The following is a 288,358-nucleotide window of genomic DNA, read 5'->3' as shown; positions in this document are numbered from 1 at the left end:
TGCGCATGCGCACGCATTCACGGGTGCTGTCACGCACGGGCACGCGCGCGCGCACTCCCGCTAGTGCCAGGCGGGCTATTTAAACCGGCCTGTCACACTCCATCCCCGCTGTCTGCTCTACAGCGTTCCGTGTGCCTTAACCTGATCTGACCTGTGTACTCTGCTATCTGATCCGGCTTCCTGTTAGACCATCCTGCTATCCGCCTGCACCAGACCCTCTTGGCTTGCCTGACCATCCCTCTGTGTTGTCCCTGGTACCTCTGCTGATCGACCGATACCGACCTCTGGCTTGTTTGACCACCCCTCAGTCTGATACCTGTATCCAGCGTTCCAGTCCAGCGTTCCAGTCTACTACCTGCTGCCTTGTTCCTGGTTCCCGTCCAGCGTTCCAGTCTACTACCTGCTGCCTTGTTCCTGGTTCCAGTCCAGCGTTCCAGTCTACTACCTGCTGCCTTGTTCCTGGTTCCAGTCCAGCGTTCCAGTCTACTACCTGCTGCCTTGTTCCTGGTTCCAGCGTTCCAGGCTACTACCTGCTGCCTTGTTCCAGGTTCCAGTCCAGTGTTCCAGGCTACTACCTGCTGCTTGTTCCAGGTTCCAGTCCAGTGTTCCAGGCTACTACCTGCTGCTTGTTCCAGGTTCCAGTCCAGCGTTCCAGGCTACTACCTGCTGTTTGTTCCAGGTTCCAGTCCAGCGTTCCAGGCTACTACCTGCTGTTTGTTCCAGGTTCCAGTCCAGCGTTCCAGGCTACTACCTGCTGCTTGTTCCTGGTTCCAGTCCTGCTTACTTACCTGCTTACTTACCTGCTTCCTTATCTGCTGTGGCTCCGGGTCCTCTCTGCGATCCAGCGTCCTCTTCAGCTTCTGGACCCAGAGGGTGTCACCACTCCTGAACTTCCGGTGACTGTCGATCCTGCCAGGCACCCATACCACTCCTCACTCCTGGCCTTCTGTCTCCATTCCAGAGGAACAGGAGTGGGAGCTGTAAGGGAGGTCCTTCTCTGCACTTCAGGCTCACAACCTACCAGGTACGTAACAGTAGCAGACAGCCATGTCTGAGCCTGAGCAGGGAACGTCTCCCATGGAGGAACTCTGTGCACACCTGGCAGGATTGACTGAAGCAGTCAAGAATCTGCAGCAAGGATACACCAGGCTGGAGGAACGAGTGTTAACTTTGTCTAATCCCATTGGGGCTCAGGGAGTCCCTTCCGCTTCTGCTGCTTCAGTCGGGCCTTCCTCAACAGTGGTGATGCTCCCTCCAGAACTCAAGGTTCCGACGCCTGAACGTTTCTCCGGAAATCGCCTCAAATTCAGGGCTTTCCGCAACTCCTGTGAACTGTTCTTTGCTCTTCAGCCACGTACCTTTTCCCTTGAGGCTACTAAGGTGGGCTACGTAATCTCTCTGCTTTCTGGTGACCCCCAAACCTGGGCCCACCGCCTCTTGGAGCAAAAGGACGTATCCTTGACCAATCTTTCCACCTTCTTTGACGCACTAGGTCAGCTGTATGATGACCCCCAGCTGTCCGTGACTGCAGAAGCGGCTTTGCACACCCTTCAGCAGGGTCGCAGGGCTGCAGAAGACTATGTGGCGGAATTCAGAAAGTGGAGTGTAGACACGAATTGGAATGATGCGGCTCTCCGCTATCAGTTTCGAATGGGACTTTCTGACTCTCTGAAAGATGAATTGGCCAGGGTGGGTACCCCACAGACTTTGAACGCATTGATCGATCTAACCATTCAGATCGATCGACGTCTAAGAGAATGAAGGACTGAGAGAGCGATGGGAACCTCTCGCCCAACTTGGGTTACCCCTAAAGTTCCCCATCATACATCACCAGCACCACCAATGTCTACATTTAACCCACCTGAGCCAATGCAATTAGGGGTTCTGCGGCCTTCTCTTACTCAGGAGGAACGACAACGTCGTTGAGTGAATAATCTGTGCCTGTATTGTGGGGAACCTGTCAGGAACTGTCCCCTTAAACTTCGTAAGTTCCTATCTCTGTCCTCTGACTATGTTGCACCTCTGGTTAAGAACACTACTCACCTTGCTCTCTCTCTCCTGTTACAGCTTCCAGGAGAGACCCTGCAAATAGCCGCCATTATTGACTCTGGCTTGCAGTTGTTTCATGGACTCTCTTTTTGCTACCCAACACCGGGTACCTCTGTTGCCTAAAACCCATGGACTTTCCATTCATCTAGCTGATGGAAAAGCCATTAAGTCAGGGCCTGTTACCCAAGAGACTGTTCCAATACCCGTTTCCATCTCCAATTCTCATCAAGAACTGTTACGCCTAGATATCATCGCTTCACCTATGTTCCCCATAATCCTCGGCATGCCATGGTTACAGGCCCACAATCCTGACATTAATTGGATCACAGGTGAGGTTACCTTTTCCTCCTCATATTGCCAACAGTCTTGTAGACTTCAGGACACTCAGAAGAATCCTACCTTGCTCTGTTTAGACACAGATCCTAGTCTGCACCTTTCCATCCCTTCTGCATATCATGATTTCTTAGATGTATTCAGCAAGCAGGGGGCAGAGGTCTTACCCCCTCACCGGGCCTATGACTGTCCTATCGAATTACTCCCGGATGCAGAGATACCTTTTGGAAGAATATTTCCTTTAACGGAAGTGGAACAAGGGGCTTTAAAAGAATATATCGATGAGAATCTAAAGAAAGGCTTCATTCGTCCATCCACGTCTCCAGCAGGTGCAGGTATCTTCTTCGTACAAAAGAAAGACAAGACCCTCAGACCATGTGTAGATTACCGTGAGCTGAACAAAATCACTGTAAAGAACCGTTACCCTCTTCCTCTGGTACCAGAGCTGTTCCAAAGACTTGGGACAGCTACCATATTCACTAAGCTTGACCTCCGCGGAGCCTACAATTTGGTTCGTATTAGGGACGGAGACGAATGGAAGACCGCCTTTCGTACCCGTTATGGACATTTTGAATACCTTGTGATGCCGTTTGGACTGTGCAATGCTCCTGCTACATTCCAGTACTTCATCAATGATGTTTTACGAGACTTTCTAGATCTGTTTGTTATCGTCTATCTAGACGACATACTAATTTTTTCTTGTTCCCTTGAATCCCATCGCAGGCACGTCAGAAGTGTATTGGCCCGGCTTCAACAACACGGTCTATATGCAAAAGCTGAGAAATGTGAATTTGAACAGGAAAGTATTCCATTTTTGGGGTTAATCATTTCCAGCAAGGGCATTAAGATGGACCCCCCAAAAGGTTACTGCAGTACTAGACTGGCCAGTCCCAACAGATAAGAAGGGGATCCAGCGATTCGTTGGATTCGCTAATTTCTACCGCAAATTTATTAAGGGGTTTTCAGCCATCATCACACCCATCACACAGCTAACTAAACAGGGTACACGTTTCCACTGGTCTGCCGAGGCTCAAAAGGCTTTTGAGACTCTCAAGGGCCTTTTTACCTCTGCTTCCGTGCTAAAACATCCAGATTCCTCTCTGCCATTTGTACTAGAGGTGGACGCATCCGAAATTGCGGTAGGGGCAGTGTTGTCCCAAAGACAGGGAACTAAGGCCCTGTTATATCCTGTGGCCTTCTTCTCTCGTAAATTGTCCACGACAGAGAGAAATTATGATGTAGGTGACAGAGAATTATTGGCTATCAAATCCGCATTGGAGGAGTGGCGCTATCTGCTAGAGGGTGCCGCTCATCCAGTCTTAATTTTTACAGATCATAAGAACCTGGAGTATTTGAGGTCTGCAAAAAGGTTGAAGCCACGCCAAGCCAGGTGGGCCCTCTTTTTCTCCAGGTTCTCTTTTCATGTCACTTATCGCCCTGGTTCCAAGAATACCAAGCCTGATGCCCTATCCAGGATGTTTCAAAAGCCCCAAGAGATTTCCCCTCCGGACACCATTCTGTCCCCGGGGAATTTTCTTTTGCTTCAGGGAGATCTGCTTTCCCGGATTAAGCAGGCTTCCGCAGAATTGGGGTCTTCCATTAGGCCAGAACTCCAAGTTAAGGATGGGTTATTATGGCACGAGAATAGGATTTTTATACCTGAAGAACTACGAGTTTCAGTACTAGAACTCTGTCATGACCATGCTTTTGCTGGGCATTTTGGAGTGGCTAAAACTACTGACCTGGTACAGCGTACCTTTTGGTGGCCTCAGTTACGTGATGATTGTAGGAGATTTGTTGAATCCTGTACCACCTGTATCAGAAACAAGGGGCACAGGACCAAGGCATGGGGTTTGCTAAAGCCATTACCTGTCCCAGATAGGCCTTGGAAGATGCTTTCCATAGATTTTATTGTGGAATTACCTCCGGCTGGGGGTTTCACCTCAATTTTTGTCATAGTAGACCGGTTGTCGAAGATGGCCCACTTTGTCCCAATGAAGGGCACCCCCTCAGCTACAGAAACGGCACAGGCATTCATTAGAGAAGTCATCAGGCTCCATGGGGTACCAGTCAATATCGTTTCAGATCGGGGGGTACAGTTTACCTCCCGATTCTGGAGGTCTCTATGCAAAACATTGAAGATTGAACTCTCATTTTCATCTGCTTACCACCCCCAGACTAATGGGCAAACAGAGAGAACAAACCAGACTCTTGAACAATATTTACGCTGTTTTTCTTCATTTGCCCAGGATGATTGGATTTCTGTTCTTCCATTGGCTGAGTTTGCCTACAACAACTCTATTCATTCCGCTATCAAACAAACCCCATTTTTTGCATATTATGGTTACCAACCTTCTTTTCTGCCTAATTCTCTTCCAGAGTGCACAGTACCCGCAGTTCAGGAGAGGTTGGACTTCTTCACTTCCAACAATCAAGTTTTGCAGGAGACCATGACCAGGACCCAGGAGTATAATAAAGCAACTTTTGATAAGAAGAGACGAGGTGAGCTGTTACTTACACCCGGGGACCAGGTATGGTTATCTACAGTAAATCTCAGGATGGCTTGCCCATCAAAGAAATTGGGTCCCAAGTTTCTTGGCCCATTTCCTGTTAAGCGAAGGATTAATGAGGTGGCATACGAACTTGAACTTCCGGACTCATTAAAGGTGCATCCAGTATTTCATGTGTCTCTACTCAAACCCTCTGTTTCTAACCCATTTCCAGGCCGAAGAACGGATCCTCCTGATCCAATTTTGGTGGATGGGGAGGAAGAATTCGAGGTGGAGGCTATCATGGACCATAGGAGAAGAGGCAACCAAGATCAATTTTTGATAAAATGGAGGGGGTTTGGCCCAGAAGAAAATTCTTGGGAACCCGAGGATAATATTCATGCTGAAAATCTTTTACAATCTTTTAAAAGAGCCCATCCGGAGAAATTCCTTCAAAGGGGCATCCGGAGGTTGCCCCTTGGGGGGGGCAATGTCATGAAGATCCTGCCAATAATCAGCGATCCAGACGCAGGGGGACACGGCCACGGGTTCCACTGCGCATGCGCGCGCGTTCACGGGTGCTGTCACGCACAGGCACGCACGCGCGCACTCCCGCTAGTGCCAGGCGGGCTATTTAAACCGGCCTGTCACACTCCATCCCCGCTGTCTGCTCTACAGCGTTCCGTGTGCCTTAACCTGATCTGACCTGTGTACTCTGCTATCTGATCCGGCTTCCTGTTAGACCATCCTGCTATCCGCCTGCACCAGACCCTCTTGGCTTGCCTGACCATCCCTCTGTGTTGCCCCTGGTACCTCTGCTGATCGACCGATACCCACCTCTGGCTTGTTTGACCACCCCTCAGTCTGATACCTGTATCCAGCGTTCCAGTCCAGCGTTCCAGTCTACTACCTGCTGCCTTGTTCCTGGTTCCCGTCCAGCGTTCCAGTCTACTACCTGCTGCCTTGTTCCTGGTTCCAGTCCAGCGTTCCAGTCTACTACCTGCTGCCTTGTTCCTGGTTCCAGTCCAGCGTTCCAGTCTACTACCTGCTGCCTTGTTCCTGGTTCCAGCGTTCCAGGCTACTACCTGCTGCCTTGTTCCAGGTTCCAGTCCAGTGTTCCAGGCTACTACCTGCTGCTTGTTCCAGGTTCCAGTCCAGTGTTCCAGGCTACTACCTGCTGCTTGTTCCAGGTTCCAGTCCAGCGTTCCAGGCTACTACCTGCTGTTTGTTCCAGGTTCCAGTCCAGCGTTCCAGGCTACTACCTGCTGTTTGTTCCAGGTTCCAGTCCAGCGTTCCAGGCTACTACCTGCTGCTTGTTCCTGGTTCCAGTCCTGCTTACTTACCTGCTTACTTACCTGCTTCATTATCTGCTGTGGCTCCGGGTCCTCTCTGCGATCCAGCGTCCTCTTCAGCTTCTGGACCCAGAGGGTGTCACCACTCCTGAACTTCCGGTGACTGTCGATCCTGCCAGGCACCCATACCACTCCTCACTCCTAGCCTTCTGTCTCCATTCCAGAGGAACAGGAGTGGGAGCTGTAAGGGAGGTCCTTCTCTGCACTTCAGGCTCACAACCTACCAGGTACGTGACAGTATGCTAACTGTCAATACTGTAGCTGCCTGCCTGCGGTACTAATAGGATCAGAAGAACACCACAAATTTTCTTCAGGTAGCTTTATTTGCACACTGTGCAGAGGATGCACTACACTAACTGTAAATACTGCAGCTGCCTGCCTGTGGTATTAATAGGACCAGAACAACAGCAATTGTCTTCAGGTATCTTTAGGTGCACACTGTGCAGAGGACACACTACACTAACTGTAAATACTGCAGCTGCCTGTGGTACTAACAGGATCAGAAGAGCACTACCAATTTTTTTCAGGTAGCTTTAGGTGCACACTGTGCAGAGGACACAGTACATTAACTGTAAATACTGTAGCTGCCTGCCTGTGGTACTAATAGGATCAGAAGAACACCACCAATTTTCTTCAGGTAGCTTTAGGTGCACACTGTGCAGAGGACACAGTACACTAACTGTAAATACTGTAGCTGCCTGCCTGTGGTATTAATAGGATCAGAACAACAGAAATTGTCTTCAGGTAGCTTTAGGTGCACACTGTGCAGAGGATGCAGTACACTAACTGTAAATACTGCAGCTGCCTGCGGTTCTAATAGGATCAGAAGAACAACACCAATTTTCTTCAGGTAACTTTAGGTGCACACTGTACAGAGGACACAGTACACTAACTGTAAATACTGTAGCTGCCTGCCTGTGGTACTAATAGGATCAGAAGAACACCACCAATTTTCTTCAGGTAGCTTTAGGTGCACACTATGCAGAGGACACAGTACACTAACTGTAAATACTGTAGCTGCCTGCCTGTAATATTAATAGGATCAGAACAACAGCAATTGTCTTCAGTTAGCTTTGGGTGCACACTGTGCAGAGGATGCAGTACACTAACTGTAAATACTGCAGCTGCCTGCGGTACTAATAGGATCAGAAGAACACCACCAATTGTCTTCAGGTAGCTTTTGGTGCACACTGTTAAGAGGACACAGTACGCTAACTATAAATACTGTAGCTGCCTGCCTGTGGTACTAATAGGATCAGAAGAACACCACCAATTTTCTTCAGGTAGCTTTAGGTGCACACTGGGCAGAGGACACAGTACACTAACTATAAATACTGTAGCTGCCTGCCTGTGGTACTGATAGGATCAGAAGAACACCACCAATTGTCTTCAGGTAGCTTTTGGTGCACACTGTTAAGAGGACACAGTACGCTAACTATAAATACTGTAGCTGCCTGCCTGTGGTACTAATAGGATCAGAAGAACACCACCAATTTTCTTCAGGTAGCTTTAGGTGCACACTGGGCAGAGGACACAGTACACTAACTATAAATACTGTAGCTGCCTGCCTGTGGTACTGATAGGATCAGAAGAACACCACCAATTTTCTTCAGGTAGCTTTAGGTGCACACTATGCAGAGGACACAGTACACTAACTGTAAATACTGTAGCTGCCTGCCTGTGGTATTAATAGGATCAGAACAACAGCAATTGTCTTCAGGTAGCTTTAGGTGCACACTGCGCAGAGGATGCAGTATACTAACTGTAAATACTGCAGATGCCTGCCTGTGGTACTGATTGGATCAGAAGAACACCACCAATTTTCTTCAGGTAGCTTTAGGTGCACACTGTGCAGAGGACACAGTACACTAACTGTAAATACTGTAACTGCCTGCCTGTGGTATTAATAGGATCAGAACAACAGAAATTGTGCTCAGGTAGCTTTAGGTGCACACTGTGCAGAGGACGCAGTACACTAACTGTAAATACTGCAGCTGCCTGCGTTACTAATAGGATCAGAAGAACACCACCAATTTTCTTTAGGTAGCTTTAGGTGCACACTGTGCAGAGGACGCACTACACTAACTATAAATACTGCAGCTGCCTGCCTGTTGTATTAATAGGATCAGAACAACAGCAATTGTCTTCAGGTAGCTTTAGGTGCACACTGTGCAGAGGACGCACTACATTAACTGTAAATACTGCAGCTGCCTGTGGTACTAATATGATCAGAAAAACACCACCAATTTCTTCAGGTAGCTTTAGGTGCACACTGTGCAGAGGACACAGTACACTAACTGTAAATACTGTAGCTGCTTGCCTGTGGTACTAATAGGATCAGAAGAACACCACCAATTTTCTTCAGGTAGCTTTAGGTGCACACTGTGCAGAGGATGCACTACACTAACTGTAAATACTGCAGCTGCCTGCCTGTGGTATTAATAGGACCAGAACAACAGCAATTTTCTTCAGGTAGCTTTAGGTGCACACTGTGCAGAGGATACAGTACACTAACTGTAAATATTGTAGTTGCCTGCCTGTGGTACTAATAGGATAAGAAGAACACCACCAATTTTCTTCAGGTAGCTTTATTTGCACACTGTGCAGAGGACACAGTACACTAACTGTAAATACTGTAGCTGCCTGCCTGTGGTATTAATAGGATCAGAACAACAGAAATTGTCTTCAGGTAGCTTTAGGTGCACACTGTGCAGAGGATGCAGTACACTAACTGTAACTACTGCAGCTGCCTGTGGTACTAATAGGATCAGAAGAACAACACCAATTTTCTTCAGGTAGCTTTAGGTGCACACTATGCAGGGGACACAGTACACTAACTGTAAATACTGTAGCTGCCTGCCTGTAATATTAATAGGATCAGAACAACAGCAATTGTCTTCAGTTAGCTTTAGGTGCACACTGTGCAGAGGATGCAGTACACTAACTGTAAATACTGCAGCTGCCTGCCTATGGTACTAATAGGATCAGAGTAACACCACCAATTTTCTTCAGGTAGCTTTAGGTGCACACTGGGCAGAGGACACAGTACACTAACTGCAAATACTGTAGCTGCCTGCCTGTGGTACTAATAGGATCAGAAGAACACCACCAATTTTCTTCAGGTAGCTTTAGGCGCACACTGTGCAGAGGATGCACTACATTAACTGTAAATACTGCAGCTGCCTGCCTGTGGTATTAATAGGACCAGAACAACAGCAATTGTCTTCAGGTAGCTTTAGGTGCACACTGTGCAGAGGATACACTACACTAACTGTAAATACTGCAGCTGCCTGCGGTACTAACAGGATCAGAAGAACACTACCAATTTTCTTCAGGTAGCTTTAGGTGCACACTGTGCAGAGGACACTGTACACTAACTGTAAATATTGTAGCTGCCTGCCTATGGTATTAATAGGATCAGAACAACAGAAATTGTCTTCAGGTAGCTTTAGGTGCACACTGTGCAGAGGATGCAGTACACTAACTGTAAATACTGCAGCTGCCTGCGGTACTAATAGGATCAGAAGAACAACACCAATTTTCTTCAGGTAGCTTTAGGTGCATACTGTACCGAGGACACAGTACACTAACTGTAAATACTGTAGTTGCCTGCCTGTGGTACTAATAGGATCAGAAGAACACCACCAATTTTCTTCAGGTAGCTTTAGGTGCACACTGGGCAGAGGACACAGTACACTAACTGCAAATACTGTAGCTGCCTGCCTGTGGTACTAGTAGGATCAGAAGAACACCACCAATTTTCTTCAGGTAGCTTTAAGCGCACACTGTGCAGAGGATGCACTACACTAACTGTAAATACTGCAGCTGCCTGCCTGTGGTATTAATAGGACCAGAACAACAGCAATTGTCTTCAGGTAGCTTTAGGTGCACACTGTGCAAAGGACACACTACACTAACTGTAAATACTGCAGCTGCCTGTGGTACTAATAGGATCAGAAGAACACCACCAATTTTCTTCAGGTAGCTTTAGGTGCACACTGTGCAGAGGACACAGTACACTAACTGTAAATACTGTAGCTGCCTGCCTGTGGTATTAATAGGTTTAGAACAACAGCAATTGTCTTCAGGTTGCTTTAGGTGTACACTGTGCAGAGGACGCAGTACACTAACTTTAAATACTGCAGCTGCCTGCGGTACTAATAGGATCAGAAGAACACCACCAATTTTCTTCAGGTAGCTTTAGGTGCACACTGTGTAGAGGACGCTCTACACTAACTTGTAAATACTACAGCTGCCTGCGGTACTAATAGGATCAGAAGAACACCACCAATTTTCTTCAGGTAGCTTTAGGTGCACACTGTGCAGAGGACGCACTACACTAACTTGTAAATACTGCAGTTGCCTGCGGTACTAAACAGGATCAGCAGAACACCACCAATTTACTTCAAGTAGCTTTAGGTGCACACTGTGCAGAGGACACAGTACACTAACTGTAAATACTGTAGCTGCCTGCCTGTGGTATTAATAGGATCAGAACAACAGCAATTGTCTTCAGGTAGCTTTAGGTGCACACTGTGCAGAGGACGCACTACACTAACTGTAAATACTGCATCTGCCTGTGGTACTAATAGGATCAGAAGAACACCACCAATTTTCTTCAGGTAGCTTTAGGTGCACACTGTGCAGAGGACGTACTACACTAACTGTTAATACTGCCTGCGGTACTAAAAGGGTCAGAAGAACACCACCAATTTTCTACAGGTAGCTTTAGGTGCACACTGTGCAGAGGACGCACTACACTAACTGTAAATACTGCAACTGCCTGCGGTACTAATAGGATCAGAAGAACACCACCAATTTTCTTCAGGTAGCTTTAGGTGCACACTGTGCAGAGGACGCACTACACTAACTGTAAATACTGCAGCTGCCTGCGGTACTAATAGGATCAGAAAAACACCAGCAATTTTCTTCAGGTAGCTTTCGGTGCACACTGTGCAGAGGACACACTACACTAACTGTAAATGCTGTAGCTAATAGAACTAATAGGATCAGAAGAACACCAGCAATTTTCTTCAGGAAGCTGTAAATACTGTAAAAATACCTGCTTGCCTGTCAGTAGGAAGAGAATAACAGGAACGGATCTAGCTAAACTGAATACAGTATATACTGTATTTATTGGCGTATAACACTCACTTTTTTACCATGAAAATCGGGTGCAAATAGCGTGTGCGTGTTATACGCCAATACTTCAATTTTAGCTGCCTCGGAGGGGACAAGGAGGGGGGCCGGACAAGTGCTGTCAGATTACATACAGCGAGAATCTCCTGTTTACTTGGCAGCCTCTGTAATAGGAAGTCCTGTCTCCTGGGCCGCCATTGGACCACTGTTCTGTCTATCATAGGAGATTCTCTTTGTATGTAATCTGTCGGCGCTTGTCCCGCCCCCTCCCTGTCCCCTCTAGGCTGCAGGTGGACGTCAATCAGGCTGCACTGATGGCAATGGTGAGGCTGCTGCATTGAAGGCAATCGTGAGGCTGCATTGATGTGGATTGATGAGGCTGCAGATGGGCACTGACCCTTATTTTGCTCCAAAGTTCCTTATTTAAAATTTTAGTTTTTTTCCTGAAACTTCCCTCTTAAAATGAATGTGCGTGTTATACGCCTGTGCGTGTTATACGCCGATAAATACGATATATATATATATATATATATATATATATATATACACAACACCTAGGATGCATATATATATACACAATACACTGTAAGTGCAGCTAACTGACTCGCCTGCCTACTCTATCTAACTTAAATCAAATGACACTGTCTCTCTGTCTCTTACGGCTCTTTGTACAGACGGCGCTTTGATTGGCCAAGCATGCGGGTCATAGTGCATGCTTGGCCAATCATCAGCCAGCAATGCACTGCGATGCGGCGGTGAATTATGGGCCGTGACGCGCCACTCGAATTTGGCGCAAACGCCACCCTAAACCTGGTATATGCATTACAGTGAGGAATGCAAACACCTGTACATTGGGGAGACAAATCAGCATCTCAAAATTCTTTCAGGGACACTCAAATGCATATTTTGAGCACACAGGGCAACTAGCGTGAATAAGGCAATCTACATCAAACTGGAATAACCGTACTTTCACAGGGGTAGGGGCCTTCAACAGCATCTGTTTTCTATATTTTATGCTGTTTTAACATCTCTACCCTTCACCCATATGAATTCAGGAGTAACACCTATGCAGACTTTTTGACAGGTTTCACAACTTTTCCACCTCCAATCTTGACAATCAACATTTTCCTTAACACATTTCATGCGGACTTAATCAAAGCTGTATTAAATGCAAAAGAAAACGAAGAAAAAGAAAATTCATTATATTGCTGCTTATCAGTTCTTATATGTAATGGCAGCATTGGTTTTCTTTTTTAAACTTTCTTTCCTTTATTTTCACCTACCGAACTGACAAATAAGTCTGTAATTTTTCAACTTTTTTTTTTACAGACCAAGCTGTCCTATAGATGTAGCAGTTTAAGGGCTAAGACAAACCATTTACCAGTGACAGGGGTGCTTAGAATGATCACCTTTATTTCTGTAAAACCGTTATCCCAAAAGGAAGAAAAATGTGTGATGCAGAAACAGCATTTTACTTCCTGTTCCTGCTTCAGAAGTGTCCACCACCACAACTATTATGCCGCGTACACACGGTCGGACTTTTCGTCTACAAAAGTCCAACGGACGCCGACGGACTAAAGCTGGCTGGTAATCCGATCGTGTGTGGGCTTCTCCGGACTTTCAGCAGACTTTTTCAGCCTCAAATCCGACGGACTTTAGATTTGAAACATGCTTCAAATCTTTACGTCGTAACTACGACGGACCCCGAAATCCGCTCGTCTGTGTGCTAGTCCGACGGACAAAAACCCATGCTAGGGCAGCTATTGGCTACTGGCTATGAACTTCCTTATTTTAGTCCGGTGTACGTCATCACGTACGAATCCGTCGGACTTTTGTGTGGTCGTGTGTAGGCAAGTCCGTTCGTTAGAAAGTCTGCTGCAAGTCCGCCGAAAGTCCGCCGGAAGTCTGTCGGACAGGCTGTCGGACTTTTGTAGACGAAAAGTCCGACCGTGTGTACGCGGCATTAGACTTTACTGGTGCCTTCATGGCAGCATACGCATGGTTGGTTGATCCACTCCCAGCCATCCCACAGGACCATTATAACTCTATAAAAGAGATCGACACCCCCCACCCCCCGCCCCCATTCTCTTTTCTGTCCTCAAGGCCACACAGGATCATGGATTCGTCAGCCCCTGCCTCACCCAAAAAATTGGTGCCGCCATTAAGGTTCATGCTCTCCTGACTCTAGGTCCCACAACTTGGGCTGCTAAATGCGTGGGCGTAGTGGGGGAGCCGTTTTTCTGTGGATCTTTTTGGGGCAGTGTATGTGGGACTCACTATTTGGTTCCCACTTCGGCTCTGTCCCGCCTTATCCTACTGCCAGATTTGGTGATTTTATTTAGCATTTTTTGCTGTTTTCCCTTACTAGCTTCACATAGCCTGTCTCCGTGCACAAAAGATCCTCAACCTCCTCAACAGGTATGGGGCTGCAACATATTGGTGAGTAAAATAAAAAAGAGTAGGGCCTTATTTTAAGGGATATTTCTTTGTCCCTTTACAGCCCTCACTGGCACTCGTCTCACAGAAGATCCAGTAGCCGTGGCCATACACATGGACACTCTTCGCATTCTGTTCGAAGATCACATGAATCAGCACATCATGCTGCTAGGTACTCTGGATCTTCCCACAGTGTGTGCAGACCATATGAGAATGCCTGTTGGGCCTGTGGTAAGCAGACAACGCACAGCTGTTTGACGCAGTGCCCCCAGTGGATGCCACGGTCATGAGGCTTGCAAGAAACACGACACTGCCACTGGAAGACTCCTTTAAAGATGGGCTTGACCGCAGGATTGATGCAGACCTGAAAAAGACATACCAAGCAGAAGGGGGTGCCTGCAAGCCGGCTGTGGCCCTAACCTCAGTCTCCAGAGCAGTTAGGGCTTGGACAGAGGATATTAAATAAGTTCTGCAGCAAGGTGTGGATACAGAGCAAATAATCAGAGCCTTGGATGAACTGAAGTTGGCCTCAGACTTCATGGCGGAGGCTACTATTGACTCTCTGAAATGCTCAGCAAGAAAAATTTTATACTCCATAACTGCTAGAAGGGCTCTCTGGCTGAAACCCTGGGCAGCCAACCCCTTCTCGAAGCAGACATGGTGTGGCATACCGTTCGATGGGAAAGCTCTGTTTGGGGAAAAGCTGGATGCAGCAATTTCCAGAGTGACCAGTGCCAAGAGTGGAATAATACCCCAAGACAAGACTGGGAGGAGGAAGTATTCCACAAAGAGTCCTTTTCAGCAAAAACCGAGAGAAACGAGGGGTTATCGTCCCGGTAGAGAATACAGGAAAGGCTGGAGGGGCTCCCAGTCGACCTTCCTGAAGTTGGCCAAGACCAAGGTATCCACCTCTTTGCAGGAGAACCCAAAGTCCTTTTGACTTCCTGCCCACCCACGCCAGCCCAGTGGGTGCTCGTTTAAAAGCATTCACTCAGGTGTGGGTGGAGAATTGTACAGATTGGTGGGTAGTCTCCACCATCCAGCTGGGTCATTTCTGTAAGTTCAAACGACAACCTCAGGCATCCTTCCTCTCCACCAGGATTCCCAGGTGTCACGTACCTGGTAGGTGGAGCCCGGAATGCAGAGAACGGCCTCTCGTATACCTCCGACTTAAGAACCCCTGAAGGAGTGAACAGGGACTCGAAAGTACAGAGGGGCACAAGTGCCTGACTGGAACACTGAAGTAGAAGGCAGGATCCTGTAGTCAGCAGGGAGGTGCACCGTAGTCCTGTAGCAGGTTGCAGACAGCAGGGAGGTGCACTGTAGTACTGTAGCAGGGTGCAGGTAACAGGGAGGTGCACTGTAGTCCCATAGCCGGATGAAGACAGCAGGGAGGTGCACTGTAGTCCTGTAGCAGGTTGCAGACAGCAGGGAGGTGCACTGTAGTACTGTAGCAGGATGCAGATAGCAGGGAGGTGCACTGTAGTCCTGTAGCAGGTTGCAGACAGCAGGGAGGTGCACTGTAGTACTGTAGCAGGATGCGGATAGCAGGGAGGTGCACTGTAGTCCTGTAGCAGGTTGCAGACAGCAGGGAGGTGCACTGTAGTACTGTAGCAGGATGCAGATAGCAGGGAGGTGCACTGTAGTCCTGTAGCAGGTTGCAGACAGCAGGGAGGTGCAGACAAGCCGGGTCAAGGTACTGGCAGGCAGATCAGGTACAGAAGGGCAAACCAAGAGAATAGTCAGAGTCCAAGCCAAGATCGGGGCGGGCAGCAAGCAGGTAAGTCAGGAACAAGCAAGTAAGTACTGGATACAGGAAAACTGCTAACAAGGTAGCAGGGGTCTCAGGAAACGCTGTAGACCGGACAGCAAGGCAGCATTGGAACAGTCTTCTTTAACCACTTGCCGACCGCCGCACGACTATATACGTCGGCAGAATGGCACGGGCAGGCAAAAGGACGTATATGTACGTCCTTGCCTGCCCGCGGGTGGGGGGTCCGATCGGACCCCCCCCGGTGCCTGCGGCGGTCGGCAAATCTCCCCCGGCGATCGGAGGTGAGGGGGAGGCCATCCATTCGTGGCCCCCCCCTCGCGATCGCTCTCAGCCAATGGGATCATTTCCCTGCCTCTGTATTGTACACAGAGGCAGAGGAAATGATGTCATCTCTCCTCGGCTCGGTATTTTCCGTTCCGGGCCGAGGAGAGAAGACTGCAATGTAAGTGCACCAACACACTACACACAGTAGAACATGCCAGGCACACTAAACACCCCGACCCCCCCCCCCGATTGCCCCCCGATCCCCCCCCAATCACCCCCCCCGTCACAAACTGACACCAAGCAGGTTTTTTTTTTTTTTTTTTTTCTGATTACTGTATTGGTGTCAGTTTGTGACAGTTACAGTGTCAGGGCAGTGAGTGTTAGGCCCCCTGTAGGTCTAGGGTACCCCCCTAACCCCCCCTAATAAAGTTTTAACCCCTTGATCACCCCCTGTCACCAGTGTCACTAAGCGATCATTTTTCTGATCGCTGTATTAGTGTCGCTGGTGACGCTAGTTAGGGACGTAAATATTTAGGTTCGCCGTCAGCGTTTTATAGCGACAGGGACCCCCATATACTACCTAATAAATGTTTTAACCCCTTGATTGCCCCCTAGTTAACCCTTTCACCACTGATCACTGTATAACCGTTACGGGTGACGCTGGTTAGTTTGTTTATTTTTTATAGTGTCAGGGCACCCGCCGTTTATTACCGAATAAAGATTTAGCCCCCTGATCGCCCGGCGGTGATATGCGTCGCCCCAGGCAGCGTCAGATTAGCGCCAGTACCGCTAACACCCACGCACGCAGCATACGCCTCCCTTAGTGGTATAGTATCTGTACAGATCAATATCCGATCCGATCAGATCTATACTAGCGTCCCCAGCAGTTTAGGGTTCCCAAAAACACAGTGTTAGCGGGATCAGCCCAGATACCTGCTAGCACCTGCATTTTGCCCCTCCGCCCAGCTCGGCCCAGCCCACCCAAGTGCAGTATCGATCGATCACTGTCACTTACAAAACACTAAACGCATAACTGCAGCGTTCGCAGAGTCAGGCCTGATCCCTGCGATCGCTAACAGTTTTTTTGGTAGCATTTTGGTGAAATGGCAAGCACCAGCCCCAGGCAGCGTCAGGTTAGTGCCAGTACCGCTAACACCCACGCACCGTACACCTCCCTTAGTGGTATAGTATCTGAACGCATCAATATCTGATCCGATCAGATCTATACTAGCGTCCCCAGCAGTTTAGGGTTCCCAAAAACGCAGTGTTAGCGGGATCAACCCAGATACCTGCTAGCAACTGCGTTTTACCCCTCCGCCCGGCCCAGCCCAGCCCACCCAAGTGCAGTATCGATCGATCACTGTCACTTACAAAACACTAAACGCATAACTGCAGCGTTCGCAGAGTCAGGCCTGATCCCTGCGATCGCTAACAGTTTTTTTTGTAGCGTTTTGGTGAACTGGCAAGCACCAGCCCCAGGCAGCGTCAGGTTAGTGCCAGTAGCGCTAACACCCACGCACGCACCGTACACCTCCCTTAGTGGTATAGTATCTGAACTGATCAATATCTGATCCGATCAGATCTATACTGGCGTCCCCAGCAGTTTAGGGTTCCCAAAAACGCAGTGTTAGCGGGATCAGCCCAGATACCTGCTAGCACCTGCGTTTTGCCCCTCCGCCCGGCCCAGCCCAGCCCACTCAAGTGCAGTATCGATCGATCACTGTCACTTACAAAACACTAAATGCATAACTGCAGCGTTCGCAGAGTCAGGCCTGATCCCTGCGATCGTTAACAGTTTTTTTGGTAGCGTTTTGGTGAACTGGCAAGCGCCAGCGGCCTAGTACACCCCGGTCGTAGTCAAACCAGCACTGCAGTAACACTTGGTGACGTGGCGAGTCCCATAAGTGCAGTTCAAGCTGGTGAGGTGGCAAGCACAAATAGTGTCCCGCTGCCACCAAGAAGACAAACACAGGCCCGTCATGCCCATAGTGCCCTTCCTGCTGCATTCGCCAATCCTAATTGGGAACCCACCACTTCTGCAGCGCCCGTACTTCCCCCATTCACATCCCCAACCAAATGCAGTCGGCTGCATGAGAGGCATTTTTATGTCCTCCCTAGTACCCCTACCCAACGAACCCCCCCAAAAAAGATGTTGTGTCTGCAGCAAGCGCGGATATAGGCGTGACACCCGTTATTATTGTCCCTCCTGTCCTGACAATCCTGGTCTTTGCATTGGTGAATGTTTTGAACGCTACCATTCACTAGTTGAGTATTAGCGTAGGGTACAGCATTGCACAGACTAGGACACACTTTCACAGGGTCTCCCATCGCATTTTGAGAGACCCGAACCTGGAACCGGTTACAGTTATAAAAGTTACAGTTACAAAAAAAGTGTAAAAAAAAAAAAAAAAAAACACAAACAAAAATAGAAAATAAAAAATAATAGTTGTCGTTTTATTGTTCTCTCTCTATTCTCTCTCTCTATTCTCTCTATTGTTCTGCTCTTTTTTACTGTATTCTATTCTGCAATGTTTTATTGTTATTATGTTTTATCATGTTTGCTTTTCAGGTCTGCAATTTTTTATACTTTACCGTTTACTGTGCTTTATTGTTAACCATATTTTTGTCTTCAGGTACAGCATTCACGACTTTGAGTGGTTATACCAGAATGATGCTTGCAGGTTTAGGTATCATCTTGGTATCATTCTTTTCAGCCAGCGGTCGGCTTTCATGTAGAAGCAATCCTAGTGGCTAATTAGCCTCTAGACTGCTTTTACAAGCAGTGGGAGAGAATGCCCCCCCCCCCACCGTCTTCCGTGTTTTTCTCTGGCTCTCCTGTCTCAACAGGGAACCTGAGAATGCAGCCGGTGATTCAGTCAGCTGACCATAGAGCTGATCAGAGACCAGAGTGGCTCCAAACATCTCTATGGCCTAAGAAACCGGAAGCTACGAGCATTTTATGACTTAGATTTCGCCGGATGTAAATAGCGCCATTGGGAAATTGGGAAAGCATTTTATCATACCGATATTGGTGTGGTCAGATGCTTTGAGGGCAGAGGAGAAATCTAGGGTCTAATAGACCCCAATTTTTTCAAAAAAGAGTACCTGTCACTACCTATTGCTATCATAGGGGATATTTACATTCCCTGAGATAACAATAAAAATGATTAAAAAAAAAAAATGAAAGGAACAGTTTTAAAATAAGATAAAAAAGCAAAAAAATAATAAAGAAAAAAAAAAAGCACCCCTGTCCCCCCTGCTCTCGCGCTAAGGCGAACGCAAGCGTCGGTCTGGCGTCAAATGTAAACAGCAATTGCACCATGCATGTGAGGTATCACCGCGATGGTCAGATCGAGGGCAGTAATTTTAGCAGTAGACCTCCTCTGTAAATCTAAAGTGGTAACCTGTAAAGGCTTTTAAAGGCTTTTAAAAATGTATTTATTTTGTTGTCACTGCACGTTTGTGCGCAATTGTAAAGCATGTCATGTTTGGTATCCATGTACTCGGCCTAAGATCATCTTTTTTATTTCATCAAACATTTGGGCAATATAGTGTGTTTTAGTGCATTAAAATGTAAAAAAGTGTGTTTTTTCCCCAAAAAATGCGTTTGAAAAATCGCTGCGCAAATACTGTGTGAAAAAAAAAAATTAAACACCCACCATTTTAATCTGTAGGGCATTTGCTTTAAAAAAAATATATAATGTGTGGGGGTTCAAAGTAATTTTCTTGCAAAAAAAAATAATTTTTTCATGTAATCAAAAAGTGTCAGAAAGGGCTTTGTCTTCAAGTGGTTAGAAGAGTGGGTGATGTGTGACATAAGCTTCTAAATGTTGTGCATAAAATGCCAGGACAGTTCAAACCCCCCCAAATGACCCCATTTTGGAAAGTAGACACCCCAAGCTATTTGCTGAGAGGCATGTCGAGTCCATGGAATATTTTATATTGTGACACAAGTTGCGGGAAAGAGACAAATTATTATTATTTTTTTTTTTTTTTGCACAAAGTTGTCACTAAATTATATATTGCTCAAACATGCCATGGGAATATGTGAAATTACACCCCAAAATACATTCTGTTGCTTCTCCTGAGTACGGGGATACCACATGTGTGAGACTTTTTGGGAGCCTAGCCACGTATGGGACCCCGAAAACCAAGCACCGCCTTCAGGCTTTCTAAGGGCGTAAATTTTTGATTTCACTCTTCACTGCCTATCACAGTCTCGGAGGCCATGGAATGCCCAGGTGGCACAAACCCCCCCCAAATGACCCCATTTTGGAAAGTAGACACCCCAAGCTATTTGCTGAGAGGTATAGTGAGTATTTTGCAGACCTCACTTTTTGTCACAAAGTTTTGAAAATTAAAAAAAGAAAAAAAAAATTTTTTTTTTTGTCTTTCTTCATTTTCAAAAACAAATGAGAGCTGCAAAATACTCACCATGCCTCTCAGCAAATAGCTTGGGGTGTCTACTTTCCAAAATGGGGTCATTTGGGGGGGGTTTGTGCCACCTGGGCATTCCATGGCCTCCGAAACTGTGATAGGCAGTGAAGAGTGAAATCAAAAATGTACACCCTTAGAAATCCTGAAGGCGGTGATTGGTTTTCGGGGTCCCGTACGCGGCTAGGCTCCTAAAAAGTCCCACACATGTGGTATCCCCGTACTCAAGAGAAGCAGCAGAATGTATTTTGGGGTACAATTCCACATATGCCCATGACCTGTGTGAGCAATATATCATTTAGTGACAACTTTGTGCAAAAAAAAAATAAATAAATAAATAAATTGTCACTTTCCCGCAACTTGTGTCAAAATATAAAATATTCCATGGACTCAACATGCCTCTCAGCAAATAGCTTGGGGTGTCTACTTTCCAAAATGGGGTCATTTGGGGGGGGTTGTGCCATCTGGGCATTTTATGGCCTTCAAAACTGTGATAGGTAGTGAGGAGTAAAATCAAAAATGTACGCCCTTAGAAATCCTGAAGGCAGTGATTGGTTTTCGGGGCCCCGTATGCGGCTAGGCTCCCAAAAAGTCCCACACATGTGGTATCCCCATACTCAGGAGAAGCAGCTAAATGTATTTTGGGGTGCAATTCCACATATGCCCATGGCCTGTGTGAGCAATATATCATTTAGTGACAACTTTTTGTAATTTTTTTTTTTTTTTTTTCATTATTCAATCACTTGGGACAAAAAAAATGAATATTCAATGGGCTCAACATGCCTCTCAGCAATTTCCTTGGGGTGTCTACTTTCCAAAATGGGGTCATTTGTGGGGGTTTTGTACTGCCCTGTCATTTTAGCACCTCAAGAAATGACATAGGCAGTCATAAATTAAAGACTGTGTAAATTCCAGAAAATGTACCCTAGTTTGTAGGCGCTATAACTTTTGCGCAAACCAATAAATATACACTTATTGACATTTTTTTTACCAAAGACATGTGGCCAAATACATTTTGGCCTAAATGTATGACTAAAATTGAGTTTATTGGATTTTTTTTAGAACAAAAAGTAGAAAATATCATTTTTTTTCAAAATTTTCGGTCTTTTTCCGTGTATAGCGCAAAACATAAAAACGGCAGAGGTGATCAAATACCATCAAAAGAAAGCTCTATTTGTGGGAAGAAAAGGACGCAAATTTCGTTTGGTTACAGCATTGCATGACCGCGCAATTAGCAGTTAAAGCGACGCAGTGCCAAATTGTAAAAAGTGCTCTGGTCAGGAAGGGGGTAAATCCTTCCGGGGCTGAAGTGGTTAAATAGCCTATTTTTGGCGCCAAGTGGCGCTATTGAGCATGCGCGTACGCCCGTTAGCACTATTGGCGCTATTGCGCATGCGCGTACGTTTATTAGCGCCATTAGCGCAATTGGCGCTATTGCGCAAGCGCTGGATGGCGCTTCTATGCACAGGCATTCGTTTAACCCTCAATCTGCTGGGATAACTGCAAGAGGGCTTTTCCTGACACCAGGTCAATGGAGAAAGGAGAAATTTTGCGACAGTATTTGCAAACATTAATTCTCCAGAAAGCGGTAGTACCCGTTCCAGAGTCCGAGCGGTACTCAGGCTTTTATTCTCCAGTCTTGAGTGCAACAAAATTGGAGGCTGGAAGCCAGTGCTGGATCTGAAGAGATTGAATAGATTCATTTTTCTAGAACATTTCAAGATGGAGTCACTAAATATGGTCATATTGGCAGTCCAGCTGGGTGACTGGATGGTCTCTATAGATCTCCAGGATGCATACTTACATGTACCCATTCACCGTCATCTTCAGGCTTACCTAAGATTCAAAGTAGAGGACATCCACCTTCAGCTCCAGTGTCTCCTATCCAGTATTTCTACAGCACCAAGAACCTTTACACCCCTTTTTGTTAAAGGCCCCTTTACCATGTGTTAATACAACTGCTATTGTGCTATACATCTTTTTGTTTTTTTTTTAGATACATCATACACGCATTCACCCCTGAGGAAGCGAGCTGTGCCTCGTGAAACGCATCGGGTTTACGTAACGCTTGTGTATTATTTTATCTGTTAAATTTTACTTGGATCATCCATTATACTACATGTATCATTCTTACCAGCTTGGCATTCATTTATACTATTAGGTATGTATGCTCTTTGAATACATTTCAGATTGTACTTACCTCTGTCATGTTTATTGGCCAAACTGTGCTCACCTCACTCAAAATCCCAGGGGCGAATTTCTCTTTTTGTTATATATAGGGATGGAGGTGTACCACTTGTGACACCAGACCTTTCCTTTTGTCTATAAAGATCTCCAGGACGCATACTTACATGTACCCATTCACCGCCATCTTCAGGCTTACCTAAGATTCAAAGTAAAGGACATCCACCTTCAGCTCCAGTGTCTCCCATTCGGTATTTCTACAACACCAAGAACCTTTACAACCCTTTTTGGTAAAGGCCCCTTTACCATGTGTTAATACAACTACTATTGTGCTATACATCTTTTTGTTTTATTTTTAGATACATCATACACGCATTCACCCCTGAGGAAGCGAGCTGTGCCTCGTGAAATGCATCGGGTTTGAGTAATGCTTGTGTATCATTTTATCTGTTAAATTTTACTTGGATCATCCATTATACTACATGTATCATTCTTACCAGCTTGGCATTCATTTATACTATTAAGTATGTATGCTCTTTGAATACATTTCAGATTGTACTTACCTCTGTCATGTTTATTGGCCAAATTGTGCTCACCTCACTCAAAATCCCAGGGGCGAATTTCTCTTTTTGTTATATATAGGGATGGAGGTGTACCACTTGTGACACCAGACCTTTCCTTTTTGTCTATAAAGAACCTTTACAAAAGTCCTTGTGGCAATTCTAGCTCCACTCATAGAATGGGGGATCAGAGTCCTGCACTGAACGCATCTGAACGACATCTTGATATTATCTCAGTGCAGAGTAATGTTATTGGCACACTTGCAGGAGGTAGTGGCTCTCCTGACCAGGTTCGGTTGGATAATCAATCAATCAATCCAAGAGCCAGCTCACTCCTACGCAAGAGAGGATATACCTGGGCGCTCTATTCAACACCCAGAACCGATCAGTTTCCCTTCCACCGGTAAAATTCTCGGTCATCAGAGAGAAGGTGAAACAGGCCTTGTCAAGCCAATCTATGTCGGCACCGAGATGCCTTAGCCTCCTGGGGACGTTTGCCTCATGTATTCCGATGGTCAAATGGGCCCGCTGGCACCTCCAGTCTTTTCAGCAGGGATTTTTAGCCCAGTGGAGAAGGAAGTCACTGTCACAGCAAATAGTGGTGACTCTGAGGATGAAGTCCAGTCTCTGGTGGTGAAGAAGGCACCAAAGCCTCCGCAATCACTGCCATCTTGGACACATCTCCTGGACCATTCTTACGTTTGAAGTGAGTCAGTTAGGCTGGAGCGCTCATTGCAGGTCCGACACGATCCAGGGAAGATGGTGGTTCGACACCAGCAAAGTAGTATCCAATGTTCTGGAGCTGAGAGCAGCCTGGATGGCCATATCTCTTCTGGCCTCCTCTTGCAGAGGGAAATCGCTCCTGTTACATATGGACAATAGAGCAGCGGTGGCCTATGTGCAAAACCAGGGTGGCACACACAGCAGATCCCTGATGCAGGAAGTGTAGCCGATTCTGTCATGGGTAGAGGGGAACCTGCTGAACCTCAGAGCAGCCTAAATCCCAGCTTTTCAGAATCACTAAGCCGATCTGTTGTCCAGGAATCTGGCCGACAACAACGAGTGGTCTCTGAATCATACAGAGTTTGATTGGATTTGTCAACAATGGGGTCACCCCCAAATAGACCTTTTTGCCTCGCCTCTGAACACCAATATGCCTCTTTTTTTCTCAAGATATGTCTGCCGGACATCAGCAGGGGTGGATGCACTAGCTCAGTCATGGGATTTCCGCTTGGCCTATGCCTTACCTCCAGTCCCTATGATCCTACGTTTTCTCCAACGACTCAGCAAAGAGAGAGTGATCGTGTTGGCAGTAATCTCTTATTGGCCGTGGAGGCCATGGTTCACCCTGCTGATGCATCTGTCTCTCTGTGAACCCCTCCCTCTCCCACATCTTCAGGACCTTCTGTCTCAGGGAGACTTTGTGCTTCTGCATCCAGGGACTCTGAATTTAAGGGTCTGGAAGTTGAGTGGAAGAGATTGGAAGAAGTAGGGTGTTCCAGCCAAATTATCAAAACTCTGCTTCAGGCAAGGAAGACCTCCACAAGCAATACTTATTACAGGATTTGGCAGAAATTTCTCGAATTAGCACAAAGAGAGCTGTTTGACCCACTAAGACCAGAGATTCAGAATGTGCTGCAATTTCTTCCGTCAGTCCTAGATTTAGGATTAGACCTTAATACCCTGAAGGTGCACGTCTCGGCCCTCTACGCTCTCACGGACACCAGATGGGCCCTAAATCCTTTGGTAGAATGCTTTCTAAGGACGGTAATAAGGCTAAAACCACCAAGAAGAAGTCTATACCCCAAATGGGACTTACCAATAGTGCTAAATTTTCTTGCAGCATCCTTTACACCTATGGAAGGCTGTTCTTTGGAAGACATCACACTGAAGGCAACCTTCCTAGTAGCTTTTACATCAGGGCACAGAGTCTCAGAAATTCAAGCCCTAGGCTCTCGAGATCCCTATATCGTTTTCTAACCAGACAGGGTAGTCCTTCAGCCTATCCAATAATTCGTACCTAAGGTCTCTTCCACATATCACTCCAATCAGGAATGGGTCCTGCCAGCATTCAGGGAAAAAAAGAATTCATCAAAACTGCATGAATTGGATGTAGCAAGAGCCTTAAAGTCCTACATCTCTGCTACTCTACACCTCTTTAAAGATGAAAGATTATTTGTAGTTCCCAGTGGTGCAAGGAAAAGGCAAGCAGCATCGAAGCGCACAATAGCGGGATGAATTGTGCGGATTGTACACGGGGCTTACCGGGCTAATGGGCTTCCTGTTCCTCAGGAAGTGAATGCGCACTCAACAAGAGGGATTTCCTCTTCATGGGCAGCCTTGGCAAAAGTCTCCCCTGAGATAATCTGCAAAGCAGCAATCTGATCCTCGTTTTCCATGTTTATGGCTCACTACAGCCTAGATCCAGCTTGTGTCACCTCACAAGATTTTGGGAGGAAGACCTTACAATTTTCTGTTTCGTAATAGTCAATAAAAAATTCTGTTTTATTCAGAATTCCCTCCCTGGTAGTGAGTTATTTACCATGCGTATGCTGCCATGAAGGCACCAGGAAAATGGAAAATGGAATACTTACTTTTCCGTAATTTTTCTTTCCTGGTGCCTATCCATACAAGGAAGAAAAGAACATTCCTGAGAGGGCAATCCCTTTCTCCAAGAAGAAAGAATTGTAATTACACGCCCCTGTTAAACAGGGGCAAAAAAATTGGGCCTTGGGCAGTGGTGGTGGTGCCCTGAACCAAAAATATTCTTAGAAGCTATCATTATAAAGATTGAGGAGGAATAAGATAGTCACTCAGCATAATAGGATAGTCACTCAGCATAGGCAGTCTTCAGGTGCTTTGTAGCTGGTGATCCAAGACTGATTCATTTTTATGAATGTGAGCCAATCAACAGAGCCTGTAGACTCAGAGACTGTAGACTCTGTGATCGGTTACAAAGCCTCCAGCAGCACTGAATGTGCGTTCAGAAAGAATGCTGGATGCAGGACAGGCCAGTAGCTCAATTGCATATTGCGCAAGCTCTGGTCAGTGGTCCATCCTCAAGACCCAGTAACCCAGTGGATGTTCTGTTTGAAAGGTCTCCAAGTCTGATCTTGCTCCTAGATATTCCTGCACCATGTAATTCAGATGCTGGCGATGGTTGGTGGAACCGATCAGACCTTGGCGCTGAGGACTGAAGAATTGTCTGAAGGCATCGGTCAGCCAGCCACCTTCTCCACCACTCTTTCTGTGACTGAATGAAGCCTCAGCAACACGTTGTCCAGCACCAGGAAATTTCTGCAAGGCCTCCCGAAGATGGTTCATCCTCTGCACCCTCTGCGAAGGCTGGATAAGTTCTGCAACCTTACCCTTGTAACGTGGATCAAGAAGGGTTGCCACCCAGTAATGATCCCTCTCCTTGATACCACGAATCCTAGGGTCCTTTCGCAGGCTTTGCAGGATCAGGGAGGCAATGCACCATAAGTTTGCAAAGGCATTCAATCCTAATTCCTCTGGGTCACTAAGGATCAAATGACCCGCAACCACCTCCTCCCAGCCACGTACAACTCCATGGGTTTCTGGGGACTGAAAATGATCCCTTGAAGACTGCTGTTGATGCTGAGTGTTATCCTCCTCCTCCATGCTGACACAATCTTCCTCCTCCTCCTCCTCCTCTTGTTCTTCCTATGTGATCAGCGGGCCCGCAGGAATACTATCTGGATAAAGGGGGCCTTGAGAGGTAAAGAAGTCCTCCTCTTCCTCCCGCTGTTCTACCTCAAGTGCCCTGTCTATTATTCCACAAAGCGTGTGCTCCAACAGGAAGACAAGAGGGACAGTATCACTGATGCATGCACTGTCACTGCTCACCATCCTTGTGGCCTCCTCAAATGGTGACAGGACAGTGCATGCATCCTTGATCAGTAGCCACTGGCGTAGAGCAAAAAAGCCAAGTTCCCCTGACCCTGTGCCATACTCACACAGGTGCTCATTAATGGCCCTCTGCTGCGTGTGCAGCTGCTGCAGCATTGCCAACGTTGAGTTCCACCTGGTGGGCATGTCACAAATGAGGCGGTTCTTAGGCAGGTTGCATTCCCTTTGAAGGTCAGCCAGCCGAGCACTGGCATTATATGACTGGCAGAAATGACCACAGACTTTCCTGGCCTGCCTCAGGAGATCCTGTAAGCCCGGGTACCTGCTCAAGAACCACTGCACCACCAAATTCAGGACGTGAGCCAAACAGGGAACATGGGTCAAGTGTCCCTGTCAGAGAGTGGAGAGGAAGTTGCGGCCGTTGTCTCATACAACCATTCCTGGCTGAAGCTGGCGTGGCGTCAACCACCTCTGAGCCTGCCCCTGCAGAGCTGACAGAATCTCTGCCCCAGTGTGGCTTCTGTTCCCTAAGCAGACCAACTCAAGCACCGCATGGCACGTTTTTGCCTGAGTGCTTGCGTAGCCCCTTGAACATCTACGGAGCACCGCTGGTTCAGAGGACAAATCTGCAGAGGAAGAGGCCATAAAGGAAGAAGAAGAAGAGGAGGTGGAGGGGAGATCTGTGGCAGAATCACCACTAGCATTTTGGAGGCATGGTGGCAGAACAAGCTCCAACAATACTGAACCCTGTCCTGCATCCTTCCCAGCTGCCAGCAGAGTTACCCAGTGTGCCGTGAAAGAAAGGTAACGTCCCTGTCCATGCCTGCTGGACCATGAATCAGCGGTAATATGCACCTTATTGCTCACCGCCCTGTCAATTGAGGCCAAGACATTGCCTTCCACATGCTGGTAGAGAGCCGGAATGGCTTTCCGTGAAAAGAAATGGTGTTTGGGAACCTGCCACTGAGGTACCGCACATTCCACAAATTCACAAAAGGGGGCAGAGTCTACCAGCTGAAAATGCAGCAGTTGCAGTGCTAGCAATTTGGCCAAGCTGAGCATGTGGATGAAATAAATAAATAATTGTGTCTGCGCTAAAAAATTGGTAGTGATAAGAAATAAATAATGAATAATAAATAAAAATCAATAATCAAATATGAAAAAATGCAAATATCAATAATACGAAAAAATACAACTTAACAATAATGTGTGCTAACACTCTGTGATACATAACCAAAGTGCAACATGCATAAAAAATTATTATACAAAATCCAAGTGCTAATTCAGATATCAAAAGAGTATTCACTCCTTCAATAAAGTGTAGAATTCATAAAGTTCATAAATAGCAAACGCTATTGGATTTTGTATAATAATTTTATATGCATGTTGCACTTTGGTTATTTATCACAGAGTGTTAGCACACATTATTGTTAAGTTGTATTTTTCGTATTATTGATATTTGCATTTTTTCATATTTGATTATTGATTTTTATTTATTATTCATTATTTATTTCTTATCACTACCAATTTTTTAGCGCAGAAACAATTATTTATTTATTTTTGGTATGCACACGGAATGAAACGTAATTAGTGCTTGCAGCTTGTCTTAAATTGGAACTCATTCTAGAGGCATTAACCCATCTGTGGCTCGCAAGACCTTTCAATACTTTTGAACATGTGGATGGCTGGGACCGAATTTCTTTAGACAGTTTAGAAACTGAGGTAGGGAAATATGCCTGCTAAAATCGGATGTTGGTGTACCGCTAGCAGATTGGCCGCAAGTACTTGGGACACCTATTACTATACCTTCATTCCTCTCGGTGCAGGTTTCTGAGAGGACTGGAGGTAAGTGGGGTTGGAGATCCCAGCTGATGAGGAGCAAGGAGAGGTCCGCCTTGTTCTTTGATGTGGGTCTTTTAAGTGCTGCTGCCAACGGACTACATGGGAGGTTGTCATATGCCTGGTCATGCATGTGGTGCCCAAGCGGGTGCTGTTTTGGCCACGCTTGATACGCTTCAGACATATGTTGCAAACAGCAACAGTGCGAACTGCTGCACACGTGTCAAAAAAGGCCCACACCAAAGATCTTTTCAAACTATGCGGGGAGTCAGCAGCATCCTTGTACCTGCTTAGATGCACCTGCATCTGTCCATAGGATGTTGTTCCAGAACTGTGAAGGATTTTTTAGATGTTTGGCAAACTCTAATCTGGCCTTCCTGTTTTTGAGGCTCACCAATGGTTTACATCTTGTGGTGAACCCTCTGTATTCACTCTGGTGAAGTCTTCTCTTATTTGTTGACTTTGACACACATACACCTACCTCCTGGAGACTGTTCTTGATCTGGCCAACTGTTGTGAAGGGTGTTTTCTTCACCAGGGAAAGAATTCTTCGGCCATCCACCACAGTTGTTTTCCGTGGTCTTCCGGGTCTTTTGGTGTTGCTGAGCTCACCGGTGCATTCTTTCTTTTTAAGAATGTTCCAAACAGTTGATTTGGCCACACCTAATGTTTTTGCTATCTCTCTGATGGGTTTGTTTTGTTTTTTCAGCCTAATGATGGCTTGCTTCACTGATAGTGACAGCTCTTTGTATCTCATATTGAGAGTTGACAGCAACAGATTCCAAATGCAAATAGCACACTTGAAGTGAACTCTGGACCTTTTATCTGCTCCTTGTAAATGGGATAATGAGAGAATAACACACACCTGGCCATGGAACAGCTGAGCAGCCAATTGTTCCATTACTTTTGGTCCCTTAAAAAGTGGTGGGCACATATACAAACTGTTGTAATTCCTACACCGTTCACCTGATTTGGATGTAAATACCCTCAAATTAAAGCTGAAAGTCTGCAGTTAAAGCACATCTTGTTCGTTTCATTTCTAATCCATTGTGGCAGTGTATAGAGCCAAAAAGATTAGAATAGTTTTGATGTCCCAATATTTATGGACCTGACTGTATATTAGAAAAAGTACACCAGGAATGGCCTGCAGTCAGATATAGGTTTGGCTACATTGGATGCAGTGTGTATATATATATATATATATATATATATATATATATATATACACGAGACTGACTGTATATATATCTATATATATATTAAATACACTGCAGCTAACTGAATAACCTGCCTGCCTGCTCAGTCTAAATCACACACTCTCTCCGTCCACGTCAACAACACACTACACAGGGCCGCCGTGCAGGCAGCCTTATATAATGTGGGGCGTGGACTTTGTCCCTCTGAGCCATAATCGGCCTATGGAGCCGGCTCACATATCTCCATTGCGACTGCGGAGCGCACTGCACACGGCACTGAACACAGAAACGCTGTGCGTCTTTGGCTCCATTTCAGGGCCGAATTCAGGCATACATTTGGCCCTGATTCGACCCTGAAACGGGGGACAGGGATTCAACAGGTCTGGCAATAATCATTCCTGGGTGTGGCAAGTGAAATTTAACTCAGCTTTTTAAAAATTTTGGTTAATCACAGTTCATTCATTATTTATTATTCACTATTCAGCATGGGAGGGGGCAATTACTTATTCACATAGCGCCAGGCAGGTTGGAACAGCTTTTTTTACTTAATAAATCAAATAATAATTTAAAAACGGCATCTTTAGTTATCTTTGTGTGATATTAAAATTAGTTTGATGATCTGAATCATTTAGGCCAGGTTCACACCTATGCGAATTAGATGCAGGTTTCCCCGCATCTAATTCGCATAGCAGGAGAATGTGACTGGCTCCCTATGGAGCTGGCTCACATATCTCCATTGCGACTGCGGAGCGCACTGCACACGGCACTGAACACAGAAACGCTGTGCATCTTTGGCTCCATTTCAGGGCCTAATTCAGGCATACATTTGGCCCTGATTGGACCCTGAAACGGGGAACAGGAACGCACAGCGCTCCTGTGCGATCCGCAGCGGGTTCCAGTGTGAACCGAGCCTAAAGTGTGAGAAATATGCAAAAAAAGAAAAAATCAAGAAGGGAGCAAATACTTTTTCACAGCACTGTAGTTAGCATCTGGCAGGGCTGGGCTCAACCCTTCCTTCTCTGAGCTGGCCGCTCAGCTGTCAGCTAATTGCCAGCTCCCATCTCTCTCCACAGTTACTCAGCTGTTGTTGATATCCTGCTTGTCAGTCCTGCCCACTTAAGCCATCCAGTCCAGAGGGTCTCTGCCTTCGCCTTGGTTAACATCACAAGAAAAATCTCCTGCGTTCCTGTTTAAAGACTGGCTTTGCTGACATCCCTTCTGGCTCCAGATCCTGCTTGCTGTTCCACCACTTTGATCCCTGACTTCTGGCTTGGCTAACTATCTGTTCTGGTTACTGAACTTTGGCTATGTTTTGACTATGTTTGTTCTTTTTACTTTTGTTATTAAACAAGCGTGATTTAACTGTACTTCTGTCTTGGTCTGATTTCATGGTTTCTGATAGCATTATACTAAAAGTGCCCTTAAAATATTCTTCATTTGCTAATGTGTCTGAATATAATGAGTACAGGACGTGTAGTGCAACAGGAGTCTTTTTGTGTCTGTGGCTCCTAACTGTGCTTATGTGTATGCATGTTATATTTGTGTGTGTGTGTGTGTAATGTGTGTATTAATATGTTAAAATGCATGTTTAAATCTATTGTTTTCTAATACTATACTTATTTTTGTGCTGTTCTTGATACGCCTTTGTGTGATAGTTTACAAAATGGGTGACACGCATCAGTGAATTAACTGAACCATGGGCTCCAGGCTGTTTTCAGTTCATGGGCCCCCTGCTCCACATTATTCTAAAGGTTAACTATACACAGACATTTGTGTTTTGCGTCGTATATGAGTTTGTAAAACATTTCTGTAGGATATGGTGTTGGAATTTTTAAATAAATCTTATACAATCTAAATTCTTTGCAAATGTTACATATAATAGTAGCAGAGGTAAAATATGGCTAATGCAAGTTAGTCACATTTAAAGTGTCTTATGGTCAAAATTCTAAATAATTTAATAATTTCCACATTGAATTTAAGTTATCCCTAGCCTACTCCTTTTAATCTTAACTGATCTTGTAATTTGTAATCTTGTAGGTGTATCCTGCCGACTACACCAAGTTGTGGGTGGAACCTACTCGCCCTGCAAGTGGCGGTACCTTTCTCATGCATGCACTCATCAATGCCTGGGACCGGGTGGGGACTGTATCCATGTGAGAATCAAACATTAAAGCGGAGGTCCGCCTACCAGCAGCTACACAAACTGCAGCTGCTGACTTCTAATAATAGGACACTTACCTGTCCTGGAGTCCAAAGATGTCAGCTAATGTTTCCATCAGCTGTCGGTGCTGCCACCACCATAGCCAGTTAGGGAACCCGGTAGTGAAGCATTACAGCTTCACGCCGGGTCCCTACTGCGCATGCTCGAGGAACCCGCTGTGCTCTCCTACTGGCCCATTGGGGGAAGTAGGAGGAAGCCGAGTGGTGACGTCAACGGCCGCGGCCGAGACTCTCAGAAGAGGGGACAGGATACCTGTCAAACTCAGCTATCCGCTCCCCCCTTCCCCCCGAAAGCTGTTACATGTGGCACCGGAGGGGGAAATGAGACAAATAAGGGAGTTTACTGACTTAGAGATTAGCTGTATACTGTGTATGGTAATTGATTACACAGAGTCCTTCTGTAAAGGTGCTGTCCCATGTCACTATGCACATTTACCTTCTATACATTGCATTTAGGAGGGACACTGCTGAGCCTGTGCCCTCTCCACCAGCCCACCATACCACTTCCAGTGAAAGAATGGGGTCCCATCTTGCACTGATCTGTGTGCATTTGTTAACTCCTTCTCATACCATGTGGCCAGGCTATGGACCCCCCTATCCCTAGTAGTCCTTTCCCCTCCCAAAGCACCTCCCTTCCACATATCCAACCCCCCTCCACCTGTCTACTAGCACAAGTCCTCCTCCCAATGGCGCCGCTGCTGTGTCTCAGCCAATCAGGAGGGAGAGTCTTGTGGACATCACTGGACAAAGAGGGGGCTCAGGTAATTATTAGGGGGTGCTGGGGCGGCCACTGCACCCAAAGTTTTCTATCTTAATGCAAAGAATACATTAAGATAAAAAACCTTCTAACTTTAAAACTTCTTTAAAGTGGTTGTTAAGCCAACAGAATACAAACCTCCCATTGCCAAATAACGCCACATAACGCTATGTGCCCCTGTGCCTGTATTATATAAAAAAGCTGCCAATTAAACCACATATCAGATCGTCTCCCGGTGCTCATGTGACTCCTCAGCTCTCTCCTCTGCCAGGGAGAAGGGGAGGAGAGAGGAGAGCCGAAGAGTCACGTGAGCGCCGGGAGACGCTCTGATATATGGTAAAATCTGCATCTTTTTTATATAACACAGACACATGGGGCACATATCATTGTTACAAAGGGGATGGGAGGTTTTTATTCTAGTTATAATAGCAGCAGGGGGTGGGGGTACTGACACAGAGCAGACAGGCAGGAAGGAAGGGGGGAGAGGAAGACAGAGAAGGACAGAGCAGGGCTGCGGATGACAGAGGCATGGAAACTGACCACAGTGTCAGGGCTCAGCAGCCATAATAAACCGTGGTCAGTTTACAGGGGAAGTATAGCCAGGCAGGATCAGCCAGGTTTTTTAGGTGATAGAAGAGGCCAAATTGCACAGCACAAGCACTGTACTGTAACACACGCTTTAAGGAAACAGGATCTGTTTATTTTTTTTAGGGTAAAAAAATACTTTAAATATGCCACGGCCCTGCTCCTTAACAACCAATAATTGCCGTCTCTGTTTTTTAACCAAGTTGTTTATGCAGGCTGTTAAGCTAGGAGGGATGAGGATTAGAGAGTAGACCAGAGCCTTAGGGAAGCAGCACAAAACCGGCGGCTGTGTGCTGAATACAGGCCCTGGAAACTCTGAGATATGCCTATAACTATCTGCATGTTTTGTGAGTAGGATTTTAACTGTTTAATACATTTGACTGTGGTTCATGGTAATACATGATTGTACTGTTTTCTCTGGGGATATGATTATCTACATTGGAGGTGAACAGCTGGCCAGAGGTGATCTGTGAACAGCCCCTAACTGTGGAGTGAAATAAGCTGCTCTTGCCAATCTGTTTGTAGGCAGGTGCAGTCTGTTGTCTCCACTGCAGATGGAGCTCATCTGCAGCAGCAGTGCAGGGGGGAGGAAGTCAAGAGAAACATGGTTCCTCTATGGTTTTCTGGGTCACTGGGGCAGTGATCCTGTTGGGTGACTCAGGCGACCATCTTAGGTGTGGAAGAGTCTATTTAAGATCCTTGGTCTTGGGTTTGGCATGTGGGTACAGGTACAGGAACAGGTCACCAGTCTGTCAGGAACAGTATTAGCAGTAGGGAAAGTTTCCAGACAAGTGGCAAAAACTTAAGGCTCCGCACTTTCGTTGGACACCTTTCAATTTGGGCTCGGACCAGCCAGGCCGCATTCCACCCCTTCAGAAAGACACTGTCTGTTCGGCTGAAACTTGCTCTGCTACACGCTGTTGACATCCGTGAGTGTTCTTGGTTGGGTCTCCTACCACCGGGCTTGTTGTGAACTGTTTTGCTTTTTCTTCAAAACAAGTTCCATTATTTGCACCTGGACTGTGTGTGTGTGATTGTTGTCGCACCATGCTGTACCCACCCACATGTTAGTTCAGAAAGGTATGTACTGTATATTTGGTGAGAGATTTTCCTATTGGCAGTGGGTCACAGTGAAAGGAGTGATCACAGTTTGGGTTAAGAAGGAAAAAAGAACAGTTGCACATGAAACACTTTCTTAAGAACTGGACTTGATGTGTTTGATTCACTTTTTGAATTTATGAACTAAAGTATTTTTTTCACTTTTGCATAGAACATTCCATTTGGATATATTTATAAATCTGCACTGAATATTAGATGTGCTGAGGTTAATTATATAGGATTAAGCAACTATACACTTTTATAGAAAGAAAAGGTATTGGAAGTGCCACCATCTAAGTGTAGATTATTAGATGTAGGCAAAAACACAGATATACTGTAAGTAAAATTTGCACTCACATTTTATTGGAGAATTAAAAACATGGACACATCTAGAAACTGCCAAACATGTTATACTTACCTGCTCTGTAATGATTTTGCGCAGAGCCCCTGGCTCCTCCCTCCTTCTGGGTGCCCACCACAGCAAGCAGCTTGCTATGGGGGCAATCAAGCAGGCGCACTCCCACTCACTCTGTCTCCTGATTGGCTCACTGGCTGATTGGCTCACTGTTGGACAGCAGCGGGAGCCAATGGCTCCCGCTGATGGCAAAAGCCAATCAGGAGTGCAAGTCCCAGGAGAGCCAAGGATCGAGAGGGGGCTTAGGTAAGGATTAGGTGGGACTGGGGGGGCTGCTGCACACAAAAGGTGTTTTACCTTCATGTATAGAATGCATGACAGTAAAAAAACCTTGTGCCTTTACAACCACATTAACAAAGAATGTGCTGTACTTAGAATGCAGTAGTCAGGAGTAAGAAATGTAAAACACAGTGAGGGATATTTATCAAAACTGGTGCAGTCAGAATCTGGAACAGCTGCACATGGCAACCAATCAGCTTCTATCCTCAGCTTGTTCAGCTTTGAAAATTAAAGCTATGAGCTGATTTGTTGCCATGCACAGCTGCTCCAGATTCTCTCCCCTCTAGTTTTGATAAATTTCCCTAAGGGCTCATTCAGACAGGCGCTGAGACAGGTCCTGTATGCTGCATCTGCATCCACCAGAGAGCTTCACCTTTTAGAAGTGGGTGCACAGATCTGAATGCAGACACTGTGCATTTAGGTACATCCATCCCTTCCTGTCTGCGCGTCAAATTTTGACATTGACTATGTCCACGCAGCTGCTGCATCCCCGCGCTCACTGAAACATTGGGCTGTGGAGGGGGCAGGAGCGGCCGGCTCAGGCTGAATGGATTCCGACAATATGGTTGCGATCTTTTCCCAGCCTGGTTCAGCTCTGTGACCTCAGTTGACAGCCCCCTGTCAGCTTAAAATGGGTCACAGGGGGTCACAGGAGTGCAAAACAATCTGCACTGCTGTGATCCACAGGAGAAGTACAACCTGTCACTCTGCTCCTGTTTGGCCTTACTTGCGACAATTGATAAATGTCCCCATTTATGTTGTGAACTCACCCTCCAGGCCCAGGCAGGCTCTTCCTCAGCCCAGGCTTTAGATCAGGATCTTTCTCCCTAAAGCTGGCAGGTCCTTCAGGCACCCTCTTTCCTAGTCCAGACGGCTTCCACTATCCCCCTCTCATAGTCCAGGGCCTTCAGACACACCCTCTACTAATCTAGGAACTCCAGGCACCCCCTCACCTAGTTCAGTATCTCCCTTGCATCCCCCCCATGCAGGGGCCTTGCCTCACCAACCACCATTTCCTAGTAAAGGGCCTCTTCTGCACCCCACTCTCCCCAGTCCAGGGCTGCCTCTGCACTCCCCTCCTAGTCCAGGGCCTCCTCTACAGCCCCCCCCAACAAGTTCAGAGCCTCCTCTGCACCCTACCCTCCAAATCCAGGTCCTTTGCCACACCAACACCACTTTTCAAGTCCAGGGGCTCCTCTACACCGGCCAGTCCAGGGCCTCCAGTATACTTTCCTCCTAGTCCAGGCCCTCCTGTGCATCACATAGTCCAGGGTCTTCACTGCACCCCCTCCTCCTATGCATCCCCTAGTTCAAGGCCTCCTCTGCACTCCCCTGCTAGTCCAGGGCCTTCTCTGCACCTCTAACTAGGGTTGCCACCTCATGCCTTTAAACCTGAACACATATAAATTACACAGGTTTTGAGGCTAATTTAATGTAGATAAGGCATCAAGTCTAATTACCACCTTAATCAGCCACAGAACCTGTGTAATTAATATGTGTTTGGTTTTAAAGGGATAAGATGACATCCCTACCTCCCAATCCAGGGCTCCCTGTGCACTCCCCTCCTAGTCCAGGGCCTCCTCTCCTAATCCAGGGTCTTTGCCACATCAACCCCCCCCCAAGTCCAGGGACTCCTCTGAGCCCCCCCCCAGGTCAGGGCCTCCTCTGCACCCCCCTCAGTCCAGGGCATCCTCTGCACCCCCCCAGCCCAGTGTCTTCTCTGCACCCCCATCAGCCCAAGGCCCCCACTGCACCCCCCAGTCCAGGGCCTCCTCTGAGAACCCCCCCAGTCCAGGGCCTCCGCACCCCCCCTCAGCCCAAGGCCTCCACTGCATCCCCAGTCCAGGGCCTCCTCTGCACCCCTCCAGCCCAGGGCCTCCTCCGCACCCCTCCCCTCTCGGTCCAGGGCCTCCTCTGCCCCCCCAGTCCAGGGCTTTCTCTGCACCCCCCCAGGCCCCCGCCAATCCATTGCCATACCAACCCCAACTGCCTAGTCAAGGCCTTCTGCACACAAACCCCTCTCCTTGTCCTAATATATGCCTACCAGTTCCACGAAGGCTCTCCCATGCTGAAGCGTCGCTCTAGAATGCCTTTCTATAGCACTGGCGGGTGGAAGGAGCAGAGTGATTCATCGCTAGTGTGCCTGTGCAGTCTCCCTCCTATTATGTTCTCCATTATTTGGCAAACTATGCAGCGGGGCGCTGCCTGTCCATTACCCTTGATCGGATGGCTTCGCAATGCAGGTGGGGGTGATGGAACCCCTGGCAGCGCCCCCCCTAGGTCCGTCACATCTGCCCCCCCAGATTCAGCCCTACTTGCACCCATTATGATACACCACTGGTGCTCAGGGTGATTAGGGTGTACCCAGGCACACTCGGCACACCCCATGCGCACACCTATTAGGTGCGCTGTCAGTTTAAGGTGTTATTCATACTAATGTAGATACAACAATGTATTAATAAAAACGATTGCGAAAATATGAAAAAATAAGTATAAAAACAATCAATGATCAATAAAAAGTCCCAAAGTTGACAATATCGAACTGTGAATCAATCCAAATGATAAGTACTCTCCAAGTGAATGACATGCTTTGGCCAGTCAGCAACCAATGCACTGTGAGAGCACAGTGCGTTATGAGGTGCTCGGCGGCAGGCAAACAGCAACCATCCTTAACTGTGTATCCGACCCCACGAATAAAGACCCACTTCTGTAAGGCCTTATACACGCTTGGTGGGAGGCAGTTAAGAATACTTATAGATAACCTTATCTTTCACTTTTAGGCTAGGCTCACATTTGTGCGTTGCAGGAATGCATGCAAATTTGCACACGTTGCTACAACGCACAAAAACGTGCATCCCTTTTGCGGGTACACAGTGGTGCCATTAATCATTGATGGCACCCCAATACACCATGCTAATGTGCGTTGCATAGTATGCAGAGAAGCATCAGTGTTTACACAAGTACAGGGGCATACAGCCATTCACTTCTATGGCTGGCTGTACTCCCCACCTATGGCACCCTGCATTAACCACTTGAGTGTCAGAACGTTTTCCGCTCTTCATTACCAGGGTATTTTTTGCTATTTAGCACTGCACTACTTTAACTAGTCATTGTTCAGTCATGCAAAGTTGTAACCAAACTAAATTTGTATTATTTTTTTTTTCATACAAATAGAGCTTTCTTTTGGTGGTATTTGATCACCACTGTTTTTTTTTTATTTATTATATAAATAAAAAAGACCGAAAATTTTGAAAAAAAAAAAAAAGATTTTTTTTTTTTTTTACTTTCTGCTATAAAACATATCCAATAAAAAATAAAAATTATAAAAAAAAGTCTTCATTATTTTAAGCCAAAGTATATTCTGATACATGTCTGAAAAAAAATCCCAATAAGTGTATATTGATTGATTTTTGTGAAAGTTATATCATCTACAAACGATGGTATATACACTGGAATGTTTATTTATTTATACTATAAGCCCTGGTTCACACTGAACACGGCTTTGAAATTCATCCGAACTCACACAATTTCAAAGCTGCATTTCAGTCCGACTTCGGGGACGACTTGAAAGACATCTGTGCGAGTTCATGCACAGATGTCTATTGAAATCGCTGGTGCTGGCACCGATACTAGTATAGGTATCGATTCCGATACCGAGCATTTGCACGAGTGCTTGTACTCGTGCAAATGCTCTGATGCTTAATCTGATACCTGGGCAGCCTCACAGATGATCGGTGCAGCGGTGGGGGCAGTTACAGGCACCGATCTCCCTGTGTGGCTTTTAATAAAGCAGCTGACAGCCGCTTCTCCTCCACTCCTTCCTGCAGCTTTCAGCTGCTTTATTGAAAGCTATACAGGGAGATTGTGCTTGTAACTGCCTCCCACTGCTGCACTGATCCCAGACTGTCCCCTGTGTCTTCCTCTGGTTCCCCGGGTCCTCCTCCAGCACTCCTGGTCCTCCTCTGGTCCCCCTCTGTGCTCCTCTGCCCCCTCTGTCCTCCTCTGGTCCCCCCTTGTCCCAGATCTGTCAGGATGGAGAGCGAGGAAGGAGCTGATATATATGTCACTTACTGGCTCCTTCCTTTTCTGAATGCACGGAGTGTTTACACTGTGTTTACGATGTCTCAGGTTATGAATGGCTAGGAGCCTCTGTCTCCTGTCCATTTATCTTCAGTGCAGCTGAGGCTGCTGAGAAAGGGACTGGGGAATCTCTGTCCTCAGTCTCTTTTTCTGCCTCAAAGGGGAGATGTCAGGGGTCTGTTTAGACCCCTGATATCTCACCAAAGCCCCCCTCTCCCAATAGGGCTGATAAAAAATAAATAATAATAACAACAATAATAAAAAAGAAAGAATTGTAATAAATATTTAAAAGTTAAATTGTAGAAAAAAAAAAACACTAACACCATCCACTTCCCCCCTCCCCCCAAAAAGAAAGCATTGTAAAAAAAAACAATATAAATTTTAAAAATAATTAAAAAAAAAATTGTAAAAAAAAAAAATTGTAAAAAAAACAAAACTACTGACACCGTCCATGCCTCATCAGTGCCCATCAGTGCCACCTATCAGTGCCCATCAGTGCCACCTATCAGTGCCACTGTCACATGACATTAAAAAAAAGTATCGATAATTGGTATCAGCGAGTACTAAAAGTATTGGTACTTGTGCTTGGTCTTAAAAAAATGGTATCGGTGCAACCCTAGAAATCGCTCCAGAAGTCACCAAAAGTACTGCAGGAACTACTTTTGGAAATCGGTGCAGTGCCACAAAGTCGGCGTCACACTAGTTGGGACGCTCCTATTGCCAGCAATAGGCTCCGATTTGACATGCGGTTTCACCTGTCCAATCGCAAAAGAGGAGGATCGGAGCTTCTCTGTGCAAAATCATTACACTGAGCAGGTAGGTATGACATGGTGGTTACTTAAAAATAAAAGTAACCTTTAAAATAATTTTAAAGCAGAGCTCCACCCAAAAGGGGACGCTCCACTTGTTTGCAGCTTCCCCTGCTCCACTGCCACATTTGGCACTTTTTGGGGGACGTGGGTGTTTTGGATTCAGAACAAAAGTTCTGATATTATTATATCTACCCGCGATCAGATTGTTGAATACAAAAGCATGCATGCTTCAAGTAAGCTCACACTGAGACTGCTTAGTTCAGAGTCAAATTACTCTCTGTTTAATATTTCCGCTTCTCAAGATGATGAATATTATTAATATCTAATATTCTTGTATCTCAGAGGCGCTTCCGGATGAATAGCATTGATAGTCAAACTGACTTAAAACAAAGTGTGAGTTTATTGTCACACAATTGGCATCATAAATACAATGTAAAAAATATAATAGTTCAGTTCAGTGTGGGTAAAAATATATGAAATAGAATAAAAAGTTATAAAGCTGTAATAAGCTTATGAAAGCATGTGTGCTTCATGGATGCTGCCCTCCTGTCTCCATGCTCTCTTGTGTGTCTTCCAAGAAGAAGCAGGAAATGACGTTCTCAGACTTCTGGCAGAATTCAGCTGTCAGAGCTTGTCAAAGTGTCTTGTGAACATGTCAGTGTCATCTATCCTAGAGGGTGTGTGTGTATCTGTGTGTGTATCTGTCTGTGTGCCCTTCGGTATAGAAACGTTGGCTTATATGTTACATGTGAACGTGTGAACGTCATAACCTCACACCAACTTAGAACCTTGTATGGCACACATTCATTTCTGCTAACTTCAGCAATATGTTATACAAGAAAAGATTCTAACTCAGAGTCATATATGGCATACGATTGACAAGCCCACATGTAACACTCCATACTTGAAGTAATGTGCTGATCATGTAATGTCATATAACCAAACATCTATATAATATGAACACATTTTACCAACTTTACATTAAGTAACTATATACAAGTACTTATTAATATGACTGGAACTACAAACTAACTTAACTTAACAGGATATAATCCACAATGTATATTCCTTTAGCTATGTGGACACGTGTCTATTTTTGTCTTCTCATGACATTCTACACCAAGATACCTTAAATGTCATACTCAAATTGGCTACACCAGAAAAATCTAGCAATGCTCAGCTTTAGATGAAGAATCATGTCAAATCAATTGATCAAGGTCATTCACACATACTCTATTTATTATGATTAATCGTAAAACCAAATATGTTTTGCAAGCTTGCCATGAATATAATATAACACCTATAAGTGCCGAATTATGAATTTGGAATAATATTCTAACACAAGACTTTTGTACAACTCCATTGAGGATTGAGATATGTCAACAAGACTGGCGCATACAAACCACAAATATAAAAATTCAGCTGATGCACATTTGCAGAAGTGAATAATTGTTATTGCAGCATTCTCTTGCTCCATTGTGCTATGCTGTTAGATTCTGAATGTATTCTGGGAAGCAGGCGCAAACTTTTTGATTAACTCTTTGCAGTCAGTCCAGTTCCTAAGCAAGCTTTGAGCTTTGCAAAATATCTGTAAATGTCTTAAGGCTTAATAAGCATAGAAGCTGAGTTTATATATGTTAGGTATATAAAGCAGGTGTTGGAATAGACAGTTCACCATGATCACATCCATTTCAGTCCCCCCTTGAAGCTGTCTATTTCAAACTGTCCCTCATACTAAAAAGTCCTACACCCAGCTCATCCCCTCTGCAACCCTTTTAATCCATATGTAGAGAAAGAGCAGCGACTAGTTCACTACCCCCCTCGATACAGCTGGAGGAGTACGGCCAGGTGCTATATGTCCCTATAGCCCTACGGTGTTGCATCTCGGGGGAGGCTGACTGTAACGGAGTATAACACATAATTTTCATCAAGCCTTATATAGACATCGTCATCATCATCTGGTATCTCTTGGTTCATGAACGTAGGGGTAGTTTGGTCAACAGCCTTTTCCACACACTTCCTGATGCAGGGGAGAACGCAGCAGATTATAGCCGCCATTACCAGGATAGCTATTCCTATCTGGGTCAACAATCCCTGCCATCCTCCCTTTATCCAGGTAAAATACTTATCCCAGGGGTTGGTGAGCACTGAATTCTGTTTTAGTTCTTTGGATAAGTCCTCAAGTTTCTGGATGGCTAAAGTCACTTTACCATTTGGGCCGGTGTTGTCTGGGATGTAAGTGCAACATGTGCTTGTCTCGGGGATCATTTTACATACACCCCCCTTTTCAGCTAGGAGCATGTCTAAGATCATACGGTTTTGGAAAGTCATGTGTGAAGCTGCTTCCAACTGTTCGGCTAAACCTTGGAGTGCATCTCTGGTGTAATTGACAAATCTTTGTTGATTATAGTAGATGTAATTAATCCAGTCTATATTTTTATTTACAGTGATAATGGGAATCAGTGACTCAAAACCTGCTGCTACCTGGTCTCTTGCTTTGAACTCATCTGGGACCCCCCTTGGGACCCCTATGGCATCTATGTATACATGAGGGTCAAAACTTCCTGCTGGGGCACTCCTGCGTCTTCTGTTCGGTTTGGGTACATCGCTTGCTTCTGGCTCTGGGTCTTGTGAGAGAATATGCAGGGGCATTATGGCTTTAGCCATTGCACATTCTCCTGTCCACTGTCCTGTTATTCTACTTGTAATTTTCATGTCCCCACAGATCCAGTACACGTCCCCTAAGGACTGAACTTGGTATTGTGCTAGATCTGCAGACACCTCACTGTAATGCCCCGTACACACGGTCGGACTTTGTTCGGACATTCCGACAACAAAATCCTAGAATTTTTTCCGACGGATGTTGGCTCAAACTTGTTTTGTCTACACACGGTCGCACAAAGTTGTTGGAATTTCCGATCGCCAACCACGCGGTCACGTACACCACGTACGACGAGACTAGAAAAGGCCAGTTCAGAACCAAGCGCGGCACCCTTTGGGCTCCTTTTGCTAATCTCGTGTTAGTAAAAGTTTGGTGAGAGACGATTCGCGCTTTTTCAGACTCGTGGCTTTCAGATCGTTTTCTGTCGTTCAGTTTGTGCTTGTGGGTTTGTATCTGCTCTTCAGTGCGTGCAGCAAGTTCTGCGTGACTTTAATTAGTCATTGTATTCTTGTTCGTTCATTACTGTTTTTCAGGTCGCTCTTCACAGGCCTTGCTGTTCTTCAGTGCGTTCTGTTACTTCGTTCTGAGCAGCCGACCGTTTTCTAGCCATGTTGCGTATGCGTACTACTCGTAGAGTTCGTGCTGTGCGGGAGCTTGGTGTTGGGGTCCTGACCTTGACACAAGTCCAGTCCATGAACAGGGTGGGGAGGAGTTCATGGACCAAGAATTGGTTGCTTCAGCGTGACCAGTTCTCTCATATGCCTTTGCTCCGTGAGATCCGTGAGAATAATCCTGATGATTTCAGGAACTTTCTCAGGATGACGGACCCCGTGTTCCACCGTCTGTTGGCTTCGCTGACCCCTTATATTAGCAGGCAGGATACCTGCATGAGGCAAGCCATCACTCCGGTATTTGGCGACAGGGAGAAGCCTGCAGGACTTAAAGTTCTCGACAGGCATCTCCCCCCAGGCTCTGGGTATCATTATCCCAGAGACCTGTTCTGCCATCATACAGGTCCTGCAGAAGGAGTATATGAAGGTAAGATTTTTATCCTTTAATATCACATTTTATTGTATTGAATGTTTGCTAATATATTGTATTTCTTTCCTCATTTCCTAATTACCATGATTGGAATATGCTGTGAATGTCCCCTTTGTTCTCATGCATGCTGGATTTTTATGTCATTATTATTTTAGGTCCTTCATACATATTTGCCCTTCAATAACCTCCCCAGCATGGTGTCTCCTGGCCTATATTCACCTCATTTAGTCACTTAACAATGTATTTTTTCTGCTCCATAGTAGTGCTTTACCCCAAACACCCCCTAAAATGTTTTGAAATGTTATTTTTGCTTTAAATTCTGGCAGATTGCCAGAGGCTTTTTTTTGGTGGTGTCCCCAAATAATTTTTAGTAACCCTCCCTCCCCCAACTGCTAAGTCAGCTGATCCCAATTCTCTATCCTCAATCATCTATCTGCTGAGTTTGCCAAACCCATACACACTATACCCATCTCTTTAGTGCTCAGATTTATGGATGAATTCCCCAAAGCATGTAGTGCAAGGGCCTGCCTGTATACTTTCAAATGGTACTGTTTAAAGTTTTTGTATCCTATTATTATCTTGCTAGGTAATAGCAGAATGTCCAAATGTGCTCAAATGTGTACAGTGTGTATTTATATCTTTGTATTATGACACTTCTTACCTGTCCAGTGGGCTGCCAATAGTGTAACTAAGGAGGGGCTGTTCAAAGTAATACCCTGTATTTAGGCATTCATCTCTCAATGAAGTGAAGAGGGTTACCTGTCCAAGATTTCGACACACCCCCTATAATGTTAGAAATGGCCCATGAGAGGGGGGGGGGGGAATATGATAGGTGTACCTTATACTTTGGCGTTGTTAAATTCCCCTTAATAAATGCTATCTGGAGGTTGCCTCATAATGTTTATGCCTAATCTGCTTGCCATGTTTCTGAGCAAAAATAGTAATGTTTTATTTTTTCCCTCAACAGTTTCCTTCCACGCCACAGGAATGGCAGACTGTGGCCTCCCACTTTGCCCAGCGGTGGGACTTTCCTAACTGCAGAGGGGCAATTGATGGGAAACACGTCCACATTGTCCCACCACCCAACTCGGGGTCGTACTATTTCAACTATAAGGGGTTCAATAGTATAGTGATGTTGGCGGTGGTGTCGGCTACTTACGACTTCCTGTATGTGGACGTGGGGAAGACTGGCCGGATGTCCGATGGTGGAGTCATCGCCCAGACGGAGTTCTACAGGTGTCTCCAGAATGGCAGCTTGGACTTGCCAGCTCCAGAGGACAATGTGGAAGGACTCCCATTCGTGTTCATTGCTGATGAAGCTTTTGCGCTGGGGGACCACCTGATGCGGCCATTCCCGATGAGGACCCTCACCCCGGAACAGAGGGTTTTTAATTACCGGCTGGCCAGAGCCCGAAGAGTGGTGGAGAACACATTTGGAATCCTGGCCAGCCGGTTCCGCCTATTCAGTATAAACTGAACCATATTATACTGGCGTGCTGTATTCTCCATAACTTTTTAAGGAAACATTCGGCCAACTATGCTGGCTCAGTTGGGCCTGAGGCCGGAGTGATACCTGAAACACTGACGGCGCTTGAAAGCGGCCGTCCTGGCTTGCCCTCCCTGAGTGCCCGTGATGTCCGGTTACGCTACCTGGAGTTCTCTGCGGGTAGGGGGGCCATCAATATGCCAGCAAATATGTGAAGCCTTTTTCTATTAAAAAAAAAAAAGAAATTCTTTGTGGACATTTACTGCTTGTGTTTGTTTTAGCTGACCCTGACAGAAATGAGTCCAGAAAATAGCATGATTGTGTAACCTTATACAAAGCACTGTTGGCTGTTATTTACTAAATGCAAAAACACATTTCACTACAAGGGCAGTTGCAACTGCACTGAAACTGCACTTGTAGTGCCAAGAGGATTTGCCCTTAGTAAATAACCCCCATTTTCTCTGAAAACACCAATGACATCACCCCAAAAGTGTTGTAGCGTTGAGACAATAATCCACACATTCTTGATTAACAAACTTTTTTATACCTGCACAATCACATGTGCATTTACCAAAGGTTTTTCTAACAAACCAACATGTATGTTGTATAACAATTTTTGGGGTAGCATTATCAAAAATAGAAATGTCCATTTATGAGAAAACAGGCCTGTGTAAAACCAACAAGAAAGACACAAATCTTGAACTTACAAACGTCACATTTGGTAGAACTTGAAGGCAATACCAGACATGAGTATTTAGGAACTGTGTTTGATATTGCGTGCAGCCAAATTTGGAAGATGCACACCAATTTACCAATGTCAACATGTGCGACCTGCCATCACGGGGGAGCAAGGGACGTGTTTTTGGGGAGCAAGCCCCTCCTCTCAGCTACTTTATTATTGAGGAAGGGGTTGCACCCCCAAAACGCATCCATTGATCTCCCGTGATGGCAGATAGCACATGTTGGCACACTGTGTGCATCCTCCAAATTTTGATTTGTGAAATATCACAAAAACATTTTGCAGATTGTAGCACACAAAAGAAGAAAGTGATTTGGAGGGGTTTTAAACTCGCCCCAAAACATCAATAATGTTTTTATTTTTTGGAATAACATCATTGATGTTTTTCTTGATGTTTTCCAATTGTAAATTACACCCCATGATCTCCCCGATCAGGATCTGGGCACTTTCGGATGTGAAAGGATCTGGATCCACAACATCACGATTGCCTAAAAAGAGAGGAACCCCAAAAAAAAATTAGGTCTCAAAAATATGACGGCATCCATCTCTTACCTGAGCCTGTGGTCGCAGACACTCACCTGTTGTGGTGACTAGTTCCACCACGTCTTCTTCCTCCTGCTCAGATTGTGTTGGGGGGATTTCCCCTTCTTCCAGAAGGGGGGGGCTCTGGTCTCCTCGGATGAGGGGTGTCCTCCGAGTCTTTTCTCCCCTATGTAAAACAAAATGGTATAATTAGCACACAGATATTTGATGGCAGAACTAGAAATAGGAAACATTGCTTGGAAGTGGGGTACAATTGTCAATTTTAGCAGAGTTCAAAAATGTAGCATTTTCAGTTTCCTTTGTCAAGCTGCAATACTTTACCTGTTTGGTACAAGCTTCACAGATGTAGCCCCCCCTATAGTATACACTGGAGCACCTGTGTGGCCCCCTAATAAAAATGGTGTTCTTGTGTCCCACACTAGTGCTCCAGTGTCCAGATGTGAAAACAGCTGCTCAGTGTCCTCTCCTTACACAGAATCTAGTTTGCATTTCATTCTAGTAACAAAGCCATCTACACAACCCAATTCTTTTAAGACAAGTATAGGGCGTAAAAATGGTGGCCAAATGCATATGGCCTAAACAATGGTATTTTATAGTCCGAAAGAAAAATGTTTGATACGAACGAATAATGTGCCCATGAACCTGAAAGTTGCCATTTAAAACTGTACAACAGTTCCTAAAAGCACATGGAGCAGCACGAACGTAATAAACATAAAGAATAGGAACACAGCACAACTACTTACTTTTTTGCAGCACTCTGCGGATCATTCTGTACTGCTCATGTTCTCGTAATTTGAGGTCCGACCACGGCTTCCTGAGCTGATCTTTCGATCATCGTACCCCGAAATTCCGGTGCAGACTTTTGACCACTTTCGCCATTATCTTGGCCTTTCTGACATTGGGGTTGGGGTAAGGCCCATACTTTCCATCATAGTCGGCCTTCCTCAGGATAGGGTAACACGCATGCGTCTTACGTACGATCTGTGAGTGGAGGAAGGAGCATCGGAGGCGCCGATCGTGATAACGAAGGTAGGATCTAAACTTGGGCCTATACTGCTTCGAAATGGAAGCCTATATTATAACAAGATTAGGGGAGTTTGGCCTGACATTAGGGTTTGTCTTGTGTTGTGTCTTGCAGAGAAAATGGATGGGTTCAACGACCACAATTTCCTCCCCCTGTTCATTGACAAATACAGGGAGCTGCCCTGTCTGTGGCAAGTGAGACATCCTCATTACAACCATAAACAAAAGAGGCAGGCAGCGCTGGAGAAACTGCTGGAGTTGGTGATGCCGGTGGTCCCCACAGCAACCATCCCTTATTTAAAAGCAAAAATTGGTGGCCTGAGGAGCACTTATCTTAGGGAACGCAAGAAGGTCACAGATTCCCAGAGGTCCGGAGCTGCAGCAGATGACGTTTATGTCCCCAGGCTCTGGTACTATGAGAGACTGCAATTTCTGTCAGACCACACTGAAGTCAGGGAATCCCTCTCCACCCTTCCTTCCACTCTTCCTTCCACCCCAGCTGAGGCTTCCGATGTCCAACCTGGGCCTTCCAGCCAGGAAGAAGTGGAGGAGCCCAGCTGCAGTCAGGTATAGCATTCTTCTACAGATTTCCGGGCAATAAAGAAATGATGTTTACTATAGATGTTATTATTAATCACTAATTGCTGATTGAAAAAAGTGTTTTACATATCAATAGACAGTAGTGGGCACCCAAATTTGGGACAAGAATGAAAAATGCTGGTCTCAGAAGGATAGTCTGTTATATTTGTTAACATTCAATTTGCAACAGTCAGGAGGTGAAAATTGTGTGTGATTGATGAAAACAATACTAAAACTATGTCCCTTTTTCATACACAGGAAGACCTCAGCCAGGAGGAGGTTGTGGAATGTGGCAGTCAGGAGGAGGTGGGGATTAGTGGCAGCCAGGAGGAGGTGGGGCTAAGTGTCAGCCAGGAGAAGCCTGGGACAAGTCGCAGCCTGACTGAATCGCAGGTTCCTCCCCTCCGCCTTCCATATAAAAGAGCCAGGAAGACGACTCTGAGTCCCGTGCAGGATTCTGCGTTCAGGCTCATTCAGGAGGCTCCGGCGTCCCTACGAGCCTTACCCACTCCTGAAGAGGCCTTTGCCTGCATGGCTGCCACAAAACTGCAGGCCATGCAGGAGGGTCAACGCAAGCTCTGTGAGGACCTTCTGTATAAAGTCCTACGTAAGGGGGTGAGTGGGGAACTAACACCCAAGACCGACGTCATTGAGTTGGACCATCCTCCTCCTCCTCCTGCTGCCACAACTCCACCACCACAGCCACCACGTGGAAGGAGGCGTGGAAGGAAGACAAGAGAGTGATGACCCTGGGTTCAGTCTGGTCTGACAGAAGCTGCAGTCTCTTGTATGACCACAGCCTGGGGACATAGATGTCATCTGCTGCTTTCTGGATCTCTGGGACTTCTGGATCAGACTGCCCTCCCTTAGATAAGGACTCCTCAGGCCACCAATTTTGCTTTTAAATAATTGATGTCTGCCCTGGGGGTCCAAGGCTTCACCCACTTCTGCAGTTTCTCCAGCGTTGCCTCCCTCTTTGTTTAGTTGTGACCCCTTAATAACATTTTTTGGGGAAATTATACTCTCCTGTGTGTGTTTTCATCCAAAAAGGACAGTTTGTTGGTGACGATTCAGGTAAATTTCTAATATAAAATGTGAAATTAACAAGGGACAACAACACCAAACAATCTCCTACAGATTAAATAGAACAACATATCAATGGTGTTGTGGGAACTTTTCACAAAAAACACACACAAACATTTTCAGGAGTACAAATAAAAATCCCCCCAAAAAATAACACCCTTCAAAAAAATAGAAACACAAAAAAAAATCTACATTAAAGCCAAAAAAAAAAAAAAAATATACAACAAAAATATGTTGTCAGATGTGAGAAATCAAAATATATTGAGGGAATCCCGATAAATAGTAACGAAATAAGTTTGTGAGAAGTCTGTGTGAATATGAGCAGCAAAACTACTATATTCTTGTCACATTATAAAGAAGAAGAGATTGCGCTGTATTAAACCATTTTTAACATTGCAGCGTGACGAAAGTGCTGTATCCATTGCGAACGCTAAGTTTACCAGAACGAGCTGTACCGTGTTGGAATTTCTTCTGAGCATGCGTGGCACTTTGTGCGTCGGAACAGGCCACACACGGTAGGAAATGACGCGATCGGATTTTGTTGTCGGAAAATTTTATCTCCTGCTCTCCAACTTTGTGTGTCTGAAAATCCGAGGGAAAATGTCCGATGGAGCCCACACACGGTCGGAATTTCCGACAACACGCTCCGATCGGACATTTTCCATCGGAAAATCCGACCGTGTGTACGGGGCATAAGACTCACAGTAACCTTCGGTGAAATTTTCAAGGGGCTTTCCCACTCCATGGTACTTTCCATAACATGTGTAATTGCCAGGATATATGGTGATACCTTCCGCTGGCTTGGGAGCCTTAGTGACTATGGGGTACTCTTTTTTCCAATGCTCACACAGGGAGTGGTTAGTGGTTGTGTTGGTAAATAGGCTAAGGACACAGGTCTCATGTTCTGGGAGTACATTAAGGGGCACTGTTCCTAGATGTGGTTTAGCCCCCCCCCCCCCCACACACACACACACACACACACACACACACACACACACACACATAGCAAACTCGTGAATACACGCCTCTCACTGCAAGAAAGTCCCTGTGCCCGAAGAAGAGACTGAGGAGACCAAGCCATGATCCTGTTTATCCTTTTTATTGTGATTGTTGTTCAGGCACAAGAAGTAACCATCAAACAGAAAGATGGCATAACCCAATTCTGGTATAATTCATCCAACACACATGTTGCAACTTTCGTATCCCCTTATAGTAAGATACTTCCAGGTACTGATTACAGTGTCCGGTCCAATGAAAGAGCAATAGGTCCCATGACTGTGTATGTATGTGTCACTGACACATATTCGGGTGACAATTGTGATTATTGGGGAGCAGTAGGCTGGAACACTGGGAATGAAAAATGGGGGTACAAGCAAGCCTGAAACCGCCCAGGATAGGAAGGACAAAAATGGGAAGTCACTCTTAGATAGGATGACAATCAACAAACACACAGATCAATATTTCACCAAAGAGTTCAGACTGACCATTGAGAATCCCAGCCCAGGGGGCAGTGGGACTTATTGGGCCTATGGTGGGGAAATGGGTATTAAGGTTTTAGAAAATCTTTCCAACTGAAAGACATGTTCAATAACCCAGAGTGGACAGTTCCCCAATCTACATCCAACTCTAACCCCCTAAAGCCTCACAAGCAAACATTAGGGGACATGGTGGCCATAGCAGACTCTACCTTTGAGGACACCATGGCTGCAGAAACTGGTTTCTCAGATGTCAACTTGTGGCTCAAATGGATGAGTTACAATGCAGGGAAGCACAGCAAGACCAATTGCTATGTGTGTGTGTGTGGGGGGGGGGGGGGTAAACCACATCTAGGAACAGTGCCCCTTAATGTACTCCCAGAACATGAGACCTGTGTCCTTAGCCTATTTACCAACACAACCACTAATCACTCCCTGTGTGAGCATTAGAAAAAAGAGTACCCCATAGTCACTAAGGCTCCCAAGCCAGCAGAAGGTTTCACCATATATCCTGGCAATTACACATGTTATGGAATGTACCATGGAGCGGGAAAGCCCCTTGGAAATTTTACCAAAGGTTACTGTGAGTCTTACAGTGAGGTGTCTGCAGATCTAGCGCAAAACCAAGTTCAGTCCTTAGGGGACATGTACTGGATCTGTGGGGACATGAAGAGACAAGCACATGTTGCACTTACATCCCAGACAACACCGGCCCAAATGGTAAAGTGACTTTAGCCATCCAGAAACTTGAGGACTTGTCCAAAGAACTAAAACAGAATTCAGGGCTCACCAACCCCTGGGATCAGTATTTTACCTGGATAAAGGGAGGATGGCAGGGATTGTTGACCCAGATAGGAAAAGCTATCCTGGTAATGGCGGCTATAATCTGCTGCGTTCTCCCCTGCATCAGGAAGTGTGTGGAAAAGGCTGTTGACTAAACTACCCCTACGTTCATGAACCAAGAGATACCAGATGATGATGATGATGATGTCTATATAAGGCTTGATGAAAATTATGATGAAAATTATGTGTTATGCTCTGTTACAGTCACCCTCCCCCGAGATGCAACACTGTAGGGCTATAGGGACAGAGAGCACCTGGCCGCACTCCTCCAGCTGTATCGAGGGGGGTAGTGAACTAGTCGCTGCTCTTTCTCTACACACGGCTTAAAAGAGTTGCAGAGGGGGATGGGCTGGGTGTAGGACTTTTTAGCATGAGGGACAGTTTGAAATAGACAGCTTCAAGGGGGGACTGTAATGGATGTGATCATGGTGAACTGTCTATTCCAACACCTGCTTTATATACTTAACATATATAAACTCAGCTTCTAGGCTTATTAAGCCTAGAAGCTGAGTTTATATATGTTAGGTACATAAAGCAGATGTTGGAATAGACAGTTCACCATGATCACATCCATTACATGGGCACCTGGTTTTGACAGATACCCACTCCCACTTCTGGGTAAGATTGCAGAGGACACACACAGGTCCCAGAAGACGGAGGGACCTTTCAGAATGCATTGCTTACAATGACAGCACCTGCACACAAAGCCGATTGACAAATTGGCTCTGGGTGCCGACATCGCGGGGTCCCTGGACAGGTAAGTGTCCTTATATTAAAAGTCAGCAGCTACAGTATAGTAGCTGCTGACTTTTAATTTTTTTTTTTCCAGACTGGAGCTCCTCTTTAAGTGTGTGCCTAACAAGTGTTAAAGTGATTGTAAAGGTTCGAATTTTCTTTTTTTTTTAAATAACAAACATGGTACGCAAATGAGGTGAGACAAATGTCAATGTAGAAAAAAATAATTCCACAGTAACGCACTAAATTCATCTACAAAACTCCTAAATTTTAACATTGTAAAATGATCAACAGAAAACACACATAAATAATGAAAAGTGTCCATTGGGCATATCCAAAAAATATATATGCTCCAACATATGCAAATCAATATGGTAATACTGTCCAACTTAAAGTGATGAAAAAATAGTGAAACAAAATCTCTTTGATCCACCAAAATCCTTCACTGAAGTGATGTGTGCCAATTCCACTCCCTTAAGAATAAAGCTCACCAGATGCTGTTGCCATTCACTCTTGTGTCTGGCAAATATCGCCTTATTAGATGTTATTGAAGAGCCGCTTTTACACGCCAATCTCCATTCAGATTAATAAAGACACTCTCCACATGTGGGGATAGAAATTGAGACAGAACCTCCAATGGTGTAAAAACACCTTAAGGTAATCAGTTTATTAAAAGTAATGCACTTACATCATAAAATATTCAAAATCGCCTTTGGTAAAATTCCAAACATGCCAGGTGACTCAGTGTTTAGCGATCTCCTCAAAGCTTCCTTCGTACACATGGAGTCACCGATCCATCGTTTCATGACTGAAGTGATTCCATGTGTTCGAAGGGGGACGAAGTCTGAAGTGACGAAACACGTTGGGACGTGGCTACACAGCAACGCTGAGACAGTGACTGCATGTGTACGAAGGAAGCTATGAGAAGATCGCAACACTGAGTCACCTGGCATATTTGGAATTTTAACAAGGCAATTTTTAATCTTTTATGATGTAGGTGCATTACTTTTAATAAACTGATTACCTTAAGGTGTTTTTACACCATTGAAGACTCTGTCTCAGTTTCTATCCCCATGTGTGGAAAGTGTCTTTATTAACCACTTCAATACCAGGCACTTTCGCCCTTTCCTGCCCAGGACAATTTTTAGCTTTCAGCGCTGTCGCACTTTGAATGACAGTGAGCACTGTACCCAAACTAAATTTTTATCATTTTCTTTACACAAATAGAGCTTTCTTTTGGTGGTATTTGATCACCTCTGGGATTTTTAGTTTTTGCTAAACAAACTAAAAAAGACCGACATTTTTGAAAAAAAAAAGTTTTTCTTAGTTTCTGTCATGAAATTTGGTTTTCTCCTTTACTGACGGGCACTGATGAGGCGACACTGATGAAATGGCACTGATAAGGGAGCACTGATAGGCACTGATGAGGAGGCACTGATATGTAGAATTCATGGGCACCGATAGACGGCACTGATATGCAGCACTGATGGGCACCGATAAGCGGAACTGATATGCAGCACTGATGGGCACTGATAGGTGGCACTGATGGGCACTGACAGTTGGCATTTATGGGCACTGACCGGCGGCACTGATGGGCACTGATAGATGGCACTGATGGACATTAACCACTTCCCGCCCGGCCTATAGCAGAATGACAGCCGGGCAGTGGTCCAGTTATCCTGACTGGGCGTCATATGACGTCCTGCAGGATAACAGCCGCCGCTCGCCCGTGGGGGTGCGCCTCGCGGTGATCGGTGGTGCGGTGTGTCAGACACACCGCTAAACCGATCTCTGTAAAGTGCCCCCGGTAGGGGCTCTTTACCACAATAATCAGCCGTGTCCAATCACAGCTGATCACGATGTAAACAGGAAAAGCTTTTCCTCACTCGCGTCTGACAGACGCGAGTAGAGGAGAGCAGATCGGCGGTTCTCCTGACAGGGGGGGCGTGTGCTGATTGTTTATCAGCGCAGCCCCCCTCGGATGCCCACACTGGACCACCAGGGAAGGCGCCAGGATCACCAGGGAAGCACCTAACATGTGGATGGCCTGGTACATCCACATGTGAAAATTGATTCCCAACATATGCCAATCAGTGCCCACAAATGGGCACTGACTGGCACCTCTGTGGCACAATAAAAAACAGTGATGCCCAGCAATGCCACCCATCAGTGTCCATCAGTGCCACCTATCTGTGCCCATCAGAGCTCACCTATCAGTGCCCATCTGTGCCACCTAGCAGTGCCACCCATAAGTACCCATCAGTGCCACCCATAAGTACCCATCAGTGCCACCCATAAGTACCAATCAGTGCCTCCTACGAGTGCCCATCAGTGCCGCCTATGAGTGCCCATCAATGCCTCATACCAGTGCCGCATACCAGTGCCACATACCAGTTCCACCTATCAGTGCCCATTATTGAAGAAGAAAATGTACTTATTTACAAAAAAACAGACAGAAACAAAGAAAAACTTTTTTTTTTCAAAATTTTCGGTCTTTTTTTATTTGCTGCGCAAAACATAAAAATCGCAGAGGTGATCAAATACCACCAAAAGCAAGCTCTATTTGTGGGAACAAAATGATAAAAAATTTGTTTGGGTACAGTGTAGCATGACTGCGCAATTGTCATTCAATTTGCGACAGCGCTGAAAGCTCTGATTGGCACTGTGGTGGGCACTGATTTGCACTGTGGTGGGCACTGACAGACTTTATTGATGGGGCACTGCTGGCAGCTGTTGGGCACTGATTGGCAGCTGATGGGCACATCTGAAGGGGGCTGTGCTGATAATCAATGTGCTGATTATCAGCGCAGACCCCCCCCCCTCTAACAGGGAGAGCCAGCGATCGGCTCTCCCTGTCAGCACGAATCGAGGAATGCCGTTTACCGGCACTTCCTAGTTCATGCGATGATCAGCTGTGATTGGTCACAGCTGATCACGTGGTAAGAAGCCTCTGTCAGAGGCTCCATACCACGATCGGAGATGCAGTGTGTCAGACTGACACGCTGCAACAGTGATTGCCGCGCTGCGCGCCCCCGGAGGTGCACGCTGGCATGTTGTCCTGCTGGATGTCATATGACGTCCAGTCAGGATAACGGAACCACTTCCTTGCTATAGGCCGGGCGGGAAGTGGTTAATCTAATAAGGCGATATTTGCCAGTGCTTTTTTTTACCACTACTATTCCTTTATATTGGAATGTACAAATGCAGCAATTTAGGAATCAGATGAAAACACTTTTTGATAGATGAAAAGTGCATTTTATATACATCTATATGGATCGGACCAAAATGAGGGACAAATCAGGGACAGTTGGGATCTATGCATAAAAGCAGGACTCGGCCCCTCCCCCGGCTCCTGTGTCACTGGATTTGATTTACAGCAGTGGGAGCCAATGTCTCCTGCTGCTTTCAATCTATCCAATGAGGACCCGAGACAGCGGCTGGAGCTGCTAGGCTCGTTCTTGTCGCTGGAACGATCGGGTTCAGGTAAGCAAAAAGGGGGCTCTGGGGGCTGTTGAAGCACAGAAGGTTTTTCACCATAAAACACAGAATGCATTAAGGTGAAAAACACAGAGCGATAATGCTAATGTGCACTAGGTGATTAGCGTGTGCCCAGGCACACCCTGTGGGCACGCCTATGAGTACTCACATGTTCCAGCACTGTCACCCATCTGCAGGGCCGCTCCTCCCTCTTCCTGGCCTCACAGGAGACTCTAAGAACAGCAAGAGTCATTGATTCCTGCTTCTGTCAGCCAAACCCTGTGAGGAGGAATAGGGGCGTGGCTGAGCTGTGCTATGTGTGTCTATGGATCTACACAGCCCGGCTCTGAAGCGTGCCTGCACAGGTGCTCCCTCAGCTCACGGCTTTGTGTGGGGGCACCCGCAGGGAGGGAGCAGTGGACAGTGTTGGCGGGAGACTCCAGAAGAGGATGTAAGGGGCCATTTTGTGCAATATTGTTACACACAGTAGTTAAAATTTAAGCTAAAAAAAGAAAAGAAGCTTTAATACCACTTTAACCGCTTGCCACCCTCCGGCTGTCATATGATGGCCAGGCGGCGCCACTCTTGTTCTGGGCAGGCGTCATATGACGTCCGTCCATTTAAACAGGGCATGCGCGCAATCATGTGTGTGCAGCCCTGTACCTTCGGTGGCGAGTGTCACGGAGACACCGCTCGCCACTGAGGGGGGTGAACAGCCATTGGGCATGGCTGTTTACCACATGATCGGCCGCGATGAAGTCACGGCCAATCACAGATGGTACCTCCCCACTTTGCACGGCACATGCGCGAGTACGTCGGTGGCAGCGTGTTCCCGGGAACACTGCTCGTCACCGACACTTGTAAACAGCCATTGGCCAACGGCTGTCTACCACGTGATCGGCTGTGATCATTTCACAGCCGATCACTAAATGTAAACATAGAGCAGTAACGAGATGTTACCTGGTTCTCCTCCTCACACACCGATGTGTAACATCTCGTTACCGCCTACAGTGTACACCAATCACACTGATTGCCCCCCCTAATAAAGAGGACCTGTCACCACCCATTAAAGTACCTGTCACAGTCCATCTGAGTACCTGTCACAGTCCATCTGAGTACCCGTGTCGAGTACCTGTCACAGTTCATCTGTGTACCCGAGTACCTGTCACAGCCCATTAGAGTACCCGAGTACCTGTCACAGTTCATCTGAGTATCCGAGTACCTGTCACAGTTCATCTGAGTACCCAAGTACCTGTCACAGTCCATCTGAGTACCCGAATACCTGAGTACCTGTTACAGTCCATCTGAGTACTTAAGTACCTGTCACGGTCCATCTGAGTACCTGTCACAGTTCATATGAGTACCGAGTACCTGAGTACCTGTCACAGTCCATCTGAGTACCTGTCACCGCCCTTCAGAGTACCTGAAAACCAGTCCCCAGCCCATCAGGGTACCTATCTGTAGCCCATCAGAGTTCCTGAGTACCTGTCACCAGGCCATCAGAGTACCCAAGTACCTGTCACCAGCCCATCAGAGTACCCGAGTACCTGTCACCAGCCCATCAGAGTAACCGAGTACCTGTCACCAGCCCATGAGAGTACCAGAGTACCTGTCACCAACCCATCAGAGTAACTGAGTACCTGTCACCAGCCCATCAGAGTACCCGAGTACCTGTCTGCGGCTTATCAAGTTACCCGAGTACCTATCTGCAGCCCATCAGAGTACCCGAGTACCTATCTGCAGCCCATGCCTCATAGAATATACGTTGGGGTGTTTGCTTTCCAAAATTGGGTCATTTTCTGGGTAATTCCATTGTCCTGGTGCTCAAGGATCTTCAAAAGTGGGATAGGTAGGAATGAAATGAGATGTGTAATATATTCTCCTAGAACGCCTGAAGGTACTACTTCAATGTTGGGCCTCTGTATGTGGCCAGGCTGTGTAAAAGTCTCACACATGTGGTATCGCCATACTCGGGAAGAGTAGCAGAATGTATTTTGGGGTGTAATTTTTGCTATATACATGCTATGTGTTAGAAATATCTTATAAATTGACAACTTTGTGTAAAAAAAAGTGTTTTCATTTTTTTTCCACATTTTCCAAAAACTTCTGGAAAAAAAATGAACCGTTCAAAAGACTCATTATGCCTCATAGATTATACATTGGGGTGTTTGCTTTCCAAAAGGGGTCATTTTGTGGCCAATTCCATTGTCCTGGTGCTCCAGGGCCTTCAAAGGTGTAATAGGTGGTTGAGAAATGAGATATGTAATTTATGCTTGTAGAACGCCTGAAGGTGCTATTTCAGTGTTGGTCCTCTGTATGTGGCCAGGCTGTGTAAAAGTCTCACACATGTGGTATCGCCATAATCGGAAAGAGTAGCAGAATGTATTTTGTGGTGTAATTTGTTGTATGCATATGCTATGTGTGAGAAATAACCTGATAATATGACAATTTTGTAAAAAAAAAAAAAAAAAAATCTTCATTTTGCAAAGAATTGTGGGGAAAACTTAAAAAAACTCACCATGCTACTTACTTAACACCTTGGAATGTCTACTTTCTAAAAATGGGTGTCTGAAGAAATGAGATTCAGCTGATGTACTGAAGGCCGGATCAGGTGTGATCAATTTTCAGTGATTGGCACCATAGTTTGTAGACTCTATAACTTTCACAAAGACCAAATAACATCCACTAATTTGGGTTATTTTTACCAAAGCTATGTAGCAGTATACATTTTGGCCAAAATTTATGAAAAAAAAATTACTAATTTGCAAAATTTTATGACAGAAACAAAGAAAAAGGCAATTTTTTATTTATAGCACAAAAAATAAAAAATCCACTAGTGATTAAACCTTGCGGGTGCACTCCGGAGTCCAGCATTTGCATCCATAGACACACAGAATGCAGGACTTGTCCCTGACCCCGCATCATTGGATTTGATTGACAGTAGCAGGAGCCAATGGCTGCGCTTGGGATCAATCTATCCAATCAAGAGCTGAGAACCATGGGCAGAGAGGGCGTCTAGCGCGTCTCCGCCAAGGGATCGAGGGGGGTCAGGTGAGTAGAAGGGGGGGCTGGAGGGCCAGGCACTGTCAGAAGTTTTTTCACTTTAATGCATAGGATGAATTAGGGTGAAAAAAAGGAGGGTGTACAACCCCTTTAAGGCTAGTAAGGTGGAAGCTGGAATTCCTCTTTATAATGTTTGCAAAGTAGGGTTGAGTGGAAGGGTACTTTTTTATAGTTTAATGACTGCAGCATTCATGAAGGGGTAACATTGAGTGTAGAATGGATTTTGTTGTTTAGAGATATCCAGGGACGAGTAAATAGAAGGGGAGGCTCAGCATTCTAAGGTATTGTGAAGTCTCTCCCTTCCCGTCACAACATCCATATTTCTATGGAGTAAACTTCTGAGGTGGATGGACTCCGGCTGAACTCCACACACACACATCGGTACTTTTTTCAATGGGCCAAGAATCAGCCAATCAGCAGCAGGCGGCCGCCTCCACCCTGACCTGTTTGCTTCCACAAAGGGAGGGGCAGCCGAGCTCTTGAGGACAGTCTGACCAATGGCAGTGCTGGAAGTAACACAACGAGGGCGTGACGAGGGAGGGGCCGTGCCGTCCCTCTGTGTTCCAACATTGCACAGTACAGATAAATCATTGCCTGTGTGTCCAGTGACTTGTGTCCATGATCGTATCCTGCCAGGGAGAGAAGATAAACAGCAGCCATGAGCAACGCGTATGATGTCATTGTCATCGGTGGAGGCATCTCAGGTCTGGTCATTGTGGATGTGATCATATGTTCTCTCCACTGTTCTCTTCTATCAGATTCAGCACATCGGATGCTGTTTGGGAGTGCATGGCTTGTAACTATCAGTCCAGAGATCTGTAAAGGAGAGTGTGACATGCAACTGTCAGTCCAGAAATCTGTAAAGGAGTGTGTGACATGCAACTGTCAGTCTAGTGATCTGTAAAGGAGTGTGTGACATGTAACTGTCAGTCTAGTGATCTGTAAAGGAGAGTGTGACATGCAACTGTCAGACTAGAGATCTGTAAAGGAGTGTGTTGCATGCAACTGTCAGTCTAGTGATCTGTAAAGGAGTGTGTGGCATGCAACTGTCAGTCTAGTGATCTGTAAAGGAGTGTGTGGCATGCAACTGTCAGTCTAGTGATCTGTAAGGTAGTGCGTGGCATGCAACTGTCAGTCTAGTGATCTGTAAGGTAGTGCGTGACATGCAACTGTCAGTCTAGTGATCTGTAAAGGAGTATGTGACATGCAACTGTCAGTCTAGTGATCTGTAAAGGAGTGCGTGACATGCAACTGTCAGACTAAAGATCTGTAAAGGAGTGTGGCATGCAACTGTCAGTCTAGTGATCTGTAAAGGAGTGTGTGACATGCAACTGTCAGTCTAGTGATCTGTAAGGTAGTGCGTGGCATGCAACTGTCAGTCTAGTGATCTGTATGGTAGTGCGTGACATGCAACTGTCAGTCTAGTGATCTGTATGGTAGTGCGTGACATGCAACTGTCAGTCTAGTGGTCTGTAAGGTAGTGCGTGACATGCAACTGTCAGTCTAGTGATCTGTAAAGGAGTGTGTGGCATGCAACTGTCAGTCTAGTGATCTGTAAAGGAGTGTGTGGCATGCAACTGTCAGTCTAGTGATCTGTAAAGGAGTGTGTGGCATGCAACTGTCAGTCTAGTGATCTGTAAAGGAGTGTGTGGATCTGTAAAGGAGTGTGTGGCATGCAACTGTCAGACTAGTGATCTGTAAGGTAGTGTGTGGTTGACAACTATCAGACTAGAGATCTGTGAAGGAGTGTGTGGCATGCAACTGTCAGTCTAGAGCAGGGGTCTCAAACTGGCGTCCCTCCAGCTGTTGCGAAACTAGTCCCATCGTGCCTCTGCCTGTGGGAGTCATGCTTGTTACTATCAGCTTTGCAATGCCTCATGGGACTTGTAGTTTCGCAACAGCTGCATGGCCATCAGTTTGAGACCCCTGGTCTAGAGATCTGTAAAGGAGTGTGTGACATGCAACTGTCAGGCTAGAGAAGGGAGTGAGTGGCATGCAACTGTCAGTCTAGAGATATGTAAGGTAGTGTGTGGTTGACAACTGTCAGGCTAGAGATCTGCAAGGGAGTCTGTGGCTTGCAACTGTCAGATAGGAGATCTCTAGGGGAGTGTGTGACTTGCAACTAGAGATCTGTAAGAGAGTTTGTGACTAGCAACTGTCAGCCTAGAGATCTGTACGGTCTCATTCACACCAGTGCGCAGAGACCTCACTTTCTCTGCATGCGTTCTGCAAAGGCACAACAAAATCAATGGTTCTCTAAGTGCCTTGTTCACTAGTATCACTAGCAGATTTTTTTCTGCACAGGAATCTGCAACGTGTATGAAGCAAATTAAAGCGTGCATGAAAACTGATGTAAACATGATCTCTGCGCGTCAGTTTCCATCAGCTTTTCTGCAAGTATGGTGTGAATGAGCCCTAGGGGAGTGTGTGGCATACAACTGTCAGCCTAGAGATCTGTAAGGGAGTGTGTGGCTTGCAACTGTCAGACTAGGGATCTGTAAGGGACTCTGTGGCTTGCAACTGTCAGACTAGAGATCTGTTAGCGCTAAAGCGCCGCTCGTTTTAGCGGTCATTTAGCTGTTTAAGAGGCGCTTTTGCAGCACTTTTTAGTCGGGGTTAAAAATGCAGGTGTTGCAGCGCTTCCAAATCGCATTTCAGGTGCTTTGAAAGCGCTGCTTATTCATTTTAATGGGCAGGGCGTTTTGGGAGCGCTGTGTATAGCGCTTCCAAACCACCCCAAAGATGCTGCTTGCAGGACTTTCCCTAACAAGCGCACCAACCCAGTGTGAAAAGACACACTTAAATGAATTGGAGGTGGAAAACCGCCTCAGTGTGAAAGGTGTCTAAGGGAGTCTGTGGCTTGCAACTGTCAGACTAGAGATCTGTAAGGGAGTCTGTGGCTTGCAAGTAGAGCTCTGCAAGGGAGCATGTGGTTGACAACTGTCAGACTAGAGATTTGTAATGGCCAGTTCACACTACATGCAGTGCAGTGCATTTTTTTTCTGCATCAAAAATGCATGGAAAGTAGGTTATATAGTTTGTAATGGCACAGTTCACACCAGTGCTTGCAGTTCCAGTGCGTTCAAGTTCCAAAAAAAAAAAAGTAGAACATGCTGCATTTTTCTTGCACTGGACTGTACTGGAACGCTGTAAAATGCATCAAAAACGCACCTAAATGCACCAAAACGCACTGGAACACACATGTCCTTATTTAGTAAAGAAAAATGCACTGGACTGCATCAAAAATGCACCAAAAACGCACTGGAAAGCTTTAAAAACGCATAAAAGAAAACCTGCATACAGAAAAGCATCTGGAATGCATCCAGACTGCGTTTCTGCGGTGTGAACTGGCCCTAAGGGAGTCTGTGGCTTGGAACTGTAAGACTAGAGATCAAGAGAGTGTGTGGCTTATAACGGTCAGACTAGGGAACTGTAATGGGGCGTACACACGGTCGGACTTTTCGACCAGACTGATCTGACGGACGCGGACGGACCAAATCCGGTGAACAATCCGATCGTGTGTGGGCTTCACCGGACCTTCAGCGGACCTTTCCAGACGCAAATCTGACGGACTTTAGATTTGGAACATGCTTCAAATCTTTACGTCGTAACTCCGCCAGACCCAGAAATCCTCTCGTCTGTATGCTAGTCCGATGGACAAAAACCCACACTAGGGCAGCTATTGGCTACTGGTTATGAACTTCCTTATTTTAGTCCGGTGTACGTCATGAAATACGAATCCGTCGGACTTTGGTGTGATCGTGTGTAGGCAAGTCCGGTCTTTAGAAAGTCCATCGAAAGTCCGCCAAAAGTCCGTAGAAAGTCTGTCGAAAGTCTGTCACACAGGCTGTCGGACTTTTGTAGCTGAAAAGTCCGACTGTGTGTACATGGCATAAGAGAGTGCGTGGCTTGTAACGGTCAGACTAGAGATCTGTAAGGGAGTGCGTGGCTTGTAACGGTCAGACTAGAGATCTGTAAGAGTGCGTGGCTTGCAATTGTCAGACTAGAGATCTGTAAGAGTGCGTGGCTTGTAATTGTCAGACTAGAGATCTGTAAGAGAGTGCGTGGCTTGTAACGGACAGACTAGAGATCTGTAAGGGAGTGCGTGGCTTGTAACCGTCAGACTAGAGATCTGTAAGAAAGTATGTGGCTTGTAACTGTCAGACTAGAGATTTGTAAGGGAGTGCGTGGCTTGTAACTGTCAGACTAGAGATCTGTAAGAGTGTGTGGCTTGTAACCATCAGACTAGAGATCTGTAAGAAAGTGTGTGGCTTGTAACTGTCAGACTAGAGATTTGTAAGGGAGTGCGTGGCTTGTAACTGTCAGACTAGAGATCTGTAAGAGTTGCGTGGCTTGTAATTGTCAGACTAGAGATCTGTAAGAGAGTGTGTAGCTTGTAACTCTCAGACTAGAGATCTGTAAGAGTACGTGGCTTGTAATTGTCAGACTAGAGAACTGTAAGAGAGTGCGTGGCTTGTAACTGTCAGACTAGAGATCTGTAAGAGAGTGCGTGGCTTGTAACTGTCAGACTAGAGATCTGTAAGAGAGTGCGTGGCTTGTAACTGTCAGACTAGAGATCTGTAAGAAAGTGTGTGGCTTGTAACTGTCAGACTAGAGATCTGTAAGGGAGTGCGTGGCTTGTAACTGTCAGACTAGAGATCTGTAAGGGAGTGCGTGGCTTGTAACTGTCAGACTAGAGATCTGTAAGAGATTGTGTGGCTTGTAATGGTTAGACTAGAGATCTGTAAGAGATTGTGTGGCTTGTAATGGTCAGACTAGAAATCTGTAATGCCGCGAACACACGATCGGACTTTACGGCATACTTGGTTCGGCGGACCGGAGTCCGTCGGACAATTCGATCGTGTGTGGGCTCCAGCGGACTTTTTTTCACCAAAAGTTCGACGGACCTAGAAATGAAACATGTTTTAAATCTTTTCGACGGACTTGAGTCCAGTCAAAAAGTCATCTCGTCTGTATGCTAGTCCGACGGACAAAAACCGACGCTAGGGCAGCTATTGGCTACTGGCTATGAACTTCCTTGTTTTAGTCCGGTTGTACGTCATCACGTACGAATCCGTTGGACTTTGGTTGATCGTGTGTAGGCAAGTCCGTTCATTCGGAAAGTCCGTAGAAAAGTCCGCAGGACAAAGTCTGCCGTAAAGTCCGCTCGTGTGTACGCGGCATCAGAGAGTGCGTGGCTTGTAATTGTCAGACTAGAGATTTGTAAGGCAGTGTGTGGCTTGTAACGGTCAGACTAGAGATCTGTAAGGGATTGTGTGGCTTGTAATTGTCAGACTAGAGATCTGTAAGAGAGTGCGTGGCTTGTAACTGTCATACTAGAGATCTGTAAGAGTGTGTGTGGCTTGTAACTGTCAGACTAGAGATCTGTAAGGGATTGTGTGGCTTGTAACTGTCAGACTAGGGATTTGTAAGGGATTGTGTGGCTTGTAACTGTCAGACTAGAGATCTGTAAGAGAGTGCGTGGCTTATAACTGTCAGACTAGAGAACTGTAAGAGTGTGTGTGGCTTGTAACTGTCAGACTAGAGATCTGTAAGGGATTGTGTGGCTTGTAACTGTCAGACTAGAGATCTGTAAGAGATTGCGTGGCTTGTAATTGTCAGACTAGAGATCTGTAAGAGAGTGCGTGGCTTGTAACTGTCAGACTAGAGATCTCTAAGAGAGTGCGTGGCTTGTAACTGTCAGACTAGAGATCTCTAAGAGAGTGCGTGGCTTGTAACGGTCAGACTAGAGATCTGTAAGAGAGTGTGTGGCTTGTAACTGTCAGACTAGAGATCTGTAGGGGATTGTGTGGCTTGTAACGGTCGAACTAGAGGTCTGTAAGGGATTGTGTGGCTTGTAATGGTCAGACTAGAGGTCTGTAAGGGATTGTGTGGCTTGTAACGGTCAGACTAGAGGTCTGTAAGGCATTGTGTGGCTTGTAACTGTCAGACTAGAGATCTGTAAGAGAGTGCGTGGCTTATAACTGTCAGACTAGAGAACTGTAAGAGTGTGTGTGGCTTGTAACTGTCAGACTAGAGATCTGTAAGAGATTGCGTGGCTTGTAATTGTCAGACTAGAGATCTGTAAGAGAGTGCGTGGCTTGTAACTGTCAGACTAGAGATCTCTAAGAGAGTGCGTGGCTTGTAACGGTCAGACTAGAGATCTGTAAGAGAGTGCGTGGCTTGTAACTGTCAGACTAGAGATCTGTAAGAGAGTGCGTGGCTTGTAACTGTCAGACTAGAGATCTCTAAGAGAGTGCGTGGCTTGTAACGGTCAGACTAGAGATCTGTAAGAGAGTGTGTGGCTTGTAACTGTCAGACTAGAGATCTGTAGGGGATTGTGTGGCTTGTAACGGTCGAACTAGAGGTCTGTAAGGGATTGTGTGGCTTGTAATGGTCAGACTAGAGGTCTGTAAGGGATTGTGTGGCTTGTAACGGTCAGACTAGAGATCTATAAGGGATTGTGTGGCTTGTAACTGTCAGATAAGAGATCTGCAAGAGAGTGCGTGGCTTGTAACTGTCAGACTAGAGATTTGTAAGGGAGTGCGTGGCTTGTAACTGTCAGATAAAAGATGTGTAATGAGAAATCCCAGCTGGGTGTATTGTTTGCCCTGCAGACACAGGCAGTAAGTGGAGATGCACTCTCTCGCTTTCTAATGCCATCATCCACTGTCCAGCCTTTTATTGGAGCTGTCAGATGCAGCGTATGCTGGAAGTCATCACACAAGTTAACCTTTGCACTGCCACAAAGTCCAACATACGTGCAGAGTGCTTACTAGGTCAGCTCAGTGTTATGTACGCTGCGTTATGGTTGTCAGCAAATAGAGCACTGTGAATTTTTCTGTAATAACGTCCAGCTCTGTTTGGAGCATACATGTCTGTTTTACAAACATTACAGCTCAACGATTACATTCGTCTGTTGTCACCATCTGAAACATCTGGCAATAAGCCCAGTCCATTGCCTAATGATGATAGATCTCGCAAACTAGCCAAAGTTTGGCCCAGAAACAGATTTTTAACAGGGATGGGGCTGTGCGAATAATAACTGATGAGAACATTACTAGAAATGTCTGTAAATACCACCTGGACAGGGTTTTCTTTCTCATATAGGCAGAGAGATCTGGAGAGGATTTGATTTTAAATGTTAGGTTTGTTACATTTGTAATACATTTTTATTTGTTTGCTTTGATTTAAGCGCAACTCTGGGACAGTTGAATATCCTCCCTTGCAGTTGGGCACGGCAAGGGTTAACTGCTCAATTTAGTCTAGGGGAGAATAAAAGCACTTTAAATTACCCAATCCTCCCCTCTGCCAGCAGGCGGCGCTCACCCACACTCTGGCGGTGGACTGTCCCTTGGCATCATTACATCAAATGGAGGGCTTTGGACCTGCATTGGGCGTGATGATGTCAGGACCTTAGACCCCTGGAGCATGGGGGAGAAGATGCTGCAAGGACTGGTTCAGAGGAGCAACAGATCAGGTAAGTAGACCTTCTTTTCTATGTTCCTAGACCTAAACACCCTCCCATCCCTCTCTAACCAATGCAATTTTTTCCCTTACTTTGTGAAGCTGGATAGGTCCCTTGCTGCTACCAGTTCAGGGTGGGGGGACCATTGATCCAAAGCTGCGATTCCCACCATGAGGTCCCCAGTCCCTCTGTCTTTCTCTTCTGGATCCCGAGTGTACCCCACCGATGGACATCCAATAGGAAGTGTCTACGATTGGACATGAACACCCAAAGAAGGACCCAGCTCCAGCATCAAGTGACTGCAGTATAAGGTAAGTAAAATGGGTATTTAACCACTTACCGCCTGCCTACAGTACATTTATGCAGATGGGTGGCAGCTCCAGGCTAAGCAACGTACTGGTACGTCGCTCTGCACATGCTCACCGGCGCACCTTCTGTGGTGTGCAGTGGCATGGTCCCATGACCGCTGTATTCAGTGGACACAGCGGACTATGGTGCTTGGGACCCTGCTGCTGTGAGCGGCTGGGGTATCATGTGATCAATATGACCAGTAGGGGTGTTGAATATAATCGTAGCATTGCTATTCAGCTGTCCGCAATTCTGCATCTGCATCGACCAGCTTAATCAATTGGCGGATGACGTCATCCCGACTTGCCCTGCTTCTTTACTTATATGTGTTAAACTAACTATGTCTCATTGAATCATGTCTTACAGTACATTAAGTGCCCTAATGTACATGCTTTTTAAAAAATATGTAGCTACATACTGCATTTTAGAGTGGCCCTGGGCGCTCATGTGACTGCTCGACCCACCGCTCTTCTCGTGATCTGACAGGTACAGCGGGCGGGGCTGGGAATCCCAAGCTGACGTCAGTCAGGAGGAGAGAGGAGAGTGGTGGGCCGGGCAGTACTAAAGCACTATGACATCCCCAACCCTGGACTCCAGGGCAAGACCATCACACCCCCAACCCTGCCATGTACACAGCACAGAGGATCCTCTACCTCTGATATTCCTCACCTGCAGGACTCCATGATGACCAACTTAACATCCTCCCTTTGATTCTTCCATCCTTCTGTCCCCCCCCTGACCACCACCATTTTTATCTTTGAACTCTTCCATCCTTCTGTTTCTATCCATGGATTCCTCCATCTCCATCCCAAGACTCTTCCATCCTTCTGTTCTTATCCACGGATTCCTCTATCTCCATCCCCAGACTCTTCCATCTTTCAGTTCCTATCTCCAGACTCCTCAAGCCTTCTATTCTCTATCCATGAATTTCTCCATCCCCAGACTCTTCAATCTTTCAGTTCCTATCTCCAGACTCCTCTAGCTTTCAATTCTCTATCTATGGATTCTTCCATCCCCAGACTCTTCCATATCCTTCAGTTCTTATCTTCCGACTCCTCCAGCCTTCTATTCTATATCCACAGATTCCTCCATCACCAGACTCTTCCATCCTTACTTTCTTATTCATTCTTCCATCCTTCAGTTCCTACCCCTCCCTCGTATCCTGGACTCTTCCATGTCCTGGAGTGTCCTCTTTTTTTATTTTTTTTTAAGCAGATAAAATTAAAAAAAATGAGTTCTTTTAAATGCTTGAATTTTTATTTTTATTTTTTATGGAAACCATTGGCAGTAATCCTGATGCATCGAGGAATCAAATCAAATTGATGACCAGATAATCATAATCGAATTGAATCGTGAGACCAGTGAAGATGCGCCCCTCTAATGATCAGTCAGAGCAATCACATAATTACATGTAAGCAAAACTGTCATGAATGGCTTCTATTCATGACAGCTTGCTTACTATTGTGATGCTGTGATTGGCCCACAGCTATCACATAGTACGCGGAACACCGTACCATGTAATTTGCGGTAGACAGTCGCAGCATCACAATAGTAAGCAAGCTGTCATGAATGAAAACCATTCACGATAGTTAAAACTATTGCTTATAAAAAAAAAAAAACCCTGATCACCCCCCCCCAGAGTAGTTGCTATCCATCACTGTGCTATTTTGACTGGCAATTGCTCCCTCATGCTACACTGTACGCAAATTATATCTTTATATTTATATCTATATATCTATATATATAGATATATCTATATATAGATATATCTATATATATAGATATATAGATATATAGATATATATATATAAACTCAAATAGAGCTTTCCTTTGGTGGTATTTAATCACTACTGGCTTTTTTATTTTTTGCTATATAAATGAAAAAAATGCGAAAAATACCAGTTCTTACTTTGTGTGCTTCTGTGAGCAGTATTTCCTGTACACCGGTATTTCAAAACTTTTTGTGCTATTGTGCCTTAAAGTATAACTAAAGGCTAAACATTTCTTTTTTGTTTTGGATAGAGTAGAGAGGGATTAGAACACTTATCAGTTTTTATTGCTATGCCCCCATTAGGGAGATTCACCCTCTCTATTTGTCCTGTTTACCATTATCATTGAAAGGGAAAGTAAAAAAAAAAAAATTTGGGCTGTGCTCAGAAAAGTAATGTAGCAGAAATCTTCCTATGGGGACACGAAATTCCCATAGTTTGCATTGATTTTCTCTAACTTCCAGTTTGACTATGGGACAGGAAGGGAAGGGAAATCTCCGCAATGGGACACAGATGGCGAAAAAAAATCAATTTGGACTCTGTCCAAATTGAAAAAAGAAGTTTTGCCTATAGTCTTACTTTAATTATTGTACCCTTTGAAGGTGTGTGTTTCTTACTTTCTGTAATTGTCATACTGTTTCTTCTAAATAAAGAATAAAAAAAATGAAAAAAATAAACTGCTGATAAATTTTGATATAGCAAGCAGCTTTACCACTTGAGCTCCGGAAGGTTTTACCCTTTTCATGACCAGAGCATTTTTGCTATTCAGCACTGTGCTACTTTAACTGGCAACTGTGTGGTCATGCAACTCTGTACGTAATTTAAATTTATATAATTGTTTCCACACAAATAAGAGTTTTTTTTGGTGGTATTTGATCTCCACTGGGTTTTTCATTTTTTGCTATATATATATATGAAAAAAGACTGAAAATTTTGAAAAAAAACCCAATATTTTCAACATTGTTATAAAACAAATCCAATAAAATCCAATTTCTTCATACATTTTAGGCCAAAATGTATTCTGCTACATGTCTTGGGTAAAAAAACAAAACAAAACAAATCATTGTATAATAATTTGTTTTATGTGAAAGGTATAGTGTCTACAAACTATGGTCAATATATTTGAAAAAATATTGTGAAATACTTATGCGCTGCTATGTTATTATCTATACCTCCACCTATTTTATCAGTAAACTGCTGCAACCGTTATTAAAGAGGAGTTCCGCCCCCCACGAAAAAATGAGAAGTCAGCAGCTACAAATGCTGTAGCTGCTGACTTTTAATATTAGGACACTTACCTGTCCGGGATTCCCGCGATGTCGGCACCCGAAGCCGATTTTTGGATCCTCTCAGGTGCTGCCGCTGCCATTCATGATCAGGGAAACCAGCAGTGAACATGTAGCAGAATACATTTTGGCCTAAATTTATGCAGAAATAAGATTTTTTAATTTTTTTTTTTTTAATTATAGCAGAAATTAAAAAAAAAATGTTTGTTTTTTCCAAATTTTTGGTCTTTTTTGTTTATATAATAAAAAATGTAAAACCCAGAGATGATCAAGTGCCACCAAAAGAAAGCTCTATTTGTGTGAAAAAGATGACATCAATTTAATTTGCATACAGTGTTACACGACCGCACAATTACTAGTTAAAATAGAGCAGTACCGAGCAGCTATAAATGCCCTGGTCAAAGGGAGTAAAATCTTCTGAAGGTTAAAGTGATATTAAAGTCTGTCTCATCTCATTGGCTCACTAGCTGGCTGTGATTGACAGCAGGAGGAGCCAATGGCTTCCGCTGCTGTCTCAGCCAATGAAAAGAGAGAGTCCTCAGAGAGCCGAGACTTTTGTGCACATTACTGGATCGCGATGGGGCTCATGTAAGTATTAGAGGGCTGGGGCTGCTGCACACAGAAGGTTTTGAGTCTTGAGCCTTTAGAACCACTGGTTAACAATGTAACTATGTATGTAAGTATGGTTACATTTACCTTTTTGTTCTGAAATACTTCAAATGATAATGGGGGTATGGATCAATACACATTGTTCCCAAATTTTTGAAGCAAATCCAAGGACTGTGGACAAATTAGAAGGGAAGAGGTCTGAGGACATTAATGTCTTAGTTTCTATCTGGAAGGCCTAAACAACTGACCAGGAAGTGCTGCTCATCCAGTTTTTTATTTGTCTTCAGTATCTTCCAAGGGACTTTGCTTTGCTTTGTTTGCTTTTAGATTTTAGGTCCATGTTAGGAATATATAATGTTGTTTATGTCTATTTTGGCTCAGGATTGCTTTTTAAGTAGGACTTCAGCCAAATTTATTTGTGTATGTGTTCAGGGAGGTGAAGGCTTATAACTTTAAAAGCTTCCCTTAGAGCTGCACGATTCTGGCCAAAATGAGAATCACAATTTTTTTGCTTAGAATAAAGATTATGATTCTCTAAGGATTCTTGCGGCGTAACATCATCTTTTACATTATACAAAAAAAAATGGGCTAACTTTACTGTTTATTTTTTTATTAATACATTAAAGTGTGTTTTTTCCAAAAAAATTGTGTTTGAAAGACCGCTGCGCAAACACAGTGTGACATAAAATATTGCAATGTTATTCTCTAGGGTCTCTGCTAAAAAAATATATATAATGTTTGGGGGTTCTAAGTAATTTTCCAGCAAAAAAATATTGATTTCAACTTGTAAACAACAAACTTCAGAAAAAGGTTTACTTTTTAAGTGGTTAAACTGCCCTCGTTTACAGACAGAAGTTCATCCCTTTCATCTAAAAGGACTAAGTGTTACAATGTATCTCTTTATCTCCCTCTAGATGCTGTCATAAACTTGTCAGGCTGCCTGGATTTTTTTTTTTTTTTTTTTTTTAGACAGCTGTCAGCTGTGAGCAGAGAACTCTGCATAGAATTGGGAAAATGATTTGTTAAGATCGCGAGGGGGAAAGAATAGCGATCTGATTATTTGTGCAGCTCTCACGTCCCTGTCTACATATGTATTTAAAAGGGCATGTACATGTGGGGGCCCTTGCAAAAAGGAATCTGCGGTGGATCGCTTTCCAGAGGCTGGTTGGCAATATGTCGCCACCTCATCACATTTTTTACCCTAAAACGGCCAAGCCATTGTGCAAGGCACAGCCCTATTAACAAACAAAACAAGGGTTGGCGCCCAATTAAATCATAAATAGTGAATAGCTGCCCCTTAAAAATGTGATGGGTGACTAAATCATTAAAAAACAAATGAAAATTCATAATAGAAATTGAAAATATAAAAAATATAAAATTATAACCGTGACTATAAATGCAAATATATAATTCCAATGTGACTGTGCCCAACACCACTAATAGTAAAGTGCTTCCACATATGTATGTCTTCTGGTAGCTTTACCACAGGTGCTCAGAGGGTAGATGGCAACTCACCAGAGGTGACAGGTCAAAAAATGATTTGTGCATGACACATGGGTTTATGGACTTCCACAGTTCCACTCCAATGATATCTCATGCTTGGCTAGGAAAATAATGATGTACTCCACCAGGGACACAAAGAAAGACTTTATAGTGTAGTAAGTTTATTGATAGTTGTATAAAACAAGCTTAAGCACTTAAGGACCGGAAGATTTGCCCCCTTCCTGACCAGGCCATTTTTTGCGATACGGCATTGCATCACTTTAACTGACAACTGCGCAGATGTGCGACACTTTACCCTAACAAAATTTACGCCCTTTTTTTTCCCACAAATAGAGATTTCTTTTGGTGGTATTTAATCACCCCTGCGGTTTTTATTTTTTGCGCTATAAACAAACAAAAACAAATTTTTTGAAAAAAAAACAATTTTTTAAAACTTTTTGCTATAATACATATCCAAAAAATATATATAAAAAACACACATTTATTCATCAGTTTAGGCCGATATGTATTCTTCTACATATTTTTGGTAAAAAAATTGGTTATATTTTTATATTTTCAATTTCTATTTTCATGAATTTTCATTTGTTTTTTAGAATTTAGTTGTGCACCGTTACCAGATTTGATAGAGATTTGGATTTATGAGTTGCACGGTGAAGCGCCAATACCTTTACATTATTTATAGCACAGCCCTATTAACGTTACTGGTTAGCATTACTGCCTGCCAAATACAAGAGGTGCTTAACCTCCCTGGTGGTATGATTATGTCTAATTTTTGAAGCTCAAAGCGGTACATTGTTGTGCATGGATATTTGGCGTTTTATATTGTAGGCCTGTAATTCTTAGGAATAAATCTAAAAAACGGTGTTCAAGTGCTGCACAACAAGGCACCAAACTGACCCCCCACTGCGCTTATGGACAAACTAAAAAATAGATACGAATGAATAGTGAAAATGACAGCTGCCAACTAGTGTAAAATAATTTAAATAAAGTAGGAATCCTGTGAAGAAGTTAAACGTGACGTAACATGTCGGAGGCGGGGCTATACGGCAACCTATCATCCAAGATACACTTGTGACGTGTTGCGCTGAACTGTTAGTGTTATCCGCGGGCCGGCGGCTATCTCCTTGCGCTGCTGAGGATTCAACGAGGGGACAAGGGTGAGGTTAATTCTGCATCCCGGGTCTGCCGTGATCATTTATCAACACCACAGTCGTAACACTACTTGTTCATGCTTGGTTTTTATTTAATTATGTGAGTACAATGATTGAGGATTTGTTAGCAGTCTTGTAATAAATGTCTATACGTTATCACACTATGGGAAGCATTATCATTTCTTTCATGTGGTTATGATGGATGAGCGCTGCTGACTGAAGGACATCTTCTGCTGCAATTCAGTCTCATTCATTTGATTAGCCCCTGGGGGGGCTATATTCCTGCTTATTGGCCGAGCATGAGAGTGCAAGGCATATCTTTCCGGTGAGTGCGGCTCCATTAGAGTGGATCATGGTCACGGATGGTGTGGTGGAAGATAATTAATTGCATGAAAAGTTTTTTCATTCACCTTACTGGCACTTATTATTTTACATGGACTTGATTTCATCCATTTTTTGTTCAGCTCTTTCTCATTATATTTTTATCACTGATTTTTCATGAACTATTGTCACTATTCATATGTTTAATTGTTTATCTCTATGTCACTGTGTGATTACTGTGTTACCCACCTGCAAAGGGGAGGGTTTATCTGATCACCATCATTTATTTATATTATTTTTTTTCTATCAGCAAAGAGAGGTTAACACTTTCCCTGTTCATAGACCCACTTTCACTTCTATTTGCGGTTTAGCGCCACTACTTCTATTTGAAGACTGTTCACTTTATTTAAATTCTTAGGAATAACCCACTTAAATCTGTCCAAACAAGAGTCTAGTAAACATCCCGGGTATGAGAAAGTTTGAAACACGAAATCATAAATAATAATATAATAAATGACTATAAATAATTATAACAAATAATAATATAATAATAATACATTTTATTCAATAATGTAATCAAATTAAAAAACACAGAAATTTGCTCAGTCGCATAATTGTCGCTGTCGTCACTTTCAGTGTCTGATGACAAATTTCCCCACGAATCACTATCGCTCAATTCTGCAAGTGATTCTAATTCACTATTGCTGTTTTCTAGCTGGTCTAAAACCGCTTTTGACATGGCGGGACACTTTTTGGATGCCATGGACATTCCCAAGTTTCCAGGCAGCAAGAACAGTATATATATAATAAAAAAACTGCATGCAGGGCACTGGACAAAGCACTAGGGACAAAAGGAAGGTGAAATGATAGGGATGCACCGAATGGGCTTTTTGGTGCCAAAACCGATACCGAAAATAAATCTTCCTTGATCCCGAAAACCGAAACCGATACCGAAACAGCACCGATACCGAAAGTGACTGTTTTTAAAAATATTTTTATACAGGAGATGGTCAGAGACTGGGCACATGGTACAGGAGATGGTCAGAGACTGGGGACATGGTACAGGAGATTGTCAGAGACTGGGCACATGGTACAGGAGATGGTCAGAGACTGGGGACATGGTACAGGAGATGGTCAGAGACTAGGAACATGGTACAGGAGATTGTCAGAGACTAGGGACATGGTACAGGAGATTGTCAGAGACTAGGGACATGGTGCAGGAGATTGTCAGAGACTAGGGACATGGTACAGGAGATTGTCAGAGACTAGGGACATGGTACAGGAGATTGTCAGAGACTGGGGACATGGTACAGGAGATGGTCAGAGACTGGGGACATGGTACAGGAGATGGTCAGAGGCTGGGGACATGGTACAGGAGATGGTCAGAGGCTGGGGACATGGTACAGGAGATGGTCAGAGGCTGGGGACATGGTACAGGAGATGGTCAGAGGCTGGGGACATGGTACAGGAGATGGTCAGAGGCTGCGGACATGGTAGAGGAGATGGTCAGAGAATGCGGACATGGTAGAGGAGATGGTCAGAGAATGCGGACATGGTAGAGGAGATGGTCAGAGACTGCGGACATGGTAGAGGAGATGGTCAGAGACTGCGGACATGGTAGAGGAGATGGTCAGAGACTGCGGACATGGTAGAGGAGATGGTCAGAGACTGCGGACATGGTAGAGGAGATGGTCAGAGACTGCGGACATGGTAGAGGAGATGGTCAGAGACTGCGGACATGGTAGAGGAGATGGTCAGAGACTGCGGACATGGTAGAGGAGATGGTCAGAGACTGCAGACATGGTAGAGGAGATGGTCAGAGACTGCGGACATGATACAAGAGATCAATGCAGCTTCACCATTGCCTGTCATGCAGGCCGTGTTTGCCCCTCAGATGCAGCCCACATGTGCCCATAAGATGCAGCCTGCCTGTGCCTATGAGATGCAGCCTCACCTGTGCCCATCATGCAGTTTGCCAGTGCCCGTCATGCAGCCTGCCAGTGCCCGTCATGCAGCCTGCCAGTGCCCGTCATGCAGCCTGCCAGTGCCCGTCATGCAGCCTGCCAGTGCCCGTCATGTAGCCTGCCAGTGCTCGTCATGCAGCTTGCCAGTTCCCGAATCAGAGCAGCAATCTCTGTGTGGCACGGAGCTGCTTTTGAATTGCCCGGGTCGCAGTAACGATGTCCCGTCTCCTGTAATCACGTCACACTGATTCAATGTCCCACCATTGGATCAGTGTGCCGTCTGTCACAGGAGGCGGGACATTGTTATGTGTGGTCTGTGTAGTTAAGCTCCGTGACTTAACGGAGATCGCGGTGAGGAGGGAGGGGAGGAGAGGACTGTGCCGCGCCACGCCAGAAGGACACTCCCATAATGGGCAGCACCAGGGACGGGGCCCCTCCCAGGCCCCCCCCATTTTCGGCGCCGTTATCGGCGAGATTTCCTTTTCGCCATTTTGCCATTTTCGGCCGATATGTTTCGGCGGCCGAAAATTCGGTGCATCACTAGATTTGATACAGTAATGTAATCTTACAAAGTTTTGTGTGTGTTCTGTATTTTTCACTCTTTTAAATTTGCCGCCGGGCTTTGCCCCCATGCGTCACGACGTTTGCAGGGAACGGAGCCTGGCACAGTGATGAATCGGGCGGAGGACAGAGCCCGCATATACAGTGGGAGGACATCGCAGGATCCTGGCGACAAGGTAAGTAACTTTACCAGGATACTGCGATGCAATCCCGAGTGTGGCTCGTGGTTACCGCTTTTGGTAATGAAAATTCCCCCCCCGAGCCAAACTCGGGAATACCACCAGAGAGGTTAATTGTTGCTGCAGATTTGTTTTTTATAGGTACTTATATAGCACCATAAATTTTTGGATATGCGCTTTACATATTTCTTGTACAATCATATCAGTCCCTGCCCTCAAGGAGCTTACAATCTAAGGTCCCTAACTAACAATCATACATACACATACTGGGACCAATTAACCTACCAGCATGTCTTTGCAGTGTTGGGAGGAAACTCACACAGGCACATGGAGAAAATGCAAACTCCGTGTAGGTAGTGCCTTGGTTGGGATTCAAACCAACAAACCTAATGCTGCTAGGCAGACTTGCTAACCACTTAGCCACTATGCCAACCAGATGCAGTGCAAAGCTTCATAGCTGTGGCATGTACAGTCCTGAGCGGCACTATGGGGGAGATTTACCAAAACTGGAGCACTGAGAATCTGATGCAGCTGTGCATGGTAGCCAATCAGCTGCTAACTGCAGCTTGTTCAGTTAGGTTACTTTCACACTGAGGCGTGCGGGCGCTGGTGGTACAGCGGCGCTAAATATAGGTTCACTGTCATTTTAGCTGCGCTAGCGGGGCAGTTTTAACCCCCCCCCACTAGTGGCTGAAAAAGGGTTAAAACCACCCGCAAAGCGCCGCTGCAGCGGCGCTTTGCAGGCGGGTTTGGAGTGTTCTCCCATTGTTTTCAATGGGAAGGGGCGCTTTAGGAGCGGTAAATACATCGCTCCTACAGCGCTCCAAAGATGCGGCTTGCAGGACTTTTTAGACCGCCCTGCAAGCGCACCGCTCCAGTGTGAAAGCCCTTGGATTGCACTGAGCGGCTCTTTCAGGGCGCTTTGCAGGCGCTATTTTTAGCACTTTAGCGCCTGCAAAGTGCCTCAGTGTGAAAGGAGCCTTAAGCTTTGGCAATAAAACCTGGAAGCTGATTTGTTTCTATGCAGAAATTAGCCTGATTTTGAACTCTCCAGTTTTAGTAAATAAACCCCTCCGTCTTTGTTTAGGTGGGAAGTCGAGGGGCAGTAAAATCATTGCTCAACTGCCTGCTTTTACAGTCCTCTGGCCGCCCCTGTTTTTACTGATTTAACAGACAGTGTTAATTTCGTTGACTAAGACGACGAAAACATTTTAGTCTACTAAATGAATACTATTTTAGTCAACTAAAATACGACTAAAACTAAAACAATTGAGATGACTAAAATAAGACTAAAACTAAAATGGCATTTTAGTCAAAAGTCTAAAATGGGACCAAAACTAAAATGGCATTTTAGTCAAAAGACTATGACAAAAACTAAATTGAAATTTGACTTCAAAATTAACACTGGTCTGTAGCGCATGTTCATACCTCAGTACCATAAATAATAACATATTCGATTTTTCACTCCAGCGGTATATAATGAGTTTGGAAATTGTAGAGAAAGGTTAATTAATGCATTACAATTTAATTACACCCATTAGATTTTAGACGACTAAAATTAATTTTTGGCGACTAGAATGTACTGGAGATTTAGTCGACTAAATACGACTAAAACTAAAACAATTGCAGAAGACTAAAATGGGACTAAAACTAAAATGCCATTTTATGCCGCGTACACTTGAGCGGACTTTACGGCAGACTTTGCCCGGCGGACTTTTCGACGTACTTTACGACGGACTTTCTGAATGAACGGACTTGCCTACACACAATCCATCAAAGTCCGTTGAATTCGTACGTGATGACGTACGACCGGACTAAAACAAGGAAGTTCATAGCCAGTAGCCAATAGCTGCCCTAGCGTGGCTTTTTGTCCGTCGAACTAGCATGCAGACGAGCGGACTTTTCGACCGGACTCGAGTTCAACGGATTGATTTAAAACATGTTTCAAATCTAAGTCCGTCCAACTTTTGAGCAAACAAAGTTCGCTGGAGCCCACACACGATCGAACTGTCCGACCAAATCTAGTACGCCAGACCAAGTCTGCCGTAAAGTCCGCTCATGTGTACGCGGCATTAGTCCTAAGACTAAAGCCCCGTACACACGATCGGATTTTCGGCAGGGAATTGTGTGATGACAGACTGTTGGCCTAAAATCCGACCGTTAGTATGCTCCATCAGACAATTGTTGTCCAACTTTCCGCCAACAAATGTTGGATGGCAGGCTAGTAAATTATATCGTTATATCGTCTGTACACAAATCCGTCATACAAAAGTTGAAAGTAAAAACGCGCATGCTCAGAATCAATGATCACCAAACACAACATTAGCAGAAGGTGCCCAAAGGGTGGCGCTCAAGAGCCGAAATTCCTCGTAGTACGTCACTACGTTTGTGTTTGTGGCACGACAATTGTGTACAGTTTGTATGCAAGACAAGATCCTGGCACACGCCCTTCGGACAAAAGTCTGACGCTTTGTTGACCAACAATCTGATCGTGTGTACGAGGCTTTAGACCAAAACTAAATCGAAATTTGCTACTGAAATTAACACTGCTAACAGATCACATCTAAGAAAAATCGAACTATGTTTGTTGCTAGTTGTAAACATGTCTACTATCCTAATTCTAGAATACCATGAAATGAAATGAAATGAAAGTTAGAACGTTTTATTACAGCTCCTGAAAAGGTTCTTGCGTCAGTGTGACTTATGTATGTCTGTTATTCATATTTATATTCAAAACATGTAAGATCTTTCTATATAGAAAACTGTGCTTTCAGAAACAGGTGTGCATACAATTATCTCAATCTTGTCATTTGCTCTGATTTTATCCTTCAGTGCTTAACACTTCAGCTCTCATTTTCCTTTTTATGGCATGGCATATAATTCTAATCTTACTGTACTTTTGCCTTGGATATTGAACTTTAATAAGAACATAAACAGAGCACCACGCACGTAGTGCAAGGTGAAAAGCTTGAACAGAAGCATTTATATCTAGGCTACTGCTGGAATCTGACAATTCAGTGTTTAGTTTTTATAAACACCCAGACATGCTGTATGTATGAGAACTTTTCATTTGACTTTCCTAAGTGTCAGGGGTATTTGATGGCTATCATCTACCTTACCTCACAAAATGCACACTCACAAAATGGGAGACAGGTGTATTAATTACATTTTTTTGAAAATGCTGATAGGTAGGGTTTTTATAAAAGAAGATTGATTTACTAAAGGCAAATAGACTGTGCACTTTGCACTTGCAGTTGCACTCCTTTTCCCAGACCTTAGTAAATGAGATGCACCCACACGGGTGCAAGGAAAAGAAAAAAATAAACAGCATTTTTGCTTGTACATGGTTGGATGATGGAGATCAACAGAGCTTTGCCACATTCACTAAGCTCTGGGAAAAATGAGTTCAACTGCACTTGCATAATTTCACTTCATGGCAAATGCTAGCCCACCCACTTTCCCTTTTTAATTTCACTTTAATATCTTTGAATTATAATTTCTACAGACAATTATGAAAAAGGATATTTAGTCCAATGTGGTCGTTTGATTCAGCCATTCTCAACCAGGGTTCCCTGCAACTGTAGAGTTCTTCCAGTTGTAGCTGTGGCTGATTGACCTTCCATTTGATAGTGTCTTAATAGTTCCTGGGTCAGCGTCTCTTGGCAGAACTAGCTGCATGAACCCCATGGTCTTTTTTAGCTGTCCCTGTAAGGGTGGAATTCTGAGCCCAGCTATAAGGGGGCATTCTTGACACTAGACATCAATGTAAGGGCATTTCCCACTTATCAGAGGTTCCCCAAGACCTGAACATTTTTTCAAGGTTTCCACTGGGGTAAAGAAGGTTAAAGGCTGGTTTACTTAAAGTAGAATTTTAGTCAGAAAATTAAGTCCTGATAGATTATTTCAGGCTGTCCCCTTTTGCAGGTATAGCTATGTAAAACATTAAAAATGTGTGTAGACATTTAAAATTCGGTAATACACTGTCTTATCCTTCTCTGCACTGTACCGAATTTGTAGAGGCCGATCTGCTGACAACCTTAAGGCCCCTTTCACACGATCGGACCGTTCAGGTCCGCCTGTCAGTTTTGACGGCGGACCTGAACGGGCGCTCCATGTTAGCCTATGGAGCGTCGGATGTCAGCGGAGACATGTCCGCTGACATCCGACCCCGTCCGATCCGCTAAAAGCAGACGTATGGCTCTACGTCCAGATCCGTCGCTGGCGGATCGGATCGGGTGAGATCTGACGAAAACGGACACGCTGTCCGTTTTCGTCCGATCCCTCCATAGGCGGCAGCGGCGCCTGACAAGCCCCTCCCCGCTCAGTGAGCAGAGAGGGACCTGTCATCCGCCGGCTCAGCGGAGATCAACGGACAGATCTCCCGCTGAGCCGGCGGACCGAGGCGGGCTCCGTAGAAACGGAGCCCGCCTCGTGTGAAAGGGGCCTAAGGCTCCATTCACACTAGCGCGTTTTTTGATGCATTTTGCATTTTGCAGAAATGCATGGGAATTTTTTAACATGGGTTCCTATGGAACATGTTCACATCAATGCCTTTTTGTTTCTCTGCATTTTTGGAAAGGGTCAGGGACTTTTTTTCATGCAAAATGCAGCGTTTTGCATGTAATAGAATTCAATGGACAAGCATCAAAAACGCAAGTGCACCGTTTTTGCACCGTTTTTGCACCGTTTTTGCAGCGTTTTTGATGCGTTTTTGCCGTTTTTTTTTTAAATTTTTTTTAAGACTGTAAAAAAAAACTGTAAAAAAAAAAACGCAAATCGCAAATCGCGGCAAAAACGCGGCAAAAACGCTGCTCAAAAACGTGGCAAGCATGAAAAAAAAACCTCCAAAAATGCTCAAAAGCAACATGCATAGGTGTGAATCGAGCCTTAAGTGGAATTAAACCCTCCTATCCTTTACAGCCAAGGAAGCTGCTTCTATTTGATCTGCAACTGCCATGGTGCTGCACTGTACATATGATCAGTTATGACACCAGCCATTTGATGGTCTAAGCCCCGGTTCACACAGGGGCGACTTGTCAGGCGACTTAGCCGCCTGACAAGTCAGGTCCCATTCTGTATTACGGAACCAGTCTGATAGGAGCGACGCAAGTCGCTCTGACTTAGAAAAAGGTTCCTGTACTATTTTTGGGGCAACTTCAGGCAACTTGCATTTACTTCTATACAGAAGTCGTTTTGCAAGTCACCGCTGAAGTTGTGTACAGGTTGCCTCTGTGAGTCGGCCTGCAAGTCGTGTTGCCCCTGTGTGAACCGGCAGTGACAGTTTAGTTGAGAGCAGAACCAATGTGACAGTTAGCAATCCCAACCTTCCAGGAATATAACTGTTTTTTGAAACCATTAAAGTGGTTGCAAACCCTGTTACACCACTTTTACTTACAGGTAAGCCTATAATAAGGCCTACCTGTAGGTACCGTGAATATCTCCTAAACTTGCACAGTTCAGGTGATATTCACTATATCCGCATGTGCCGACATTATCGGTACATGTGCACTGAAGAAACGGTGTGGGAGTGATGTCATCGTGGCTCCGGCCAATCACAGCGCCGGAGCCCGTGAACCCGGAAATAACTCCTGGAGACATGCCGCCGGTCACATCGGTGTGCGGGGACCGCTACAACAGCTTCGATCTAAGGTAAGTATTTCATAATGAGATAGTGTGCGATGCATACTAGCTCATTATTCCTTTGTTTTGCAGGTTTTTTTTAATCTGAGTTTACAACCACTGCTACTGTAGTGATACTACTTCAGCCCCGGAAGGATTTACCCCCTTCCTGATCAGAGCATTTTTTACAATTTAGCACTGCGCTGCTTTAACTGGTAATTGCGCGGTCATGCAATGCTGTACCCAAACGAAATTTGCGTCCTTTTTTTCCCACAAATTGAGATTTCTTTTGGTGGTATTTCATCACCTCTGCGATTTTTATTTTTGCAATAGAAACGTAAACATACCGACAATTTTGAAAAAAAAAAAGATATTTTCTACTTTTTGCTATAAAAAAATACAATAAACTAAATTTCAGTCATAAATTTAGACTAAAAAGCATTCAGCCACATGTTTCGGATAAAAAAAAAAAAAAAAAATCAATAAGCTTATATTTATTGGTTTGCGCAAAAGTTATAGCGTCTACAAACTAGGGTACATTTTCAGGAATTTACGCAGCTTTTATTTTATGACTGCCTATCTCATTTCTTGAGGTGCTAAAATGGCAGGGCAGTACAAAACCCCCCTAAATGATCCCATTTTGGAAAGTAGACACCCCAAGGAATTTGCTAAGAGGCTTGTTGAGCACATGGAATATTTTATATTTTGCCACAAGTTATTTTTTTTTGTCACAAGTGATTAAGAAATGACAAAAAAAAAAAAGTTGTCACTGAAATTATATATTGCTCAAACATGCCATGGACATATGTGAAATGACACCCCAAAAATACATTCTGCTGCTTCTTCTGAGTACGGGGATACCACATGCGTGGGACTTTTTGGCAGTCTAGCCACGTACAGGACCCCGAAACCCAAGCACCGCCTTCAGGCTTTCTATTTCAAATTGTTTTTATTGAAAATTTTCACTTTACAAAAATAGACATGCAACAAAGTCCAAGGTGTGGTTGAGTAAATTGGAGATCAACAAGTGTAAGATAACAATGAATAACACACTAATATAAAAACTGTCTATCAGCTCCCTTTCCAGCCACCCCCTGCACCCCATATGAGATCAGACTGTGCCAGGGGTAGCTGGGAAGTTCAGCCCATTACTTCCAAATAATTCGGAGTATTATTGTAAAAGTGAGCAGTCATTATAGCGAAAAACGTATGATTTTATAACCCTGGGCTATGAATGACTAAAGCTGATTAAACATTAGAAACTGTATAAGAAGGTGAGAATGAACCATTCATTCCGCACCTCATCAAGGCTATGCTTTAGGAACAGCAAAAAGACCAATAGCCAAAAATGTGAGTTTTTTGCCTGCAGAGGCTTATGGGTGTACTGAGTACGAAGAGAGACAGGATGTGAAAAGAATAAAGGGAAAAAAAGAGAAACTGGAAATCAGGAGGGAAAGGAGAGGTAAAGAGGAAAGGGATCAAACTTCACTGAGAGCTAGAAGTAGGGTCTAGGTGTGACGCAGGCTGGACCTATGTTGGGAAGCCACGACCCTAGAGCTAAAGAGATACTCCGATAGGTCGGGCCCAGGGATCCCAGATACGTTTGAATTTCTCCAAAGTGTCTAGAATAGTGTTGGAGATTTTTTCCTTGGGACATTATCCAGTAGATTTTTTTTGTTTGATTAGATGGTATGAAACTGAGGGGATTTCCAAGCACGTGTGATTGTCAGTTTGGCCCCTAGAAGTATGAAATGAATCAGAGTCTGAGCTAATTTAGGAATCTTGGGAATCCGACGGTTGAGAAGTGCGATAGTAGGGTCTTGATTAACCGCAATCCCAGTGGTCTTGCGGATTAAATCAATAACTTTGTTCCAGTAGCCCCTGATTCTAGGATATTCCCACAAGGTGTGAAGGAGAGTGCCTTATTCCGTGTACACACGAGCGGACTTCTCATTGGACTGAACTCCAAAGGACTTTTTGAAACGGACTTGCCTACACACGATCCCACCAAAGTCCGATCGTTTCAAACGTGATGATGTACAACCGGACTAGAAAAGGAAGTTCAATAGCCAGTAGCCAATAGCTGCCCTTGCGTCGTTTTCGGTCCGTCGGACTAGCATACAGACGAACGTTTTTTTCGATAGGGATCGAGTCCGTCGGAAAGATTTGAAACATGTTCTTTTTCTAAGGTCCGTCAGATTTTTCGACAGAAAAGGTCTGATGAAGCCCACACACGATCGGAATGTCCGACGGAAGATCCTTCCGTCTGACCTTTTCTGCCGGAAAGTCCAGTTGCGTGTACGCAGCATAAGTGGCCACAGCCTCTGAAGCAGAGGGGGGGTGACTGAGGCTAATATTTAGCGAGGCAGGTGGGAACCAGGTACCAGCAGGACATGACCTTGAGATTGGCTTCTATCAAGGAATTGTTGAGAATCCCTTTAAATGATTGGGCAAAGTTAGAGTGCAATGTGTCTTAGTGCCAATCTATCTCAAGGTTACGTTCCCAGCTCAACATATAGGTCGCTTCCTCCGATGGCTCAGCCAGGGCTGAGTATATCAGGGAGATACCCCCTCTTGTATCCATGACTGTGAAGCACCATTGCTCATATGGGGTTACTGATAGAGGGCTCGCATTTCGGTTCCATATCGAGTTCAGGAAATGGGATATTTGCTAATAGCAACATTTTTCCGAGGGGGGCATTTCTAGTTTGGAGACATAGTAGCTTAATTTGAGGGGGCCATTCGAGTTGGAATAGTGCCCAATTTAATAAAGACCTTTGTCTAGCCACCACTGGAAGGCCTTGATATTCATCCCTGGGGGGAATTGGGGATTGTGAAAAATGGGAGGCAACGGGTGCCAAGCTGATGTTATGGAATTTAATTTGTATAGTGAGTCACGTAAAGCTATTAAGTGGGACAATGTTGGTGATAGAATTGGGGGGACTCCAGAGCAAGTAATCTAAGCTGTAATTTGGAATTGCTTGTTGTTCCATCCCTATCAAGTCGGGTTTTGGGCCCCTAGAGTATATGGTAGATATTTGGCTTAGTTGTGCCGCCTGGTAGCACCACCAGAGGTTAGGTAGTCCTAAGCCCCCTTTCATTCTAGTTATAAAGAGGACTTTTTTGGGAGGCGGTACCCAGTTTTGCCCCAGATAAAACGAATGATTGCTGACTGAAGCTTGTTGATATGTAGTTTAGTGACAGGGATAGGGAGGGAGCAGAAAAGGCATAGAATTCTTTTTTTTTTTCTCAAACAAAAAGGTTTTATTGAAAGTAAGTTATTGCATACAGTTCCAGAGCGTAAACAGTATTTTACAAAATGTGGAAGATATCATACACAAAAGAAGCAATTAGTACATTGCATCGCACTCTCTTATCAGGTTTAAAGTACTTTGTAGGACTCATATAACCACCATTATCTTCCTTCTATTCCCCTATACATGAGCAAACATACATGTAATTCTCTCTGTGTATCCTTTTTAAATGTCTGATGACCATAAGCTTTAGAATAAGCGGTCGAACACCAAATCCACTGGTGCTAGACCGCTGATATATGATTTTTTCCATACGGAGAGTGATTCCCATTTGTGTGATCCATTCCTGCACCGTGGGCGGGACTTTGGATTTCCAGTGCCTGAGGATAAGCATACGGGCCTGAAACAGAGCTCTTCTAATAGCTGCTTAAGGATATCCTCAGTCAGGAGGTCATCTATTATCCCCAGCAAACATGGTTTAGGGTCTAAAGGTATCAGTATCTGGAAAACTTTGTTAATAGTATCGATGACATTGTTCCAATAGAGGTGCAATTTAGGGCATCTCCATAAGAGATGGATGAGATCTCCGTGATCCCTAGAACATCTGGTGCAGGTGGGGTCAGAGCCTATTCCCATACGGGCCAATCTAGCTGGGGTGTAGTGTACTCTAAAAAGTATAAAAAGCTGGTAGAGTTTTTGAGCAGCGTTCAACGAGCACATGGGAACTGCCTGCAAGGCTTCCTCCCATTGTTCTTCTTCAAATGTGTCAACATCCTGTTCCCATTAAGACACAACCTTCAGGGGTGTGTCCCTAAGGAAGAGATTTAAGAGCATGGAATAGCAATCAGATATAAACCCTTTATAATTAGTTATTTCAAATAGGTAATTGAAAATGGATGTGGGCTCCAAGATCCAAATGTCCGTACCTTTCTGGGCATCTATCGCATGTTTGAGTTGCCTATAATAAAAAAACATAGACACCAGCAATTGAAAGGCCTCTCTAAGCTCCGAGAAGGATCTCAATTTGCCATCTCTGAATATATGTATCATGTGTGACACCCCGTATTGTTTCCATTTCAGACCATATGGTATTTTTGCTATCTCCAAATAGTAATTATTTTCCCAAATGGGGCTATATTTAGTAAAGCCATCCACCTCCTGGAGCATCCTGACCTTATTCCAAATCTTCTGCATAAGAGCGTAAGTTGGGAAGAGTTTATTGGATTTAGTGTATTTCAGGGCCTCTAAACCTTCTGCTACCTCTCTCTTGGACGTGAACCGGAGTATTTGAGCCGAGGAGTCCCTCAGGTTCATTTCCAATTCTTGTCTAGGTCTTATGACCCTTGCAATGTGTTGCAATTGGGAGGCCAAATAGTACACCCAGGGATTAGGTAGCGCTAAACCACCATTGTCTTTGGGGCGCTGTAACTGCTCAAGTTTAATTCTAGGAGGTTTTGATAGCCATATGAATGACCAGAAGAGGGAGTTAATGATTCTAAAATTTTTTAAAGGGTTGACTATTGGGGAGTTGTGAAGCACATAAAGTAACTGTGGCATAAGGATCATCTTTATTAGGTTTATCCTCCCTACTTGGGATAGTTTCAGTTTACTCCATACTTTGACCCTATCGCGACAGCGATTGGTCAAAGGGGTTAGGTTTAGGTTGACGTAGTCTAATGTACGGGCTGTAACCTGTATGCCCAGATATTTAAGGGATGTCAAAACCGGGATATCCTGCATATTCCTTTGGGATGGGGATGGTTCACGGTCTAGCAGTAGCAGGGAGGACTTGGTCCAATTAATAACTAGACCTGAGTACTCCCCGAACCAAGGTATAGAATTCTTGGTAAAAGAGTCATCTTAATCGCATTCACCCTTCCCAACCAAGACATCTTGTACAGTGACCATTGGGCAAGGTCTTCCGCTAATTTTTTAAACATGGGTGGGTAATTATTTTTTGTATAGGAGATTGATGTTGGTCGTACGATGAATACCTAAACATGGAATGGATGTATTGTTCCAAGAAAAGGGAAAGTTGCTTTTTAATCTGTCTACCAGGGTCGGGGGGGGGGGGGGTCGATACATTGAGGGCTATTGATTTAGTCATATTGACTTGCAGACCCGAGACTCGACCAAAATTGTTTAGTAGTTGGAGGATATTAGGGGTTGAAATAAGAAGGGATGTTACGAAAAGGAGGACATCATCTGCAAATAGTGCACATTTATGGGTCGATTGACCACATTGGACTCCGTGGATGTCTGGATGACGTCTGATCACTATTGCCAGAGTTTCTATGGCAATTGCGAAAAGGAGAGAGGGCATCCCTGCCTTGTTCCTTTTTGTAATAGGGAAGAGGTCAGAGTAGTGTCCATGAAGTCTGACTTGTGCCTTGGTGTGCGAGTAGAGGGTCTCCAAGGTTTTGATGAAGTTAGGGCCGAAGCCCCATCTCCTCAGTGTAGTAAACAGGTATGGCCAGGTGACAGTGTTGAATGCATTTTGAAGGTCTGTGGATAGAAGATAGCCCTTCTGAAGGTCCTTCATCCCATCCCGACTTCATGAGGGATATAATATCTACAGCTCTCCTTATCTGGTCTGGACCCTGTCTCCCCGGAATAAAACCCACCTGGTTCTTATGGACATATGACCCTATGAAGGATGCTAGTCTGTTTGATTACATTTTTGTCATTATTAATTAAAGAGATTGGTATGTAATTGCTTACTTCGCTTGGGCCTTTGCCCGGTTTGGGGACCACAGAAATATATGCTAAATTAGCAGCAGAGTCTAAGGGAGAATAATAAACTTATGACTCGCGCTGTTAACAAAACACAGTGAATATAAATATAAAAGTGATCAGACATCACCTTAAACAAACTTCAAATATACATATGACCATATATCTTATGAAAAAAGGACATGTGCAAGAGTGAATAAACTAGCAACAAAGGCTGCAATATATTTGTGCAACAAAAGTTTAGAAAATTGTGAGTATTAGTCCATATATGAACACCCGAGTATGGTGTAAAAATCCAGTGAAGGTCCAGTTATATGGAAAACATAAGTGCTTGGGTCCACCACCATAAATAGAGTACCTGGCCGCTTACCAGAAACCCATGACCCCCGTTACAGAGGGTCTGAGTAAGCTGTTAAGTCCTGCTGCTCCGGACCACCATAAAGCTAAGATGAGTAGCTGGAATAGGACGTCAGGGACTGTAGTACAGATGGATAGATCCATGGAAAAAACCTGGCACTCAGCAGAGTGGTGTAACCATAAAGAGAGAAGGGGAGGGCTCCGATAGTGTAAAATCATAAGGCTTTATTAAAACAAAATAAAGTATACACTCACATGTAAATTCAGGAATAAACGTTCTTTGGAGAAGAACAGTCTGTGGCACCGGCCGGATGCTAACAGACAGCCCGTCCTAACAAAATATAGGTGTCTTGCGAGCCACAGATGGACTAATGCCTCTAAGGAGTAAACTATTTAGGCTGCAAGCACTGAACCACGTTTCATTGCGTGTAAATAGATATAAAATAGTAAATGTGCCCGCGCTAGTATAGTGTCACATATAAAATATATATTAAAAAAAATACTTTCACATATAAAACACATATAATGTGATAAATAAAACCATACAGGTAAAATATAATGCAAATAACTATAAATGATAAACCACCAAGTGCATATAAAGGTGCAATCGTGGTAATAACTAATAAAAGTGCAACGTGCTGAAATATAAATATCAAAACACTTTCCAGTGACAAATGAGTGTATATCCCAATTATTAAATACAAATCACAAAAAACGTGAATAAATAGTGTCCATAAAATGAGTATACATCATGCTTCTTCTGATGGGTGTATAAATCACAACACGTAAAAACTGTGCTCTCCCGTGACACCCCACATGTGCTTGCGCTCACCTTCAGTCGTGTGACACAGTAATTAAACGGTGTCAAAATAAGCATTGGGGCCACTGCTAGGCTCACTCAGGATACAATGATGCAAAGACACTCCTCTCAGGTGAAACTGCTAGGCTCACTCAGGTTACAATGATGCAAAAACACTCCTCTCAGGTAAAACCAAGATCCAAAATCATAGAAGAAACAAGAGGGACTCCATAGTGCAATATAGCCAGGACATTTATTAAAAGAATAAAGCCCTCCAAGAGGGTACTCACATTAGATGGGTGCTAGAGTGCACCAGACTGTACAGGTAAAATAATAAGCAGCTGATCGTATGGCGTGCGGTATGGCATGTGCAATCCTCCTCCTCTGCTGACAGCTCCGTCCTACCCCTCCCCGACGCGTATTCGGCACAGGGGTTTCGTGCCTTCGTTATCCCCCAGAGGAAGGCACGAAACCCCTGTGCCGAATACACGTCGGGGAGGGGTAGGACGGAGCTGTCAGCAGAGGAGGAGGATTGCACATGCCATACCGCACGCCATACGATCAGCTGCTTATTATTTTACCTGTACAGTCTGGTGCACTCTAGCACCCATCTAATGTGAGTACCCTCTTGGAGGGCTTTATTCTTTTAATAAATGTCCTGGCTATATTGCACTATGGAGTCCCTCTGTTTGTTTCTTCTATGATTTTGGATCTTGGTTTTACCTGAGAGGAGTGTTTTTGCATCATTGTAACCTGAGTGAGCCTAGCAGTTTCACCTGAGAGGAGTGTCTTTGCATCATTGTATCCTGAGTGAGCCTAGCAGTGGCCCCAATGCTTATTTTGACACCGTTTAATTACTGTGTCACACGACTGAAGGTGAGCGCAAGCACATGTGGGGTGTCACGGGAGAGCACAGTTTTCACGTGTTGTGATTTATACACCCATCAGAAGAAGCATGATGTATACTCATTTTATGGACACTATTTATTCACGTTTTTTGTGATTTGTATTTAATAATTGGGATATACACTCATTTGTCACTGGAAAGTGTTTTGATATTTATATTTCAGCACGTGGCACTTTTATTAGTTATTACCACGATTGCATCTTTATATGCACTTGGTGGTTTATCATTTATAGTTATTTGCATTATATTTTACCTGTATGGTTTTATTTATCACATTATATGTGTTTTATATGTGAAAGTATTTTTTTTTTTTTTTTTATATATTATATATTTTATATGTGACACTATACTAGCGCGGGCACATTTACTATTTTAGACAGCCCGTCCTGCTGGTCTTCGCAATGACAGTGGGAGGTGACGCGATGACACGATGCAATGATCTTGGGCGCGAGTCATAAGTTCATTATTGTTCACGTTGTGTGTTTGTGTCACATATAGGATTTTGCAGCTTGTTTTCTTACAGTTTGTCATAATTACTCACCCATCTTAAATGTTTTTCTGCGCTGGAGGTGTGGGGTAAATTTAAGGCTATTCTAGCTGATTCCAGTTTAGCCAGAGTGCCTGGCGTGGGTTTGCGTTTGTTTGTCATACTGAGAGTCTTGAACTCCTTCTCTAGGTTTGCTACATCCATCTGCCGTTCACACTTCAAATTAGAGGCTAGCTGGATAAGCTTTCCCCTCATTACCGCTTCATGTGCCCCCCATAGAGAGCTTGGGGAGATGTCAGCTGTATCATTAATAAGGAACAATTCCCGGAGTTCTTTTTCTAGCATGATACAGTGTACTGGGTTGGTCAAGATGGGGGCTGGGGATCCTGTAATTTTAAGGGTAACTGAGTGGTCTGACCATGGTACTGCATGGATAGAGGCATGGGATACTGTGAAAATCTCTAACGTGGGGATGAAGACGTGGTCTATTCTAGCATACGTTCTATGTGGGGCTGAGAAGTGTGTGTAATCCTTTGCCGAAGGCTTTAATTCTCTCCAAGTGTCTATCAGGCCTAGTGAATGTAAGAGCTGGGCAATGCGGAGGCTTTGTTTGGGGGGGTCTTTTTAGGTGGGGGATGCCTTGTGCTGATTTGTCTAAGAGGTGGTCGAAGGTGATGTTGGAGTCGCCTCCCATTATTACCCTGCCTTCGCAATGAGGGGAGAGGGAGGTGAGCATCAAGGAGAAAAAAGGGTGCTTGGTCTTGATTCGCGGCATAATAGGAAATAAAGGTGTACAAAACACCATCAATGTGGCCCTTGACTAGAATGTATCGACCCTCCCTATCCCTGATGGTTTGAGAGTGTGTAAATGAGGTCTGTTTGGAAAGGAGGATAGCAACCCCTCTTTTCTTAGCTTCTGCATTAGCAAGATAAAAGATGGGATAATTGCGATGTAGGAAGGAGAGGGTGTAGCTTTTTAGGAAGTGAGTTTCTTGAAGTATAATATCAATGCCCCTAGAATGGTAACTATGAAAGGCCTTGCGCCTCTTAAAGCAGAGTTCCACTTAAAAAAAAAATTTAAAGTCAGCAGCTACAAATACTGCAGCTGCTGACTTTTAATAATCAGACAGTTACCTGCCCCAGGGTCCAGCGATGGGGGGGATCGAAGCCCTGCTCGTCCCCCCCCTCTGCTCTGCGGTGCCGGCATTGTAACTGTGGGAAGCCACAGCCGGGCACCCACTGCTGAGCATGTGCGAGCTGCGCCTCACGCCATGACTGGCCACGCAATCATCTGGGACCTGTGACGTGTCCCAGATGATTGCCCAGAGGGAGGGGGGAGAGGTGATCTTCCTTCTGGCGCCCAGGGGTGCGCCAGAAGGAAGTGGGAGCTGGAATCCTCTGAAAAGAGGGTATCCACTCCCAAGCCCCCCCCCGCCAAAAAAATGACATGCCAAATGTGGCATGTCAGGGGGTCACCTTCTCTTGAAGCGGAAGTTCCATTTTTGGGTGAAACTCCACTTTAACCTGGGAATTAAGGCCCTGAGTGTTACGGGAAGCAACCCTGAGAGTCACCTGTGGGGGGTTGGAGTCAGCCATGGATACGAGGAGGGGGGTGCGAGTATATGTGTAGGTCCAAACTGAGGAGATCTGTGCGAACCCAACGTCAAGGCTGTCGAGATTAGATAAGATTTCCGTGAAGGTTCCTGTAAGGGATAAAAGAAGAGGCAGACATGAGGAGGAAAAAGGTAAGGAAGTAGAGGGGTGAGAAAGGCATGGGGTCCAGGATAATGGATATATTGGACTACTTAAGTGCAGGACAGGCCAGCCAAGTCCTGCTCCGATACCTAATGTGATGTAGGGTTTGGTAAAGTGGCAACCCTGGTACAGGTTGCTATCCTGGTGTCACTAGAGAAGAATTACACCTCTAAGTCACAACAGAGCTCTGGCCGCTAGGCCCCCTGTGAATAAAATGTGATAAGAGACCTGCGTATGAGGATACTAGGAAATATAAACAAAACATAAGAAAACAACAGTCATGAGTTCTGATCAAACATTTGGGTACCAACTTGGAGAATACTATACTGAGAAAGGTCAATTGGGATGAGGGGAGGGCGGAGCAAATTCCAAAGTGGACAACCTCACCAAATCGTTTGATCTCAGTCACTGGCTTGTCGGGTACAAGCCCACAAGGGAGATAAACTTGCAGAAATGGTTGCACCTCCAAGTAAACAGAGTAGAAGTATAGTTATCCGGTGGGGGTGGAAACTCTAGTTCAGTGGGTTGAGCAGAGAACCAGGTGGGTGTGGGAGAGTCAACCACACTGTCGGAGGGTATGACCGTCCGAGTAAAGGGAGACAGCCGTCCCATATGGATCAAACCGACTTGGGTCTCATCTCTGGGGGATGGAGTCTTGGTGCTTCTTCGATTGCTGTTTGTTTCACAGCAGGGTCAGGGAGCTGCTTGGAGGAGGCCTCTTGGATGAGTTTGGACGCTGCACTGTCTGCTGGGGTGACAATTCCTGGGAAATAAACCCAAGCTGAAGGAGCAAATGTTCACCCTCCTGGAAGCTTGTGAATCCATATGATTTGTCTTTGTACTGGAACTGTAGGCTTAAAGGAAAGGACCATTGGTATTTTACTGATATCTGTGCTAATATTTCCAGGAGAGGTTTGAGGGATCTCCGTTTCTGGATTGTGGCTGGAGAAGTATCTGCAAATATTTGAATTTTATGTCCTTGTATTGAGAGGTTGTCAAGGTTACAAGATTTTCTCATTATTTTCTCTTTCACTGCATAATAGTGGGGTTTAACCACGATATCCCTCGGAAGCCCGTCCTGGCAAGGGGGTTGCAGTGCTCTGTGGGCTCTGTCTAGTTCAAGTCTGTGACTTGGGATATCCAGTATGATATCTTTTATGAACAATTTAACAGTTCCCTTAATGTCCATAACTGATTCAGCGATACCTCTTACGCGAAAAGTGTATCACCTGCTTCTATTCTCCAAATCAACTAATTTAGAGACTGCGATTTCAAGTTTGTCTTGCAGCATTTGAATGCATGTTGTGTTCTGGTTAGTGCGTGCGGCCATATTATCCACTGCCTGTTCAATGACATCCTTACGGGCCCCAAGGCTCTGCAGGTCTGCCTTAATAAATGATGTGATCTGTATGGCATTTTAAGCTAGTCCTGCAGCCAGCATTTCTGAAAAGCTATTCAATAGCTGGGCCATGTCAGGGAGATGGCCTTGAGGCAGGGGAGAGGCCTGCTGGGAGCCTGCATGGCTGAGAGGAGTGCTCAACAGAGGGGTATGGAGGAGATCTGCCATTGTCCTCCTTAGGAGCGACTCGGTGGGGGCTGAGGAGACACTGTGGTTACATGTGTTACTCACAGGATGGTGTGATCCGCAATCGATTCCTGGTCTCCTGTGCCTCGGCATGGAGGAGCCGCGGCCTCCATCTTGAGGGATACAGGGGTGGATAGGCCGAAATCGAGTTGACAACTGACCTCCTTCTTGGGGTGATCTCCTGACATGCGGGTAGATGCTCTGTCTTTTCCAGAGTTGGGGGAGGTCAGTCTCGGGGGGGGGGGTTGGGGTCCCGCTCGAGTCTGCTGGCTTGGGGCTTTAGTGAGGCCGGAGCGGGTCGGAGCTCCTGGATAGTGCGTCTTCCCGGAATTCCTGCGCATGCGCACTATGCATTCAGGCTTTCTAAGAGATTAAATTCATGATTTCACTCCTCAGTACCTATCACAGTTTCGGAGGCCATGAAATGCCCAGATAGCGCACACCCCCCCCCCCCCCCCAAGTGACCCTATTTTGGAAAGTAGACGCCCCAAGCTATTTGCTGAGAGGCATGTTGAGTATTTTGCAAATCTCGCTTTTTGTCACAAAGTTTTGAAAATTGAAAAAAGAAAAGCTGCAAAATACTCACCATGCCTCTCAGCAAATAGCTTGGGGTGTCTGCTTTCCAAAATGGGGTCATTTGGGGGGGGGGGGGGGTTGTGCTATCTGGACATTTCAGGGCCTCTGAAACTGTGATAGGTAGTCAAGAGTGAAATCACCATTTTACGCCATTAGAAAGCCTGAAGGCGGTGCTTGGTTTTCGGGTCCTGTGCGCGGCTAGGCTCCCAAAAAGTCCTACACATGTGGTATCCTCGTACTCAGGAAAAGCAGCATAATGTATTTTTGGGTGTAATTTCACATATGCCCATGGCATGTTTGAGCAATATATCATTTAGTGACAACATTGTGGAAAAAATAAATAAATAAAAAATTATTGTCATTTTCCCGCAACTTGTGGCAAATTATAAAATATTCCATGGACTCAACATGCCTATCAGCAAATAGTTTGGGGTGTCTACTTTGCAAAAAGGGGTCATTTGGGGGCTTGACCTGTCCTGGTGTTTTATGCACAACATTAGAAGCTTATGCCACACATCACCCACTCTTCTAACCACTTGAAGGCAGGGATGCTTTTTAGCCCTTTCTAACGCTTTTTGTTTACATGAAAAAAAATATATATATTTTTTTGCTAGAAAATTACATTTTACAATTACATTATGTATATATTTTTTTTAAAGGAAAGGCCCTACAGATTAAAATGGTGGGTGTTGCACAAAATGTTTTCACACAGTATTTGTGCAGTGATTTTTCAAACGCAATTTTTTGTGAAAAAAAAAAAAACACTTTTTTTAATTTTAATGCACTAAAACACACTATATTGTCCAGATGTTTGGTATAGTATAAAAGATGATCTAATGCCGAGTACATAGATACCAAACACGACATGCTTTAAAATTGCGCACAGCCGTGCAGCTGTGACAAACTACATACATTTTTAAATATGGGGTCTATTAGACTCTAGATCTCTCCTCTGTCATCAAAGCATCTGACCACACCAAGCACCCAATGGTGCTGTTTATATCCGGCGAAGTCATGAAATGCTCGTAGCTTCCGGTTTCTTAGGCCATTGAGATGATTGGAGCCGTTCTGATCTTTGATCAGCTCTATGGTCAGCTGGCGGCTGCATTATCAGGTTCCCCGATCAGACAGGAGAGCCAGAGAAAACCAAGGAAGACAACAGGAGGGGGTGCGGAGGGGGGACGTTCCCTCCCACTGCTTGTAAAAGCAGTCTAGCGGCTATATAGCTGCTAGGATTGCTTTTACATGAAAGCCAACCACTGGCTGAAATGAACAATACCAAGATGATACCTAAACCTGCATGCATCATTCTGGTATAACCACTCAAAGTCCAGCAACATACCAATACGTGGGCATATATTATAATGTTTTTTTTTTCATGCAGCCTTTGGGCTGAACGAAAAAAGATATTGACAGGTGGGTATGCTCACCATTAGAATACCGCCCTGCATCCACCCACTTCTAATGATGGGCATACGTACACCGTTTTTTTTAACTGTGGTAGTGAAATCACCTCCTACATCGCTGGAGTCGCTGATTTACGTATCGTGAGAGCAAACGCTGTTGTTGTCAAGATGGATAAATCAGTGCTGCAGCTGAATGGTGTACCTGAATAGCAAACAATGGTAACAATAAAACATTAACTCAATAAAACAACAATCTGTGCCCAAAAAAAGAGAGTAAAAAATATATGCTGAAGCAATATATCAAGATAAATAAATCAGTGCCGCAGCTGAATGGCTTACCGGAAAACAAAAAAAATAGTTAACAATAAAACACAGTAAACAGTAAAGTATAAAAGAATTACATACCTGAAAAGCAAACATGATAAAACATAGTAACAATAAAACATTGCAGTTTAGCACAGAATAAAGTAAAAAAGAGCAGAACAATAGAGAGGGAATAGAGAGAGAGAGAGAGAGAGAGAGAACAATAAAATTACAACTATTTTTGGCTTTTTTATTTTATATATTTTTTTGTTTTTTTACACTTTTATTTGTAACTGTAACTGTAACAGTTTGGTTCCAGGTTCGGGTCTCTCAAAATGCGATGGCATCTTTGGAGACCCTGTGAAAGTGTGTCCTAGTCTGTGCAGTGCTGTACCCTATGCTAATACTTCACTAGTGTGTGGTAGCGTTCAAAACATTCACCGATGCAAAGACCAGGATGGTCAGGACAGGAGGGACAATAATAGCAGATGTCGCGCCTATATCCGCGATTCCTACAGACACAACATTTTCTTTGGGGTGATCGTTGGGTAGAGGTACCAGGGAGGACATATGGAAAATGCCTCTCATGCAGCCGGCTTACTGAATTTACGTTGGGAAATTGAGGCACAGCACCGTCTGGAAACAGAAGGGCTGTGACGATCTCTTCCTGGAATTTAAAGAAGGATACATTTCGTCCTGACGCTTTGTATAGCACATAAGCGTTCAGCAGAGCCAATTGAAATAAGTATACAGACACTTTTTTATACCAGCATCTGGCCTTACGGGCAATTAAGTACGGTGCCATCAACTGGTCGTTGAGGTCCACCCCTCCTTTATTAAGGTTGTATTCGTGGACACAGAGGGGTTTCTCCACAACACCAGTCGCCGTTTGAATTTGGACCATCGTGTCTGTGTGAAAGGAGGACAGAACGAAAACATTCCATTATCCCTCCACTTCACTGAAGCAAATTATTACTTCTCAAGCAAGCTCTCTCCCCCAGCCTAAGACACGAATCTACAAGCCACTGGGGTAAGCCCCGCCGATTCGTTTGCACAGTGCTACATGCGCCAATTCCATGATCAAACAAGTGACTAAAAAGTGGCACGCTCGTGTAATAATTGTTCACGTACAAGTGGTACCCCTTTCCGATTAAGGGTGACAACAAGTCCCACACAGTCTTACCAGCACTCCCTATGTAGTCTGGGCAGTTCTGCGGCTCGACATGACTATCTTTTCCCTCATAAACCATGAAACTATATGTATAGCCTATTGCCCTGTCACAGAGCTTATACATCTTGACCCCATATCTGGTACGCTTGCTGGGAAGATACTGTTTAAAAGACAAGCGGCCAGAAAACTTAATCAGGGACTCATCAACGCAGACAACTTGATCGGGAGTAAACAAGGCTGCAAACTGTTGGTTGAAGTGGTTTACGAGGGGCCGAATTTTGTGGAGCCAATCGTATTCAGGGTCACCCCAAGGGGTGAATGGGGGGAGTACGGGTGCTGCAGAAGTGGTCGCCTCTCAGTTAGGATTGGCAAATGTAGCAGGAAGGGCACTATGAGCTCGACGGTCCTGTTTTTGTCTTCTTGGTGGCTGTGGGACTCTACTTGTGCTAGTCACCGCACCAGCTTGAGCTGCACTTATGGGACTTGCCACGTCACGACGTGATACTGCAGTGCTGGTTTGACTATGATCAGGATGTACTAGGCCACTGGTGCTTGCCAGTTCACCAGAAGGATGAGCGGCACTAGTACAGGCTCTCTGCTTCATGCGAGAGCCCTGCGGTTCTACCACCTCAACAACAGCAGAAGAACAGAGTCGGGTACACCTGACCTTGGCAGGGACCACTACTCTGTCGTCAGAGCTATCTATCAGGGTGCCGCTGCTGTCTATGGGTTTGAATACTGAGCCTGAATCTGACAGATGGGTGACTTCCTCTTCACTCTCATCTGTCATGCTCAGAAACGTGTAGGCCTCTTCAATAGTGTACCTTTGATTGGACATTTTGGCCTCTAAATTTACTGGTACAACTAGTGAGACTCACAGGAAAAAAGAGCACCTGACTGTCAGCGACCGCTTCAAACGCTACTAAATAAACTGTTAGCATTCGCAGGGATCAGGCCTGACTCTGCAAACGCTGCAGTTATGTGTGTTGTGTTTTTGTAAGTGACAGTGATGATTGTTACTGCACTTGGGTGGGCTGGGCTGGGCGGAGAGGCTAAACGCAGGTGCTAGCAGGTATCTGGGCTGATTCCGCAAACGCTGCGTTTTTGGGAACCCTAAACTACTGGGGATGCTAGTATAGATCTGATCAGATCAGATATTTGTCCGTTCAGACACTATACTACTAAGGGAGGTGTATGGTGCGTGCTTGGGTGTTAGCGCTACTGGCACTAATCTGACGCTGCCTGGGGTGACGCAGACCCTAACTGATGCTAAAACCTAACTGATGCCACCCGCCTGCGGATCAGGGGGTTAAAAATGTATTGGATAATATACAGCAGGGCCCTGACGCTATAAAAAAACAAATTAACCAGTGTCACCCGTAACACTAATACAGTGATCACTGGTGACAGGGGGTGAAAGGGTTAACTAGAAGACAATCAGGGGGTTAAAACCTTTATTAGGTAGTATATGGGGGTACCTGACACTATAAAAACCTGATGGCGAAACAAATAAACTAACCGGCTAACCCGTGACAATAATACGGCGATCAGAAAAAAGATCTATTAGTGACACTGGTGACGGGGTGAAAGGGTTAACTGGGGGTCGATCAAGGGGTTAAACCTTTATTAGGGTACACCCCTAAACCCCCTAACACTTATTACAGTCACAAATGATACCGATGCAGTGATCAGTGAAAAATCTGACAACTGCAATTGGTGACACAGTGACAGGGAGTGAAGGGGTTAACGGGGCGGGGTGTTAGTGTAGTGTTGTGCAACTCACGATTAGACATCCTCTCTCCTCTCTCTGGAACCGAAAAGAATTCCAGAGAGATGATATCACTTCCCCTGCCTGTGTTTACACTTACAGGCAGGGGAAGCATTTTCATTCGCCAGAAATCATTGGCCTGGACCTGAGGACTGATCGGTTCTGTAATGAATCCGAACGCCACAGGCACAGTGGGAGCGAGGGAAGTACAGGTAAACACATTTGCGCACCCGTGCCATTCTGCTGACATATATCGGCGTGCGGCGGTCGGCGGGTGGTTAAAATGATAGGTTTAGTTCTGCTTTTTGATTTACTGCTGCTCACAGACTCATGGGCTTCAGCAAAATGTCTGCCTCTAGCAAGAAGAAACAGGGGCAATGTTGGAGGCAATTTACAGCACACACTAATTTTGGTAGCATAATTAATAATGTTGAATGTATGTTCCTGGCTAAAGAACATTTTGTTTTATCAAGTTGTTATGGGTAAAGTTCTGCTTTGCCTAAAGAAAATAGTAAAAATTCATAGCAGTGTGTAAACCATTTAGCTCAATGCATCTGAATCCAGGGATGATGTGGTTAAAACGAATGAAAACATTTAATAATCACAAGGATCTACAGACAGTCTTTTATGTGGCCATTATATTTCAAAAGTTCTATAAAAATACAATTCCACATTCCACATTCAACATTATTTTCACATCCCTTTTCCAGATACTTTAACATAAGAGCAGATCCAAGGTTCTTGTTTCATTTTCTCATATGATATGTCATACTGCCTTTGTGCAAAAAGTTCACTGTACTATAACCAATTCCCGCTATTGTTATTAAAGTGGAACTAAACTCTCCTTTACTTTGCAGCTAAGGAAGCTGCCATCTTAGCCTCTGTTTGATCTGCAGTTGCCATAGTGCTGCACATGTGATCAGTTATAACACCAGCCATTTGATGGCTTTACAATGTGGTTCAGAGCACAAGCAAATGTGACAGTTAGTATTCCTGGCATGCTTTGAATGTAACTGTTTTTTTAAACCATTAAATCGATGGGTTTAGTTCCTCTTTAAAGAGAATATTTCACAGAGCAACTGCCTGCTGTTCTATTTTACTGCTTGTTCAGCAGTGATACTAAAGCTGGCCATACATTCCTCATGAATCAAAATTCACGTAGTGGGTGGTCTTGTCAGCACCCTCCCTGACGTCATCCTATGATAGAAAATCAAAGGAGCTGGGTGGAAAATTGGTGGCCAAACAGTAGCTGCATCCAGTCTGATGCAGTGACTGTTTGAGTATCGCGTCAGAATACAATAGGGATGCCTCCTCCTGCACTGTATAGCGCAGATGGAGGAATATGTTAGATCTAATAGTGTATGGCCATCTTAAGCCAATTTTATTATCTTGAGATACTTCCATCTTATTTTTCTTACATGGGTATTTTGCTTTGTGAAATGTACCATTTGAAGCTTGACAGCCATCTATTGGTCGTAGGATCCACCCACTGCCTTCTGTCGAATACAAGGAAAGAGTGGACCTGATGGGGAGCTAGTGTCTCAGCTTCCCCATTAGGCTTTGCCCCCTACAGTTTCATTCCAATGCCCCCTTGGTAATCTACTCACCTTGTAATATTGACCCCTTATTCAATAAGTAGGTCAAAGAAAGTCTGGAATTTTAATTCTTCTCTGATCCCAGCCTAGGTGGTTCTTGTGCAAAACTCTAAAAAATGTCATAGAGAGGAAACAGACACTCTGAACAAAATTCTTTATTTATATAAAATAACCATACATAAAAATCACACTCACGTGTGGATGTGCTGATGCTAGCAATAAGCATATAATTCTTATGGACTCATCAGGGATCCATGTTGGATTCAATGTTAGTGAACACCAGCGCCGCACTTGCATGGTGACGTTACGGAATCAAGCCCACCCATTGCATTTCACCTTCAGGCTTCTATTGCTGCTTTTAAGAAAAAAGGTTAAGTCTTGTGATTCCTGAGAGTCCTCGCAAGGGTCTCCCTGTCTCTTGCTCCATCAATGCTAGGTGGATCAGGTAAGTTATTGTTAAAAGAGAAGTTTGTTCGTTTGTTTCTATTTGTATTCTATTTAGAAATCATACTTGCCTAGGTGAATGCAGCATCAGTCTGGTGCTGTGTCTGTCCCTTGCCGGCTCTAAGACCAACTACTGAGCAATGAAACACTGCTGATTGCTCAGTTGTCAGTGCTCTGTAAGCAGAGAGCTGGTGACTGTTAGTCACCGGATCTCTGTTCCACCCCCACCCCACCCCAACCCACCCCAACCCACCCCAACCCACCCCAATCCACCCCAACCCACCCCAATCCACCCCAATCCACCCCAATCATTGGAGTGCTGGTCTGCAAAGGGGGTGGGAACAGCTGGCTCAGGCTCTCAGCAGCTCATTGAGAGGTCAAGCCAGGTGTCGCTCCATACCAGCATGGCGATCTTTCCCCAGCCTGGACCGGCTCTGTGACGTCACAATGAACTGCACTCCTGTGATCCACAGGAGAAGTACAGCCAACCAAGCTTTGACTGTACTTCTCCTTTAACAATGCGTACCACATTGTGAACAAAGCTGTGCTGAGATCAGCGGCTAACAGGAAAGGTCCAGAACGCTTTCGGATCATTTGATTGCCATGACAGCCAATCATGGCAGTCACGTGATCAAAGACCACCGCCCCAAAACTCCTAAAGGGCGACAGGGCCTATAGTGTAAAGGGTTCCTCTTTTCCATGTGAAAGTACATTCTACTAGATCTTTTAGTGTTTTATGGGCTTTTGAGAACCAGGTATCTGTTTCTCAAAATTGCAAGGCTGCCACATGAGCTTCTGTTCACACATTTGTTTGTTCTACCAGGTGGATATACAAGTCTCCTCTTATGCCATTTTTAGGCAAAATGTGCTACAAGCTGCTCTCTGAGCCTGTTGAGCCCTTCTTGACTTGATTGGTATGTGGGCCTATTGGTGTTGCCCACCCCTCAGTTGACCTGCTTTTTAACATCCCAGTCCTAATGATATAAAAAATGCAGTGTCCTGTACTGTGCGATTAAGAAAATTCAATTTTTACCCACCAGTAAAATCAGTTTCCCGAAGTGCAATATAGAACCCAGGACCCTCTCCTGTCTTCTTATGATCTTCCCATTTCTTGTCAAGAAAACTGAGGCTAACTGTAATTAGAAGGGGTATCTCTGCAACTTTTCTTTTTTTTGCCAGTATCCAGTCACCGGAAGCTAGCCACATATAACTGTCGTGTCCTGTACTGTACTCCACATTTTACTGGTAAGTCAAAAAATCCCATTTTTGTTATTAGGTTTAGATATATTTTAAATAGAAAAAATTCAATTATTGGCCATGGAGTACTGGACTGTGAACATTGTATTACTTTCCAGGCTAAGCATTTTAATCTTTGGTTTAATACACAATACTTCAAAAAAAGATTTCCAGTCAACAGGATTTGTTTTTTCTTGTTTCCACGTTTTATGGGTAAATAGCTCCGGCACTCTTGAAGTGCATTTCTGTTTTTGCAGTAATGGTTATTAGTAGTCTTGAGTTGTCTCGGAATTCTGCACTTCTTTTGTGCTCAGCCCATTTTTAGACTGAAGAGCCCTTGTCTTAAATGAACTGACCATCATGTGACCAATTAGCAATTCTTTTTGTGTCCAGACATTCCAGCCCCAGTTGAAAAATTCACAAATTCTTCCATGAGCTGATTTTCAGCAAGAGATAGAGCCAAAGAGAGATCCTAAATTACCAGATGATAGTTTGACATGACAAAAAAAATGTTTTTCATAAAACAATATTCAGTAGATAAATATACATGGTGAGAACTAGCATCACAACAGTAGACAACAGTAGAACCTTTAAGGAAAAAGCCACTCGCTTTCATCTTTCTAAGGGCTCAAAAGCAAAACATTTGTTTCCCTCACAGGAGTATGCAGCATTGCTCTTCTATCCAAACAATACAACATTCAGCCCTCCTGGCTTACTCTTCAGGCCCTTGTCTGTTTCCTACAGACTGTCCTCTCACACACACTTTGTCCATACAGGTAGCACCCCCCTGCTGCTTTGGCTCCCAAGTATGTAAGCTTGCCTATACCTGCCAGTTACCATGCTGGGAGCATGCATGGAGCACACTCTCAGTAGTGTAAGTACCGTATTTATCGGCGTATAATACGCACCGGTGTATAACACGCACCCCAAGTTTAGGAGGGAATTTTAAGGAAAAAAAATTACATTTAAATGCCCATCAATGCAGCCTTATCAGTGTCCATCTGCAGCCTTGTATGTCATTTGCAGCCTTCTCATTGCCATCTGCAGCCTTGTAGTGTCATTTGCAGCCTTGCAGTGTCATTAGCAGCTTTTCAGTGTCATTAGCAGCCTTTCAGTGTCATCTGCAGCCTTGTAGTGTCATCTGCAGCCTTGTTGTGTCATTTGCAGCCTTGTTGTGTCATTTGCAGCCTTGTTGTGTCATTTGCAGCCTTGTTGTGTCATCTGCAGCCTTGTTGTGTCATTTGCAGCCTTGTTGTGTCATTTGCCGCCTTGTTGTGTCATTTGCAGCCTTGTGTCATTTGCAGCCTTGTAGTGTCATTTGCAGCCTTGTAGTGTCATTTGCAGCCTTGTAGTGTCATTTGAAGCCTTGTCAGTGTCATCTGCAGCCTTGTAGTGTCATCTGCAGCCTTGTAGTGTCATTTGCAGCCTTGTAGTGTCATCTGCAGCCTTGTAGTGTCATCTGCAGCCGCTCGGAGTTAAGGCCCACCCGCGAAAGGCCCACACACGATCAAATTGTCAGACAAAATTCGGTACGCCGGACCAAGTCTGCCGTAAAGTCCGCACGTGTGTACGCGGCATTAGACACACACAATCACACCAAAGTCCGATGGATTTGTACATGATGACGTACGTTCAGACTAAAATAAGGAAGTTGATAGCCAGTAGCCAATAGCTGCTCTAGCGTCGGTTTTAGTCCGTGGGACTAGCATACAGACCAGCGGATTTTTCTAATGGACTCGAGTCCGTCGGAAAGATTTGAAACATGTTTTATTTTTAGGTCCGTCGGACTTTTGGGAAAAAAAGTCCGCTGGAGCCCACACACGATGGAATTGTCCGACGGAGTCCAGTCCGCCGGACCAAGTCTGCCGGAAGGTCCGCTCGTGTGTACACGGTAATAGACTACCCTCTCTCCAGATTGACAATGCTTCTGTCTAAAGGTGACTCCGTTGCGCCTCCATCCAGAGTGGTGACCCTAAGACAGGATGTGTGTTTTTGGCCAGATCACCAGGTGAAAATAAAGGAAAAACACCTAAAAAAAAAAAAAAAAAAAAAAAAAGAAAGAAAAAGAAAACAAATGCAGCTGACACAATAAGGTGGAACTTTCATCATAAAAGTAAAGTGGTATTAAAGCTTTTTTAAAAAAAATAACAAACACATTATACTAACCAGCTCTGTGCAGTTGTTTTGCACAGAGCAGCTCCAATCCTCTCATTTCTGGTCCACTGCCAACGCTCCTGGCTCCTCCCCCTCAAGCAGTGACCCCAGAGAAAGCCGCTTGTCCTAGGGGTACCACTTCATGCTGGCTCCCGAGCTGCTGCTCTATGCGTCTGTAAGACACATGTTGACATGTTGGGCTTATCATTTTTACACCAAAGATTGAAATCTGAGTTACATCTATTTGGGCCGAACACCCCACCCCCCCAGTTTGGTTCGCACCAGAACATCTCAAACAGGCAAAAAGTTCTAGCGAACATGCAAACCCTACTAAAGTCCATGGGACACAAACATGAAAAATCAAAAGTCCTCATTTTAAAGGTGGATATGCACGTTATTGCCATAAAAAATGTATGGGGACCCAGGTACTGCCCTGAGGGACGTGTATCAATGCAAAAAACGTTTTTACGATTATTTTTAAAGGAGCAGTAATTTTAATGATGCTTAAAGTGAAACAATAAAAATTAAATATTCCTTTAAATATCCTCTTCCTTGGGAGTCCCCTTAGTCTGCCTGTAAAGTGTCGCATCTGTGCGATGTATAAAATATGCTGCAGCAATAATTACATTTCTAAAGGAAAAAAAATGTAATTTAAACTTGCTCGCGGCTGTAATGTGTTGTTGGCTCCCGGCAATATAAATGAAAAAAAAAAATTAAAAATGACGTGGTATGGATTTTAAGGGGAACTTCATGCCCAAATTAAAAAAAATTCCCCCCCAAAAACCATACCAGACCCTTATCCGAGCATGCAGCCTGGCAGGTCAGGAAAGGGGGGGGGGGTGAGCAAATGCCCCCCCCCCCGAACCGTACCAGACCACATGCCCTCAACATGTTGATGGGTACAAAAGCCCCTTCCCGACAATCCTGGCCAGTGGTTGTCGGGGTCTGCGGGCGGGGGGCTTATCGGAAGCTGGAAGCCCCTTTTAACAAGGGGCCCCCCTATGTGAATGGGGATCACATGACAGAAGGGGGCAGGGTCACTCAGTTACATCACCGGGTGGCCCCACCCTTGCCTATATAAGAGCTGTCAAAGTGAAGAGACAGCAGTTGGCGGGAGGCCTCCCACGGAGGCAGAGCATTTTGCATTCTTTCTATTTTTTGGGTTCGTCAGGCTGCATGATTGATGGTGGATTTACATCACAGGACACTTTTCTTTTTCTTTTATAATAAAGGACTTGTCAAAAACTGTCTCTTGTGGTTTTTACTTTTTGACACTTTTTTGGTGAATGGGTAGGGGTACAATGTACCCCATACCCATTCACATGGGGGCCCTTGTTAAAAGGTGCTTCCAGATTCCAATAAGCCCATCAATATGGGGACAAGGTGCATTGGTTGGCACCCCAAAGCACCCTCCCCATGTTGAAGGCAAGCTCCCCCCTTTTCCCCTTAAAATCTATGCCAGACCCAAAAACCCCAAACAATTGGCGTGGAGTTCCCCTAAAATCTATACCAAAGGGCCTGGTATGAATTTTGGGGGGGACCCCACACTGTTTTTTTCTTAAGTCTGTCATAGGGTTCCCCTTAACCATTTCAAGACACTGTATTGTATAGTCTGCACTGCACTATATAGTCTGCACTGCATTATATACAGTACACTGACTGCACTATATACTCTGAACTGTATTATATATACTACACTGACTGCACTGTACACTCTGCACTGTATTATATATACTACACTGACTGCACTATATACTCTGCACTGTACTATATATACTACACTGACTGCACTATATAATCTGCACTGTATTATATAAACTATACGAACTGCACTATATACTCTTCACTGTATTATATATACTACACAGACTGCACTATATATAGGGCTGGAAGATTTTCTGAAAAAAAAAAAATCTGAGATTTTCTTAAAAAAAACTCGATTCACGATTCAAATCCGGTGCGGTGTCAGCGCCGGTCCTGGGGAGCTGCAGGCAGGAGTTTTTAGGTGAGGCCGCAGCTTCGGCCTAGTCCGCGAGGCCGGATGCCGTGGACTAGGCTGAAGCCACGGCCTCGCCTAAAAACTCCTGCCCGCAGCTCCTTAGGACCGGCGCGGTGAAAAAAAAAAAATCTAAAAAAATCGATTTGCTTAAATTTTGAATCGATTTGACCTCTCAACTCGATTCAAGATTTGAATCGATTTTTTTCCCCAGCCCTAACTAGATAGATAGATAGATAGATAGATAGATAGATAGATAGATAGATAGAGATATATATATATATATATACACATGCTGCACTGTATTATATATACTACACTGACTGCACAATATACTCTGCACTGTATTATATATACTACACTGACAGCACGCTCAATCCACTAACTAACATGCCTAATCTCTCTCTTAATTCACACTATACACTGTGTAAGCAGCCTTATATAGTTGACTTGGCCCCTGAGCCATGATTGGCCAAAGACACCCTGGCTTTGGCCAATCATGGCTCTCACAGCACATTGCGGTGTAATTGGCCAAAGCATACGGGTCAGGTGCATGGTTTGGCCATTTAGCAGTCTTCAATGCACTGCAATCTCGCAATGCATTATGGGGCGCTCCGCGGCAGGCAAACTTCCTCCGAGGGCCCCATATGTTTGTTTGTTCTACGAACAAACAGCTTATGTTTAACTCGAACATCTAGCCCATCACTATCTCTGACCAAGAAAACACTACATATAAAAACAGCACAGAAACAAGCACTGGTTGATATTTGATGTGTTGTGTGGAAAAGGTAAGGGTGATTGAAAAGTGTGTATGTCTCTTGTTAGACAGGCAGGTTGTGCCATACACCTACTGTATAGCGTGTTTACCACTTGTTAGAGATAAAGATACAATTATTGCCAGTATCATAATAATTAAAGTGCTCATTATTGTTTGCTAACATACCTTGTTTCTAGCATAACCTGAGGATTTGTTCGCACAGCCAGGCTGATTAAACAGCATTGTTTGATAATGGTTTAGCCTTTTTGCAAAAATGCTGGTTTTGTTACAACAGCTGGCTATCTATTGCTACTAGGAGGCCAAAAAAACAATTCATGGCCATGAAGCCTAGATAAAAAAAAGCCTACATATAGGCAAACCAAATATAGCAGCATCAGTTACAGTGTTATTTAACCCAAAAACAAAAATGCAATATATTTCAACTTGCCAATCCTTAGATGTGTTGGCTGGATCACCAGGTGAAATAAAGGAAAAAGCATAAAGTAGAAGACAAATGTGGCCACCACATCTAAGAACTGGTATGCTGCAGTAAAGGGTTAAAAGCGCCCGCATAGTGCCATTGATTTCAATGGGCAGGGGCGCTTTAGGAACGGTGTATATATTGCTTCTAAAGCGCCTCAAAGAAGCTGCTTGCAGGACTTTTTTTTACGTCCTGCCAGCGCAGCGCCCCAGTGTGAAAGCACTCGGGCTTTCACACTGGGATTGCAGATGAGGCTTTTTTCAGGCGCTTTACAGGCACTATCTTTAGTGCTAAAGCACCTGAAAACCGCCTCCAGTGTGAAAGGGGTCTAAAGGAGTTCTTTGGTCAAAGCATACACTTTAATTTTATAACATCACCATTGTAAAACAATAGAAAAAATAGTTATTTTCGACAATCCAATACGACACAGTATCTACTTTTTGACTCGCACCACCCTCTACAATACAAACTGGGTGTTGTTAGAACTATAAACTACAAGGCTGAGATGATAACAGCAAGCACAAAGTCTAAAGGCAAAAAACACAGACAACTAAGGAGTGCTTTCATACTTTGTAATTACCCAAACTGGACTTTCATTAAAGTGATTGTAAAGTCTCATTTTTTTTTTTCTATAAAAATAACAAACGTTATACTAACCTGCTCTGTTGCAGTGGATTTGCACAGAGCAGCCCCAATCCTCCTCTTCTCGGGTCCCTGGCTGGAGCTCCTGGCGCCTCCCTCCTGTTGAGTGTCCCCACAGCAAGCAGCTTGCTATGGGGGCACTCAAGCTGAGCTGCAGCTTCATGTGTTCATTCAGACACGGAGCTGCGGTTCAGCCCCATCCCTTCTCTCTCCTGATTGGCTAACTGACTTTGATTGACAGCAGCAGGAACCAATGGCGCCGCTGCTGTCTCTCAGCCAATCAGGAGGGAGAGTCCCAGACAGCTGAGACATTCGTGGACATCGCTAAACAGAGATAGGACTCCAGTAAGTATTAGGGGGGCCAAGGGGGGCTGCTGCACACAGAAGGCTTTTTATCTTAATGCATAGAACGCATTAAGATGAAAAACCTTCTGACTTTACAACCCCTTTAAATCAGCCAGGGGGTAAAGCAAAAACATGGATCTATCAAAGGGAAGAAGCAGAAAATATTCATCCCATATGTGACTTTAGTGTCTGAAAAACTCAGAATGATTCTTAACAAACATTGCATCCCTGTGTCTGAAAAGCCCAGCAATTCACTAAGATAGAAACAAGTATATCCAAAAGACCCAACACCCAAACACGGTGAAATAGCTTGGTATATTGCAGAGCATTGTAGTAAGTATTGCAAAGACCTATACGTTGGAGAGACAAAAAATATACTCTCAACCAACAGATTGCCCAATGAAGAAGGGTGAATTCTAACAGGGTAGGATTTGTTTTGATGACAGTGAGGTACATATTTTGAAGAAGAGAGAGGACAACTGATTAGCAACAGTAATGAAAGAGGAAATCTAAATCAAAATGGAACAACTAGTTCTAAACAGGTGGGGGCCTTCAACACCATTATTGACCCACATATAATATCTGTACTCTAACGATTTGGCAGCCATGTAAATTGAAGTATTAAAACCTGTTAAAGATTTCCTGGCACCAAGCAATTATGTAGTTGGAACAAGGTTTTTCAAAACAGAAGTTCAGGAATCGAAAAAGACAATCATACTCACCGAGATGGCTGCAGCTGTCCCCTGCTGCCTTCAGTGAGCAGAGAGCCGGTGACTGTCAGTCATCAGCTCTGTGCTCTGGCCCACCAGCACTCACTGGAGCCCCGGGGTGTGGAGAGGGTGGGAGCAACTGGCTCAGTTTCGCAGTGGCTCACTGAGAGGCTGAGCCAGCTGCTGGCCCAGACATCTGGGTGCATCCTAGCATTAAAGTTGATACAGAGCCAGCTGAGTGACAGATTTTAGCCCGCTGTCGGCTGAATATGTGTCACAGGAGTGCAGAGCAGAGTGCACTCCTGTGACCCACAGGAAAACTAGAGGCAAAAGAACATTCAAAATCTGCTTTTACACAATCCATGATGACTGGAATATTGTGATTGCATTACCTGTGCGCCTGTAAATGACGCAGTATGTTCTTGACACTTAAAGTGGTTGTAAACCTCAGTCATGAAATATGAGCAAAGCACATATACAGTATCTCACAAACGTGAGTACACCCCTCACATTTTTTGTAAATATTTTATTATCTTTTCATGTGACAACACTGAAGAAATTACACTTTGCTACAATGTAAAGTAGTGAGTGTACAGCTTGTATAACAGTGTAAATTTGCTGTCCCCTCAAAATAACTCAAAACACAGCCATTAATGTCTAAACCGCTGGCAACAAACGTGAGTACACCCTTAAGTGGAAATGTCCAAACTGGGCCCAATTAGCCATTTTCTCTCCAAGGTGTCATGTGACTCATTAGTGTTACAAGGTCTCAGGTATGAATAGGGAGCAGGTGTGTTAAAGTGGTTGTAAACCCTTTACAACCAATTTTTGCAGAGCAACAATTCTTTTTTTTAGATCCTCAGAGAGTTCTTTGCCATGAGGTTCCAGGTTGAACTTCCAGTGACCAGTATGAGCGAGTGAGAGCGATAACACCAAATTTAAAGTGGTTGTAAACTCTAGAAAAAAAAAACATGCAGGACAAAGGTACAATGAGCTAGTAAGTAATTCATAATGAGCATAGCATACTAGCTCATTATGAATTACTTACCTGAGATCGAAGCCCCCGCTGCGATGCCTGTACACAGCACCGGCCGGTGACATTTCTCCCTGGAGTTACTTCTGGGTATAGCGGCTCCAGCACTGAATTGGCCGGAGCCATGATGATGTCACTCCCGCGCATGCGCGGGAGCCGCCGGTAACGGTACAGTCCAACTGAAGCAACGGCATGTACTGCCATTGCTTTAGTGCGCATCTGCTGATGACGGCGGCACATGCAAATACAGGGGATACCTCCTAAACCATGCAGGTTTAAGAGATATCCAGTGTAGCTACAGGTAAGCCTAATTATAGGCTTACCTGTAGCAAAAATTGGTTGTAAAGGGTTTATAACCACTTTAACACACCTGCTCCCTATTCATACCTGAGACCTTGTACCATTAATTAGTCACATGACACCTTGGAGAGAAAATGGCTAATTGGGCCCAGTTTGGACATTTCCACTTAAGGGTGTACTCACTTTTGTTGCCAGCGGTTTAGACATTAATGGCTGTGTTTTGAGTTATTTTGAGGGGACAGCAAATTTACACTGTTATACAAGTTGTATACTCGCTACTTTACATTGTAGCAAAGTATCATTTCTTCAGTGTTGTCACATGAAAAGGTATAATAAAATATTTACAAAAATGTGAGGGATGTACTCACTTTGTGAGATACTGTATCTGTAGTGTTTACTTATCTCTCTCCAAAGCTCTAAGAGTACAGCGTCGCACAACCGCGCAATTGTTAGTTAAAGCAACACAGTGCTGTATCGCAAAAAATGGGCTGGTCATTAAAGCAGAGTTCCACCCATTTAAAAGTCAGCAGCTACAAAAAATGTAGCTGCTGACTTTTAATAATCAGACACTTACCTGTCCCACGGTCCAGCGATGCAGGCACAAAAAGCCCCGGTCCTCTCCCCCTCCTCTCCGTGGCGCCGGCATTCTAACTGTGAGTGCTTGGCTGTGGCTTCACAGCCGGGCATGCACTGCACATGCGCGAGCCACGCTGCGTGCTGTGAATGGCTGGGCAATCTTCTGGGACCTGTGACGTGTCCCAGAAGATTGCAGGGAGGGAGCGGGGAGAGGTGATCTTCCTTCCGGTGCCGATGCACCAGGGGAGGAAGTAGGAGCTGGATGCCTCTAAAAACAGGGTACCTGCCCCCCCCAAAAAATTACATGCCAAATGTGGCATGAGAGGATGTCACCATTACTTAAAGTGGAAGTTCCCTTTTTGGGTGAAACTCCGCTTTAAGGGGGCAAATCCCTTCCGGGGCTTAAGTGGTTAAGAAGGATTTTAACACTTTACTGCTCTTTTGAAGGGGTGTAGGGAAGAGTGTGCTGCAGATAAACAAGTAAAACCTATTTGGGAAGATTTGTTTTATCTCTGTGTATTATCTGAGGCTGTTCACTTCACTGAGTATATGTAAGGGTTTACAACCACTTTAATTAATCTGAAGAAGCAGCTTGGATAGCCTATAAAGAATCTTCATTGTTAAAGAACAAGTTCAGTTAAATGTGACTTAGGCCTCATTCACATGGCTAAATTGGCTATGGTGTAGCAAGTGTACTGTTGATATCTGTGGAATGGAAACCAGGTATTTACAGATAACCGTGACCAGTAATCCTGTGCAAGTCAATGACAGGCACCATTGCTGTCTATCTCTGTAAGCATAAATTCGCATATATCCACACATCAAGCAGTTACACATGGTTAGGGACATATATTCGGTACTGGAGGCAATCTATCTGCATTTAAGAACAATCATCTGTCCCTAACCATATGTAACTGGTTGATGTGCAGATAAATACTTAGAGCAGTGAATAACCGTTGGTCCTGTGAGCCTGTCATTGACTTGTACAGGCTTTCTGGCCTCAGCTGTCTGCCAACACCTGGGCTTCTGGTTGCAGGTATCTGCAAAATAAGTGCTGCACCATATCCAATTTGTGAAAGAGGCCTGACTTTTACTAGTCAGTGCATTCAGCTCTGAAAATATGTTTCCAAGTTAATTACCTTGCCAGCTTCTTTTTTACCTTTGGGAATAAAGCAAGGTCATGCAACCATTATTCCCAGATCTTGTATACTGAAGCCTCCCCTTTGCTGTAGTTGCTGTTATTTGAAGTAAATCAAAAATTGGCACTCCCCTCAATGATTAAAGGAAAATAAGCAAGACTTATTTTGTGACAAGGAGCATTAAAGCACAACCATTTCTTTGTAACACAAAGCAGCAAACAATCATATATGTTATGCCCCGTAAACACGGTCGGACATTGATCGGACATTCCGACAACAAAATCCATGGATTTTTTCAGACGGATGTTGGCTCAAACTTGTCTTGCATACACACGGTCACACAAAGTTGTCGGAAAATCTGATCGTTCTGAACGCGGTGACGTAAAACACGTACGTCAGGACTATAAACGGGGCAGTAGCCAATAGCTTTCATCTCTTTATTTATTCTGAGCATGCGTGGCACTTTGTGCGTCGGATTTGTGTACACACGATCGGAAATTCCGACAACGGATTTTGTTGTCGGAAAATTTTATAGCCTGCTCTCAAACTTTGTGTGTCGGAAATTCTGATGGAAAATATGTGATGGAGCCCACACATGGTCGGAATTTGCAACAACAAGGTCCTATCACACATTTTCCGTCCGAAAATCCGACCGTGTGTACGGGGCATAAGAGTAAGAGGTCATGCACATTGTTGCATTTGTACAAGATAAGCACGCTAGGGTATTTTTTGTGCCTGATATCTCCTTGTGTTATTTACAGCTGCCCATAGACATGAATGGTTGCAGTGTACTGTACACAGCTAAGTCTGCTTGTGCAAAGTGGTGCATGTGCACAGGAGTAAGGTCCTGAATGTACTTTTGTGTACAGCCACCTGCAACTATTGTTTTCTATGGGCGGTTGTACAGAGCACAAGGAACTCCCACGTACAAAAATGTGCTTCTGTGCATACCCTGTTCTGGAGAATACACCCTTGTGTATGACCCCTAAAGAGCAAATATGGTTGCAACAACCCCTAAGAAGTTTTAGAATCACAGTGGATTTAATTTTTTTTTCTTTTACACTCATCAACAGAAATACTCAGAGGCGTAATTAGAACCTTCAGGGCCCCGAAATCATGATGAGCCCCCCCTGCCCCACCCCCTCCATCTGAGCCCCGGGCTTCCAATTTTGAGAGGGTGTCCATGGACATCCTCCCAGAACCCTGCCTACCGCGTGTCCCCTGGGACATGCATCCAGAGCAATCACAGTGGCCCTTTACCATGTGATCAGCTGATCACGTGTAAACAGACTTGCCGGTTATCCGTAGCCCTTTCCTCCCACGCTGTGTCTGTGTAAGATAAGGACTGCCATTAAGATTGTCAGTAAATTGTTTACACTAATAATCAGTGCCCCAATCATCAGTGCCACCTATCAGTGCTCATCAATGCCACCTATTAGTGCCCATCATTGCCTCCTATAAGTGCTCATCAATGACACCTATCACTGCTGCCTATCAGTGCCCATCAATTCCGCCTACAAGTGTTACCTATCATTGCTCATCAATGCCGCCTATTAGTGCCCATCAATTTTGCCTATCAACATCACCTATCAGTGCTCATCAATGCCGCCTAACAGCGTCCATCAGTGCCACCTATCAGTGCTCTTCAATGCTGCCCATCAGTGCTCATCAATGCTGCCTATCAGCGTCTATCAGTGCTCATCAATGCTGCCTATCAATGCTCATCAGTGTCACCTATCAGTGCTCATCAATGCCACCTATCAGTATCTATCAATGCCACCTATCAGTGCTCAATGCCCATCAGTGCTGCCTATCAGTACCACCTATCAGTGCTCACCAATGCTACCTACGAGTTCTGCCTATCAGTGCTCACCAATGCCACCTATCAGAGCTCATCAATGCTGCCAGAGTTCTTCCTATCAGTGTTCATTAGTGCCCATCGGTGCAGCCTATGAGTTCTGCCTATCAGTGCTCATCAATGCCCCACAGTGCCACCTATCAGTGCTCATTAGTGCCTCCTATCAGTGCTGCCTAACAGTGCTCATCAATGCAGCTTATCTTTTCCCATTAGTGCCTCCTATCAGTGCCCATCAATGCCTCCGATCAGTGCTCATCAATGCCTCCTATCAGTGCTCATCAATGCCTCCTATCAGTGCTCATCAATGCCTCCTATCAGTGCACATCAGTGCCTCCTATCAGAGCTCATCAATGCCAGATATCAGTGCCCATCAGGGCCTCCTATCAGTGCCCACCAATGCCTCCTATCAGAGCTCATCAATGCCTCCTATCAGTGACCATCAGGGCCTCCTATCAGTGCCCACCAATGCCTCCTATCAAAGCTCATCAATGCCTCCTATCAGTGACCATCAGTGCCTCCTATCAGAGCTCATCAATGCCTTCTATCAGTGTCTATCAGTGCCTCCTATCAGTGTCTCCTATCAGAGCTCATCAAATGCCTCCTATAAGTGGAATGCCAGGGCCCCCGTCGCAGGTGCGACTGCTGCGATCCTGGTAATTCTGCCACTGGAAATACTGTCTTTAATGCCAAAGTAAAACATATTTCTGCAAACTGACTGAAATTAAAGTGATACTAAAGTCTTGTTTTTTATATTTTTTTACTTGATTTGATTGTAGCCGTATTAGTGCAATTGTGACAGAGAAAATTGAGAACTGTCCGTGATACTTTTTTATTTGCACTAACATACAATTTTTCAGGACAAGCTTTTGGGGTCAGTACTGCTTGGACTTTGAAGAAGGGGACATACCCCGAAAGCTTGTCCTGAAAAATTGTATGTTAGTGCAAATAAAAAAAGTATCACGGACAGTACTCAATTTTCTCTATATTTTTTAATTAACAAACATGTTATACTTACCTGCTCCGTATAGTGGTTTTGCACAGAGCAGCCCAGATCCTCCTCTTCTCGGGTCCCTTGCCGGCACTCCTGGCCCCTCCCTCCTGTCGAGTGCCCGCACAGCAAGTAGCTTGCTGTGTAGCTTGCTGTGGGGGCACCCGAGCCAAGCTGCAGCTCCGTGTGTCCATTCAGACATCTTGAATTGGCTCATTGAGTTTGATTGACAGTAGCGGGAGCCAATGGCAGCCCCCTGCTGTCCCAGAAAATCAGGAGGGAGAGTCCCGTACAGCTGAGTCTCTTGTTCAACATCGCTGGATGGAGATGGGCTCAGGTAAGTATTAGAGGGGGTGAGGGTGGCTGCTGCACACAGAAGGTTTTTTTAATCTTAGTGCATAGAATGTATTAAAGCGGGGGTCCACCTATCTATGGTTATTTTTTTTTATTTTTTAGTTCATTCACAAACTTTTCTTCTCAGCATTACATACTCACATATTGTGTGTAATATGTCCGCCTGTGTCAGATTTCGTCAGAAAGAATAACTTATATTATTCACTGCAGGCGGTTTCCATCTTCATTGTGGGCATTTGAAGCCCACAAGCATTTATTTCCTGGATGTGGTGAATGCTGTGCTCCCAGCATTCACCACTCGTTCCCGCACATGCTCAGTGGCATCCTGGGAAGCCTGAGACTAGCTCCCAGGAGTCTGGGAGAGGCTAGAAACATGCCTACTCCCACGGGAGGAGAACCAGGAAGTGCAAAGAAGAATAGAAAAATAAAAGGTAATTACGGCGATTTAAATTTTTTTAAACAGCATGTCAGCATCTAGGCAAGGAAGAGAATACATACAGATATTGTTCAAAATTTGGGTGGAACCCCACTTTAAGATAAAAAAACCTTCTGCCTTTACAACCCCTTTAATTACAATGAAAATAACACAAACTAACTGGCTGTATAAGTATACACTTCTTCAAACTAGTATTCAGCAGATGCACTTTTGGCAAGAATAGCAACCTTGAGTCTGTGTGGATAGATATCTATTAGTTTTGGATATCTGGATTTTGCAATCTCCCCCCATTCGGATTTGCCAGCTCCAGCTCTTTTCCAAGGAGTGCCGAGTATGCTCTGAGAGTTTTGGAATCTTACATTATAACAATATAACTTGTGAACCAGTAGAAGTAATACATTTAGCCTTGAATAGGCATCCTAAGCAGTTCATAGATGGCCACATACTTTACATTTAATTTTATTATTACTTACCCTGAAGAAATACGATAATTATTTCTCTTTATTTCTGGCACCCCTAGACATAGCAAGCTTTTAGCCCTTGCAATATGGGAGTTTAGGGTTGCCACCTTATCCCTTTAAGGCTAGGTTCACACTGCTGCAGTGCGAATTTACCGCGATTTTACCGCGAATTTACCGCGATTTTACCGCGATTTTACCGCGATTTTACCGCGAATTTCAGGAGTTGGATATAGCTGCGATTGATAGTCTAGCCAATGGAATCATAATGTAAAAAAAAAAAGGGTCTTAACTTCCTGTGTACTTCCTGGTTTTTGTGGAGAGTAGTGTGGTGGAATTCGCACATATGTGAACCAATCAATGCGATTCAAGAACGATTTACATTGATGTCTATGGAGACTAAATTCGCAACGCAACGCAGTAAACTCGCACAGGACCTTTTTTTCACGCAGGTTATATTCGCAACGCGTCGATGTGAACGGCACTAATGTTAATCTATGTAATTTAAATGACTTGCGAATTTGAGCGATCGCAACGGCTCAAATTCGCAATAGAATTCGCAGCAGTGTGAACCTAGCCTTAAACTGAACACATATGAATTCCACAGGTTCTATAGTTGATTAAGGTGGTAATTAAACTCACTTGGTGCCTTATCTGCATTAAATTAGCCTCCAAACCTGTGTAATTCATATGTGTTCGGGTTTAAAGTGATGAGGTGGCAACCCTAGAGTGTGTTGACAGTCTTGTTACCTTTTCTACATTCACAATGGAATAATTGGAGCCTGCTTTTTTAGTGGATCTACAAGTTAAGAAATCTCTGTGTTTGATAGTAACATTTCCAATTCAGAAATGTTGTTAGCTCTCTCTAATGTCCTATTAGTTGCAAGAAATGCTTCAAGTAAAATAAACCACTAACCTTTTGTAGTTACAGTCACTATGAAGCAATCTTTAAAATCACAATAGAAGCAGAGAAGTCACATCCCCCCCCCCCCTTTTGCCCTGCCAACTCACAGATGGTAGTGAGGAGCTGAGCTACTAAGAGAAAATAAGGCCTCATACACATGGTGCCAGTGCTGCTCCACGAGGCACAGGTGAAGCATCCACCTTGTTGATAGCAGCCTGTCAAAACCTATGATAGGCCGAAATACGCAGCAGCACTTGCGTTTAGGGTCATAGCTGTACAAGGTGGTATGCCCCAAATGCAGAAATTGAATTTTTTTTGCATTTCTGCACCCCCCCTTTCCCCCGCAGCCTTCTGGAGCACATCACAGGTCCCAGAAGACTGTGGGACTCTTCACATAGCGCATCGTGGCTCGGCTCGCACACGTGCAGTGGGAAACCGGCAGTGAAGCCTCATGGTTTTCCTTACTTAAAATGTTGGCACCTGGACCCAAAGCAAATTGAAGAATCAGCACAGGTGAGGACAGCGTTGGATCCCTGGACAGGCGTCCTTGTATTGAAAGTCAGCAACTACAGTATTTGTAGCTGTTGACTTTTAATTTTTTGGGGGGAGACCGGAGCGCTTCTTTAACCACTTCAGCCCCGGAAGGATTTGCCCCCTTCCTGACCAGGCCATTTTTTGCGATACGGCACTGAGTCACTTTAACGGACAATTGCACAGTCGTGCAACGTGGTACCCAAACAAAATTGACGTCCTTTTTTTCCCACAAGTAGAGCTTTCTTTTGGTGGTATTTAACAGCTTCAGATCCGGGCCATTGCCAAATGACGGCAACAGCGCGGATCTAAATTGCCGGGACGACGTCTATTGACGTCGTCCCGTGCATGAGCGGCCTGCGCGCCCCCCGCAGGGCGCGCGCGGTGCGCTCGGTGATCAGCGAGTCTATGAGACTCGCCTGACCACAGATCAGAGTAAGGGGTTGGTCCCGACCCCTTACCACATGATTAGCTGTCAGCCAATGACAGCTGATCATGTGATGTAAACAGAGCCGGTAATCGGCTATTTTTCCTCCTCGCGCTGACAGCGCGAGGAGGAAAAAAAAAACCCGATCACCGGCGGCCGTGATCGGGACACGGCGATCTTCTAACACAAGGCAATAGGCAGTAGTGCTGCCTACCAGTGCCCACCAGCGTCACCCATCAGTGCCCACAGTGCCAACAATCAGCGCCACCCATCAGTGCCCACAGTGCTACCCATCAGTGCCCACAGTGCCACCCATCAGTGCCCACAGTGCCACCCATCAGTGCCCACAGTGCCACCCATCAGTACCACCCATCAGTGCCACCCATCAGCACCCACATCAGTGCCACCCATCAGCACCCACATCAGTGCAACCTATCAGTGCCCATCAGTGTCACCTACCAGTGCCCATCAGTGCCACCCATCAGTGCCCCCCCATCCGTGCCACCCATTCGTGCCACCCATTCGTGCCACCCATCCGTGCCACCCATCTGTGCCACCCATCTGTGCCACCCATCCGTGCCACCCATCCGTGGCCATCAGTGCCGCCTTATCTGTCCCCATCAGTGCCGCCTTAACTGTGCCTATCAGTGCCGCCTTAACTGTGCCCATCAGTGCCGCCTTATCTGTGCCTATCCGTGCCCATCAGTGCAGCCTATCAGTGCCCACCAGTGCTGCCTCATCAGCGCATATCAATGAAGGAGAAAAATTACCTGTTTGCAAAATTTTATAACAAACTATTAAACATGATTTTTTTTTTTTCAAAAATGTCCATCTTTTTTTGTTTGTTTAGCAAAAAATAAAAATCCCAGATGTGATCAAATACCACCAAAAGAAAGCTCTATTTGTGGGAAAAAAATGATAAAAATTTCATTTGGGTACAGTGTTGTATGACCGCGCAATTGTCATTCAAAGTGCGACAGTGCTGAAAGCTCAAAATTGGTCTGGGCAGGAGGGGGGTTGAAGTGCCCAGTAAGCAAGTGGTTAATCACCTCTGCGGTTTTTATTTTTTGTGCTATAAACAAAGAGAGTGACAATTTAAAAAAAAAAAATATATATATTTTTTTTCGTTTTTGCTATAATAAATATCCCTCAGATTTTTTTAAAAAACAAATTTCTTCATCAGTTTAGGCCGATATATATTCTTCTACATATTTTTGGTAAAAAAATCGCAATAAGCGTATATTGATTGGTTTGTGCAAAAGTTATAGCGTCTACAAAATAGGGGATAGATTTATGTTGTGTGTTTTTACGCACACATATCCCCGTTCTGTCTCTCGTGCCCACGATCGTGGGTGGGCGGCGGTCATATCGACCGCCGACCACGTGCATCAGGTCCCTGACCATGAAGCTGGTGTGTCTGCTAAGGCTCCTAAAGGAGCCGACATACCTGTACGTCGTTTTGCGCAGGGCTGCCAAGCTATTGACGTATATATGTAAATGTGTTGGTCTGGAAGTGGTTAAGTATCACTCAGTACAGCATCCAGCGATCTTATATTTCAGCGTGTGGTAGATTTTGACAGGCTACTGGCAGCAGGGATAGACACTGCACCATTGCCTTTGAGGTGCCTAAAAACTCCACAATTTGATGCACGTGGGCCAAAACATCCACGTGCATGTAGCCCTAGAGTGCTTCACCTCAAAACTTTAAGACTTAATTACACAGTGTCTGCAGCTACAGAGGTCAGTGAAGGCTTGTTTTAAAGATTTATGTACTGCTTCTAAAACTTTAATTCATTCTATCGGCAAATGGTTTAAACACAGACAGCAAGAGCAACAACAGCTTCAGGAAAAGACAGTAGGATCCAGGAAATGTCAGGTTCCTATTAATTTTGCAGAGCTTTTAAAAAAAGGAGGAGCAAAAAAAAAAAAAATCATATATATGTCTATCATCCTTTATGTTTTAATAAAAGCATTCAAATCAAAAAGCTTGAGCTTAGACACATCACTTATAGCTATTGGCCCACTCAGAAACAGTACTTTAGTATATGTATTTTGGCCCATTTTATGAGAAGTTCTGATTCTGAAGCCATCACTTCAAATAATTTTAGATTTCTTTTAGATTAGCTGTGTTATTGATTTTCATTGAAATATTTAGGAAGAGAATATAAAGTGATACAGGTAAAAGTATCATCTATCAGCCAAGAATTTTACGTTCATGCTTATGTCAATGCTATGGTGGGTTATAAAGGGTTATGTCAGCAAAGTATTCTGATGATGCTACTGCTGTCATTGCAGGTCTTACAGCTGCTAAGTTGCTTGTGGAATCAGGACTTAATGTTGTTGTACTGGAAGCGCGGAACAGAGTTGGGGGAAGAACACATACAATTAGGGTAAGTTGTTATTACTGAAATGTAAGTAGAATAACAGCTTATTTTAACTTACTACATAGCTAATAGGAATTAAACAAAAAACTATTAGATAAGCACATGAACGACTGCAACATACAGGGATATACAATGTAATACTGACATATAATCACACACATAGGTTGGACTTGATGGACTTGTGTCTTTTTTCAACCTCACCTAGTATGTAACTATGTAAGGAGTGCCTCCCATTAGGCCTGCAGGTTATCATAACACACACCAGATAGCAGACTGCTTCCTGTCCAAACTCCCTCTGCATTGTGTCAAAATCTGCCAGGAACAACGTTCATTTTTCAGCAGCTTCTCTAGGCAAAAACATTATTATTTGAAGCCCCGAAGAAGGGAGATTTGGAAACTCAAAAATTCGCTAGGTACCCAATTAAAAAAAATAAAAAAAATAAAAGGTGAATATTTCATCTAATCACCTTACTGATTCATTCTTCTGGCATCCCACCCCTCTTTAAAAATATTCTGATTGTTATCTGGCTGTCCCAAGCACCATGTTCTTACCTATAAAACTTTGCCCCTGGGCCTTGTTATAGAGGGTGCCCTAATAACCCCTTAACAAATGTGGTAAAAAAAAAAAACTGCAAGCTGTTGGATTGCTAGTTTTCAGTACTGGTATTTAGAGGCATCGTACATTTTTGCACAGCTGCTCAGGGTTATAGGGTCAGAGTCAGGGTTATAGGGAATTTAGTTTGTGTTATGGTTAGTGTTTAGGGAGTTAAATGAGACCTGTACTGAGGATGCTGTGCCCCAAAGAAGAAAATAATGTGTGGATGGAGTGGCAGGGTTTTGTTTTCTCATTTCAAAACTACCCCTTTGATAACCAGTAGGATAATGCTAATGAAGCAGCCAAAGAGGTGGAAGAAGTACAGATCAACATACTGAATAAAGTAGGAGCAGGTAGATTGTTGCACTGCAGATCTCCGGGTACAGCTTTCTCTCTAGAAAGCAGCACAGTAGTAACATCACCAGATCTCACTCTAAAGCTCTTGAGACTAGCAGTCAGATGCAGCAGTGCCTTATATCAGTGGTCATCAACCCTGTCCTCAGGGCCCACTAACAGGCCAGGTTTGCAAGATAACCTGCTTCCTCAAAGCAGCCCACCTATGTCATGCGCCCTTTGGAATGCCCGCTCCGTCTGTAAGAAGCTAACATCTGTTCATGACCTCTTCATCTCTCATGGCTTTAACATATTTGCCTCCAACCACCCATCCCTGGAAGCAGCAAATAATTACTTGTAGGAACCTTCGCCACCTTAACCCTTCTCTTCTCTATTCTGCTACTGACCACCTATATAACATAATCTCTCCCCTGTCCTGTCCTGACCTGGCCACCTCTGTCTACAACAGTTCGCTCTCATCATCACTAGATGCACTTGCTCCTCTAAACGCAGAATCAGGCCCTGACCATTACAACCCTGGCAAACTGACAACACTAAAAATCTGAAGAGACATTGTCGTGCTCTTGAACGACTGGCGTAAAACCAAATGCCTGCAAGACTTCACCCTATATAAATCTGCCCTTCCAAAATACAATTCCTGCCTCCATGCTGCCAAACGAGCCTACTTTGTCTCTCTTATTAATACTTTGTCATCCAGTCCCCGTCGGCTCTTCTCAACCTTTAACTCTCTGCTTCGTCCCCCACCCCCTCTACCCGCTAACTCACTCACTGCCCAAGAAATTGCCAATCACTTCAAAGACAAGATTGATGCAATTCGTGAGGACACCTCCACTGTGCGTACATCTTCCCCACCCAACATATCTTGCCTAACAGCACATTCAACACTCTCCTCTTTTGAATTGGCTACTACTGAAGAGGTTACAAGACTTTTCCCAGATGCCCACCTAAAGAATTGTCCCTTGGATCCTGTTCCCTCACAACTACTACGGTCACCCTCTTCTTCTATCCTATGCTCCCTCACTCACATCTTCAATCTCTCCCTCTCTAGTGGCACCTTCCACTCCCCTCTAAAACATGCACAGATTACCCATATACTTAAAAAGCCCTCACTGGACCCCCACCATCTAAACAACTTCAGACCCATCTCATTGCTCCCATTCACCTCTAAACTTCTAGAACGCTTAGTCTACAACCGTCTTAGCTCCTACTTCAGTGAAAATAACCTTCTTGACCCATTACAGTCTGGCTTTCGCTCGCAGCACTCCATGGAAACTGCCTTACTAAAACTCACTAACGATTTACTAACTCCTAAAGCCAACAGCCAATACTCCATACTCCTACTACTTGACCTCTCTGCGGCCTTTGATACTGTTGACCACCTGCTCCTTCTCAATAAACTACATTCCCTTGGCCTCTGAGATTCTGCTCTATCCTGGTTCTCTGCCTATCTATCACAGCGCTCCTTCAGTGTTACCTACAGCTCTGTCTCTTCCTCTCCATTTCCCCTTTCTGTGGGGGTCCCCCAAGGCTCTGTTCTTGGACCCCTTCTCTTCTCTATCTACACCTCCTCCCTTGGTCACTTGATAACTGCCCACGGCTTCCAATACCACTTATACGGCGATGACACCCAAATATATCTGTCTACTCCTCACCTCACTCCTTTAGTCTCCTCTCGCATTACTAACTTACTAACTGACATATCAGCATGGATGTCACACCACTTCCTTAAACTAAACCTCTCTAAAACTGAGTTATTAATATCCCCCCCCACCTGTGGCCCCCCTCCATGACTTTTCCATAAAAATCAACAATGCCAATCGATTTTCAAAGGTTTGTAGAATTCACCTTCGTACTCTCTAAAATTTGCCCCTTTTTAACAAATGAAACCACCAAGCTCCTCATTCACTCCCTTGTTATCTCTTGCCTTGACTATTGCAACTCCCTTCTTATTGGCCTGCCTCCCATAGCCTATCCCCTCTTCAGTCTATCATGAATGCTGCTGCCAGACTTATCCACCTTACCAACCGCTCAGTGTCTGCCAACCCTCTTCTCCAATCCCTACACTGGCTCCCAATCACCCAGCGAATTAAATTCAAAATACTAACAACAACATACAAAGCCATTCACAACTCTGCCCTGAGCTACATCACCAATCTTGTCTCCAAATATCTCCCAAATCATCCTCTCTGCTCTTCTCAAGACCTCCTACTCTCAAGCTCTCTCGTCTCCTTCTTCCATGCTCGTCTCCAGGATTTCTCCAGAGCCTCTCCCATCCTCTGGAACTCGCTACTCCCACCGGTCCGGCTATCCCCTACTCTTGCTACCTAATCGCGATCCCTGAAAACTCATCTCTTCAAGAAAGCCTATCACGTCTCCAACGAATCTTCTACCACTTCCATCAGCTCATTCCCCACAGTTACAACCTTTTGTACCACCTGCCCCACCCTATTAGATTGTAAGCTCTTCTGAGCAGGGCCCTCTTAATCCTCTTGTATTTTATTGTATTGTAACTGTATTGTCTCCTTTTATTTTGTAAAGCGCTGTGTAAACTGTTGGCGCTATATAAATCCTGTATTATAATAATAATAATAACTGAAATACATCAGAGGTGATATAATTTGCTGCTCAGTGATTGCAGTATTCTAGTCTGCATCTCCCCAAGGTAATACAGTAATCTGAGGAACCTCAGATTACTAGCATAATATGTTCCAGGAGTATGCTCATAATCCAAAGTACTCGCATATCAAAGCGAGTTTACCCACTGAAGTCAATGGAAACGAAAATAATTAATTCCGCATTGACTTCAATGGGATGCAATACCACATGCGGCCAGAGGCGGGGGGGGGGGGGGCGCTGGAGAGCCTCGTAAACGGCCGAAAAGGCCCAAGGACACTTTGGCGGACCTTGGCAAACCTCGGAAAGACTTCCTACCCGAGATTTGCCGAGGTCAGCCGTGCTGTACTCGGGCCTTTCCGTGCATTTTCGAATGTGACGTTCGGCTCTGCTTGGCTCCGGTGCCCCCCCACCTCAGGCCAAAAGCGGTACTGCACACCGCTTTGGCCTGAATCGTGCTCGTTTTGTGAGACAGCACTCGCAAACCGAGTTACGATTTTTAAAAATACAGTGCTCGTATTGCGAAACGCTCGTTAATCGCATTATTCGCAATCCGAGGTTCCACTGTACATAAAACCTGGCCTGTTAGTGGGCCCTGAGAACAGGGTTGATGACCACTGCCTTACATAGTCCCACACTGCAAATATACAGCTACTGTATGAAGCTACAGAACAGATGTATCTGGGCAAAGTCACATGAAAGGAAGTACATTGCTATTTTTTAGGAAGAATTCATAGAAAAAAAGGTAGATTTTCATGGTACTGATTTTGAGTAAGGTCCATTTTAGGTGGTCTAGGCTTATATTGGGGGAAATGTTGAGTATTAGGATGAGGGGTTAAGTGTTATTATTCAGTGTCAAGCTTTAGGTTACAGGTAAAGTTAAGGACTAATTTTAGGGTATACATTAAAGGGAGGCTACGCTTGAAAATTAAAGAATTGCTAAAGTATAGACTTGACAGTTGCGAGGAGCATGGGCGGAGCCTGACTGAGCAGACATGCCATCTTATGCCCCGTATACACGGTCGGACATTGATCGGACATTCCGACAACAAAATCCTAGGATTTTTTCTGACGGATGTTGGCTCAAACTTGTCTTGCATACACACGGTCACACAAAGTTGTCGGAAAATCCGATCATTCTGAACGCGGTGACGTCAAACACGTACGTCGGGACTATAAACGGGGCAGTAGCCAATAGCTTTCATCTCTTTATTTATTCTGGGCATGCATGGCACTTTGTGCGTCGGATTTGTGTACACACGATCGGAAATTCCGACAACGGATTTTGTTGTCGGAAAATTTTATAGCCTGCTCTCAAACTTTGTGTGTCGGAAAATCTGATGGAAAATGTGTGATGGAGCCTACACACGGTCGGAATTTCCGACAACAAGGTCCTATCACACATTTTCCGTCGGAAAATCCGACCGTGTGTACGGGGCATTAGAGTTCTGTTTCAGAAGGGATGTTTCTGCCATATTATATCATGTCCTGGCTCAGCTTAACCTGGTAAATATTGTTACTCGGCCTGCTAATAACCCCTGCCACTTAATGTAATGGTTCTTGGGAGTTCTCGTCTGAAAATGAAGCAAAAAAACAACAAAGCAGCGCTGCCTCAGGTTTCAGTGAGAATGGCACTTGCTTTATCCCCTCCCCCGTTACCTCACACTCAGTGAAATCATGTCAGCGCTCTAAGGTGTCTGGGGGAATATGACTCGGATTCAGATATGCAAACTTCACAAATGACATCTTTTACACACCCTGGTCATTCTTCTGTTCTAAGGCAATTTGAAAAAATGCTTTACAAAGACCTTTACACAAACTTCAGATCATATAACAAACAGTCTCACTAGGGAAATCAGACAACTGGGCCAACGTACTGCAAATCTTGAACTGCGAGTTGATGTACTTGAAAATAACACCCAGACTTATGCAGCTGAATTTGAAAACCTCAAAGAGGAAAACTTAGTCTTCCAATCTCTTTTAGAAGATTCCGAAAATAGGGCCTGACATTCCAATATCCGTACATGTGGAATACTTGAATCTGTCACTGATTTGCAAGCCACTATGCTATCCCTATTTCAAGAACTACAGCCTTCCATACCAGTCGAACAAATGGAGATGGACAGGGTTCATAGAGCCCTCAGACCTCGCAAAGCTGATGGACCACCGCGCGATATTATCGCCAAATTTCACTATTTCCGTACCAAGGAACAATTTCTAGCTGCAGCTAGAGCAAAAGATTCACTGATTTTCCAGGGACATACCTATCAACTTTTTGCTGATATATCCCAGCTCACCATCTCTAAGTGTCGGGCTTTGAAGCCACATCTTTAAGTTTTACAGCAACACCAAATCACCTATCAATGGGGCTTTCCATTTTCAATTCGCTTCACTTACCAAGGATCTAAATATGTCTGCCCTTCTAGAATGTCCAACCAAAGCAACGCACAAAATTGAATTGTTACCCATTCCCTGCAAAAATCAGCTGGTGCTGAAGGAAATAACAGTCACCGGGGCAATCAAAACGTGGTAGTTTTTCTTCTCCTACGCCAACTCCTGAGGACTCTATGGACTGACTTTTTACTTTTTGTTTGATTCAATGTCAGGTATTCACTTCCAACTAACTAGATGTTTGGTAAACGTTTCTTTTTTTTTGTCTTACCAGTTTAGAACTCACTCGATGCAAACGTTTTTCTACGCTTTAACTCCTTACTTTTCAGTTGGTCTCTTTTTTTTTTTTTTTACTGACAGCAGTGAGTTTGCTATATTTCTTTACATAGCCTCGAGCTATTATTAGTTTTTTGAATGTTTTCTGTCATGTTTTTTGTTTCTTGTATACACTTTACCTCATCCCTCCCCTTTCTCATGACACATTGATGGGTATGGAACTTTTTGAGTTAATGGTATGATTTCTATTTATGTATTACTTTTTATTGTTGGCAGTGTTCCCTTTGATGGTGTTTTTGTGCCTTCAGTTTGCTACCCTAGGATCCTCATTATCATGTGGGCTTCTGACGGTAGCTCTTTGGCCTCTGGTGGACCACTTGTCACTCGCCCAGTACACTGTTCTGTTGAGCTATTAGCTCTCTTTAGTATTTTACAAATCTTAGTAATATCTGCTCGATGAGAGCCAATTCCTTACCTTTTCTTCCAGCCTTTCCTTTTTCCTACCCCCTATACTGAATTGTATGCGATCCTACTGTCAGAACTTAAAGTGGAGTTCCACCCCAAGAAGAAAAATTAATTAATGTGCTTAAAAAAATAAAAAAAATAAAAAAAATTTTTTTTACTCACCTCGAAATGCCTGTTGCTAGGGGGTCCCTCGTAGTGTGCCTCCTTCAGCGCCTGGGCTCCTGACGTCACTTCCCTCGGCGCAGGAAGGGAGATCACCTCTTTCCCCTCCCTCTGTCAATCTTCTGGGACACGTGACAGGTCCCAGATGATTGCGCGGCCAGTCACGGCGCGCGGCGCGGCTTGGCATGCGCAGTGGGTGCCCGGCTGTGAAGCCACAGCCGGACCCCCACAGTTGCAATGCCGGCGCCACCGAGCGAAGGGGGAGACGAGCGGGGCTTCCATCCCCCGCATCGCTGGACCCTGGGACAGATAAGTGTCCGATTATTAAGTCAGCAGCTGCAGTATTTGTAGCTGCTGACTTTTAATTTTTTTTTTAAGGGGAACTCCGCTTTAAAGTTTTTATCATGCAACTCCTGATATTACTAATATGGCCCCCTTAAACATTTTGACATTAAATGTAGGGTTGTCCCGATACCACTTTTTTAGGACCGAGTACAAGTACCGATACTTTTTTTCAAGTACTCGCCGATACCGATTACCGATACTTTTTTTTTAATGTCACGTGACAGTTTTTTTTTTTTTTTTTTTTTTATTAACAGTGCTTGCTTTTTTTTTTGGGGGGGGGGGGGGGGGGAGGGGGTGAACGTTGTATGTGTGTGTTATTTTTTTTTTTTTACAATTTTTTTTTTTTACAATAATATTTTTTTTTATTCTTTATTGTTTTTTTTTTTTAATCAGCCCTTTTGGGGGGCTTTGGTGAGATATCAGGGGTCTTAACAGACCTCTGATATCTCCCCCTTGAGACAGAGAAAGAGACAGAGGATAGAGATTCCCCAGTCCCTTTCTCTGCAGCGTCAGCTGCACTGAGAATGAATGGAGAGAAGACAGCGGCTTCTCTCCATTCATAAACTGACACATCGTAATCACAGGAGATTACAATGTTTCAGTTATGTGAATAGACAGAGTCAGCTGACTCTCTCCATACACAAAGGAAGGAGGAGGGGGACGGAGGAACGGAGGGGGAGAACGGAGGGGACAGATAAGAAGAGCACTACGGAGGGGACAGATAAGAAGAGCACTACGGAGGGGACAGCTGAGAGGGACAGATAAGGAGAGAGGAATGCAGGGGACAGCGGAGAGGCACAGAGGAACGGAGGGGGCACGGAGGAGGATGCAGTGACAGTCAGCGGTGACCGATCACCGCTGTATGTCACTAAAGCAGCTGAAAGCTGCTGGGGGAGAATCTTGTAACTCCCCCACGCGCCGATCACAGCTGACTTCCAGGTATCGGTGGAAGCATCGGGAGCATTTGCCCGAGTACAAGTACTTGGGCAAATGCTCGGTATCGGTGCCGATACCGATACTAGTATCGGTATCGGGACATCCCTAATTAAATGTCAAAGGTCTTAATATACCACAAAAACGCACTAAAGCATTCCGTTCATTTGCTGCAGCTAAAATCCACATTCTTTGCCTACAGGAGACCATTTTACTGAACAATCTACTCCTAAGTTTTTCAGCTCCTCTTATCCACAGGTATTTACAGCCTCGGCAGCTACTAAACAATGAGGTGTTCTTATAGCTATTCACTGTACAACCCCATTTGTTCTGAAATTAAAGATCCTGAAGACTGCTACCTCATTCTTATTGGGCACATTTCTCATGTTGCTGTAACCATTGTATTATATTATGCTCCTAATAAACATCCATTATCATTTCTTTCCCATCTTTTTCATGTAATTAATTCACACAAGTTAGGTACAGTGATAGTATATGGAGTATATCCAAGACTTTCCCTTCTTGGATAAATCTCCCCGTTCTCCCTTCTCCTGTTCCCCTAAGCTTGCATTTCAGCAACTTATCTCTCAACATAACATGTTAGACTCTTGGCGTGAGCTCAATCCAGCTCGTAAATGCTTTACATATTACTCCCATCCACACAAATAGTTTTCTAGGATTGATCATATCTTCCTAAGTGTTGGTATGGCCCCAGAGATCCTATCATCAGTTATTACGCCCTTTACTTGGTCCGATCATAGTGCAGTTTGTACTACCATCTACTCCCCTATCCCGAGATTCCAGGATTCATCTTGGTGCATTAATGATTCCATTCTAACTCACCCATCCCATTGTCTAGATCAGTGGTTCTCAACTCCTGTCCCCAGGACCCACTAACAGGCCAGGTTTACAAGATAATTGAAATACATCACAGGTGATATCATTTGCTGCTCAGTGATTGCAGTATTCTAGTCTGCATCTCCCCAAGGTAATACTTAAAATCTGGCCTGTTGGTGGGTCCTGAGGACTGGAGTTGAGAACTACTGGTCTAGATATTAAAAATGCATTAAGGTGAAGAAACACTTACTTTACATTCCCTTTAAGGCTTTAAAACTTAAACATCCCAGCCCAGATGGATTTTGTGCTTCCTACTTTATTAGATATTTTCTGATATATTATCTTCTATCCTAACTAAGGCCTTCAATATGTTGTTGAGGGGACACTCTTTTCATTCAGAATCCTTAATGGCCATAATTTCCATGCTTCCCAAATCTAAAACTGATGCTTCTTATGCCCTGTACACGCGGCTGGTTTTGCTGTCTGAATAAACTCTGAAGGTTTTTCCGACGGAATTCCGCTCAAGCTGTCTTGCATACACACAGTCACACCAAATTCCATCCGTCCAGAACGCGGTCACGTACAACACGTACGACACGTACGACGGGACTAAAAAACAGAAGTTCGAATAGCAAGTAGCCAATAGCTTCCGTTTCGTACTTGCTTCAGAGCATGCAGACGAGCGTTTTTTCCGATAGTAATTTGTTCCGTCGGAAAAATATAGAACATGTTCTCTATCTAAATCCGTCGGAATTTTCAACAGAAATAGTATGATGGGGCATACACACGGTCGGAATATACGATGAAAAGCTCCCATCGGACTCTTTCTGACGGAAATTCCGCTCGTGTGTACGCGGCATTAATTTTGACATTAAACTTCTAGCTAATATACTTGCGACCTGCTTGAATCAAGTAATAGGCAAACTTGTTCATCAAGATCAAGTTGGGTTTATCCCCTCGTGCCAAGCAAGTGATAATATTTGTAGAGCTTATTTACTCGCTCATGTCGCTAAATCCAGACCTGCATGTTTTTTATCGCTCAATATAAGAAAAGCATTCGATACTGTCACATGGCCATACTTACAAGATATTCTTCAAAAATGGGGGGTTTGGACCGCATTTTTTAAAGTGGACTTCTTCCTTATTCGACAAGCCGAATGCATTTTTTAAAAATGCTGGTTTTAAATCAGACCCTTTCCCTATTGGAAGTGGCACCCGTCAAGGATGTCATCTCTCCCCCCTCCTATTTGCACTCCTCATTGAACCCTTGGCCCATTTAATTAGATCTGATCCAAACATAAAAGGTATTGAATTGGCTGGATGTCATCATAAAGTATGTCTTTTTGCAGATGACATCTTACTCTTCGTGTCATCTCTCCATATCACAGCGCCTAATCTCCTCTCTGTCCTAAACTGTTTTGCACACATTTCGGGCTTAACAGTTAACCATCAAAAATCGACTGCACTTAACATTTCCTTGCCTCCTTCAGACCTTCAGCTTGCTAAAAATTCACTTCCCTTCTCTTGGACACCTCATAGACTTCCATACCTAGGAATACACCTCACTCCTAAGATAACTGACTTGCACTCAGCTAACTTCCCTTCATTACTAAAACAGGTTACTGAATTATTATCACAATGGTCCTCTATCCCTCTATCCTGGTTAGGCAAAATTTATGTAATTAGGATGGGTATATTGTCGAAGTTTTTATATCTTTTTAGAGTCTTGCCCATCCCAGTTCCATCAAATTTTTTTACGGCTTATACAGCGCAAAATTATCTCCTTTATCTGGGATAAAGCAAAACCTCAAACCTCTAAATCGACCCTCTGTCTCCCATAATGCTGCAAAGGTTTAGGTTTCCCAAATATTTCTGCTTACTATCATGCTGCACACCTTGCACATTTACCAAAATACCATGCAAAGAAATTCCTTTATGGGCAACATAAGTCTATTGACTGTGCTATTTCAGTATCTAACATGTTATGGTTAAGACCAACTGATCGTACTTTTATTAGCAATCCTATCACAAAACACTCTTTATCCATCTGGGACAGATTCAAAACTTCTCTTGGCCTTCAATCTCATTTACTGCTCCTTTCTTTTATTAAAAATCTCGCTTTTGACCCTGCCTGGGTCCAGTGGCGGTGCGTCCATAGAGGGTGCAGTGATGCCCCCTATCTCCTGCACCTGTCGATCTCCAATAGATAGATTCATGCATTGCATGCATTGCATGAATCTATCTATTGTCGCCGCTGCCGCCCCCTATTCAGGTGTCTGGCCCCTTGTCGGGAGCCGGGCATCTGCATTACAGTGGCGGGGATGTTTTGGAAGTGCCTGATTAGAGCCGTTGGCTCTAACAGGCGTCCTGATTAGAGCCGTGGGCTCTAATTGGCTTCCAAATTGGTGAACAGCGGGCGCACTGCTGTGCGTTTGCTGCTTATGAAGTGCTGTGTTAGGGAATCAAATAAATTACTTCCCTAACACTGACCCGCCTCTCAGCCAATCAGGTGCACCAGGTCTGGTTACCTGTCACCTGATTGGCTGAAGCGACAGGCACTGTGATTGGACGCCAGGCGTCCAGTCATAGCAGAAGAGAAGACATCGAGGACTCAAAGGGAGCGTGGAGCGTGGAGGACAGCGCCGTGACCCGAGACAGGTAAGTGCCGGGCGGGGGGCAAACTGGCAGCAATTGATGGGGCAAACTGGCGGCAATTGATGGGGCAACTGGCGGAAATTGATGGGGCAACTGGCGGCAATTGATGGGGCACACTGGTAGCAATTGATGGTTACAGTAGCTGCGTTTGATGGCATAGTAGCAGCAATTTATGGGTGCAGTGGCTGCGTTTGATGGAACAGTGTCTGTGCTTGATGGGCACAGTGTCTGCGTTTGATGGCACAGTGTCTGCGTTTGATGGCACAGTGTCTGCGCTTGATGGGCACAGTGGCTGCGCTTGATTGCACAGTGGCAGCGTTTAATAGGCACAGTGGTGGCAATTTATGGATACAGTGGCTTTGTTTGATGGCACAGTGGCTGCGTTTGATGGGCACAGTGGCGGCAATTGATGGGCACAGTAGCTGCGTTTGATGGGCACAGTGAGGCTGCAATTGATGTTTTTTTTTTTTTTTCAGTTTGTTTGCGCCCCCCTAAAAATTTTGAGCACCAGCCACCACTGCCTGGGTCGCTCCTAATTCTTTCAAAGCATGGAATACAGCTAATTTATCCCTTTTATATAATTTGGTATCTGCTTCCTCCATACATTCTTTTCGTACTTTGTGTCATACATTTGGACTTCCTCAGTGGGAACTATTCCGATATTTGCAAATCAAAAAAATGTTCAAACCTTATATCAATTCCAACTCCCAACTATCCCAGATGTCGTGTTTTGAACGCATATGTATTTCTGACCCTCATGCTAGAGGACTTATTTTGTTTCTCTATAAGGCAATTTTAGCTAGTACTAAAACTGGTCCCCCCTCATATGTCTCCAAATGGGAACTAGACCTTAATCGCTCATTTAATGCTACTGAATTGTCCAGCATATGGTCCGCCAATAAGTCTGCTTCTTCTAATGTTGTTGCTGTGGAAACTAACTTTAAGGTGCTAACTCCTTGATATTTGGTCCCCGCTAGAATATCGAAATATGCTTCTGATTACCCGGGTACTTGTTTTCGTGGCTGTTCAGAATCTGGCACTCAACTTCATATTTGGTGGGATTGCCCAATTGCCCCAAAATTCTGGAAGGCAGCTCTTGACTTAGCCTCCAAAATCTTTGATACACCTATACAGCCCAATCCTGCTACAGCCCTATTAAACCTGATGGGATCACACAGAATCACTTTTGCCTTCTTATACAGCTCCTAACAGCCGCAAAACAAACCATTGCTAAGGCATGGAAAACAAAATATTTAATTCTAGCTGAAACCATACACAAAACTAATAAAGCTCTTATTCATGCTAAAATGGAAGCAGTTGAAAGAGATCGAATCGGTCGATTTGAGAAACTCTGGCTTCCTTGGATTAAGCATTGTTTACCTCCAGACTTTGATGACACACTATTATTGCCTTGGTAATTTTACTCTATTTGCCTTGACTATACTTTCTATTCATTTGGGATCACATCACCACTTGTAAACCCCCCCCTCATTTCCTTCCCCCCTTTTTTCTACCCTCTTTCTATCTACTCCTATTTTTTGTTTTCTACCTTTCTTTTCATATTGTGTGGTACTTATAAACAGATTATCTCTTCTGTTTTTAATATATACCTATCAGATTGATCTCCTTATTACTGCTCTTGCAAAATGAACCAATCAAATAGAATAGAATTGTATAATGCTTTTGATGTAATACTTTATTGATTTATTTGTTGCTCTACTCGTTACATTTTTACATTGTTATATACTCGTCCTGTTCATAAATCGACATGTTTAGCTCTGTTGCTATTTGAATATTGTACCACCATTCTTATATGTACTCAATTTGTCAATCTTTGTTATATTTAAAAAATAATAAACAAATTTGACGAGAAATTATAATTGCACCAAAGTAACACCCTGAAAATCTATGTTTAGCCCCCTGAAAAACAGTGGTTCACTTTTTGCTACTAGGCACTCCTGTACTTTGAACCTCATAGCTATACTTGCACTGTGCAATTATCTAGAGCAGGGGTTTTAAACTGGCGACCCTCCAGCTGTTGCAAAACTACAAGTCCCATCATGCTTGTAACTGTCAGCCTTGCAAGGCCTCATGAGACTTGTAGTTTTGCGACAGCTGGAGGGGCCACCAGTTTGAGACCCCTTATCTAGAGCTATGTTTGCCAAACTGTGATCTGAGAGCCAAATGTGGCCCTTTGCTTACTTTTTTCTGGCCCTTGAGGCTCTGTTGACAAGAACAGAAAGGCACCACTTCTTTCACTGACATCAAGACAGGGACATAATTCCTCCTACTGATATAAATGATAGAACACTATTCCTCCCACTGACACCGATGATGGGGCACTATTCCTCTCAGTGACATCAATGAAGGGGAACTATTCCACCCACAAAGACCAACAATGGGCACTGTTCCTACCACTGACACCAATGATGGGGCTCTATTCCTTCCACTAACACCAACAATGGTGCACAATTTCTTCCACTGACAGCAATGATGGGGCACTATTCCTCCAACTTATACCACTGATGGGGCATTATTCCTCCTCCAACTGTCTCTGGGGAATTTTCTACTACCACTGGCCACAGTAAACTGGCCCTCTGTTTAGAAAGTTTGGAGACCCAGGATCTAGAGCATTGTGCATCTGATTGCTAGTCTTACAAAATTTGACGATGTCACTACTGTGTTGCTTGCTGTTCTCCTTACTGGAGAGGAATCTGTACCCGAAGACTTGTGAGTGTGTGCTTCCTTTGCCTCTGCTACTTTATTCCTTCATTATTCATCAGGGGGCATCTCTGACATGAGGAAGCAAAGCCCTGTCTCTGCCAAGATGGTTACTCACACACAGAGACACAGTATGGAGTAAAGTACAGTAAGTCAGTAATGAGAATAATGCCCCGTACACACGGTCGGATTTTCCGACGGAAAATGTGTGATAGAACCTTGTTGTCGGAAATTCCGACCGTGTGTGGGCTCCATCACACATTTTCCATCGGATTTTCCGACACACAAAGTTTGAGAGCAGGATATAAAATTTTCCGACAACAAAATCCTGTGTACACAAATCCGACTGACAAAGTGCCACGCAAGCTCAGAATAAATAAAGAGATGAAAGCTATTGGCCACTGCCCCGTTTATAGTCCCGACGTACGTGTTTTACGTCACCGCGTTTAGAACGATCGGATTTTCCGACAACTTTGTGTGACTGTGTGTATGCAAGACAAGTTTGAGCCAACATCCGTCGGAAAAAATCCTAGGATTTTGTTGTCGGAATGTCCGAACAAAGTCCGACCGTGTGTACGGGGCATAAGAGTGTAAGGAGCCTACAGGTGATGCTGATGGTTAGCCTTTCTTCCACTGCCATTTTATGGGGATAGTTAATGTATCATTAGTAGAGGGTGAAGGCTTCAGACAGAACAAGTTTTGAGTTCACAGAGGCACATTCCCTTCATCATGTCAAAGTGATGATTTTCAGAACAGTATGGCTATATGTGTTAAGCAATATTTATATAGTCAATACTGAGAACATTTCAAGCATGTTGGGAATTTTTCTAATCTGTTACTGGAAATCTTAATGTACACCACAGTAACTCACTGGTCTGTGTACCATAGATGTTTATTGAGAAATGCAGTGTGCAGTGTGAAAAACTAATAATCATTTGATAGAAAGGGATCACTTTGCAAGCAGAAAATGTTTTAGATATCCAGTATGGCATGCAATACATTATTCACCTTGCTGTTAGATATTTTGCATGCCCTACTATAACCAAGAGCCTATGAAATCTGCACATGCACTGTGCTTTCCCAGCCTATGTATAACTCCTTCTGTTCCTGAGACCCACCCTGGACCGCTGAGTGATGAGAGGGGCTGATAGGGGATCTGAATGTGTGAAAGCCTGAACTCACAGAGGAGAGCACTGTATGGATGGTAGTAATGTCTGAGAAATGGAGAGAAAGGGATTACCGGTTTTATGATTGGGGAATGTCATAAGCCAATTGGATATTGGATTTAAGAAGAAATGGCTGCACATCGATAGAAATCCAAATGCTGTTTATTGATCACCAAAATGACATCAAAGGACACCAACACACAAGTCTTGTAGACGCGTTGCACACAGTACAGTTGTGCTTAATTATTACCAGATATCGGATTTACCGGTTGGATTTGTATTGGAAAAGGAGTTGGATGTCAGTTTGCCCTGCGATACTGCCACAGTACATTTGTATCCAATGAGCCTGATGTTGGAGTTGGTGACAGAATTGTTACATGCTCTTACATATTCTCTTTCTGGTAAGGAGATTAATTTGTCACTGTGGTGTGGTGTGCTACTTATTTCACACTGAAGTTGGTGCGGGGACTTCATCTCTTCCTTCACTTAATAGACTGTTCATACTTTTACTTCAGCACTGCTTGTGGACTTTTTATGCTTTTTATTTGTGAATCAACAAATTGTGCTGGCTGCTCTTAATACAGTGTATAGGTTTTAGGTAGCGCGGATATTTCACACATTTTTAAGACTCTATGAAGCTAAACACAAGCTCTGTTCGGCAGGACAATAAACCCTTTAAGACCTCTGTGTTTTTGCTGAGTACCAACACAACTGAAAAGCCTAATATTGTTGGCAAATCTGTAGGAGTCTGCTTGGTTACAGTATATCAGCATAGTATAACCAACTACATGGTGTGCGTTTTATGTGTGTGATCATAACATTTACCAATGTTTCTGTAAATTGTGCATTGTGTTAAGGTGATGTCCCAAGCACTCTTCCACGGAACTAGTCTACGACTTATTCTGTTGCTACAGTTACAGAAACTTGACTTTTTCCAATTCTATCTTTATTGTACCCAAATTAACCAACTTTTACATTGATACAAGCATTCAATAGGTATAATGGCACAGATATATTCCTTGTTGTCATTCAGTGTGCCATGTGAATTTAAGAAATTCTAAATTATATTGTCACTCATGTACTCATACAGTATATACGAATCCCACAAAACCACTTTTCATAAATGCTTATTTAAATATGTGTGATTATATTGAATATATGTTTTATTGTCATACAGAACAAAGAAGTCCAGTATGTTGATGTAGGTGGAGCATATGTTGGACCAACTCAAAATCGTATTTTACGAGTGGCAAAGGAATTGGGTGTAAAAACATACAAAGTCAATGTACAGCAAAGGCTTATCCATCACACAAAGGTGAGTACTGACTAAATATTTCTCGATCTTCATACTTCATATTTCTTCCAGATCAGTGACTGACAGCCAGGCAACTAGGATTTTCAATTAATACAATCACTCCATGCTAGTGCATGGCTGGATCTAGGGGGTTGCTGGGGAACACGAACCCTGGCCTTTGTCCTGCTGACCCCCTGTCCTTCATCCTTCTGACCCCTGTACACTGCCCTATTGACCCCCTGTCCTCCAGCCTGCCAACCCTGTCCTCCTTCCTGCTGATCCCTGTACTGTGCCCTGCTGGCCCCTGTCCTCTGCCCTTTTGACCCCTCTTCTCTGCCATATTGACACCTGTCCTCTGCCCTGCTGACCCTTGTGCTCTCATCCTGTTGACCCCTGTTCTCTGTCCTGCTGATTTCTGTACACTGCCCTGCAAACTATTCTCCTTTGCTGTGCTGACACCTATCTTTCACCATGCTGAAAACTGTACACTGCCTTGATGACCCTTGTACACTGCCCTATTGACCCCCGTCTTCTGCCCTGATAACCCCTGCTCTTTGCTCAGCTGACCCCTCTCCTCTGCTGTCCCCTGTACACTGCCCTACTGACTCTCGTACACTCCCCTGCTGTCCTCTCTACCTCTGCCCTGCTTACACCTTGTACACTGCCCTACTGACTCTTGTACACTCCCCCTCTGACCTCTCATTCTCTGCCCTGCTGACCCTCTGGACACTGCCCTGCTGACTCCTTGTCCTCTGCCCTGCTGACCCTGTATACTGCCCTGCTAACTCACTGTATGTCTTCCTACAAACCAATGGCCACTGTACACTGCCCTAGAAAATGAATGGCCTATGTACATTACCCTACAAACTGCTGACCCTGTTCTCTGCCCTGCAGATCCCCAGTACACTGCCATACATACTCCTATACACTGCCTTACTGACCTTGCATCCTCTGCCCCCCTAACATTTTTACACCACAACATCAGACAGGCTATATCCGGCCCTGCGCTAGTGTAATATTGTGAAATAAAATTAAAATAATCCCAGTTACAATCCAATGCACGCATGATCGTGATCAAACCAAATTAGTGAGGATAAATAAGCACAGCTGCTCTTAAATACCTCCAAAATACTTCACAACAATGAATTATAAAAAAAAAAATATTCATATAGTACATTGCTATTAAACAATGTATATATTGATTAAAAAGAAAATAAATCAGTCCCTAAAAAATAAGGGTAAATAGGCACTGACTGAAATAATTATACACAATGATCATGTGTGAAGTAAATCAATAAACTGTGATATAAACAAATAAATGCATATAATTCCTATTCATCATTCAATTAATCCAACTATAAGAAAAAAACTCAATATTTTCTTGAATGTAAAAGTCCTTATTAAGTGTCCAAAATTAAGCATGCAGGTTTTTTTCAGATGGAGGTCAGCAATGACAGCTCCATATTTCGCTCTTGACGTGATTAATGTGATGGCTGGCTTTACTGATTATGGAAGGCTCAGATAGTGGATTGAAAAATTGAGATTTGCATGTATGTTCTGCTGCTTGGGGCTCATTCAAACTAGATGTGTAGGGTCTAGGCTGTCTGCTATTTCCAGTATAACCCCAACACATAGATAGGGCAAAATGCTTTATTTCCAATGGTGTCAGCTCATACAGGTGCATCTCAAAATATTTGAATATCATTAAAAAGTTAAAGGGTTTGTTAACCCACTAGGTTGAAATTACATAATCCTCTCTATGTATTAATGTAATGTGCCCTGTGTCTATGCCTTATAAAAATAATGCTGCAATATACCTGTTTTAGAGCTCTGATTGGCAGTCACATGATCTGCCGTCTCTTTCCTCTCTCAGCCTGACAGCTGCAGTGGGCAGGGTTGAGATCCCCTGCTGATATCGGCCAAGAGGGGAGAAGGAGAGGAGGAGAGAGGCGGCCCCCGCCCGCTGCAGTTGTAATGTGAGAGAGGAAAGATTCGGCTAATCATGTGACTGCCAATCAGCGTTCTGAAACAGGTATATAGCAGCATCATTTTTATAAGGCATAGACACAGGGCACATTACATTAATACATAGAGAGGATTATGTAATTTTAACCATAATTTGAGCAGCAGGAGGGGAGGGGGGTGGGGAGCAGAGCGACATGAGCACAGAGCTGACAAGCAAGGAGGGAGGGGGGGAGAGCACAGATGAGAAAGAGCAGAGCTGCGGATGACGGATGCATATAAACTGACTACAGTGTCAGGGCTCAGCAGCCATGATACACCGGGGTCAGTTTACAAGGGGGAGGGTATAGGCAGGCAGGATCAGCCAGTTATTGCAGGTGATAGAGGGGTCCAAATGACTTAGCACAAGCACTGTGCTGTATAACGTGCTTTAAGGGAACAGGATTTTTTTTGGGGGGGGGGGGGGGGTTAACAAACACTTTAATTTAACTCAGTAATAAAATTCAAAAAGTGAAACTCATATATTTTTATATAGATGTGTTACACACAAAGTGATATATTTCAAGCATTTCTTTTTTTTATTTTGATGATTATGACTTACAGCTAGTGAAAACCCATAATTCAGTATCTCAGAAAATTAGAATATTACATAAGACCAAAAAAAAAGGATTTTTAATACAGAAATGTTAGCTTACTGAAAAGTAAGTCAGTGTACAGTATAGTATGCACTATACCAATACTTGGTTGGGGCTTCTTTTGCATGAATTACTGCATCAATGCGGCGTGGCTTCTGCTGAGATGTTATGGAAGACCAGGTTTTTCTTGACAGCGGCCTTCAGCTCATCTGCATTGTTTTGTCTGGTGTCTCTCTTCTTCCTCTTGAAATACCCCACAGATTCTCTATGGGGTTTAGGTCAGATGAGTTTGCTGGCCAATCAAGCACAGTGATACCATGATCATTAAATCAGGTATTAGTACTTTTGGCAGTGTGGGCAGGTGCCAGGTCCTGCTGGAAAATGAAATCAGCATCTCCATAAAGCTGGTCAGCAGAGGGAAGCATGAAGTGCTCTAGAATTTGGTAGAGGGCTACGCTGACTTTGGACTTGATAAAACACAGTGGACCAACACCAGCAGATGACATGGCTCCGCAAATCATCACAGACTTTTTGCATTTCCTCCCAGAGTCTGGAGGAAGAGTGGAGAAGCACAGAATACATTGCATGAGGTCCAGCGTGAAATTTCCACAGTCAGTGATGATTTGGGGAGCCATATCATCTGCTGGTGTTGGTCCACTGTTTTATTATGTCTAGCCCTCAGAGTCCTAACCTCTCCACCTCCCCCTACAGCGCAGTACCTTGCAGTGCAGTGCGAATGCAGGTACAGTACTACAGTACTGCACTTTTTAAATAGGTTGTATGTGTGTATGTATGTATGTATGTGTGTGTGTATGTATGTCTTTTTAGGGCTTGTTCATAATAGCAGAAAGGGCTACCACTACTCTGCAAAGTGAACCATGCTTGGATCTCTTTTTTAGAGGCATTTTGCAGATGGTCAGTGGCAGCCGGTGGTATTGTTTTTGTGTTTTTTTTGGGGGGGGCAAACAGTGCACAGCCAAAAAACCCCACCCTGGTTGGGATCTCCACCCCCCCCCCCCATTTGGTCGATCACCTGGCCGCAACACTTACCGCAGACTACGGACGGACTGCCAGGCTAGCTTTCCCTGAGTCTCGTCTCCTTTCCTTGCGTCTCCTTCCTCTTCCTCCCAGCGGCCAGTGTAGCTTCTCCTTGCGGCCAATCGGGAAATGGGTCTCAGACCCGCTTCCTGATTGGCTGAGAGGAGAATTAGTATGACAGTAGCAAATATTCATTCACTAGTATCACACAACTGGATGGTCTCAGAGCGCAGTGCTCTGCGCCCCGAGCCCACCCTATTTGAAGCCTATTAGAGCCTCTGGCTCTAATCACGTGCTTAAAAATAAAGCACCCCCCTTCCCATTGGAGTCCATGCATCCGGTGCCCCAAATGTAGATTAGGGGTGGACGCATGGATGGGGGGGCGGTGCCCGTGTGCCCCTAATGGACAGGCCGCCACTGCAGCTGGTAAAGAGGCGATATGTTGTCTCCTCACAGCCTGCTTTAACCCCTATAAACTATGTAGAAAACTGGCTGTATATTGCCAGGTGCCATCATCCCTATAATACATATGTGAAGAAAGAAAACCCATCTTGGGAGTGGGACTATAAGGGCACTGACACAAATGAAAGATGTATGTAATATATGTTATAAAAAAGTCCAACATGCGGAGTACTGGTGTCACCACTATATTTACGTAATACCAGGAAGGAGCCCATGCCACAAAAGCTCATCTGCTGAGGTCTCACATAAAGGTCAAGAGTCCAAATCCTCAACTGGTTATCAGTATATCAGTGAAAGTTTGGCATATAGTGAAAAGACTTTGTAGGATTATACAGTATGGGTTACCATCTTGTGAACACACTCACTCAGACAGTGAAAAAACAGGGGTTGAGAGCAGAAGTCCAGACCTTCTCAACAGTGAGATCTATAGGCTTGTACATAATTGTGCAGATACAGAAGGCGTCTGCAGCACAGCAGCCCCCATAAACTGACTAGACTGGGGTGCCTTGAGACTGAAAATACTCTTCAAAGACTGGAAAAAGGTTGAGAAACCCTTGTAAACATTCAAAAAGTCAGCTTACAGCTATGGCCTTTCTTAACTACTGAAAGTATCCTGTTAATAGGATTTAACCACAAATGACGGAAGTGACCATTTCCTTTGCCTCTTGCCTTATCTTTTTGCTATTTGTTAAGTAAATTCTTAGCTGACCATGTTTGAATAGATTGGTTAAAAATACAATTGATAAAATAACATAATGTAGTATTAAGTAAATAAAAGTGACTATTAACTTTATTTTGTTGGTAATTAATGTGAAAACTGTGGGTTACCCCTGCTGGTAGTACACCAATCTTACATAGAATTCAGCTATGCTTTTGTTTTCGTATAATAAACATCTCTTGTTTATATCAGGGCTTATGCTAAGATTTTTTTAAGCAAACTCTGGCACTGTCTTGTTTTTTTTTTTTGCTTCTACTATGTGGGAAGTCTGTCTGGAACATGCATGCATAATATCATTTGCTGGGACACCTGATATGCACCTGTCCATTCTTTCTTTCTCTTTTTTTTTGGTAGTGGTATTAAGGGAGAGCAAGATTCTTCACTAAAATACCTCACTTGCACCTCATCTCAGTAACACAGCAGATAGGTACAGCATGTTCTAGGGGTGTACTTCCAGACCACGCACACAAACCAGGACGTCTTCCCTGTCATGGAGTTCTTCGCATCCAGTTCGCAATAGCAGGAGATTTTGACTGTCTCTCTATGGAGCTGGTTCACATATCTCTGCTGCAGCACCGGTACGAATTTGCACAGGAGCCCTGTGCGCCTTTTGGTCCATTTCAGGTCCGAATTCAGCCAAAAATTTGGGCTGAAATCGGGCCTGAACCAGTGAATGGGGACGCACCTGACCCCTGCTGTGAGCCGCATGTGAAGATAGTGTGAACCCAGCCTGAATAAAATTTGTCCCTTGTGTGGTTGGCTGCTATGTTGGGTTAAAATCCTCTGTCTCTGGATGCCCCTGCAGCGGTGATTTTCTGGTGCTACGGTGGTTTATTTGAGCAGCTGCCACTGTGACAAGCACTCGTCAAGTGCCCCATTGCATCCCCATGCTCCATGCATAGAACCATACTATCGAATCCCACGATGAACAGAATTCCATGATTGCAGGAGGCAGACTTTTTAAGGAATTTAGAATGGCGGGAGGTGAGGCAGGGCTTATGGTCATGTGAATGCTGTGATTGGCTGTCACGGCATTCACATTATCGGAATGCTCCCGATCTCAAGCAGCGAATGGGAGCTTTCCATTAGCCGCAGGTAACTGCCAGGAATGCGCAGGGCACACACTGTCAGAACAGCTCTATCAGCGCTATTGCACTCACATATGCGCCCACTTGGCGCCAAGGCTCAAGAGACCACATATTTGCGTGCGTTCGGCGCAAAGAGGTTAATGCATTTCCTGGCTTTGTGAGGCACTTTGTCAATGTCAATGGCTCCCACTGCTGTCAGTCAAATCCTGTAATGAAGGAGCAGGGGGCGTGGACAAGCCACACTGTGTGTCTATAGATGCAGGCAGCGTGGCTTGGGATCGAGCTTACAGGTGTGCTACAATAGGGAGTGGCTTCCTATGTTGGCGCACAGAGGAGAGGAGGAGCCAGGAGCGCCGGAGGGGACCCAAAAAGAGGAATATCAGGCCAGGTATCACTTTAATGTACTATGATATTAAGTCTGTAGAGCTAAGAGGCTACATCCAGTTATATTAAGTTAGCATTCATTTAAATAATAAGTCTTCTAATGCATTATCTTTTTTAAAATAGTAATCCAAAAGCAACTAAGCACTTTCTGGGGATAAAATATTACATGTTCCTTATTTTGACAATGTTGGCCCTGGATTATGAAGCTAAAACAGCACTTAAGGTATGACTAAAGTTTTTGTTTTTTTTTCAATATACTGCAGGGAAAATTCTAAATAAAACCTTAATCCAAAATTTTGGGTTGTCACCAGAACAGGAATAGAAGGGAAATCTTCTGAGGACTTTTGTTCTGATGACCCTGATGACTACCAGGCATTCCCTCACTTTGAAAGGATTTCCTCTCACTTCCTATTTCCCCCCCCAGCAGGGGTTTTAACCCTCCCTTACTGTATCTAAAATTAAAAAAAAAAAGACAGAAGGCGTCTTTTAATGACGAAATCGGTCCGGCAGAGCCTTGATCTGATGCTGTTGCAGATTGCAAGATACATGCTGGTTTTTAATCTATTGATATGCACATTGTTTTCTACTTACATGTGAGTGTATGATAAATAAATGGTTTTAAGCTTTTTTTACTCTGTGGAGATGCTTCTATCTGTTTAACTTACATGAGTAACCAGGTAAAGAACATCACTGCCATATGTGAATATTGGTGTCCCTGATTAATTGAGGAGTGTCCATAGTGGAGATTTGGGGTCCACTTCTAACACCCAAAAAAGCGTGTTGTGACCACCCTGAGAGGGGGGGTCTTGTGGAGTCGGTAAGCGAGCATTCCATCTGACACTTTGGTTGAAGGTGTCTGTGGGTGTCATCACAAAACCCCTAGGATCATAACCTAAGTTGCACTTCAGACTATTCTTATATCATTCACCTGATTGGAATTTGACTTTTTTCCTTTTGTTTTTTACTTTGGACTCAGGGTGCAGGGAGACTCTCCTTTTTGTATTTATTGCCATTTACACTGTTACCTGATAGGGTTTTATGTATCTTTTTTTTTTTTTGTTTAATACATTTTTTATTAAAGGAAAATATAACAAAGATATAAATTACATCTCAAAATAGGTAACATTTTCATATTAGCAAAAACATAGATTACAGTACTCATAGATGACAGCGAATATGTGTAAGTCAGATATACAGTATTTATCTCTATAAATATACAGAGAATCAACGTTCTACCTAATTAGGCAGAGGATTTTTACTATGTGAGCACTATAATCCAAACGCATTTGAAACCAGAAAAAAGAAAAATGTAGCTTTGGTTTAATGAAAATACTGAATATGAAAGGATAGCGGGGGGAAAGTAGAGAAAAAGAAAAGATAAAGAAGAGGGAAGGACGAAAGGAGGAGAAGTGAAAGGAGAAATGGTATAAGGAAGGAAGAGGGGGGTGGTGGGTTGCCGGCATGCATAACCACATATTAAAAAGGTGGGAAAGGTATCAGAAGTCAGATGTATGATAGCTGAGTTTGATTAACAGGTTTTAAGGGGTTTGTGCAATGAGGTCTCTATATGAGGAGGTGGTTTAAAAGTTTTTCCAAGGATCCCATATTAACGAATGTTTCTGGGAGGTCCCTCTAATATTGTGGGTGATACTCTCCATGAGGTGTACATTGTCAACTGTTTGTAGCCAAACTTTTATAGAAGGAGATACTGGTTGACCCCATGGCAGTATTCAACAGATGAGGGATGAGTGAGCGTTTATACACCCTTATAGGAGTTTTTGTAACATGAAAAAGGATAGCCCAGGGGTCATTAGGTATATTGACATCAGCAATCTGGACAATCAGAGCACGTATGTCATCCCAATGTGATCGAATAAGTGGACAAAACTACCGTATGTGTGCATGAGTAGCTTTGTTCCCACAGTTCCTCCAGCACAATGGGGAACTGGCGGGGAACATTTGGTGCAATTTAACTGGTGTGTAATGCCACCTAGTGAGCAATTTATAGTTTACCTCTGACATTTTTGAGGCTACGGATGAAGTGTGGGCTAATTGTAGGATCCTATCCTTTTGGTTATCAGTCAAAGAAAGATCTAGATCGGTTTCCCATTTAGTCAGGAAAGGTGGGAAGTCGGGGGTTTGAAGAGCAATGAGAGCTTTATAAAATAAGGAAATACTATGTAAAGGGGGGTCTTTTGGATGAAATATTACCTCTATATCGTTTAAGTCGCTGACACCCCTAAGTGGAGTAGGAAGAGATCTTTCGAAGTGTTGTAGTTGGTGGTATCTCCATTTATCTAGAAACGTGGCAGGGTTAGGTGCGGGGATCATATGTAATGCTTTAAGTATATTGCCATCCAAAATATGATGTAGTAAGAGAGGCTCTTCAGGCCTCCATGTTTTAAAGCCTGGATAAAGAAGGCCTGATAGAAAATATGTGTGGTTAACCACTTAAGGACCAGCCTCGTTTTGGATTTTAGGTGTTTACATGTTTAAAACAGGTTTTTCTGCTAGAAAATTACTTAGAACCCCCAAACATTATATATGGTTTTTCTTCTAACACCCTAGAGAATACAATGGCGGTCATTGCAATACTTTTTTTTGCACCGTATTTGCGCAGCGGTCTTATAAGCGCACTTTTTTTGGAAAAAATTCACTTTTTTGAATAAAAAAATAAAACAACAGTAAAGTTAGCCCAATTTTTTTTAATATTGTGAAATATAATGTTACGCCAAGTAAATTGATACCCAACATGTCATGCTTGAAAATTGCGCCTGCTCGTGGAATGGCGTCAAACTTTTACCCTCAAAAATCTCCATAGGCGACGTTTAAAAAATTCTACAGGTTGCATATTTTGCGCTACAGAGGAGGTCTAGGGCTAGAATTATTGCTCTCGCTCTACCGGTCGCTGTGATACCTCACATGTGTGGTTTGACCACCGTTTTCATATGCGGGCGCTACTCGCGTATGCGTTCGCTTCTGCGCGCGAGCTCGTTGGGACAGGGGGGTTTTAAAAAATTTTTTTTTTATTTTTATTATTTATTTTAAAATATTTTATTTATGACATTTGAAAAAATATGCCTTTAAGAGGCGTGGATGGAAGTGATGTTTTGACGTCGCTTCCGCCCAGCAGTATGTTGGAGACGAGTGAGCGCCATCTTGGCCTCACTTGTCTCCTGACACACAACGGAAGAGGACGCGATCGCCTCCGCCGCTACCGACGGCTCCGGTAAGCGGCGGAGGGCACCGGATCGCGGCGGGAGGGGGGGGGCCCTCTCCCGCCACCGATAAAAGTGATCTTGCGGCGAATCCGTCGCAGGGACCACTTTTATCTGAAAGCCGGCCGCCGCACGAAAACGGGGATACCGGGGTTATGGCAGCTAGCTGCTGCCATAACAACGATATCCCCGTTCAAACTTAGGACGTATATAGTCGTGCGGCGGTCGGGAAGTGGTTAAGGAGAGGTAGTAGGGGGAATCATAGTTCCAAGAAAATTTTTTATGTATGGCGTCCCATACATCCAAAGAGGATATGGTAAGAACCGAGGTAGTACGATCAAGGTTCCTGTGAGAACAGGGTATCTAAGGAGCCATTGAGAGATCCACTCCACTTAGGATATAAAAAACCCCACAGGGACACACAATGGCAGCATTTGAAAGAGAAAGAGGACGGGAGGTAGTATGTTCATTTTGATTATATTTACCTTCCCTAACCATGTGTGGGACAGGCTACACCATCTTCGCAGGTCATCTCTAATCTAGTTTAGCAAGGGAATATAATTATATCGAAAGAGGGATTGGAGATTAGAGGTAAGATAAATACCTAAATATTTCAAACATTTTGTTTCCCACTTAAAGGGAAAGAGGGGCTTGAGAGAGAGAACCTCGGACTTAGGAATGTTAATGTTTAAGATTTCGGATTTGGATACGTTTATTTTGAAGTTAGAAATTGAATGAAACGTGGAAAATGCAGACATTAAATTGGGGATCGAAATGCGTGGTTGTTGGATGAAAAATAGTACATCATCTGCGTAAGCTGCGTATTTATGGGATCTGTTGCCTATTTGTATACCTTTAATATTATCATTATTCCTAATTGTAGCTAAGAAGGGTTCTAATGTAATAGCAAAGAGGAGAGGGGAGAGGGGGCAGCCCTGCCTAGTACCATTGTGTAAGACAAAGGGGTCACTTAACGTACCATTAATTCTAATTTGTGCTGAGGGATTGGAATACAGGGATGAGATACAATGGAACATTTTAGGACCCAGCCCTAAGTGTCGTAAAGTCAGCTTAAGATACTCCCAGTCCACCCTATCGAAAGCTTTTTCTGCATCGGTGGAAAGGAGTAGGGTGGGCTGGGCGCATCGCTGAACATATTGGATTAGAGAGATTGCACGAAGGGAATTATCTTTTGCTTGTCTGTGGGGTATGAAACCTGACTGGTCAGCCGAGATCCATCTGGGTATAAGGGGAAGTAATCGGTTTGCCATTACTTTGGTGAATAATTTAATGTCGACATTTATTAGTGATATTGGCCTGAAACTGTTACACAGGGTAGGGTCCTTATCTGGTTTGGGAATGACAGTAATGAGAGTTGAAAGTGACTCCGGGCGTAGTCCGGAGGATTGAGAAATAGAATTTGCATATGCAGAAAAACGAGGGAGTAAGATGTCACTGAATGTTTTATAATATAAAATAGTGAACCCGTCAGGTCCAGGGGCTTTACCAGATGGGGAGGACTTTAATGCTGCCTGAAATTCCTCAACCGAAAAGTCTTCCTCCAGTTCTTTAAGGACAGAGATGGACAATTTAGGAAGATTGGCGTCTTTTAAGTAGGAAAGCATGCGGTTTCTTCTCTCCTTGTGAGGAAGATTTGATAGGTCGTTTTTGACATTATATAGGTCTGAGTAATATTCTCTAAAGGCTTTAGCAATGTCCAGAGTTGCATGAGCCAATTCACCTGTTGAGAGTTTGATTTTGGGGATAAATGACTGCGACTGTTTAGTCTTTAATGATCTAGCTAATAATCTACTTGGTTTGTTCCCCCATTCATAGAATTTCTGTGACATACGTTGGAACTTTCTCTTGGTGTCTAAATTAAGAAGGGATTTTAATTCCTCTCGCTTAAGTGTGAGGGATTGGAGGTGTTCAATATGCAAAGAGAGTTTATGTTGCTTGTCAAGAACCGCTATCTGTTGTATCACCTGGTCAATTTGTTGACCATGTTCCCTTTTCTTCCGAGCACCGAGCTCAATGAGTCGGCCTCTAATAGTAGCCTTATGAGCTTCCCATATAATAGAGGGGGAGGTGTCAGAGGGTTTGTTTTCCTTAAAGTATTGCGACAAGTGAGAGGCCAAAATGGAAACCTCAGCTTCATTAGTAAGAAGGGAGTCATTAAGTTTCCAATTGGTGATATGATGTGGTAGGGAAGGCATGGTCAATGTCATCGACACAGGTGCATGATCTGAAACAGATGCGGTGCCAATGTGAGTAGATTGTAGAAGGGGGAGATGAAAATGGTCTAAGAATATATTGTCTATTCTAGAGTAAGATTGGTGTGTTGAGGAAAAATGTGAAAAATCCTTCTCTTTGGGGTGAAGGAGACGCCAGACATCCATTAATTGGAGATATAGAAGCCTTTTTTTTACAAATTTCAGTCGTTTAAAAGAAATGTTAGAGCGGCCCAATGACGTATCAATAGTGAGGTCTAGTGACATGTTTATATCCCCCACTAGGATAGTAAGTCCCTTAGCAAAGTGTGACAATTTAGTCAGTATTTGGGAGAAAAAAGCGGGTTGATTATGGTTTGGACAATAAATATTTGCAAGGGTGCATTGATTGTTTCCAATAAATCCTCTAAGAAAAAGAAAGCAGCCATGATCATCCGCCAGCATATCAGACAGCCTAAAGGAAACATTTCTGCAAAAACCAATGGCTACACCCTTGGCCTTATTGGTGTCCAATAGGCTATAATACCACTGCGGAAAATTAGGTGATGTTAGTTGAACAGGTGTCGTGTGGGTTAAATGCGTTTCTTGAAGAAAGGCAATGGAACATGTAGCTTTTTTCAGTTCCCGAAAAATTTGATGTCTTTTAGCAGCGACATTAAGACCCCTAACATTATAGGATACAATCTTTACCGTAGCCATTAATAGAATAAAATGTGGGCTTTCAGCCTATCCTGCCATGCAAGCAACAAAACTTGAAACAGTACCATTTGAAAGTATTCAGGTAGGCCCTTGCACTACACTCTTTGGCGAATTCATCCATAAATCTGACCACAAAAGAGGTAGGTATAGCGTGTATGGGTTTGGCAAAGTCAGCAGATAGAGGATTAGTATCGGTTGACTTAGAGGTTGGGGGGAGGGAGGGTTCCAAATGAGTTTGGGACCCCCAAAAAAAAAGCCTCTGGCACTCTGCCTGAATTTAAGGACAAAAATAACATTTGCACACATTTTAGGGGGTATTTAGGGTAAGCACTACAATGGAGCTGAAAAAATACATTGTTAAGTGACTAGGCTAGATGTGTATGGGACCAGGATAGCATGCTGGGGAGGTTAGTGAAGGCAAATATGCATCAAGGACAAAAAAGGAACTTTAAAAACTTCCAGCATGCATGAAGACAAAGGGGACATTCACAACATATTACAATCATGGTAATTATGGAATGATGAAATAAATGCAATACATTAGCAAACATTAAATACATAGAATGTGATGTTAAAGGAGAAAACTTACCTTAATATAGTCCTTCTGCAGGACTTGAATAATGGCAGAACAGGTCTCTGGAATAATGATCCCCAGAGCCTTGGGGGAGATGCCTGTCGAGAACTTGATGTCCTGCAGACTTCTCCCCGTCGCCAAGTACTGCAAGGTGGCGACTAGCCTTTGTTCCAGAGTGATGGCTTGCCGCATGCAGGTGTCCTGCTTCATAATATAAGGGGACAGCAAAGCCAACAAACGGTGAAAAATGGGGTCCGTCATCTCGAGATAATTCCTGAAATCATCAAGATTATTCTCACGGATCTCCCACAACAAAGGCATGTGCGAGAATTGGTCACGCTGGAGTAACCAATTCTTCGTCCATGAACTCCTCCCCGCCCTGTTCATGGACTGGGCTTGGGTCAAAGTAAGAACTCCAACACCGGGGGTGTGGCTTGATGGTGGAGCGAGCGGCCGCATAGTTACACCGCTCCAGCTCTCAACTAGCATCCTGTAGACATCCTGCATCCTATCTCCTCACCGAAGGGCTCCATTTGTTCCCCACGGCGGTGGGCACAAGGCAGGCTAGCTGCCATGGTGAAATACGGGCCGACTTGGGCCCCATCCATGTTGGACCGGCTGGCGGGATTCCAGAGGCAAGATGGTGCTGGGACACAGGCCTCTCAGGCAGCCACGCTGCAGGCATCTATATCTGACGACCGGAGCTCTGCTAGTGGGCGGAGTGTTTCCACTCCAGCTATTTTTCGCACCCACACTGACTCCCAGCCATCACAAGACTCCCTAGCAGTACAGGACTCCCAGCAATCTGTTGACAATGACGAGCTGAATCCCCCTGCTGAACCTACCCTAGCCACCATTATGCTGGCTATACAGGATTGCAAGGCCTCACTCACTACTCAAATTGCCTCTATACGGATGGACTTCTCACTCCTGAAACAGGACGTACAGGACCTCAGTGACATGGCTGGGGATATGGAGGAACGTATCAGTTCTGTAGAGGACACTGTGCATCCCCTATCTGTTAAAGTGAGGGATAATACCAGGGAACTAGCAGCCCTTCGCGCCAAAATCTACGATTTGGAGAATCGTTCAAGAAGGAACAACTTACGTTTTGTGGGGTTCCCTGAACGCGCAGAAGGCTCACACCCTGAAAAATTTTTATACTCCTGGCTGAGGGACATTTTCGGTACAGATGCACCCTCGTTCTCCTATGTGATTGAGAGGGCACACCGTACACCTCCACGCCCTCCCCCGGAGGGGGCATCTCCACGTTCGATCATAGCTAGCATCCTCAACTTCCAGGATAAGGTGGCCATCTTACGAATAGCGATAGAGAAAGTATATGGCAACAACATATCTATCTATCCTGACTTCTCCGCTGAAGTGCAGCGCCAGCGCACCTCATTCTCAGCAGTGAAGAATCGACTGCGTGAAGAGGGACTGAAATACGCCATGCTCTTTCCTGCCAAGCTTCGCATCATATTCAACGGTAAAGCTCACTTCTACACCAGCCCTAAAGAAGCCATGGCGTGGCTGAACGACCGTTATGGGCCTGCAGGCAGACGCAGAGGTAACTGACAACTACACCTGTTTAATGTCCCCTCTGCTGAATACCCGATGGACGCAGGTTTGAAGCCCCCCATTCACTAAGTGCCGGCCTCATAGTGCTGGGGCTGCCCACCTTTACTAGAGGAACCACAAAATCCTGCAATAACTTTCAACGTCCCTAGTGTGCTCCTGGCCTGCCGTTTCTTTTCTTTGCCATCAAAAAAAAAAAAAAAAGGACTGATCTTATTTCTGTCTTCATATGAATGTGCAGAATCAGTATCCTGGATCAGGACATAACTTTATTTTTCTATTGTCAGTTGAGAGCCACGCCAGACTCCACATTACCTCCCCACCGGTTAGTGGTGTGACCACGGAACACTTGGACCCCTCTTTTTTAAGGGGTAGAAAGGGTCTATTTGGGTTTAGGGATCCAAGGCTCGCTAAGTTGGGGATGGCCTAGCGGGGTGGGGGCTATGGGTTTTTCAAACATGGTTCATTTTTTTCTCTTTTTTTTTTCTTTTCCCTTTTTTTCCTTTTTACAATTTTTATAGCTGTTGCTCGGAGCAGTTTATTGGTCTACTCTGATTTGTCTATTAACAGCACAGATTTGAATAAGCATAGACATCTGAAATGTGGTATAGATGTAGTTGACTGCATGTGGCCTGTGAGGTACTGGATATGTCTGCATTTACATGTCTTTGTGATCATAAAATACTGTCTGTCTTACGGTGACAAGGTCCTTAAAAGTTGTGTCATGGAACACTAGAGGTTTGAATGCCCCTCAAAAAAGGTCCCTTGTTTTCTCAGTCCTAAAGAAATGCCGTCCTCATATTATATGCCTCCAAGAGACCCACCTAACTGATACCAGGGTGAGGGCCCTTAAGCGTCCATGGCTGGCTCAGGGTTATCACGCTACACATACAAATTACTCCAGGGTGGTTTCTATTTTATTAGCTAAATCGCTTCCTGCTGAAACTATGCAGGTCAAGACGGATCCAAATGGGAGATTTGTCATATTTACTCTGCAAATTTCATCAGTAACGCTTACCCTTGTAAACATTTATATTCCCCCCCTTTTTCGGTGGAGGTGTTATCGAAATTGTCACTTTGCTTGTTGAATAGACCCCCCGGACCTTTACTTTACATTGGCGCTTGGGTTGTGGGGGCAGATCCTTTCCTTCCCTTCTGAGCTGGATGCAGGTTTATGACCTTACTGAATTATGGCGCTGGAAACACCCAGACGATAGCCAGTACTCTTGCCATTCAGAATCCTTCCGCACTGTGTCTAGGATTGATATGGCCTTTGCCCCAGCAGACACCCTTCCCCTTGTCTCTGCGGTTTCTTACATGCCTAGAGGTGTTTCAGACCATGCTCTTCTTTCTGTGGACCTCACCATTCTCCCAGGCTCAGGCCCTTCCATTTGGAGGTTAAATTCCTATTGGTTGGAGGATGAGGTGGTACAGGGAACATGTAGGAGGGGTATCAGGGAGTATTGGAGAGACAATGTGGGGACAGTGGACCCTTCTATAGAGTGGGAGGCCTTTAAGACCACATTGAGGGGTACCTTTATGTCTGTCACTGGGGCCTTGAGGAAAAACAACCAGCAGCACACTGCGGAACTAGAGGCTGCCATGGTGCGGGCCGAGTCTGTATATACCTCTGACCCGACCTCCGACACGAGAGAAGCATGGCTACAGAAGCATAGGGAGTATGAAATACGTTTGTTAGACCTTACAAAAAAGAGACTGTTACATACGGCACAGAAATCATTTTTTTTTTTTTTTACAAAGATGAACTTTATTGAAAATCAGTATTCACATGTCAGTTTACAACTTATTGCATAATAATTAAAGGAAGTACAAATACAAATAAAGTGTATAATATTCAGATGTCTATATAACATTCTGCAATAGGTATCGCTTTTTAATTTGAAATTCTTCAAAAGAAGAATATTCTCACCTGGACCTGTGAGTCCTGGATAAATTTAAGGGGGAAAGAGAAGAGAGGCGGGCAGGGAAAGGGGAGAGAGGGGGGGGAAGAAAATGGAAGGAAACTAAAGGATTGTAAGAAGGGGGGACAATAGGGGAAGGGAAGACAGAAGGATGCCCCGACTTCTCATATACCATGGTCCGCCCAGCCCGGTCCGGATCCATTAAGGATCCTCATCCGGATCAGGCGGAACTACATCTACTTGTAAAGCTCCCCAGGAGTCTATCCAGGAGGACCAGATTTTATCAAACTTATTCGGACAATTCCTGTTAGTATATGTGATCTTGTACAAGGGCAATACAGTGTTCAAGGTGTTTCTCCAGTCTGTGGTAGTGGGCGGTGTCCCACCCCTCCAACGCAGTAAAATTTCCCTGCGAGCATAGAAGGTAGAGTATATTATAAACAATTTAGCATATTTTCCTACTGTGGGGTCATCTAATATATTTAACAGCATGATCTCTGGGACGAGTGGGAGTGAAGTCCCAATTGTCTGATTTATATCCTCCAGTACCTGGCTCCAGAACCTCTGCAGAAGAGGGCACGACCAAGTCATATGCAGAAAGGAGGACTCCAACTCTCCACATCTAGGACAGGAGGATGACCTCTCTGGGTATATTGCGGCCAGCCTACTTGGGGTATAGTACACCCTGTGCAAAAACTTTAATTGAATAAAACGGTCTCTAGCAGAGATCATACTTGATACATATAGGGAGACGCACTCCTCCCAAGCCTCTTCCGTGAGTGAAGGAATGTCCTGTTTCCATTTAAGAAAGATCTTAGTTACCTTATCGGGGGCAGACACTGAGAGACGGAGGTACAGTGCCGACAGGGGGCCTACCAGTAGCTTAGAGGACAACAAGCTCTCCACTGGGTCTGACCCAAGGGTGACGTCACCAGGGAATTGATGCTGAAAGGCATGCCTCACCTGTAAATACCTGAAGAGCATCCAATTAGGGAGGTTATATGTAGCTTTGAGTTCTGCAAAAGTACGCAACCTGCGTCCTGTCACCAGATGTCTTAGTCCCACTATACCCCTCACTGCCCACACCTGCGGATCAGGCACACTCCGCATGTGAGGAAGATTAGGGTTACCCCAAAGGGGTGTATGAGGGGAAAGGGTATCTGGGGAGCGGTAAACCGCCCTCGCTCTGTGCCACACCAGGATAGTCGTTCGCATTAACATGGTTAGTTCCGGGTGGGCCCTGATTCCACGGTACACTAGATTGCTAAGTGTAGCATATGACCCGAGAAGCACTGCCTCCAGGGTCACTGCCGGGTTGTCTCTGGGCTGCGAAAACCACCAGCGAACCGTCACCAGTACAGCCGCCCAGTAATATTGCTGGAAGCCCTGCCCCAGCGATAGCTGCAGTGTTTTTAACGCTAGTCTAGGTGCTTTGCCGAGCCAAATGAATGAAATGACTATTGATTGTAATTTTTTTAAAAATGATACTGGGATCAGGATCGGGCAATTTCTAAAGAAGTATACAAATTTTGGGAGGTAAATCATCTTTATTAAGTTGATCCTACCCATAGGTGTCAGGGGAAGTGACTTCCATTCTGTGCATCGTTTAGAGAATGACTCCAACAAGGGTGTCAAGTTAAGATCCATGTATTTGGTTATCGGCCCACCCATACGCATTCCCAAATATTTGAAGCTATCTACCCACACCAATGGGCCCTGAATGGGAGGTCCAAGTCTATTCTGATCCAAAGGATATATGAGGGACTTATCCCAATTTATTTTGATTCCAGAAAATGATCCGAATATGTCTATCAGCTGTAGAGCATTCGGGAGTGAGGAGGAGATATCACTCAGATACAGGATAGTATCATCTGCATACAAGGATATTTTCTCCTCCACCACTCCCACCCGTATTCCCTTAATTGTGGGTTTGGACCTGGTCCTCGCAGCCAGGGGTTCCACCGCCAGGGCGAACAACCCCGGAGACAGGGGGCATCCCTGCCTGGTGCCCCTGCCTAGCGAGAAGGCAGGTGACGAGTTGTTAGTTCGCACTCTCGCCCTAGGAAGAGTAAACATTAAGCTCAGCCACCTAATATATACAGGTCCAAACCCAAGCTTTTGGAGGACAGCCCAGAGGTAGCCCCACTCGACAGAGTCGAATGCTTTCTCTGCATCAAGAGACACTACCACCTCCGGGCTGCCCCCTTCAGCCCTATCCATATGTGTCAGCAATCTACGTATATTTATATCAGTCCCTCTGCCAGGCATGAACCCAGTTTGATCAGGATGAACCAGTGCTGTTATGATAGAGTTCAGGCGACCAGCCAATACTTTAGCAAGTATTTTCAGGTCCACATTCAGGAGAGATATTGGCCTATAAGAGGAGCACAACTCAGGGTTCTTACCCGGCTTGGGAAGGATCACTACTACTGCCTCAGACATGGACAGAGGTAATTCATTCCTGTCAAGGGCTGACATAAGGACCTCGCAGTACGTGGGAAGAAGGTCATCAGCATATTGCTTATAGAATTCCGCCGGGAACCCATCCGGGCCCGGCGTCTTTCCATTCTTCAAAAATTTTACCGCCGTCTGGATCTCTTTAAGGGTTAATGGACCATCTAGTCTTTCCCTAGTGGCGTCAGTGAGAAAGGGCAGGTCTATTTGGTCTAGATATCCCCTCAGTTCCCCCTCAGTGTATTGAACCTTCGAGCTGTAGAGCTCCTGGTAGTAGTAGGAAAATCTAGCATTAATATGTGTGGGATCCGTCAGAAGCTCCCCATTACTGGCTTGTATGTGGGCTATGGACACTGGAGAAGAGTGCTCCTGAGACAGCCAGGCAAGTAAGCGTCCGTTTCTCTCTCCCTGCTCAAAAATTCTTTGACTCTGGTGGAGCAGATGAATTTTTGTATTGGAGATCCGGAGTAGGGACACATCCCGCAGGGCCTCCTGAAAGGAGGAGTACGCCTGAGGAGTGCGCTCCTGGATATAGGCAGTCTCCAGAACCCCCACTTTGGCCTCGGCCTCCTGCAACTCCCTGTGAGCCCCCTGCAGACTTTCCCAATGTGCGCCTGAAAACTGCCCCTCATAGTGGCCTTGAAGGCGTCCCAAGTGGCTGCAGCTGGTACAGCTCTGTCCCATGTATTCCAAAATGAATTGAGATCATCCCTGCAAGGCATCTCCAACCTCGAGTCCGCCAACCAAAACCTGGAAAGTCGCCACAGGCCCTCCGATGGCGGACAGGACAATTCCAACTGCAAAGAGACCGGAGCATGGTCTGAGATCCCCCTAGGCAAAATGGCAATATCTCTTATTCTGGATAGGACAGTCCCCCCGAAGTATACTAGATTAATCCTAGAAAAAGTTTTATAAGAAGCTGAGTGGCATGTGAAGGCCCTTAACTGTGGGTTCCTCCAACGCCAAACATCTGTAAAATTAAATGTATCCACCCACGCCTGTAATTCAGTAGCAGAGCCTGTCGCTCGGGAGAGTCTGTCCAACCCAGGATCCGGGACCATATTGAAATCCCCCAACAACAGGATATTGTCAGTTGCATACTGTAGGATCTTAGACACCAGTTGGTATAAAAAGGAATTAGAGGCAGGAGGAGGCACATACAATCCCACTATCACTACCTCCAAATTCATAATGTTAGCATGGAAAATCACATACCGCCCTCCAAGATCACTCTCGACCGCTAACAAGCGAAAGGGTAATGACTTACATATCAGTATGCTAACCCCCCTCAAGAGGTTAGAATAAGTCGAGTGGTATGAGTGACCCACCCACGACCTTCTGAGGCTCAGGAGTTTACCCCCTATTAGGTGGGTTTCTTGAAGGATACATATATGGGGTGTTTCTGCAGAAACTGGAACACCAGTGACCGTTTAAATTTAGAATTCAGGCCCCTGGTGTTCCAGGACACTATCTTACAAATTGGTATAGAGTCCCTTTATCCAGCATCCTGGAGGATAGGATACACCTTGATTGAACTGGCCACTCGCCACACCACCACTTTGTACATATAACATATTCCTTGTGTGAACACTGAACACGCATTGCAAAAGACCCACTGACTCATGTATGTATAATTTAACCAAAAAGAACAAAAAGAAAATAATAACCTGTAACATCGTCAGACATCCCCTCTCCATCACATGACAAAACCTCCCACCCGAATCGCTGAGAAAGTAAGGGACGTCTGCAAGCATGCCATTCAAATGATTCCAGGGTGTAATATTAAACTCTGTTCAAGGAGGAGATTACACTGATAGTCAGGTGTTCAATGTCTGCGAATTGTTTCAATCCAGGAGGATGCCTCCTCAGGGGAAGTGAGAAAAGCGAACTGTCTCCCCGTCTTCCACCCTCAACCTGGCAGGGAAGAGCATGCTATATTTTAGGCCCTTGGCACGCAGTTTGGCGCGCACCGCATCAAAAGACTTACGCTGCCGTTGAGTCTCCACAGAGTAGTCAGGGAATATCATCAATCTTGTGTTCTCAAACTTCAGCTCTTGTAAGGCCCTGGCCTCTCTCAGCAACACATCTCTATCCTTGAAATGCAGTAACTTAAAAATAAACGTGCGAGGGGGAGAGCCCTGGGGTCCCCTGACAGCAGGCATGCGGTGCGCCCTCTCTACCGTGAAGAACGGGGAAAATCTAGCATTGGGCAACAAATTCTTGAGGAGGTGTTCAATAAATGTAACAGGGTCTTTACCTTCAGCCCCCTCCGGGAGGCCTATGATCCGCAGATTATTACGTCTATTTGCGGTTTTCCACATCTTCGGTGCGGCTCCCAAGGATCTTCACCTTGGCTTTCAGGTTGTGCAGATCCCCGGCATGGTCTCTCACTGTGTCTTCTGTCGCCGAGACCCGCTGTTCCACCTCCGTCATCCGGCCTCGGAAGGAATCCGGGTCCCGGCGTATAAAACCCACATTCGTCTGTACATGGTCTATTTTGCCCATGAGAGCCGCCTGACCCGTTGCAATAGTCTGTATAGCTGCAGCAAGATCCGCCGCTGTAGCAGGGGGAGACTCCTCTGCTGCTTTCTGGGACGCCATGTGGCCTGTAATGGCGGTCTGGCCTCTGTTCCGGGATCTGTCCACCGTTGCTGCTGCTGACTTAGATCGCCGGCTTTTGACGCTGGGCATGGCCCGGAACTCCCGCAGTACACCGAGGAGTGTTCCTCCCTTAGAAAAAGCAGATTTAGTGCCGGGAGAGAGAAGGATTAACGGCCGGACTCCAGGAGCTCCGTTAGTGATCTTCCTCTCTCGTCGCCATCCTGGACACGCCCCCGCACAGAAATAATTTGAACATGGTAATAAGGCTGGACGCCTTTTAGCGTTTCTGACAAGACCTGACCGCCCCCCGGTATCTATTCCACGTATCCTTACTATGATAGGTCAGATAAGTGATGTTCCTGGGGATATCATGGAAACCTTCTTAAACTTTTACAAAGAACTTTACACGTCCAGGGCTGAGTACACTGAATCCCAGCTAAACGAATACCTTGCTGACATATCTCTCCCCTCCCTTTCCACTGAGGGGAGGGATATGTTAGAGGCTCCCATCTCGGTTGAAGAGATTGCGGCGGCCATTTCACAAATGCCAGCTCATAAGACTCCTGGGCTGGATGGTTATCCCACTGAATGGTATTCACAATTTAGGGATTTACTGTGCCCATTTCTGCTGCGTACATATAATAAGGCTTTGGATGCTGGTATTCTCCCCCCCACTATGCGAGAGGCCTTGATCATACTTCTGCTGAAACCCCGCAAGGATCCACTTAAATGTGAATCATACCGCCCAATATCCCTCATAAATGTGGATGTTAAGATCCTAGCTAAAGTGCTTGCAAACCGCTTAAATGCTGTAGTTACGTCCTTGGTCAATAGTGACCAAGGGGGTTTTATACCTGGAACATCCACCAGAATGAATATCCGCAGATTATTCCACAACCTGCAACATCCCCATGAGTGCTCCCATACACGTGCTATTGTGTCCCTGGACACATGTAAAGCATTCAATAGCGTGGAATGGCCGTATCTCTTTCGGGTGTTGCAGCTGTATGGTTTCGGTCCTCGCATGGTGGCATGGATTAGACTTCTTTATACATCCCCCAAGCCTGTGTTCGGGTCAATTCCTCGGTCACTGAGTCATTCACAATTACAAGGGGCACGAGGCAGGGATGCCCACTATCCCTGCTTCTATTTGCCTTGGCTATGGAACCGTTAGCGGCACGGTTCCTCCCCTTCCATTAAAGGCCTGCCTATTGCTACCATTGAGGAGCGTATTTCGCTCTATGCAGACGACACCTTGGTGTATTTGGCAGATACTAATACATCACTCCAATCACTGTTGGCTGAGATCAATCAGTTTGGGACTTCTCCGGATTCCGGGTGAACTGGGACAAATCTAGTCTGTTCCCTCTGGATTCCGCAGCAGTCTCCCAGATTCACCCAGACTCCAAACTGCAGGTGGTGTCCTCCTTTCGGTATCTTGGGATCTTGGTACAGTTGCCTCTACCCACCTACATTAATAACAACTTAGATCTTATACTGAGTCGCCTACAGGAGCAAACTAGACAGTGGATGGACCTGCCTTTGGATCTTATGGGAAGGGCAAGTTTACTTAAGATGATTTACCTAACGAAACTGCTATATGTGTTGGCTAACGCCCCTTGCAAAATTCCCAAATCCATTTTTAAGCGGATAGATATGATTTGCACAACGTTTCTGTGGAGGGGGGGACCCCCAGGGTAGCACTTGAGACACTAAGGTTGCCATCACACATGGCGGGCTTGGCGTTTCCGAATTTTTTTATTTATTACTTAGCATCACAGCTAGTGCATGTGCATGACTGGCTAAGCCCGGTCTCGGCAAATGCATGTACCACTACTGAAGGAGCCATTGCGACCTCTATGGAAACCTTACATAATATTGTCTATAGAGGCAGAGTCCCAAATCGACCAGGTACCTCCATGCTGACCACTTCCCTTTTAATCTTTCGATATATCGTTACAAAAATCTCTAGACACTCCTGGTTAACATCCCCAAATAACCCCCTGTGGTTTAACCCCTCCGCTGAGTGTTTCCGGGGTCGCGGAAGGAGTGCTGATTTCATGCACTGCTTCTGGACCTGTCAACTGGTTCAGGACTTCTGGGTGGAAGTGGGTTCTTTCATTTCCTCTGCTCTAGGCCTTCCTAATATCATCCACCCAAAAAACGGTCTATTAGGGGTCTTTGGAGACTTACAGATATCATCACAGGCAAAAAGATTACTACGTATCCTTTACTTTTTATGTCAGAAAAACCATACTGTTATCATGGAAAGGTATACAGACGCCCTTGAAATCTCTATGGCTAAAATTAATCAATGACGTTATACCACTGTACAGACAAAGCTTTGAACTCAGGAAACGGACAAAAACATTCCATAAAATCTGGGGTAGGTGGCTTGCTAGCCCCCTGACCCTCTCTTTGTAGTGTATGAATGGTAGGGGGCACTTTCGGGTCGCGCCAGGTTAGCCTTAGCCTATAATTTATGCAGATAATGAATATTATTATACACGGACGAATTGCTTGTATATGTAGTCTTGTGGAAGATATTGGATAATGTACCACTTTCTGTCCTTTGTTTATATATGAGCTAAGTACTTGACACTGTTTACCAATGACTGACCGAGCGTAATTAAGTGGTTGTTTGTGTGCTTGTTTTGTACAACTGGTTTGTAAAAATCAATAAAAAAATATCTTTAAAAAAAAAAAAAAAGAACTCCAACACCAAGCCCCCGCATAGCACGAACTCTACGATGATTACTTACCCGCAACATGGCTAGAAAATGGTTGGGTGGTCAGAATGAACTAACAGAACGCACTGAAAATCAGAAAGGCCTGAGAAGAGTGACCTGAAAATCAGAAACAAGCGGACAAGAATGCACTGAAAAACAGATACAAACTCACAAACACAAACTGAAGAGCAGTAACGATTTGAAAAGCATGAGGCTGAAAAGCGCGAATTGTCTCTCACCAAACATCTACTAATATGAGATTAGCAGAAGGAGCCCAAAGGGTAGCGCGCTGGCTATTGAACTTCCTCTTTCTAGTCCCGTTGTACGTGTTGTACGTCAGCGAGTTCTTGCCGAGCGGAATTTCCGAAAACATTTGTGCGACCGTGTGTATGCAAGACAAGTTTCAGCCAACATCTGTCGGAAATTAATGCATGGTTTGGTTGTCGGAAATTCCGATCGTCTGCATTCATAAATATATATCCAGGGGCGGACTGGCTTGCGAGACAGAAGAGGATTCTCCGGCAGGCCCCCCGATTATATAGGGCAAACTCATTGCTTTCTCTGTTAGGCTCCATTGCCTCCTGTATGTATCTAAACAGTTTATGGGGTATAGTTTCTCTTTATCTAGTAGTTTTACTTGACTGTTTTTTTCCATCTTCAAGATATCTTGTTTTTGAAGTGCAATATATTTTTATATGAAGGTTTCAAAGGTTCATTTTTCATATTCTCTACTCTTTATAACCTTTCCTCTAGTGCTCTTTGTGAGAAAGATAAGGAAAAAATTGCTATTTCAGGCATTATTGTTGAATGTAAGTTTTCAAAGCTATAGTGATTAATGGCTTCAATATACCACCAACACACTTTATGGAAACAGCAAGCAAAGGCTGTTTATTATGTATGTTCTGTTGTACTTGTGCTCCGTCACGTACATTGTGAATTCATCTTTCTCTCAAGCATGGTTAGATTTTACTGTTCCATAATAATTAACACTTAGAGAGAGAGAGAAAGACAGTAAACAGTGCACATTGATCCTTGACTTTTGCTATATTTTTTTTTTCTTAAATATTGTACATTGATCTTTGACATTTACTAAATGTTTTTTTTCTCCTAGACCGTAAAGCTGGTATTTTGCAGTTGTTTGAGCAAAGAGGTTTATTTCAAGATATTACTTAAATCAAACCAGTGATTTAGAAAATATTTTAAAGGAAGTGCATTGCTGTTTTTGAATATATTTCCTTCATTTTTTTTTTTTTTTTTTTTTAGTAAAGGTAAAAATAAAAAATATCTTAATCGTGCAGTACAGGGCACAGACTTGATATTCTTAGACCCTTGGTTATAGTACCTGGTAACTGCAGGGAGTGGACACTGGCAAAGCGTTTGAGGACATGCCATCTTGTATTCCTCCTATAACCCAATCCCACTAAGGTGATGGACCTCTTCTTACAGAGACGTCACTCTTAGCTTAACTAGTTCATTATTTTACTTTGGATTCTTCAGTCAACTCTTCTCTGTTTTCTAATATAACCAAAGAAGCAGTCCCCACATCATGGAGATGGCCTGAAATGCTTCAGGCTCTGGATCTTGCCTGGGCACTCATCTTGGCACTTGATGCAAGGCCTACAGTTAGCCGCAGGGTGCTATACAGGTCCAGGGCTGAGGTCCATCCTTATGGAACTTGGACACAGAAGACCCCTTGAGGGGGAGTGCCCACTGTGACAGGTGAATCCTGGACCCTATATAGGGACCAGGGACATAGATAGCTAAAACAGGGTCATACCGTTTATTGGACTGTTACTGTAGCCCCACGACAAGTATGAGACATAATACTTCTGTTACTTGCTTGACATTGATTATGTGTATCATGAATGGTATTTTGTTTATATGCTAAAACTTTCAGGAAACAGAAATGTGCTTGAAACTTAGTGCTAAATTTACTAAAAGATATTGCATGCAATATTTGGGTCATGTATCCAAATATCTCATGTGATAATGAGAATGTCAATCCAGTACAGGTTTATGCAGTATTTACCTCAAAAATAAGAAACACCTTGTAAATACCACATAGACCTGTCTAAAAGTCAATTCATTAAAAAAAAAAAAAAAAAGTAAACAAGTACAATGGCACACGCCACATCAACTTTGTGGACAACACGTTTACTCACTGCCTAATATATCCCACCAACTTTCAGATGCCATTGTAAAGAGATAATCAATTCACTTTACTTTTCATTGATTTTAATGTGATGGCTGATTGGTATAAATTAAAGCTTTACCAAAAAAGGGACATCATTAATGAATATTGACACCAAAATTCTACCCTAAATTGTGGCTGTCTGACCTGACTTCCCTCATAACTCCTACTTAGGCAGGCTTTACAAAAGACCCTATCCAATATTCGGAGGGTATTGCCAGTGTCTGAACATGTCAAGCACAACTCCAGAAGTGATTATATTAATTATAATTAATTATAATTATAATAATTATAATTATTAATGCAGAAAAGGCCATCGATAATGCTGGACAAAGGTGGTTCTTCCTTTCCACAGCATTTAATCGAGAACCTATTTAAAGTTCTAAGCTGTAGTTAATGCTGTTCACGCAAAACTTGTTTAACCACTATTTTATTACATACGCTATATGATAAAATATATAATTACTCTCTTTTTTTCCTTCTCTTTTCAAGGGTAAAACACATGCATTTCATGGGTCATTCCCTCCATCATGGAATCTATTTGTGATTTTGGATTATAATCATCTATGGAGGACAATTGATGAATGGGGAAAAGAGGTAAGAATTGTTGAAATACTGCTGATTAGAACTTACTTTAAAAGGGAAGGTCAAGTGACACAAAAGGTAATAACTGTGGGGGATGAGCTGATGTAGAAAATAAAAGTACAGTTGTTAGGTGAAGGCAGGATAGGTTTCTCTGAAGATAAAGGTTTTAAAGGATCGCCTAAATGTAGACAGAGTAGGAGATAGTAGGATAAATTGGGGTAGGGAATACCATGGGATGGAAGAGGCTCAGGAGAATTCCTGGAGGTGAGCATGGGATTGGGTGACAGGGGAATTAGAGAGCAGGAGGTGTTGGGAGGAATGAGGAGAACAGTTTGGTTGGCATTTTGAGACTAAGTTAGTGATGTAACTGGGGGCCAAGTTGTGGATGGCTTTGTAGGGTATTGTCAGTATTTTAAATTTAATTTGTTGGGTGAGTGGCAGGCAATGGAGAGATTGGCAAAGAGGGGTGGCAGACACTGAACGATTGGTAAGGTGGATGAGTCTGGCAGCAGCATTCACAATGGACTGAAGGGAGAACAGCCTATGTAAAGGTAAGCCAATGAGGAGGGAGTTGCAGTAGTTGAGGTGAGAGATAACCAGGGAGTGGATTAGGAGCTTTTTGGTGTCATTAGGAAGGAGCATATTTTAGAGCTGTTGAGGCGACAAACTTTGGACAGTGATTGGATGTGGGGTTGAAAGGAGAGTTCAGAGTCCAGGATTACACCTAGCACCCTGGCATACGGGTAAAGGTTGTGCCCTTGATCTTGACAAAGGTGTCAGGAGAAGGGGCACATGGGGGAGGAAATATTATGAGCTCTGTTTTGGATAGATTGAGTTTGAGGAAGTGGCATGACATCCAGACTGTTATGTCTGTCAGTAAATTAGTGATGCCTGAGGAGACTGATGGTTTGAGCTGAGGGATAGAGAGATAGATTTGGGTGCTGTCAGCATAGAAATGATATTGAAAGCTATCAGCTGACCCAGGGAGGAGGTGTAGATTTAGAATAGGAGAGGTCCAAGAACAGAACTTCTAGGGACCCCAATGGGGAAAGAAAGCGGAGAGGAAGAAGTAGAATTGTAAGTGACACTGCAGGTGCGGTGGGATGGGTAGTTTGAGAATTAACAAAGAGTACAGTCACAGAGATCAAAGGAGTAAAGTTTTTTGAGGAGGAGGGGGTGGTTAACCGTATAAAAGGCAGTCGAAAGGTCCAGAAGTAGGAGTACAAAAAAGTGTCATGTTCACCTACCTGGTCCTAAAGCCGAAATGCTGAGAGGGCTCTCCTTGTCGCTGAGTGCTCAGTTTCCCTGGAGGTGGATACAGGAATCACTAAGCCCAAAGAAGCAGGGATTGCCAGCTGTACCACAGGTGGAAAATGCTGGTGTAGAGAAATTCTGCAGATAGGTATCAGATGAGATGAGCAGCAGGACCCAGGAGAACTGGCGGGTGTGCAGACTGCACACAGTAGGACGCAGGTTGCAGCAGGTGAGTGCAATAAGCTGGTCACAGCAGGTAAGTATTGCCGGCAGGAACAGCAGGACACCTCAGGCAGATCACAGCAGGCAGGGCAAGACAAGAGGCGTAGTCAGGGATTGTAGCAAAAGGTCAGAGAGGCAGTGGTCAGTAGACAGGAGATCAGGGACGTGGTCAGACAAGCCGGGTAATACACAGGGCAGGAGACAGGAGCAGATCCGTGGACAAGCCGAGGTCAAAAGCCAGGAGAGAGACAAGAGGAATCCAAGAGCAAGCCGGGTCAATAATGAGGTAGTTCACAAGCAAAGCACACAGGAAGGGTAACAGGAAGCTGAAGATCAGTCAGCGGTGTCTGTGAGCATCAGGCAGGCTTTTAAAGTCCAGAGGGCACCAGAATCTAACGCAGGTGACGTGCGCCGATGTTCACTAGCGTCTGTTCCCATTACGTGTGCACGCATTTCTGCGCAAACGGGTGCAGCCATACTGGGTATTGGCTAACATGCAAGGCCTCTGGTCAAGTCTCCTCAAGCTTGTTCCCTGACATGTCCATTGATTTTAGCTGTTAGTAAATCATTTGTGAGTTTTAGATATATCATTTGCTCCTCTGTAATTGTAAACCAGGATCCCTATAAAATTCGGACCGAATCCCCAGAGCAAATAAATATGGCCAGGATACGGAACCGAAGGCTTTCTAAAGGTCCAACGAAAGTAACATGCCCTCTTGTTTGTTTCCCCCGGCCCAACCCGATTGCAGAATTGATATATGGTCCACCGCTCTTCGCACTTGGTCGGGTCCCTGCCGACCTAGAATAAAACCAACCTGGTCTTTGTGGACGTATAGGCCTATAAACGATGCTAGACGATTTGCTAAAACTTTAGTTAAGATTTTTAAGTCATTATTAATCAAGGAAATGGGTTTATAATTCCCTACAAGACTTATATCTTTACCTGGTTTGGGAATTACAGATATATATGCCATGCTGAGCTGCTTTCCCATGGGGGTACCATTAATCTTTGAGTTGAAGAATCTAGTGAGGTATGGAGTCAGAATTTCAGTAAATGTTTTATAATAGGGCATTAAAAACCCATCAAAACCCGGCGCCGCTCTCCGCTTTAATGTTTTAATAACCTCCGCAACCTCCTCAGAGGAAATGGGGGCTTCCATTTCTGCTCTGTGATTATCTCCCAATGTTGGTAGGTGCAATTCGTCCAGAAATGCTTCTACTAGAGTAAGGTCTGTGTTTGTGTCTGCCCTATACAAATCCTTATAAAAATCCTGAAAGGCCTTCATTATGTGCTGTGGGTTCAGGGTATGAGTGCCATCAGCCTGTCTGATTTTGGGTAAGGAATAAGATTGAAATCTAGGGGATAGTTTAGAGGCGAGCATGGGTCCTTTCTCTGGTAGAATTTGGCCCCCGTCCATCCAATGTTGTTATCCACTTTTGCGGTGAGAGCCAAGTTTAGGGCCACACGAGCGGCATCAAGAACGGGCCCTGGGACTTTAGTGGGGTCATTTTTATGTTGTTTGCTCAGAGTGGAAAATTGTCTCTCTATGTCTCCCAACCTTTCTTTTTTCCGTTGTGCCACAATCTGCATTAACTTACCCCTAATGGTCACTTTGTGGGCCGCCCAGAGTCTTTACAGAAACATCCCCCACATCATTGAGGCGGAAATATTCCTGCAGAGCCCCCTGGATTTCGGTTACTCTGACGGGATTGTTAGGATGGATTGGTTAGGAGTCCAATAGGAGGCATGTTGTCTAGGGGCGTCTTGGCGTAATGTTAATAATACCATAGAGTGATCCAACCAAGCCACGTCCAAGATGTTGGATGCAAGGGCTGACGGTATGTGGCGTGTGGATAGTAGGATATGATCAATGAGCGAGTATGACTGGTATGGATTCGAAAAGTGGCTAAAGTCCCGAGTAGTCGGGTTCAGTTCCCGCCATATGTCTGCTAAGTTAGACTGGAAAAACAATCGCGCGTATTTGCACACTAGATTTGCTAGGCCTAATCATTCGTGTATTGAAGGATTTAGTCTTGTCAAGGTCAGAATCAAAAGCCATATTGGAGTCACCTCCCAGTATTGTAATACCTTCTGTAAGTGGACCAAGAGTGTGAAACATTTGCTGGAAACACCTCGTCTGTCCTCTATGGTGGGCGTAGTAAGATATAAACGAATATAGACGGTCATCGATAGTTCCTTTTACCATGAGGAACCTTCCCTCCGGGTCTCTGTGTTCTGACTGTAGGGTAAATTTGCAGTGTTTAGAGAAAAAAATTGCCACTCCTTTCGTCTTTCATCTTACCTTTTTGCCAGGTAAAACTTGGGGAAGTGTGCATGAAGGAATGAGGGGTATACCGTGCCGGAAAGTGGGTCTCTTGCAGGAGGACCACGTCAATGTGGTGAGAATGGTATACCTGAAAGGCTTTCCATCTCTTTACTGGCGAATTTAGTCCCTGTGCGTTGTGAGAGATTATTCGTAGGCGAGGCGGTGTTATGTTATCGTTAGCCATGGAGCAAAAGGGGATGAACGCCATTCACTCTATGGTCACTTACCTCATTCCAGGCAGAAGACGGGGAAATTGGTTGATTGAAGAACTGTCGGGGCACCCAAGGCCACCTTGCAAGAAAATAGCATCAGTAGGCTGGCTGAAAAAGAAAAGAGATTAGCAAAGAAGTAAGAGAAGAAGAAGAAACATAACAGCAACATTTTGATGACCGTGAGGCCTGTACCAGGCCCGGAATGAAAGGAGGAGAAAGACTCCCTCCTCTCATTTAGAACAAAAACTTTTGTATAGCCCGTAAATAGGACTATATTCCTACCACCCAGAGTTGTGTAACAACCTGTCTAAGTAGTAGGGGGAAGCGCAAGGCATCTGCCCCGGCCCTAAACAGCATTGAAATAACATTTTAACTAAAAAAATTATATGGAAACATATAACAGGTTCCCCCTTTGGCATTGTAGACTAAAAGGTCTAACTGGAGAAGACAAATCCAAGGGGAGGTAGTAAAAACTGTTTGGGGAGCAAGGGGAGAAGTTCAGTTACGGATGGGGAGATGGGGCGCAGGCCCCTAAACAACACACCAGGTACAGTCATGGGTGTAGCAGTCAAGTTCTATCCGGATGCGGAAAGAGTTCTCAAGCAGCAATTCCAGCCTGGAAAAAAGGAGAGAAAACAGAACAAACAAGAGAATCAAGTACCCCCGCATCAGGGGGGCAAATTATCCCTGACACTCTTGGGCTTGGCTGTTCTACCATAGTGGCGAGGTAGGACTCGGTAGGGTGGGGCATTTAGCAGATTCCTGCTGCATGTTGCAGGTGTCCATTGCAGACTCCTGGGTGATGGGCTTGAGGTTTAGCAAGAGGCGCTCACCTTCTGGGAAGCTGTGAATTGCATGCTGTTTACCCTTGTAGGAGAATTTCAGGGCAAAGGGGAATGCCCAGCGATAGTTGATGTCCTTCTTGGTGAGGGCGATGAGGAGGGGTTTTAGTGATCTCCGCTTCTGAATAGTGAACGGAGAAATATCCGCAAATGTTTGGATGGTTTGTCCCTGGAATTGGAGCTGGTCCTGTTGGCGGGATTGTTTCATCACGTCTTCCTTAATAGAGTAATAGTGTGGTTTTACCACTATGTTTCTTGGGGTGCCATCCTTCCTGGGAGGGCCCAGGGATCTATGGGCTCTATCCAGTTCCAATTTATGTACCGGGACAGAGGGGTTAAGAGATTTGATAACGTCCTGCACAGCAGACTGTACATCATTAATTTATTCTGGTATCCCTCTGATCCGAAAATTGTCTCTCCTCGAACAATTCTCAAGATCGTCAATCCGGGCCTGGGCAGTGTCAAGCTGCTCCTGAAGGAAGTGTAAATGATCCGTATTTTGGTTCGCTCTAGAAATAGTGACGCCCAGCTTATGTTCTATATTCTCAATTCTGGTACCCAGATTCTGAAAATCCGACCTGATTTCTCCCGTGATCCTTTATGCTGTTTGAGTCAGACCCCTGTCTATCAACTCTGAGATTTTAGAGAAGAGTTGAGAGACATTGAATGTAACATCAAGAGCCTGTACAGACTGTGCTGAGCTGAAGTCTGGGTGGTTGTGGGTTAATTCCAGCAGGGATTGTCCATAGGGCCCCATGGAGCTCTCTATCAGGGACACTGTTGACGCTGGAGAAGGGGTATTAACAGCGGGAGCAGCGTTTGTCATCTGAGGGGTGTATGGCAGGGTTGCAGGATTTAAAACTTGCCTGGCTGCTGTGGATGGCTCTTCTGCGGCCTAGTCTTGTGGCTGAGACGCGGCCGCCATCTTACAATTTTACCGACCATCCATGGTCTCAAACTGGGGTCCCAGAGCTCTCCTGGCATTTATACCCAGCATGTGCCGGTGCTTGGTGGTCTCCCCTGCTGTTTGTTGCCGCATTGGGGGTCCCTGGATGCTGTTCTCCATGGCTATCAAAGCTGTATGGCCGTCATAGTGTGGAGCTCTGGGCTTACGCCTCTATCGGCAATTTTTTTTTATACATTCAGCTGTCGGCGGGGAAGCCCACTGACAGCTGATGACTCATTGCTTGTTAAGGACGTGGCGCCTGGCTTCCCGAACCTCTCCTTAGCAACCAGCTATATACAGTAAATGTAAAAAAAAATTAAAAAAAATAAACACATAAATCGCAAAATGCAAATCGTGGCAAAATCGCTCTAAAATCACGGTTACAAAAAGCGCAGAAAGTGCAGCAAAAAGCACTGCAGAAACGCTCAAAAGCAACATGCATAGATGTTAATCGAGCCTAAAAGAGTTTTTCCAAAGGTTATTTGGCCATACTTCTTTTCTGGGTCACAGGAGTGCACTTACTTTTGCCCTCCTGTGACCCAGAATCAGCTGATTTTGGGCTATAGCCTGCTGTCAGCTGACATCGCAGAGCTGCTCCATTTCTGGAAGTATCCCGACCATATTATGAGGATCCACCCACCTGCATAATTGAAAGCTGGCTGTGACTCTCAGTGCTCTCTGAGAACTGAAGCCAGCTGCATCCACCCCCTCTCCTACCAGGTGGTCCAGTGAGCGATGGAGGAGCAGAGCAGAGAGTGGTGACTGACAGCCACTGCTCTCTGCTCCGAGCAGACTGAGAGCTGATGCGGGACAGCTGCAGCATCACACCAATGCTGTAGCATAGAGAAGAGTATGTACAGTATGGTTTTTTTTTTTCCAAACAGCAGCCACCAGCACAAGGGACATTTCTCATTGAATGTAAGTACTGTCCTTTGTGCTGATTTAAAAAAAAAAAAATAACAAGATTTGGGCTTCAATCTAAGTTTAATTTCCCTTGAACACAATCGACATTCTAAGTGAATATAGTTTCACCTTGTTTACTTAGATAAGTGAACATTGATTTTACATAGTGAACTTCCTCTATTCTTTAGCAAGCAAATGTGAACACTTGTTGTCAGTACTATGACACCAAAGCTAATATGAGGCTCCAAACGTATTTTTTCCATCTTCACCAGATGTCACATACCATAACAGCTATAAACATGAAAATCATAATCAAGTCACAATACATGTACTTTAGAGGTAGAATATTATCCTAGCTTGCTTTAACATGAGCTTTATTATGTATGGTCAATGGGGATCTCATAGAGAGAAGTTTACTGTTTGTTTTATCCTTGAGGGGAATGGCAGTTAGAGCCAGTTCACACTGAGGCAGCACGACTTGCAGCGTGACTGCCTCAGGCGACCTGCACACAACAGCAGCGGCGACTTGCAAAACGACTTCTATATAGAAGTCAATGCAAGTCGCCCCCAATGTAGTACAGGAACCCTTTTCTAAGTCGGAGCGACTTGAGTTGCTCCTATTAGAACGGTTCCATTGTACAGAATGGAACGCGACTTGACAGGCGGCTAAGTCGCCTGAGAAGTCGTCCTAGTGTGAACTGGCTCTTAAGTATTAAAGTCTGTATCCTGTTCCTTATGTTATTAACAGTGAAGCCTACAAAACCCTGTCTGCCCCTTGGCAACTGTGTTGGTGACAAACCAATTTGCCTGCTTCTGAAGTCTGCATTCTCAAATCAAAACTTGATAAAAAAGGAGGCACTCAAACTTATTCTCCTTAAAGTGGATGTAAACCCAATGTCATCTTTCCTAAACTACTGCCATAGGGGTTATCTATAAGGATATACATGCCTCCTGCATGTATCTTTACCTGTCAATTTTTTTTTTTGTTTGTTTAAATGTCTCCCCTCTGTCTGTTATAAGACCTGAAAAAATGCAGATTCTGTGGGTGGGTCTGTTGTCTGGAGCTCGGTGGGTGGAGTCGTGATGTCAGTAGACTCCCCGCCCACCTCTACACTCCCCTTGTTAATATGCATTTTCTCATGTGTATTTCTTACACTGAACTTCTGCTATGATCTCTAACATCCAGTGAAAAGGCAGGAAAGTAGCCACATGACTTCAGCATGCCAAATCACGCTGAGGTGTGGAACATCCAATCCTGGCAGAGCTGCTGAAAAAAGGAGTGGGGGTGGGAATTAAAAAATAATGCATGTCTTAGGCTAGTGCACAAGATATGTAAATCACCTGTCACTCACAGCAAGGAGGAGGATTTGACAAAGTTTTTCTCTGTTTGTCAAGTTTTATCTCACTGAACAATAAAAGAGGATTGCTCAGAGCTGGATTAACTCTTTGTGGCAAGACTGGGCTCAAATGATAGGAAATCTTATACTCTACATTATGACATCAGAACAAAAAAAAATTGGGGGTTTACATCCATTTTAAGCACTAAACTTATTCGCCCTGGAGAAGAGACACTTGAGAGGAGATATGATAGCGATATACAAATACCTCAATTCGTAGGAAGAAAACGATTCAGTTTCAGAAAGTATAAGAGAACATGGGGCCACACAATGAAACTAGTGGAGAAGCGGTTTAACCTTAAGCTGCGTATGTGTTTTTTTACTGTCAGGGCAATAAGGATGTGGAAATCTCTTCCACAATTGATTGTGTCAGCGGGGAGTATTGATAGTTTTTTTTAAAGATTCTTGGACTTGCATCTTAGTGAACACAACATACAGGGATATGGGAAATGATTATCGACATTGACACACACTTACACCCACACAGGTTGAACTGGATTGACTTACCAACTATGAAACTATGAGTGAGGGGTAGTGGGTGGGGGTAGGGGTTCCCAGACATCAATTTTAGAAGGGAGCATGAACGTGTATACACTGGCCACAGTATTTGGTTGTCCTATGCATCCTAATGCCCTGTACACACGATAGGATTTTCCGATGGAAAATGTTCTATAGGAGCTTGTTGTCAGAAATTCCGACCGTGTGTAGGCTCCATCGGACATTTTCCATCGGAATTTCCGTCACACAAAATTTGAGAGCTGGTTCTTGAATTTTCCGACAACAAAATCTGTTCTTGTAAATTCCGATTGTGTGTACACAATTCCGATACACAAAGTTCCACGCATGCTCGGAATCAAGCAGAAGAGCCGCACTGGGTATTAAACTTCATTTTTCTTGGCTCATCGTAGATGTTGTACGTCACCGCGTTCTTGACATTTGGGATTTCCGACAAGATTTGTGTGACTATGTGTATACAAGACAAGTTTGAGCCAACATCCGTCAGGAAAAAAACATGGATTTTGTTGTCTGAAAATCCTATCATGTGTACAGGGCATTAGTGTGAACCTTAAAGAGTGATCAAGTGGATGTTCATTAAAGCCCCACTCCGGGATGCCTTCTGTGAATGGACATCAGACATGATGGGCAGGCAGAGCTGCTGCTGTATAAGAAGGCAGTGTCTCTCCTGTCAGAGCTTTGGGAGTATAGTGATAACTTTACCTCCGTCACTCAGTAATACTGTCAGATGTAGATAATGAGATAAGTGCATGCACCTTGTTGGACATACCCTATAGCAAGCCAGCATATTTTAGAAAGTAGCTGAATTCCTAGAAATCAGCTTTAAGCACTCTGTACCAAATTATGTTTTGTTAATTTACTTGGACTCACAAAACTGCACAAAAACAGCAATTAGTATGATTAATTTGCAATTTTTTAATATAGTTGCTTGAAATATATTAACTGAACTGTTTGATGCTTTGTTTGGGAGCAGGAAAGTCATTACTGCCTACTCGGCTCTGCTATTTGTCAGACGTCTGGCAAGACTCAGTAGCATAAACCATTTCTGGTCAGGGCTCATTGCTGAACTCTGCTTGTCAATTTTAAATGCCTTTTTGCTTAATTTTGTATGATACTGTATTTTAATATTTAGTTGGACCTGAATTAACAGTTAAAGGGGAATTCCAGTCAAATACTAAGCCTAAATCTACTGCTACCCCCATTTCTAAGCCTATTCTATTTAACCTGCCAAACGGAAAGGTCTGTATACTTACCTATTCTTAGACTGCTCCGGTCGTGTGATTGGGTCCCAGGGCTTGCTTCAGTGTAGAAAAAGGGCAGCCGACAATGAATGCCCTATAGTAATCCTCTGGGTGACATCATCGCACAAACTCTGCAGCCTTTGCCAGCGTTCTCTCCATTTCACTGAAGCCAGCCACTGGAGAGATCATGTGACCAGACCGGATCATCCTCGGTATAGGTAAGTATAGACTTCTTTCCTTTACAGAGTAGTTAGAATAACCTTAGGATGGGGGTGAAATCAGGTTTAGGCTTAGTGAATATTTTGACAAAAAAATGTGAATTTAATTGTATCCTCACAGGGAGACACCGTGGATACACAGGTAAATTTGTGCCAACGTCCTAATTGTTATTGAAAAGGAAAACTATAGAAAAGAATGAAATGGACTTTGTAGGCACATGCGTAAATTAAAAATTATTGAAGTTTTTTAACTGGATAAAGTTAAAAAGCATATTACAAACACAATCTTAAAAAAGAAACATAATATTATTAAACAACCCCAAATACTCAAGTAACACCTCCAATATATATATATATATATATATATAATCACAGAGGAGAACCGCAACCAGCTTGCGACTTAGTGCCAGCAATCAGGTCCTCCCACCGACCTTATATATAAAGAGAAAGTCCAAGAGGTTGCTGCACTTAAAAACTTTCGATTGCTTTATTTCACATAGTTTTGAAGGAAAATTATAAAGCAAGCATAATCATTCCAGACAAATAGTGGCAACAAATGCCTATATAATTCAGATATGAATGGATTACGTTTCGGGCTAGTATGCTTACACCCTTCCTAAGATCCGTCAAAGCACACAAAATCTAGCAAATAGTGGCCAATAGCCAAAAGAGAGGTATACTGGATACATTTTTTGAATACCATTGCCCCATATGGCTTAAATGTGGATTTAGATCTTTATTTATTTGTTTGAATCTGCAAATATTTATAACCATTTGTTCGGACAAAGAAAAAAACATTTTTCTAAAAAAATGTTTTTCTAAAAAGAGCTACATATGTGGGTATGCTTGTTTCATACATATGTGTACTTCTTACAGGTTCATGAAATTCTTTGAAGAAAAGGAATGGGGAGATAAAGCTATTGGCCACTATTTGCTAGATTTTGTGCTTATGGTAGATAACATATATATACATATATATATATATATAAGTACTAAATATAATACGGATTTAATTAATTAACCATATTGATTCCATGTGTGATGTTTTCTACAAACCTGTATTTAAATGAATGATTGCAGTGAAACCTTCAGATGTGCTTTGACGGATCTTAGGAAGGGCGTAAGCATACTAGCCCGAAACGTAATCCATTCATATCTGAATTATATAGGCATTTGTTGCCACTATTTGTCTGGAATGATTATGCTTGTTTTATAATTTTCCTTCAAGACTATGTGAAATAAAGCAATCGAAAGTTTTTAAGTGCAGCAACCTCTTGGACTTTCTCTTTATATATATATATATATATATATATATATATATATATATATATATATATATATATATATATATATAAATCCAGATTGGTGCAAAAGAGAAAATTAACCAGTAGCAGCATTCAATGGAAATAAAGTGCGTTGAGTGGTTGAGTCACAATATGAGGTCACACAGAGTTCGCTCTACATGTTACGTGCATAACTGCGCTTCTTCAGGAGCTTGTAGATATAGTAAAAACTGTTTCTAAATAACACAGCATGAAAGCTGTATAGAGATTCAGGTCAACCGAGTTGTCCCAGATAGTCAGAAAAATCTGGTAATAAATGCAGGTGTATATCCAACAATCTAAACAGCTGGTAAGCAGCGGATCCAGGGAGCATAGTAGGGGGCACACAGTTTGATAGAAGGTAGTCTATCACAGTATTATAGGTTAATAACAGTCACTGTTTGTAGAGTTGACGAAGACCGTGTGTGCTCTCCTGGATAGGTGTAGCCTGACTGTCAGACTACACCCCTCCAGGAGAGCACACATGGTCTTCGTTCCTCAACCTTCTTTTTTCCTGAATTGTCCATAAGAGGTACTGGCCTCTTGAGCCCTAAAACTTTCTTCTTTGACCATTGGACATTAGTGGTCACTGACTCTAACAGTGACTGTTATTAACCTATATTACTGTGGTAGACTACCTTCTATCAGTGTGTTCCCCCTACTACGCTCCCTGGAACCACTGCTTACAAGCTGGATGCTGCTACTGGATAATTCTCTCTTTTGCACCAATCTGGATTAATATATATATATTTGGAGGTGTTATTTGAGTCTTTGGGGTTGTTTATTAATAATATGTTTCTTTTTTTATATGTGTTTGTAATACCATGCTTTTTAACTTTATCCAATTAAAAAACTTAAATTATTTTTATTTACGCATGTGCCTACAAGTCCATTTCATAATTTTCTATAGTTTTCCTTAGTGAGTATTTCACTATACTTCTACTTTAAGTTTCACTAGTAGTGTGATAAAAGTTAATTCATATTAAAACTGAACTCGTCAGATTTAAACAACACAAGTTAATGTAACTCTGTGATCATTAATACATTGTTTAATGTATTTTTTTAATACAAGCACCACAAGTGTGTTGATTTTACCTGGTATCAGCCTCTTGCAGCAGAGCTCAGAATAGGGAGCAAAGAAAAAAAAACAAGAATTTGCTGGCAATTTATACAGTATAATTTTCCTTCTTTGTAAATGTCACCTCTGTAGCACATCCTACAGCAAGAATGACAACAAAATTGTATAAATCCCCCCCCCCCCACTCCAACCCCCAAAATCCATACCAGACTCAAAGGATTTTAAGGGGGTACCTTGTGAGAACTTGGAAAGAGAAAAGAAATCGCACCACCGGCGACAGTAAATGTCATTTATATCTGGCAATAATTTCAACCTTAAATTCAACCATGCAATCTGACCCACATAGTATTTTGTTCCTCATTGTAAATATTTTTGTAAATCCTGACAGATCACTGTATACTACCCTGTATCCAAAAGACACTGCAGGCAATACAGTATTACATTCTACAAGTGCCCATCCTCACTCCTTAATATGGAGTATCCTCTATAGCTGTATCTCAGGCTACGGAGGAATTGTGCGAAGAAGGAATACTTTGAAATAGAAGCGAAAGCATTGCGCAATAGATTACTAGCCCGGGGATATTGCAAGAAACTCTTGAAAAAATCTTATCAGAGAGCCAAAACACACAAAAGAGAGCAATTCCTTTTTGAACCTCAATCTCGTAAAAAAAAAGATATGACTAAAGTAATTAAAGTGGTGTTCCGGCCAAAATTATACTTTTTAAATAAAAATACCCCTATAATACACAAGCTTAATGTATTCTAGTAAAGTTAGTCTGTAAACTAAGGTCTGTTTTGTTAGTTTATAGCAGTAGTTTGTTATTTTATAAACTTACAGCAGGCCGTGGCCATCTTAAGTGTGGGCATCTGAAGCCAGATTGTATTTCTTCCTGGATCTCATCCTTGAAGATCTCGCACATGCTCAGTGCAGCACAAGCAGTGTAATAGGTTTCAGGTAAGGTTTCCATAGCAACGGCAGTGTCAGAGGAAGTTGCCGCCCCTTCCCAGAAGGCATTGCAAACAGGAAATGATGCGATGGGCCACGGCCAGGGAGGAGGAAGTGAAATATGAATACAGCAGATATACAAGTAGGTGCTGAGAAAAAAAATAAAAAAATATCCAATTTGTTTGCAGTGCACAGTTTAGTGAGGGATGCTGAAAAGTTGTAAAAGTGGGTGGAACTCCACTTTAATAAATCTAGTGACCATCAGGAATACTTTCAAGATATACTTACCCGGAATTGGCATTTTCTATCTGAAGACAATACTACAGTATTTCAAATACGTCCATCACCACCCGGAATTAGTGTTCTGTAGATCCAGATCTATCAGAGATAGCCTGGTTCATAGTCACTGTCTACCCCCAGCTGAATAAAGGGTTAATAGTGGGTGTGGCGCTGTCCTAAATAAAACTAATGGATACCATATGAATCGCATATAAACTAAATAACCATATGAAAGGTGATCCACTTGAGTGGGGGTGGAAGGGGGGGGGGAGTGGAAGGGATAGGGAAAATCTCAATTGGCAACGTCCAAAGTGACTGTGCTACATATATTCAATAAAGTTTCAAAACCACATATAATACATGACTTGTGCTCAGTGCGGTTGAAATAGTATATATATATAATACTTATAAATTGTTTGACATAAAAAATTAATTGACATAAAAAATTATTTATCAGACACTAGTAATAAACTGGATGAAGTAAACCGTGACTGGTGCTCAGTGCAACATAAGTGATTTTAAACAGTCCTTGTAAAATTCTTGGTGTTTCTTTAGACCTAGGCAGGTGTAATCATACATGCATCTGCTGCCTGTATTAATTTTGGTGACCAGGTGCTCGTGTCTTGTCTTGTGATCATGCAGACACTCACCAGCTTCTTTAACCCCTGCGGGGGTAACACGCAGTCACAGTGTATGCCACTGTGCGGCAGTCCTTAGCAATTTCTCCTCAGGAGATTTACAGCCTATATGGGGGGGGGTCTTCTGAATTGGGAGAGGCTGAACCCGACAGGATGGATGGAGAAGAGAAAATAAATAAAAATAAACTTTAAAAGGTGTCTTGAGCGAGGACATCCTCGCTCAAGACACCTTTTAAAGTTTATTTTAATTTTTTTTATTTTTTAGACCCCCCTATATAGGCTGTAAATCTCCTGAGGAGAAATTGCTAAGGACTACCGCACAGTGCATGATCACAAGACAAGACACGAGCACCCGGTCACCAAAATTAATACAGGCAGCAGATGCATGTATGGTTACACCTGCCTAGGTCTAAAGAAACACCAAGAATTTTACAAGGACTGTTTAAAATCACTTATGTTGCACTGAGCACGTATTGCAAAAAAAAAATTATTGAAGTGCATTATTTCTATTATTACATTGTTATATAATATAACATAGTTCAACTCACCATAATGCAGAATCAGTGGGAGCCTGAGCATGTCACTTGCCATGTCACCTGCCACCAGATGCGGATTGTCACTTGCCACATGTTGCTGATTGTCACTTGCCACAACGTCACACATTGTGGATTGTCACTTGCCACGACGTCACAGATTGTCACTTGCCACAACGCAACCTGCCACACATTGCGGATTGTCACTTGCCACAATGTCGCACATTGTGTTTTGTCACTTGCCACAACGTCACCTGCCACACATTGCGGATTGTCACTTGCCACAACGTCACATATTGCGGATTGTCACTTGCCACGGCGCTACCTGCCACACATTGCGGATTGTCACTTGTCACAACATCCCCTGCCACAAGTAGCGGATTGTCACTTGCCACGATGCCACCTGCCACACATTGCGGATTGTCACTTGCCACAACGTCACCTGCCCCATGTAGCGGATTGTCACTTGCCACGTCACCTGCCACACATTGCGGATTGTCACTTGCCACAATGTCACCTGCCACACGTTGTAGACTGTCACTTGCCACTTCACCTGCCAAACGTAGCAGATTGCCACTTGCCACAATGTCACCTGCCACATGTAACGGATTGTCACTTGCCATGTTACTTGCCACGACATCACCTGCCACACGTTGCAGATTGTCACTTGCCACTTCACCTGCCACATGTAGCGGATTGTCACTTGCCACGTCACCTGCCACACATTGCAGATTGTCACTTGCCACAACGTCACCTGCCACACGTTGCAGATTGTCACTTGTCACAACATCACCTGCCACACGTTGCGGATTGTCACTTGCCACAACGTCAACTGCCACACGTTGCAGATTGTCACTTGCCACTTCACCTGCCACACGTATCGGATTGCCACTTGCCATGACGTCACCTGCCACACGTAGAAGATTGTCACTTGCTATGTCACTTACCATGACGTCACCTGCCACACGTTGCAGATTGTCACTTGCCACTTCACCTGCCACACATAGCGGATTGCCACTTGCTGAGTCCCAGAGTGAAGGCAGGCAGCAGAGAGATGATTTAATCTCTCTGCTGCCGGCGGCTGCACAGTGAGGGGAGCGGAACTGCAGTGATGCAGGGCGGGCAGTGAGAGATTATGTCATCTCTCTGCTCCCCCACCTGCTGGCCCGCTTATTGGCCAGCAAGCCTGCTCACACCGACTGTTTCGCCCGTCCATTCTGCCGCCGCCCCACCCCCTGACTAATCCCCTGTTCTGCCCGCACACTCCTGTCACCTCGGTGCCAGGCTCCTCGCAGTGGGATAAGCAGCAGAGCGGGCAGAATGCACTGGCTGGCGGGTGGCAATTTGCCACCCCCCTGAAAGTGCCGCCTGGGACCGATGGTACCATCGCGATCGCGTCCCATGGTAGGGCCGGCCCTGGACGTACACAGAATCACTTGTACTACATTGGTGCGGGTCTCCTGTATTGGCAAACATGTAGGACTCAGGCATAGCTATGATTCCAAAGTAATCTCTTTCTTTGGTCTTGAGAAGATTCCCCAAAACCCACGGGGTGGAGATTTTAACAAGCAGATCCTTAAACAGGAAGCAAAATGGATCCATAATTAAGGAGACCTCCCCTCCTGGGCTGAATACCGCTGTGTCCTATAAATAAAAATATGGGAATAATACACTAATTAGCAGGGGCTCCTTTGCTGAGATATTACTATTGGGTATAATTCTGCATTTCTATAGGTTGACTGTTTTTCACTTGCATATATGTAGTGATTATACTGTTGCATTTGATTGCCTTGTCTAATACTCAATGATGTAATAATTGATGTGAGTAGTTGTCCCTAGATCTGATAAATAAGATTGTTACACAAAGGGGTACCTTGTGCAAAGAAACAAAGAAAAGTGATTATTTAGTTAAAATGTTTTTTACCTTAATGCATTCCCAGCCACTTGCTCTGTCCCCCCCAAACACTTACCTGAGTCCTCTATCAATCTAGCACTGTACCCGGCTGCATCTCTTCTCTCTTCACTCTCTGCTCCCACAGGCTACACTGAGACAAGCGAGAGCTATTGGCTCCTGCTGCTGCCAGTCAAATTCTGTAAAGCGGGAGTAGGGAGTGGGGCTGAGCCATGCTGTGTGTCTGAGGACACACACAGCCAGGCTTGGGAGCGTGCTCACACCTGTGTCCCCATAACACACAGCTTGATATGGTGCATATGCAGAAGAGGAGGAGCAGAGAGTGGCGGCAGAAACCCCAGAAGTGGAGGAAAGGGACCACTCTGTGCAAAACCATTGCACGGAGAAGTTAGGTATAACATGTTTATTATCTTCATTTTAAAAGTCTTTAGAACCACTTTAGTCTAAATATGTAGCTTGGCTGGCCAAAAAGGGGGGGGGGGGGTGGCAAGGGTGCGTCCCCTCTCCTGAACCATACTAGGCCACATACCTTCAACATGGGGGGTGTCCTATGCCCATGTTGATGAGGACCATTGCCTCATCCCCACAGCCCTGGCTTGTGGTTAGAGGGATCTGCGGGCAGGGGGCTTACCAGAATCTGAAAACACCTCCCCCCCATGTGTTTGTATACATCGTACATAGTAGCCCTACGCATTCACAGATTCACAAAAAAAAATTCAAGCTGTAACCTAGAAATAGACACCCAAACGTTTGACAAGTCATTTATTAAAAAAAATAAGAATCTCCAAAAAATGGCCCTCATTGTAAATCAGAATGCCCACCAACCACCGACAAAAAAAAACATTTGATGACCCAGCGCACACGACCGATCCTGGTAGTTTACTTAGCCAAATGACAGCTCCTCAAGCTGTCATCAGCTATATAAAGAAAAGGGCGGAAAAAGTAGACATCATTGACCAAATTATGGCCATAGACACATTTGGCCAATGACATTGCCCAAATATGGCTAGTGATGTCACTGGATTCCCTGTGATGTCAGTGGTTTCTAGGGACCTTTCTGAGGAACCAGTGACAGCGGGAAGCTGTCATATACAGAAGCAGTAGAAATACTACTTCTAAATATGATTTTCGGCTCCCGCCCAACAAATGTCCAAGCAGCCAATGTTCGGTCCGAACCTAGGTTCGGATCAAACCTTTGACTCATCCTTAGTAAAGGTTAGAAGGGTTCAGTTTTAACTGTTTTCCAGGAGCTTACAGTAGCTTTAACCTAAACTCTGACCCTAATACTAATCTCATACATATGTAAATCATAGCACTCTGCAGCAGCATTTTTGCCACATTCGATACCAAAAACATTGGTGCCAAAAGCTCCCATTCCAAGACCTAACAATGTATAAATATTATCACTAATAAGACTTCAGGTACACGGGACATTTTTACAACCTCTCCTGAACTATTTAACTTGACAGATAGCAAGCCACGTTTAAAACGTCCATTTTGCTGCGTTCACAAATGCCGCGTTTAGCTGCGTTTTGCCGCGCTTTGAAGCGTTTGCATTTAGAAGCATCTTAAAAAAAAAAAAAGCATTTTTTTTTCAAAATAGCCAAAAATGAAAAACGTCTGTAAACGAAATGCGGCTAAACGCAATTTACTGTGTTTATAAGCTTTTGGTGCTTGAAATGCCTCTAAACTCAGCATCTGAACCCATATTTTTGCATTCCAGAAAAAGCCTCTAAACTCTAAAAAAGCCTAGAAACCACTATAAATGACCCAGTGTACATGTACTGATAAGATAACATAGAGGAGAGTTCAGGAGCAGTTTAGCAGCAGCAGTGTACATGAGGCCTAAGAACTGATTCACACACACACATTTTTCTGACACACAACAAACATGACTATAGGCTTAACTTTACCAGCAACAGGAACACTGCACCACATGATGCAAAAATAATATATTTCCCTTATTAAAAAGACAGCAGGAACAAGTACTATTCTGCAAGAGTTTGTGCTTGAGAAAGCATTGTGCATGGTGAAAAACACCTTAGATAGTACTTGTTCCTGCTGGCTATTTTAATAAAGGAAGGATATTATTTTACAGCTTGGTGTGTGGGGTTCCTGTTGCTGGTACGATTGATTACTTCAGTGGAGATAAGCCTATCCAGCACCTGAGGCATAACTACAATGTGTGGAGCCTGATCTCACCTGGAGTGACATATGGTATGTTTAGTAGTGACTATAGGCTTAGTTCACAAAGTCAACACACCAGGATATGGATACTAATTTTCAAAAAGTGACAGTATTTGAGTTGAGTCCAATGAGATTTGAAAATTAGTCACGTGGCTGAAATAGAGTGGCTAAGGCTTGTATATATAACCATATGCATCTTTCATTTATTATCTTATATTTTTTAGATTCCTGTTGATGCCCCATGGAAAGCTCCTCATGCATTGGAGTGGGACAAGATGACGATGAAGGAGTTTATTGACAAAGTTTGCTGGACAAGGTAAGATTTCCAATTACCTTTCTTTGAGCTGTAATAACAATGAGGATACTAGCACATCTATACTTAAAAGATATCTAAAAAATATTATATATTGCAGTTTACCAGTCCTTACTTGTGTGGCTGCTTTTTTCTTTTCTTTTTTTTTTTAGGGTAAGTACAATTTCTAGTGCCCTGCGCAGTGAACTGATATACCAGTGTTATTCGTTTTCCCACCTATCTTCTGAGAACTACAAAAACCCTTCTCCTTATGTAATGAAGATGAGGAGAAGAGTATGTTTTCAGTCCAAATCAGCAGAGCAGCCTAGAGTGATAACACGGCTTCTCCATTCATACAGTGCAGAAATTGAGTGTTATTACACTAGAACAGAAACACCAGTTGATAACAGTGAGAAAAAAAATGTAACTAATGCAGCCACCACATTTAAGGATTGATATTCAGCAATATATATATTTTTGGTTTTAGGGTAAGAACTGTCAGGTTGTTATTGTGTCCTCAACAGGGAGATTTTTACTCTCTATTTTTAACAATTTTGATATCAGAAAGCAATTAGAAATTGAATCCTGTTCGTGTGACATCTGCTTACGAAGAAATTTCCCCTCAATTTGGAGAGGTTTCCACCTTCTATCCTGTTGTGTCTGTATGAGGAAAAGGAAAAGAAACATTTTCCAACAGGACAAAGGCAGACAAAAACAAAAAACAAACAAAAAAATAATGTCAAGGGTTTTAACCACTTCAGGACCGTCCGCCTGCTTTGTACTGCAGATGGGTGGCTCCTACAGGCACAGGGCCGTACCTTTACATCGCTTCCTGCTTCCCCACCAACTGAGTCCCATACTTCCCAACTTTCTGAGATGGGAATGAGGGACACCTAGTAGCAAAAGTATGCAGGCATAGGACACACCCCCTGCCATGCCCCCTAAAAGGAGAAATGTACAAAAAATTGATTGGTTCAACCCACAATTGTTTTTTTTACCACTACTATTCCTTTATATTGGCTTTTGGAATTTAAAAATGCAGCAATTTAGAAAATAGATCAAAGGTTTAGCACTGCAAAACATGTTTTGATAGATAAGTAGTGCATTTTATATACAATTACACTGTGTGCACAATTATTAGGCAAGTGAGAATTTTGTCCAAATCATCTTTTTTATGCATATTTTCCAAGTCCATGCTGAATAAACTTGAATGCTTATTGGATTTAAGCATTTCAGGTTATGTGTATTTGTGTAATGAGGTAGGGTGTGGCCTAAGGAGATCAACATCCTATATCAAGGTCTGCATAATTATTAGGCAGCTTCTTTTCCCCAGGCAAAATGGGCCAAAAAAATAGATTTAACTGACTCTGAAAAGTCAAAAATTGTAAAAAGTCTTTCGGAGGGATGCAGCACTCTTGAAATTGCTAAGATATCAGAGTGTGATCACAGAACCATTAAACATTTGTTGCAAATAGTCAACAGGGTCACAAGAAACATGTTGAGAACCAAAAGACGCAAATTTACTGCCAAAGATTTGAGAAGAATCAAACGTGACGCTACCAGAAACCCATTCTCCTCCAGTGCTGTCATATTCCAGAACTATAACCTACCCAGGGTGCTCAGAAGTACAAGGTATTCAGTGCTCAGAGACACGACCAAGGTAAGGAAGGCTGAAACCTGATCACCACTGAACAAGACACATAAGTTGAGACGTCAAGACTGGGCCAAGAAATATCTGAAGACAGGTTTTTCAAAGGTTTTATGGACTGATGAGATGAGAGTGACTCTTGACGGATCAGATGGATGAGCCTGTGGCTGGATCAGTAATGAGCACAGAGCTCCACTTCGACTCAGTTTCCAGCAAGGTGGAGGTGGGGTAATGGTATGGGCTGGTATTATTAAAGATGAGCTAGTTGAAGATAAACTAAAAATTAACTCCAAAACCTACTGCCAGTTTTTAGAAGACACTTTCTTCAAGCAGTGGTACAGGAATAAGTCTGCATCTTTAAAGAAGACCATGATATTTAAGCAGGACAATTCTTCATCGCATGTGTTGAAGTACTCAACTGTGTGGTTAGCCAATAAAGGCCTTAAAGCGGAGTTCCGGACGAAATATGACTTTTAAGATAAAACTACCCCTAGAATACTCATGCCTCGTGCAATGTAACAAATGTATGCTGTAAACTATGCCCAGTTTTCTATCTGTGCAGCATTGTTTTCTTACTTTGTGAAGTTTCTGCACAGCGCGGCCATCTCCAGTGTGGGCATTTGAAGCCACAATGTCCTTCATCCTGGATTCTGTGCATGCTGGCTACCCAGCATGCACCTGCCAATCTTTCGCGCATGTGCAGTGAGGTGCAAGATTTTCTATAGACGCCAATGTTAAATGTTACTGGAGCCATGCAATGCCAAGCTGGCCAGGATTTTCCATAGACGCCAATGTTAAATGTTACTGGAGCCGTGCGATGCCAAGCTGGCCAGGAATTTCCAGAGACGCCAATGTTAAATGTTACTGGAGCCATGCGATGCCAAGCTGGCCAAGAATTTCCACAGACACCATGCCAAGCTCACCAAGTTCTCCCAGGAGTCAATGCACAACCGGAAATGACGCACGGCGCCACGACCCCCTTGAGGAGGAAGTGAAATTAGATATAGGCATAAGTCAGATAAGTAAACAGAAAAAAAAATAGTAAATTGCCAATTCATTTTAAGGATGCACATTAGTGCTGCATTGTGAGGAGTGAAAAATGTTGAAAGATGCTAGAAAAATGACAGGACCCCCTTCCTCACCTGACCTAAACCCTATTGAGAACTTGTGGGCCCTTCCTAAATGGGAGATTTATGGTGATGGAAAACAGTACACCTCTCTGAACAGTGTCTGGGAGGCTGTGGTTGCTGCTGCACAAAAATTTGATCGTCAACAGATCAAGAAACTGACAGACTCCATAAATGGAAGGCTTTTGACTGTTATTGAAAAGAAGGGTGGCTATATTGGATAGACTGAAAGCACTGCAGTTGTTCAATAATGAAATTAATCCTCAAAAATAAAACTTGCCTAATAATTGTGCACACAGTGTATTAAGATCAGACCAAAATGAGGGACAAAGGGGAGGAAAGGGGAACAGAGGTACTTAAATGAGGCACAATCCCTCAAAATTAGGGACAGTTGAGGGGGTATGGAGACCTGCTGATCGTCTGTGTCTATTCACAGCCCTGAGCACTGTGTTTGCAAACTAACCATGGCTCTGTACAGAGAGAATAAACTCTTTGTTTCTTCTCCATGCAAAGCAAGGAAAAGGAGCAAATAGATTTTTATTAAAAAGCAGCACATATTACACAAATTAACATTTGTTAGTCACACATTTAACCGCTTGATTACCCAGAGATGTTAACTCCTTCCCAGTCAGTGTCCTTAGTACAGTGACAGTGTATAGTATTATCACTGATCACTGTATTAGTGTCACTGGTGATGTCTATGCCAGCTGCTGTCAGATTGCCTGCCCCACTATCACAGTCACTAAAAGTCGCAGGTCACTGCCATTACAAGTATATAAAAAAATAAATTCCAGTATATATACTATAGTTTGTAGACGCTATAACTGCCACGCAAACCAATCAATATACACTTCAAAATCAGCATTTCTGGAAGTTTTGGATATAGAGCATTCTGAGCTGCCATAACCCCACTGCCAGACCTCTACATCATCAGAGTGTTTTAAGAGCATGAGAAAATTGTTCAGAACAGGGGCGTTGCTAGGTCTACAAAAGATCTGGGGCTAGAGCCCATAGCAGCGTAATAAAGAAATTCATGTGCTTGGGCAGGCATACACATGTATATACAGTAATATACGTGTGTGTGTGTATATATCCCCAGAGAGCCCCCCACTTACATCAGGGTCCCCAGAGAGCCCCCCCCCTTACATCAGGGTCCCCAGAGAGCCTCCTCCTTACATCAGGGTCCCCAGAGAGCCTCCCCCTTACATTAGGGTCCCCAGAGAGCCTCCCCCTTACATTAGGGTCCCCAGAGAGCCTCCCCCTTACATCAGGGTCCCCAGAGAGCCCCCCCCTTACATCAGGGTCCCCAGAGAGCCCCCCACTTACATCAGGGTCCCCAGAGAGCCCCCCACTTACATCAGGGTTCCCAGAGAGCCCCCCTTACATTAGGGTCCCCAGAGAGCCTCCCCCTTGCAGCAGGGTCCCCAGAGAGCCCCCACTTACATCAGGGTCCCCATAGAACCTCCTCTCCCCTTGGTGACCCCTGCCGAGACTCGGGGCTATGGGCCCCAGATTCAGGGCTATAGCCCCAAAAGCCACCCCCTAGCAACGCCTCTGGTTCAGAAAATGACATGAGGTGACCATGAGCATGACAGCAGGCTCACCAGAGTCGTTTTTTCCTTTTTTTGAAACACATGTTAAAATTCACACTTTAGGCCCGAAAACCCCCAAACATATAATTCTGAAAACAGAGACCCTGAAGAACAAAAAAAGTGATAGTTGCAATTCTTTGTCATATGATATTGGTGCAACAAAATATTATATGCATATATTCAGTGAAAAATACACTAAAGTTAATTTTAGGGCACACAAATGTAATATGTTACCCAATTTTTTTGCAAAATTTAAAAGATGAGGTTGCAGTAAATAAATACCCAAGCCTGTCAAGATGTCAAGCCTTAAAAGTGTGCGTTTGTGAAATGACAACAAACTTCAGCGCACAATATTTGTCCAGGCGATGCTTTAAAAACCTTTACAGGTTATCAGTTTAGAATTAACCATAAATGATGGCCCTAAAATTATTGCTTTCACTCTGATGTGCATGATAATATGTAACACAATTACCATTTTCATATGCCAATGACTCTTGAGGCATGTGTTTTTATGTGCATGTGGAGAGGGTGGTCTCTAAATTTTGGGGGATGATTTAATGCTTGGGTGTCTGTGACAGACACAGCCAGGACAGGGTCTTTTGGAGGGGACTGCAGGGTGGCCTCTTGCCTACTGACTATGGGTCCTGGCTTTTAAGGGAACACTACTCTTTGGGAGGTGCATGCCTGGGGGACCCTTGGAGTCGTCTTGTTTGTATTCAGGTCTATATCTACCCAAAACACACTAGCTCTGGGAACTGGAGGTTCCATATACATATCTGGGGCCTCTATGCCACAAACCAGCAATGACTGTAGATGGTAATGTAATCGTCTCAAACCACTTGGGGGTTGCCTGCCATAATGTGTTTGTTGTAAGTAGGTCTCTCCCATAGTGTGCTTCCTAAGTGTCTTCTTCCCATTGTTAATCGAATCCCCTATTGTTCCTGTCTGTCTTCTCATCTATGTGTTTATACTTGTAATAATGTCTATTGTACAGTACTTTGTGTTGAGGGTTATATGTGCCGAATAGTCTGGTCACCTAGGCTGGTTTAAGTGCCTAGTTAGCTCATGTTAATTATATCACTGTCAGCTATTAGTTGCTAGAGGTAGTTTAGCATAGTTTATGTTGGCTATTCTTTAGCTATGTTAATGTCCAAAGGTGTCTTTGCTGCTCTTTCATTCATAGTGTAGGCACACTAAGGCAGGAAGTGTGTTACTGGCCAGATCACAAGGTGAAAAAAAGCCAGAAAAACTATTGCAACTACCACATCTAAGGATTGGTAAGCTTCAATATGTTCAATTTTAGGTTTCTGGGTTTAAAGGATAAGTTCACCTTTTTGTAACATGCTACATGTTACACCCATATTCCCAAGTTTTGACAGCGAGCAGGGGATCTACTCCCCCCGCTCGCTGCCATAATCTAAAGAGAGCGCGGTGTGTGAGGCTCCAGCCGCCCAGCTGCGTCATTCATTTACATTGTTCTGTGAATGAATGGACTACAACTACCTACAGCTTTTGCGGCTATCAGCTTGTAGTTCTCAATTTACTTCCAAGGCGCTGTTGAGCGCTGTGGTAGTTCATTGATTCTTCCTGTCAGTGTAAAACTGCCTGTATACAGCTTACACTGTCAGTCCACAGTAGACCTGCATGGCATCAGCAATCTGCTGACCGCTGGTGCAATGCTTTCCAGGCTCATAAAACAAAAAATAGTAAATGCACATTTTTTTACCTGCAAAAAAATGTGCATTTATTATTTCTTGTTAAAAGGTGAACTTATCCTTTAACACTGCTTTAAGCTCTGCTGGCTGCTCGGAGTCACCCGCTGGCGAACACTGGAATTACAATGTTTTAGTCTGAGGACCACAGGTCCACCACCAAGTGTTCTGGCTATGCTGCATGCTGCTGACACCTAAATCTACATGTGTATCCAAAAGCAGCACATACAATAAAAAAAAAAAAAAAACACAGTCCATAGCTTCTATAACAGCTTCTAAGTAGTGAACATCCAATTTTCTAAACAAACAGTATCTGCTCAATTAGTGAATTAACCCCTAATTGTCAGGTAAAATCACAAGTTAAATAGTAAATCCGGCCTGCCACAATTACATTAGAATAATTTCAAAATAGTATCAATATGTTTTGCGTGGTTTCTATTACCTTAATTACATAACAGGGCTAGAGCATATTATTGTAGTCTAATAAAATGGCACCTGATAGTACTTAATAAGAATGTGAAATAGATGCTTGTTTTTTTTTTTTTGTTTTTTTTTCAGAGCAGGTAAAAAGTTTGCTCAGCTTTTTGTGAATGTGAATGTCACCTCCGAAACACAGCATGTTTCTGCTTTGTGGTTCCTGTGGTACACAAAACTTTGTGGAGGAACAGATCGCATGTTTTCTGTGGAAAATGGAGGTCAGGTAACACATCTTTTATTTAATATGTGCCAGAAACAGTCATACGCTGACAATATGTATGTTATGCTAAATATATAAAAAGTAATAAATTCACAGGCAGGGATGAGCAAACTGAGTAATATTAGATTCACTGAATGTTTGCCGAACCCCATTAAAGTCTATGTCATTTTTTCAGGCCTTTTCCACGGCTTTTTGTTAAAAAAAAGAAGGGGAGGCTGGGCACTGCCATGAGGAACAGGTACCAATGTAAAAAAAAAATAGTAAAGTTCAGCAAAAGCTGGTGTTTTAAAGGACAACAATAAAAATACACAATTCTTTTAAATAACATGGTTGGGGGTGTCCTAAACCTGCACAAGAAGTTGCGCATCTACAGTGGGGACGGAAAGTATTCAGACCCCCTTAAATTTTTCACTCTTTGTTATATTGCAGCCATTTGCTAAAATCATTTAAGCTCATTTTTTTCCCTCATTAATGTACACTCAGCACCCCATATTGACAGAAAAACACAGAATTGTTGACATTTTTGCAGATTTATAAAAAAAGAAAAACTGAAATATCACATGGTCCTAAGTATTCAGACCCTTTGTGACACTCATATATTTAACTCAGGTGCTGTTCATTTCTTCTGATCATCCTTGAGATGGTTCTACACCTTCATTTGAGTCCAGCTGTGTTTGATTATACTGATTGGACTTGATTAGGAAAGCCACACACCTGTCTATATAAGACCTTACAACTCACAGTGCATGTCAGAGCAAATGCGAATCATGAGGTCAAATGGACTGCCTGAAGAGCTCAGAGACAGAATTGTGGCAAGGCACAGATCTGGCCAAGGTTATGAAAAAATTTCTGCTGCACTTAAGGTTCCTAAGAGCACAGTGGCCTCCATAATCCTTAAATGGAAGACATTTGGGACGACCAGAACCCTTCCTAGAGCTGGCTGTCCGGCCAAACTCAGCTATCTGGGGAGAAGAGCCTTGGTGAGAGAGGTAAAGAAGAACCCAAAGATCACTGTGGCTGAGCTCCAGAGATGCAGTCGGGAGATGGGAGAAAGTTGTAGAAAGTCAACCATCACAGCAGCCCTCCACCAGTTATGGCAGAGTGGCCCAACGGAAGCCTCTCCTCAGTGCAAGACACATGAAATCCTGCACCTGAAGGACTCCAAGATGGTGAGAAATAAGATTCTCTGGTCTGATGAGACCAAGATAGAACTTTTTGGCCTTAATTCTAAGCGGTATGTGTGGAGAAAACCAGGCACTGCTCATCACCTGTCCAATACAGTCCCAACAGTGAAGCATGGTGGTGGCAGCATCATGCTGTGGTGGTGTTTTTCAGCTGCAGGGACAGGACAACTGGTTGCAATCGAGGGAAAGATGAATGCGGCCAAGTACAGGGATATCCTGGACGAAAACCTTCTCCAGAGTGCTCAGGACCTCAGACTGGGCCAAAGCTTTACCTTCCAACAAGACAATGACCCTAAGCACACAGCTAAAATAACGAAGGAGTGGCTTCACAACAACTCCGTGACTGTTCTTGAATGGCCCAGCCAGAGCCCTGACTTAAACCCAATTGAGCATCTCTGGAGAGACCTAAAAATGGCTGTCCACCAACGTTTACCATCCAACCTGACAGAACTGGAGAGGATCTGCAAGGAGGAATGGCAGAGGATCCCCAAATCCCGGTGTGAAAAACTTGTTGCATCTTTCTGAAAAAGACTCATGGCTGTATTAGATCAAAAGGGTGCTTCTACTAAATACTGGGCAAAGGGTCTCAATACCTAGGACCGTGTGATATTTCAGTTTTTCTTTTTTAATAAATCTGCAAAAATGTTAACAATTCTGTGTTTTTCTGTCAATATGGGGTGCTGTGTGTACATTAATGAGGAAAAAAAAATGAGCTTAAATGATTTTAGCAAATGGCTGCAATATAACAAAGAGTGAAAAAATGTAAGGGGGTCTGAACACTTTCCGTCCCCACTGTATATGATGTACTCCAGCAGAAGTAACATTAAAAAAGAAAAAATATTTCTGCTAGATTACATTTCCTGGGTGGCTGGCTGGTTCTGTTTGTAAAAAATGCATGGGGTCATAGATAAGTGTCTGGTAAGGATTTTGAGAAGGAACTCATCCCATTTTTTAAGGGACAGTTCACATTGTTCACCAAAAATAAAAACGGCATGAGGTCCCCTTCATATTCACTACCAGAACTTAATGGCTAGCTAGAAAAGAGAGGGGCAGTGACCATGTGCCTCCCCCAATCCTGAACCATACCAGTCCATATGCCCTCAACATTAAGGGGATGCAAAGCCTCCCTCCCCTGCAAAGCTCATCATGTTGATGGGGTTAAGGGCCTCATCCTGACTTTCCTGTACTGCATGTTGGGGGGGGGGATTTATTTCAATCTGGAAGCCCTCTTTAACATCTTATTGCCGATGGCACGCACTTTTGCAGCCTCTTGGTTGGGAGGGCCTTTGCATACCGCATTGCAAACACAGCTGTGCCGAGAGCGCGCGCCCTACGTGCTCCTGACACAGTTACCGGCGTGTAACGGAAAGTTCCCGTTTGCTTTTGATCCCGGTGATCACATGATCAAAAACCCTGCCCAGCCTCCCAGCATCTGAAACCCCTTAAAGGGCCAGGAGGCGCTGGCACCAAGGTGTTAAGATACGGGGCCCACAAATATCTGGCTTTACCCCCTACAACATGAATGAATAATGAGTACCCTTTGTTACTCATTCACAAAAACAAGTAAAATAATAAATAAACACGCAGACACTGTGAAAAAGCCCTTAATTTAAAAAGAAAAACTTTACCCCTATGTAAATGCAATGCCATTCAGTGATGTAGATCCAACATCAGTCATGATGAATGGTGCCCCAATGACCTTCCAACATGAAGATCCTCTTCTGCTGATTCTCTTGTCCCACAATACAGCTCCCCATGGGACTTCTGAAGATTATGACTATATTTGGTCAATGATCCCACCTGAATCCCCAACCTAGGTAACCTCACTGACCAAATGTACTTGTGAATACCCTAAAATTTCTGACTGAATCTTTAAAGAGTCCCTATCTTCTTGCCTTTGCAGCTACAAATAAAAGGAGCGCAGACCAAGGGATGAAAGAGTCCAAAATAATTTATTAGTGTGTACTGAAAAGCAGCTAATGGATTTTGGGGATCAGGAAATTTCCCTCTTCTTAAGGCTGCAACAGGAGACAGGATAATGTATGTTGTAAATGTAAATGTCACTGATAAAATCATAATTCTACCAGAGTATCATGGATAACATACATACACATATGTGTACATATATTTGCATACATACATATACACATACATGTACATTTGCAAAGAAATGAAGACGAAGAAGTATGGATGGTAAGTGATAATGTGTAATAGGTTCATTTTTGGAATTATTATAATCAGATACTGCATGGTCAGTACATACCATTGAACATTGTAAATGTGCTTATAAATGTACTAAAAATTCTAACTGAATCATTAGAGTCCCTGTCATCTTGCCTATGCAGGGAAAGTGACAGGGCCTGTGTAAAGCCCACCCCATGGTCAGCTTTTACTCAGCTTCCTAATACTCCACCTTTGCTACTTCTTACATGTGTGGGAAGATTGATTATTTCCTAAGTTTTTTCGTTCATAAAAGTAATGATCAGACAAAGTGGATTTTTTTTTAATTTAGATGTAATACAGTTTGTGGAGTGTGTTGTGTAAACTAAGGGTTTTTTTCAGCTTTATCTTTTTTAGCATATGGAATGATCATAACTGTGATCATAATTCCAGTAGTAATTTAGACTAAATTGCACAAAACAGCAAACACGTACGTGGTATTATTGAAATAAAACATTGGAAAATGAATTCTAGGAGAATAAAAAATAGATTTCCTAAAGGGAACTCAGGTACAGGGATGTCATCTTTGTGGTCCCTAAAAATTAGGTTTGGTTCAATTCACACATTTAGATTCTAGAGAAAATTTTGGAGGTGTCCTGCGCAGATGGTTAATTGTGAGCTGCTACCACCACTGAGACAACTATATGGGTAGGGTCTTTTATGAAAAGTTTTAAAGGGACAGTGGGTATGGCACTGCTCTTTTTATTGTGACAGGTGTGTGTTTCAAATTAATTAAATTAATTAATTAAATTAATTGCTAAGTGCTTTGTGCTACTCTTTAAATCAACACATTAAATATATTGAAATATATATATATATATATATATATATATATATATATATATATATATATATATATATATATATATATATATATATATATATATATTGAAAATTATATATATATATTTTTATATTTTTTTTATTTAATGTGTTGATTTAAAGAGTAGCACAAAGCACTTAGCACTTTTCAACAAATAATTTGAAACACACACCTCTCAGCTTTTATTTACCTACATTTATCAATATTACTTCTCTTCTTGCTAGGCACATTTCAGAGGCCAGCTGAGCAAGTGAACAGAATCTATAATAATAAATTATAATATTGCAGTCCTGTGTATAATCTGAACACTGCTGCAGTGATTGCAAGGAAGAGGGACGTTTTGGGCTGACAAAAAAGCATGACTAGCTGCACACATTGCTTTCTGTAAATGTGCTGTGGAGATTCTGCTGCATTGTGGGAGAATAGTAATAAGAGCAATATGAATGGCAGAGGGCCAGAAAGGGACGGGTGAGTGGTGAAAATTTTCTTAGTAGCATTACTAAGCACCATAAGAGAGCTGCTCAGGACACTAGCCAACGGCTATGAAGGAGGCACTGCAGGGAAGATATTTAACAGAAGCATCCACCTACAGGTATACACACCTAACTAATGTGTTTGGGGCTGCATCCAATATATATATATATAGATATATATATATATATATATCTATATATATATACATGCTTTAAATGCACATAAAATCCAATAGAAGATTTTCGCTCAGTGCAAGTGATTAGAGATCTAATATAAAACTAATGTTGTTCATGCAGAATAACACCTCCATGTTCCTTTCAGTGCCATTGCAATACAATGGCAGAAGCACCTTCAACCAAGGTACCCACAGAATGAAAATGTTGGTAATGCTGAGTAAGGATGGTCCCGATGTTGGAGTCGAACGTAAGTTCGACTCCAACATAGGTGTTCGTTTGTTCGTAGAACAGATAAACATATGGGGCGCTCGCGGCAAGTTTGCCCACCGCGGAGCGCCCCATAATGCACTGTGAGATCGCAGTGCATTGACGGCTGCTGATTGGCTAAAGCCTGATCGCGATGTGCTGTGAGAGCCATGATTGGCCAAAGGCAGGGTGCCTTTGACCAATCATAGCTCAGGGGCTAAGTCCACGCCCCACTCTATATAAAGTTGCTGCTTACACGGCGGCCGTATATAGTGAATGAATGGAGATTAGGTAGGTAGTGTGTAGTGTGCAGTCAGTCAGTGTAATATATATATATATATATATATATATATATATATATATATATATATATATATATATATATATATATATATATATATATATATATATATATTACAGTTCAGAGTATATAGGGCAGTTAGTGTGGTATATATATATAATACAATTCAGAATATATAGTGCAGTCCGTATAGTATATATAATACAGTTCGGTGTATATTTTGTAGTCCGTATAGTATATATAATACAGTTCAGAGTATATAGTGCAGTCCGTGTAGCATACAGTGCCTTTAAAAAGTATTCATACCCCTTGACATTTTCCACTTTTTCTCATGTTACAACCAAAAAAATAAATGTATTTTATTTAGATTCTTTTATGTGATAGACCAACACAAAGTGGCATATAATTGTGAAGTAGAAGGAAAATGATAAATGGCCTTTCGAAATTAAAAAAAAAAAAAAAAAAATTGAAAAGTGTGCAGTGCATTTGTATTCAGCTCCCTTTACTCTGATATCCCTAATTAAAATCTAGTGGAACCAATTGCCTTCAGAACTCACCTAATTAGTACATAGAGTCCACCTGTGTGTAATTTAATCTCAGTATAAATACAGCTGTTTTGTGAAGCCCTCAGAGGTTTGGTAGAGAATCTTAGTGAACAAACAGTATCACGAAGGCCTAGGAACACACCAGACAGGTCAGGGATAAACTTATGGAGAAGTTTAAAGCAGGGTTAGGTTAAAAAAAATATTCCAAGCTTTGAACATCTCACAGAGCACTGTTCAATCCATCATCCAAAAATGGAAAGAGTACGGCACAACTGCAAACCTACCAAGACATGGCCGTCCACCTAAACTGACAGGCTGGGCAAGGAGAGCCATAATCAGAGAAGCAGCCAAGAAGCCCATTGTAACTCTAGAGGAGCTGCAGAGATCCACAGCTCAGGTGGGAGAATCTGTCCACAGGACAACTTCTAGTCGTGTACTCCACAAATCTGGCCTTTATGGAAGAGGGGCAAGAACAAAGCCATTGTTGAAAGAAAGCAAGAAGTCCCATTTGCAGTTTGCGAGAAGCCGTGTGGGGGACACAACAAACATGTGGAGGAAGGTGCTCTGGTCAGATGAGACCAAAATTGTATTTTTTGGCCTAAAAGCAAAATGCTATGTGTGGTGGAGAACTAACACTGCACATCACCCTGAACACACCATCCCCACCGTGAAACGTGGTGGCAGCATCATGTTGTGGGGATGCTTTTCTTCAGCAGGGACAGGGAAGCTGGTCAGAGTTGATGGGAAGATCGATGGGGCCAAATACAGGGCAATCTTAGAAGAAAACCTGTTAGAGTCTGCAAAAGACCTGAGACTGGGATGGAGGTTCACCTTCCAGCAGGACAATGACCCTAAACATACAGCCAGAGCTACAATAGAATGGTTTAGATCAAAGCATATTCATGTGTTAGAATGGCCCAGTCAAAGTCCAGACATAAATCCAATTGAGAATCTGTGGCAAGACTTGAAAATTGCTGTGCACAGACGCTCCCCATCCAATCTGACAGAGCTTGAGCTATTTTGCAAAGAAGAATGGGCAAACATGTCACTCTCTAGATGTGCAAAGCTGCTAGAGACCTACCCAAAAAGACTTGCAGCTGTAATTACAGCGAAAGGTGATTCTACAAAGTATTGACTCAGGGGGGCTGAATACAAATGCATGCCACACTTTTCACATATTTATTTGTAAAAAAATTTAAAAACAATTTATCATATTCCTTCCACTTCACAATTATGTTCCACTTTGTTTTGGTCTATCGCATAAAATCCCAATAAAATACATTTACGGTTTTGGTTATAACATATAAATGTATGGCCTCTGTGGTAAAGTACTGAGGTAAACAAAAATACATGTACCATCATCCAGGAATCAATAATTAGCAAGATTGGGAGCCTGATCCCCAGTCAGGCGACCAAGAAAGTAGGGGCGTATTGGACTATTGCGGTACGGTACACATGACAATATAAAGAATATACCAATAATATAAAAAAGTATAATCGATTTTATTGATGCACAAGACAATTCATGGTAATACATTACAGCGAAGTAAAAAATGAATAAAAATCAAGAACATTGGGGTCATGATTTTACAGTAAGACAGATCATCTCAGATATCGAATTCCTCGACTAGTTTCGCGGACACAACCGCTTCGTCAGGAGGGGATCTGAAGATGGTAAATTCTGACTAAACAGTCTAAACCTAACAATTGGGAAAAAGTACAATAAGATTTAACGGGAAAAAAATATAGAAATAATAATAAGACTGTGTTACAGCATCAAGGTTAAACCATATAATAAAAATTGCTGGGGGAAGGGACAAATCTGCTTACCCATGTCCCAACAGACCCCAAGCGCAGGGCTCCTCCACCAAGGGTAATCTCCCACGGCGACCCGGGGGAGCTGCAAAGATGACGAGGATGGTATGGATAAATATATTTATCAATTGGTAGGGTATGTTAAGTTGCCAAAAGGGGCCAGTGATAGGTAGGGAAGAAATAATAAAGGGGTGTAAGTGTAAAGAGTGATGGGATGAATGCATGGTGCACAAATAGGGTGAAAGTAGTGCGTGGGAATAGTGAGAAAATAACCAAAGAATTTGGTGGGAAAGTGTAATAGTGTAAAATAAGTGAGAGAGGGTGAGTGAAAGCAAAAGAGTGATGAAGATCAATTGAAAAAGAAAAGGTGGTGTGTGAGAAGGAAATGGAACCAAGGAAAGGGTAGAAGAAGGGAGGGAGGAAGAGGGGGGAAAAGAAAAAGAGGGGGGGGGGAGGGGGGTGGGGGAAGAGGGAAGAAAAGGAAGAGGAGAAAAAATCAATAGGGATAAAGGTGAAAGGGAAGGAAAGCAGAAAATAAAATGTGGGGTGTGAAGTAATTGGGGCAATAATACCTGGTACTAATATAACCATATGGAGGTGCCAGGAAAAGCACCCTAAAACAAGCCGGTAACGTGCTGGGCCAGAAGAGAGGTAGTATACATAGCAGGTAGCGGGCGGAGGCATAATGCAGCGTATTCGCCCCTGCCTGGAGTATCTAGAGGGGAGAAGGCAAGGTTAGGGTAGAACCAATGCAGGTGCCCAGGGGTACGGGACTGGGTAAACAATTAAGATAAGCAAACCCCTCTTACTTACGATGAGCTGGCGATAGTGCACTAACCCCGGGACCAGGAACCGATCGTCAACTAACAGGCAGAGCCTGCTATATGTAGCTCCCAACCAGGTGACGCTGACCACACGCCGGACGGACGCCGGCACGTGACGTCACAAGGTCAGAGGTCCCACACAACGCGCGCGTGCGAGAAGATCGCGCGCATGCGCACCTACCCTTAAGCGGCCGGGGACGGAGTCCCTACCAGGACAGGTGCAAGAGGGGGGGGCGGCCCCGTGTCGGAAACCAACCCCCCCACCAGGGATCTCACCGGGTCGCCGCAGAGAAGCACAGGGGGAGGGCTGCGCACCGGCTTCCAGCTTGGGAACACAGAGGGGAAGCAGAAAGTCCCAGTAAAACAACACTTGTAAATAGTTGATAAAAACAAATAGTAATAAGGCATAATGAAATGAATAGGAATATAGTAATAAATGACATAATAAGACATAAAGGGGTAAATTAGGGATTAGTTAAATACCCTAAGGCACTGATGCGGTCACCAACATGGCATAGACCCATTTAGACCTAACTACATAATACAATGTATATAAGTAACGGAGGGCCAAGACAACAACCACATGATTGGGTAAACCATGTGGAAAAATGGGGCGGGTAGCCAATAATTGGTGTCTAGCCGACCTAATGGGTGTCTGTCATGGAGGATTGGATCAGGGATAATTGTAAAAAGATAGTGATATAACGCAGGTAATAATAAATACTGTCTTGTGCATCAATAAAATCGATTATACTTTTTTATATTATTGGTATATTCTTTATATTGTCATGTGTACCGTACCGCAATAGTATAAATAAATACTGAGAGAGGCCCCCCCAAAAAGACATATAGTCGATGGGGGTGGATTAAAAATGAAGGGTGGGGTAATTGGGGCCAGAGAAGTGGAGGGCAAACCATTAGCCATGTCCACTCCAATAGCTCACCAATCACTCCCACTCGACATAAGTGCCGGGTGTGTTATCCACCCAATGTATACAGATAAATGTATGGCCTCTGTGGTAAAGTACTGAGGTAAACAAAAATACATGTACCATCATCCAGGAATCAATAATTAGCAAGATTGGGAGCCTGATCCCCAGTCAGGCGACCAAGAAAGTAGGGGCGTATTGGACTATTGCGGTACGGTACACATGACAATATAAAGAATATACCAATAATATAAAAAAGTATAATCGATTTTATTGATGCACAAGACAGTATTTATTATTACCTGCGTTATATCACTATCTTTTTACAATTATCCCTGATGCAATCCTCTATGACAGACACCCATTAGGTCGGCTAGACACCAATTATTGGCTACCCGCCCCATTTTTCCACATGGTTTACCCAATCATGTGGTTGTTGTCTTGGCCCTCCGTTACTTATATACATTGTATTATGTAGTTAGGTCTAAATGGGTCTATGCCATGTTGGTGACCGCATCAGTGCCTTAGGGTATTTAACTAATCCCTAATTTACCCCTTTATGTCTTATTATGTCATTTATTACTATATTCCTATTCATTTCATTATGCCTTATTACTATTTGTTTTTATCAACTATTTACAAGTGTTGTTTTACTGGGACTTTCTGCTTCCCCTCTGTGTTCCCAAGCTGGAAGCCGGTGCGCAGCCCTCCCCCTGTGCTTCTCTGCGGCGACCCGGTGAGATCCCTGGCGGGGGGGTTGGTTTCTGACACGGGGCCGCCCCCCCTCTTGCACCTGTCCTGGTAGGGACTCCGTCCCCGGCCTCTTAAGGGTAGGTGCGCATGCGCGTGCGCGCGATCTTCTCGCACGCGCGCGTTGTGTGGGACCTCTGACCTTGTGACGTCACGCGCCGGCATCCGTCCGGCGTGTGGTCAGCGTCACCTGGTTGGGAGCTACATATAGCAGGCTCTGCCTGTTAGTTGACGATCGGTTCCTGGTCCCGGGGTTAGTGCACTATCGCCAGCTCATCGTAAGTAAGAGGGGTTTGCTTATCTTAATTGTTTACCCAGTCCCGTACCCCTGGGCACCTGCATTGGTTCTACCCTAACCTTGCCTTCTCCCCTCTAGATACTCCAGGCAGGGGCGAATACGCTGCATTATGCCTCCGCCCGCTACCTGCTATGTATACTACCTCTCTTCTGGCCCAGCACGTTACCGGCTTGTTTTAGGGTGCTTTTCCTGGCACCTCCATATGGTTATATTAGTACCAGGTATTATTGCCCCAATTACTTCACACCCCACATTTTATTTTCTGCTTTCCTTCCCTTTCACCTTTATCCCTATTGATTTTTTCCCCTCTTCCTTTTCTTCCCTCTTCCCCCACCCCCCTTCCCCCCCCCCCCTTTTCCCCTTCCCCCCCCTCTTTTTCTTTTCCCCCCTCTTCCTCCCTCCCTTCTTCTACCCTTTCCTTGGTTCCATTTCCTTCTCACACACCACCTTTTCTTTTTCAATTGATCTTCATCACTCTTTTGCTTTCACTCACCGTCTCTCACTTATTTTACACTATTACACTTTCCCACCAAATTCTTTGGTTATTTTCTCACTATTCCCACGCACTACTTTCACCCTATTTGTGCACCATGCATTCATCCCATCACTCTTTACACTTACACCCCTTTATTATTTCTTCCCTACCTATCACTGGCCCCTTTTGGCAACTTAACATACCCTACCAATTGATAAATATATTTATCCATACCATCCTCGTCATCTTTGCAGCTCCCCCGGGTCGCCGTGGGAGATTACCCTTGGTGGAGGAGCCCTGCGCTTGGGGTCTGTTGGGACATGGGTAAGCAGATTTGTCCCTTCCCCCAGCAATTTTTATTATATGGATTAACCTTGATGCTGTAACACAGTCTTATTATTATTTCTATATTTTTTTTCCGTTAAATCTTATTGTACTTTTTCCCAATTGTTAGGTTTAGACTGTTTAGTCAGAATTTACCATCTTCAGATCCCCTCCTGACGAAGCGGTTGTGTCCGCGAAACTAGTCGAGGAATTCGATATCTGAGATGATCTGTCTTACTGTAAAATCATGACCCCAATGTTCTTGATTTTTATTCATTTTTTACTTCGCTGTAATGTATTACCATGAATTGTCTTGTGCATCAATAAAATCGATTATACTTTTTTATATTATTGGTATATTCTTTATATTGTCATGTGTACCGTACCGCAATAGTCCAATACGCCCCTACTTTCTTGGTCGCCTGACTGGGGATCAGGCTCCCAATCTTGCTAATATTTGGTTATAACATGACAAAATTTGGAAAATTTCAAGGCGTATCAATACTTTTTCAAGGCACTGTTTATAATACAGTTTAGAGTATATAGTGTAGTCCGTATAGTATATATAATACAGTTCAGAGTATATAGTGCAGTCCGTATAGTAAATATAATACAGTTCAGCGTATATAGTGCAATCCGTGTAATATATATACTACAGTTCAGAGTATATAGTGCAGTCCGTGTAGTATACATATTACAGTGGAGAGTATATAGTACAGTCAGTGTAGTATATATAATATAGTGCAGGGTAAATAGTGCAGTGCAGCATATATAATACAGTGTATTGAAGTGGTTAAATGGAACCCTATGACAGAAGTAAGAAAAAAAACAGCGTGGGGTCCCCACCAAAATCCATACCAGGCCCTTCGGGTCTGGCATAGATTTTAAGGGGAACTCCACGTCATTCATTTTTTTTTTTTTAAAAACAGCGTGGGGTCCCCCCCCCAAAATCCATACCCCCTCCCTGATCCATACCAGGCTACATGCCCTCAACATGGAAAAAAAAAAGAAAAGTGTCCCGCAAATGTCCATCCATCTTCAATCACGCCACCTGACAGACCCGAAAAATAGAAAAAATGTAAAAAGCTCTGCCTCGCTGGGAAGCCTCCCGACGACTGCTGTCTCTTGGCTTTGACAGCTGTTATGTAGGCAAGGGCGGGGGCCACCCGGTGATGTAACCGAGTGACCCCACCCCTTCTGACGTCATGTGACATCAGAGTGGGGCGAGGTCATCGGGTTACGTCAGCGGGTGGTCCCTCCCTTGCCTATATAAGAGCTGTCAAAGGGAAAAGACAGCACAGCGGACACTTTTTTTTTTTTTTTTTTTTTAAATAAAGGAATTGTCAAAAACTGTCTGTTGTGGTTTTTACTTTTTGACACTTTTTTTGGTGAATGGGTATGGATATGGGTACAATGTACCCATACCCATTCACATGGGGGCGGGATCTGGGGGCCCCTTTGTTAAAGGGGGCTTCCAGATTCCGACAACCAATGGCCAGGGTTGTCAGGAAGAGGCTCTTGTCCCCATCAACGTGGGCACAAGGTGCTTTGGGGTGGGGGGGCACAGAGCCCCCCCAGCACCAAAACACCCACCCCCCCATGTTAAGGGCATGTGGCCTGGTATGGTTCAGGAGGGGGGGTCGCTCGCTCGTCCCCCTTTCTATCCTGACCTCCAGGCTGCATGCTCGGATAAGGGTCTGGTATGGATTTTGGGGAGGACCCCTTGCCAATTTTTAAAAAAATGTTGGCATGGAGTTCCCCTTAATATCCATACCGGACCCGAAGGGCCCGGTATGGATGGGGGGGGGAGGCATCCAATGCCGCTTTTTTTTCCTTTTTTAATGTATATTACCGGGAGCTGGCAATACAGTACAGCCGCAAACAAGTTTAAATTACATTTTTTTCCTTTAGAAGTGTCATTATTACTGTGGCACTATTCTACACATCGCACAGATGCACCACTTTACAGGCATACTAAAGGAATATTTCATTTTTATTGTTTCACTGAAAGCAATTATTAAAATCACTGCTTCTGAAAAAATGGTTGTTTTAAAAACTTTTTTTTGCATTGATACATGTCCCTTGGGGCAGTGCCCGGGTCCCCATACACTTTTTATGGTAATAAATTGCATATAAGCCTTTAAAATGAGCAATTTTGGTTTTTCATGTTTGTGTCCCATAGACTTTAATAGGGTTCGCATTTTCGCTAGAACTTTTTGCCTGTTCGTGGTGTTCTGATGTAACGGGGGGGGGGTGTTCGACCTATCCCTAATACTAAGACTGAGACCTCGGAAACCTACTAAGAAGCACTGTGCAATGCATTGATTAGATACATTTGCAGCATTTCTCTGCAGCCACTTCTCTCAAACCAGGACTTTGAATACAGGTGTCTTTGGTTTTGTGGGTTCCTGGGACGCTTTGTATAGTAATGATATTATATGAGCAGTAAGTTAAAAAAAGGAAAGAAGAGGGTATTGCAAAAGATAAAAGTAATTATTTCATTTCTTTAAGGAAAGAAAGTTTGTTGGAGGAGCAGGACAAATAAGTGAGAAGATAATGGAGCTTCTTCAAGATCGAGTCAAGCTTGAAAGACCAGTGGTCAGACTTGACCAGTCTGGGGATAATGTCATTGTGGAAACCTTAAACCATGAAAGCTATCAGGTAAGTGCATACATTTCTCAAAATCTACAACCTGCTATATAACTGGTTATTTACATGAAGATAGGGGATACATGGATGAGTGAAACGAATGAATGCAAATATGAGTAAAATTACACTGAGTGTTTGAACTTTGGAGATAACAACAATTTTTTTTAGGGGACGTTGTTTGTTTCAGCTTCAAAAAACTACCTGCAATGCTAACTGTCAGATTAACTTCTGCTCTTAACCAAACTATCAAACCATCAAATGGCCGGTGTCATAACTAATCACATGTGCAGCATCATGGCAGTTACAAATCAAACAGAGGCTAAGATGGCAGCTTCCTTGGTTGAAGACCAGGACCATTTTAGGCAGGGCAAAAGGGGCAGCTGCCCTGGGCCCCATTATTGTTGTGGGGCCCCAAGCAACTGCCTCATACTTGCCAACTATCCCAGTTTAAATTCCCTTACCCCTTGAAGTTTTAGTCCTGTGCTGTCCTGAATTCTCAGTGTAAAAATCTGTTGCAGCTGCCCAGCTCTGCCCTATTGCCATGTACAGATGACTCACCTGCAGACCCTGTGTTTACATGGAAATAACCTGCATTGATATGTAAATAGCGGCAGCAATAATATGTAAATAGTCGCAGACCGCAGCATTGATATGTAAATATAGGCAGCATTCATATGTATATCATGTCCCCCTGAGGTCATATCTACCATCACTTCTTCTGAATGCTGCCCACTGAGGAGGTAAAGGAGCATACTTGAAAGTCCTGCCTACAACTATAGTCATTATAGGCTAAATGTCTCAGTTACATTGGTGATCAGTGTAAATCTACACTTGGAGCTTGAGGCTTGGTGTGCAATTCTTTCATTCACACTAGTGGCCAGTGTGAAGGTCTCCCTTACATTGGTGGTCAGTGTAAATCCCTCTTTACATTGGTGGTTACTGTGAATGCTCCTATTACATTAGTGGTCAGTGTAAATCCCCACTACATTGGTGGGCAGTGTAGAAACTCCTCTTTATATTGGTAATCGTTAAAAAAAATCAAACTTGCATTTGTGGTCCGTTTCAAATCCTCTGTTACATTGATGGTCCATGTAGAAGCCTCCTTTAAATTGCTGGTGATTGTAAGTCCCTGTTACATTGGTGGCCAGTGTAGAAATCCCCCTTTATTGGCTGTTGATGTAAAATCCCCCATTACATTGGTTGTTGGTGTAAATTCTTTGTAATATTGATGATCAGTGTACATTTCCCTTTACATTGGTGGTAAGTGCAGAATTGCCCTTACACTGGTGGTCAGTGTAAATACCCCTTTACTTTGGTGGTCAGTGTAAATCCCCCCTAACATTGGTGTTCGGTGTAGAAGTGTCACCTTACATTGGTGGTCAGTACAAATCTCCTTAACAATGGTTGTCATTGTAAATTCCCCCTTACATGGAGGTCATTGTATATTCCCCTTACACTGGTGGTTGGTGCAAATGCTCTTATTACATTGGTGTCAATGTAGAAATCCCTCTTTTCTATTGGTGGGTGGCGTAAATTCCCCCGTTACATGGCGGTAAGTGCAAATTCCCCCTCACATTGATGGTCATTGTAAATCCCCCCTCACATTGGTGGTCATTGTAAATTCCCCATTATAGTGGTAGAATCCCCACCCACTATATACTTGCCAAAGATTTCCAGGTTTGCTCTACATGATTCAGAATTTGCCACAGCGTACTGCCTTCTAACTAATCCCATCCCCCCACCACTGCCACTGATCCCATCAACCCCCCAGCATTGCCACTGATCACAGGTGTCCTAGGATCTCTAGGAGTTTTTTGTCTATTGATGGGTCCCATCACCTCCCCAGTCCATGGTGTGCAGGCAGTAAGAAGATGATGTGCTGTAACCCTTAGCAACCAATCAGTGAGCAGTAATGCTGTGCACTAACCTCTTGCAACCAATCATTGAGCGGTAAGGATATGCAGTAACCTCTAGGAACCAATCAGTGAGCAGTAATAATGTGCAATAACCTCTAGCAACCAATTAGTGAGTGGTATAGATGTCCAGTAACCTCTAGCAATCAATAAATGAGCAGTATTGATGTACAGTAATCTCTAGCAACCAATCAACAAGCAGAAGTCATGTGCTATAACCTCTAGAAAATAAACAGTGAGCCATAATGTGTGCTGTATCCTTTAGCAGCCAGTCAGTGAGCCATAATGATACACTGTAGCCAATTGCAATTGCTGCCTGATCTGATTCAGTGAACTGATTTTGAGTCTAGCTGCTATTTATTGTATGTCTCAAAGCATGTGGAGAGCAAAATTGCATGGAAGAGGAGGCCCAAGAAAATGTTTGCCAAGGTCCAGTCAATATTAAAGAAGGCCCCGTTGAAGACAATAAGAAGGTTTAGTTCTGCTTTAACATTGTATTCTGTCAGTTTAGTGTACAATGATATTGACAAGTCAGAATATTTTTGGAGGCCAGATAGGTGGCATATTTATGCAGTTTAACTGAAATCATGCATTGTCACGTTGCTGCTTTCTTCACAGTTCTGATTTACCTGATTTAGTTAAAATGGAGAGTGCAAAATCTAGTGCAGCTGTGCATGATAGCCAATCAGCAACAGCAACAAAAAAACTGGAATCTGATTGGTTTCTATGCAGAGTTGCACCAGATTTTGCTCTCTCAAGTTTTAGTAAATCAACCCCATGGTTTTTAATTAAAAAAAAAAATCATAATTTAAGCTATGAAAGTACTGTAAAAAAAAATCACTACCTCTGTACACTGGCTTTGTTTACGTCAGAACTGCTTTTCTTCCCATACAAGTCATTTGTAATGCAAAAGCAATTTTAAGCAACTTGTTGCAAGTTAGAAAAAAGTAAGCTGCAGATCAGAAGGAACTTACCTAGAGGTCAAATGCATCTGTGTGTCTCCAATTGCTTTCAAGTGCACCCTGAATGTATATGAAAGTATACAACATTGGACTTTTAACACAATCCCTAAATACGATAGAGAAAAGCATACTAGGGCTGTTGCAGTACTACCTATGACTAATTGGTATATTATGTGACAGAATATGGAAGTGGATCTTGCCTACTTTTTAATAAAAAAAATTTAAAAATTTCTGTACTGAATACATTAAAACATTTTTTGAAAAATAATGCCTCTAAAAAAAACCCCAGGGCCAGTGCGTTCAGGAGAGGAGTGTTTCAGCATAAAAATGCTTAATGCTTCTTAGCGCTCTTGACTCTTGAGCATTCATTACAATGACCAGAACCTGGCCAGTGGACTGAGTGAACCCCCAAGCATTTGACACGCCTACTTCGTTTACAAAACATGGCTTTAGGCGCATTTTAAAGCTGCTTTTTCCTCCCCTGGAGCAAGGTGTCCAGCGGAGGAGAAAAAAAAAACGTCCAGTGGAGGAAAAAAAAATGTCCAGTGTGCATGAGTCCTTATGTTGAAAAAAAAATAGGGTCTCTGCAGATTGGAAGGTCTTGTTTTGTAGACTGTAAGTCATCCATCTGCAAGAAGTTTAAAACCAGCAGTACAGCAGTGCAGCAATGTACCATTCAATGCATTCAACCATGGATAGACTAAAAATCTCAGTAACCTGTATACAGACTTTTGTGGTATGAGAGAATGGGAAGTACTGTAATTGAGGATGTTGTACTTTGTAAGGGGAAGTTCACAAATTTGTAAATCTAGTCATGTACAGTAGATTAAGCACAATTTGAAATGCGGAGTTGCTCAACAGCTGTGGTGAGGGGTTCATATATTATTAAAGTGTCTCTTCCATATGTAACAGTCTAAGTTCCTGATCCATCAAGCAGAAGTTCGAAAAGTGGCATATCAAGAATATTACTACATGTGATCAGGGCAGCCATCAAAAACTTTTGGGCCCCTTACACAGATTTAGGCCAGGGCCCCCCCGAGCCTGACCACCAACATTCCCCAGGGCTTGCCCATGAGCCATCCCACTGAATCCACACACTGGCCACCCCTCCCTGTACACAAACAGCCCTGTCATGTACCTGATGGTAGAGCCTGATATGCAGAGGATGGCCTCTCTTACAGCTCTGACTCGGGGCCCCTGATAGAGCTGACAGGATGCGTACGAGGTGCAGAGTCGCACGAGTGCCTGGCAGAATCGCTGAACCCAGGGCTGAACTGGAACTCCTGGTAGAACTGTGGAGGGATGCAGGTACTGCAAAAGTCCAGGAACAACAGTAAGCAGGAAGCTGGAACAAGCTGGCACTGGGATCCCACAGGCAGAGGTGCTGATGCAGCTACAGGAGAGATGTGGCACCTCCAAGACTGAAGAGAAGGCAGGTACAAGCAAGCCGGGTCATACACAAGCGGGCACGTCAGGAACTGAAGCAGAAGCAGGAGCAGAGTCAGGATACAGGCTGGGTCGGCAGTAGGCTGGCAGCAAAGTAGCAGAAGGAGCAGGCAGGTGTGGAGTGGCGGACAAGCCGGGGTCGGATGTAGGCAGAAGGCAGGAACGTCAGGAAGCAAGCCGGGTCACAACAGGAACAGGTGTCAGGTGTAGCAATGCAAAGTCACACAGGGAACGCTGTACAGCAGACAGCACTGAGTCTGGGTACTGACCCTGTTTAAATAGCCCATTTTGCCGCCATGAACTGTCACGCGCGCACCAGCATGTGCAAGCGCACCTCCAAACAGTGACTGAGGTTCTGTGGCTACCATTTTGGTTGTGGCATGGCCTTCCTGACAGCCCCCTTTCCTTCACAGCCCCTACTTGTAAAGGAAATCTTCCTACCCTGTCCCAGCTCGTTTTCACAAAGCTGACATGTTGCTAACACAGAGGAGCACAGTACAGGCAGCTCACATGGGGGGTGCACATAGTAGCCAGAAGTGGCAGTAAAGAGTTTGATGTCTGAGCTCAATGACACAAAGATCAGCAGAAGCTGCAAGATCGTTTCTATAGAGCACAACACAGCTCCCCTTCACCCATCCTTCTTCTGGCCCGGACGTGCCACAGGGGGCCCCTTACAGTTGTATCGGCTGTACCCCCCCCCCCCCCCCCCCATCCCGATGGCAGCCCTGCATGCAATAATGTTGCTTGATTCATCAAAGATGGAAAAATGTCTCACATTATTAATACTAGACATTTTTAATCTATACAATTTAATTTAGCCTTGCAAAACAATTAGTTGGTGGGTTCAGGGTTTTGTGATCTTTTGAAGAATAAACAGGCTAAATAGTAAATACTAAATCAGATGACAGATCCAGCTCTCTTTCTGGAATAATCCCAGGAATTCACCCTAACAAGATATCCTAACTTCAGATATACAATAAGGACCCCATCTAGAAATCTGGGGTATGGTCTTACCGCAAACTTGCCGATGTCTTAAACAATAAAAAACACACATTTAGTCAGGGACCTGTAGATATTTTATAATTATGGCCTGAACCTTGACCGTTCCCTACTCTTGGTCTGACTGGGCCTCTGGGGACTCATTATGTTATGGATTGGCTTGGACCCTGTGCAAAAGTTTACCCTTAATCATCCTACAGTCCTGGTTTTCCTTCCCCTCACCTCTCCTTATCCTCTTGTCCTAGTCTCACTCCTCTCCCTTGCTCTCTTTCCTTATGTCCTATCCTCCCCAAAACTTCTTAACCACTTTTCTTTTATCACCCCCCTTCCCAATTTTTTTCTCTTTCTTACTTACTCTCTAGCCTCCTCATGAAGTCCATAGATCATCCTTTTTTCCCCCTCCCCTTTCTTCGAATGTGATCATTTCCGCTGGCAAGGAGCAGGCCCAGCTGGTCAGGGCCGCTACCTCATCAATAGCTAACAGATTGAGTTACTGGGTTATGTACTTTTTCTGGTTTAACAGGTTGCTGATCTCTGCATTATGGCCCTGCTACCAGGCAGCACAGTGATGTAGTGGTTAGCACTTTCACCTAGCAGCAAAAAGGGTCGCTGGTTTGAATCCCGACCATGACACCATCTACCTGGAGTTTGCATGTTTTCCCTGTGCCTGCATGGGTTTCCTCCCACACTCTAAAGACATGCTGGTAGGTTAATTGTCTAAACTGTCTAAAATTGGCCCTAGTACATCTATGAATGTGAGTTAGGGACCTTAGGCTGTAAGCTCCTTGAGGATAGGGACTGATGGGAATGCACAATGTATACAGTATGTAAAGCGCTGCGTAAATTGACAGAGCTGTATAAGTACATAAGATAATTAAACCTCCATTTGATCTGTTTGCTTAACCCTTGTTGGAATTGTATCTTATCTGGTGCTCGGTTATTGTGCTGTACACCAAAAAAACCTTAACAAATATTTTGTAAAACAAAAAAAAACACACATTTATAAAGCACAGCAGTGCGCTGTACAAATGTGTATTGTGTTCCATTCGCTTTGGATTTCAAACCAAACGGAGCTCTATTCAAACAAATGAGTGAAGAAAGTTGGGAGGAGTCTTCAGTCACATAACCTATCAAAGTCATGTAGCCACTGTAACCTGTAACACTGTAAGGTCACTGTAACCTTAAGCAAAGAGAAGTCCATTGATGTACCACAGGCTCCATGCCACGGCCTGCATTTTATGAATGATGTGTACAATGAAGGCCACAGTATAGAGTAAACACTGCAATATCAAGCAACGGTATCTGCTCTGTTCTGTACATAAGCCCCTAAAACATCATTACTCAAACTACATTTTTTACCTTGTTTCTTTGCAGTGTTACTACCAAATGAAAGGTATACTTTAAGTTTATGCTTGATAATGTGCAGATTAAAAGTGCATAATATACATATGAAATAATTGTAATAATTATGAAAGCATATTTTAAAAATAATGCACACAGTATAGCATTTAATAACAAATGCTAATATAGTTGTTTTCTATATTTGCTTTCTTTCAGGCCAAGTATGTTATCAGTGCTATACCACCGTGTCTAACAACCAAAATCCATTTCAATCCAGAGTTGCCAGCCACTAGAAATCAGTTAATACAGAGACTTCCCATGGGATCTGTTATAAAAACCATGATGTACTACAAGGAACCATTTTGGAGAAAAATGGGTAAACAGTCATTCAAAAAAGTCTAGTTTACAGTGAGCTATAGATGATCATTTTTTTAATAATAGTTAATTTTAGGTTTTATAGATTTCGATTTTTAAGTCTTAAAAGCTGAACTCTAAAAAACATTTGATTTGCTCGTGTATTCATAAAAAAATAAAAAATGAAATATGTTTAACATTCAGCTAGCACAAACATCTAAATTGGTCTTTTTATCAATCTCTTGTAATCCTCTGCAAAGTAAAGTTTACACTGGGTCAGGGAAAGTCAGCGCTCTGAGCCAATAGTGTCTCTACTGCTTAGCACAGAGCTGTCATTTTAACATTATAAACATGCTTAGAGCAAGCAGAATATTGTGATGACACAATCAATATGTTGCCTCTTCACTGTCCAGAAGCCACAGAGACTGTATTGTGTAATTACAGTGCAGGCTGTCTGATGAGGGGTTCCTGAAACACAAGACTGCCTGAGTTACAAATATTTTAGAAGATAAAAATGTTCTAAACAAAATGACAATCCTCCCAACCTATAACTATTATTTAGAGTAAAACGGAGAGTCATGCTCAATGGGTTAATGACAGGATATGTATCAAGGCAATCCAACAGTGGCAGTAATGAAGAAAGACAAAGTTTATTTTCTTTAAAACCCATAAATGGACTTAAAATAAAATAATGACCAGTACATGTGTAGGTGTAATTAAAAAGAGAACCTACGATACCACAGGAGGCCACTGGGGCAGTGAGGAGCTAACTGCATCCATGGTTGTAAAGGGTGGAGCATGGGTGGCGCCAATGTCCATGTTGCACCAGAGGATCTCGGAGGGGAAGAAAGGAATCCACTAACCAATGCTCACTAGACTGACTGGCATGGGGTTGGAAAAATTGCCATGATTCGTGGGATGGTGACAGAAGAAGAGGTTTTTTGGATATACATGTTTGATTCTCTTGCACCAAATGGTTTGAATGAGGAGATGAAAACATGTAACCTCATTTAATTATAGTCATCCTTATGTATAGGTTTCTGATCACCTATCCTTGTGTCTTTGTATACACAATAATGGTTGTGTGTGTATGTATTTCTGTGTATACATTCAGGTATACACACACATATATATGAATATATGTAAACATATTGCTGTTAAAAACAATTCCCCTTATGGTATACATACCTTCAATATGTCAGTGTTACCAGTTATTCTTATCTTTTTATCTTTATTTATTCATTATTCATTTTCCATTATTATTTAGTATTAATTTTTAGTTTTAGTTTTATTTGTATCATCTCGCCATCTTTATTAAGTTGGTGTTGATTTCAAATGACAATTGACATTATTATCTATATGGCTATACAGTAAAACCTTGGATTGCGAGCATAATTCCTTCCAGAAACATGCTTGTAATCCAAAGCACTCTTATATCAAAGCAAATTTTCCCATAAGAAATAATGGAAACTCAAATGATTTGTTCCACAACCATTTATTCATAGGTCCTTCAGTTTATAGTCCATATAAAAAGATTATAGCAATGTGATAGGTTGTGCAACCATAACGTGTCCATCCACAAATGGGGGATTAGAAGCAAAATCCAGCAGGAGCTACAGAGTATAAAAGAGAAGAGAGGAGCCTCTAAGTTTATCAATATGGTTACATTTAATGAAGGTACAACATTTAGCAACTCACATGGTTGATGATTAAAACAGGCACACCTAAGTATGCAGGCATCTGGGGTAAAGCTGTCCACATAGACCATCCTCCGCACCGCCGGATCTCTCTGCTGTCAGTCTGCAATCATGACAGGGAAGACTACCCTTCGATATGAAAGCGAGGCTTGAAGTGATCTTGGAGCACAGAGTGGAAGGGATAAAGTCAATGGCGGTGCAGAGGACGGTCTATGTGGACAGCTTTACCCCGGATGCCTGCATACTTAATGTGCCTGTTTTAATCATCTACCATGTGAGTTGCTAAATGTTGTACCTTCATTAATTGTAACAATATTGCTACACTTAGAGGTACCTCTCTTCTGTTTTATACTCAGTTGTGACATGACGCTACTTGTATATCAAGACATCGCTTGTATATCAAGTCAAAATTTATATAAAAATTTTGCTTGTCTTGAAAATGCTCTCAAACCAAGTTACTCTCAAGCCAAGGTTTTACTGTATATGTGTGTGTATTTTTCCATAAGAAGTCTTTTGTAAGATTCAATTTACACAAGACAGTGTACATTTATGTATGGCTTTGGGCAGTGAGGAGTTAACAGTTCAGTTCCAATTGCTCCTCAGCTCTGCCTACTCCCCTCCCCTACATTGGGTATTTAAGTTCTCTGTTTGCTGACATCTGTGACTATGACAAAGCGCATGTGTGCAAAATGCATCGCCCCAGCAACAGATGAGCCTGTGTTCCATGCTGGTTCCTGGGTCCTTTCTGTTTCTGCAGTCCTGGTGAGCTTTGCATGTCATCCACACGAGCCCGCTCCAGCATCGGCTCATCCCTCCTGGCTTCCGGCTCTGGGCTCAGGCTGCCCTGCAAGCTGATTCATCCTCAACCATACCAGCATCAGTCATACTACATCCACAGGCTTTCCCTGGGCCACCAGCGGTCTGTCACCATCCCGCGAATCACTGCAATTTTTCCAACAGCAAGCCAGCCAGCCTAGAGGGTGTCAGTTACTGGATTTTTTTCTCCCCCTCCGCGATCCTCTGGTGCAACACGGACACTGGCGCCACCCATGCTCCACCTTTAACAACTATGGCTGCCCTCAGCTCCTCACTGCCCTGGTGACCTCCTGTGGTATCGTAGGCTCTCTTTTTAATTACACCTACACATGTACTGCTCATTATTTTATTTTAAGTCCCTTTATGGGTTTTAAAGAAAATAAACTGTCTTTCTTCATCACTGCCACTGTTGGATTGATTTGATACTTATCCCATCATGAACATATTGAGCGCTGACTCTCTCCGTTTTTCTGCATGTCGCGTTTCTAGTTGTGTTATCTGTTCAGCTGCACTGGGTTCAGTTTAACATCAATTTATTCATTTATTTAATTCAATCCTCATGGCATGACCCACAGTCTTAGTGCTGGTGAAACATCTTTGTTTGCTCTGTGTATTACTTAGATTAAGGTGCGCATGGAGGAGTGTCACAATCAGGGGTTCGGCTTGAAGTCCAGTGGCTATAGCGGTGGAAGGATCCAGCAGGATAAATACATGAGCAAATACCCCAGGCAGGTGACATGGGCTCACCCAAGGTGTGGGGTTTAAGCACCAACTGGTCTTCACCAGAGCTCCTGATGGTGGAGATGGCTTTCGCTGCATGCTAGTGCCAGTTTGCAGTCCTCAGGATCGCCCCACCAGGAGATGAGTAGGCCAGGATGTGGTAGCATGTAGGGATCAAGCAGAAGCGTAGTTGGTAAACAAGGCAAGAGTCAGCAACAAGTGGTTGCAGGTTGGGATCAGGCAGAAGCGTAGTCGAGGAACAAGCCAACGGTTGGTAACAAATGGTTGCAGGTTGAGATCAAGCGGAAGCGTAGTCAAGGAACAAGCCAAAGGTCGGTAACAAATAGTAATGAAGATGCAGACAGCAGAAGCAGCGAAAGGAGCAAGATATCACTGGAGAAGAGCAGAGTAATCTGGCAAACAGGAAATGGAAAGGCATGGCTTAAATAGGAAGTTCATGGGAGGAGCAAGGGTTCTCAGTTCACCAGAAACAATATAGAAAGTAAGTTTGTCCAAGTGATCAGGCAGGGATCTGTCCAGCATCTCAGGTGCCAGATGTAGCAGAGGTCTTGGGTTCATATCCAGGTCCTGACAAGGGTCTTTGCACAGAGCAAACAAAATTATTGTTATTATTATTCTATAGGATTTATAAAGGCACTTTACGTTTACAAACAGTACAACATAATGTCAGACAGTACAATTACAATACAATGTAATACAGTAGGATTCAGAGGGTCCTGCTTGTTAGAGCTTACAATCTAAGATAATGTAAGATAATCGAAAATAAAATGTATTTCCCACACACTGGCCAGTTAGCCAGCAAAAATAATAAATTACACTTTAACAATTAAAAACAGGTTTTAGTTGCACACAGGTGCAGGGATACATTTGGAGGCCTACAAACACAAATGCAGATGGAGATGACCAAAAAGTCCTCTTGCCAATTTCGGCAAGCTAAACAAAAATGGCAACCCCTCAAATTTATCACTAGCTTTTAGAATAAAGTAAAACAGTTCACATATATCTCTTTCAACTCTGCTTTTAACCTGAAGTATTGCTTTAAAGGTCAACTGTACCTTTGTTACAAGTTGTCCATTAAGGTATGACCCCCTCCACTCTAAGAGCAGCCCATATGGTCCAATACTTAGCTTCAACCCCATTTCAGCAAACTAGACTGTGCAGCTCTGCCAGGAGCCACACAGAGTTCCTTCTAGAAGCATCCTGTCATGTCCTCTTCTTTGTGCACCTGTCATGTCCTCTTCTTTGTGCACATGTGCACTGCAGCCCAGTTATATTCCTATAGAGAGAGGGGATAACTGGAGGAAAGGTTATGGGGCTGCATGCATGCTTGCACAGTGAAGATCATTGGAAATGGGACTAAGGTAAATATTAGATCTGTAAGGTAAGTATTAGATCTGGTGGGCTGCTCTTAGACAGGTGGGGCATGCCTTAAAGAACAAATTGTACCAAAGGTACAGTTTTCTTGTAGGGGATGCTCAGGTAGCCATTAATTAAAAATAAGTACTTTTTACCATTTTAAAGTTTCTAGTATACCATTACAGTGTGGTTTAAAATGGATGTGAAGTAGAAAGTATATCATTTTTATTTTGCCATTAAAAAATATGCCAAATATTTAGCAGCATTAAAAAATATGCCAAATATTTAGCAGTTATTTAAATGAAGCAACAAAAGAAAATACACACTATAAGACATTCACTAAGAAATAAGACATTTCTCATGTGCTTTAAAGTGTTCTATTTGTATATTTTAACAAGTGAGTTTGTGCTATTGTACTGTTTAACCACTTATACAATGTAAAAGTGATGAATTTCTATAAATGTTCTTTTGATTTATGACATTCTTTCCTCTAAGATTACTGTGGTGCCATGTTCATTGAGGATGAAAACACTCCTGTTGAGATTGCACTAGATGACACCAAACCTGATGGTTCCTGCCCAGCCATTATGGGGTAAGAAAAGGTTATCTGTCCTACCAAGAGATAGAATAGCTAGTTAGCTATCTATCTATCTCAGTCTAGCCTTAGACCTATAGTCTTCTTTCATTCAGCCTGCAAGCCAAACAAAGAAGTATATCAATGATATCAACCTTTATCAACACTAAACAGCATGGATAGAGGGATCTCCCCTGCCAGCACCAGCAGCTGCCTGAATACTTCATCTGTTTATCTGATAATTATACATCCAGCTCATTTGATTTTTAAGTTTAAGATTTTTGAGCTGCATGGTGACAACAGGACCACCCATGACTCAAATTTAAGCCAAATCAGCACGAATCGGCCAAAATTCAATCTATATGGCAAGCTTTATACACAAACTGCAAACATTACTATTGCAATCTGTCTGATTGCAAAAGGACAAACCTTCCAATTATTTATTTTGTTCTGTTTTTAGGACTAAACTCACAATTTATATAAAGTTACTGTCATTTGAAACCAGCACTTTTCCCACTTTCCCCCTTTTACAATATATGTTCATCCACATTTATTTATTAAGGCCTGGTTCACATTACTGTGATTTTGAGTCAATTTCATGTGCAATTATATATTACAACTTGATGCGATTTTGACACTACTTTAATGTGACCTTCATGCTTCTGCGTTTTTAGTTTTGGTCAATGATAACTATACTGTATAAACTGACATAAATCCTCTTCCTTTTTACTTCCTAGTTTTTCTGTGTTGTGTGGTGGTTAGCAGTCATTTCTCTCTGTTCTTGGTCATGGCAACAGCCATTACGACTGGTGCCTTAGTATTAATTCATACTGAGACTGTGAAGGTATCCAAGTCCGCAAAGTATATGTGGGTAATCTTCAACCAGGCTTTTCCCCTTTGATGTGGTATTTGTAGTTGGAGTTCCTGGTGTCATAAATCTGTGTTGATGAACAACGGATATGATCTCCTCTGTGTCAAGTATATCTCTCCTGCATCTTCCCTCCATCCTTCCTGCAGTCTGAAAAGTATATGTGGAAGGGAGGAGAGTTGGGGGAGCAGGGATGTACCTGGGAAGGGAGTTGAGAGTTAAAAAAACACTGAATAAATAACAGATTATCACTTCAAATGCAGGAAATGCTTGCCACCATCCCACCTATACGAAACCTCTTTTTGGGATTTTGTAGGCAACCAAAGAAAAGATATACATATATGTTTAGTTTAAAAAAAGTGTCACCTTTGTACTTCCATTACATCATAAAAACATCTCCCTTTGGTTTGAGAGCACTGAAACACAGTTGATTACTACATTATATTATAAAAACAGAGAAAAAGAGGGCCAATATCACATGATTATACTTCATAGTATGTGGTATATCCAGTTGTTGCTGTCATAGAGATGAACCTCCACAGCAAACTTCCAACCATACTCATCCTTTTTTTTTTATATTCCACCATATTGCTAAGGATAGGTTAACAATCTGATCTCTGAATTCAATTCAATCAAAAGAAAATATAATAGACACAAATATGCTGAGATATTAACCCCCCACATTTGAAAAAGTGATTAATTGAGGTTTGAGTTTATTATCCACCCTGGTAAATAAATAACGAAATCAAAAGAAAATATAATAGACAAAGATAAGCTGAGATATTATCCCCTACATTTGAAACAGTAATTAATTGAGGCTTGAGTGTATTATTTTCCTCTGGTAGATAAATAACGGATTATCACTTCAAATGCAGGAAATGGTTGCCACCATCCCTCCTATCCCTCCAAAACCTCTTTTGGGGATTTTGTAGGCAACCAAAGAAAAAGATATACATATATATTTAGTTTAGTAAAGTTTTACATTTTTATTTTCATTACATATCATAAAAACACCTCCCTATGGTTTGGGAGTACTGAAACAAAGTTAATTACAACATTATATTATAAAAACAGAGAAATAGAGGGCCAACATCACATGATTATACTCAGGCATGTACTGACAATCAGGACTACCAGGAGTTTCCCGGTGGGCCGATGGCTAAGTGAGCTGTTTCAGGGCCAGCCTGTCTAAGTAATGGCTGCGCGGCTCGCGCAGCCATTAATTTGAGCACCGCTGTACAGCCTATAAGAGAAATAAAGTAGAACCATAAATAAAGAAATAACGAAATAAAGTAGAATGGCCAGCAAAGGGAGGTGGGGGCTTGAGTGGTCATCGAGATTGGCCGGCCGTGGGAGGGGGGGGGCGGATTTGTCTGGCTGGCTTGTGTGGGAGAGACCTGTCATCCGCACTGCCCATCACCTCACTTCATAGTGCACAACCCGGCTCAGCCTCAGCACCGCTACATTGCTGAAAGGCAGCCAATGGCTGTACAGCAATGCCAGTTTCTGTAATTCCAGCCAGTGAGGCTGTAGCAATGTTCCTGCGTGACGTTAGCCCTCTCCCATTTCAAACAGTGATGTGAGACGGAGGAGAAAAAGTGAAATAATAAAAGAGGTGAGTGATGAGTTAGAGTATATTTTCAGTTAACACATTTTCATACAGAAAAATAAATGTTGTAAAACTTGGAGGACAAATATATGTTTTGTAGGGATGGGCGAATGGTTCGGCCCGAGCATAGGTTCGAGCCGAACTTTGGTTGTTTGGATGTTCTGCAGAACACCAAACAATATGCGGTATTCGGGGAAATTCGAAAGCCGCCGGAACACCGTGCCGTTTTTTTCAATTACTTCTTTTATCTGTATTGCCGGGACCGACAATTCATTATAGCCGTGAGTACTTTTAAATGACTTTTTTTCCTTTAGAAATGTCATTTTGTGCAGGGACTGTTCTAAACACGGGAAAAATGTGCCACTTTACAGGCATACTATAGACACCCCCAAGTTCGAAATTTAAAGGAATATTTCACTTTTATTGTTTCACTTTAAGCATTATTAAAATCACTGCTCCCGAAAAAACGGCCGTTTTTAAAACTTTTTTTTTGCATTGATACATGTCCCACGGGGCAGGACCCAGGTCCCCAAACACTTTTTATGACAATAACTTGATTATTCATGTTCGTGTCCCATAGACTTTAACGGTGACACCGGTTTAACAGAATGACCAGCTTGCTATGCATTTCTGGAAATCCACTGCTCTGCTCTTCCCTGGAGCCAGCCTGCGTTCCACCAAAGAGTGAAAATGGTGTCACTCGCTGACCTACCCTATCGGGGAATGACATCAACTGCCACTAAGTTGGAGCAATCAGCAGGGCTCCAAGATAATGACACCATGTCAGATAAGGGTACTCACCGAGGCCAAGATGCTGAGAGCGGTAAACAAAAAAGGATAAATGGCGCTAGAACATACAAACATGCATATAAAGAGTCCAAAGTAAATGTGAAAAAACATCCAGGGTGTGATAGTCAATAAAATTATATATATATATATATAGAAAAATTGTATGTATATATATATATAAAAAAAGTCACTGAAATTAAAGATCTGATAAAAAGCACCAGCGGCAGCTCACTTGAGAGTGGAAGCAGGCAACTCTGAAAAAACAATGTAAAAAACAGCAAGAAGCGCCAATCTAAGTGCAGTATCATGAAACTTTAATGAGATAATTATAAACGGACAAACAGCCAAATGGCTACTCACAAAGATGAAATAGGTTAAGGCAAGGACAAGTAATGGGTCCAGGGACGTCCTCCTCAGATGTGGGCAAAGTGCATGGTGCAGGTTCTCCTGGAAGCGCTGTCCACGTTAGGATGTGCAAGTAGTCACCGGGGTCATCGCTGGGTGCTGGGCTGCAAAACGATGGAGGTGTCCGCAAAGACAACCAGCGTCTAAGCGGACATGGAGAGCCAGAGCCGTCGCAGTAGACAGGAACCGGAAGACAAGCATGGAACGCAAGGCACTTAGTCCAGGAACCAACAAAGCGGAAGTGACCTATGGACGTGTTGGATGACGCGTTTCAATACTTCCGCATTTTCTTCAGATCCGATAGGCTAATACAACAGGTGTCCTTTTATGGGAGCTATGGAGTCAGTAACTAGGCAACAGCTGCTCAGAAAACCCACCACTGCTGAGTTATGGATGATCACGCTTGTCTTCCGGTTCCTGTCTACTGCGACGGCTCTGGCTCTCCATGTCCGCTTAGATTGGCGCTTCTTGCTGTTTTTTACATTGCTGAGAGCGGTAACCTCTTGCGACTAAGCGCACTCCACTCCTGGAGATGGTACAGGGGGTGAAGGGCACAAAGAGGCACGAGTCACTAGCAGGCTGGGCAGGTCTTGCGTGAAGGTCACCGGCAGGGAGACAGCTGTGCAGGACTGGAGGATGCTGAAGCTCAAGAAGGAGGATGAACAGTTGATCCAACAACAGGCCGGGGGTCAAACACCGTTGACTAGTAAGAGTCTCTAGATAGGCAAAAACAGTCTAGTGCAAAGGACTGTTAGCAGGTCTGTCAGCAGGCTGATGACTTAGTACTGAAGATTGATAGCAAAGTCTGTAAAACAGGCCGAAGGTCAAACACAGGTAACTGGAAGCAAAGTCTGTGAGCAAGCCAGGGGTCGAGCACTGAAGACAGTAGCAGAGTCCAGGAGCAGGCTGTGGGTCAATCACTGGAGACAGGAAGCAATATCCGTAGACAGGCCGAGGGTCAAACACAGTAAGCAAGTGGAGAAGTATGGGAGGCAAGCCGAGGGTCAGATGCAGGTAGAGATCAGAGCAGGTCAAGGTCAATCCGGGTCACAACAGGTAATCAAGATTCAGGATACAAGCAGGAAACACACAGGGAGCTGAAAGACAAACCACCAATCTGGTCATGGCACAGAGTGGCTTTTATAGGCCAGTGGGAGGCTCATGTTGTGCGTGCTATTGCGTACGCCGTTCCGCTGAATCGCGCACGCGCATTAGCCGTTTCGCTGAAGTGCACACAAACATTAGCCGTTTAGCCGAATTGCGCACGCGCATTAGCCGTTTCGCTGTATTGTGCCCAGGGATGCGCCGGAGTGCCGCTCTACCACGTATGTGCGAAGGAAGGCAGCGATATTGGCGAGACTGGTACTTGCCTCTTTCCTGACACACCATAGGGCATAAGGTATTATATACAACAAGAACTGTCTCAGTATAGGGGCATCATCACAGTCATTCACTTAGGTGACATGTAATAGTTCACCAATTCTTCCCTCTTATAATTGGGGAAATCTTTCTGCTAAAGAAAAAAATGACAAAAAGGGAATGCCAAGGCCAAATGCATTACCTTAAAGTTTATTAAATAAAACAAAAAGTGCAAAACATATTCTAACAAAAAGCCAAATGGCTAAATGCATTGAATAAAGCAGAACCCAATCATGCTCTGAGGATCAGGGCCTGTCTCTCAAAACGCATCAGCATGTGCGCTGGAGCGATTTCTAGGTCTCTGTGAAGCATTTCAAGATCTTGGCCTTTTTTACAACAGAATGGGTTAGCCTCCCACCCATGGGGCATTTAAACGATGTGAATTTTATTTGGTTTTTAAACCCCCGCCTTATTGTCACTTGGGTTCTGCTTTTTTCAATGCCTTTAGCCACTTGTCTTTTTTTGTGAGTATGTTTTTTTTTTCACTTTTTGTTTTTTAATAAGCTTTCTAAAGGTACTGCATTAGACCTTTGTTCCTCCTTGCTGTAATTTTGTCAATAAGTAGGGCCACTAACCTTCATCCACTGCCTTTCCTAACAGTACCATACTATTTATCACCATATACATTGCTAAGTAAACTACATTTAACTCTTTGGTAAATTAGGTACATTGTCTTTTTTTTTATATCTGCCTAATGTTTTGCAACAAAACTGATCTTTTAGTAACATTAATATTAAGTAAATATAAAATATTAATATGCAATATAAATATTTTATTGACTAAAGTTTGACATTCATATTTTACCACTGAACATACTATAAAGTATGCAAACAAGTTATCCATTTGTTTAAAGGCCAGTTACCCACAGGACTCCATCTTCCCAGCAGTATTTTTCTTTGTTGATGACTTTTGTCTTGGAGCAGGACTTGCTTTAGATCCCTTTAGTCTTTGGTCTTTTCTGGGAGATGCTTGGCCCTGGATGATGTAAACAACAGTGCTGATGTGATGACATCTGTGATGTTCTCTTCTTTAACGTTATGAGTGCAGTTCACCATAGGGAGTAGGTCCATGGCATCCTGTACTCACACTCCATCCTCAATCTTCTGGGCTGAGTTGCATATAAACTACTTTTGTTTCATAAAGGCATAAATAAAGTTTCAGATTGGATTGTTTTTGAAGTCTAATTGCACCTTTTTTTTTCACAGCTTTATTTTATCCAGGAGGGCCACTGCACTGACACATCTTACCAAGGAAGAGAGGTAGTATTATCTTAGTTGGTCCTGTAAATATTTGGCTTATATGTACTGTATATAGCTTTTAATATGATTTAGCAGGGTTGCTGATGATCACTGATCTTTCCAATTAAGATTCAGAGAGATCTAGACTCTAGAGCCTAAAGTGGAATTATGGCCAAAATCTAAAATTACAGGAGTTAGGACAAAGTAAACACGTACAGCAATCATCTTTTATTTATATGGCTTAAAACTGTTAAAAAAACCTTTTAGCTGGAGTTGGGCTTTAATTTGTTTGTCTCCTACCTAAAGTCCCTTAAAAATACATGTCACTGTCCAGAGCAGGGGTAGGGAACCTTTGAGAGATAGGGATCTAGCTGAACAACATGAAAGAGATCAAATATCACTGGGTTTGGCGCACTTATTTGTTTAGGAATTTAACTAGCAAGGCCTAACTAAATAGTAAGAAAAACTTAGAAAAATATAATTTAAAAAATGTTGTTGTAAAAATATAAACTTACCCTACCTTAAAATTGAATTGTTTCAGTCAGTAGGGCAGTGGACAATGTCAGTAGGGCAGTGGACGCTGTGTGGACAGTGTCAGTAGGGCAGTGGAAGCTGTGTGAACAGTTTCAATAGGGCAGGGGACGCTGTGTGGACAGTGTTAGTAGGGCAGGGGACGCTGTGTGGACAGTGTCAGTAGGGCAGGGGGCGGTGTGTGGACAGTGTCAGTAGGGCAGGGGATGCTATGTGGACAGTGTTAGTAGGGCAGTGGACTATCAGTAGGCCAGTCGACAATGTCAGTAGGGCAGTGGACGCTATATGGACAGTGTCAGTAGGGCAGTGGAAGCTGTTTGGACAGTGTCAATAGGGCAGGGGGTGGTGTGGACAGTGTCACTAGGGCAGGGGACAGTATGTGGACAGTGTCAGTCAGTAGGGCAGGGGGCGGTGTGTGGACAGTGTCAGTAGGGCAGGGGGCAGTGTGTGGACAGTGTCAGTAGGGCAGGGGACGGTGTGTGGACAGTGTCAGTAGGGCAGGGGAAGGTGTATGGACAGTGTCAGTGGGGCAGGGGACTGTGTGTGGACAGTATCAGTAGGGCAGGGGACGGTATGTGGACAGTGTCAGTAGGACAGGGGACGGTGTGTGGACAGTGTCAGTAGGGCAGGGGACGGTGTGTGGACAGTGTCAGTAGGGCAGTGGAAGCTGTGTGAACAGTGTCAATAGGGCAGGGGGCGGTGGGTGGACAGTGTCAGTAGGGTAGGGGACGGTATGTGGACAGTGTCAGTAGGGCAGGGGATGGTGTGTGGACAGTGTCAGTAGGGCAGGGGACGGTGTGTGGACAGTGTCAGTAGGGCAGTGGAAGCTGTGTGGACAGTGTCAATACGGCAGGGGGCGGTGTGTGGATAGTGTCAGTAGGGCAGGGGACGGTATGTGGACAGTGTCAGTAGGGCAGGGGATGGTGTGTGGACAGTGTCAGTAGGGCAGGGGACAGTGTGGGGACAGTGTCAGTAAGGCAGGGGACGGTGTGTGGACAGTGTCAGTAGGGCAGGGGACGGTGTGTGGACAGTGTCAGTAGGGCAGGGGATGGTGTGTGGACAGTGTCAGTAGGGCAGGGGACGGTGTGTGGACAGTGTCAGTAGGGCAGGGGATGGTGTGTGGACAGCGTTAGTAGGGCAGGAGATGGTGTGTGGACAGTGTCAGTAGGGCAGGGGATGGTGTGTGGACAGTGTTAGTAGGGCAGGAGATGGTGTGAGGACAGTGTCAGTAGGGCAGTGGACATTGTCAGTAGGGCAGCGGATGGTGTGTGTACAGTGTCAGTAGGGCAGGGAACGGTGTGTGGACAGTGTCAGTAGGCCACATAATGGTGTCAGTAAGGCAGTGGATGGTGTCAGCAGAGCAGTGGACAGTTTCAGTACAGCAGTGGACAGTGTCAGTAGGGGAGAAAATGGTGTCAGTAGGGCAGAGATTGGTGTCAGTAGGGCAGAGATTGGTGTCAGTAGGGAAGGGGGTGGTGGAAAATTGAATTTGTTACTGCTAGTGATATGGGTATTATATAATTTTTGCTATTTTAACAAAACAGTAAATATACTCTTCCAAAATGTTCCTGCACCCAAGCGTCAATACTGTCTCAGCAGTCACATGACTAATACCCCGGCCCAATCATCGCACAAATGTGGAAAGATGTTCAAAGTTCCAGAATGTACTCTGTCAATACGGTGAAGTCTTAAGCTGGCTATATGCTATTAGATTTTTTTTTTTTGTTCAAACTGCAGTCTCAGCTACAAAAAAAATCTTAGAGATTCCTCCATCCACACTATAAAACGTGGATTGATGGATCCTCCTGTTGGACTAATGTATTCAGTTAGCGTGCACTCTACTTCACTCAGCTGTACTGTACTGGGCCAATCATAGGCGGCCAAGGCATTCCCTCTTCCACAGCTGCACATTTACAAACGATTTGTAAGTGCAGCTGTAAGAAGGGAAATGCTTCTGTGGCTTATGATTGGCCAAGTAAAGGTGAAAGTCTCATGGCAGGCTTGCTCATGAGGATTCGGATCAGGATCCAAACATGCTTAAGCTTATCCCTACTCACAATATATCCAAAGAAAGCATGTAAAAAACCCCAGGCAATCTTGTTAGACTGGCTACAAGGCTTCACTGCTGCTTATCATTATAGTAACCGATTGTTCGTATTTTTTAGAGTCCACCATTGTTTTTATTTTGCCCATAGTTCCACTTTAATGATTAACCACTTACACCAGCCTGTAATACAACCCCTCTTGGAAAATGTTCATTCAATTGTTTAATTGTGTATAAAAAGAACTAATCACAGACATGCCTCAAAACTATTTTAATTTAACATTCCAACCTTCTGACTTTAAGAAACTGTTAGAAAAGAAAAAAGAAAGAAAACTGTAGCCAGTTGCAACTGTTTTTGCAAATCAAGCAGAGGAAAAAATATGCAATCACTCAATTCTGAGGAAAATATTATGGAATCACTATGCACTTTGCAGTTCTAAAACAAACATCTGCATCAGCTTACATCCTGAAAAATAGTGTCATCACCACCAAACATCCTTTCAATTGATGGAATAAGAAAAGTGTTCAAAACCTCAATATAAACTTGTTTGTTAAAGATTTAATGATGTCTCCCCCGTACCTTTACCTGACATGCAAACCCATATCATCAATGATCATAAAAATTTGCACGTTTTCTTCAGGCGGTCGTCTTCATACATTTCATTGTAATGGCACCAAACAAAAGTTCCAGCATCATCAGCTTGCCCATTGCAGATTGGTGATTTATCACTGAATATCACTTTCATCCAGTCATACGCAGTCCATGATTTCTTATCCTTAGTACACTGTAACCTTGGTTTTTTCTGTTTAGGTGTTAATGATGGTTTTTGTTTGGCTTTTTCTGTATGTAAATCCCATTTCCTTTAGGCGATGTCTTACAGTTTGGTCACAGACATTGACTCCATTTTCTGACCATTTGTTCCTCATTTGTTTTGTTGTGCATTTTCTGTTTTCAAGGCATATTGCTTTAAGTTTTCTAACTTGACGCTTTGATGTCTTCCTTGGTCTACCAGTACGCTTCCCTTTAACAGCATTCCCATTTGATTTGTACTAACAAATGAATGGTCGAATGATGCTGGAACCTTTTTTTTGGTTCAGTGAAATGTATGAAGATGACTGCCTGAAGAAAACATGAAAATTTCCACGATCATTGATGATATGGGTTGCATGTCAGGCAAAGGTACGGGGGAGACAACAGTCATTAAATCTTCAATAAATGCACAAGTTTATATTGAGATTTTGAACGCTTTTCTTATTCCATCAATTGAAAGGATGTTTGGTGATGATAACATCATTTTTCAGGATGTAATCTGATGCAGATATTTGTTTTATAACTACAAAGTACATGGTGATTCCATGATATTTTCCTCAGAATTTAGTGATTCTATATTTTGCTGGCTACAGTTTTCTTTCTTTTTTTTTATTTAAAGTGTTTTTTAAAGCCAGGAGGTTGGAATGTTAAATAAAAATAGTTTTGAGGCATATCTGTAGTTTGTTGTTTGTTTTTTTTCTACATAATTAAACAATTGAATAAACATTTTCCAAGAGTGGTGATTCCATAATTTGTGCCAGGGGTTGTACACCCTTATTAACATTTTTTTAGTTCTGAGTTGTGATAGTTCAACTTCATTTTAAACCTTTTTTTTAGACATATAGAGCTTTCTTTTTGGTGGTATTTAATAACCACATTTTTTATTATTAAAAAAAGAAAAAAGATTGAAAACTTAAAAAAAAATAATGTTTCCCTTACTTTCTGTTAAAGTGGTTGTAAACCTCAGACATGAACTATGAACAAAGCATATCCCTCTATAATGTGTACTTGTCTCAGTTAGAAGTACTAATGCCCCGTACACACGGTCGGACTTTGTTCGGACATTCCGACAACAAAATCCTAGGATTTTTTCCTACGGATGTTGGCTCAAACTTGTCTTGCATACACACGGTCACACAAAGTTGTCGGAAAATCCGATCGTTCTAAACGCGGTGACGTAATGGATTTTGTTGTCGGAAAATTTTATATCCTGCTCTCAAACTTTGTGTGTCGGAAAATCCGATGGAAAATGTGTGATGGAGCCTACACACGGTCGGAATTTCCGACAACAAGGTCCTATCACACATTTTCCGTCGGAAAATCCGACCGTGTGTACGGGGCATAAGTGTCATTTCTGTCTGCTGCTTTGTTCCTCTGCTATCAGCATGAATTAATTCTGACAAGTTTTCCTGACACCAAGAGAAAAAAGGTGACAGGGGAGGCATCTCCAGCTGATTGACAACCTCAGCTCTGTTGCTGTGTGCTGTGTGAAGGGGGGGGAGGTGTCCCTTCTATTTATTCAGCTCTCAGAACTCTCCTTACTGAGCTCTGCTGAGTGTAACTTCAGCCCCCCCCCCCTTTTTTGTATGCACTGAAATTAACATCCACTTTATTCAAACAATATGTATTTTTATATATTCCTGTATTACAACTAGTTTTTTTCACGAGCACACTCCAATATGTGCACTTTTTTTGCTCTGAATGTGTATTCAGCCTTTACAGGCAATTATAAGGCTAGCATCGCACCTTTTTTCAAACTATTTGCACACGCAGTAAGGCATTTTAATGTGAAAGGAAATAACTAATGCGCAAACCCTCACTAATCAGGAAAGGTCAATAAGTAGCTGCCAACATGGAAAGTGTTCTCACACAGCATGAAGTATAATGAAGGATAATGTGGCACTAACTCAACCAAATAAGGAAAATATATAAATAAATAAAGTCAATAACAATAAAAAATATATTAATCTGAAAGTGTTATAATCCTGCTTCACGGAAACACCTTTGTGCTAGTGCTATCTTCAGTTGATAGGTAATAAAGTGCAAAATTCAGAAAAAAATCAACATGTGCAAATCACATTATAATAATCTTTCAAAAGAGATCATTTTTGCAATAATCTCTTGCAAAAACAGTCTTCAAAAATAAAGTGCAAAAAATACTCCAAGGTGGTAATAGTGCTATAATAATGCTCAATAGAAAAGCATCCAGATAAACAGTACACAGAAAAAAGTGCATCTGCAGATAGCAGAAAAAAACTTCATCCGAATATTTCACCTTCCGATGTAAGCCACTCATTTGCCCCAGCCTCCCACCTCAAAGGAAGACCCCTACAGGTCAAATCAAGCCCTTGCATGGATAGAAAGATGGATCCTCAGCAATAGATCGATTCCCAATAGTATCCACACCAATGCCGATATGAGGGAAGACTTCCAGGCTCATCCAATGCAGTTAAACTTGAAATAAAGAAGAGGGGGCTCCATAGTGTAGTAATCCAAAAATATTTATTGATAAAACCAGTAGTAACTTACAGTTAAGAAACACTTGGTACAGCATGCAAACAAAGGAACGTCCGTTCTCGGCTGCGGCCGGAAGTGACGACACCCGGCTCCTCCCTGATGCGTTGCGTCACTGAACACGTGACTTCATCAAAGGGTAATGGAGTTGGGTGTACAATGCCGTTTTAAATAGGAAGTTCCGCTGTCATGGTAACAGCAATAATAAGTATACATCCCAATCCTCTCTGAGTTTGATATATTTATACCGTAATGCATATATAATATAATTCCTCCTCCATATTCATATATCATAGTTAAAAATAAAACATTAAATGAAATCTAAAAGGCGTTCTAATGAGTAGATATAATCTCCCTTTGAACACTGCCATCTAGTGGTAGAACAACATATAATACCCATCTTGGACATTCTAAAACACTGATGGCATCTAGTGGATGGTTTTAAATAAGCAATTAAGAGGAAAAATGCCTATAGTATATATCAGTGATGGGGAACCTTGGCACTCCAGATCTCCAACTACACTGCAGAGTGCATGAGCATTATGGGAAATGTAGTTCCAAAACATCTGGGCTGCTAAGGTTTGCCATCACTGGTATATATAATGTCTATGTTGCTAGGAAATTATCTATTTTCTTATTGGATTATTTTTAGTTCACATTAACTGTTTTATTCCTGTATTTGAGTGTAGGAGGATCTGTATCATTTTATTAGTCATTGTTAATATTATAGTCCAGAGCTAATTGGGATTTTGCATTGCCTGTATTACGTTAGTGTCACTGAGTATATATATAGACATTTTTTCCTTAATGTTGATGATTTTTTTCTGAATTTTGCACTTTTTTACCTATCAATTGAAGATAGTACTAGCACAGAGGTGTTTCTGTGAAGCAGGATTATAATACTTTCAGATTTATATATTTTTTATTGTTATTGATTTTGTTTATTTACAGTATATATTTTCCTTATTTGGTTGAGTTAACACATTTTAATGTATTTTCCTGCAACTTGTGTTTTTCATGTTGCTCAATAAAAAATATTTAGGCTTGTTACCTAAAATGCACGCAAATCACTTCATAGATTTGCATGTGTACAAATGCAAATGTATTTCAAGCAGAAACCCCATTCTTTCCTTTGTGGCTGGTTTACATCTATGCATTGCATTTTTTACAGGGTCAATTAGCAGCTATGTGTGTTAGTATGCATTCTACAGTGCAGGGGCATAGTTATGGGCACTAGTTTTTGAAAAACCTACGTTTTAATCCAATGTAGTTGCATTTTGCATACTTTCTGACTGGTATAGTATGTTAAACCCTTAAAATGTGCCATAGCTACATCTCAGGTACATATACCACTAATTGAAACAGTACAGTAGTCTTAGACCCCTTTCACACTGGGGTGGTTTTCAAGCGCTTTAGCACTAGAAATAGCCTCTGAAAACCGCCTCCCATTCATTCCAGACGTTCCGAAAAGTCCTGCAAGCAGCAACTTTGGGGTGGGTTGGGAGCGCTGTATTTAGCGCTCCCAAAACGCCCTGCTCATTGGAATGAATGGGCAGCACTTTCAAAGCGTCTTAAATGTGCTTTGAAAGCGCCGCAAAATGGGAGTTTTTAACCCTTTTTTGGGGGTTAAAAGCACCCCGCTAGCTGCCGAAAACCAGTGCAAAAGCACTGCTTAAACAGCGCTACAGCACCACTAAGATGAGCAATGCTTTTGCCCTAACAGCCAACGCTTTTGCGCTTACAGTCGGCACTTTCAGTGTGAAAGCAGCCTACAGTAGTAAGCTAATTTATACTGTTGTTTTATAAAATATGTATCAGGGTAAGCAAAGTATGTCAGTGCCCCTGTTTTAATATTATAAGTTATTGGCACATATGTACGTATCCAAGACTGTGCCCTGCTTGTGTTCAGGTCCAAATATTTGTTTTACCAATTTACTTGCCTACTATTCAATCCTTTACATTTAGGTAACACTTTAAAACAATTATTTGTGTTTACATTGTGTTTTGTAAGTAAAATGTACATTTTTTTCATTATGTTTTGTATAGAAAGAAAAGAATATGTGAATACTATGCCAAAGTCTTTGGTACTAAAGAAGCATTACAAGTAAGTTATTAATATGTTTTAAAAAGCAGATCTCAAGTTGTAGCTTTGACTATTTTTAGTGTCATGTCAGGCATATATGAAACTGTTTTTGTTTATGGTTTTGCTCATTTTAGACTCCACAAAAAAAAAAAAAAAAAAAATCTGTCATTGCAATGGTCCCCCAACACAGCGCAGGGGTTACCTGCTCGTTATATCTAGGGGAGAGGTTCTACCACTCACCCTCCATCTGCCCCTTTCCTCCTCTGCCCAAAGTTTAATTCCTTTGGGGCCTACCCATCATCATGTACAATACAAGGACATAAACCTCTATTGTTTGCCGGAGGAGGCTGGATTGTGACTGGAGCCGGTCACAGCTTACAGAGCAGGATGCAGGAGACTGGTCACATCGTTGTATGGGCCCTGCTGGACCAACATATAAGGTAAGTATTTATTCCTTAATCCTAAACTCCCAGACTAAACAACAATTTGACTCAGAGGAGCTTTAAGAAATGATTTTTATATCTGTAGAAAAACTTTAACTGCTTTATATCGATGACAAAGGGAACCTTTATGCCGGTCCTGGACTATCGTATTTGCTTTACTACATTTCTATGGAGATACCAGACTAAGATACTGTGTACATACAGTAGATTTCTGTTTACATCAGAACTGCTTTCTCCCTGGGAAGTAAAAAGCAGCTTGATACAGCTTAGTAGGAGGACAAATGCAGGTTAGAAGTAGGACAACCTCAGGTGAAAGGCACCTGTGAGGGAACTGGAACCTGAGCTTGGGATTGTCTATTAGAAAGCAAAATATTGCTCTAAACCAGCGGTTGCCAACCAGTCTGTGGACCAGTATTGGTTCATGAGAAAATTTTTGTAGTCTCCAGGGTTTCTGCCGCAAATCAATATTGTGGCGAATGTATACCGCCCAATGTTGTTTCCAGTGTTGTCAATGTGCGCTGACAATCATTACTGTCAATGCAAAATGATACCTGATGCCTCCCCTGTAGTTCCAGCTCCTGTGAATTGAGAGGAAGGCTCAAGGAGTAGTGCAGAGAACGGGAGGTAAAGAAGGAGGGGACTTCCAATGGAAGCGCTCAGACTGTGGGAGGGAATGGATCTCGAGCACATGGCTGGATAAGGAAGTGAGATCCAATGATGAGTCTGTGTAAGGCAGCAGTGTGATGCAGAATATGCGGGGGGGGTTGTCAGAGAGCCGGAGCATTGTGTGTATATAGTAGCAGTGTGATCCAGTGGGAGGGAGGCAGAGAGCCGAAACATTGTGTGTCTAGGGCATGTAAAATTCATGTTAGTGGTCCACGGGATTCAAAATGATAAGTTTAGTAGTCTGTGATATCTGAAAGGTTGGCAACCACTGTTCTGAACTTCCTAATTGAGGTACCCCACCCTAAACTGAGTACTAACACTTTCACAGTACTGATTTGTAAAAAAATGTTAAACTGAAAACTAGTCCGTGAAATTCCATCAATGAATAGAGGCTTCCTTACATAGAACAGTTTTCTAGCCTGACAAAGCTGTAGTGCACTGCATTGTGCATACACGGGAGACTCCCGACACACCTTACTCCACTCTTGCTGCAATGAAGTATATAGTTTTCATACTAAGATAAATTGAATAGACTTTCTTACTTTGGCATGGTTATAGCACAGGAGAACATTATGGTTCACTGCTTGTTCAGGAAGCAAAATTTCAACTAGTACCAGGCCAATGAGTACTAAGCCCTAGTAATATAGACTAGGTGTAAATGTATATTGTTATGCATTTTTGGTCTGCTCCTGTAGCCTGCTAGGTGCTGCACTATACAGTGGATCTGATGGCAGTTGTACTTGAAGTAGAAGTTAAGTTGTACTTGAAGTAGAATTAAACCCATGAATTAAACTGTTTCCCAAAACAGTTACATGCAAGGCATGATGTGAATGATAACTGTCATAGAGGAGATGGGAAGGGATTGAGGAGAAAGAATGGAACTTTCCTTTTAAAGTGAAGTTCTGCTTAAAGGTCTGGACCCACTCAATATACTGCTGCACTGTAGTCCCTTGCCGGCTCTACAATCGAGAACTGAATGATCAAAGACCGCTGAACGCTCAGTTCTTGGGTCCGGTCTGAGAACAGAGCAGTGACTGTCAGAAACTGCTCTGTGCTTTGCCCCTCCAGTGCTCAATGCAGCTCCAGACTGTGGATGGGGCAGGAGCGGCTGGCTCAGGCTCTCAGCAGCACCACGGCGGATTCCGACCTTATTGTCAGGATCCTTGTAGAGCCTGGACCAGCTGATTGGCATTAGTCTGCTATCGGTTGAATCTGGGTCACAGGGGTACAGAACTAAGTGCACATCCATGACCCATAGGAGAAGTATGGCCAAAAAAACTTTGGCCATACTTTTCCTATAAAAGAATCCTGCCATGAAGGTCTTTATTCAGGTACTACCACCTGTTATGGGGTAACAACTGTCTCTTAACTGTTCCCCTGCATTGTCACCCTGTATTTCAAATCCTGGAAGGTAAAGGTGCAGCATTCAGCCCCCCTGCCTGCAGCCTGCAAAGTCTATGACAGGCTGAAATACACTGTACTTATGCCCAAAACACAGAATACCTGCATTTCGCAATAAAGACGAAATGTTATCCAGTTAGGGTTAAAATCTTCTAAACATTCACTTTGAAAACCGAACATTCTTTACAGCTTTAGTAAATTGGCTCTTTTGCTTTAAGAATATGGATTGAGTGTGTTTTGCAATGTATACCAAATTCTGGCATACATACAAATACATATATGGAGTACTGCTTGACCTTTTCTTCTTTGGCACCAGATAGTGGGTATTGCACAAACTGCCTGTTATCCTAGGCACACATCATCATTCATAAATATGTGTTCGAACAGGTAAACATGTCAGTTTGCACTTGGTTTCACTGTTAGATTACCTCCTTCTCTTCTTACTTCCCAAAAAGCAAACATTTATTTGTAACATTAATCTTGTGCTTTTGCTTTATTGTTTATCTGATATAATTTTGAGAAAGTTTTCATATTTAATCCTGTGTTTTTACACAATATTTCATGTACAATGTTGTTGTCAATAGGTAACACACCTATTGCTTTTAGACACTGCAAGCAACTTCCCTACTAAACAACAAAGACTGCCTAATGAACAACTAAGGCTTTTTGATCAGCAACCCAGATAACTTGCTAAAAATCTGTGGCAGTGTTGAAGTCTTGTTAACTTGCTGCACATTTTCACTGCCAAGTTGTACACGTGCAGAGCACTTGAAGCACAACTTCTAGTTGACACTTTTCCAATTTGAAGCAAATTTGCATGGCAAGTCTCCAGCAAGAGCAAAGTTGTAGTGATGAGTGTACAGCAAGAGCTCCGCAAGTCTACAGCATGAAAATTCAGCCACAGTGACCCCTGTGGTGGGATGACTATTGCACAACATTTCTGCAAGTTCTGGTTCAGTTGACTTGCAGAATGTGTGCAAAGAAGGTTGATCTAGAGTCATATAATGTGGACTTGCTGCAATTGTGCAACCAACTTGTGAAGCCTGGCAAGTCTAGCAATAGCTTAGCAAGTCATTTTCAAACTTGCAGCAGAAATGCTTGCTATCTGGGAAGGCTGATAAAAAAAAAGAATGGATTCTGCCATCCACACAAGCCAAGTGGATAAAGAATTCTTCCCCGCTGTGCTACTTTATTCTGACAATGTGAACTCCTCTACCGTCAGAATACACTAATTAGTGCTGCAGTCGATTTTCTGCGTGTGTTGATCGAATGAAAATTGTCCAGCATTCCGATTAGAGAGAAGCCAGTCATTAGATCTAGTGGGAACCCCTATAGATTAATCGAAATTCGGCTGGTCCTTTCCTGAACTGACCAATTTAAAATCCATTTGTGGCCAGTTTAAATAGTTTATACAGTTTGCATTGAGACCGCATGATTCTGACTTTTTTTTCTATTAAACAAAAAATGTAATATTTTATTATATGACAATCCCATTAGCACACGTAAATTAAAATATCAACAAAACATTTTCTGTGAGAACAACAGTGACATAAATATTAGATGATTTATTTTTTTTCATTGCCTTAAAATACAGCGCATTGTGATGCAAGTAACTTGTTTTGTAATCCCACGTAATGGAAATTGATGTACTCAGATTAGAGTAAAGTCCTTGGATGCTTTTTCTTAGTCTCAGACATTTTCAGCTCCATGTATACTGCCTTGTGTAATGCAATTAATCTTACTTGAAATCAATATACATTTAATATATTTTATTGCATTTTAACTTTTAGGTATTTAATTTGGACTGCGGACATTTATTTCTGGCTGTAGAGTACATTTTCACTGTTAATTTATATTTTTGAGTCTTATATTCAGTAGCAATCGATGATGTTAGAAACCTATGCAAGCATTAAGCCCTGCAGATAAATGTTACAGCAGGCTGAAAAAATAACAGTTTTCTTTTCTCCTGGACTAATATGGAAATCAATACGTTTTTTACTACATAGATACATTAAAGGTGATCCATGTAGATAAAAGGAATAATTCAAAATGTTCAAATAAATTTTATTTTAGTTTCTTAAGAAACTACCTGCAGTAGCTACATTAAAGGGAAATGTCTTATCGAAGTGTCTTATTTGATGTGATCAGATTAAAGTGAACCTGTGCTTAGCCAATGCAGAGCAAAGTAGCACGTTCACTAACCTGTTGCCTCTCCAGCTGTGCAGTTACCCGTCTTAAGCTATTGGGTGTGAGGAGAAGAAGCCTTGTGCAATCTTCAGATCATGGCATTCTATTCCCTTAAAGCCCAATTAAACCCTTGCTATTTATTTCTGTAATGCAGTCTATATGCATATACAGTAATAAATATTAAAGAAGAAAAAGATGTGCAAAACCTCTGCAAATAGTGATGAATATTGCTGTAAAAAAATTCTCTAGATCATAGTAATGTGAAAAATTAAATGGTGTATCAAAACATATAGTCCATGTGATATGTAAAAAATAAATAAAACCAAAAAAATCCCAAAGTGAATCTTCAAAATTTAAGAGATGTAAAATCCTTCACTTAATCTCCAGAAAGCAGGGCACATATTCCTCATTCAAATGATCTGGGATACGGAGCATAAAGTGCAAATGCAAACTGCTTACCAGATCCGTTGGATCTCAAATGATAGAGATCAGAAGCGCTTGTGCATTAGCCTGCCGGCAGGTGAACTCGCAGTGGTTGAAAGCAGGAAAGGATCCACCCGTTTATCCAGGAACCAGCAAGGACAAACTTCACTCCCGGGACATTCTTATAGTGTTGAAGATTTACCAAAACATTTGTAACACTTTGAAAATGGATATGACTTGAGTCCTGTGTGAATCCTTCATTGAAAACAGGAAAAAACAAAAAAAGGGGTGTAACCCATCTGCAGATGGGTTACACCACTTTTTTTTGTTTTTGGACATTTTAGAGCTGGTTCCAGAAGGTTGAACAGCTTTGCAGTCTCCATCTTAAACACACGGCCACCAGCATCAGATTTTCTCCACGTCAGACCACACAGGGACTTTGCTGATGGAGTAACTGTAGGGTCCTCTGTCTCTGGTTTGTGGCCAAAGTTAACCCCTCTCCTTCCTTTTTTCCAATTAAGACTTCATCCTTAACACTGGTTGTTGGATTGCTCTCCCAGGACACTTGGCACGTCATTCTCTGCAGGCTCCTTATAGATGTTGATTGATGAACCAAGTTTTCAGTCGTGTTGATCTTCATACAACTAAGTCACATGAGAAATGAGCCATATGGGTGTCTTATGTGACTGAAAGTCTTAATTGCAGTTCACTGAAGGTTTTCTTTTTTACATATCACATGGACTATATGTTTTGATACACCATTCAATTTTTCACATTACTATGTTCTAGAGAATTTGTTTACAGCAATAATTATCACTATTTGCAGCGGTTTTGCACATCTTTTTCTTCTTTAGTATTTGTCTTAGGTTTTAGTATTTGACCTATAGAGGTGCAGCATTTAATTACGCTATTTTTATATTTAGTCACATCACCTGTGCACTTATGTATGTTTATATATACATTTATTATCTGGTGGTTAGCGCAAATATCCTCTTCTTTTTTGTCCTATATTTAGTAATAAATATGGAGCCATTTCCCATCTTTTACTGCTAGGTTCTGCAGCAAAAAAGTTAAAATATGCTGTGCTGGCAGCACACTGGAGAGTTAAACCACGTCTCCATTATTATTATTATTATTAATATTATACAGGATTTATATAGCACCGACAGTTTGCACAGTGCTTTACAACATTAGGGCAGAAAGTACAATTAAAATACAATTCAATACAGGAGGAATCAGAGGGCCCTGCTCATTAGAGCTTACAATCTAGGAGGGAGGGTCAAGTTATACAAAAGGGTAATAGCTGTGGGGGATGAGCTAATGGAGAAAATAGTGCAGTTGTTAGATGGAGGCAGGATAGGCTTCTCTGAAGAGGAAAGTTTTCAGGGATCGCCTAAAAGTGGATAAATTTAGAGACAGTCTGACAGATTGGGGTAGCGAATTCCAGAGGATGGACGAGGCTCGGGAGAAGTCCTGGAGGCGGATATGGGAGGAGGTGATGAGGGAGCTAGCGAGCAGGAGGTCTTGGGAGGAACGAAGAGGGCGATTTAGGTTGGTATTTTTAGACTATGCTAGTGATGTAGCTGGGGGCAGAGTTGTGGATGGCTTTGTAACTTATTGTTAGTATTGTCTCTATCACACGAAGGGTCACCGGTGGTCTGACATGGTCCCAGAGCACAGCTCTGATCAACAGTGCTCTCTTTCCCTGAGCAGTACAGTTGATTGGGACATTGATCAGATTATAAACAAATATGAAGGTGATACAGAGCTTACATTGGCTCTGCTTCTCCAATATCCAAATGAAGTTGACATCTTTGGAGTGAAATATGTGGATAGGGCTGTTTTGGAATGATTGTTACTTACTATGAACCATCCAGTATACTGTCCATTTGTGTGTCCTGACTTAGGCACTTGCACATCCAAGATGTAAAGACAATGAAAATGTATATTTGCTAGCTGGTCAGCCTGCAGTGGGACTTAAGCTAGCCATAGATGGTTTGGAACTCGGGCAGTTCAGCAGGGACTGGCTAAGATTTGAACCATCTATAGGCAGGCTGAATGTACCCAAGTCAATCGATGGATTGACTTGGGTACAACCAGCATGTTGAATTTTCAGCATACGATTATTGCCAGCAGCTATAGCCACTAGCAATAATCGTGTTCTTAAATTTGTATGGGTTGTAGAAAAAACTTGGGTTACAGGAAAGAAAATCGGCCAATTTCCCCATCAACACAGTCAGCGCTATTGTGTTCTGCTGGTTGGGGGGTGGGGGTGGGGGGCAGGGCAGGAACGCTCCCCCCAGCCAGCAGAACACAATATCTCTGACTGTGTTGATGGGGAAATTGGCCGATTTTCTTTCCTGCAACCCATGGTTGCAGGAAAGAAAATCACACCATCTATAGCCAGCCTTACTATTAAAGTAGATAGGGCTTCTTCTTACTTATTTGTGGGTTGCATTTAGCACCAATGACCTTATCTTATTTGCTCTTTGCCTGTGTTCCATTGTTATCAGTTACATTGTTTTGAGGACTACAGAACCCTACCTATCTAGGTTATTGGGAAGTGGAGAGGGGGAAGGGTTCAGTAGTCCTATCCTGTTTCTGTTGTTCTAAACAGTATGGTAAGTGAATATTGTTATCCTAGGGCAGGAAGTGTGTTGCTGGCAGAATCACCATAAAAAATAAATGTAAAAAAAGCCTGAAGCAAAAAAAAAAAAAACGTAGGCACCTTATTTGAGAACATTTTTATTTCTGTTTTAAATACGCCTTTAGGGCAAGTTACAGCAGTGGCAGCTGAGATGTTTCTGAAAGGCTCCCTGGACACATGAACAGCTTTCTATTACTTTATCTAAGGTTACCATGGAACAGATGCCCTTTCCCTGCTGCAGCTAGGTTTAGAGTGATACGATTATGACTCTGCATGTGATGATATTATTGCACCACTAACAATGATATATCTGGTGCAGGACATCACCTGAATTATTACTTGGGCAGCCAAGGGGGGTTATTGCAACTTATGTTCTACATTGTGTAATTATGGTAAGCTACCTAGTAACAAAGCACAGCTGCCTTTTTTTTGCTTAGGCAGATCATGACATTGAATATATTTTAAAGAAGTTGTAATGGCATAGTGGTGTCTATGTACTTATTTGATGATTTCTGTTACCAACAGCCTGTGCATTATGAAGAGAAGAACTGGTGTGAAGAACAGTACTCTGGTGGATGTTACACAGCCTTTTTCCCTCCAGGTGTAATGACTCAGTATGGAAGGTACAGTAAAGTGGCAGCAATTATATAAACTATATACATAAGAGAACAGGGGGTATTTCTCTATTTATGTGTGATGGCAACAGGTGAAGGTTCATGATGCCAAGGCTAATAAAGGCTAATATTTATTTTTTAAAGTTTTAGCCACAGGAACTGTCAGTAAGGTCATTTATGCTGGAGAATTAAGAAAAATTTGTTAATTTTAAGGATCTCTAATGGAGCCCCTAACTGGCAATTAAATTACTTTTACATGAAGACCAATCTGTTACTATAACAAAGTACTAGTAACAAGTGTTACTTTTGCCCACCAATTGTGGCTTAGATATAGGCTTCCCATAGATGGGCAGTTATATCCCCAAGAATATTTCCGTTTGGAGCTTGTCATTTATATGCAATTTTATTTTAGGCATGCATTGATTATGGGAAAATGTTTGGGAAAAAATTTCTGTGTCCTTACTAAATGCTGATTTAAACTGTTGTGACTGTGATAGTCCTTGACGGATGTTGGCAGAGTAAATTGGAAGGGCAGGAATTTTAAATAGGAAGTCCTTAGGTACATAATGGGGTTGATTTACTAAAGGTAAATCCACTTTGCACTACAAGTGCACTTGGAAGTGCAGTTGCTGTAGATCTAAGGGGAAGATCTGAAATGAGGGGAAGCTCTGCTGAATTCTATCATCCAATCATGTACAGGCAAAAATGCTTTTTATTTTCATTGCATGTCCCCCTCAGATCTACAGCAACTTCACTTCCAAGTGCACTTGCAGTGCACAGTGGATTTGCCTTTAGTAAATTACCTCATTAAAAGGAGAAGTCCAGCCTGAGCTTTTTAGGCTGGGCTTCTCCTATGGGTCAGAGGAGTGTAATCAGTTTTGCACTCCTGTGACCCATTTTCAGTGGAGAGCGGTCTGAAGTCCGCTCTCTGCTGATGTCATACAGATCATTTGAGGCAGCTCGTCATCCCGACTTCCCAAGTCTAGATCCGCCAGCAGCCTTGACTGATGGCAGTCTTAGCAAGCCGCTCCCCGCCCCTCCACAGCTTAGCGCTCCAATGAGCATGGAGGAGCAGAGAGGAAGAGAGGAGAGTTGCTGACTGGGAGGAGTGAGAACCGAGCCATCGGCGGTGTTCGGTGGCTCAGTTCTCAGTGCAGAGACGCCGGGGGACAGATGCTGCATCCACCTAGGTAAGTATGAATTTAAAAAAAAAAACATACTTCTCTTTTAAGCCATTACTTTGGCATGATTTAATTTTTGTGCCAATGATCCAAACTATAATCCTTTTATGAACTTGTTTAAAGAGTAACTCCACTTTTGATGAGAAAAAAGCATTCCCCTCCGGGTGATCTATTTACATTGCAAGGATTTTACCAAACTTTGTTGCAGATTACCTTTTGTTATTCTGAAGAAAATAGCTGTATGTCTGTGTCCATCGCAAACTGAATTTGAATGGGAGTGACTTTATATTTATCAATCTGCTGCTGCACATGCAGGGTTCTAATGAGGAAAGTGGCAGGGTCTGCACCCCTTTAGATGTGATTTCCCTTTGGGTGTATCTCACCAAAAGTTCAATTTTTTTGCAGGGGATGCCCAAAATCTGACTTGTATCTAAGTACTGACTTCTGGAAAAATCAGTTATCCAATCAGGAAATAACATTTCTGGGGGCGTTCTGTACAGCATATGTGTACAGAATGCCTCCAGCATGCCATACTGCATTGCATTTTATAGAAAATGACAGCTCTGCAGGTCATTTTTAATAACATTCAATTACCATATGACTTGTGTCACAATTGTATTTACTAAATTCTTTTTTTTTATTTGCTATTTTCTTTTTCCATTTAAAGTGGAGTTACACTTTAAGTAAGTTGATAGGTGTATTTGAGGTGCCTTGAAGTGTATTTTGTCCTTCTATGTTAAAATTTTAGATGCTGAAAGGATGTGTAATTCCTATCAGCCAGTCTTGTGATCGACATATCTGTCACATTTCATTGCCAGGCACTGTAGAATGGTGTTAATGTTGCATAACTACGTAAAACTTATTGATTACATTTTGTCCTATCTCTGAAGTGTCATTCGACAGCCTGTTGGGAAGATTTACTTTGCTGGCACTGAAACTGCCACACAATGGAGTGGATATATGGAAGGTGCAGTGCAGGCCGGCGAGAGAGCAGCAAGAGAGGTATAAAACATTTCTCCCTCATAACTCTGAATGTGCATAGCATTAGGAAACTAACATCCATATGGCTGTATTTTTTCAATTTTATTTGCTTAAAGTAGAACTAAACTCTTCCCAAGAAAATGTACGGTAGTAGATTGCCAATTATCCAGCAAGAGTCAGCTGTAAAGCTTCTTCCACCTGGGGCATACTACAGCATACTCCTGTGCGGGGCCATGTTTACCCACACGGGGATGCACAGGTGTTCTGATCGTACCTGTGCAGGCAGACCTATTGCAATCAATTGGAATGCAGCCTCTGCTCTGAATATGACATCCATGTGGGTGCAGGTCCCTAAACTCTCACTGTCTGCGTTTGGGGTGTGCACCAACACAGATTTCAGCTTGGGAGCAGTGGCTGTCACACTCTCAGTGAGGAGAGCTGTGAGCTCTGATTGGAGGGATGGGACACACCCCCCTCTTTACAGTACATAGAGAACATGCTGTAGATGCCAGTCACAGGCTGTGTGCTGGAGCTCTCCCCCCCTGGTCACCAATTATCTCTTGGAGTCCAAGAACTGACGTACAGTAGTACCTTGGATTACGAGCATAATCCAGTCCAGAAGCATGCTTGTAATCCAAAGCACTCGTATATGAAAGTGAGTTTCCCCATAGGAATCAATGGAAACTCAGACAATTCCTTCCACAGTGACTGCTGGTGTATTCAGTACTGTATGTGGCCAGGGGTGCTGGCGTATGCAGTACTGCATGTGGCCAGAGGTGCGGGGGCGCCGGAGACGCTCAGAGACACTCCGGAAGGCAGTGTCTCAGAGCATCTCCAAGCGTCACCGGTGTCCCCGCACTTCTGGCCACATGCGGTACTGCACACCCCAGCGGCTGTAATCCTGCTTGTCTTGCGAGACAGCGCTTGCAAATTGAGTCAGGATTTTATTTTTTAAAATGGCTTTTATTGCGAAATGCTCGTAAACCATGTTACTCGCAATCCATTGTTTCACTGTATGCTGATAACAGAGGAATGAGGCAGCAGAGACAAAACACACTTAGTGCTTTGGAGAGAGACAGTACACAGTATACAAGGATGTGCTTAATTCATATTTCGTGTCTGAGGTTTACAGCTACTTTAAATAGCAGTTGCAGCATTTGAAAAGAACTCCCATCAGCATGAGCCCTCACATTTATTTTTAAATGCAACTAATACAAGTACCTGATTTTGACTTGATATCCACTTTTTTAATTAACAGCAGTACTAAGAGATCGGAGAGAGGACATTGCTGTGGGCAGTTGTGATGTATGGCATATGAGTTGGCAAGAAGCGTCCTGCCAGTAGTAATCAGGGACATGACTCGTCATTGTACATCCACTGCCTCTTCAGTATCCACTCACAGTCATGGAGGTGACTAGGCTGTCTTACCAATATACTAGTATTGGTAACGGTATAACCCTAATTTAAATAAATATGAATTTAAAAAATACAATCCAGTAACATAAAATAACTTTTATTGAAAGTAACACACAAACATTGGACTGAAAATAAAATTAAATATAAAACTGAGATAAAAAAAACTTGCTGCACAATAATTAATAAAAAAAGGACTAAAAATCTATTTTAAACTAAAACCCCAGGCAAATATAAATTAAAAAAAGGAGAAAGGGATTTAATGTATAACAATCCCATACCAATTTATAACAATTTCATACCAATTTATAACAGTGCAGCTGTTCTTGCCACGCATTGCAAGTTATGTCTGCATCTTGTTTATACTGTACCAAAGAATAAAATCCAACATTGATTGCATGCTATTTAGAAAGAGATAATGTTCAGTAGTATGTTTTACTGACAACATGGTAGTACATCTTTATTGAAAATGCACTACCCTGATCAGTGGCGGCTGGTGCTCAAATTTTTTTGGGGGGGCGGCAAACAAACCACCTAACCTCAACCCCCGTTCTATCGGTCAAAACCCCCCCTCCAGCACCCCCACCCCCTGTTGCTCGATCGGTTGGTCAAACAACACACCGAGTGCTCTGTACCCCGAGCCCAGCCTTTTTAGAAGCTAATTAGAGCCTCTGGCTCCAAACACATGCTGCAAAAAAAACCCCATAGAAATCCATGCGTCTGGCGCCCTGCATGTACAGTATATTAGGGGCCAGGCCCATGAATTAGGGGGCTGCGCCCCATAATGAGTGGCCACCACTGACCCTGTTATTAATAACCTTTCACTGAATGCTATCTCTTTATAAATAGCATGCAATCAATCAATCAGTGTTGTATTATATTCTTTGGTTGTCAATCGCAAAACTTTAAAGTTTCTAAACTTCCTAAAGAGAGCAGTTGGAAAGATCTCCAGCGGCAATGCTCACCTTTAGAATAATAGCCACATCCATCCAGGAGAAACACAACCCACTCTCCCATGTAGCCAGCCCTGTATGCTCCCAACCACCGCATATGTGCACGCCACCTAGCGGTGCGGCCACTAGCACTGGGCATGTGCAACCGCAAAGCCCAAGCATCATCACTGCTCATGAACAAAGCAAGGGTTATGGGCACCACAAAGTGCTTAGACCTTACATAGAAAAAACAGATCCATAATATGAAATGTCTCTCAATAGATTTTATGTCCATGAACAGAGTTCAAACAATGAGGGGAAATCTTCCAGTGGGGCACTTAATGCAGTAACAGTTGTCTTTGGAGGGATTGTCTCCCACTTCTTATTATGGCTACGGCTAAGGAAAATCTCCCCAATGGCAGAGAAAACAACAGGTTTTAGGTGTTCCCTTCTCTATCTAAAATGAAAAAAGTTTTGGCTTTAAATATACTCGAAATCTAACAGACTTTCAGTTAAATCCAATAAAATAAGTAAAAATGTCAGTAAAATCTAAATTACACTTTCATTAGGAATTGTTAGCACATATATTACATTACTTTTCTCGCTAAATACTGTGAAGGATTCGTTGCAGGTGCATTTAATGTGACATTTTGGCGCCCCCTAGAGAACATTTGTTTTTGACACATTTTACAAATTATCTAGCCATACTTGAGTTCAATTACATGCCATCTCTGATAGTTCTAGGCATTTTCCACAAACCCTCACATCTTCTCTGTTCCTGTACACAACATTGTTTCTATAATGTCACAGGCTTCCTTAGCCCCTACACACCTGCCTATAGCTTATAGATTTCATCTTCACTTCTTCCCTTCTCATATCCTCTGTCTTTATCTTCGTGCTTCATGCTTTTCTCATTTATCTCTATCTTGTCTCTTCTCTTTTTTTTTTGTAATGTTTTTCAACTTGCATATTATCACATCCATCAACATCACCTTGCAATCAATAGTTTTGTCTTATGTTTTTTTTTTCTGCAACTCTATATCCTGTATTCATCATCTCTATTTCTGTATTCATTTATCTGTGTTGTTATCTATTTTGTTTGACCAGAGTGCCTAATCAGTATGCCATGTTAATACTTAAGTATTGGCTAGATGGTTATTTTAAAAGGTGTAAGAGCACAGTCCTCCAACAGGTTTATTCACTAAAGCAATACAATGATAAACAGTGATCTGTAGGTACAGTTCTCAGAGCAACTCTTTAGAAGATTTCCTTTTTCTTATTGCACATTGTTCTTGGTTTTGTGGCATTGCACATTGTTCATTGTCTCTTTTTGCTGAATAATCAAGCACCTATGCCATTTAATAAACTAAAAAGTAGATCAGTTCTATACAAGACAGGTTAATTCAATACAAAATTCTGCTCAGGGCGTACCTTGTTCCCCACAGGCTTCACAAGCTATAGTCATCTCTGTTAGCAGCAGAATCTAGTCTCAGGAGGGGCACTGCCAGAAAATAAGATTTTTTGCGGGCAATTTATTGGGGCAATCGCTGGTGTTGGCGCTTCAATCATCCCGGCACCGTGGTTGCTATGGTGTCAGGATGATTGAAGCGCATTATTTTATTATTACATGTTTATATAAAATGAAATAGTTCAACTCACCATAATGCAGAATCAGTGAGAGCCCTGAGCGTGTCACTTGCCACCGTCACCTGCCACCAGATGCAGGTCACTTGCCACGTCACCTGACACATATTGCGGATTGTCACTTGCCACGTCACCTGCCACATGTTACGGATTGTCAGTTGCCACGTCACCTGCCACACGTTGCTGGTTGTCACTTGCCTGCTGCCAGATGCAGATCGTCACTTGCCACGTCACCTGTCAGATGTTGCGGATTGTCATTTGCCTACCACCAGATGCAGATTGTCACTTGTCACTGTCGCCTGCTACATGTTGCGGATTGTCACTTGCCACTTCACCTGCCACATGTTGCGGATTGTTACCTGCCACATGTTGCGAATTTTTATTATATCACCATTTAACTTCATGCCATAAGTAATATACAGTACATGCATATAATAAAAACATGTACCATATGAGCTGGGAAGAGGAGACGGGCCAGGAACTCTCTGCAGATGACTAGCTAGATATCGTTTCCAATATGCATAAATGCACACGCTCCATTACTATAAAAGAGACCGTTGTTAAGCTCCATACTATAAGATACTATACCCCAGCCAAATTACACAAATGCTACACTTTAGTGCCAGAAACATGCTTCCAGGGATTCCAAGGTGGGCACGCACCTTCATACTTTTTGGAGCTGTAGAGCTCTCTGGTCACTATGGCAGGAGGCCACTACTAAGGGGTTTCAGATTACGGGCATGCAAAAAACTCTAACATATCAGATGTGTATCCTTTACGCTGAACTTCCAGAGGTTCCACCCCTTTGCCAAAAACTGGCACGTGCACACACACTATTCAGTGCCATTCAATGGGCTATTGCCATGAGCGTCCGCAGAACTTTTTTCGGGGGGGGGGCATAATTTTATGGACACCCATGCTCGGTCCCTTTTCGACAATGTCATGAAGGGGAGGGGCTTAGTCATTATCACATAAAGCTCAGACAGGCAGGCAAAGGTTTAAGAAACCTGATGCAAAAGCTTAATAGAAGGATCAAGCTGCCATTGTCTGATTAGCAATTTCTAATCTGTTTAAAGCGGTTTAACATAAAAGTTTGTTGCACATAAAAAGTTTGTTTCGCCAGCTCCTCTTCCCGCCCTCCATCCTGAGCTGTGCTTCCTCCCGGTCTCCGCTGTTCACTGATGACAGTGGTGGAGGAGGATAGAGGCGGGAGGGCGAGAGAGAGACCGTGACATAAATGGCATGGTGGAGCCACCCAAGGAGGAGGCTGGGATGGGAGACAAGGACTGGCACATAGAAAGCGGAGGTCGGCGGCGCAGAAACCCGTTCGCGGTGGACAGTTGGACTAAGATCGTCAGGTTGTCGACCCCCGTTATAGTGAGTACTGAAACATTTTCAGTCTTGTGGAGGAAACCTGGAGAATGGGCTGTAATAACAATTCAATGAAAAAAATCATCAATTGCAGCCACTGTGCCCATCAAATGCAGCCACTGTGCCAAACGCTGCCACTGTGCCAAACGCTGTAACTGTGCCCTCAAACGCTGACAGTGTGCCCATCAAACGCTGAGAGTGTGCCAATCATATGTTGCCAGTGTGCCCATCATATGTTGCCAGTGTGCCCATCATATGCTGCCAGTGTGCCCATCATGATTGGCGGAGAGGCGGTTTAGTGTTAGGAAAGTGAATAGTCATTCGCTTTTCTAACACAGCTGAGTGACCTGCGAGCGCCCAGCATGGCGCTTGTAGGTCACCATTTTTGACGCCTATTAGAGCCTATGGCTCTAATCAGGTGCTTAAAAAACACCCCCGCCGCTATAATTCAGGCATCCTGCACCCGAAAAGGGGCCGGGCGCCTGAGTAGGGGGTGGCAGCAGCGGCCACAGATAGATTCATGCAATGCATGAATTTATCTATAGGTGATAGAGGGGTGGCAGGAGAGAGGGGGCGGCACGCCCGTGCGCCCTTAATGCATGGGCCGCCGTTGTGTTCTGGCCATATTTTGATCTTGATGAAAACAGCTATACAGACTGTATAATACAGTCTGTATAGCTGTTTCCATCAAGATCAAAATATGGCCACAACAGTTCCAGTTGTGTTGCAATACAAAAAGATGTACACAGTGGTATCGTTGTACAGGCACTGCTGTTACCTGTGGTTCTTCAGCGATAGTCCCAGGACAGTCACTGGCAGAAGGCAGTGTATTCTCTCGTCTCGTCCACTGCACGCAGTGTAAATTTGCTGTCCCCTCAAAATAACTCAACACACAGCCATTAATGTCTAAACTGTTGGCAACAAAAGTGAGTACACCCCTACGTGAAAATGTCCAAATTGGGACAAAAGTGACAATATTTTGTGTGGCCACCATTATTTTCCAGCACTGCCTTAACCTTCTTGGGCATGGAGCACAAAGCTGGTGGATGTTAGAGACCTTGCACTCCCCCACCTTCCGATTGAGGATGCCCCACAGATGCTCAATAGGGTTTAGGTCTGGAGACATGCTTGACCAGTCTATCACCTTTACCCTCAGCTTCTTTAACAAGGCAGTAGTCGTCTTGGAGGTGTGCTTGGGGTCGTTATCATGTTGGAATACTGCCCTGTGGCCCAGTCTCCAGAGGGAGGGGATCATGCTCTGCTTCAGTATGTCACAGTACATGTTGGCATTCTGGTTTCCTTAGGGAACTGTAGCTCCCCAGTACCGGCAGCACTCATGCAGCCCCAGACCATGACACTCCCACCACCATGCTTGACTGTAGGTAAGACACACTTGTCTTTGTACTCCTCACCTGGTTGCCGCCACACACGCTTGACACCATCTGAACCAAATAAATTTATCTTGGTCTCACCAGACCACAGCAAACTGTTTGTGGGCTTTCTTGTGCATCATCTTTAGAAGAGGCTTCCTTCTGGGTTGACAGCCATGCAGACCAATTTGATGCAGTGTGCGGTGTATGGTCTGAGCACTGACAGGCTGACCCACCACCCCTTCAACCTCTGCAGCAATGCTGGCAGCACTCATACATCTATTCCCCAAAGACAACCTATGGATATGACGCTGAGCATATGTACTCAACTTCTTTGGTCGACCATGGAGAGGCCTGTTCTGAGTGGAACCTGTCCTGTTAAACCGCTGTATGGTCTTGGCCACCATGCTGCAGCTCAGTTTCAGGGTCTTGGCAATCTTCTTATAGCCTAGTCCAACTTTATGTAGAGTAGCAATTCTTTTTTTCAGATTCTCAGAGAGTTCTTTGCCATGAGGTGCCATGTTAAACTTCCAGTGACCAGTATGAGAGAGTGAGAGTGATAACACCAAATTTAACACACCTGCTCCCCATTCACACCAAATTTAACACACCTGCTCTCCATTCACACCTTGTAATACTAATGAGTCACAGGACACCGGGAAGGGAAAATGGCTAATTGGTCCCAATTTGGACATTTTCACTTAGGGGTGTACTCACTTTTGTTGCCAGCGGTTTAGACATTAATGGCTGTGTGTTGAGTTATTTTGAGGGAACAGCAAATTTATACTGTTATACAAGCTGTACACTCACTACTTTACATTGTAGCAAAGTGTAATTTCTTCAGTGTTGTCACATGAAAAGATATAAAATATTAACAAAAATGTGAGGGGTGTACTCACTTTTTTGAGATACTGTATGTTGCAAAACTATTTTGACGCTGTGATTCTAATATTTGATAGCAATATATTTCTATCTTTTTATTTCAGTTTTTTTCCAACAGAGATATTTTTTGACTATATCTATTCTGATTTTCAGATATACTGGAAGATTTCTCTGTACTTTTTCTATTGTATATGTTGGTATACTAAAACGTTAGTAAACAAAAAAATATATATACCATATTAGTACTACACACCTTTAAATGATGTACATTTTATTGAAAAACCTGAGAGTATAAGGTGACATGAGTAAAGTATCAAATGGGGTTCCTGGGGCCCACCAGAGGAATCAAGAACAGGGACCCACCTTTAAGTGGAGCACAGCTGGGTGCTGTGATAGGTGATGAGTTAAACCAATAGGAACAAAAATTAGAAGGTGCATGCCAGATCTAATGGTGACAGAAGTTGGTCGCTGTTTTGGGCATTTTGGGGCACTTAACCTAGGTATGCGGAGTTGTAAGCGGGAACCTGAATGCTCCTCCTATTGAATGTAATTAGCACAGTGGATAGTTTCATCTACCCACAGATTTTGTTTAAGGAACAAATGGATGTATCTTCCATACAGTTTTAATACTTTGTTCAATATTTATTGCTTTTCATTCTGCTTGAAATATGTTTCTAGAAAGCACAGTCTGTTAAGCAGTCAAGTAATCTATAATTTAAATTCTCCGTTCTAATCAAGCCTTTTTTAAAGCTGTTCATTTCAAACTGGTATTTTTTCAAACTGTGAAATTATAAAAGCGTAAAATATATTACTATTCCTTACAGATAATGTGCAAAATGGGACTCATTTCAGAAAATGAAATATGGGTGCCTGAACCAGAGTCTGAGGTAAGTCCCACATTCTTCTTCAATTCATATAATTAATGAGTTTGATGATATAGAGGTAAAAATATAATTTTGGTAAAACACCAGCTTGTTAATTTCCCACAAATCCTTTCTAGCTGAGCAGTATATGTCAAGCTTTGCGGGGACAGCTGATGGAAATTGAAGTGGGTGGGAAGCAGCTGTAGGATAATGGTACTAATGATTATCATTTGTAAATAAGATAGGACTTTGTCATGAACACACAAGTCATTATTACATGTTAGTATTACAACACATTGCATCTGATTGCTTTTCAACAACCTTTCACTTTGTATCCACTGTTCTGTTGACTCATTGTTCATATTGCTTTTCTTCAGTTTGCATTTACCTTTAATCTGCTGTAGCTGTTGGGGTTGATTTACCAAAACCGGAGAGTACAAAATCTGGTGCAGCTCTGCATAAAAACCAATCAGCTTCCAGGGATTTTTTTTGTCAAAAGCTTAATTAAACAAGCTGAAGTTCGAAGCTGATTGGCTACCATGCACAGCTGCACCAGATTTTGCACTCTCCAGTTATAGTAAATCAACCCCATTGTGTCACGAAAAATGAAGGTTGAACATAAAGCTGCCCATGCAAAGAAAACCCTGAATACTCACCTCTCCTGCTGCCCATAGCACTGACTTCTGCAGTAGTAAAGAAAAAAATGGCAGTTGAACATCCTGCAGAATATGACACTTCTGAGAGTGTCAGTTTCCTGGAACATGTTGTGGTTCCTCCGCCCACCCCTACTTCACACCTGCTCACTACAAGATACATTAATGACTTAGGGCCATTGAATTGAACTACTGAGGGCAGTGGTGGACCATAAATCCGAACCACCCCAAAGTGCTGGATAATGCAGGATCTCAAGTAGGCAGGTTTTTTTCATTACTACTGAGGTCGGTGGCACGAGCAGAAAGATGTGAGTAATCCACATTATTTTTAACCTTTATTTGAACAACAGAGTCTGGTAACACTTAAAAGATAATGCTTGTGTTTCACATAATGTACATATACTGTATTCACATAATGTTTGATTGTAAAAAGAGTGCTTATATATATATATATATATATATATATATATATATATATATATATATATATATATATATATATATATATATATATATATATATATATAATATATTTGTGCAGCTAAAATAATAGCAATTTAAAAAAAAGAATTGAATTAACTCTCTGTGGCTGATTTACTAAAGGTTTTATATTTTAATTTTAAAATCTTCTTTTATTATGTTTTTACAAAGAATATGTTACAAAGAACTACATCAAGGGAATCCTAAGGGTTGTGCCCATTAAGGATTCCATCATAGTGCTGACAACCAATGAAAATTACTGTAAATTAGTGAGTCCTGAGGAAGCAGCAAGATGCAGTGAAATGCGTAGACTTTTTGAAGCAAAGATGCACTTACTGTGTGCTAGTGAAGTGTGAGAATCACACAAACACAACAAATATTGGTATTTACTGCCTTTTAATATATTATGAGGGATGATCTTGGTGTAATACCCACATCACATATTCTTTTTAAAGATATTTTAAAAGAAGATTTTATAATTATCTTGTGTGAAAGATTCGTGTATATTAGGTTGCAGATACCCAGCTGATTATAGTCCTATGTATGGTAGAGTTCTACATATTTGATTATGGAGATAAGGACACCCACAATCAAATTTTAATTGTGATTTGTAAATAAAGGGCCTTCACTTCACTGGATCATGCACTGACAAGACAGTCATATTCTCAAAGTGTTTACTTTCTGCTTAAGATGTGCATGCATTGGCTCCATCATACATAGAGTGAAATTACTAGTAAGGGTGGTTTTCTATGAGATGCACACTCCATCTCCCGCCAATTAATCAGTGGCATGCCAAAGATTCTTCAGTGCTTTTGTGTCTAATAATTGTTAGTAATTGTACATACACCCCCTGAATAGAAACAAAATTGCATAAAGTGCATACTAATTGATGGGGGAAAAAAAAAGAAAAACAAAAGAAAAACAAAAGAAAAACAAAAGAAAAACAAAACAGCCACAGTGTACACTGTGCTGATGCTATCACAGTACACCATGGGCAGGGTGCATATGCAATTTCATAGAGTGGTGTGTCTGAGCAGATGTCCAATGGGACCTGCCATACTATGTAAAGGATTCACTAAATATTTGGCAAGTGTCATATTTGACAAGAGCACATTTGCTACATTTTTATTGCGGGTAAACATGCTCTGTGCAAATGTCAGAACAGCAATTGTTTTCACTTGTACACTGGTGCAATATAAAATGTAAAAAACAAATTAAAAAAAACACAATACATGTTCTTTTCTGGATTATAAAAAACTTTTTTCTAGTAATTTAACAATTGGTTATTTGGTGGGGCTCACCAGGAAGAGTGTTTTAGGACCCTCTCTATACACTGAATTTGAGGAATAGTAGTCAGTAGTATTCTGAAAGTTGTTTGTGTTGTTCTCTATGTGTGATTGCAGTGTTGTTTCTTGATGAGTAGAACTGACTTGCGGTGTTCCTTGTTATATTAGGTGATAATGAGCTCCATTCGCAAAGTGGTATCTTACCGCATCCGAGTATGTGGTAAGATACCGCACAGCATTCTTTAAAATAATTTTTGGCATTCACTAAAAAACGCTACTTAACCTCCCTGGCGGTATGATTATTTCGGATTTTAGGTGCTGAAAGCGGTACAATTATTTTGCATGGAAATTTGGCGTTTTATATTGTAGGTCTGTAATTCTTAACAATAACACACTTAAATCTGTCCAAACAAGAGTCTAGTAGATATCCCCGGTATGATAAAGTTTAAAACACAAAAACATAAATTATAATATAATAAATAAAAATAAATAATTAAAAAAAAAAAAAAAATTAATACTAAAATAAATTTCCCCACGATTCACTATCGCTCAATTCTGCAAGTGTTCTAATTTACTATCGCTGTTTTCTAGCTGGTCTAAAGCCACTTTTGATGTAAAGGGACACTTTTTGGTTGCTATGGACAATCTCCAGTTTCCAGCCAGAAAGAACAGTATATATAACATAAAACTGCATGCAGGGCATAGGACAAAGCGCTGGGGACAAAAGGGATGTGAAATAATTTCATACAGTACTGTAATCTGTAAGATTACAGTACTGTATGTGTTATGATTTTACACTTTTTTGAATTTGCCGCCAGGCTCCGCCCCCGTGCGTCGCACCACTCGCAGGGAACGGAGCCTGGCACGGAGAGGCTTCGGAGGAGACAGAGCCCGCAGACACAGCGGGGGACATCGCAGGATCCCGGGGACAAGGTAAGTAAAGCCACACCAGGATCCTGCGATGTAATCCCGAGTGTGGCTCGGGGTTACCGCTAATGGTCCTGAATTTTAACCCCGAGCCACACTCGGGAAAACCGCCAGGGAGGCTACATACCGCATATTTACCGCGGTATTTTAGAAGTGAAAACATGCAGCAATTTAGTGTGTGGCGGTAGTGTATTTAGTACCAGTAGAAAATACTATGTTGTTAAGAAGTGGGTGGCCGCCGCGTCCTTAACAACCGATGAGTCATCACCTCTGACAGCTGAATATAAAAAAAAAAATTATGTAAAAAAAAAATAGAATGTAAAAAAAAAAAAAAGAATTGCTGGCATTGAAAAATTTATTTTAAAAAAACGGCATTCCCCCCCCCCCATCCATATAAGGCCCTTTGGGTCTGGTCTGGATATTAAGGGGAACCCCCACACCAAAATAAGAAAAAGTGGGCCCCCCCCAAAATCCATACCTGACACATCCAAGCATTTTCAGCCTGGCAGTTCAGGAAAGGGGGGGCGAGCGATTCTTGATGGGGATAAGGGCCCCTTCCCCACAACCCTGACTAGTGGTTGTGGGGGTTTGCAGGCAGGGGGCTTATTGGAATCTAGAAGCCCCTTTAACACAGGGCCCCCCATATCTTGGCCCCCCTATGTAAATGAGTAGGGGTACATAGTACCCCTACTCATTCATCACAAAAGAAAGACAGGAGGCAGTTTTACTTATTAAAAAAACAAAAATAAAAAATAAATCTCCCCTGGTGTAGATCCATCATCAATCACTATACCCACCGCCAATGCCTTCTGGAAATAAAAAAGCTCCGCTCCCGAGAAATGCTCCCACAGTCTGAGAGTTCATAAAAACTCAAACTGTCTCCTGTCTTTTTTTACACTGTGTGTAATCCCAGAAGCAGTGGAAGGAGAGCTCAGACTGGGCAAATAGTTTACTGTGTTCTACTGTTCACATTTAGGTAACATTGGCTGTATTAGTTTAGATAGGCATGATGTCTTTCCATCACTGTTAAGTGGGTGTTACTGCAGTGATGCCCCATCTTTTCCTATTATGATTACAGCTGTAAAATTTGGAATTTTCCATCACTTTTTATCACAGTAACAAAAATCCCCAGGGCAGATAGTTTTGACTTTCCCAAGTGGGAACACAGACAGCAGTAAAACCTGACAGATATTCTAATCCTGCCATATTATTCTATCCAAAAATAAATAAAAATATATTGGCTAAAGATATGCTTTGTAGTGTGAGCATGAGCTTAACATGCCCTTTTAAATTCAGCACCAAGTAGCCTTAAGTGAATTTAGTCATGTTGTAACAGAAACTACACACAGAAATGGGTAGCTCTAGCATCACTGAAGCCTAATTTGAACAGACATTAGAATATCATCTAATATTTTAACTTGCCCGCATTAATAACCATCATGCTGAACAGACAGTGTATTAACTGTGCTTGAACTGAATTTATCACTGGGTAATAAAAAGAAAACAGACTAGCGATACATCGACCCCTTATGAAAAAAAAACACCTTTAGGGGAAAAAAGATATTATACTCACCTAAGATCTTGGGGAACACTTCAAATTTTGCCTCAACACAGAGCTGGGAGTGTCTTCTCTCTGTGTCACAGTCAGGAGTCAGGCTTAGAGACCAGTAACAATAGCAGTAGAGAGGCTCCCACCAAACAGCTGAATAAGTACACAAGCAGGTCACCCTACCAGATGACACAGGCTCACCTGAGGTGCGGGGTCTAAGCACTAACCGGTATTCACCAGAGTTCCTGATGATCGAGATGGGATTTGCTGCATGTTAGTACCAGGTCATCCGGATCGCCTCATCAGGAGGTGAGCAAGCTGGGGTCCAGTAGCAGATATAGCAGGTGGGGATCAAGCAGAAGCATTTTCAATAAATGAGCCAAAGGTCAGTAACAAGTGGTTGCAGGTTTTGAACAAGCCGAAGGTGGGTAACAAATGGTAGTCGAGATAAGGACAGCTGCAGATGCCCAAAGGAGCAAGATGTCGGCTGAAGAGAGCACCATAATCTGGCAAACAGGAAGTGCTTAAATAGAAAGTTCATGGGAAGAGGAAGGAGTTTGAGGTTCACCAGAAACAAGGTACAAGACAGGGTTATCCAAAGGTGCAGACAGAACGCTGTCCAACATCTCAGGTGGCTCAGCAAGCAGAGATATTGCTAGACTCAGCAGAGGTTGTAGGTTCAGATCCCAATCCTAACACTATGAGATTTGGAGAACTCTACATTACCCAAATCTTGCTAGAAGGAAGATAATAACTTCCCCTAGACTATTTAGGTGCAAGGTTCCCTTTAATATTACTTCACTTTTGTATTAGTAATATAATACTTTAATATTAGAAAAGAAGCCTTGCTTAATTAGCAACTAATAATACTCAAATCGGGAGAAGTGATGATTTGCTCATTTTTATTCACTGAGAGTCACACAAATCAGGAATCCAGGCAGTTGTGGTTCACAGCTTGTAAGCTTCTCTGAAAATTGGAAGACTTTACAAGGATATATCAAGGTAAATTGATGCATTCTGCAATTTTCCTTATTTTTAAATCAATTTGCTCATCATTAATTGTAACAGACCCACTTTGAAATGCCTGTTTTATTTTGTAGTCTGACTTAATAGAGATCCTTGGTCTCTAATGTTACCTATACTTATCATTTCTACATAAATCATCCAGCAGAGTTGTAAAGTGTATACAGCCTTTTTTAAGTTATAGTCATAGGTGCTATAGGGTGTCAGATATTTTTTTTAGAAATGCCTTAATGTTATCAAAAAGACACATCTTTATGGGATCAACAAAGAATCCAAGTAAATGTAACTCCTTACTGTGTAACATATAGCTGCTAAAGCTGTGTATCATAATCAGTTTTTCATGAAATCCCTTTTGTTCTTCTTTTCCTTTTTTTAGATTTCAAAGCTGCTGATCTCTAGTCTCTTACAGCCACTTTATGTCTCCATGCACCCACTGCAGCATTAGTTACACATGATTGCTTAAAGTGGACCCTGTATTAAAATGCAAGGCCCGTTCAGATTTTCCAGGCCCCCTCCCCCTTTGCAGGTCACCTACAGTTAGTAAGTGTATAATGTATCTGTAAAAAAAAAAAAATAGTTTTATATTTCATTTACCCCTGTCTTACACATCAATGGGTGTAATGTTCCTTCTGGAAACAATCCTGGGGAATGCAGAGCAGGTAGAATCTTGTGAGAAAATACTCAGGACATTGCACAAACGTCTTCTCCCAAGATTTAGGCTGCTCTGTATTCCCCAGGACCTAGTTGGAAGGAGAGTAATATTATCTTCGCCTAGACACCACAAATAGAAGAGTGAGGTAAATATATATCTACCAAGTGTAGGTGATTTGTGATGGGAAAGGGAGCCTAAGCAGTGTAAGCAGACTTCTCATCTTACTGCAAGGTTCACTTTCAGGCCAGCCTCCTGGTATTGACAGCAGTAGACCATTAATGAATAATGTGGCTCATGACAACCCAGGGGTACAATTGGAAGAAAGTTGTACCCCCATAAAAGGAGATGTCTGGGTAAAAGCCCTCATGGCAGAATCACCAGATATAATTTAAACAGAAGGTACAGATTTAGGGCTTATGTCAATTGGTTTTGTTCACTTCAAGCAGGTTTTGTACACCCATACATGTTTATAGGAATGCTTGAAGCAGGTCAAAGAAAATCAGTTGCAGCCCAAATACACCTGTAAATAATTTTTGAATCTTAGAAGCATCTCACACTAATTTCCAGCTGATGCCATTGACATGGGCCCAAAGCCTGCCTTCACAGGCCCATAATAGATTGACAACAACATTTGCAATTACTTTAACATTTAGCAGTTTATTAGAGTTTACAGTGTTTCAGATCTACTTTAAGAATGCAACCCCCTTTCTCTGTTGTAATGTGTTCAGGAAAAAAAAATATGGGTGTTTTTTCATGAATTATCATAAACAGAGGTAAAGAAATGTATGAACTACAAAAGTCATTTGCATGACAAAGCATCTAACAAATGATCTTTTCTTTGTAGGATGTCCCTGCATTGCCATTCAACAAATCTTTTTTGGAAAGAAATCTACCATCTGCTCGAGGTTTAGTGAGGTTCATTGGCTTCTCTACTTTTTTAGCCGTGGCCACTCTTGGATTCTTCGCACACAAGAAAGGATTTGTTTTTCGAGTTTAATATTAATTCTTGTTATTTTCATTCTACCAAGTCTTCATGAAAACCAACCACTTTGGTATTTGGATGTATCCATTTTTAGAATCAGATTTTTAATCTGTGTTCATAAACTGGACAAACCCATTTTTATTGCTTATTAGATTCTTAAATTTACTGATAAAAAAAAGAAAATCATTTAAAAATTAACTTAAAAGGTGATCATAAATAGTACCTCCCATGAGATTTTGGCATGTCATTTTAACATAAAGTTCAGTAAAACATCTGTTATTGGTTGTATAATATCCCTGGGTTTATGTACCTGAGCAATAAAGTAGCTCAGGCCAAGTACATACAGTAAACGGTTTTATCAACCATAAACCTTCTGTGTGACCCTTAAAAAATAATATGTAACTTACTGTAAAACATAAAGATGTTAATGGAAATGAAGTCAAGTAGTTCTAAAATCGTCAACCTATTATCCACTGTTAAACAGTTCCTTACTTAGGTTTCTGAGAAAATTAAAATAACTGCAAGCTCCATAAATAACCCTTACTTTATTTTTAGAGCTTAGGAGGATCTGTCATCATTAGGGTTCATGCACACAGATGTGCAATTTGGTGCATTCAGATCCATACATTATATGCATCTGAATGCAGCAGTATTGTATCCTATACTTACCAGACTGAAAGGCCTTTGATGGCAGAAGAGCCTTTAGCTACAAAGCTAGGGAAACTAGCAAATAAAGAATCTACTGAATATAGCCTTTAAAGTGAATCTTTGTAAGATCTGCACTTTGTCTCATGTTTTATTGAATAGTACAAGATCTGGTGAGTGGACAATATGATGGAAAAGTGAACACTCTCTTGCCTTGCAGCTGTGGATTTAGGGTTTTAATTTCCTTAGCATGCAATTTGTACGTTTTCTGCGTGCTCTCATGGGTTTGCCCCCACAATCCAAAGGCCTATTTGCTTGTCTTGGTCCATTGCCTTCATCTCAAACTAGCCCTTGTTGTGTGCATGGGGTTGAGACTTTACATGTGACCTACTTTGAGGGACAGAGAGTCAGAATATATATTAGAATAGTTCTCAACAATAATTTATATTTGACAAGATAAAATATTATGCTATGTTGTTTTTAAGCAATATAGAAATGCCAAAACTATTGCTTCAAAATGTATACCGGAGACAATATCTCTTCCATTTGTTTCCTAAATCTCTTTGGGACTACAGGCTGCACGCTTGTCATGGCAATAATGAATTCTACTCTCCCTTATAGATATTCATTTTACTGTATATTAGGGAGGAGCAGGAGGCAGAAGGGGGGTACTAGAATGTGAGCAGACACACCCTGAAGCTTGAACAAGGTTGGAACAGATCAAGGGACTAAAGATGGCCATGCATGTTTCAGTTTTTTTTGTTCAACCAGCCGAATGAATGAAAAAAAAACGGAACCGATTCCCCTATCCACATATTCGGTGTGGATGCGGGAATCCTCCCTGCTGTATCTTTGTATTTCGCAGTGGCGTCACTAGGGTTGGTGTCACCAAGTGCGGTAAAACATGGTGTCAGTGTCACAGACACCATGTTTTCAGTGTACAGACTACCGTCCCCACTAAGAATAGACCCCCCTTCCTCAGTCCAGACCCTCCATCCCTCAGTCCAAACCCCCCCTCAATTAAAGCGGTTCTTCACCCTAGAAACAAAAACATTTAAGTCAGCAGCTACAAATACTTAATACTTTAATAATAGGACACCTACCTGTCCATGGATCCAGCTCCATCCTCACCCAAGCTGGCTCTTCGGGTCCCCGGCACTGGCATGTTTACTTAGAGAAGCTGGCTGCGACTGCTTGTGGCTTCACGTTTGGCTTCTCACTGTGTATGCACAAGCCATGCTGCGCTTTGTGAATGGCCCCGCAACCTTCTGGGACCTGTAACGTTTTCCAGAAGGCTGCAGGGAGAGGGGGGCCGAACGTTCACTTGAATTGCTGCAGCAATCCGACTGGAAGTGGGAGTGGGTACCTGTCAAAACCAGGTACCCACATCCCCCAAAAAATATAAAGTGCCAAAACTTAAAGGGGGAAGGAGGAGGAAGCAGATAAGCAAAACTTCCCCTTTTGGGTGAAGTTCTGCTTTAACAAGCTTCAATATGTGAAAAACACAGCTACACTATTTTTGGCCAATGCAGCTCACTACAACCCTCAGAGCATTCCCATCTGAGCTGGGGCATCCAGAGGGAAGCCGTCCCCGCTGGGAGAACACATTGATCATTGCTAGTGGCAATACACGTCAAACAATAATCACATGTAAAATCCAACAGGTTGGTTGTACCCAAGTTGGTCAGTCGATTAACTTGGGTACCTTTAGTCTGCTCATACATGGTTCAAATCTCGAATGGTTCCTGCTGAACCAGCCGAGATTCGAACTGTCTATGGCCGGCTTTATTCTACAGATAAACTAGGAAACCTATTTAAATGCTCAACATTACTATTTGAGTTCATTCCTTTTATGGAAGCTATGAATTTTTTTTTAAATATAATACAATCTTGGAAAACAGTAATTCAGATCAAACCATAAAAAATAATTTTACCTTTTAGCAACTGTTAAAGCAGTAAAGTATGTGTTTAAGAAGGGAAGCTGTAGATTTTTATTTCTTCATAAAATTCAGATATTTCTTTCACTTGGTTTAAATGCTAATCACTCCACTTGATATTCTAAGGTAGTTTAAATTCACTTAGCATTATTGCCATGTGTTATATGGAAAATGTCTTGAAACTGTTTATTTTGATTTGTTTTGTTTTTATATTAAATCTTAATTGTGCTGTATAACTGAGGTTGGGGATTACTAACTCTCCAGTTTACTGAACATAAATGTAATATGTCTTTTTAATACATTGATTTTTCTTCCTGATTTATGTGCAGTTTTACTTTGAAAATCATAAATTTCCTTCATGCAACCCACAGAGCACTAAAGCCCCTTATAGCCATATGCACATATAAACTTTTTAAACGTATTGGTATACTTGACTAGGCTTGGACCTACCCACAGTTTGCTCACTTACTGGCAAATTTAGACTTTTGAGAAGGTTCAAATATGAGCAAAAGCTCATTCTCTTTCAGGGGCAAAATGGATCATTCAAGGTATTCTAAGCCATTTCATGGTGCCTTTTACTCAGTGCTGTCCTCATGGCACGTACAAACGATAAGAAAATCAGATGAACATTTCTGTACGAGCACTGATCGGTCGATTATCTGATCGTTAGTATAGTGTTTTTTGACAGCCAATTCTGACTGTTCGGACAATAAAAACCAAAAGGCGCAAGCTAGAAAAACGTTCTCGTACGTGAACACATCTTCCGATTTTTCACTAAATGTGTACAGTCTTCGTATGGAAATAATCAAATAAAAAATACTGTGACCCGGAAGATGCTGATACGCAGATACATTTGCCTTTGTCGTTTGAGAATTTTCATATAAGGTAATATTATTTTCAGTTACATCATGATACGCACATTCATGGAAGAATGGATGATCGGTTGTCTGAATTTCTCATAGTGTCTACTAGGCTTTAATTTTCATTTGAGCTTGGAATATGGGCCTAATTTAAAGCTAAACTTCAGGCAGATATAAAAGGCACAGAATAGCGCAATTACAGATACATTATTACATTTACTTTCGCAAAGAAAAAAAAAAAGTGGTATAAATACCTTTGATTTGGTACAGTGTGTGCAGCAGCGCTGAGAGAGGTGGTGAGAGAAGCAGCACAAGGAGTCATTTAGGTGGGCAGTAGTACAAGGAGGAGACAGTAGAGTGAATGATGGGCGCCTCAGTGTGTAGACCAAAAGGAAGCAAATAAAAGGTGTTTATTGTTAGAGTTCACATACTACCCAAACAAACACACTTTTTCAGCAATGCACAGTGGGCACAAAAACAATAGCAAATCTTTGCACATGCGCTATTTATCAAAATGCATATGTGTGAGGGCCCTTAAACTGCAAGTATCCTTTAATAAAATATCTGTCTATACTTGAGGTTTTTTTTTAATTAAAAGATATTTCATTTATAGCAAAACAGACAATCTTGGTTTTCTTTAGGAAGCCACCTGAGTTTACTTGACAGTATTTTGTATTATAACCATGATTTCATGTGTTGTGTCCTAGCTGCTGCACCCATGTGGTATTATTTTATATTTTGGCAGATGTATAAAGATCAGATTTGATTTAAAAATGGAAAGATTAGATTACAGTCTATACTCTAAACTGCACAAAGTATGTCTAGTTAAAAAAAACTTTGCAATCGATAAACTTTTATCATGATTTATTATATTGTCGTACATTTGTGTTCTTTGCAGAAAAAATATCCATAGTCCTTGAAAGCAATATGATAAATAGTTAAATATTGCATATACAGGCAAAAGATTTTAACCACTGTACAACAAATTCAGGAATAAACATTGGAAATGCTATTACGAGAAACCAATATATACTAATTTCTCACGCACATACTTGCATTCAATTTGATGGAGATGTGATTTTAGTGCCTCTGTAATCTTTGAGGAATTTCTCCACAGTGCCTGCAGCCACAGAGATCAGCAAGGATTTCTCTTGTGGTTCTAAAGCTTTTTTTACCCTAATGCGTTCTCTGCATAAAGAAAGAATATGTTACCCCAACATTTGATGTTTCTGATATGTTCCTCCTGTAACTTGTATACTTGTATGAAAAAGTATCCTGTTCTCTTTGTATTGCTACCTTTGTGTGAAAACCCTGATGTGTCTGCTAATCCCCCTGCTTTCCTATTAAAAACTGACCACACTAAACAGGAGAGCATACCGTGGTCAGTTCTCAATATATATGCTGGGAACTCAGCCTGCTCTCCTCCAATGATCAGACCTGTCCTGACACGCCCTTCCTCCACAGCCATTCCCTGGGAATCTCAGTGTGCTGCTGCTTTTCCTTCCCCCAGCTCTTATGCAGCTCATTAAAAATTGGTCACACTAGTCATGAGAGCATAGCATGCTCAGATTTACAGCTGTGCTGGGAACTCAGCCTGCTCTCCTCCAATGATTAGACTTGTGCTGACACGCCCCCCCCCTGCACAGCCATTCACTGGGAAGTTCAGCGTACTGTTATTTCTCCTCCCCTACCTCTCTGAGCTCCTTATGCAGCTGTGAACAGAGGATATGTGATCACTTATAAAAAAGGGGAAAAAAATGTATTCATAATGTTTTTTATACATATACACAAATGTTTCACTTTTCATTTCTTTTTTTAAACTAAATAGGTTGCTTTACGAGGTGAGAGCTCACATATACTTTAAGGTAAAAAAACACTACTTGTTCTAGCCGCCCATTACCTAAACACTTACCTGGGTCCTGTCGGCAATCCTAGCTGCAACACCACTTTCCTCTCTTCCTGGTCTCACAGGAGACACTAAGGACAGCGAAACCATAGACATCTGCTGCTGTCAGTCAGACTCCTGTGAGGAGAAAGCGGGGGCATGGCTTGCTGGCGCTGAGTTCCTCTATGGATGCACACAGCCTGGGTTGCAAGTGCGCCCACAAAGGTGTCTCCCTATCATTTGCTAAGGGAGCACTCAGAGGAAGAAGGAGTGGACAGCGTGGTGGGGAACTTACAGAAAAGGAGGCAAGGGACCACTCTTTTGAGACTTTTTTTTTAATGTTTAAGTATGATAATGTGGTGTTGTAAAATATGCTAAATGAGCTCTACCAGTGAATTTGACTACATTTTCCACCAAAAAAAAAAAAAAATGTACTGTATGTGTGATCTCAGTCATTCATTGATGATCAAATCGCAGTCATGTAATATACCTATCACATCAGTACAATACATAGATGTGTTCTAAATCCTGTATTTTTCAGTGCATGTATTTCAAGGACTTAAAAAAAAATTGGGTTTGAATAAAATAGAGAAGGGTAGAACACCTTTTAGTTTTTTCTGCCTATTCAGGCAGCTTTGTATTGAGTGTCAGGAACATAACCCAGCATTTAAAGCCAAATTACTATGCTTAATCTTTTAAGGGTAATAAGTAAATCTGGCCATAAATGGATCAAAATTTGGCCAGTTCAGCAGGGACCAACTAAATTTTGATCCATCTATGGCTGTTCCTGTTCATGAGAAATTGATCTTATGATTGACTTCTCACAAATGGGCTTGTTTGAAAACTAAGGTTCGATCAGCCCACTATACCCTGCTTTTCTTAATAGTTTCTAGATAGGAAACCTGCAGCTGTCTAACACCAGATCAGTGTTTTGCTACAAAGTGCATCCGAATGCGTTCCATGTGTTTAGTACAAGCCATCCTGAGTCCGCAGCAGCCGTGCCAAGACACAATAGAACATGAGCAGAAGATTTCACAGCAGGTGTCCAGAGCCTACAGGCCCATCAAAAATTCAGTATTGGAAGCCTGATACAACTAGAGCTTGTCCAAGGCAGAAATTAAAATAAAAAGTAGCGGACTTATGGCTGTTCATACACCGACAATGTTTCCTAAACAGCTTTAGGCTCCATGCACACTGGCATAAAAAACATTGCTTCTACAGGAGTTTTGTGTTCTGCCTGTAGAACCAACTCAATGTTATCCTATGTGTCCATGTACATTAGGACGTTTAGAAGCATATTTTGAGATCAACGTTTAAAGGCAGTGAAAAAAAAACCCTTCCGATTCGCATTTCTGATTGGAGCTTATTGGCAGAAAAAACATAAAACTCGTCTAAACTTTGTATTAAAAAATGCTCTATATGAGTGTTTTTACACCCAAGAGAACCGACATATTTTTAAGCCCAGTGTGCATGGAGCCTTAGACGTTAAAGTATGTCAAACTGTAAGTATTGCAGCTTGACATTCCTTAGATGTGGCAATTACATTCCTTTTTCTTATAGTTTTTTTTCCTTTGTTCTCAGTAGCTGATTCTGCCAGCAGCAGGCTTCCTTTCTTGAGTGTTTCTTTCTCGCCCTAGGACGGGACTACAGAATGCCTCCTCTTGTCCTCCCAACATAGAAGTGGTTCTGTAGACCACAGTAAGAGCGGGAAATAATGCTAACCATACAGACTGAGGTTTAGGCAGGGAGCACAGGAAGTTTCAGCTCACAACATTTCGGGCAGAATCAACATTTTTTTTTTTTGCAGATCAAATTCCATTTCAATTGTACATTTAACAAATCGAAATGAAGAAAAAAAAAAAACATGATATTCATTGTTAGGGTTTACACACTTTAGCCATTTTTCATTACTACATAGAGCTGTTTTTTTCAAGTCCCATACAGAGTTGTTGCAAATCTGGTATGATGAAATACTGTAATCTAATTAATGATAAGCAAGGCTGTTCGTAGTATATTATATTCCTGTGCAGCATTTACTGACCTTGTCCCCTGTCCATTTTGCAGGGTGGAATGTTATCTCTGTTTTTATTCACCCCTGCTCTAATCTGTTATCTCAATGACCTAGGGTTATGAGTAGAGATGCAAAAAAAAAAAACTGCCACCCAGGCAACCTTTCTATTTTGATTGAATTTCAAGCCAAAAAGATGATTATAAAAAGCATATTATTTTTTTTTCTAAATTGGAAATCCACTAGTCTTCATTTATAAAACTGCCAACTAATGCTCATTCCAGTTTGTGGATTATTGCCTGGGTGGGTCACGACTGAATTTCTCTCTCAATTATCTGCTTAGATATCATTTAGGTGGGATGGAAAATCTATTTGTGCAATAACCAGATCAGTACTTGCATCCCATTATTGTGCATTTTATCGGTACACATGTATGGCCAAACTGTTGATTGTTAGCAAGGCTGAGATCATGTAGCCTCATCTTTCTTTACCTGTCTGGCCAGCTTGGAATGCCGATAAAAAAATACAAATTGATTGCTATGCAGAAAACATAAGCTAGCCATATTATCCACTGCCCACAGGCTGAACAAGAGAAAATCCAAGATTAATCAAGCTCCGCTACCAGCTATTGTATTCAACAACTATTGCTGCCTAAATATCCTAAAGTGACTGCATCTGATAGGATGCAGTCAATGCTCAGCCTATAATTTTACACCTTGATCAGTTGCTTTATAAATTGACTTTTGTTGAACCAGGCAGTGCTTGCAGGGCCACCCACAGCTCATATTTCAAGCTGACAGTGGCCATCATAATGCCGGACATTCTGGCTCAGCAGGGACCAGCTGACTTTCATCCCATGTATGGGCAGACTGGTTGTACAAAAGTCGATCTATCGATTGACTTGTGTACAACCAGCCAGTCAGGTTTTTCCCAAATGCTCTGTGCCGCTGGCTATTACTGATAACACTGATCATTGTATTTTGAAGTAGGGAAGGATCCCTGCTGTCAAAATACAATCCCACAGCGGGAGGGATTCCCTAATCCACATTGAATGTGTGTATAAGGTCAACCAAGGCATTTTATTTAGGTCCACCCACTGATTGAATGAAAAAAAATGTATCATGTATGGGCTGCCTAAGACTAGTTAGTAGCCAACAAAATTTGAAAATTACAATAACATGCAGGGCCAGGATAAGGGGCGGGCAGAAAGGGAACCTGCCCTGGGTGTAGAGGTGCTAATTAGAGAGGGGGTGCCAACAGACGATGAGTGCTCCACTCTCCAGCTCCCTGATTGGCAGGAGTGACACTGCCATCACTCTAGTGCAGGACTGTAGGAACAACCCTGAGGTGGAGCCTCCTCTTTACTGGCTATTGCTGCTTGTTGTGTAAGTGGGACTGGGATGCGTCCGGCCTCTGAGATCCTGCCCGCCCACCTGCAATAGGGTGGTGTGAGCTAAGCAAAAGGAGCAAGTATGTGCAGAGGTAAGCTCAGCTGGCAGTATTTGATATCATGGATTAGTATCACTGCTGCTTCTTGTCCAACACCAGAGCACAGGAAGTAGGAGAATGGGACTAGACCAGGCAGAAATTGAGGAAGGGGTTAACTTTGTCATGACCACCAATGCAGGTGGGAGATGGGAGGTTAACTTTCACTGCCACTGACCCCACCTGCGTTGGTGATGAGTGGCAGTGGATGTTAACCCCCCATCCCCCACCTGCATTGGTCCTCATGGCAGTGAAAGTTTAACCCACCACCCCCCTTCTGCATTTGTAGTCATGGCAGTTAGAGTTAACCCCACCCCCCACATTGGTGGCCATTGGAGGGGTTAAATTTCAATGGCACTGACCACCGATGTGGGGGAGGGGCTTAATACTGACAGTGCTGGGGTTTATTATTGCATCCACTGACACCAATGCTGAGAGTTATTGCTTCCACTGACACCTGTGCTGGAGGTTTTTATTGCGTCCACTGATAGCAATGCTGAGAGTTATAACGGCATGCATTGACACCTGTGCTTGGGAGTTATTATTGCATACACTGACACCAATTCTGGGCATTATTGTGTGCAGTGACACCTGTGCTGGGGGATATTATTGCGTGCACTGACACCAATGCTGGGGGTTATTATTTCATGCACTGACACCAGTGCTAAAGGTTATTAATTTGTCTACTAACACCTGTGCTGGGGGTTGTCATGGCATCCACTGACACCAGTGCTGGGGTTTATTATTGCGTGCACTGACACCCATGCTGGAGGTTACGATTGTGTGCAATGACACCTGTGCTGGGGGTTATTATGGTGTCCACTGAACCAATGCCGGGGATTATTATTGCGCGCACTGCACCCGTGCTGGGGGTTATTATTGCATGCCCTGATCCCACTGACAACAATGTTGGGGGGTTATTAATGCATCCACTGACACCTGGGATGGGGGTTGTTATTGCGTACACTGACGCCAGTGCTGGGGGTTATTCTTGTGTCCACTGACTCCGATACTAGGCGTTGTTTTTGCATCCACTGACACTAATGCTGGGGGTTATTATTGCATTCATTGACACCAATGCTGGAGGTTATTGTACTCCAACATCTTCAGAGTGTATTTCAAACAGGAAAGTTGGAAAATTTTACTTGATAAGTTAATTGACCCCAGCTGCTGATCTGTCTGTGTTCTGATTTTTCACAAGCAGGAAAGCTCAACTTTTTCCATTATTTTAAGAAAACACCCCCCATAGTTAACCTCCTGAGCAGATGCAAAGGGCACCACATTGTGTCAGTCTTACAATTTGAGAGAGCTGAACCACGCAGGAAAAAATTATCTATGGCCCTGCTTCTTGCTACCTTCCCTTGTCATGTGACATATCACATTACCGGGAGAGGGGGAAGAAGACAAATCTGCTTTCATTCCTGAGAAGATGCCACTGGAAAACAATACAGTATACTGAACTGAATATGCACGGGGAGGGGGGGGGGTTAGCCTCAGAGCCCCCCCTCTGCCTCTCATAACCACCCTATATCCCGGGCGCAATTTGGTATTTTCACCCTGGGCGCTGATTGACCTTGTCCAACCACATGGCTGCATTTAAATATCTTTATTCTTATGTAAATCTTTGTAAACTGAGCATTATGTGTCTTGCCTATTCTTATAAATGCCTAAAACATATATCTGAACAAATTAAATCTTAGCATATTTGCAAATCCATCATGATTTGCTTGATTTGGCACTAGTTTTGAGTTGAATAAGATAAAGAAAATACAAATTCATTTAATGATAACCTTCACAGTAAATTGAAATTAGAGTATTAATATACAGTTTATGAGTTTTTTCAAAAGCTTTCCATTCTATCCTAAAAACATTTGCCATAATCGATTTGTGGTTAACATTTTGTTGTTGGAGTACTGAAGTCCTGAGTTTGATACCAGTCAAAGGTATTATCTGTAGGTTGTATGCTTTTGTTGGATTGTTCTAGGTGCAGTAATAATGTTGCTCAATCCAAATGCACTTTGCATATTTGACTTCCACCCACCTGTCCCTAATGGATATGCAGCATGGGCCCTAGACACCATCAGTAATGTAAATCGTTCAGTATAATATCATGATCTTGTATAAATGTATTAGCAAACGTGTGCCCATCCATTGAACAGGGTGAATATCGAAAGGTATATCATGGCAGTGGCAGAAAGCACAAGAGTACAGTGATGGCGAGTACTGAGGCATGTGTGGGTGCTGTGCCAGTGAACACAGTGAAATGGGGATGATGGTGAGGGCAAGGTGGGAGGATGGTGGACAGGCGCAGTGGTGGGAGTGGGTGTTGGGGTGCAGGTGTGATGCTGTGGGTGAAGGATGGGGTCCAGCTGCCATCACAGCAATGATAGGAAGAGCGGCCTGCGTGGTGATGGTGAGGTGGGTGGTTTCAGGCATGGTTATGAGTGGTGCCTCCAGTTGTCAACTGTTACTCCAGATTGATTTCTTTCCTTTAGCATCAGAGCTGAGGGAAAGGGGGGGGTGTTGCCTCAATACTTCTGATACGTAGTCACAGCTGTTGAGAATGACTATGACGCTACCCTTATCCAATGACTAAAGTGTTGCCTTTTTTTAAAGTTAGAGGGCTTATGGCCCAGTGACTTCCTATCCCAGTTGATACTCCTTTCATCCCTCTCTGCCAATTTAATAAACGTCTTAATGGCATGACATTGTACTGGAGTCTATTGACTTATTTTTCTGTACTGTCTCTGATCTGCACCAGAGATAAGACCAGAACAGGTGGATGGGGAGTTAGAAGAAGTAGAAAAGTAGGCAAAGGTGCTGAATCACCTGAAAAACTGATGAATGTCAATATCCAAGATTTGTCACTGGCATACAAGGGCACAAAATCAAGCCCTTTACTATTATTATTATTATACAGGATATATATAGTGCCAACAGTTTGCACAGCACTTTACAACATGAGGGCAGACAGTACACTTACAATACAAATCAATACAGGAGGGATCAGAGGGCCCTGCTCGTTAGAGTTTACAATCTAGAAGGGAGGGTCAAGTGGAAACAAAATGTAATACCTTTGGGAGTGAGCTGATGGAGCAAATGAAAATAGTTGTCATCAGGCGTCGATGAAAGAGCATGCATGCTCCGAACGCAAGCGCTACGGCCACGCCCCCCCCGGCTCTCCAGCATCTGACCTTGCCACCCACGGACCAGCTGACGTACTGACTGACGGAACCACATAACTTGGAGCTTCGGACGCCACCGGAAGCGGCTGGGGAATGACTCCTCCACAGCCCAGTGGTCCACCGGATGTGATCTCATGATGTTAAAGAGTAAGACTACATGCCTGTTTTTATCAGCCTAAATGTGAGTGCATATTTTAAAACACTATTAAAGCCTTTTATACACACTACTACCCTTAGAGCGGCGCTGCTCTTTTTTTCTGCTTGTCTTCCCCACAGAGTCCCTTCTGCTCTGAGAAGCTGGCTGCCGCCTACCCCATCCATCTGAACCCAGTACTGTAGGTCTAACGACCACCTCAACTGTTTGCCTCTTGCAAACACCACACTTCCTGATCCACACCACTGTCCCATTTTTCATTTCAAAAGTAGCACCTATCAGCGCTCCATTTCCCATTTGTTCTCTGAAGAGAAGGGTTTTCAGGGATCGTCTTAAAGCTAATAGAATAGGAGATAAGCGGACAGATTGGGGTAAGGCATTCCATAGGATTGGAGAGGCTTTGGAAAAGTTCTGGAGGCGAGCATGGGAGGAGGTGACGAGGGAGCTAGAGAGCAGGAAGTCTTGAGAGGAACGAAGAGAATGAGTAGGTTGGTATTTAGAGACTAGGCTAGTGATGTAGCTGGGGGCTAAATTGTGCATGGCTTTGCATGTAGTTGTTAGTATTTTGAATTTAATTTGTTGGATGAGCGAAAGCCAGTGGAGGGATTGACAGAGAGGGGTGGCAGACACAGGGCGATTGGTAAGGTGGATGAGTCTGGCAGCAGCATTCGTGATGGATTGAAGAGGTGATAGACTATGTAGAGGTAAGCCAATGAGAAGGAAGTTGCAGTAGTCAAGGCAAGAGATGACCAGCGAGTGAATTAAGAGCTTTGTTGTGTCATTGGTTAGAAAGGGGCATATTTTGGCGATGTTGCGGAGGTTGAGGCGGCAAGATTTGGACAGTGATTGGACATGGTGCTTAAAGAAGAGTTCAGAGTCCAGGACTACACCTAGAACCTTGGCATGTGGGCATGGGCTTATAGTTGTGCCATCGATTTTGACAGAGAGATCAGGAGAAGGGGAAGGGGCATATGGGGGAGGAAAAATTATAAGTTCGGTTTTGGATAGATTGAGTTTGAGGAAGTGGTGTGACATCCAGACTGATATATCTGATAGTAAATTAGTGTTACGTGAGGAGAAAGAGGGAGTGAGCTGAGCGGTAGAGAAATAGATTTGGGTGTCGTCAGCGTAGAGGTGGTATTGGAAGCCATGGGAGGCTATCAGCTGACCCAGGGAGGAGGTGTAGTTTGAAAATAGGAGAGGTCCAAGAACAAAACCTTGGGGAACCCCAACATAGAAAGGAAGATGAGAGGAGGAGGTAGAGTTGTAAGAAACGCTAAAGGTGCAGTTGGATAAGTAGGAAGAGAACCAACGAAGAGTACAGTCACGGAGACCAAAGGCATGGAGTTTTTTGAGGAGGAGGGAGTAGTCAACCATATCAAAGGCAGCAGAGAGATCCAGGAGTAGGAATACAGAATAGTGTCGGTTTTGGCTGTTAGTTGATCGTTTGTTAGTTTTAGGAGAGCAGCTTCTGTGAAGTGTTGAGGGCGAAATCCAGACTAAAGGGGATCAAGAAGGCTATTATCAGTGAGGTGGATGCTCAGTCGGTTGTAGACCAAATGTTCAAGGATCTCTTCACACTGCCGAAACAAAACGGCGAGCCAGTCGCTAACTATTTTTACCCTTTATAGTCTAACTACTCATATGCCCTCAAAGTCCAACTTATTAGTTCCCATACTCCACAGATGTTCAAGGAGTTTGGATAAAAAGGGGAGCAAGGAGATGGGGCGTAGGTTGTTAAGATTGGATGGGTCTAGTGAGGGCTTTTTAAGTATGGGTCTGACAGGTGCATGTTTTAGAGAGTTGGGGAAGATGCCAGAAGAGAGGGAGAGATTGAAGAGTGTGGGTTAGAGAGTGTAGCATAGAGCCAGAGCGTGAACGTAGCATTTGCGAGGGAACAGGATCCAGAGGGCAGGTGGTAAGGTGGACGTTAGCAAGCAGTTTAGCAACCTCGTCTATAGTGGTGGGGTTGAAAGAGGGAAGTAATGATTGTACCTGTGGGCATGAAGTGTAAAGCGTAGATGGGATCTGAACAGTAGAGATCTCCTCGCGAATTGTATCAATCTTCTTTACTAAGTCTCTGTGTATGCATATATGGAGAGATTTACAATCAAGTCTGGGTATTAACTCAGTTCTTGCTGCATGCTGTACTGATGATTGGTGCACTGTCAGCTACGATTACATCCCTTTTTCCTCTTGTGTGTCATTGTAAAAAAAACAGTGTCTGAATGGGAGAAAGCTATGCCATTTTCGTTCTCTGTGGATGAACTAGACTGAAGTGTATTGGTCCATCTTTGCATGTAAGCTCTCACCAAAGTATGTAAGCAACTGGTAATAGGGTTGCACCGATACTGGTATCGGTATAGGTGCCAATAGTAGACATTTTCGCGAGTACTTGTACTCGCAAAAATGCTCCGATACCGAAAGTGACGTTACTTGGGAGTGGACCGCCTCCTCCTCCCCTCCGGACAGTGCCATCCCCGCCTCCTCCTCCCAGTGGCATCGCTAGGTGCAGGCCCGCCCATCCTAACAACACACAAGCCTTGTCTCTGCACACCTCCCTCCTCCAGCTCTGACTCAGCACAGAGCACTGGATCTGGGCTTTCCCTAGCTGGATGCTGAGGCAGAGAACAGGAGGGGCTCTGTGTGAAGACACTGTACGGGTGATATCCTGTTGTACTGAGCAGCGGGGCTCTCTTCCTCCTCCGTGTGCTGTCCGGCCAGCTCCTCTCCCACGGGAGACTCCTGTACCATGCAGTCTCTGGCTGTCTTATGTACCATGCTGTCTCCTGTATTAAGCAGTCTCTGGCTATCTACTGTACCATGCAGTCTCTGGCTGTCTCCTGTACCATGCCTGTAGTCAATGCTGTCACTTCTGCCTGTTGCCTCCTCCTTCTCTCTACCAGCTGTCACCTCTCCCCCCATGTCTCCCAATAACCCTCCCATCCACATTCTCTTCCCCCCAGGGATCACAGCCTCACTTACCCCCCCTCGTACTTGGTGTTAAATAAAAATGGTATCCAGATAGTCTACTGCTTATCACCTGTATTTATCTAATTGACTTTTCCAATTTTCCTGGTAAGGATTTCATGTTTGTGAGACTTTTAAAGACTATTCGGTGGCTTGTATACTGTATATGTACCATGTATATGTCAATTACTTGGTGACAATACCGACTCCAGTACATTGGTTATATGAATTAGCTAACTGTTCAAAATTTAATTTTGAATGGCCTGAACAGTGAGTAATTAAATCCAGGCAACAATGGCTAAGCATGGCGCTCCGGTCACCACAAAAAGCTTTAATTTAGTAACAAAAAGTGGGTCTTATATTCAATCATAATCCCCTAGGGATATGCTTCCCCTGTAGGTATTATCAGCATATCAGAATGCATCTGATGTTGAATGAGATAAATTATATTGAATGGGTTATTTAGAACTGAGAATAAAACAAACTGTCTCGGCTCAACCAGCCCAAAAACATAAAAGTAGCCCACTGTATGTATCAAAATAGCAAACAATTGTATTAGGTAAACCACAAATGTATGTATTAAACAATGACTTACAGACACAAACACTAATAAAAACAAGTCAAGTCCACCTCTTTCAGACCCATTAAATAAGACCAAGATGAAAGTGGCATGTGGCAATTTTGCAAGAATAAATCTAGTATAGAAGGTTGTACCCTCCAGTCCACAAAACCTATTAAGAATGAATAGCTTGTGCACCTATGGAGGCCAAGATATACAAACTGTCAATGCTCATGGGGTAAAAAGTGTATATCCCAATGTCAGTCTGCTGCATAGTTGGATCCAGTAGTGATGAGGATTACTGGCCACAATTACACAAAGAGTGCTGGCAATGTCCTGATGGTGTTTGGATGACCCAAGATAGGGAAAACTTTTCCAATGGTCTAGAGGAGGTATGTCAGACAGAATGGTTGTGTACACAAAGTGTAGAGCCACTAATCAGTATTCCATTGCAGGGTGCGTACAAAGCACTGACAAGTGGGTGCCCTCACAGGGTCAATAGGGTCATGAGGATAAGACTGTGGCAAGGCCTGAACTGGTTTTGCCAGTCACCGCCGGCTGCGTCAGAGACTCAAATCTAGTGCAGTGCTGCCACCATGAGCAAGAGCCAGGCTTTAAATGGTGGATATCTGCATGGTCATACATGCGCCATGCTTATGTCATCACTCAGCGCCTGAAAAACTTGAGTATAAAATGGACAATGTGAATCAATACATGTAATGATACCTCTCCACAAGAGGGAGACATAAAGCACCAAAAGCCAACTAATCGGGAAAAATTACAACAGGGTGGCAAGAAACACACATACTATTCATTAATGGGTTTATGTCTAAAGTATATACCTAATTAAATGTCAATAAATAAATGCTAAATACCTATACATACAGTGAGCTAAAAAAAAGAAGATAAAAGGGGTGAGGAGGAAATAAAAAAATAAAAAATTAAATATAAATGTTCAAATAAATAATAATAGTTGAACTCTTACTTCAAAAAAGGAACAAAGCTTAAACTATCATTCAAGCCAGAGGCCTTGGTTGCCTCCAGCTCCCAAATCCATTGGGCTTCCCACTGGAAGACCAATTGGTCAAAGCCCCCCCCCTTATCCTGTGGGATCACCTCAAGAACCCAGCATTTCAGGCATTGAGGGTCTCTGTTATGCTTCAAGCATACATGCCTAGCCAGTGGGACTTTTAGGTGGTAGATCTCAATCTCATAGACATGTTCCTGGAACCGTTTCCGTACAGGTCTAATGGTTTTTCCCACATAAAATTAATTCCAGGAGCAGATGATCACATATACCACCCCCATAGTTTGCCTTCTGCCTACATTTCAGGAGTCTACCTGTAGGTAGCTGTAGGGAGTCACCCTCAATCATAAATGGGCAAAACTCGCAGCTTCCACAGCGAGTCATTCCCGCTTGCCTTGAAAGGCCAGAGGGTTTGCAGGTAATATCACTAAGTACCAGGAGGTTGCCCAAAGAGCGAGCCCTCCTGTATGTAGGTTGTGGATCCCTGGAAATGAACTTACTGACTGAGGTGTCCTCCCTTAGCAAGTGCCAATATGCTGAGCAGATGTCCCTAACTTGGCTAGTTTTTTAGGTGTATTGTAAACAACGTCTCGCGGGGCCTGGTTCATTGTCCCTTCTCTCCCTGCATTGAAAAATTAGGGAGTTTCTATTACTGTTCCTTGCTCTATTATAGGCTTTGGCGAGTCACTTTCTACTGTAGCCCCCCTGACTGAGAGTACCAGTGTTTTTCGCACTTCCAAAGGTCCACAAATCTGTAGATGACCCCCCTGGTCGTCCAATTATCTTGGGAGTGGGATCACTCACTGAGAAAGCCAGTGAATATATTGACAACATTTTACAGCCTTTTGTATGGGGCCAATTTTCTTTTGTAAAGGATACCTCCCACTCACTCACATTATTACATGATGTGGTGCTGCCGGAGGGCACACTTTTGGTAACAATGGACATCGGGGCACTGTATTTATCTTTACCTCATGAAAAGGGCCTACAGGCCATCAATAAGATCCTGGATAGCAGATCACATGTTTGTGGTAGAGTTGCTAGAATTCCTGTTAAAGAACAACAAGTTTCAGATTGATGGCAAGTGTTACTGCCAGGCCTAGGGCACAGCCATGAGCACTAAATGTGCCCCGGCTTCTGGTAACATTGGAGTTGTCTTTTTGATGGAGGGGGGACATGGTCGGTGTGCCTGTCCAGGATTTTGTCTTGATACAGGTACATCAATGACATCCTCATTCTGTGGTCAGGCACTGAAGGAGGAACTAAGGTCATTTGTGAGTACTCTGGGTGACAACCCTTATAACTTGAGTTTTATATCTTGGCCTCCATAGATGCACAAGCTATTCACTCTTAAGAGGTTTTGTGGACTGGAGGGCACAACCCTCTATACAAGATTTATTTTTGCACACTTGCCACATGCCGCTGTCAACTTGGTCTTATTTATGGGTCTGAAAGAGGTGGATTTGGCTTGTTTTTATTAGTGTTTGTTTGTGTTTGTTAGTCTTTGTTTTAAACATACATTTGTGGTTTATCTAATAAAATTGTTTGCTATTTTGATACATACAGTGGGCTACTTTTACATGCAGAAAGCTTCCATTCATGGACTTTGATCAGAAACATCCTGGTTGGCCAGTATCTAAAGGCCCGCCGCAATTGTATGGAAGACAGTGATTTTGAACAGGAAGCCAGGGTCTTGAGGAATAGATTCAATTTGAGGGGCTACATTAGAAAGTGACTCGCCAAAGGCTATAATAGGACAAGGGACAGTGATAGAAACTTCCTAATTTTTCAACGCAGGGAGAGATGGGACAATGAACCAGGTCCCACGAGAGTTTGTTTACAATACACCCAAAAAATTAGCCAAAGTTAGGGACATCTGCTCAGCACATTGGCACTTGCTAAGGGATGACACCTCAGTCAATAAGTTCATTTTCAGGGATCCACAACTAACATACAGGAGGGCTCGCTCTTTGGGCAACCTCCTGGTACTTAGTGATATTACCTGGAAACCCTCTGGCCTCTCAAGGCGAACGTGAATGACTTGCTGTGGAAGCTGTGAGTTTTGCCTCTTTATGATTGAGGGTGACTCCCTACAGCTACCTACAGGTAGACTCCTGACATGTAAGCAGAAGGCAAACTGTGGAACTATGGGGGTGGTATATGTGATTACCTGCTCCTGTAATTAATTTTATATGTGGGAAAAACCATTAGACCTGTACGGAAACGGTTCCAGGAACATGTCTTTGAAATTGAGACCTACCACCTGAAAGTCTCACTGGCTAGGCATGTATACCTGGAGCATAACAGAGAAGAACCTCAATGCCTGAAATGCTGGGTTCTTGAGGTGATCTCGCAGGATAAGAGGGGGGGGGACTTAGACCACTTGGTCCTCCAACGGGAAGCCAGATGGATTTGGAAGCTGGAGTCAACCAAGGCTTCTGGCTTGAATGGTAGTTTAAGCTTTGTTCCTTTTTTAAAGTGAGAGTACAACCGTTATTATTTATTTGAATATTTATATATTTTTATTTTTTCCTTTCCCCCTTTTTTTAATTTTTTTAGATTTTTTTAGCTCACTGTGTATAGGTATTTAGCACTTATTTATTGACATTTAATTATGTATATACCTTAGACATAAACCCAGTAATGAATAGTATGAGTGTTTCTTGCCACCCTGTTGTAATTTTTCCGGACTAGTTGGCTTTTGGTGCTTTATGTCTCCCTCTTGTGAAGATTCAGTATCATTACATGTATTGATTCACATTGTCCATTATAATCAAGTTTTTCAGGCGCTGAGTGATAAGCATGGCACATGTATGACCATGCAGATGACCGCCATTTAAAGCCCAGCTCTTGCACATGGTGGCAGGACTGCACTCGATTTGAGTATCTGACACAGCCTGCGGTGACCGGCGAAACCGTTTAGGCCTTGCCACAGTCTTATCCTCATGACCCTATTGACCCTGTGATGGCACCCACTTGTCAGTGCTTAGTATGCACCCTGCAATGAAATACTGATCACTGCACCATCAAGGAATTGGCCACATTTCTGGATCTGATAAGTATCTCTTACACCCCAAAACTTGAGGGCTATGCAGTACTTTATATGTAACCTTTGGATTATAAATAGTTCCTATGGAATCGGTACTATCAGTTTGCTTTCTGCAGCCATGTGCCACAATGCGAGGGAGGCCATACAGGAGTGGATATACCACTGAGTGTTTTTAGTGGCTCTACACTGTGTGTATACAACATCCTGTTTGACATACCCCCTCTAGACCATTGGAAACGTTTTCCCTATCTTGGGTCGTCCAAACACCATCAGGACATTGCCAGCACTATTTGTGTAATTGTGGCCAGTAATCCTCATCATTATTGGATCCAACTATGCAGCAGACTGACATTGGGGATATACACCTTTTAGCCCATGAGCAATGACAGTTTATATATCTTGGCCTCCATAGGTGCACAAGCTATTCATTCTTAAGAGGTTTTGTGGACTGGAGGGTACAACCCTCTATACTAGATTTATTTTTGCACAATCGCCACATGCCGCTGTCATTTTGGTCTTATTTATGGGTCTGAAAGAGGTGGACTTGGCTTGTTTTTATTAGTGATTTGTGTCTGTTAGTCATTGTTTTAAACATACATTTGTGGTTCATCTAATAAAATTGTTTGCTATTTTGATACATACAGTGGGCTACTTTTTTTTCTGTTTTTGGGCTGGTTGAGCCAAGACAGGTTTTTCATTCTCAATTCTAATTATGCATTTACCGATGGCTCCGTCTCCATTCATTTTCCCCGTCAGTTGAGTTTGACAATCGCAATAATTCAATTAAGTTTTTTGTTTTTTTTGTTAGTTTTATTTGATCGATACAATTCCATGTTAGGCATTACCTTGAGGGGCCTTTATTTTGCAGTATTTCTATTGAATGGGTTAGCATGATCACAAAACCAGCCGGCATTTTCAGAAGGAAATGCTATCAATGGCTGCGTATATACCTGTATTTCTTGTAGCGCAGGTTTCCTGTAAAGTTCAATTTCAGGCTCAATTTTTCATTTTTATTATTTTTTGGAGTATGTTTGTTTAGGAGGTGTAATCTCAAATGTACAATTTGCAATATAATTTATTTAGAGGGCCTCTGAAAAGATAATAACAAGGAGGTATAAAAAATCTAGATTGAAAAAGTGAGATTCAGCAGGTGGGATGGGGGTATTGTAGTTTAGTAGTAAGGGAAGGAGGGAACCGGATATTAGTAGTTTAACCACTTCCCACCCAGCCTATAGCAAAATGACGGCCAGGAAGTGGTTCAGTTATTCTGACTGGGTGTCATATGACGTCCAGCAGGATAACAAGGCAGGGCACGCAGCCTGACAGAGGCTCTTTACCACATGATCAGCTGTGACCAATCACAGCTGATCACAGCGTGAACCAGAAAGTGCCGGTAATCGGCTTTCCTCGGTTTGCGATGACAGGGAGAGCCAATCGGCTGCTCTCCTGTCAGAGGGATGGTGTGCACTGATAAACAGCACATTGAATTATCAGAGGTGCCCAGCACAATGCCAAACAGTGCCCATCAGCTGCCAGTCAGTGCCCATCCAAATTGCCAATCAGTGCCCATCAAAGTGCCAATCAGTGCCCTTAAGTAATGCCTGTCAGTGCCCTTCACAGATGCCCATCAGTAATACCTGTCAGTACCTCCTCATCAGTGCTGCCTATCAGTGCCACCTATCAGTGCCACCTATCCGTGCCCATCAGTGCCACCTATTGGTGCCCATCGGTGCCGCCTATCAGTGTCCATTAGTGCCACCTATCAGTGTCCATTAGTGCTGCATATCAGTGTAGCCTATCGGTGTCCATCAGTGCCGCCTATCAATGCCGCCTATCAGTGCCCATCAATTCTACATATTAGTGCCTCCTTATCAGTGCCACCTCATTAGTGCCCATCAGTGCTGCCTCATCAGTGCCAATTAGTGTAGCCTCATCAAGGCCTGTCAATGAACAGAAACAAAGAAAAACTTTTTTTTCTTCAAAAATTGTCATTCAAAGTGTGACAGCGCTGAAAGCTGAAAATTGTCCTGGGCAGGAAGGGGGGGGGGGGGAGTGCCCTGTATTGAAGCGGTTTACCAACCTCTCTTCGGCTGTGCCCCCCCCCCAACTGTAATAAGTTCTGAAAAGCGTCTCTAACCATTCACGATATGCACTCTTGTCTGGAAAGCAAGGCCAGGTTTCTAGCAATGTTTAGATCTAATGTTTTCTCTAACATAATAGGAACAATTGTAATTATGTGTAGAGTCTACGAGTATATAAACACATATCTAATACTATGCAATTGTCTTCAAAGGGTCTCTTGCAAACACTGCTTGATGAAACAAAAGTAATTTGTTTAAGAAATACACGAATCAAGACTGAATGTTGTTAATTGGACTAATAGTAGATATTTTTCTGTCATTCTTATCTGTTATTGACTAATGGGTGATCCATTTCTAAAGAATGTATAAAACACCAGCTATACTTGTAATTAAACCAGAAATATTCAATTCAAACTAGAAATATTCTATTCACTGAAATTTGATGTTGGTGTGAAATATTTCTCATGCAATTACATTCACAGGCTTCTTTCCCTAAGAAAAACAGGACTTTAAAATTTCTACAACACAACCATTAAATGTCAGACTGCCAATTGAGTGATGTGGAGTACCCAGCTTTTTAAAAGCATAATTTAGAAGTGATGAGCTGAGAGAAATATTTATCACTCAGGAATTGTGATAATAGGTTTTAGAGAAGACTGCATTAAGAGCACTTGTGAACTTGAAACTTTGAATTGCATGAAAAGTGTCCAAAGCTTAGGAAACTTGGTAATTGTAATGGTAGCAATGGCTCTCATCTCCTCTTGCTAAGACATCAATGATCTTTCTTATCTAGACACTTTTTGTTGGTAGTGTTTGTGATTTCAAGTGAAGCAGGACTTTATTAGCTGCATTTGGCAAATGTATCAAATTGAGTTCTTATATTGTTTAAGTCAGTGGTCCCAAACCTTTTTGGCACCGGGGACCGGCGCTGTTGAAGAAAATTGTGCCAAGGCCGGGGGGGGGGGGGGCGTATACGGCTTTTTGCGGGCAATTTATCGGGGCAATGGCTGGTGTTGCTGCTTCAATCATCCTGGCATCATCATTGATATGGTGTCAGGATGATTGAAGCGCATTATTTCTATTATTACAATGTAATATATAATGAAATAGTTCAACTCACCATAATGCAGAATGTGCCAGAGTGTCACTTGCCATGTTGCCTGCCACCAGATGCGGATTGTCACTTTCCACGTCGCCTGCCTTCAGATGCAGCTTGTCACTTGCCACGTTGCCTACCACCAGATGCTTTTTGTCCCTTGCCACATCACCTGCCACCAGATGCGGATTGTCACTTACCACGTCACCTGCCTTCATATGCAGCTTGTCACTTGCCACGTTGCTTGTCACCAGATGCATTTTGTCCCTTGCCACATTGCCTGCCACCAGATGCTTTATGTCCCTTGCCACGTCACCTGCCACCAGATGCGGATTGTTATTTGCCACGTCACCTGCCTTCGTATGCAGCTTGTCACTTGCCACGTTGCCTGCCGCCAGATGCTTTATGTCCCTTGCCACATCACCTGCCATCAGATGTGGATTGTCACTTGCCACGTCACTTGCCTTCATATGCAGCGTGTCACTTGCCACATTACCTGCCACCAGATGCTTTTTTGTCCCTTGCCACGTCACCTGCCACCAGATGTGGATTGTCACTTGCCACGTCGCCTGCCTTCATATGTAGTTTGTCACTTGCCACGTCACCTGCCACCAGATGCATTTTGTTCCTTGCCACGTCACCTGCCACCAGATTTGGATTGTCACTTGCCACGTCACCTGCCACCAGATTTGGATTGTCATTTGCCACGTTGCCTGCCAGCACAGGAAGATTGTCACTGCAGTGGTGGCAGCATAGAGGCAAGCCTGGATTAGTGGGTAGTGAGGGAGAACAGCGGTAATGGCGGGGGCACAGGTAGTGAGAGATGATCTGCCTCACCTCCAGCAGTGTATTGGTGTTCTGCTGTGTCGGCGGAGGAGCAGTGATGCGGGCGGGCAGTGAGAGATGATCTCAGCTCTCTGCTCCCCCGCCTCACCTCCAGCATTATAGCACCCCCGCTGTGAGTGTGAAAGAGCGGCGATGCAGGCGGGCGGTGAGAGATGATCTCATCTCTCTGCTTGCTCGCCTCAGTATAGCGGCCCCGCTGTGAGCTCTGAACAGTGGTGATGTGAGCAGGCGGTGAGAGATGATGTCATCTCTCTGCTCGCTCCGCTGCCGCCGCTCATCAAACAGTGCAGCCTTCACGGCCCGCCTGCAAACAGGCCATGGCCCGGGGGTTGATGACCCTGGTTTAAGTGGTTTGTCAGACACACGCAACAGAGCTGTTTTTGAGAATATAATGTCTTGTGGATCACCTAGTTCCACCAAAGCTTTCTGTACTTCTGTCAGTCAGTTGTTTATGCAAAGTATGTTGTCATTCTGTTTTAAATTCAAATGAGAAGTGTGAAAGGGATAGGATTAATAATCTGTGAAAAAAAAAAAAAAAAAAAAAACTAGACCTGTTAGGGAGTGGGCTTTCTTAGTTGATCTACAGTATCTCACAAAAGTGAGTACACCCCTCAAATTTTTGTAAATATTTTATTATATCTTTTCATATGACAACACTGAAGAAATGACACTTTGCTACAATGTAAAGTAGTGAGTGTACAGCTTGTATACCAGTGCAAATTTGTTGTCCCCTCAAAATAACTCAACATACAGCCAATAATGTCTAAACCTCTGGCAAAATTGGGCCCAATTAGCCATTTCCCCCCCCCCGGTGTAATGTGACTCATTAGTGTTACAAGGTCTCAGATGTGAATGGGGAGCAGGTGTGTTAAATTTGGTGTTATTGCTCTCACTCTCTCCTACCTTTTTTTGGAAGTTCAACATGGCACCTCATGGCAAAGAACTCTGAGGATTTGAAAAAAAAATGTTGCTCTACATAAAGATGACCTAGGTTATAAGAAGATTGCCAAGACCCTGAAACGGAGCTGCAGCACGGTGGCCAAGACCATACAGTGGTCTTTACAGGACAGGTTCCACTCAGAACATGCCTCGCCATGGTCGACCAAAGAAGTTGAGTGCACATGCTCAGCGTCATATTCAGAGGTTGTTTTTGGGAAATAGACATATAAGTGCTGCCAGTATTGCTGCAGAGGTTGAAGGGGTGGGGGGTCAGCCTGTCAGTGCTCAGACCATACGCCGCACACTGCATCAAATTGGTCTGCATGGCTGTCCTACCAGAAGGAAGCCTCTTCTAAAGGTAATGTACAAGAAAGCCCGCAAACAGTTTGCTGAAGACAAGCAGACTAAGGACGTGGATTACTGGAACCAGTCCTGTGGTCTGATGAGACCAAGATAAACTTATTTGGTTCAGATGGTGTCAAGCGTGTGTGGTGGCAACCAGGTGAGGAGTACAAAGACAAGTGTGTCTTGCCTACAGTCAAGCATGGTGGTGGGAGTGTCATGGTCTGGGGCTGCATGAGTGCTGCTGGCACTGGGGAGCTACAGTTCATTGAGGGAACCATGAATAACAACATATACTGTGACATACTAAAGCAGAACATGATCACCTCTCTTCGGAGACTGGGCTGCAGGGCAGTATTCTAACATGATAACGACCCCAAACACACCTCCAAGATGACCACTGCCTTGTTAAAGAAGCTGAGGGTAAAGGTGATGGGTTGGCCAAGCATGTCTCCAGAGCTAAACCCTATTGAGCATCTGTGGGACATCCTCAAACGGAAGGTGGAAGAGCACGAGGTCTCTAACATCCACCAGCTCCGTGATGTCATCATGGAGGAGTGGAAGAGGACTCCAGTGGCAACCTGTGAAGCTCTGGTGAACTCCATGCCCAAGAGGGTTAAGGCAGTGCTGGAATATAATGGTGGCCAAAGTTTTGATACTTTGGGCCCAATTTGGACATTTTCACTTAGGGGTGTACTCACTTTTATTGCTAGCGGTTTAGACACTAATGGCTGCGTGTTGAGTTATTTTGAGGGGACAGAAAATTTACACTGTTATACAAGCTGTACACTCACTACTTTACATTGTAGCAAAGTATCATTTCTTCAGTGTTGTCACATGAGAAGATATAATAAAATATTTACAAAAATGTGAGGGGTGTACTCACTTTTGTGAGATACAGTATGTTTTAAGTAGGGTTACACACCAGTTTTTTAAGTCCGAGTACGAGTACCTATACTTTTCCTCAAGTACTCGCCGATACCGATTACCAATGCCTATTTTTACATTTATTAAAAAAAATGTATTTATATATTTTTTTTAACACTGGGGAGGGGGTTATTGTTTAGGGTGGAGAGGTGGGGAGGGGATTATTGTTTAGGAGGAGAAGTGGGGAGGGGGTTATTGTTTAGGGTAGAGAGGTGGGGAGGGGGTTATTGTTTAGGGTGAGAGGGGTGTTATTGTTTAGGGTGCAGAGGTGGGAAGGGGTATTATTGTTTAGGGTGGAGAGGTGGGAAGGGGTGTTATTGTTTAGAGTGGAGAGGTGGGGATGGTGTTATTGTTTAGGATGGAGAGGTGGGGAGGGGTTTATTGTTTAGGGTGGAGAGGTGGGGAGGGTGTTATTATTTAGGGTGGAGAGGTGGGGGGTTATTGATTAGGGTGGAGGGGGGTTATTGTTTATGGTGGGGAGATGGGAGGGGGTTATTGTTTATGGTGGGGAGGGGGGTTATTGTTTAGGATGAAGAGGTGGGGAGGAGCTTATTGTTTGTCTATGCAGGAAGGGAGGGGGAGGGGAAATGCAGGAAGGTGAAGGGAAGGGGAGGGCGTTATTGTTTAGGGTGGAGAGGTAGGGAGGTTGTTATTGTTTAGGGTGGGGATGTGGGGAGGGGGTTATTGTTTAGGGTGGGGAGAGGGTTATTGTTTAGGGTAGAGAGTTGGGGAGGGGTGTTATTGTTTAGGGTGGAGAGGTGGGGAAGGTGATATTGTTTAGGGTGGAGAGGTGGGGAGGGTGTTATTGTTTAGGGTGGAGAGGGGGTTATTGTTTAGGGTGGAGAGGTGGGGAGGGTGTTATTGTTTAGGGTGGGGAGGGTGTTATTGTTTAGGGTGGGGAGGGGGGTTATTGTTTAGGGTGGAGAGGATCGGAGGGTGTTATTGTTTGGGGTGGGGAGGGTGTTATTGTTTAGGGTGGAGAGGTGGGGAGGGTTTTTTGTTTAGGGTGGAGAGGTGGGGAGGGGTGTTATTGTTTAGGGTGGAGAGGTGGGGAGGGTTTTTTGTTTAGGGTGGAGAGGTGGGGAGGGGTGTTATTGTTTAGGGTGGAGAGGTGGGGAGGGGTGTTATTGTTTAGGGTGGAGAGGTGGGGAGGGGGTTATTGATTGAGCCGATTTAATTTTTATTTAAACTACTCTCCCATGCCTAGGCCTTTGAACTCAAACGAGACAATACATCTCTACCTTGTTCTGCCTATGAAATAATTCAAGGCAGGGTTTCCCTTTGTGCCACTGTTTGCTCTGGCTCTAGAATAATTTATAAGTCTAAGATCTAATCTTAATATTTCTAGCCTTTACTTAGCTAACACAGATACATAGACAATCTGCACCTATTCATTTCCCACCCAGAAATATCCTTACCCAACTTACTGGCAACATTTTAATTTTACAGTTGTCTACCCAAGATAGATTTAGCAATTTTGACATTTGTATATTTAACTGTTACCACTCAAAAAACTGCCCACATTTTAATCTAACTTTTCACTCTGCTTGGGACAAACGCATGCTAAGCCCAAATAGGGCTAGCATGCGTTTGCCTCACACAGAATGGAATGGGCTCCTTTTCACTCTGTCTGAAACAAATGCATGTTAAGCTTAAATAGGGCTAGCATGCATTTGCCTCACGCAGAATGTAATGGACTCATGGAATAAAAGAAGAAACATGGACACAAAAAGAAGTAACATGAGTATGACATTTTATTAAACAAACAAAACAAGACCGAAATTTGAGCTGATCTATTCAATGTCGACATTGTTTTTTAAATATGATCATCTTGCCATAACACCTCTCCATCAAGTGATACAAAATATTGGGCAAATTGGTTGCGGATTGTCATGACTAGGGATGAGCTTCGAGTTCGAGTCGAACTCATGTTCGACTCGAACATTAGCTGTTCGCAAGTTCGCCAAACAGCGAACAATTTGGGGTGTTCGCGGCAAATTCGAATGCCGCAGAACACCCTTTAAAAGTCTATGGGAGAAATCAAAAGTGCTAATTTTAAAGGCTTATATGCAAGTTATTGTCATAAAAAGTGTTTGGGGACCCGGGTCCTGCCCCAGGGGACATGGATCAATGCAAAAAAAAGTTTTAAAAACGGACGTTTTTTCAGGAGCAGTGATTTTAATAATGCTTAAAGTCAAACAATAAAAGTGTAATATCCCTTTAAATTTCGTACCTGGGGGGGTGTCTATAGTATGCCTGTAAAGGGGCGCATGTTTCCTGTGTTTAGAACAGTCTGACAGCAAAATGACATTTGGAAGGAAAAAACCCATTTAAAACTACCCGCGGCTATTGCATTGCCGACAATACACATAGAAGTTCATTGATAAAAACGGCATGGGAATTCCCCACAGGGAAACCCCGAACCAAAATTAAAAAAAAAAAATGACGTGGGAGTCCCCCTAAATTCCATACCAGGCCCTTCAGGTCTGGTATGGATATTAAGGGGAACCCCGGCCAAAATAAAAAAAAAAAAAATGACGTGGGGTTCCCCCTAAATTCCATACCAGACCCTTCAAGTCTGGTATGGATTTTAAGGGGAACCCCGCGCCAAAAAAAAAAAAAAAAAATGGCGTGGGGTCCCCCCAAAAATCCATACCAGATCCTTATCCGAGCACGCAACCTGGCAGGCCGCAGGAAAAGAGGGGGGGACGAGAGTGCGGCCCCCCCCTCCTGAACTGTACCAGGCCACATGCCCTCAACATTGGGAGGGTGCTTTGGGGTAGCCCCCCAAAATACCTTGTCCCCATGTTGATGAGGACAAGGGCTTCATCCCCACAACCCTGGCCGGTGGTTGTGGGGGTCTGTGGGCGGGGGGCTTATCGGAATCTGGAAGCCCCCTTTAACAAGGGGACCCCCCGATCCCGCCCCCCCCTGTGTGAAATGGTAAGGGGGTACTTACCCCTACCATTTCATTAAAAAACTGTCAAAAATGTTAAAAATGACAAGAGACAGTTTTTGACAATTCCTTTATTTAAATGCTTCTTCTTTCTTCTATCTTCCTTCATCTTCTTCTTCTTCTGGTTCTTCTGGTTCTTCCTCCGGCGTTCTCGTCCAGCATCTCCTCCGCGGCGTCTTCTATCTTCTTCTCCTCGGGCCGCTCCGCACCCATGGCATGGGGGGAGGCTCCCGCTCTTCTCTTCATCTTCTTCTTCATCCTCTTCTCTTCTTCCTTCTTCTCTTCTTCTCTTCTTCATTTTCTTCTCCGGCCGCTCCGCATCCATGCTGGCATGGAGGGAGGCTCCCACTGTGTGACGGCGTCTCCTTGTCTGACGGTTCTTAAATAATGGGGGCGGGGCCACCCGGTGACCCTGCTCCCTCTGACGCACGGGACATGACGGGACTTCCTTGTGGCATTCCCCGTGACGTCACAGGGAAGTCCCGTCAAGTCACAGCGCGTCAGAGGGGGGCGGGGTCACAGGGTGGCCCCGCCCCTCGTTATTTAAGAACCGTCAGACGAGGAGGCGCCGTCACACAGCGGGAGCCTCCCTCCATGCCAGCATGGGTGCGGAGCGGCCCGGAGAAGAAAATGAAGAAGAGAAGAAGAGAAGAAGGAAGAAGAGAAAAGGATAGAGAAGAGCGGGAGCCTCCCCCCATGCCATGGGTGCGGAGCGGCCCGAGGAGAAGAAGATAGAAGACGCCGCGGAGGAGATGCTGGACGAGAACGCCAGAGGAAGAACCAGAAGAGCCAGAAGAACCAGAAGAAGAAGAAGATGAAGGAAGATAGAAGAAAGAAGAAGCATTTAAATAAAGGAATTGTCAAAAACTGTCTCTTGTCATTTTTAACATTTTTGACAGTTTTTTAGTGAAATGGTAGGGGTAAGTACCCCCTTACCATTTCACACAGGGGGGGGCGGGATCTGGGTGGTATGTTGAGGCGTCCCTCATGCAGACGACGTCCAATGGCAGACTCTGCAGCAAATATGCGGGCATCGCCCTGGCTGCCATAAGCTCCCACATCCACGGCAAGAAATTTTAAATGGGCATCAGTCAATGCCAGGAGGACCACGTAAAAATATTTTTTATAATTAAAAAAAGATGATCCAAAGGGAGGCTTCTTTACCCAGATGTGTTTCCCATCAGGGCACCGATGCAATTAGGAAATTGTGTTTTAGACAGGCAGAATCCATCCACAACAGATTCCCAGATTCCTTCGGTGGGCTCCGGCATGACTGCCTCGTGTAGCTCCTCCTAAATTGCCACACATGTTGACCCCGTTACTACAGAGACCGTTGCACAGTAAGGAGGAAATAATGGTGAAGGGACACAAAACTTTGTCCTGTGGCAAGGAACCTAACATAACAATTATAAAATATGTAATTAAAAACAGCATACGAATAAAAAATTCCTACCCCTAAACCTAACACTATCCACTAACCCCTATTCCCTAAATCCTACCCCTATTCTCTAAACCCTACCCCTAATCCTAACCCCTACCCCTAAACCCCAACTCCAGACCCAAATCCCCCTTGGGCCTAAACCCTACCCCTAACTCCAAAACCCTGCCTCCTAACCCCTAAACCCTACCCCTATACTCTAAACCCTATACCCTGACCCCTAGCCCTAACCCATATGTATACTTATTTATAAAATTTCACTTACCTCAGTGTCACTAGCAGCCGTTTCGCCGTTGACACAGCGCGCCGCATGACAGTGTCCATCCTGGTAAATCTTGGCCGGAGTCTCTCCAAGAGCTCATCGAAGAGTGTCACAGTGGTAAAGTTGTAAAATTTTT

At 43.4% G+C, this 288,358-nt stretch overlaps 1 protein-coding gene across 1 annotated transcript; it reads left to right on the top strand.

The window, feature by feature from the left end:
* The first annotated feature begins 59,450 nt into the window (after nucleotides 1-59,450).
* LOC141128789 (amine oxidase [flavin-containing] A-like) lies at nucleotides 59,451-260,471 on the top strand. The gene is made up of 15 exons (XM_073616286.1): nucleotides 59,451-59,618; nucleotides 120,453-120,547; nucleotides 137,232-137,369; nucleotides 164,325-164,429; nucleotides 183,615-183,706; nucleotides 190,320-190,461; nucleotides 204,354-204,503; nucleotides 211,369-211,528; nucleotides 216,612-216,708; nucleotides 222,986-223,039; nucleotides 230,965-231,022; nucleotides 239,294-239,391; nucleotides 241,454-241,565; nucleotides 249,981-250,043; nucleotides 257,434-260,471. The coding sequence occupies exons 1-15, from the start codon at nucleotides 59,573-59,575 to the stop codon at nucleotides 257,584-257,586; spliced, it is 1,563 nt and encodes a 520-aa protein (XP_073472387.1). The 5' UTR covers nucleotides 59,451-59,572; the 3' UTR covers nucleotides 257,587-260,471.
* The last annotated feature ends 27,887 nt before the right edge of the window (nucleotides 260,472-288,358 follow it).

Source organism: Aquarana catesbeiana, linkage group LG02 (genome assembly GCF_042186555.1).
Source record: "Aquarana catesbeiana isolate 2022-GZ linkage group LG02, ASM4218655v1, whole genome shotgun sequence".
Classification (NCBI taxonomy): domain Eukaryota; kingdom Metazoa; phylum Chordata; class Amphibia; order Anura; family Ranidae; genus Aquarana; species Aquarana catesbeiana.
Note: the sequence above shows the minus strand (reverse complement) of the source record. Positions and strands in the feature narration are given on the sequence as shown.

What these genes read in the sequence shown, in the direction of transcription:
- LOC141128789 (XM_073616286.1), top strand. Translation starts at nt 59,573, where the DNA reads ATGAGCAACGCGTATGATGTCATTGTCATCGGTGGAGGCATCTCAG. An exon ending in TCCTGCCCAGCCATTATGGG is followed by an intron (nt 216,709 to 222,985) that starts GTAAGAAAAGGT and finishes TTTTTTTCACAG; the next exon opens with CTTTATTTTATCCAGGAGGG. An exon ending in CATCTTACCAAGGAAGAGAG is followed by an intron (nt 223,040 to 230,964) that starts GTAGTATTATCT and finishes TGTTTTGTATAG; the next exon opens with AAAGAAAAGAATATGTGAAT.